General features: G+C 49.1%; 1 protein-coding gene and 1 pseudogene across 1 annotated transcript; both read left to right on the top strand.

Moving 5' to 3' along the window:
* Window positions 1-31,793: 31,793 nt before the first annotated feature.
* On the top strand, window positions 31,794-32,281 carry LOC140409225 (peptidyl-prolyl cis-trans isomerase A pseudogene; annotated as a pseudogene).
* An 18,941-nt stretch (window positions 32,282-51,222) lies between these two features.
* On the top strand, window positions 51,223-261,940 carry pld5 (phospholipase D family member 5). Its single transcript, XM_072512476.1, has 10 exons — window positions 51,223-51,585; window positions 123,860-124,002; window positions 133,379-133,562; window positions 143,014-143,128; window positions 164,102-164,229; window positions 198,021-198,218; window positions 198,671-198,810; window positions 210,254-210,419; window positions 213,317-213,416; window positions 261,230-261,940. The coding sequence occupies exons 1-10, from the start codon at window positions 51,409-51,411 to the stop codon at window positions 261,448-261,450; spliced, it is 1,572 nt and encodes a 523-aa protein (XP_072368577.1). The 5' UTR covers window positions 51,223-51,408; the 3' UTR covers window positions 261,451-261,940.
* The last annotated feature ends 3,842 nt before the right edge of the window (window positions 261,941-265,782 follow it).

Genomic DNA, 265,782 nt, shown 5'->3' with positions numbered 1-265,782 from the left:
GCAGAACGGCGGGCAGGCTTCAACAAGGACAAGGCGGTGCTGCACCGGCGGCAGATCAGGTTTGGGTGCTCTACCCGGCAAAATTTTGGGTGACATTCGGAGGCTGGAAATATTATTTTGAGACCCCAGAAGCAGCCAAAGACTTGATTAAGGAGCATAAACTGGGGGAGAACTGAGGAGACAATGCTTGGGAACTGGGGTGCTGGCACTTTGTAATGGTTGGGAGCATGTTTGAAGTGGGTGTAGGGATAGGGGGATTTTTGGCTTTTTTGGGGGGGTTGCTGTTTATTGTTGAGATTGCAAGGGGTTGTAGGGGTGAAGAGTTTATGTGGGGATGGATGCCCCCACCCCCCTCCTGTTTTATGGGACTGTTTGAGTTTAACATTTGTTTGTTTGCCTGGAGTTTAGGCGAAGTCCTTGTTTGGGTGGGGGAGGGCAAGGCCAGCAGGAGGGAGCCTTCCTCCTCGAGCTAAGGAGTGGAAGAAGGGAAGGGGAGGTGCTTTTGGGTGACCGCGCTCGCAGGTGATGCTGGTGAACAGAAGTGAGGTGGTGGGGAGAAGGCCGAGGGGGGAGGCTGTTGCGACGTGACAGGGGTTTAGATTTGGCCACACACCAGTTGATCATGGGAGGAGATTTTAACTGTGTCCTGGAGCCAAGGGGGGATAGGTCGAGCTCCAGGTCGATGGGTAGGGTACAAATGACAAGGGAGCTGGGGGGGGGGGGGGGGTATGGAGAGGTGGATCCATGGCGTTTTCAGAACCCAAGGGGAGTATTCCTTCTTTTCACACGCCCATAAGGTGTATTCGAGGATTGATTACTTTGTAGTGAGTCGGGAGACTTTGGTTGGGGTGGAGGGGACAGAGGGATAGCTATGTAGGATCATGCGCCCCACTGGCTGGAGATTCGGTTTAGAGCGGGATGAGAGCAGAGGTTGGGGTGGAGGTTTGACTCGGGGTTGTTGCAGGATGGAGGTTTTTGTGATAAGGTGCGGGCGGCGATTAATTACATGGAGCTGAATCAGAATGGAGAGGTGTCGGCGGCCATTTTTGGGGAAGCACTGAAGGCAGTGGTCCGGGAGGAAATTAGTTTAAGGCTCCTGCGGATAGGGAAAGGAGGGAGGAACATGACAGTCCTGTGAGCGAGATATTGGAGGTGGACAGGGAATATTCGAGGGTGCCCACCATGGAGGGATTGGCAAGGAGGAAAAGGTTTTGGAGCAGTTTGACAGGCTGACAACGGGGAGGGCAGTTGACGAACTACGTAGGCAAGAGGGGTGCAATAGGAGTATGGGGAGAAGGCGAGCCGCATGCTGGCACATCAACTGCGTAGGCAGGCCGCGTCCAGGGAAATACTGAAGATAAGGACTGAGGCTGGGGATGTGGTGTCGAAGCCAGGGAGGATAAATGAGGCATTTAGGGAGTACTACTAGGGACTTTACGAGGCTGACCCAGGGGGAGAGGTAGGGGACATGGGGCGGTTTTTTGACAAGCTAGAATTTCCCCAGGTGGAGGAAGCAGAGGCAGGCATTGGAGGAGTCCTTGGAGCTGAGGGAGGTTTTGGATAGTATCAGGGGTATGAAGTTGGGGAAGGCCCCTGGGCTGGATGGGTACCTGGTGGAATTTTATAAAGAATTTGCACGGACCTGGCACCACATCTGTTGGGGGCGTTTAATGAAGCACTGGAGAAGGGGGAGTTGCCAGAGACGATGACGCAGGCAGTAATCACACTAATCCCCCCAAAAATCCGATGGAATGTGGATCGTATAGACCCATATCACTGTTGAACACGAATGTGAAAGTATTGGCTAAGTCGTTGGCGGGGAGGATAGAGGACTGTGCCCTGGGGGTGGTTGCAGAAGATGAAACATGCTTTGTGAAGGGCAGGCAGCTCGAGAGTAATATAAGACGGCTGTTGAATGTGGTGATGAATCCGTCGGGGGCTCTGGTACGGGAGGTGGTGGTGTCCATGGACGCGGAGAAGGCATTTGATCGGGTGGGGTGGCGGTACTTGTGCCAGGTTTGGGTCGAGATTTGTGGCATGGGTGCGGTTGCTGTATGTGGCACCGAGGGCGAGGGTGAAGATGAATAATATGAGCTCATGAAGCTTTGACTTATACAGGGGTACGAAGCAGGGGTGCGAAGCAGGGGTGCCTGCTGTTGCCACTGCTGTTTGCGCTGGCCATAGAGCCATTGGCGATGGCACTCCGGCGGGGGGGGGGGGGGGGGTCAGCGGAGTAGCAGGGGATTATGAGGGGACAGAGGGAGCATCAGGTGTCGCTCTATGTCGATGACCTCTTGCTGTATGTTTCGGATCCTTTGGAGAGAATGGGAAGGATTATGGGTCTGCTGGGAAGGCTTGAGCGTTTTTGGGGTCAAGCTGAATGTAGGGAAAAGCAAAGTATTCCCGGTGAATGAGCTGGCATAGCGGGCTAATTTAGGGGGGATTTAGGGTCATTTACAGTGGTGAGGGATAGGTTTAGGTATTTGGGGATTCAGGTAGCGAGAGAATGGATGGAGCTCCATAAGTGGAACTTAACGAAGCTGATGGAGATGGCCAGGGAGGACCTTAGGAGGTGGGATTCACTGTACTTAACGTTGGCGGGGAGGGTCCAAGTGATGAAAATTAATATTCTGCCGAGGTTCTTGTTTGTCTTTCAGGCTATCCCGATCTTTATACTACAGGCCATTTTTCGGAAAGTGGACACTATAATTTCAGACTTTGTATGTGCAGAGAAGGTGCTGAGGGTGGGGAGGACCCTGCTGCAGAGGCAGCATGGGGTGTTGGCGTTTCCAAACTTGCTTCAGTAGTATTGGGCGGTGAATGTGGACAAGGTGCGACGGTGGTGGGAAGAAGGGGTAGCGTGGGTTAGGATGGAGGAGGAATCTTGTCAGGGGTCTAGATTGAGAGCTAAGGTGATGGCAGCGTTGCCAATGGCTCCGCGTAGGTATTCAGGGCGCCCGGTGGTGCAGTCCACGGTGAAGATATGGGGCTGGATTCTCTGCCCCGATGGCGGGATTCTCCGTTACGCCGCCAGTTAATAGGGTTTCCCATTGTGGGGCAGCCCCACGCAGTCGGGAAACCGCTGGGCGCCAGCAAATCGGAGAATCACGCCGGCAGACAAACCACCCATGGAATCAGATGAGGCATTTTAGGGTGGAAGGGATGTTGGTGCTAACGCCGCTGTGCGAGAATCATGGGTTTGAACCGGGGGGGATGGATAGTGTATACAGGAGGTGGAGGGAAGTGGGGCTGGTCAAGGTGAGGGATTTGTATTTGGAGGAAGGGTTCGCCAGTCTGGAGGAGCTAAGGGAGAGGGTAGAGCTGCCGAGGGGGAGTGAGTTCAGGTATCTGCAGATTAGGGAATTTGCGCGAAAGGTCTGGAGGGGCTTCCCTAGGTTACCGGGGTACACCCTGCTGGAGTGACTGCTGCTTCCAGATGTGGAAGGGGAGGGAAGAATTGGGAATATATATAAGTGGCTGGGGGAGCAGGGAGACGAGCGAGTGGTGAAGATCAAGAAGAAATGGGAAGCGGAGTTGGGAGGGGAGATCAATTGGGGAGTATCGAGTGCGGCACTGTGTCGGGTAAACGGGACCTCTTGTGCAAGGATGAGCCTGATACAGTTTAAGGTGGTGCACAGAGTTCAAAGAAGAACAAAGAAATGTACAGCACAGGAACAGGCCCTTCGGCCCTCCAAGCCCGTGCCGACCATGCTGCCCGACTAAACTACAATCTTCCACACTTCCTGGGTCCGTATCCCTCTATTCCCATCATATTCATGTATTTGTCAAGATGCCCCTTAAATGTCACTATCGTCCCTGCTTCCACCACCTCCTCCGGTAGCGAGTTCCAGGCACCCACTACCCTCTGTGTAAAAAAAACCTTGCCTAGTACATCTACTCTAAACCTTGCCCCTCTCACCTTAAACCTATGCCCCCTAGTAATTGACCCCTCTACCCTGGGGAAAAGCCTCTGACTATCCACTCTCTCTATGCCCCTCATAATTTTGTAGACCTCTATCAGGTCGCCCCTCAACCTCCGTCGTTCCAGTGAGAACAAACCGAGTTTATTCAACCGCTCCTCATAGCTAATGCCCTCCATACCAGGCAACATTCTGGTAAATCTCTTCTGCACCCTCTCTAAAGCCTCCACATCCTTCTGGTAGTGTGGCGACCAGAATTGAACACTATACTCCAAGTGTGGCCTAACTAAGGTTCTATACAGCTGCAACATGACTTGCCAATTCTTATACTCAATGCCCCGGCCAATGAAGGCAAGCATGCTGTATGCCTTCTTGACTACCTTCTCCATCTGTGTTGCCCCTTTCAGTGACCTGTGGACCTGTACTCCTAGATCTCTCTGACTTTCAATACTCTTGAGGGTTCTACCATTCACTGTATATTCCCTACCTGCATTAGACCTTCCAAAATGCATTACCACACATTTGTCCGGATTAAACTCCATCTGCCATCTCTCCGCCCAAGTCTGCAAACAATCTAAATCCTGCTGTATCCTCTGACAGTCCTCATCGCTATCCGCAATTCCACCAACCTTTGTGTCGTCTGCAAACTTACTAATCAGACCAGTTACATTTTCCTCCAAATCATTTATATATATATATATATATATACTACAAACAGCAAAGGTCCCAGCACTGATCCCTGCGGAACACCACTGGTCACAGCCCTCCAAGTAGAAAAGCATCCTTCCATTGCTACTCTCTGCCTTCTATGACCTAGCCAGTTCTGTATCCACCTTGCCAGCTCACCCCTGATCCCGTGTGACTTCACCTTTTGTACTAGTCTACCATGAGAGACCTTGTCAAAGGCCTTACTGAAGTCCATATAGACAACATCCACTGCCCTACCTGCATCAATCATCTTTGTGACCTCCTCGAAAAACTCTATCAAGTTAGTGAGACATGACCTCCCCTGTTCATATGACTCGGGCGAGAATGAGTGGGTTCTTTCAGGGGGTAGCAGCGTGAGAGGTGTGGGCGGGGTCCAGCGAATCACGCACACATGTTTCAGGGTTGTTAAAAATTGGGAAGACTCTGAGCAGGAGTGTTCGCGGTCCTAGCCAGGATAGTTGAAGAGGAGGTGGACCCGGACCCTTTGTTGGCAATATTTGGGGTTTCAGAGAAGCCGGAGCTCATGGAGCCCCGGAGTTCAGAGGAGCTTTTGCCTCTGATTGCACACAGTGAATTTTGCTGGAGTGGCGGTCGGCATCACCACCGGGGCTAGCGGCTTGGTTGGGTGACCTGTATGACTTCCTGCGGTTAAAGAAGTTAAAGTATGAGTTAAGGGGTTTGGCAGGGGAGTTTGAGAAAAGGTGGGGGATGTTTGTGACCGTGTTTGAGGAGCTGTTCGTCGGCGGGGGGGGGTGGATTTTACAGACTGTACAGTCGATTGCTGGGAAGTATGTTTCCTGGGGTGTATTTGCTCTAACCTGTTTTGATGCATGTTTGTAATAAAATTTATTTTGAAAAATACAAGAATGGGGGCGAGTGATAAGCACGGGATTTGCAGTGAGTTAAGACACAGTGAACAGAGTTTCAAATGACTTCAATTTACCAAGTGTAGAATATATGACACCAGCAAGGAGTGTGTTGGATTAGTCAAATCTAGAGGTAACAAAAACATGGGTGACTATTTCAGTAACAGATTAATTGAGACAGGCCAAATCGAGCGATGTTGCAAAGAGATTATTATGGAAAATAGGTGGTGTTTGAGATTACACAAATATGATGTGTAATGAGGCAGACTTGATTAGGGAACTTAAGGTGAAGGAACCCTTAGGGAGCAGTGACCACAATATGATAGAATTTACCCTGCAGTTTGAGAAGGAGAAGCTACAATCAAATGTAACTGTATTACAATTAAATAAGAGTAACTACAAAGACATAAGAGAGGAGCTGGCCAGAGTTGACTGGAAAAGGAGCCTCGCAAGGAAGACAGTGGGACAGCAATGGCCGGAGTTTTGGGGGGTTATTAGGGAGGCACAGCAGAACTTCATCCCAAGGAGGAGGAAACATGCTAAGGGGCGGACAAGGCATCCATGGCTGACAAGGGGTGTCAAGGACAGCATAAAAGCTAAAGAAAAAGCATACAAAGTGGCGAGGACTAGTGGGATGCCAGAGGATTGGGAAGCCTTTAAAAGTGAGCAGAGGACAACTAAAAAAGCAATAAGGGGGGAGAAGATGAAGTATGAGTGCAAGCTAGCTAGTAATATAAAGGAAGATAGGAAGAGTTTTATTCAATATATAAAAGGTAAGAGAGAGGCAAAAATAGACATTGGACCACGAAAATGTGGCTTGAGTAATAATAGGAAACAAAGAATTGGCAGAAGATCTGAATAGTTACTTTGCATCAGTTTTCACAGTGGAAAACACCAGTGGAATGTCAGAGCTCCAGAACCAGGGGGCAGAGGTGAGTGCAGTGACCATTACTAAGGAGAAGGTTCTGGGGAAACTGAAAGGTCTGAATGTGGATAAGTCATCTGGACCGGATGGACTACACCCCAGTGTCCTGAAAGAGATAGCTGAGGAAATTGTGGAGGCATTGATGATGATCTTTCAGGAATCACTGGAGGCTGGTGTAGCCATGTAAAATGGCTGCGTTCCGATTAATCTGGCCAAAACCCAGTTTAAAATGGCTAACCCGAAAGACTGCTGCGAACAGCAGCCAAGAAGACACAAGCAGGCAGCTGCAGACAGGTTTGCAGCTTCAGCTCGGGGAACGTAGCCCAGATCGATACTCAGGGCTATCAACAGCCCATCAACCCAGGTATCCGCAGTTGCATTCAGGACTGTTTACACCTAATCTACTCAGACATCCACAGTTAAATTGGCTATCCCCGGGAACAATTGCAACATATTAGCAATTGAATACCGGGCCAGACCTGTCGGCGCCTACAGTGGCCGAAACAAAGACAGGTGAGCGACCACCCCCCGATCGAGGAATCGCCTCACCTTGGACACATCGACCCCAGAGACTGGGGACAGAATCCAATCACTTGGGACTCGGGGTCAAGGGCCACCCCGGGAGGCGGGAAGCCCCTGGGCCCTATAAAAGTAAAGGTCCAAGTTCAGATCTCTCTCTCTCTCCTCTTCGCCTGCTCGAGACCTTCGCAAGACCAGCCACCGTGTATCGTAAGTTTGAATCCAACGATCGCTATCCGGTAGAGACACCTAGCCACCGACCTGTAGCAGCCTTTTGAATCCCGCGGACCAGATTTGATTGGACAAGCCATTCATTTCCCTGACCTGGTGGGCTCTTCCTAAGTTAAGTATTGGCCAGTAGTGATAGGTTTGTTATATAGAAAGTAGTATTAGGGTATTAATATTGCTTGTTGTATATAATAAATGACCGTTGTTTTAATCCTTACTAAGCGGTGTGCTGTGTTATTAATCATAACCTGAACTTGGACCACGTGGCGGTATCATAAAGATACCTGGCGACTCATGAGCAAAGGTGACCTAAACAGAGCAAATAGACTAAAGCTAGAAAGAGCAACACAGGAAGGGTCCCAGAGGACTGGAAAGTGGCTAATGTAACACCACTGTTTAAGAAGAGAGGGAGGCAGAAGATGGGAAATTATAGGCCGGTTAGCCTGACTTTGGTCATTGGTAAGATTTTAGAGTCTGTTATTAAAGATGAGATTGCGAAGTACTTGGAAGTGAATGGTAAAATAGGACTGAGTCAGCACAGTTTTGTCGTGTCTGACAAATCTGTTAGAGTTCTTTGAGGAGGTAACAAGGAAGTTAGACAAAGGAGAACCAGTGGATGTGATTTATTTAGATTTCCAGAAGGCCTTTGACAAGGTGCCGCATAGGAGACTATTAAATAAGTTAAAAGCCCACGGTGTTAAGGGTAAGATCATGGCATGGCTAGAGGATTGGCAGACTGGCAGAAGGCAGAGAGTGGAGATAAAGGGGTCTTTTTCAGGATGGCAGCCGGTGACTAGTGGTGTTCATCAGGGGTCTGTGCTGGGACCACAACTTTTCACAATATACATTAATTATCTCGAAGCAGGGACTGAAGGCACTGTTGCTAAGTTTGCAGATGGTACAAAGATCTGTAGAGGGACAGGTAGTATTGAGGAAGCAAGGGGGCTGCAGGATTTGGACAAGCTAGGAGAGTGGGCAATGAAGTGGCAAATGAAATACAATGTGGAAAAGTCTGAAGTTATGCACTTTGGAAGGAGGAATTTAGGTATAGACCATTTTCTAAATGGGGAAATGCTTGGGAAATCAGAAGCACAAAAGGGACTTGGGAGTCCTTGTTCAAGATTCTCTTAAAGTTAACGTGCAGGTCCAGTTGGCAGTTAAGAAGGAAAATGCAATGTTAGCATTCATGTCAAGAGAGAGAGATTACAAGACCAGGGAGGTACTTCTGAGGCTATACAAGGCTCTGGTCAGACCCCATTTGGAGTATTGTGAGCAGTTTTGGGCCCGTATCTAAGGAAGGATGTGCTGGCCTTGGAAAGGGTCCAGAGGAGGTTCAGAAGAATGATCCCTGGAATGAAGAACTTGTTGTATGGTGAACAGTTGAAGACTCTGGGTCTGTACTCATTGGAGTTTAGAAGGATGAGAGGGGATCTTATTGAAACTTACAGGATGCTGTGAGGCCTGGATAGAGTGGAAGTGGAGAGGATGTTTCCACTTGTAGGAGAAACTAGAACCAGAGGACACCATCTCAGACTAAAGGCACGATCCTTTAAAACAGGTGAGGAGGAGTTTCGTCAGCCAGAGGGTGATGAATCTGTGAAACTCTTTGCTGCAGAAGGCTGTGGAAGCCAAATCACTGTCTTTAAGACAGAGGTAGATAGGTTTTTGGTCAATAAGGGGATCAGAGGTTATGGGGAAAAGGCAGGAGAATGGGGATGAGAAAATATCAGCCATGATTGAATGGCAGAGCAGACTCAATGGGCCGAGTGGCCTAATTCTGCTCCTATGTCTTATGGAAGCTCACCTCAGGATCAAATATGATAACAGGGTTGCAAACAGACTGGCTTAATCTTAAAATGGTTGCCGGGGTGAGGGATGAAATCAACATGATACTGAGTATGGAACGGGACTGAAAATAATGGCTTCAGACTTCCCAATATTTAATTGGAGAACATTTCTGCTCATCTTGTACAATGTCCGATAATTAAAGTCACATTTCTGGGAGGAAAGTGGATTTTCTACCTAGACCAGTAAACTGATTTTTGGAGAACGTTTAATTGAAACTGGCTCGCATTCTGGAATTTGTGACCGTGAATTCAAACGCAAAAGGAAATATTGTGCATGCTAGAAATGTGAAATTAAGAAAAACAAAAATGCTGGGAATGTGCAGCAGGTCAGACAGAAAAACTGGAAAGAAACAGAGTTGACACTTCAGGTTGAGACGACCTTTCACCAGAGTCGGTGAATTCAAAAGTGAATTTAAATGGTCACTTCTGACCAACGTATATGTTCCCATTACACTTCTGCTGTGGCCATAGTTCAAATTCTGCCATTTGTAATTGTACGTTCAATCTCGCAACTGCATAGACTTCGCCGGTCCATTTGCCACTATTATGTCCAAATAAATTTGTTGCGTTTTTATTTCCAGAGCATCTAGAAGATTCTTTCAAAGAATTAGAAAGTAAACCATATGGCAACAATATAAGTGCAGCATACAGATCGGTCACAATATGTCTTCATATCCACCTTTGATGTCCTTCGCAGCAAAGCTTTCACTTTCCATTTCTAGTCATTCTTGATATATCTCCATCTTTGCTTTCTCAAGTCTAGGAGGTGCTGAGTTAAGCATATCTGGAGCACAGCTGGTTTAGAAATCCACCAACTGATCTGGTTGAGTCATATCAAGCTATTAGTCTTCACTATCCTCTGCAAAACTGCCCACGACTTCAGGGTTATCTTGGATAGTAAAACCAACTTATTTTTTTCCACTGCCTCACGTCACAGCCCTGAAACAGGCCTAATCAAAGATACATAATACATACAATGTGATTGTCACTATGATGTACTATCCGTCCTCATTCTTATTTACTTTTCTGAAGTCTTTTGCGTAGTTGGCCAAACCATCCACACCCAACAGCTCTTTGGTTGTCCAGTCGACGACACTGCTCTTGCTTAGATCCACTTTTACTTACTGTATCATAGGCAAAGAATCTACAGTAAGAATTTCGATTGATGCCCATGCTGTTACCTCAGGAGTACCCCAAGGATCTGTCCTTGTCCTCTCTACTCTTTCCTCGTCTCCATGCTGCCCCTTGACGATACAATCCGAAGATGAGGTAATTTTCCAGTGAAAAATGCTCTTGTTCTCAAAGTAGAAAATGCCATTTATAATTATTAAATGTTTCTAACTTTGAGAGCAAAACTGAGTTCAATAAAACATGTAAAATTTTGAAATTAGAACAAAACTGTGTACTTTTATGATTCACTGTTTTATATAATGAACCTTGTCCTAAAACCAATCAACTCATATCTTATGTTGAGAGAGATTGATTCCATTATTACATTCATAGAATCATAGAATATCTGCAGTGCAGAATCATAGAATTTACAGTGCAGAAGGAGGCCATTCAGCCCATCGAGTCTGCACCGGCCCTTGGAAAGAGCACCCTACCCAAGCCCCACACCTCCACCCTATCCCATTTATCCCCGTAATCCAGAAACACCACCCAACCTAAGGGCAATTTAGCATAGCCAATCCACCTAACCTGCACATCTTTGGACTGTGGGAGGAAACCAGAGCACCCGGAGGAAACCCACGCACACACTGGGAGAACGTGCAGACTCCACACAGACAGTGATCCAAGCCGGGAATTGAACGTGGGACCCTGGAGCTGTGAAGCAACTGTGCTAACCACTATGCTACTATGCTGCCCAAGGAGGCCATTCAGTCCATCGATTCTGCATTGGCCCTCCAAAAGAGCACCCACCCAGGCCCTCTATCCTGCCCTATCCCCATAACCCCACCTAACCTTTGGACACTAAGGGGCAATTTAGCACAGCTAATCCACTTGACCTGCTCATCTTTGGGGGAGGAAACAGGAGCACCCGGAGGAAACCCACGCAGACACGGGGGGGAACGCGCAAACTCTGCACTGGGTGTCACCCAAGGTTGGAATCTAACTCGGCTCCTTGACGCTGTGAGGCAGCAGTGCTAACCACTGTGCCACCCAAACAAAATATCAATCCAACAAAATGTTGGACAAGATTACGATCCCTGGATTCTTAAGTACAATCGAAAGCAAAATTTTTAATTTGTTAAGAAGCTTTAGTCCAGCCAGAGATCCCTGGAGATAAGACATATCAAGTACTGATGAAAATATTAGAAGATCATTGTTCACCAAAGCCCTTGATTATTGTGGAGGAAGGAATAAATTGGAAGGTGAAAATATTGTGCAGTTCGTTGGAACCCTCAAGCAACTTGACGAGTTTTGTGAATTTGGCAATCGGTAGATGACTCAATTAGAGATCATTAAGTGTGTGGTTTGAAAAATGAGGCATTCAAAGAAAGTTATTAACGGAACATAATCTAAGTCTGAAGACTGCATTAGATATTGCTGTTCAATGGAGCTCACAGCTAAGGAGGCTTCTCAGCTCGGAGTGAACATGAGAATCCATAAACTGGCTGTCACCCAGAGGAAGTCTGCCCAGCAACAAGCAAAAACAGGCCATTCGCAGGCTGATTTCTTTTGTACTGTTAATCCAAAAATACAACACAGTTGGTACTACTGCAGCTTTATAGCTGTATTGATAGTGCTGGATTACTAGAGAGTGGGGAGCTGTGCGAAGACCAATGCTGCTTTTCTGATTCTTGTGTGGGCATCGGTCTCTACATCATCTTCCCTGGAGAAGTTGCTTCCTAGATCAGGGAAGTGATTAACATCTTCATGTTCTGTTGCTAATGGCGATGGGAGGGTTTTGTTGCCATGTAGTCGTTACAGTCTTGGTCTTCTCGCAGCTGATTGGCAGACCAACCTTGGCACCGTTACTCTCAATACTTGTGGTCATGTCTTGAAGCGCATGATTCCCCAGCCAGCAGGGATTTGTGTTCTGCAAAATCCAGGTCCATCAACCAGCAGTGTTGCCATGGAATGTGAAAGTCTGCACCCACTATCGCCTCCCTCATGATGAAATTGATAACCAAGAGGAAAAGAAATGAGGAGAGTTGCCATACTCCTGTAATGATGTTGAAGGAACTTGTCGTTCCCATCCTGTCTTCACGCAGTAGCAGGAGTCACAGTATAAGTCTTCAACGGTGTTTATATACTGCTGTACTGTATTGTGATGTACCAGAGTGACTGCTAATGAATGCTATCGAAAACTTTCTTGAAATCAATGAAGTTTATAACAAGTGGCTCTGCTCTATGGAGTTCCTGAGAGTATGATCTGCCACCCCAGAAACCTGCCTATTGTTCGCAAAGTGTACCACCACCACCTGCATTCATCTGATGAGGAGCATCATGCTGAATACTTGCCAGGTACTGACAGCAGTGTTATGTCCCCTAGTTGTTGTAGTCAGTGAGGTTCTCTTTCTTTGGCACCTAAATGATTGCTCCTCTAGTCATCCTGGATGTCCTCCATCGTCCAGATGCTGTTAAACAGGTCCATGAACTCACTTGCAATAGTGTTCTTACCATGTTTCAATATCTGCTGGTATCTCGTCGATCCCAGGTGCCTTGCTGACCTTCAGGCTCTTGGACCTGGCAATTTCTCCCAGGTTGACATCCATGCAAGAAACAATATCACAAAAATCGGTTTTATATTGGGACTTAATGCTGACCTTTTATCTTGTGTTTGGGCATCTTGAGTAGGTTAGTAGAAATTCCTTTAAGTGCAGTTTGTGGAATTTGTAAAATAAGTTTTAACAACAATCAGTGAAATTGTTGCGTGGTTTACAGGCAAAGCTGTGGACTGATCATGTTTGTTTTCCCACGGTCATGACACATATTTCAGTAAACCACAGTATAGATTGACCTAGAATTACATAGAATTAATGTGGAATTAATGCACGTAACAGGCTATTTAGCCTGTACTACTGAGCCTTCTCCCATTACATGAGCCTGCCCCCACCCTGATCAGCCATATCCACGTTTCAATGGATTCCTCCAGGCCCCAGTCCTGCCCATCTCCATGGTCCCCCCAAAATCGCCACTGCCATTCCCCCCAGTCAACTGCTCCACAGCAATCCCTTCAACATCAGCAACTCACCCCACCCCAACCCCTCCCCCATCCCAATCACAAAAAAGCCCGCCTCCCCAGACCCACCCTCACCACCGAAGTCACAAACAAAGAAAACCAACATAGCCCACTTCCAAATCCTCTCCTTATCCAGGTACCGATGCAGCCTCACGATGATCACTCAGCAGCTCTCCTGCTTTCGGCTTCCTCTGCAGCGACCTGTGTGCCCGATCTACTTCAGGAGGACGGTCAAAGACTCCCTCCCTCCCTCACTGCTCAAACATCTTGGCCACATACTTTGTGGCCTGTCTTCCCTCGATCCCTTCAGGTAGCCCACGATCTTCCAGTTCTGTCTCCTTGAAAGATTCTCCAAGTCATTGGCCTTCTCCCCTCAACTTTTTCTGACCCTCCACAATCATAATATTTCAGCCTCCAACGAGGCAGTATGATCCTCAGGATCAGCCACCGTCTCCTCCACGTTCTGGATCGACGCATTCTGCGCCTCCAATGCAGGGTAGCCCTAATTGGCTCTGCCAACTTGGCCAAATCCTTTTCAAGCTGTTTTCCTTTGCTGCTTGAACTCGGCTCCCAGGAATTCCACCAACTGCTCTGTTGACCATTGTGCCACAGGTCCCTCTGCCATCTTTTCCCCTGTTGCGCCATGCGAGTCTTCTTGGTCCGAATGTTGCTCTTATTTGTCGCACTCCTCGTTTGGTAACTCTTCGACATTACCCACCGAAGGAGAATACCTTAGTCTTTGATATTCCCACTTTTTCCATCTGTCAGAGCCTCATGAAAAGGGACAAAGAATCCAACCTCAGGCAGGAGCTACCTTATGTGCGACCACTCACTCCATGGCACCATGAGAAGTCACATTCTCTCAATATTGGCAACAACCTTGGTAAATATCTTCTGTACTTTCTCCTTTCAGTATTGCGAAGACCAAGACTCCACACAGTGGGAGGGATTTTGTGATCCCACCCACGATGAATCCCGTGGCAGGTGGGACCATCAAATCCTGGCCTGGACTCTTGGTATGGACTAAACAAAATTCTTAATAAATGTAACCTTGCTTCCTTGCGTTTGTATTCAATCGCTCCAAAAAGAAGCCCCAGTACTTAGTTTTCACTCTTTATGCTTTACCTATCAACACCTGTGGCTGGTTTCAATGATTACTGCATCTGTATTCCCAAATCTCTTTTGCTCCTCCAACCATCTAGTTCCTTATTTTCCAAGGATTAACTGACCTTCTCATTCCTCCAATCAAAATGAACCATCTCACTTGTATGTTGAACTATATTTGTTCAACTTTATCACAGTTCTATGTTGAACTTTATTTGCCATTTATCTACTCACTCAGTAAGCGTGTTTATACATTCCTATATTTTGGTGTAGCCAAAAGTATAACCTAAGTTATATATCCAAATCATTTATATGTATTATAAACAACCACCGATGTCTCAAAGTGGTATCAACACCAGGGCAGCACTGTGGCCTCACAGCGCCAGGGACCCAGGTTCAAATCCGGCCTTGGGTGACTGTCTGCGTGGAGTTTGCACTTTCTCCCCGTGTCTGCGTGCATTCCTCAGGGTGCTTGGGTTTCCTCCCACAGTTCCAAAGATGTGCAGGTTAGGTGGACCGGCTATGCTAAATTGCCCCTGAATGTCCAAGGGTGTGCAGGGGTTACAGGGTGGCAAGTTGGCCTAGGTGGGGTGCTCTTTCAGAGTCGGTGCAGACTCGATGGGCCGAATGGCCTCCTTCTGCACTGTAGGAATTCAATGGTTCTAACACTTTTGAAGTGTCACCACTGTTGTCAGGTAATGCATGCAGCAAGCTTCCACAAGCAGAATTTTTATCTTTGGGGGCAGCATGGTGGCGCAGTGGCCTCATGGCGCCGAGGTCCCAGGTTCGATCCCGGCTCTGGGTCACTGTCCGTGTGGAGTTTGCACATTCTCCCGTGTTTGCGTGGGTTTCGCCCCCACAACCCAAAGATCTGCAGGCTATGTGGATTGGCCTCAATAAATTGCCCCTTAATTGGAAAAAATGAATTGGGTACTCTAAGTTTAAAAAAAAAAATAAAACTAAATTTTTATCTTGGAGTCAGAAGGCGGTGGGATCGAGTCAGTCCCATTTCAGAGACTTGAGATCGAAGGTTTAGGTAGACAGTCCACTGTGGCACAGAGGAAGAGCTGCACTGTTTGAAGGTGTTTTCTTTCAGACAAGATGCTACACCTGTGTGTTCTCTCAAGTGGATGTACAAGACTTCACCGAATTATTTTGCAAGGGAATTATTCCTTGTGTCCTGGCCAATATTTATCCATTATTCAATATCACCAAAATACAGAAATGGTCATTATCACATTGCTGTTTGTGGGATCTTAATGCAGAAATTGACTGTTGTTTCCTGTCATAATATCCACTCGTGTATATAATGAGATGCAGACAGGCAGTGATTGACACAGGATGACCAGTAAGCACACAACACCGTGCAGCCAATCACCAGACAGGACACTACCACTATAAAGCCAGAGGGCACTAGGTTTCCCGCTCTCAAGGGACCCAGCCACTGAGACAGTCAGAGTCCATGAGCTAGCACAGTGCAAACACCATGCGGTAGCTAGTAAGTCTGGTCAGGCTACTACAAGGTCTCCAGTCAGTTCAGTATAGTGTCGACCCACAGCTGAATATGTATATCAGTTCTATCATTGAATAAAACAGTGTTGGATCTTCTCCCGTGTTTGACGTCTGTTTCTAGCTTCCCTGCATCGAGTGCAGTCCACATCGAACCTACCTGCCTAACACATCATGGTACCAGAGTGGTACTGATCTTGACGGACCTACCTCGAGTGAATCAGCATTGACCAGCAAGCAGCCATCTGGTGAAATGGAAAACATCCAGCCTCCTCCGCATCTCCGGCAACCTCGGCACAAATTGGAAGCTCTTCAAGCAAAAGTTCCTCTGGTACATCGAGGCCTCCAACCTCGAAGCAGCATTGGATGCCAGGAAGATCACGCTATTTCTCTCTACCGCGGGGGACCACGCCACCCACATCTACAACTCCCTCACGTTCGCTGACGGCGAAGACAAAACATAATTCAAAACAGTCCTGCTGAAGTTTGACAGCCACTGCGACATTGAGGTGAATGAGAGCTTTGAACGTTACGTTTTCCAGCAGAGGCTTCAGGGTAAGGATGAACCTTTTCAGTCCTTTGTGACCCATCTCCGCATCCTAGCGCAGTCATGTAACTATGTCTCGACGGCTGATTCCATGATCCGGGATCAGATCATTTTCGGGGTCCACTCCGACTCCCTTCGGCAGCAGCTCCTGAAAGTCAAACAGTTGATCCTCTCTGTCGCTATCGAGACTTGCGTTGTCCATGAGCATGCCAAGAATCATTACTCCCACGTCAGGACAGCAGAAACTGCAAAGCTGGCCTCCCACGAGGCGGAACGGGTGCAGGCCATTGCACAAATGCAGGGCCTGAGCATTGAGGAGAGTGGCCGTTTCGCGCGCTTTTCCTGGGTCCCTGCGCATGCGCGCCACGGCCGTGTGGACGACGAGCCCGACAACCCGACTGCGCAGGTGCGTACATCGACCGACCGCACTGCGCATGTGCGATGGCGCACGGAACGCGCTGACGTCGGCGTCATGACGTGTCCGAATTGTGGCTCCGCCCATTTAAAGCGGCAAAGTCCGGCAAAAGGACACCGGTGTCTACAGTGTGGCAAGCTTGGCCACTACGCAGCCCTTTGCAGATCTGCTCCACCGCTCAGCAGTCAGCAATCCCAGCTGCGGCGCAGAACTGTCCGCTCAATACAACAAGGCATGCCAGATTCCGATCCCAACAGACCCTGATGCTGAGTGCCTCAAGTCCCCATACCGGCATACCGGGTGGGCATCATAACTACACATGCACTGCCTTCCACCACAACAGCTAAATGCCTCGATCCTCAGTGTGGATCCCGATGACGAGTGGTGTGCTGTCCTCACAGTTAACAAGGCTCGCATCCGATTTAAACTGGACACCGGTGCATCAGCGAACCTCATCTCAAAATCCGACCTCGACACCATCCGCGCCAGACCAAGCATTCTTCCACCAGCCTGCCAGCTCCTTGACTACAATGGTAATGCCATAGCTGCCAGTGGCTCCTGTCAACTAGGGGTATCCAACAAGGTGATCAAGGCAACACTGTGGTTTGAAATCGTCGGGCCTGACAGAGCGTCCCTGCTCGGTGCTCAAGCCTGCAAGCTCCTGAACCTGGTTCAGCGAGTCCACACCATGTCATCATCACCGGCGATGGCCTCACCTGATGGAAACTTGCAAGCCGACATAGATGACATTATCACGCAGTACCAGTGTATTCGATGGAATGGGCACGCTCCCATACCGATATAAAATCCTGCTCAAGCCGAACGCCACCCCTGTAATTCATGCACCACGCCGGGTGCCGGCACCCCTCAAGGATCGTCTGAAGAAGCAATTACTGGACCTCCAAGACCAGGGCATCATATCGAAGGTCACAGAGCCAACAGACTGGGTCAGCTCCATGGTCTGCGTAAAGAAGCCGTCAGGGGAGCTTCGCATTTGCATTGACCCTAAGGATCTAAACCGCAACATCATGCGGGAGCATTACCCGATACCAAAACGTGAAGAGTTGACCAGTGAGATGGCTCATGCCAAATTCTTTACTAGGCTGGTCGCCTCCAAGGGTTTTTGGCAAATGCAGCTGGACGCGTCCAGTCGCAAGCTGTGCACGTTCAACACCCCGTTTGGTCGCTACTGCTACAACCGGATGCCTTTTGGGATCATATCTGCCTCCGAAGTATTTCACCGTATCATGGAACAGATGATGGAGGGCATCGAGGGGGTGCGAGTATACGTTGACGATGTAATTATCTGGTCCACAACGCCCCAGGAACACATCGCTCGCCTCAAGAAGGTATTCCAGAGAATTCATGAACATGGTCTCCAGCTCAACAGGGCCAAGTGCTCATTTGGTCAATCGGATTTAAGTTCCTGGATGACCACATCTCGCAGCAGGGCATGCGGCCAGATGCCGACAAGGTCTCGGCGATCAACGCCATGAAGACCCCGGAGGACAAGAAGGCGGTCCTCCGCTTCCTCGGGATGGTAAACTTCCTCGGGAAATTCATTCAGTGCGTGATAATGTCATCTATGTCGGCTTGCAAGTTCCCAGCCCTCCACCATCTCGTCAAGAAGTCGACGGAATTCCAGTGGCTGCCCACGCATGAAGAGGAATGGCGCGAGCTGAAAGCAAAACTCACGACAGCCCCGGTCCTAGCGTTCTTCAACCCAACCAAGGAAACCAAGATATCAACTGATGCAAGCCAGGACGGCATTGGGGCGGTGCTCCTTCAGCGGGATGACTCCTCGTCCTGGGCTCAGAGGCGTATGCCTCCAGGGCCATGACGCCCACTGAGAACGGTACGCTCAGATTGAGAAGGAGTGTCTGGGCCTCCTGACAGGGATAGTCAAGTTTCACGACTACTTTTACGGCCTGCCAAAATTCACGGTAGAAACGGACCACAGGCCTCTAGTCCATATAATCCAGAAGGATTTAAATTACATGACACCTCGGTTACAGCGTATTCTTCTAAAGCTACGCCGCTACGACTTCGAACTGGTCTACATGCCAGGTAAAGAGCTGATTGTTGCAGATGCCCTGTCCAGGTCTATTACCACACCGTGTGAACAAAGTGACTTCATCTGCCACTTAGAAGCGCAAGTGCAGTTGTGTGCTATCAACCTTCCGGCCTCTGACGAATGGGTGGTCCAAATTCGTGAGGAGACGGCCAAGTATCCTCTGCTGCAGCGTGTGATGCAGCACCTTACCAATGGCTGGCAGAAGGGACAATGTCCCCAGTTCTATTACGTAAAAGACGACCTGACGGTGGTGGAGGGAATCCTTGTGAAACTCGACAGGATCGTAATTCCTCCGAGCATGAGGGCTATGGTTCTGGGCCAACTCCACGAGGGTCACCTTGGGGTCGAGAAATGCCGACGCAGAGCTCAGGAGGCGGTCTATTGGCCGGGCATCAGCCAGGATATTGCCGACACAGTCCTCAACTGCCCTACCTGACAGAAGTTTCAACCAGCTCAACCCAAGGAAACGCTGCAACAGCACGAGATCGTGACCTCTCTGTGGTCCAAAGTAGGTGTAGACCTTTTCCACGCCAAGGGGTGTGACTACGTACTCTTGGTCGACTACTTCACCAGTTACCCAGAAGTGGTGAAACTGTCCGACCTCCCGTTGAAGGCGGTAATCAAAGCCTGCAAAGAAACGGTCGTCAGGCATGGGATACCGCTCACGGTAATGAGCGACAACGGTCCTTGCTTTTACAGCCAGGAATGGTTTGATTTTGCACAGTCCTACAACTTCCGTCATGTAACCTCCAGTCCCCACTACCCGCAGTCAAACGGGAAGGCCGAGAAAGGGGTCCATATTGTAAAGTGGTTGCTGTGCAAAGCTGCAGACTCAGGCTCCGCCTTCAACCTGGTGATGCCGGCATACAGGGCGACCCCACTGTCCACTGGGTTGTCTCCAGCACAGATGCTCATGAATCGCACTCTGAGGACCACAGTTCCAGCCATCCATGTTCCAGACCTTGACCACCTCACGGTCTTACAGAAAATGCAGCAGTCATGGGCCCAACAGAAGGCCACATACGATGCTCATGCCACGGATCTACCCGAGCTGGTCCCAACTGATCATGTTTGTGTCCAGTTGCCTGAGGGCGGCTGGTCAGCTACAGCTGTTGTGATCAAACAAGTGGCCCCAAGATCGTTCTTTGTCCGCATGGCTGATGGCTCCCTGCTACGGCGCAACAGACGGGCACTGCGAAGAGTTCCACGCCCGCTACCTGACCGAAGTGCCCCCCGCCTACAATGCTTCCTCCGGACGTACCCTACCACGAGGCCACCGATCTACCAGCAAACCTGCCGGCCCATGCGACCACCGCGATGGCAGCGATCCCGCCTATCCACGTGCAGGCAGCTTCTGATCCACCTCTGCGGCGATCGACAAGAATCCGTTGCCCACCACAAAGACTGAATCTGTAGACTGAACTTTTACAAAGAACAAAGAACAAAGAAAAGTACAGCACAGGAACAGGCCCTTCGGCCCTCCAAGCCCGTGCCCACCATGCTGCCCGACTAAACTACAATCTTCTACACTTCCTGGGTCCGTATCCCTCGTTTCCCATCCTATTCATGTATTTGTCAAGATGCCCCTTAAATGTCACTATCGTCCCTGCTTCCACCACCTCCTCCGGTAGCGGGTTCCAGGCACCCACTACCCTCTGTGTAAAAAAAACTTGCCTCGTACATCTACTCTAAACCTTGCCCCTCGCACCTTAAACCTATGCCCCTAGTAATTGACCCCTTTACCCTGGGGAAAAGCCTCTGACTATCCACTCTGTCTGTGCCCCTCATAATTTTGTAGACCTCTATCAAGTCGCCCCTCAACCTCCGTCGTTCCAGTGAGAACAAACAGAGTTTATTCAACCGCTCCTCATAGCTAATGCCCTCCATACCAGGCAACATTCTGGTAAATCTCTTCTTCACCCTCTCCAAAGCCTCCACATCCTTCTGGTAGTGTGGCGACCAGAATTGAACACTATACTCCAAGTGTGGCCTAATTAAGGTTCTATACAGCTGCAACATGACTTGCCAATTCTTATACTCAATGCCCCGGCCAATGAAGGCAAGCATGCCGTATGCCTTCTTGACTACCTTCTCCACCTGTGTTGCCCCTTTCAGTGACCTGTGGACCTGTACACCTAGATCTCTCTGACTTTCAATACTCTTGAGGGTTCTACCATTCACTGTATATTCCCTACCTGCATTAGACCTTCCAAAATGCATTACCTCACATTTGACCAAATTAAACTCCATCTGCCATCTCTCCACCCAAGTCTCCAAACAATCTAAATCCTGCTGTATCCTCTGACAGTCCTCATCTCAATCCGCAATTCCACCAACCTTTGTGTCGTCTGAAACTTACTAATCAGACCAGTTACATTTTCCTCAATCATTTATATATACTACAAACAGCAAAGGTCCCAGCACTGATCCCTGCGGAACACCACTAGTCATAGTCCTCCAATTAGAAAAGCATCCCTCCATTGCTACCCTCTGCCTTCTATGACCTAGCCAGTTCTGTATCCACCTTGTCAGCTCACCCCTGATCCCGTGTGACTTCACCTTTTGTACTAGTCTACCATGAGGGACCTTGTCAAAGGCCTTACTGAAGTCCATATAGGTAACATCCACTGCCCTACCTGCATCAATCATCTTTGTGACCTCCTCGAAAAACATGACCTCCCCTTCACAAAACCATGCTGCCTCTCACTAATATGTCCACTTGCTTCCAAATGGGAGTAGATCCTGTCTCGAAGAATTCTCTCCAGTAATTTCCCTACCACTGAAGTAAGGCTCACCGGCCTGTAGTTCCCTGGATTATCCTTGCTACCCTTCTTAAACAGAGGAACAACATTGGCTATTCTCCAGTCCTCCAGGACAGCACCTGAAGACAGTGAGGATCCAAAGATTTCTGTTAAGGCCTCAGCAATTTCCTCTCTAGTATTCTGGGGTAGATCCCATCAGGCCCTGGGGACTTATCTACCTTAATATTTTTCAAGACGCCCAACACCTCGTCTTTTTGGATCTCAATGTGACCCAGGCTATCTACACACCCTTCTCCAGACTCAACATCTACCAATTCCTTCTCTTTGGTGATTACTGATGCAAAGTATCAGTATTTTGTACATTTTGTGACTTCATCGATTTAACCTCTGTAAATATTGTTCCGTTTGCCATGTATCTGCACTATCGACACCTTCCTATGTATATACGTTCATTGAGACACCATATATATATATATATATATACGCCCGCACACCTTAGTATTTATTTATGTAAAAAAAAAGGGGAGATGTCATAATATCCACTCATGTATATAATGAGATGCAGACAGGCAGTGATTGACACACAGGATGACCAGGAAGCACACAGCACAGTGCAGCCAATCACCAGACTGGACACTACCACTATAAAGCCAGAGGGCACTAGGTTTCCCGCTCTCAAGGGACCCAGCCACTGAGACAGTCAGAGTCCATGAGCTAGCACAGTGCAAACACCATGCGGTAGCTAGTAGGTCTGGTCAGGCTACTACAAGGTCTCCAGTCAGTTCAGTATAGTGTCGACCCACAGCTGAATATGTATATCAGTTCTATCGTTGAATAAAACAGTGTTGGACCTTCTCCAGTGTTAGACGTCTGTTTCTAGCTTCCCTGCATCGAGTGCAGTCCACATCGAACCTACCTGCATAATACATCATTTCCTATATTACAAAAGTACTAATTGGCTGTGAGGTGCTTTGCTTTGGGGCATCCTGAGACCATGTAAGGCAAATGCAAGTCTTGATTTACTTTTAAGTCTGCAATATGAACTTTTGCGTGGCAATCCAATGACTATCATCCAGGAACGTGGCCAATCTAAATTAGACCCAAACGCTATGCATTAGGAAGTAATTTCAGGATGTGACAAACGCTGATTACCAGTAAAGAGAAAGTGAAGTGCTTCCATTGGAGTTATAGTTCATCAAACCCAACATACTAGACACAAGCCACATGGATTTTAGCATGGTTGGCATAGATTATTTGGGGGCCGGTTTAGGTTGGTTGGCTAGACAGCTCATTCATGATACAGAGCGAGGCCAATTCCCTTATCGGCTGAGGCTATTCATGTAGTACCCCCGCCCTCTGAGCCTTGTTCTGCGAGGTGTACTGATCCTTCGGTTAAATCACCACCAGCTCTCCACACTCAACGGGAACAGTAGACTATGCTCATCTGGGACTATGGGTACTTTACTTTAATCATAGAATTTACACTGCAGAAGGAGGCCATTCAGCCTATCGAGTCTGCACAAGCTCTTCAAAAGAGCATCCTACCTAAACCCTTACCTCCACCCTATCCCCATAACCCAGTAACCCCACCTAACCTTTTTTTGGATACTAAGGGCAATTTAGCACAGCCAATCCACCTAACGTGCACATCTTTGAACTGTGGGAGGAAACCGGAGCACCCGGAGGAAACCCACGCAGACACAGGGAGAATGTGCAAAGTCTGCACAGTGACCCACGCGGGAATCAAACCTGGGACCCTGGAGCTGTGAAGCAACAGTGCTAACCACTGTGCTACCTGCCACCCATACCTTCTACCTTTAATAGTTTCTTATCCAGACACTTCAATAACGGCGGGTGATGGTTCATTCTCCCCAGCGTGTCTTCAGGGTATCTTGAAGCAGGTGTCCAAATTTGTCCCGTTTTTCAGATGACTTGTGGCGGACATCTTTTGGTAATCGCTTTCAAATACCAACTTGTACTCCAGTTACGGAAACCCACGGTTGTCCAAACTCGGGTAGAAGTTCGCTATTTTCAGTTTGAGGCGGGGGGGGGGGGGGGGGGGGTTAAACCTGTACTTGCGGCTGCGCCTCGACAGTCCACAGCTATTTCCAGCCAGCTGGACATCAAACCGTTCGCCTCGGGTCGGACTATCCTTGCAGGAGGCCGCGCACAAGAAGCTAGAGAGCCGCGAGCCGCCTCCTGCGCGCGTGAAGCCAGAGAGCCGCAAGCCGCCTCCTGCGCCCGAACATTTCGCCTCCGCATCAGCGTCCAACCTCCTCCCGCGATCCGCCAGTCCCACTCCTTCTTGGCCAAAGTGGGGAGGGGAAGGGGCAGTTTGGAGCCGTATTCAAATTTCCCCGTTTTTAACTGTTTTCCCCTTTTGGAGCGACTGCTCCCGCCCTCGACCTGACTTCACCTGTTGGTGAATGTGCATTTCAGTTCATATGCCCTCAGTCTGCAGACCGATGCGGTCCATCCCCCCTTCCCCATTGAGGCTGCTGGGCTGCCAACCCGCAAATTGGTTCGCCGGAATTGGGGGGTGGGTGACCTGCCTGCTGCCCTGACGGGAGCACCCCCCCTCCCCCATACCCTACCCAGCACCTTAGAATTATAGAATCAGTACACTGCAGCAGGAGGCCATTCGGCCCATCAAGCCTACATCGACCCTCTGAAACAGTAACGTAGGACCACTCCCCCACCCTATCTCCATAACCCAGTAACCCCATCTTACCTTTTGGACACTAAGGGGCAATATATCATGGCCAACCCACCTGAGCTGCACATCTTTGGACTGTGGGAGGAAACCAGAGCACCCGGAGGAAACCCACGCAGCCATGAGGAGAATGTGCAAACTCCACACAGACAGTCATCCAAGGCTGGAATTGAACCCGGGTCCCTGGCGCTGTGAGGCAGCAGTGCTAATCACTGTGCCATCGCCCTTCCAGCCGCAGAAGTTCAGAAATTCCTCGGCCACTGTTCGAATATTTGATCATTTTTTTTCTCATATCTCCAGTATCTTACCCAAACCACCCTCGAAGCCTAGACTCGCAAAATGATGATGAATAAGGCAACTGAGATCAAATCGAGTCCCAAAAGCTCTGGTGGCAGGCTACTGACCTACAAAATCATAGGATGGTAACAGCACAGAAGGAAACCATTCGGCCTGTCGTGTCCCATACTGGCTCTTTGCAAGAGCAACTCAGCTAGACACATTCCCCCTCCCTTTCCCCGTGGCCCTGCAAATTTTCTCTTTGGATAATTATTCAATTTATGTTTCTCTGCCCAACCGATACTGCCATTACCTGCTGAGTATTCCCAGCATTTTGTATTTGTTTTCCTTCAGAGTTCCTGCATCCTCAGTATTTTGGTTTTGCCTCCAGACCCAAGTGTGATTGACTAGGCATGGGGATCAGAAATTTTGACTGCCTTCCTTCTCCTGACACTGCAGAAAACCTCAAACATCTTTATGTTTTCTTAGCATGTGAATGTCAGTAGCTAGGCTAACTAACATTTATTACCCACACCCAGTGACTCACAAGTAGCTAGTGATGACCCACCTTCTGGAACTGCTGCAGTCCACATGATGAAGGCACTCTCATAGTTAGGAAGGAAGTTCCAGTATTTTAATCCAGCCCACTCATTGCAGCCCAGAAATACTTTTTAACAAACTCAGCAAGAATTGTGAATCAAGTCTTACAGGTTTGAATTTCTCAACACTGTACTGGCACATGTGTTACAATACCACAGCATATTAATGGCACATTTATACAACTAAATGATCCATTTCGTTCTGAGGCCAGCTGATTCTGGGACAGAGATGTTTCTGGGCACGAATGGTACATTTGTTTTGAGGACTTTTTCTGTCCAAGGTAAATCTGACCAGGAGCAGAATGTGGAAAGATTGGAGACTACAAATAGTTGCTTGGTAGCACAGAACTTGGGTATTGCTGATAAAAGAGATATATCAAGCAAACGCATGAATGGGCCTAAGACCGTCATCTTCAGCCCTGAAAAGTGCACGGTTTATCTCCGATTGGCCTGAAAGGGCAAAGTATCTCAAAGATTTGAGCAACAGAGGAGGATAGCTGGTTCACACCGTGACTTTGCAGTAGCAACACGAACCATGCGCTCCACTAACAGGATACTGCTATCAGGCCAAAAATAAGTTCTGCCAATCACATAGATGACTAGTGCAGTAAATTAATTTCAGTGCCTGTGTGATGCTAGGTATGTAGGCCATACATCCCAAAGACTGGCAGAGTATATCAAACAGCATGCCCCTTCTGCTGTTTGCAACAGATAAAGTACTGACCGTGCCCGTGTTTGCAAAACTCAAAATGCAGTGTCCAACATTAGATGCAAATCCACGATTGGAGAACATTTGTTAAATGATCCTCAGTGTGTTAAGAATTACACTAGCAACCAATTTAAAATTGTCAGTCGAGCTTGCAGTGTGTACTGGAAGCTACATAGATTAATACACAGGGCCCTGTCCTTTGCAGACAGAAAGAACATGTACACACATTGCGCGTCCTTTAGCTAAACAAAATAAGTGACAGCCATTCGCTAACCATCAGGGTCAAGTTGCAGGGTTAAGATTTCAAACAATGCTCGGAGGTTAACTGTCAGTCACCATCAGCTGGTGAGTTCTCCATGGCAACTCTTCTACCAATCAGAGTCTACTTGCCAATCAACACTCTTCTCATGCAGTAGAAATGGTTGTTTTTCTCTTGTATTAGTATGCTTGCCAAGTGTCCTGATTATAAGATAAAAAGCTTTGACATGTCTCTTTTTTCAGCATTATTCTAATTGAAGAATAATCAGGGCTCCCAGAAATCACAAGCAGTTGAATGCTAATTAATAGAAAGAACAATGTCTCAATCATCCAGTTCTGTAATTGGAAACAAACATGTGTAATACGGAAAGGAAATTTACTGAAATAACCTTGGGGTGGGGGTTAGTGCATTCTGTAAGTATAAAGATAGGTTTTTTACACCTATTCTAACATTCATTAACCAGTTGCTTACAGGGGTTTAGTCTTGCGCCTCAGAACTTTGGTGCAGGAATAAGTAATTTGCCATTACAATCAGTATTCCCTATAATTTTTCGTGGAGTGCGGGGATGATTTATTTAAGCATGCAATCCTGTAAAACAAAAATTGTATCGCCATGGACACGCGTTAATCTAAATGTGCCAGCTTGTGCATGGATTTGATGTGGCCACTTGGCTGTGCATCTTCAGGGAACATTGATTATAATACTAAATATATAGAAGAGGAAATTGCAAAGATTTGGGAATAGAGCAGGGGAGTGGGACTAATTGGATTGTTCTTTCAAAGAGCCAAGACAGCCATGGTGAGCCAAATGGCCTCTTGTAATAAGCCATTTTGTGAAGCACAAACCAAGTCAGAGCATTTCTTAATTAAGAGAGTTTAGTGACTTGCAGTCTCGCAGTTCTTCTCCCACTCCCCCCAGTGCCCCAGCTAACCCCTATTTATGTGTGCTCAAAGGCAATTAATGCCCATCACCTGTTTCTCTTAACTGTAAAACTGGGAAGTTCCAAGGAACAAAGAGTCCTTGGCGTGTTTGTCCATAGATCTCAGAAGGCAGAAGGGCAGGTTAATCGAGTGGGGGAAAAGGCATATGGGACACTTAACTTTATCAATCGAGGCATCGTTTGCAAAAGCAGGGAGGTCATGTTGGAGTTGTATAGAACTTTGGTGAGGCCACAGCTGGAGTACTGTGTGCAATTCTGGTTGCCACATTATAGGAAGAATGTAATTGCACTGGATGGGGTGCAGGGGTGATTCACCAGGATGGTGCCTGGGATGGAATGTGCAATGTATGAAGAGATAGGATAGGCTTGGTTTGTTTTAGCTGGAGAAGAGAAGACTGAGGGGGGAGACCTGATTGAGGTGTACAAGATAATGAGGGGCATGGATAGGGAGCAGCTGTCCCCTTTAGTTGATGGATCAGTTACGAGGGGACACAAGGTCAAGGTGAGGGGCAGGGGGTTTAGGGGGGATTTGAGGAAAACCTTTTTTACCCAGAGGGCGATGAAGATCTTGAATGCACTGCCTGGGAGGGTGGTAGAGGCAGATTATGTCACATCCTTTAGAAAGTACCTGGATGAGCACTTGGCACGTTCTAACATTCAAGGCTATGGACCAAGTGCTGGCAAATAGGATTAGATAGGCAAGTCATGTGTTTATCATGCATCGGTGCAGCCTCAATGGGCTGAATGGCCTCTTCTACACTATTATTCTGTAACAATGTAGCACTTATGTTTTGTAAGAGTCTACGATTTTACACTAAAAATATCTGCTCCTTACATCTTCCAAGCATGCATTGTAGATGATATGTAGGTAAGTACATAACTTGATTTCATCTGAAGATGTGTTGTCTCTGCATTTCAAACATGTAACATCCCAGTTAAAATCTAATTTGAAGGTATATAATATAAATAGAACAGTCATGTGTGCAAACTCTGCAGATTGCTTAATACAGAAATGTTCTGTCCAGTGCTAGGCTAAGCAAGAAGGTCCTAGCATGAATCGTTAGTCTGTGTTAAATTAGTAGATCTCAGCCAAGGTGGTCGTGAAGACATTGTAATTACCATTGATGCCCTTTGGACTAAGAAGACGAACAACCAGGTAGGTTTCCTGCTATCTGTTGTAGATTGATCAGGTGAGGACAATGCCTATCGCTAATGTGATGTGCTTTTTTGTTGAACAGTCTTGACAAAATTCACAATCTAGTCTCAAACGGGGAGATGCCAGAGGGAAGCTTATACCTGTGCAACTGTAGCAGAGCATGAGATTGTGTCTTCAACAGTGTGAGGATTTTTGTTTTTCAGGAGAAGTGTGTTATGTGATGCCTAGTTGGCAAAATAACAAATGACCCCATCATTAAAAATCTAATTACTGCTGCAATATCCCGGTGCTCTTGGTCTTTTCTATGAGATATGAGTTTCACAGGCTGATGCTTTCTATCATCCACCTTGTGCTTCATTGTCCCAGCACTGAGCCTGTCCCTGACTCATTATCACGATTCCCCTGCACTCTCACTACATTAAACACATTGAGGTTCTACACAAGCATGGGGATTTATTATAATAAAAACTAAATGCAGTGGATGCTGGAAATCGGAAATAAAAACAGAAGGTGCCAGAAATACTCAGCAGGCCGAGCAGCATCTGTGAAGAGGGAATCAAGAGTTAAAGTTTCGAGCCGATATGACTTTCTTCTTCGGAGATTTATTAATTGGCAGTCCAAGATACATGAGGGAAATCGGAGGAAGTAACACTAAAACGTGGAGGGTAACATGCGCCCCCTTCTCCAAAGCGCAGGGAAGGGATGGAGAGGCATGGGCTTGTATCGAAATATCTGAAGTACAATCCCAATCCATCTTGAACACCCACTTCAGGTTTCAATTTGTGTGACCAACCTCCTCTTGAGGCAGGCCAGTCATTTAAATAATATTGTTGTATGCCTTTGATTTAAGTAGTGATGGGGATTTATCAGCTAGTTTTCCTGGGACCTGAAGAACCCGGCAGCTGTAGGGAGACGAGAACAGTTGGATCCAGCAGCTAAATGCTTTTTCAGCACTGCTCTGGGCCATGGGTGCTTCGCCCTCCCATTCCCCAAGCTAACATGCTCTCCTTTCCTCAATCAGCCTCTGGCTTTTTAATAACCTGGCCCATGATCTCTCCCAATCCATAATTTCCCCAACTGCGATCCCCCAATTCATGATTATCCCAATCTTCTCCGCAACCCATGATTCTCCTAATTCACAAACCCACCACATCACGACTCCCCCCCCCCCCCCCCCCCCCCCGGGGCCAGGTCCAAGATCCCCACCATCATAACCTCCATCAATCTGTGATCCTTCAAATCCACAAACTACCAACCCACAATCTCCCTGACCAGTAGTCTCCCAATCCACAATCTCGCCAGCCTGCGATCTCCACCAACTACGATCCCCCAATCCTTAATCTCCCCCCCAATCCATAATCTCCACAATCCGTAATCCCCCAATCCATAAACCCCAACTCAAAATCCCATCAACCTGTGGTCCACCAACTTGTGGATCCCTCCAATCCATGGTTCCCCTAATCTATGATTCCCCCAGTCCACAATCTTGCCTACCCCCTCCCACCCACCCGTGTCCTCAAATCCCCACAATTGCCTCAACCATTTTGCCTTGTGGCTGCCCCCTTCCATTCCCCACCATAGGCACAATGTTTCAACCTGGGGAGATCTCCATCTCCGCCCTCCAATTTAGTGTCTTCTAGTGGAGGCTTTTCTCCGTGAAAGACAGTCAACCTCTAAATTCAAATGTGATCCGACCATTAAATTCGGCAGGACCTCCGCACTACCCAGGTTAGTGCATTACCCAGCTGCTGCAATCACGTGCTCCATTTCCCCACCTCTTTGCAATCTTCAGGCTGTAATATAATAATCCTGGCACTATTAACCAAATTGCACATTCTTCTCAAGATGTTTTTTTTTCTATCCAGACTCGCATAAAAAGATCCACTGCCCTGTCTATGAACTTTCTTCACAAGGTGACACCTAAGAGCCGGATATCAGTCATTGATTTTGTGCATTTTAATCTTAAATTTAATCTGTACCTTCCTTTTCAATCTGTCCCTGGTGTGAAAATTATTTTGACCATGAACTCAGTGAGGTTTATCAGTTGCTGCTCATACAACGAGGTTTGTCAGAGTTTTGCCAGATTTACTATTCTCAGTGAGCAGTGTCCACTCTCGGCCCCTTGTGAAGTTATCGTCTCTCTTTGTGATGAACTGGGCATATGATGAAATTCAACGTAAATTACGAGGATAATGGAATGTATCATCAGAGAATGAGCACTTTGACAAGTAACTGATCAAAAAGAGTGTGGATTTATGATGGGGAGATTATTAGCAAAAGCAAGGGAGCACAGAGATGGAGGTAACCTTGGAACTTAGGCCTGAGAAAGATTAGCAGCTAAGAGACAGAGGCTGGAATCTGTTCAGCCCTGCAGCCCCAACACTACCACTGGAAGGGTTTCCCCTCCGATTGATGAGGCCTACCAGCTAGGGCTACCCTGATGTTTTAAAACTGAATTTCCCTTTTGAGGAGGCTTCATGCTGTAAAGTGAAGTAAGTGAGCAAAGTTGCCATAGTCCACTTATCCCTTTGAGGGGGAGAGCGATTTAAACTGAGGATCTCCGCGCCTCAGGCGAGGGACAAGGTCAAGAAGGCGGAGCCTTCATGAATAACCTCAGCCAATACAGGAATTGAAACCAGGCTGTTGGCCTCACTCCGCATCACAGCCCAGCTGTCCAGGCAACTGAGCTAAACCAGCCTGTTTCAGCAGCAACCAGCTCTCTAGGTGGTGCTGATGGGGCTCCAGAGCTGCCAGTCCCTGATTGGCAGCATGGAACCTGTCTGATGTCGTTACTTGGATAGAGGGCCCAGCAACAGCCAATTAGGAGGCTCGGAACCCACACATGGTCCTGACATTGGACAGTCCTCCAGCTAACGGCTATTGGAATGCTGGCCTTGATTTTGGAATGTGAAACTGGAAGTCCTGCTTCTGTCCTGCAGAATTTTGACCAGACCCCAACTGGAGTATGGTCAGTTTTGGACACTCAACCTTTGGAAAGGAAAATTGGACTTGGAAGAGGCATATTAGAATGACACCAAAGGTTCAATCATGAGGCCCAGTTCCACAAACTTGGCTTATGTATCTCTTTAAGAGATGTTTTTTTCTCACAAAGGGGCGATTAGTCTGTGGAATTCGCTTCCACAGAGAGCAGTGGATGCTGGTGTCATTTAATTTATTCAAGGCAGATTAGACAGATGTTTGGCGGACAAGGTTATGGGGGGGGGGGGGCAGACAGGAATGAGGAGTTGAGACCACAACCACAATCTTATTGAATGGCAGGGAAGGCTCGGAGGGCTAAGTGGTCTACTCCCACTCCTAAGTCGAATGTTCCTGATTGAATGCTGGAACTGGCTCGAGGGGCTAGATGGACTACTCCTGCTTTTATGTTCACATATTTCAATGACTCTTATGGTTTTGGACACCAGATAGCATGGCTCTCAACACCAAGTTAATTTAATAATTTCAAAGATGCAGACCAGACAGTTATCAATCCGGTATATAGAGATTGTTTACCGTTATTGAGGAATCCGGATGGCTGCTCCGAATCCCTGGGTTTTCATGGCCATTTGTGCGGGCGGCGAATCCGTGGGCCGGATCATGGTGGAGCTCAACGCCAATGTGGTCCCAAAAACTGCAGAAAACTGGTGAGGAGGGGTTTGGTTACAAGGGCTCGATATTCCACAGGGTCATTCCTGATTTCATGTGCCAGGGTGGTGACTTCACCAAGCACAACGGCACTGGTGGGAAGTCCATCTACGGTGAAAGGTTTAAGGATGAGAATTTCAAACTGACGCACACAGGACCTGGTATCCTGTCCGTGGCTAATGCTGGGCCAAATACAAATGGATCCCAGTTCTTTCTCTGCGCCGTGAAAACTGCCTGGGTGGATGGAAAACATCTGTTTGGCAAAGTGATAGACGGGATGGATGTTGTGAGGAAGATGGAAAAATTGGGAAGCCAAAGTGGCAAAACCAGCAAGAAAATTGCCATCTCTGATTGTGGGCAGCTGAACTAATTGTATTTGCAAATAGCATTGCCCAATTTAAATAAAATGTGATCATTTACGAAAAAAAAATAATCCGGTAAATAGAATGACAGTGGCTGCGGAGCTCCCTTCTTCACAAGTCAGTTCTAACAGACGACAGCTACACTACCGATATTTATACACAACGTACTGACCATGTCATGGCCTGTCCCGGCTCCAACCATAATCAAAAGAGCAACAATGAATTGTTTTGACAATGTTCACAAAGCTACTTTGTTATGGCCGTTTAATCTGATTTACTTCTTCACACAAAGATCATCTGTTTATACACCCCATTTCTACATAATTGCCTCAGACACGAGTAATGATGTTAGGCTGTTATAAGATACACAGAGAGACATTACTCGTATTAATAATGGATGGCAGTACAACAGTAAAGTGGCCAACCTCACTGTATCTTATCAGCCTAAACATGCATATGGATCTCGTGCAATGTCTTTCAGCAATCTACCTGAGGGTTGTAGCACTTCTCAAAAATCTATTATTGCTAACTATACAAACTGCTGTTCTTCTATATAAGTAGAGGACTCGCAGTTACAATGTTTTGCACAATCTTAGAATGTCTCAAACTTTTTACAGCCAAACGCAATCACTGCTGTCTTGTGGCAAACATATTTTCTAGAAAGGCAATGTTTCCATTCAGGCACTTCTTTCTCCCTTTTCTTCCTTTAACACCACTGACTTTCATGTAACAAGATCTTCTTTTAATTTTGTAAAACTTAGTACCCTGAGCACAACAGGTGGTAAAACCTAAGGAATATAGAACAGTTGTTCACTAATAATATGCGGCTCTATAATAAGTCTCTGCTCATTCCCAGATAATCTAGTGAGATAACTATTTCATTTTAGTGCAGTGAATTGTTGCCGTAGGAGCAATAATGTTCTCAGCACTGTAAAATTAACTGGCCATTGTTGCTATCTTTACTTATTCTAAATATGGCAGTCAATAAGGTTGCCCTTTTATCTAGATATTGATATGGTATGCTCTCAGAGTCGGCAGGTATCAAATGATACCGCCACAAGGTTTAACCAGGTATCGATCAAAGAGCCAAACAACCAGTTAGTTAGTTCAAGATCAATGGTACTTTATTTACACACAAGATTAACTTACACATGCAACATAAACTCTATGAGCTAAACTACACCTAACAACTATGACAACCTGTACTTAACTTCAGGCACCCGGCTTAGGTCAAAGGAACAGTGGCCTTTGTTCAAATCTGGATCAGCTGGGTCTGGAGAAGTAACTGCGGTTTGGCTAGGATCATCCGTCTGGTAGCGAACGTTGAACTTGAACTTGCTTCTGGTGGTGCTGCACTTGGAGATGGATGTTGCCAGAGCACCAGGTCCAAAAGAGGTCGAACACATGGCCGTGTCTCTCTTTATCCTTGGGGAGTTTCACGCTCTTTTGGGCGGTCCTTAGGTTTGGACCCAATTAATTGGGTAGTTCTCGATCACTGCCTTCGATCTGAGCCAATAAAGGGACGGGTGCCTTGATAGCTGGGCGTGTCCTAAGCGGTCATTGACCCTGCTGTTTACACTTCCTGAGTAAAGGGAGTGGCGCCAAAATGTCTGGGCTTGTATCGGTTCCCTGGGTATCAATCATTTGTCTTACGGAGATGAGCCATTAAATGCTAATCGGTTGGGGGTTTCAATGCTGTCTGGATTCTCTGCTCACAAATATACATTCAGGCTCTGTGCCTGCCTGAATCTTACATTGGCCATATTTCCCTTTAGTCTTTGCGAACGTCCATGTTTCTTGTTGTAAGTGGCCATCCCAGATGGCTACACCATCCCAGAACATCAAAGGTATGGCATTCCCTACTCATTATTTCTCCTTCTCCCCCCCCCCCTTTAGTTTTATAGTGTATGTGGGCGGCACGGTAGCAGTGGGCGGCACGCTAGCACAGTGGTCCCAGGTTCGATTCCTGGCTTGGGTCACTGTCTGTGCAGAGTGTGCACGTTCTCCCCGTGGCTGCGTGGGTTTTCTCCTGGTGCTCCGGTTTCCCCCCACAGTCCAATGACGTGCAGGTTAGGTGGATTGGCCATGATAAATTGCCCCTTAGTGACCAAAGGGGTTGGGTGGGGTTGCTGGGTTACGGGTATGTGGCGGAGTTCTGGGCTTAAATGGGGGTGCTCTTTCCAAGGGCCGGTGCAAGCTCGATGGGCTGAATGGCCTCCTTCTGCACTGTAAATTCTATGTAATCTATATTTTATGTGCCCCCACCAGGCATTTTTTCGGCAGGGTGGGGTGGGGGGCATGTAAAATGCGGTGGGTGCCCACACCACCACCCTTCATCCCATTCCTGAGCTCACCCCCAGTATACGGGGGTGGGGGGCGGGTGGATGGACGGGTGTCCAATTGAAGGCCTACCCACCTCTTTCAAATGAGCAATCAAGGGCTAATGAGGCTCGTTACCAAACCAATTGACCCCATTAATATGCTGCCGATTCCCTAAAACATTTGGCGGGCAGCCTGATTTCTAAGAAAATCATTTTTAAGGGCTGCCGAAGGAGCAAAGGTGAGTTCCTTAGATGATGCACACAGCTGCTGTTGTACATCAGTGATGGAGGGAGTGAATGTTTGTGGAAGGGATGCCAATTAAATGGGCTGCTTTATCCTGGATGGTGCTGAGCGTCTTGAGTGTTATTGGAGCTGCACTCATCCAGGCAAGAGGAGAGTATTCCATTACACTGCTGACTTGCACCCTCTGGTGCTGGAAGGCTTTGGGGAATCAAGAGGTGAGGTACTTGCCACAGGATTTCTAGCCTCTAACCTGCTCTTGTAACCACAGTATTTATATGGCTAGTCCAGTTCAGCTTCTGATCAATTGTGACCTCGGACGTTGATAGTGGGGGATTCAGTGATGGTAATGCCATTAAATGTCAAGGGGCGATGGTTTGATTCTCTCATCGTACATGGTCATTGCCTGGCATTGTGTGGCACAAATAATACTTGCCACTTGTCAGCCCAAGCCTGGATATTGTCCAGGTCTTGTTGCATTCGTACGTGGACTGCTTCAGTGTCTGAGGAGCTGTAAATGGTGCTGAACATTATGCAATCATGAGTGAACATCCTCACATCTGAACTTCTGTTGGAAGGAAGGTCATTGATGAAGCAGCTGAAGATGGTTGGGCCTAGGACACTACCCTAAGGAACTCCTGCAGTGATGTCCTGGGACTGAGATGACTGACCTCCAACAACAACAACCATCTTCCTTAGTGTTAGGTATGACTCTAACCAGTGGAGTGTTTTCCCTCTGATTCCCATTGACTCCAGTTTAGCTATGGCTCCTTGATGCCGTACTCAATGAAATGTAACCTTGATGTGAACAGCAGTCACTCTCACCTCACCTCTGGAGCTCAGCTTTTTTGTCCATATTTGAACCAAGCCAGCAATGAGCTCAGGAGTTGGGTGACCCTGGCGGAATACAAACTGAGCGCCAGTGAGCAGGTTATTGAGAAGTAAGTGCCACATGATAGCATTGTTGATAACCCCTTCCATCACTTTACTGATGATTGAGAGGGTGGCAATCAGTCAGGTTAGATTTGTCCTGCTTTTTGTCTACAGGACAGGGCAATTTTCCACATTGTAGCTGTACTGGAATAGCTTGGCTAGGGACACGGCAAGTTCTGGAGCATAAGTCTTCAGTACTATTGCCGGAATATTTTCAGGGCCCATAGACTTTGCAGCACCCAGTGCCTTCAGCTGTTTCTTCATATAACATGGAGTGAATCGAATTGGCTGAAGACTTGCATCTGTGATGCTGGGGATCTCTGTAGGAGACGGAGATAGATCACCTACTCAGCACTTCCAGCTGAAGATTATTCCGAATGCTTCAGACTTGCCTTTTGCACCGATGTGTTGGGATCTTCCATCATTGAGGTTGGAGATATGTGTGGAGCCTCTTCCTCCAGTTAGTTGTTTAATTGCGCACTCACACCTGGTTGTGGCAAGACTGCAGATCTGATCCATTTGATTTGGGGTTGCTTAGCTCCGTCTATCATTTGCTGCTTATGTTGTTTGGCATGCAAGTAGTCCTGTGTTGTAACTTCACCAGGTTGGCACCACATTTTTTGGTATGTTTGGTGCTGCTCCTGGCATGCTCTCCTGCACTCTTCATTGAACCAGGCTTAGTGGTAATGATAGAGTGGGGGATATGCCAAGCCATGAGGTTGCAGATTGTGGCTGAGTACAAATCTGTTGCTGCTGATGGCCCACAGGGCCTCATGGATACCCAATCTTGAGTTGCTAGATCGGTTCTAAATCTATCCCATTTAGCACGGTGGTAGTGCCACACAACACGGTGGAGGGTATCCTCAATGTGAAGACGGAACTTTGTTTCTACAAGGACTGTGCAGTGGTCACTTCTACCAATACTGTCATGGACAGATGCATCAGATTGGTGAGGATGAGGTCTAGTATGTTTTTCCCTCTTGTTGGTTCCCTCACTACCTGTTGCAGACCCAATCTAGCAGCTATGTCTGTTAGGATTCAGCCAGCCTGATCAGTGCTGGTGCTACTGAGCCACTCTTGGTGATGGACATTGAAGTCCCCACCCAGAGCATATTCTGTGCTCTTGCCACCCTCATTGCTTCCTCCAAGTGGTGTTCAAAATGGAATACTGATTCATCAACTGATGGTGGGCTGTATTTGGTAATCGGCAGGAGGTTTCTTTGCCCATGTTTGATCTGAAGCCATGAGACTTCAAGGGGTCCGGAGTCGATGTTGAAGCCTCCCAGGGCAACTCCCTCCCGATTGTATACCGCTGTACTGCCACCTCTGGTGGGACAGGGCATACCCAGGGATGGTGAGAGTGGTGACTGGCACATTGTCTGTAAGGTATGTTTCTGTGAATGTGACTATGCCAGCCTGTTGCTTGACTAGTCTGTGAGGCCGCTCTCCCAACTTTGGCACAAGCCCCAGATGTTAGTAAGGAGGACTTTGCAGGGTTGACAGGGCTGGGTTTGCCGATGTCACTTCCAGTGCCTCGGTCGATGCCAGATGAGCTGTCTGGTTTCTTTCCTTTTTATGACTTTGTAGCGGTTCGATACAACTGAGTGGTTTGCTCGGTCATCTCCGAGGGAATTTAAAAGTCAACCTCATTGGTGTAGATCTGGAGTCACATGTAGGCCAGACTAGGTAAGGAAGGCAGGTTTCCTTCCCTGAAGGACATTAGTGAACCAGCTGGATTTTTGACGACAATCAACAATGGTTTAATAGTCACCATTCGACTTTTAATTCCAGATATTTATTCAATTCAATTCTCACCATCTGGCATAGCAAGGTTCGAACTAGTGTCCTCAGTGTATTACTCTGGGCCTCTGGATCGCCAGACAAGTGACAATACCACCAGGCCACTGACTCCCCCTATCAAAGTTCTTCAAAGGGGAAGAACATAAGAACTAGGAACAGGAGCTTGCTCCGCCATTTAATGAGATCATGGCTGATCTTTGTGGACTCAGCTCCACTCTCCGGCCCGTACACCATATCCCCGAATCCCTTTATTCTTTAGAAAGGCATCTATCTTTTTCTTAAAAACGTTTAAAGAAGGAGCCTCAACTGCTTCACTGGGCAAGGAATTCCAGAGATTCACAACCCTTTGGGTGAAGAAGTTCCTCCTACACTCCGTCCTAAATCTACCTCCCCTTATTTTGAGGCTATGCCCCCTAGTTCTGCTTTCCCCAACCAGTGGAAACAACCTGCCCGCATCTATCCTATCTATTCCCTTCATAATTTTATATGTCTCAATAAGATCCCCCCGCATCCTTCGAAACTCCAATGAGTACAGTCCCAGTCTACTCAACCTCTCGTCTTAATCTAATCCCCTCAACTCTGGGATCAACCTAGTGAATCTCCTCTGCACTCCCTCCAGTGCCAATATGTCCTTTCTCAGGTAAGGAGACCAAAACTGAACACAATACTCCAGATGCGGCCTCACCAACACCCTATACAATTGCAGCATAACCTCACTAGTCTTGAACTCCATCCCTCTAGCAATGAAAGACAAAACTCGATTAGCCTTCTTAATCACCTGTTGCACCTGCACACCAACTTTTTGCGACTCGTGCACCAGCACACCCAGGTCCCTCTGCACAGCAGCATGTTTTAACATCTTACCGTTTAAATAATAATCCATTCTGCTGTTATTCCTCCCAAAATGGATAGCCTCGCACTTGGCAACATTGAATTCCATCTGCCAGATCCTAGCCCATTCACCTAACCTATCCAAATCCTTCTGCAGACTTCTGGTATCCTCTGCACTTTTTGCTTTACCACTCATCTTAGTGTCGTCTGCAAACTTTGACACATTGCACTTGGTCCCCAACTCCAAATCGTCTATGTAAATTGTGAACAACTGCGGGCCCAACACTGATCCTTGAAGGACCCCACTAGTTACAGGTTGCCAACCAGAGAAACACCCATTTATCCCCACTCTCAGCTTTCTGTTAGTTAACCAATCCTCTACCCATGCTACCACTTTACCCTCAATGCCATGCATCTTTAGTTTATGCAGCACCCTTTTGTGTGGCACCTTGTCAAAAGCTTTCTGGAAATCCAGATATACCACATCCATTGGCTCCCCGTTATCTACTGCACTGGTAACGTCCTCAAAAAATCCTACCAAATTAGTCAGACACGACCTACCCTTTGTGAACCCATGCTGCGTCTGCCCAATGGGACAATTTCCCTCCAGGTGCCCCGCTATTTCCTCCTTAACGATAGATTCCAGCATTTTCCCTACAACCGAAGTTAAGCTTACCGGCCTATAATTACCCGCTTTCTGCCGACCTCCTTTTTTAAATGTGTCACGTTTGCTACTTTCCAATCCTCTGGGACCAATGTGATTGAAATGGGAGGGCTGGGTTAAATTTTGGGAGCTTCCCTTTGTTAGAGAGAGGCGGTGAGGCTCCCCCAAGGATCAAACATCACCCCTTTCTTCCTATCCTCCCCTAGCTTTTGTGGTGGTATGTATTAGGGCTAGTATGGTACCTGTGAAGCCGAGAGGCTATTGGCTGACAGGTCCCGGGTCCTGGTTTGATCTGCCGCCTGCTGGCTCTGCCCTGAAGGCGGAGTATAAGAGCTCAAGTTCTCCCAGCAGCCGCATTCTGTAACTGAGCTGCTGGGGAACAAGTCTTGCTTAATAAAGCCTCGATTGATTTCATCTTGTCTCGACTTGAGTGAGTAATTGTTGAGCTACAGCTTTAAACCCACCGGACGAAGACTCTGGACTTATCTGCACTGGGGATCCATGGGCCTCCTTTATCATAGTTGTTGCAGTCCCAGCAATGGCTTTTAGTGCTGCTGGAACTGATGAAGCCAGTAGACTGGCCAGCAGATTCAGGGGGCTGGACCCACTACCCTGTGAGGGGCAGAAACCCCACTTGACCCTTATTTAACCATCAGTAGCGCTTTATGGCTGTGTGGTGAGTTGGCAAGGAGCATGTCGGCTCCACGTCAACGTTGCTTCGGCGGCTGGGGTGGAATGGGGGTAGGGTGGGTGAGCAGTGGGGGAGAGTTGGGGGCCGGGGCGAGCCATCCACACCCCACATTATTCAGCCCATAGCGTGAAATTGACTGTTTAAAAAATTGTGCCTCGTCCCTGACTGTCATGTTATTGATGTTCAGTGTGATGTTCTTTTAAATCCTTCTTAATCAATTAAGTACCAAATATCACAACCCAGTTGACAGCAAGTACAAACACTTAAGACACATGCTCCTGTATTTTGACTGGAATTCTATTCTCAGAGATGTTACAATATTCTAAAAGGTTAAAACAGGATGTAGTGGTGGAAAATCAAGACACCTAAAGCTTTCAACTTTGCTTCTGACAATCAACATCAGCAACCTGCAGTTTCTCATAACCTTGTGTAGTTGGAGATACAGTCTGATGCAATCTATAATATTTTCTCCAATCTCCCATAACATGTCACACTTACTCACTCTCAGATTATATATATGAATGACGCACACAGATATAGACATGTCAACCCTGGCCAGCTAGACAGTTATTCTTTCAGATCCATAAATTGTGTGCGACAACATACATTTTCATGCATTACAATAAATATCTTTTGAGTGAACAGAGAAAGGAATTCATTAAACTTTAAAAAGCTAGGCTTAGAGTTAGATGCTTTTAACCTATGAAAGCAGAACCAAAGACTTTTCTTGCCTTTGTCTCAAATGCCTAACTTGCTCCAATTGACTTCAATGTGAAAGAAATTCAGATGTGGGAGATGTGGTTCCTTAAACCAAGAAAAATGCTAATCTTAAGACTCCGGGTGGAAGTGCCTATCTTGATTCCTCCTGTTATTTGGTAATGGGGAAACTAAACTCACCTTTTACATCAGTGTTTGTCCAGTACAGCGAGGAAGGAGGCATTGCTGGACCTGGTTTTGGGGAATGAGGCAGATCAAGTAGATTAAGTGTCTGTCGGCGAATATTTAGGGGACAGTGATCTTAGTATCATAGGCTTTAGGTTAGCAATGGAAACTGTGGCTCCAGTGGCGCAATCGATTAGCACGCGGTACTTATAGGTTAGCAATGGAAAAGGGCAAGGAGCAAAACAGAATAAAAATAATTTAATTGGGAAGGGGCAACTTCGCTGGGGTGAGAGCATATCTGGCTGAGGTAAAATGAAATCAAGGAATGGCAGACGAAACTGTACCAGAACTGAAGGGGCATATCAGGGTGCAACATGGGATCACCCAGGCTTGACTATATTGCGGAGATAAGTTTTTAAAGTGTTTGCAGTAAAAACAATAGAACAGATGTCGTGGGGAGTATGACCTTTTGGCTAGGCCAGGAAGCTGGTGACTAACCTATGAGTCAATTCATGATAATTAAAAAAAAAAATTGTTGATATGCCATCAATCAAGAAGGAGAACGCAGAGTGAATTAACTATGGCTTTAATTGACTTACAACAGAACTGGCAGTGTGCCCCAGAATGAGGCAGTGTGAAAGGTCGGCAGCCTATATACCCAGGCCCTAGGGGGAGGAGCCACGGGCAGAGCCAAAACCGTACAACATGTAATATAGTGGCAATACTGTACAATATGTAATACTGTGGCAGCACAATATAACACAGTGGTTTCACCACAATCGTATTCCTTTCTCAAAGCTGCAAGGCCAATGCACAGAGTGGACAGGGCAAGCCCCTAATCAATCTCCTTGCTGGTCCAAAAATCCAATCAAATTCAAATTTAATCCAATTCATGGTCCCCACCAAAGAGACAAACTAGATCCAAAGTGAAAAGAACAGGCATTACACCTGGTTCGGGATTCTCTGGCCTCCCAGCCGCGTGTTCCTTGGTGATGGGAGGTGGTGCGCTGTTAGCTGGCGGCAAGATTCTCTGCTCTCACCGCTGTCAATGGGAATGCCCACTGAAGCCACCCTACGCCGCCGGGTAAACCTGCAGGCGGGGAGCGCTGCCGGCGGGAGCAGAGAATCCCATCGCCAGTGAACAGACAGAGAATCCAGGTCCTGGTCTCATGCTTGATCCTACGCTTGATCTTAACGAAAAATCTGAGAAGTGGTTTATGATAAGTTAAAGAATGTTGCCTTTGGGTCAGGATGAAATAAGTTTTGTGATCTATGAGTTATGCTGCAATGAACTGATCTCAGGGTCAAGCTCGGATATGCAGATGACTAGGCATAGTGGTCAGTATAGATAAACAAAGTTGACCAGAGAATCATAGACTCACTACAATGCAGAAGGAGGCCATTCGGTTCATCAAGTCTGCACCGGCCCTCTGAAAGTGCACCTTATCTAGGCTCACTCCCCCACCCTATCCCTGTAACCCCACCCAACCTGCACACCTCTGGACACTAGTGTGCAATTTAGCACAGAGAATCCACCTAACCAGCACATCTTTGGACTGTGGGAGGAAACCGTAGCACCCGGAGGAAACCCACACAAATACGGGGAGAACGTGCAAACAGCACATAAATTGTCAGCCAAGATTGGAATTGAAACCGCTGTGAGGCAACAGTGCTAACCACTGTGCCACCATGCCGCCCCAAATGTTTGGGAATAAACTGTGGATATCGCCTGTGCTGAATCATTCTGTGATTGTTTTACAAATTAATTTGTCATTATGGATGTACCGATCAGGTCAATTTGTGTTTGTGCTGGAAACTCATTTGTAGTTGTGGATCTTAACAAACTAGATGTTCAGGATAAGAATACTATAAGTAAATGATGAGCTATCCCGAAGATGGTATGTGGATAACCGACAGAGACTGCGTCACTTCAAATTGCCTTCTTGCAGCATTCTAAGAGAGCATTTCTCCTGTGTGCATGCTTGTACTGAATAAATTGCTGCTTGTCTTTCACCTACAGCTGACTCTGTGTCGAGTGCCTTTTCGAATAGATACTCCACCACGGAACAATGGGCTGTCTTTAAGGGAGAGATCTCTCTGGGCCCAAGCCAGTCTGTACACCAACTTGATGTCACATTTGGTCCTGTGATAAATCTCGGACTTCTGTTACGTGATAGATTTTAAATGTTGGACCTGTTCCTCGTGGCGAAGAGAGATTAAGAGGAGATATGATCGAGGTTTTCAAAATCATGAAGGGTCTGGACAGAGTAGATAGGGAAAACTGTTCCAAACGGTGGAGGGGCTGAGAACCAGGTTTAAGATGATTGGAAAAAGAAGAAATGACAATCTGAGGAAAAACCTTTTTCTTTTCATGATAGTAGATAGGGTCTGGAATGTACTGACCGAGAGTGCGATGGAGGCAGATTCAATTGCAGCATTCTAAAAATTATCTGTATAGAGGTTTTCAATGCTGTGGGGAAAGGTGGGGGAGTGGGACTAGCAAAGTTGCTCTTGTGAGGAGCTGGCAAGAACACAACAGGTAGAATAGCCTCCTTCCGTGCTGTCACCATTCTATAACTCAATGATTCACTAAACCCTGAGCTCCTGGGACGTCAACCCCACTTCTTGCCAAATGGAAAATCATCAGAATAAATTATCAAGCCTCTGAGAATTGTTTTGTCTTTAGCACTTTGAGTTTGTTTCCACACTTTTAAAAAATATATTTAGAGTACCCAATTAATTTTTTCCAATTAAGGGGCAATTTAGCATGCCACCTACCCTGCCATCTTTGGGTTGTGGGAGCGAAACCCACGTAAATACGAGCAGAATGTGCAAACTCCACACAGACAGTGACCCAGTGCCGGGATCGAACATGGGACCTCGGCGCCGTGAGACAGCAGTGCTAACCACTGCGCCACCGTGCTGCCCACTGAGAACGTTTCCACACCAGACAGAATATAAGCAACATGCAAAGTGTAATTTTTTGTATTTGTCGGTATTTTATTTAATTTATACGTCTGCTCAGTTGTGTAATAGGCCTGGAACCTTCTGCAAAACCTTAACTGCATTCTCTGTCCCATTTCTGTGATACTTGAAAAGTTACCAAGTTACAATTGATTTCTACATTCAAATCTTTTATGTGAAAGGAAAAAGAGATTTGCGTTTATATAGTGACGGTCGCAGGCTCAGTGCATCCCAAAGCGCTTAAGCGTTAAGTACCTTCAAAATGGGGCAGCACGGTGGTGCAGTGGTTAGCACTGCTGCCTCACAGCACTGAGGACCTGGTTTTGATCACAGCCCCAGGTCATTGGCCATGTGGAGTTTGCATATTCTCCCCATGTTTATATGGGTCTCACCCCACAACCCAAAAGATGTGCAGGGTAGATGGATTGGCGGGCTTTGGGGTATTAGAAGCGCTGGGGCTGCAGGAGGGGAAGAGGGCTGATGTTGTGGCCTTCGCCTCCCTGATTGCCCGACGACGGATACTACTGAACTGGAGATCGGCATCGCCGCCGGGAGTCACTGCTTGGTTGGGGTACCTGTATTAATTTCTTAGGCTGGAGAATATAAAGTTTGCCCTTAGGGGGTCAGAGGAGGGGTTTTACATGTGTGGGAGGTCATATCTGTCCGTATTTGAGGAATAGTTCATCGCGGTGGTGCGGGGACGGGGACGGGGAGAGCAGGGGTATTGGGGATTAAAAAGGGGGGGAAATTGAATAAACTCTATGTATTTTATTTGTTTTGCGCTATGTTGATGTGTTTTTATGTGTTTGGAATCAAATACATTTTTTTTTAAAAGAAGAATGAGAAGTGATGTTATCAGAATGTGTGATTCTGAGGGGGCTTGTTAGGGTGAATGCTGAGAAGATTTTCCCCTCACAGGGGATTCTCAGGAGGTGGATAACCTTTGGAATTCTCTTCCCCGGAGAACAGTGGACGTTTATTCGTTCATGGGACGTGGGCGTCGCAGGCTGTGTCAGCATTTATTGCCCATCCCTAATTGCCCTTGAGGAGCAGTTAAGAGTCAACCACATTGCTGTGGGTCTGGTGTCACATGTAGGCCAGGCCAGACCAGGTAAGGATGACAGATTTCCTTCCCTAAAGTGTCATTAGTGAACCAGATGGGTTTTTACAACAATCGACAATGGTCATCACTAAACTTTTAATTCCAGATTTCTTTGAATTCAAATTTCACCATCTGCAGTGGCGGGATTTGAACCCAGGACCCCAGAGCAGTAAGTACCCTGGGTCTTTGGGCTACTAGTCCAGTGACAATACCATTGCACCAGTGCACCACTGCCTGGTTGGGCCATTGAATATATTCAGAGCCTATCCCTGCTCCTACTTCCAATGGTTTTGTGACATCTCCTGGGGAGTTGAAAAATTAAATAAAAATCTACTGAACTGGAGATCGGCAATTGATCTCAAATTGAGGGGTGGGCCGAGGGCAGTTGGAAAATTCTTCTCTGAGCACCTTAGATGGTCAAAATTAGTCTCCGAATACCATACTGGCCTGATTAGTGTTACCTACCTCGCTCTCGTACGTTTATTTACATTAAAATTGTCCAATTATTTAATTTATTAAAATTTGGATGGACTCTGGGAATTTCCCTGGCTATAGCCAGGAAGAATAATTAACTTGAAGGTGTGATACGATTTATTTCGAACAGGCGCCTCTGGCCAGTATGGGGATCAAAGCCACGATCTTGTGTTATTAGCACCATGCTCTAACCATCTTAGCCATAGCTCTAACCATCTTAACTAAACAGCCACCAAATAAATTAATAGACTAGCTTTGAATATCAATTCAGTTCCATCTAATTACTGACATGCTGCAATTATATAAAAGGTTACCTCAGTGCAACAGCAGAATGACATTTAAAAAATGAAAGAATGTGTGAATAGAGACATCAATGACAGAACAGCTAAATTAGATAGGTGAGAAAATTGTACTCCGCCACACTCTGTAACTTCATGGCCTGGAATATCCCTCTTTTCACTGTTAACATCAAGCCAGAGAACTAACCATAGTTCAACGAGGAATATAGAGGAGCATGGAAGAGCAGGGTCATAAAAAGAGGTGTCAATCAGGTGAAGCTACAATACAGGATGCCAAATAGTGGAGCAGCACGCTACAGACAGAGCTCAACTGATCAAATCAAACCTCTGCAGTCCTGCCACATTTAGTTGTGAGTGGTGGCGGACAACTAACTAAAGAAGGAGACTCCATGAACAGCCTTGTCCTCAATGAGCCCAATGCAAAATTAATGTAACCACCTTCAGTCAGAATTACCAAGTGGATGAAGACCCCCTCCTCCGAACCCAGTCTGCAGCCAATTTGATTCACTCCACATGATATCAAGAAACAGCTAAGCACATTGGGCACAGCAGTGACTATTGGTCTCGGCAACATTCCAACTGGTATGGTGCCGATGACGTGTGCTCCAGAAATGGCTGTACGTCTAGTCAAGCTATTTCAGTAGAGATGCAACACCAGAATCTACCCAACAACGTGGAAAATTGCTCAGGTATGTCCTGTCCACAATGCAGCCAATTACCTTCACCACCTCTTCCCCCTCCCCATCAGTCTACCCTCAATCATCAGAAGGTGTAATTGACAGTGTCATTAAGCAGCACTCACTCAGTTTGGATTCTGCCAGGACAACTCCACTCCAACCCTCATTGCAGCCTCGGTCCAAAAATGGACAGAAGAGTTAAATTCCAGTAATAAGGTCAGAATGATTGTCCTTGTCTTCAAGGCAGCATTTCACTGAATGTGGCATCAAAATTCCCTCGTAAAATTGAAGTCAATGGGAATCAGGAGGAAAGCTTTCCATTGAGTGGTCATACCTAGCACAAAAAAAGATGGTTGTGGTTTTCAGAAGCCTATCATCTGAGCCCTGCAAACTATTCAAGGCAGTGTCCTAGGCCTAACCATATTCGGCAGCTTCATCAATGACCTTCCCACTGTCATAAGGTCAGAATTGGGGAAATTCAGGAATGATTGCACAGTGCTCAGTACCATTCATAACTCCCCAGATAATGATGCTGCCTGTGCCCTTAAGCTGCGAGAACTGAACGACATTCATTTTTGGGCTGATAAGCGGCAAGTAAAATTTGCACTACACAAGGGCCATCTCTAAGAATCTAACCACCTCCCTTTGCCAAATCCCCCACCATTAACATCCTGGGATGGGAAATCATCATTGGTTGGAAACTTAACTGGGCCAGTAACATAAATATTGTAACTGCAGAAGCAGACTAGAGGCTTGGTATTCTGTGTCAAGTGACCCAACTCCTGACTCCCCAAATTTATTTCCACCATCTACAAGGCACAAGTCAGCAAGAGTGATGGATTACTCCTGACTTGCCTGGATGAGTGCTGCTCCAACAAAACTCAAGAAGTTTGACACCATCCAGGACAAAGCAGACTGCTTGATTGGGATCCCAGCTAGCTTCTTAACTATTTACTCCCTCCACCACCAGAGCACAGTGGAAGCAGTATGTACTATTTATAATATGCACTGCAGGAACTCACCAAGCTCCTTTGGCACCAAAACCTCAATAGGCTAGAAACAGCCTAGAAACACAAGGGCAGTAGACAGAAGGGAACACCGCCACTGGCAAGTTCCCCTCTAGTCACACATCATAGTCACACACCATTATTTCACTGTCAAAGTCCCGGAACTCCCTCCCTAACAGCAATGTGGGTGTACTTACACCGCATGGACTTCAGCAATCAACAGGTTGACTCACCAGCACCTTCTTAAGGACAATTAGGGATAAGTAATAAATGCTAGCTTTTCAAGCAACACCCACATCCAACAAATGAATAAAAATAAGGGAAAGTTGAAAGTAACATGGAAAATGAGCATTGGAACGCTGGACACACATAATCAGCACACAAAGAAGAAACACATTCGGCACTACAAGACTGTTAAGGAATTTGATTATTTTTTCCAATGTGTCATTAATAACATCTGTTAAATGGGAATAAAACATTGTATATCGACTATACAGGGCCTGATTTAAAACTGTATAAATGAAATTAATGAATTAAATATGGTGACAGCCGTGGCTTAGCCACTACCACCTGAGCCTCTTGAGTCAGAAAGTTGTGATAACCACCCCAGATGTTTGAGCACAAGATTTATGATGACTCACCAGTGCAATACTGAAAGCATGCTGCACTGTTGGAGTTGTTGCTTTTGGATGAGATATGTCTTCCCTTTCAGGTGGATGCAAAAGATCCCATGGCTCTGTTTCAAAGAAAAGCAGGGCAGTTCGCCCAGTGTTGTGCCCAATGTTCATCCCTTGGTCAATGTCACTAAATGTCAGATTGTCATGCCGTTAACCCATTGCTGTTTGTGGGTCCTTGCTGTGCACAATATATCTTCCACTATAAGTGGCCTGTTATGAAACCCAAATTTACCACATTGGAGAGTCCGGAGGTCAGGAACTTCAACTCTGGACAGACCTCAGACCCATTGTGCATGTACAGACTGAGAGCAGGCTACACATATGCGGATCAACACGTTTACATTTATTTATAAGCCCTGTGTGCTTGTGCATAAGGAAGTGGTCATGCGATCGGGGCAGAGTGCCGTCTACAAGAGGTAGCCAAGGCAGGGACAAGAGAGAGGGGACAGTGAGAGATCCCAAAGGGAGAAGGGACAGAGAGCAGTCCCAAAGGGAAAGAGGACAGAGTGAGGTACCAAAAGAATAATCCCAGAGAGGGGATAGGGACCGGGAAATGTCCCAGTTAAGTTAAAAAGAGAGGAGCAGAGAAAAATGTCTCCAAGTAAGAAAAGGGTTGCAGGTAGTAGAGCTTAAGTGAAGAGGGCTCTGAAGAAGCCCTGAAGATCCAGGAAATCAGCCAAAGGTTGGTGACTCCATGCTGTAGGTCTTCTGAGGCAATGGTGCCCCTTTGAAGTATTTGTGTTCTGTTCAATGTAGCTGAAGAGCTGGAATTGTGCTTGAGGGTTGGTGTTTGAGAAATCCAGGGGAACAGAATTTTGGGAGACAAAATTGAGACTCTGCGAGATGGGCTGTCATTGATGCCATCCGAGTTGGAGTGACCGTCGGTGAGAATTCCAATGTTAGATCTTCAAATGTGAAAACTGGAATCCCTCATGAGAGAGGCAGAGGTTCAGTAAGATTGGTTGACTCACAGAGGGGAGGCAGTATTGTCACTGGACTAGTAAACCAGAGACCCAGAGCAATGCGCTGGGGACCCAGGTTCAAATCCCGCCACTGCAGATGGTGAAATTTGAATTCAATAAAAATCTGGAATTAAAAGCCTAATGATGACCATGAAACCATTGATTGTTGTAAAAACCCACCTGGTTCACTAATGTCCTTTAGTGAAGAAAATCTGATGTCCTTACCTGGTCTGGCCTGCATGTGACTCCAGACCCACAACAATGTGGTTGACTCTTAACTACCCCTGAAGGGCAATTAGAGATGGGCAATAAATGCTGACACAGCCTGCAATGCCCATGTCCCATGAACAAATTTTTTAAAATGTCAGTGGGTTGTTGAGAAATACATGGACTCTGTCTTGGTCGCATCGGCCATTTATTGTGCAGTGTGGTGTGTTCAACTACAGTTGGCTTAATAATTCACATGAACTTCATATTAACACTGAATGTTTGAGTAGATGAGAGTTTATGATAGATACTATAAATTGTTTTATCTTTATGACTTTGCATGATAAAGTTTATTTTTGATTGTTCAAAACCCTTGGAATCTTGGGGCTTTCTTCACTGAGCACGTGTCTACTTTAAACAAAGCATTATTGGTCCCTAACTGCATCCTTCCAACAACCTGGGGGGAGGGTCTGGCTAAGGATCAAAACAGACTACATTTCCAAAGTACTTAATATGGCTGCAAAGTGCTTTGAGACATCTTGTGGTCATGATAAATTGAAGCCTTTATTCCAAACCCATCTGCCAATATCAATGTAATAGTAAAACGAGGGTTTGCATTAAGTTTCCAAATGACATTATGGGTTGATTTCATAAGAGATGAAATGTCTGTGTCTCATTATTGCTTCTGCAACCATTCATTTTCCTTTTGTTAATTGAGTAGGCCAGTGAGGAGGTTCAGGTATTTTTACTCAAAGTTTTGAGATGGCGTATGTTCAAAATAACACTCAAGGGATATAATTTTTTTTTATATTGGCTTCAAGTCAATGGGGAAATAGAGTTTGAAAGTGGGAAATTGAGGTGACTGTGACAAAGTTTGAAACTGTGGCTATCATCGCAGGTTGGGTGCCAACCAATAAGCCTCATGCTACAGAATCAGTGGAGGCATTGGGAGGAGTGGTGGAGAACCAGAGCTGGAGTGTGCATGTAAGCTGATCCATGTGGCAACGGCCTGCATGTGAATGAGAGAGGGGGAGCATTGGTAGGTGCTCCAGGGACCCCAGAGATAATGCCGAGGAGGCGGGAAGTGAAGCAAATGCTGGAGATGGGTTCTGCCAATGATTGGATAGTCATGAGTAAACTTAAAGAAGAGCAACTCCACTGTACAAAATAACAGGGCAGAGACGGTGGTGGAGGATGATGTGACCAATTGTTCCAAAGGCTGAGGGAAGTTGAGGAGGATGGGGAGAGATGACGCAAGTTGGAGAGGGTGTCATCTGTGACTGACACAAAATCAAAATGCTGGAAACAGAAAATCAACGCCGCCAATACTCAGCCGACCTGGCAGTGGCTGTGAAGCGTGAAACTCAGTCAAAGAGTCAGCAACCTGAAATGTCCCCTTTCTTCCTCTCTCCATAGGTGTTACCAGAGCTGTTGAATATTTCCAGCATTTCCTGCTTTACGTCACCTGTGATGAGAGTTAAGTACACAAGTGGCAGTTTGTCTACTCTCAGCCAACCGAGTAAAAGATTTAAAAAATGATTTCAAAATTTAATCAAATACCCCTGTGTGACTCAAAAATAAAAATGCTTCAAGCAATGCCACTGCGTATGAATGTGTGAGTTGGTGGGACATGCTGGCGGGAATCCCTGGTTAAATCTGTTTCTCCAATGTTATGCCATACACTGGGTCTGGGTTGTAGCATTCGACAGAACGTGTTCTTCCTGCCATTTCAGACAACTTGCATCTTTATGAACATTTCTGGAGCCTGCCTGCATCACAGTCAATCTCCCGGACCGGCCGGGAGCGCGGGTTCAATTCCCGTACCAGCCTCCCCGAACAGGCGCGGGAATGTGGCGACTAGGGGCTTTCCACGTAACTTCATTTGAAACCTGCCTGTGACAATAAGCGATTTTCATTTCATTTCCTTACTTGTTTTATTTTTGAAATAATTGTCACTCGATGGATAACCCAATAACTCTTGTGAGGATGTTGCTTTGAAGGGAGTTATCCGTAAGCACATCCTAGTTGGTACCGAATAGCAGGACCAGAGCTGCTCATTTGACACCTTAATTTCAGCACACCGCTCCCTTCAGGCACACAGGCTGGGTGATGTGTGTGTGTGTGTCTCTTTCCCTCCCAACCCCGTTCCTCCTGCAGCTCACTGCACCACACGCACACAAAACGTGTGCCCCTCCCACAAGGGCTGTACTTGGTTCTTCGATCGCTGCTGCTGCACTCAACTAGCATGAGCTGCAGTAACAGCAGCAGCAGCAGGAGTACCTGAGTTGTCAGCTGAACCGCGTCCAGTGCCCCATCCCTCCCTCTCTCTCTCGCCTCGCCTTCCCCAAATGTGAACGCTCAGAAAGAAATCACTGATTGGGATTTTTTTTAAACAGAAGCAACGAACATGGAAGTTAAGCACGACCGGCTGCCCGAGGAACCCTACGATCAGCTCAAACTGAAAACAGGACCGAGGGAGGCGACTCAGAGCCCTGCTCGAGGGGCTCCCAACTTGTACAGTGCCGCCAAGAAGAAGGACTACACTGTGTCAGTCTATCTCAATAACAGGGGGAAAAGCGAGCATGTAAGCCATTTGTTTTTATTTCTGTATCAGGACAAAGAGGAGAATTGCAGAGGTAATATAGAGGGTGGGGGCCCCTGCTGGGTTGAAGCATGAAACATTTGATACATAATTTAAATGCTTTAAATAATTTGCCATTTCTGTGCATGTTCTGGAAGTACAATAAATTATAATAAAATATATGTATTTAAGGGACTGCAAAGTCATAAATTCCCTTTGTTTTTACTTGAAGTTGTGCCTAAATATATCCAGGGGACGCAGCCTCTGAACTGCAGTTACTTGTGAAATTAACTTTTTTAACATGGCTTCATATCAGTAGCCAGAGAGAGAAGGAGGTTTCTGGTTGCTGTTGGAGACTGGAGTGTGTTTAGAGAATGAGGCGTCGAGTGAAGGATTCCCCGTCTAACAAGCCAGCGCAGAGCCCTGCTTTAAAACACAGAGAAACAATCCTTAGCCAATGTAGTCCCTGCAAGTTCCTAAGATAAATGGGGAAGTGTGCAGTGGGTTGATGATACCAGATTTCTTGTGGGGTAAGTGAAGGCCAGGGATGGGGGAGTGGGTGGGGTAGGTGTTCAGATGACAAACTGATGGAAGTGAACTTTTAACTTGTAAATATTAGCTCATGCTGACTTGGAGTGAGTGGGAGGTAAATTCATCCAAAATATTGATCGGTGGCACATTTGGTGACTTATTTGAATGTAAGTGTCCACTAATTACATTAGTAAGTATCAGGTACAAGCATGACTTTCCGATACACTAGATTTTACTCTCTTGGCATGCCATTCACTGGCTGTGACTCAATGAAGTTCAAGCCAGCTAGCTACTCCATCGTCCAGTTGGATTAAGTAACTATCCTGTTTGTTGCACTTGGCTAATCATCTGCTTTAAATGTCCCCAATTCCACACCACATAAATGGCCCTTGAATCTGTGCCTTTGATTTCCCCGTGCACATAGTTCCCACTCTTGCCCAGAGCGAGCTTCGGGATGCATGTTTCCCAGAGGAACGGGCGAAAATCACAGACTTGAGTCACACTTTGGTCGCTTCTGTCCTCCAGCCTCTGGCGAAGGTCACCCATCTGAGGAGACCTGAGTTGTCAACCCTCCAGAGTTGGTCTGGAGTCTCGGGCAATTGAAGATCTATCTCCAGGACACAGCTGTGTGCCACTCTGGGGAAAAAATCATCGGGACATTAAAAAAGATGGTTGAATGTTTGAATGTTTCTCTTCAACAGATGTAAACATATTGAAGGGGGGGGCATTGGCTGACATTCGAGCATCATCCGATTAGGAAAGCAAAAAGACTCATTTCCCAAGACCAAAGACATAGGAGCAGAATTTACCATTTGGCCCATCGACTCTGCTCTGCCACTCAATCTTGGCTGATTGTTTCTCATCCCCATTCTCTTGCCTTTTCCCCGTAATCCCTGATCCCCATATTAATCAAGAACCTATCTATCCCCGTCTTAAGATGATACAAAGATATGCAGAATGACAGATAGTATTGAGGATACATGGCGGACTGCAGAAGGACTTGGAAAGGCTAGGAGAGCGGGCAAAGAAGTGGCAGATAGAATACAATGTGGAAATGTGTGAGCAACTATTCATTCCTGTCTGGAACAAAAGCAAAATGGGTAGGAGGGCCAATCCATAGCTTACAAAGGAAATTAGACATAGTATCCGATCCAAGGAAGAAGCACAGTAGCATAAGTGGATAGCACTGTGGCTTCACAGCACCAAGGTCCCAGGTTCGATTCCCCGCTGGGTCACTGTCTGTGCGGAGTCTGCACGTTCTCCCCGTGTCTGCGTGGGTTTCCTCAGGGTGCTCCGGTTTCCTCCCACAGTCCAAAGATGTGCAGGTTAGGTGGATTGGCCATGATAAATTGCCCTGAGTTATCAAAAAAAGGTTAGGAGGGGTTATTGAGTTACAGAGATAGGGTGGAAGTGAGGGCTTAAGTGGGTCGGTGCAGACTCGATGGGCCGAATGGCCTCCTTCTGCACTGTATGTTCTATGTTTGTTCTATGTTCACACAGATTGGCCAGATGAAGAATAGGTCTGAGGATTGGGATCAGTTTAGAATTCAGCAAAAAAGGACAAAGGGAGTGATTAAGAAGGGGAAAGTACAGTACGAAAGGAAGCTTGCAGGGAACATAAAGACTGACACTAAGAATTTCAATAGATATGTGAAGAGAAAGAGATTGGTAAAGAGAAATGTAGGCCCACTGCAGACAGAAACAGGGGAATGCATAATAAGGGACAAAGAAATGGCTGAGCAATTGAATACCTACTTTGGTTCTGTCTTCACAAAAGAGGACACAAATCAGATACCAGAAATATTGGAGAATGAAAGGTTTAGTGAGAGGGAAGAACTGAGGGAGATCAACATTAACAGAGAAATGGTGCTGGGATTGAAGATGGATAAATCCCTGGGGCCTGAGAATCTGCATCCCAGAGTGCTTAAGGAGGTGGCTCTGGAAATAGTGGATGCATTGGTGGTCATCTTCCGGGATTCTATAGACTCTGGAACTGTCCCTGCAGATTGGAGAGTAATTCGCGTCACTCCAATATTCAAACAGGGAGGTAGAGAGAAAGCAGGAAATTATAGACCAATAGGCCTATCAGTAGTGGGGAAAATTCATGAATCCATTATCAAGGACTTTATAGTGGAACATTTAGAAAGCAGTGGCAGGATCAATCAGAGTCAGCATGGATTTATGAAGGGAAAATCATGCTTGACAAATCAGTTGGAATTCTTTGAAGATGTAACCAGTACAGTTGACAAGGGGGAGCCAGTCGATGTGGTATATTTGGACTTTCAGAAGGCACTTGACAAAGTCCTGGATTATTGTGCAAAATTAAAGCGCATGGGATTGGGGGAAATGTATTGAGGTGGATAGAAAACTGGTTGGCAGAGAGGAAACAAAGAGTAGGGATTAATGGCTCCTTTTCAAATTGGCAGACAGTAACCAGTGGGGTACCACAGGGATCGGTGCTGGGACCCCAGCTATTCACAATATATATTAATGATTTGGATGAGGGAGCAAAATGTAACATCTCAAAGTTTGCAGATGATACCAAGTGGGGTGGGAGGGTGAACTGTGACAAGGATGCAGGGATCCTAAGCAAGATCTGGACAGATTGGGTGAGTGGGCAACTCAATGGCAGATGCAATATAATTTGGATAAGTGCGAGGTTATTCACTTTGGAAGCAAAAACAAGAAGGCAGATCACTACCTGAATGGTTGTAAATTGGGAGTGGGGAGTGTGCAGCGGGACCTGGGTGTCCTTGTGCACCAGTCGCTGAAGGTAAGTATGCAGGTGCAGCAGGCGGTAAAGAAGGCTAATGGTATGTTGACCTTCATTGCAAGAGGTTTCGAGTATAGAAGCAGGGATATGTTGCTGCAATTGTACAGGGCCTTGGTGAGGCCACACTTGGAGTATTGTGTGCAGTTTTGACTTCCTTCTCTGAGGAAGGATGTTCTTGTTCTCGAGGGAGTGCAGTGAAGGTTTACCAGACTGATTCCAGGGATGGCAGGACTGTCCTATGAGGAGAGATTGACTAGGTTTGGATTGTTCTCGCTGGAGTTCAGAAGAATGAGGGGGGATCTCGTAGAGACTTATAAAATTTTAACGGGACTAGACAGGGTAGATGCAGGGAAGATGTTCCCAATGATGGGTGTGTCCAGTACCAGAGGTCACAGTCTGAGGATTCAGGGTAAACCATTTCGGACAGAGATAAGGAAACATTTCTTCACCCAAAGAGTGGTGAGCCTGTGGAATTAATTACCACAGGAAGTAGTTGATGCTAAGTCATTGAATATATTCAAGAGGCTGCTATATATAGCACTTGGGGAGAATGGGATCAGAGGCTATGGGGAGAAAGCAGGATTCGGCTATTGAGTTGGACGATCAGCCTTGATCGTGATGAATGGCGGAGCTGACACGAGGGGCCAAAAGGCCTCCTCCTGCTCCTATCTTCTATGTATCTATATTATGCACTTTGGAGGTAGGAATGGAGGCATAGACTATTTTCTAAATGGGGAAATGCTTAGGAAATCAGAAGCAGAAAGGGCTTGGGCGTCATTGATCAACATTCTCTTAAGATTAACGTGCAACACTTCCGGTTGCGGTGATGCCTTGCTAGCCGTACGTTTCGGCGGCTCCAGCTCCGATGGACCTTCGGGCTCTTTTAAGAGCCCCAACGGGAAATTTTTGGGCGACGCAACCCGGTGTGGGGTGAGTGAGAAGGGAGTCCCCCCCCCCCCCCCAACGAAGGAGGAAAAAAACGGCGGCGGCGGCTGCAGCGCGAGGAATCGTCGACCAAAGAGACAGAAAGGGAGAAGCACAAGATGGCGGCGGAGAAAGCGCAGGCGACATGGGGGCCCAAGCAGGATGAATTTTTGAGACGGTGCGTGGAGCTGCTGAAGAGGGAGGTGCTGACCCCGATGCTACAGCCAATTGAGGGGCTCAAGGAGACACAAAAGACCCAGGAGACAGAGCTCTGCGTGGTGGAGCAGAAGGTGACGGATAATGAGGACGAGATCCCGGGCCTGGCACAGACACAGACGCACGAGGCACTTCATAAAAAGTGTACTGAAAGGATCGAGGCCCTAGAAAACGGAGCGCGAAGGAAGAACCTTCGGATACTGGGTCTCCCTGAGGGTGTGGAAGGAGTGGACTGTGGAGCTTATGCAAGTACGATGCTGAGCTCACTGATGGGTGCTGAGGCCCCTACGGGCCCCTTGGAGGTGGAGTGGGCACATCGGATCCCGGCGAGAAGACCAAAAGCGGGAGAACCACCCAGGGCGATAATCGTGCGATTTCACCGCCTTAAGGATAGAGAAGAGGTCCTGAGATGGGCTAAAAAGGTGCGGAGTAGCAGATGGGAGAATGCAGTGGTACGGGTGTACCAGGATTGGAGTGCGGAGGTGGCGAGAAGGAGGGCGAGCTTTAACCGAGCCAAGGAGGTGTTGTATAAAAAGGTGAAGTTCGGGATGCTGCAGCCGGCAAGACTATGGGTCACGTATCAGGAGAGACACCATTATTTCGAGACGGCGGAGGAAGCATGGACCTTTATCAAAGAGGAGAAATTGGATCGGAACTGAGGGACTGATGCTGCAGGAAATGTTATTGTTAATGTTATGGTTGAAGTTAATTGAGAAGTAAATTGGGAAGGGGGGAGACATTGGGAAATGTGGGCGCCGGTGAGGGGGGAAAGACGGGACATAGATGGAGAATGAGGAAGGGGAGGGGGAGGTGAAAGGGAGCTGCGCCACAAGAGGCAGGTCAGGTAAAGGGATGTTCCCGCGCCAGAAAGAATATGGCGGGAAGACAGGCGCAAGGCGGATGGGAGTTCCCCACATGGGGGGGGGGGGGTCGAGGAGTGAGCAGGAGTAGCCGGGGTCAGTTGAAGTCAGCTGACTTACGGAAGTAATATGGGGGGAGCAATCACGCTAGAAAGAGATCTAGCGGGGGGGGGGGGGGGGCGGGGAGGACAACTGGGTTGCTGCTGCGGAAATCCAAAAGGAAATGGCTAAAGAGTGGGTGGACGGGGATGGAATGCGACGCTGGGGGAGCGAGTGGGAGTGCGGAGGCGGAATATGGGACTGGCCTAGAGAAGGTAATGGCTAGTCGACACGGGAGGGGGGCAGGTAGCCCCCTAGTGAGGCTGATCACGTGGAACGTGAGAGGCCTGAACGGACCAATAAAAAGGGCCCGAGTGCTTGCGCATTTGAAAGGACTAAGGGCAGACGTGGTTATGCTCCAAGAGACGCACCTAAAGGTGGCGGACCAAGTTAGGTTAAGGAAAGGATGGGTGGGACAGGTGTTCCACTCAGGACTAGACGCAAAGAACAGAGGGGTGGCCATTTTGGTGGGGAAACGGGTAGCATTTGAAGCAAAGAACATCGTAGCAGATAGCGGAGGTAGATATGTAATGGTGAGTGGCAGGCTGGAGGGAATGGAGGTCGTGTTGGTTAATGTATATGCCCCGAACTGGGACGATGCGGGATTTATGAGACGGATGCTGGGGCGTATACCGGACCTGGAGGTAGGAAACTTGATTTTAGGAGGGGACTTTAATACTGTGCTGGACCCGGGGCTAGATAGATCCAGCTCAAGGACCGGAAGAAGGCCGGCAGCGGCCAAGGTGCTTAAGGGGTTTATGGACCAAATGGGGGGAGTGGATCCATGGCGATTTCTTAGACCTAGGGCTAGGGAGTTCTCCTTCTTCCATGTCCATAAAGTGTACTCCCGGATAGATTTTTTTGTTTTGGGAAGGTCGTTGATCTCTAGGGTGGAAGAAGCTGAGTATTCAGCCATAGCGGTTTCGGACCATGCCCCACATTGGGTGGACCTGGAATTAGGAGAGGAAAGGGAGCAGAGAGCACTCTGGCGATTAGATGTGGGATTGATGGCGGATCAGGGAGTGTGTGCAAGAGTGCGGGGGTGTATTGAGAGATACCTGGAGGTCAATGACGACGGCGAGGTCCCTGTGGGAGTGGTATGGGAAGCACTAAAAGCGGTGGTCAAAGGAGAGCTGATCTCCATTGGGGCCCATAAAAGGAAAACAGAGGCCAAGGAAAGGGAAAGATTACTGGGGGAGATTTTAAGGGTGGATAGGGAATTTGCAGAGACCCCGGAGGAGGGACTGTACAGGGAGAGGAGACAACTCCAGACGGAGTTTGACCTTCTGACCACCAGAAAGGCGGAGGTGCTGTGGAGGAAGGCACAGGGGAGGAGGTATGAATATGGGGAAAAGGCTAGTCGCCTGCTGGCTCATCAATTGCGAAAGAGGACAGCAGCGAGGGAGATAGGAGGAATTAGAGACGAAAAGGGAGACACGGTGCGAAGAGCAGGAAAGATAAATTAGGTGTTCAAGACCTTCTATGAGGAACTGTATAGGTCTCAACCCCCAGAGTGAGAGGAGGGGATGCGGCAGTTCCTGGATCAATTGAGGTTCCCAAAAGTGGAGGAGCAGGAGGTGGTAGGCCTGGGGGCACCGATTAGGGTGGACGAGGTTATTAAGGGACTGGGAAGCATGCAAGCAGGGAAGGCTCCGGGACCAGACGGGTTCCCGGTGGAATTTTACAGAAAATATGTGGACTTGTTGGCCCCGTTGATGGTGAGGACGTTCAATGAGGCCAGGGAAGGGGGGACTCTACCCCCGACAATGTCGGAGGCGACAAAATCGCTAATTTTGAAGAGGGATAAAGATCCGTTGCAGTGCGGGTCCTATAGACCTATTTCATTATTGAATGTGGACGCCAAATTGCTGGCAAAGGTACTGGCATCGAGGATAGAGGACTGTGTCCCGGGGGTGGTGCACGAAGACCAGACTGGGTTCGTAAAAGGGAGACAACTGAATGTTAACGTGCGACGACTATTAGGGGGGATAATGATGCCCCCAGGGGAGGGGGAGGCAGAGATAGTGGCGGCAATGGATGCAGAGAAGGCATTTGATAGGGTGGAATGGGAGTATTTATGGGAAGTGTTAAGGAGGTTTGGGTTCGGGAACGGGTTTATTAGCTGGGTCAAACTTCTTTATGGGGCTCCAACGGCAAGTGTAGTTACGGGTCGACAAAGATCGGAGTATTTCCGACTATATAGGGGAACAAGACAGGAATGCCCGCTGTCTCCATTGTTGTTCGCGTTGGCAATTGAACCTCTGGCCATGGCGTTGAGAGACTCCAGGCAATGGAGAGGGGTGATTAAAGGGGGAGAAGAACACCGAGTCTCGCTATACGCAGATGACCTATTGTTATACGTGTCGGACCCAGCGGGGGGGATGATAGAGGTTATGCGAATGTTGAGGGAGTTTGGGGATTTCTCGGAGTATAGGCTAAACATGGGGAAGAGTGAATTATTTGTGATACATCCAGGGGACCAGAGTAGAGAGATAGAAGGCCTGCCTCTAAGGAAAGTGGAAAGAAACTTCCGATACCTGGGGATTCAGATCGCTAGGAGCTGGGGAACCTTGCACAGACTTAATCTGACATGGCTGGTAGAACAAATGGAGGAGGACTTCAAGAGGTGGGACATGCAGCCTCTGTCGCTGGCGGGCAGGGTGCAGGCAATTAAGATGATGGTCCTCCCGAGGTTCTTATTTATATTTCAATGTCTCCCTATACTAATCACCAAGACCTTTTTTAATAAAATAGACAGGAGCACCACGAGCTTCGTGTGGGCAGGGAAAGTTCCGAGAGTAAGGAGGGGGTTCCTTCAGCGTAGCAGGGACAGAGGAGGATTGGCACTACCGAACTTGGGTGATTACTATTGGGCCGCCAATGTGGCAATGATACGTAAATGGATGATGGAGGGTGAAGGAGCGGCGTAGAAAAGACTGGAGAGAAAGTCCTGTAAAGGGACGAGTTTAGAGGCGCTGGTGACGGCGCCGCTACCGTTCTCGCCAAAAAAGTTTACCACGAACCCTGTGGTGGCGGCAACATTGAATATCTGGGGACAGTGGAGGCGGCAGAGAGGGGTGCGGGGTGCCCTGGTGGGGTCCCCAATTAGGAACAACCATAGGTTCGCCCCAGGAAGAATGGATGGAGGATTTCAGAGCTGGCACCAGTTGGGAATTAGGAGGGTGGGAGATTTATTTATAGATGGGACTTTTGCGAGCTTGGGAGCATTGGAGGAAAAGTATAAGCTGCCCCGGGGAAACTTCCTGAGATATATGCAGGTGAGGGCGTTTACTAGACAACAGGTGAGGGAATTTCTGCTGCTCCCGACACAGGGGACTCAGGACAGAGTGCTTTCAGGGGTGTGGGTCGGAGAGGGCAAGGTGTCAGAGATATACCGAGAGATGAGGGAAGAGGGGGAGGAGTTAGTGGGCGAGCTAAAAGGAAAGTGGGAAGAAGAACTAGGGGAGGAGATAGAGGAGGGTGTGTGGGCTGATGCCCTAAGCAGGGTAAATTCCTCTTCCTCATGCGCCAGGCTTAGCCTGATTCAATTTAAGGTACTACATAGAGCACACATAACGGGAGCAAGATTGAGCAGGTTCTTTGGAGTGGAGGACAAATGTGGGAGGTGCGGCGGGAGCCCGGCAAACCACGCACATATGTTTTGGGCGTGCGCGGCACTGGAGGGGTATTGGAAGGGAGTGACAGGAGTGATTTCGAAGGTGGTGAAGGCCCGGGTCAAACCAGGCTGGGGGCTAGCTCTATTTGGAGTTGCGGTTGAGCCGGGAGTGCAGGAGGCGAAAGAGGCCGACGTTGTGGCCTTTGCGTCCCTAGTAGCCCGGCGTAGGATCCTACTCATGTGGAAGGAGGCGAAACCCCCCGGACTGGAGGCCTGGGTAAACGATATGGCGGGGTTCATTAAACTGGAGCAGATAAAGTTTGCCCTGAGAGGATCGGCTCAAGGGTTCACCAGGCGGTGGCAGCCATTTCTCGACTACCTAGGGGAACGTTAGAGGGAAGACAGATGACCAGCAGCAGCAACCCGGGGGGGGGGGCGTGGGGGTTTTAGTTTAGTTTATGTCAAAAGATTATGGGGTTTAGTTATTTGTGTATTGTTAAAAATTTCTTTACTGTTACGTTTGCTTTGTAAGAGGGAAAAAATTGTTGTTTGGGGAAAAATTTTCAATAAAATATATATATTTTTTAAAAAGGTTAACGTGCAAATTCAGTCAGCAGTTAGGAACGCAAATGCAATGTTAGCATTCATGTCGAGAGGGCTAGAATACAAGATTAGGTATGTACTTCTAAGGCTGTATAAGGTTCTGGTCAGACCACATTTGGAGTATTGTGAGCAGTTTTGGGCCCCGTATCTAAGAAAGGATGCGCTGGCTTTGGAAAGGGTCCAGAGGAAGTTCACAAGAATGATCCCTGGAATGAAGATTTTGTTGTATGACGAACTGTTGGGAACTCTGGGTCTGTACTTGTTGGAGTTTAGAAGGATGAGGGGGGATCTTATTGAAACTTATAGGATACTGCGAGGCCTGGATAGAGTGGAGATGGATAGGATGTTTCCACTTGTAGGAAAAACTAGAACCACACACACACGCAGACACAGGAGGATGGATGGAAGAAGTTTCTTTCCATTGGTGTAGGAAGGTGATACATCACAAAGGTAGATTGTGTTGGCTGACTAATGGCTGGGGCTTGGGGATGAATTAATGTGACAAAACCTCCAGGAATACATTTAATCACAGTTGGCAACCCTGGAGGAGACCCATAGAAAGGAAGCAAACACAATGAAAATTCTGATTAATAACTTATTCCTTTAAAGTTATTTTTTAAAAAATGCTTTCTAAGGCACTTTGCAAATGTGAAAGGGGAACAATGGATCCTGAGCAAAAAGAAAAGTGGTCAAAGAGGTGAGTTTTAAGGAGTTTAGAGTGGAGGGGTTTCCAACATGCCGAGGTAGTTGAACGCAAGGTCACAAATGGAGGAGCAAAGGGAGGACATGTGCAAAAGTCCAGAGGAATAGAGAGAGCGTAGACAGGTTGTAGGAGGGGTTTAACAAATCTGGAGAGGTAAGACCTTTGGGTGGTTTAAAAAGAAGAATGAAGATTTTAAATTTCAGACACTGGAGGATCAGTGAAGGATGGAGATGATGGATACGTGGGTCTTGATGTGAAATAGGATAGAGGCTGCTGAATTTGGAGTGTGCTGGTTCATTGAGGGTCGAGGATGAGATGCTGATGATGGGAGTATTGGAAAGTTCAAGTCTGTCAGTGACCGTGTCAAGGATGAGGGTTTGGGAAGCACATGGACTGAAGCTGAAGTGGAAGCAGGTGGTCTTTGTTTTGGACAGATATGAGGTTGGAAATTACTGTAGCAGGGAGTAACTGGGAACAATCTTGTTCAACCGAAGATAATAATAATAGCTTATTGTCACAAGTAGGCTTCAATGAAGTTACTGTGAAAAGCCCCTAGTTGCCACATTCCGGCGCCTGTTCGGGGAGGCTGGTACGGGAATTGAACCCGGGCTGCTGGTCTTGGTCTGCTTTACAAGCCAGCTGCTTAGCCCACTGTGCTAATCCAGCCCCGTGTATTTGGAAAGGGCTTGAAGGTTTTCCTTTATTCTTTCATGGGATGCGGGCATCACCTGCACGGTCAGCTTTTGTTGCCCATTCCGTTTGCCCTTGAACTGAGTGGCTTGAGGGCAGTTAAGACTCAACTATATTGCTGTAGGTCTGGAGTCCCATGTCGGCCAGACCTGGAAGGACAGCAAATGTTCCTCTCTAAAGGGAACAATTGTTGAAAGTTTCATCGTCAGAATTCAGTTCCAGATTTTATTAATTGCTTTTATCATAGAATTTACAGTGCAGAAGGAGGCCATTCGGCCCATCGAGTCTGCACCGGCTCTTGGAAAGAGCACCCTACCCAAGGTCAACACCTCCACCCTATCCCCATAACCCAGTAACCCCACCCAACACTAAGGGCAATTTATCATGGCCAATCCACCTAACCTGCACATCTTTGGACTGTGGGAGGAAACCGGAGCACCCAGAGGAAACCCACGCACACACGGGGAGGATGTGCAGACTCCGCACAGACAGTGACCCAAGCCGGAATCGAACCTGGGACCCTGGAGCTGTGAAGCAATTGTGCTATCCACAATGCTACCGTGTTGCCCCACGGTAATTTTAAATTTCACCAGCAGCTGTGGTGGGATTTGAACCTGCTGTCCCAGCCAATTCTGCCTGGGTCTCTGAACTACTAGTCCAGTGACATTACCACTACACCACCATCTCCCCTGATGGTTTTAGTCTTTCCATTGCTTAGCTGGAGGTTATTCATGAAGGCCCAACCTTGCCCCTCGGCTGAGGTGTGGTGATCCTCAGGTTAAATCGCCACGAGTCAGCTCTCCCCCCTTGGAGAGGAAAGCAGCCTATGGTCAGCTGGGACTATGGCAGCTTTACCTTACCTGTTTAGCTGGAAGAAACTGCTGCTCCAATGTTGGATAAGGGAAAGAAGCTGGAGGGGTCGAACCTGCTGGCATCTGTGTGAACATGAAGGTTGACCCTGTGTTTGCAGATGATGTCACCAAGAGAGAGCATGTAAATGAAGGAGGGAGGGGACCAGCAATATGTCCTCTTGGTTCTTGAGGTGATGGGGAAAGAAGCCAATGCTGGATACTCTTTGGTCACAAACAGATAGGCAAGTATGTAATCAAACAACTGCAGTACCAGTCAACCAGAATTCAGAGAAGAGGCATTGAATGGGATCAAGTGGTCAGTTGTGTCAAATATTGGAAAGGGTCTGAGAAGGACAAGGATGGACAATACAATGGTCATAGAAAATGTGGTTTATATAATCGACATAGAGACTGGAAAAGTCAGATGGGCAAAGGTAGCCCAGATGAGGATACATAAAAGGCTGGTTTAGCTCAGTGGGCTAGACAGCTGGTTTGTGATGCAGAACAAAGCCAGCAGCACGGGTTCGATTCCCGTACCAGCTTACCCGAACAGGGGCCGGAATGTGGCAACTAGGGGCTTTTCACAGTAACTTCACACTTGTGACAATGAAAGATTATTATTCTTAAAATGTTTTGGAGTTAGTTTCTTGGAACAGCATGTTATAGAGCCAGCAGCCAATCAGCTTTACCAGACCTGATTATTGTGCAACATGATTGGATTAATGCATGATCTCAACATGATGGCATCCCTAGGTAGCAGCGACCATAATATGATTCAAACATTCAGTTTGAGGGAGGGAGAAATGGGTCTGAGACTATCGGCCCGATCGAACGGCCTCGTGAGATCTAACGAAATGTAAATGCATTGGAAGCAGTTCAGAGAAGGTTCACTCGACTGATACTCGGGATGGGGGGCAGGTTGGGCCTGTTTCAGAACAGTGCCTGAGGAAAGGTAACCATTTCCAGCGACAGCTCACATGCGAGTCAAGAAGGGAAGCCAGCAGGGTTGGATACGAGGGATTAGGGAGTAATTCTAATAGATTAAATGGGCTCAGGAAAGTAGATGAGAGAGACTAGAAAGGAGGTGGGGAGTGAAGGCTTGTGTTTGGAGGCAGGGGAGAGATTCAGATTAGTGGGTAAAGGGGAAGGGTAGAAGCAGCAGAGGCAGCTGAATGGATTGTCCCTGTTTTGAGATTGATGCAGGAATCCACAATCTCATTCCAGTTGCTGTTAGATGTGAAAAAGCTTGCTTTTATACGATGTGCTTCTCATGATCATTATCATCTCAAAGCCAATGACAGCCATCTTTTTGAGGTGCAGTCAGTGGTTGTAATGTGGGGAGCGTGGCAGTCAATATGTAGATAGCAAACTCCCACAAATAGCAATGAGTTGTAGAGGAGAGGGGTTGGTAGCGGCTAAATCAAATTTAAACACCGTGTTATGACCCCTGAAGACAACGAGAACCTTGTTTAAAAAAAAAAAAGTTAATTTCCGAAACAACCAATGGAAATAACCGAAGGACGCGATTTCATTCTACCACTTTTACTGTAACAAACAAGCTAAAATTAACATAGATCAAATGTTAATTAATAGGAAACTAATGCATCAAACTATAGAAAAGATACTTTTGCATTAACAGGGCAGCACGGTAGCCTTGTGGATAGCACAATTGCTTCACAGCTCCAGGGTCCCAGGTTCGATTCCGGCTTGGGTCACTGTCTGTGCGGAGTCTGCACATCCTCCCCGTGTGTGCGTGGGTTTCCTCCGGGTGCTCCGGTTTCTTCCCACAGTCCAAAGATGTGCTGGTTAGGTGGATTGGCCATGATAAATTGCCCTTAGTGTCCAAAATTGCCATTAGTGTTGGGTGGGATTACTGGGTTATGGGGGTAGTGTAGAGGTGTGGACTTCGGATAGGGTGCTCTTTCCAAGAGCCGGTGCAGATTCGATGGGCCGACTGGCCTCCTTCTGCACTGTAAATTCTATGAAATCTATGAAACTAACTGACTCAATTGAGGTACGTCTTACAACCGTGCACCGCACTTCTGGCAGATTTGTAGCATTACAAGAACAAGTCCAGTGTTTCTCCCCACTCTCCAGCAGACTCACCTCTCCCTGCTGCATGAGGTCAAAACTATCAGCATCCTTCGAAAGTCATTCCACTCAGCCTGAGTCTTTCAGATCCAACTTCCACCAGCAGGGCTCACTTCGGCAATCTTTAAATCTCCAAAAACCCCAACTCTTCTGCCCCCTTCCTTCTGAAGAGAAAACAAACCCTTGCAGCTCATTGCTGTTTGCGGGAGTTTGCTATCTACTTATTGACTGCCACATTACTGCTTCTCCGCAGAATTAACTGCTTCGTTCCTCTCTCCCTGTGCCCCCCAAAGCAGCTGTCCCCTTTACCATGTTCGAGTGTGAAAACTTGTCACTTGATTTTAGTGGGGTTTCTGTGTGACTTTCACCCCATTGCAACCAGATCGTACAGGCCCAGCTCTGAGCTGGATTGCTTCTGGAATTTCCAACTTTGCATCAAGTCAAAGAAGGCATTTTAGAATATAACTGCCTTGTAAAGCCCAGGGTTTGTAATAAAATAAATGATTAGTGTGTCAGTATTACTGCTAGAAGCTGAAATTTACAAGCTTCATTTACTGGCAGTTTCAGAGCTGACAAAACATATGTAAATAAAGAGATTACTTGACTTTCACAGTCTCCAAACTGAACACAAACAGTCCTTTTTAATTAGACACTTAATGCGATTATATTCTGAGAACATGCTCAACCATTTTCAATTTATGAGATGACTTCCACTGCCGTCTGCCATATTTGACTGGATTCTGAGAGCTGCGAGCAGCCCAGTTCAAGCATCACTTCAATATCCCACAGGCAGCAATGAAATCATGATCTGATAATTATGGGGAAAGTAGCATTAGTGTTTATGTTACAGGACCAATAATCCCGAGGCTAATGATCCAGATACTAGTTCAAATCCCACCATTGCAGCTGGGGATTTGAAAACAATTGATTCCCCGCCGGAGTCAGAGATTTGGGCTTGGACCGGTCCCCAGGCAAGGTTCGGAAAACAATTTAAGTCCCCAACCAAGATAAGCTGATGCGAGTCCAAATCGGGGCAGGAGGCCGGCAGATTATTAATAAAATTTGTGTTGTCCCAGTTTGGAGCATAGGTATTAACCAGAACCACGGGAATGCCCGCTAGAGATCCACAGATGTCTGCCACTAGGGCCGGCCAAGATCTTAGAGGCAGAAATGCAAACCCTTTTATTAATTAATATTGCCGCACCCCTAGACCTACCCCTAAATGATAGATTTGTTCCACCCACCCCTTCCGCAGCCATGTCTGGTCTCTGACCCGCGAATGAGTCTTCTGCAAAAACACCAGGTCGGAATTTAAACTCTTCAGGCGAGCAAATAGTCTTGATCGTTTCACTGGACCATTCAACCCCCTGACATTCCAGGCGACCAAACAATGGGGTTCCCCCCCGCCCCATGAATTGGGGGGTCCCCCCTCATCTGGAGTCAGCCATTTCCACTGAAGAGAGATTGCCTGACCTATACATAACAGGTACAGCAACCAGGCCCACCCAATATGGCTGCCAAATCACAAGACTAAACAAAGAAATGTCTGCAGGATGTGGTAAACCAATGTATTGTGTTGTGTTGTGTTGTGTTGTACATGCCTGGGCTTGTCCCGGCTGGCTCCGCCTGTGGCTCCTCCCCTTGGGCTCATGTATAAAGGTGGCTAGACTCCGCCTCCGATCCAGTTCGGGACCAGAGGCCAGGAGGCTTGCTGTTTAGTGTATTAAAGCCTCAGTTACGTTCATCATGCATCGTGTGTTATTGATGGTGTATCAATTTAATAAACTAAACTTCTAAGATGAACTCATCACTCAAGCCTGATCGCCTGGAGCTGGACCCACAGGCAGCCGACGCCACTGCAACATTCGAGCACTGGCTAAGCTGCTTCAAAGCGTACCTCGGATCCTCCACCGAAGACTTCACCGACCTCCAAAAGCAGCAGATACTCAACGCATGGGTGAGCCCGCAAGTCTTTCTTCTCATCAGGGACGCCCCCTCGTACGGGGAGGCAATAATGCTGCTGAAGGGACAATATGTGAAGTCCATTAACGAGGTGTATGCTAGGCACCTCCTTGCCATGAGACGGCAACGCCCCGGGGAATCACTTGCAGAATTCCTGCGTGCTTTGCGTGTACTCTACCGGAACTGCGATTGTTGGGCGATATCGGCTTCCCAGCATGCGGAGCTGCTGATCAGGGACGCTTATGTTGCAGGCATGAAATCAAACTATATCCGCCAGCGATTACTAGAAGGGGGTACACTCGGCCTCCCAGAGACAGTGCAATGCTCCAACTCGCTAGAGGTGGCCTCCCAGAACATGGAGGCCTACACCTCCGACCGCATGGCACCCTCGTGGACCTTGTGGGCGCTGCCATCATCCGACCCGGGTGCGACGCAAGCCTGTGCCGCGCAGCGGCCCGCCAACGCCGGAGGCCCGAGGTGCTACCTTTGCGGCCAGGGTACTCACCCCAGACAACGCTGCCCTGCACGGAACGCGACTTGCAACGGGTGTGGGAGGAAGCCTGCAAAAGCCTGCCAGGCCCGATCTCCTCCTAAAACTTATAGGCCCAGCAGCGTGGCCTGCTGCCTGTCGGGGCCGCCCCCAGCTGCCGCGCCGCCCGCCATATGCGACCCGTGGGCGCAGCCATCTTCGCCGCCATCTTCAATTTCGGCCACCCGCCATGTGCGACCATGGGGGCCGCCATCTTTAACGCACCCTCCAACCGCCACGAGCGACCCACGGGGGCCGCCATCTTGGACACCATCGCCGCTGCCACCCGCCACGCGTGGCTCATGGGGGCCACCGCTACCTCCGACTGGCCTACCAACCGCCTTCTGAAACTCGCCTCCATCACGCTCGACCAGTCCCTGCCGCACCACCTCACGAAGTCTACGATGACCGTCTGGATCAACAGGCACGAGACATAAGAACATAAGAACTAGGAGCAGGAGTAGGCCATCTGGCCCCTCGAGCCTGCTCCGCCATTCAATGAGATCATGGCTGATCTTTTGTGGACTCAGCTCCACTTTCCGGCCCGAACACCATAACCCTTAATCCCTTTATTCTTCAAAAAACTATCTATCTTTATCTTAAAAACATTTAATGAAGGAGCCTCTACTGCTTCACTGGGCAAGGAATTCCATAGATTCACAACCCTTTGGGTGAAGAAGTTCCTCCTAAACTCAGTCCTAAATCTACTTCCCCTTATTTTGAGGCTATGCCCCCTAGTTCTGCTTTCACCCGCCAGTGGAAACAACCTGCCCGCATCTATCCTATCTATTCCCTTCATAATCTTATATGTTTCTATAAGATCCCCCCTCATCCTTCTAAATTCCAACGAGTACAGTCCCAGTCTACTCAACCTCTCCTCGTAATCCAACCCCTTCAGCTCTGGGATTAACCTTGTGAATCTCCTCTGCACACCCTCCAGTGCCAGTACGTCCTTTCTCAAGTAAGGAGACCAAAACTGAACACAATACTCCAGGTGTGGCCTCACTAACACCTTATACAATTGCAGCATAACCTCCCTATTCTTAAACTCCATCCCGCTAGCAATGAAGGACAAAATTCCATTTGCCTTCTTAATCACCTGTTGCACCTGAAAACCAACTTTCTGCGACTCATGCACAAGCACACCCAGGTCTCTCTGCACAGCAGCATGTTTTAATATTTTATCATTTAAATAATAATCCCTTTTGCCGTTATTCTTACCAAAATGGATAACCTCACATTTGTCAACATTGTATTCCATCTGCCAGACCCTAGCCCATTCACTTAGCCTGTCCAAATCCCTCTGCAGGCTTCCAGTATCCTCTGCACTTTTTGCTTTACCACTTATCTTAGTGTCGTCTGCAAACTTGGACACGTTGCCTTTGGTCCCCAACTCCAAATCATCTATGTAAATTGTGAACAGTTGTGGGCCCAACACTGATCCCTGAGGGACACCACTAGCTACTGATTGCCAACCAGAGAAACACCCATTAATCCCCACTCTTTGCTTTCTATTAATTAACCAATCCTCTATCCATGCTCCTACTTTCCCCTTAATGCCATGCATCTTTATCTTATGCAACAACCTTTTGTGTGGCACCTTGTCAAAGGCTTTCTGGAAATCCAGATATACCACATCCATTGGCTCCCCGTTATCTACCGCACTGTCAATGTCCTCAAAAAATTCCACTAAATTAGTTAGGCACGACCTGCCCTTTATGAACCCATGCTGCGTCTGTCCAATGGGACAATTTCCATCCAGATGCCTCGCTATTTCTTCCTTGATGATAGATTCCAGCATCTTCCCTACTACCGAAGTTAAGCTCCCTGGCCTATAATTACCCACTTTCTGCCTACCTCCTTTTTTAAACAGTGGTGTCACGTTTGCTAATTTCCAATCCGCCGGGACCACCCCAGAGTCTAGTGAATTTTAGTAAATTATCACTAGTGCATTTGCAATTTCCCTAGCCATCTCTTTTAGCACTCTGGGATGCATTCCATCAGGGCCAGGAGACTTGTCTACCTTTAGCCCCATTAGCTTGCCCATCACTACCTCCTTGGTGATATCAATCCTCTCAAGGTCCTCACCTGTCATAGCCTCATTTCCATCAGTCACTGGCATGTTATTTGTGTCTTCCACTGTGAAGACCGACCCAAAAAACCTGTTCAGTTCCTCAGCCATTTCCTCATCTCCCATTATTAAATCTCCCTTCTCATCCTCTAAAGGACCAAATATTTACCTTAGCCGCTCTTTTTTGTTTTATGTATTTGTAGAAACTTTTACTATCTGTTTTTATATTCTGAGCAAGTTTACTCTCATAATCTATCTTACTCTTCTTTATAGCTTTTTTAGTATCTTTCTGTTGCCCCCTAAAGATTTCCCAGTCCTCTAGTCTCCCACTGATCTTTGCTACTTTGTATGTATTTTCCTTCAATTTGATACTCTCCCTTATTTCCTTAGATATCCACGGTCGATTGTCCCTCTTTTTACCGTCCTTCCTTTTTGTTGGTATAAACCTTTGCTGGGCACTGTGAAAAATCACTTGGAAGGTTCTCCACTGTTTCTCAACTATTTCCCCATACACGAGTACTCGCACACCTTAAGAAACTTAAAGCAGATGTGGTCATGTTACAGGAAACGCACCTGAAACTGATAGATCAGGTTAGGTTGCGCAAAGGATGGGTAGGGCAGGTGTTCCATTCGGGGCTGGATGCGAAAAACAGGGGGGTGGCTATATTAGTGGGGAAGCGGGTAATGTTCGAGGCAAAGACTATAGTGGCGGATAACGGGGGCAGATACGTGATGGTGAGTGGCAAATTACAGGGAGAGATGGTGGTGTTGGTAAACGTGTATGCCCCGAATTGGGATGATGCCAATTTTATGAGGCGGATGCTAGGACGCATTCCGGACCTAGAGACCGGAAAGCTGATAATGGGGGGAGACTTTAACACGGTGTTGGAACCAAGGCTGGATAGGTCGAAGTCCAGGACTGGTAGGAGGCCGGCAGCAGCCAAGGTGCTTAAGGATTTTATGGAGCAGATGGGAGGGGTGGACCCGTGGAGATTTAGTAGACCTAGGAGTAAGGAGTTCTCGTTTTTCTCCTATGTCCATAAAGTCTATTCACGCATAGACTTTTTTGTGTTGGGTAGGGCATTGATCCCGAGGGTGAGGGGAACGGAATATACGGCTATAGCCATTTCGGATCATGCCCCACACTGGGTAGACTTGGAGATAGGGGAGGAAACAAGAGGGCGTCCACCCTGGAGAATGGATATGGGACTAATGGCGGATGAGGGGGTGTGCTTAAGGGTGAGGGGATGCATTGAAAAGTACTTGGAACTCAATGACAATGGGGAGGTTCAGGTGGGAGTGGTCTGGGAGGCGTTGAAGGCGGTGGTTAGGGGGGAGCTGATATCAATAAGGACACATAAAGGGAAGCAGGAGAGTAAGGAACGGGAGCGGTTGTTGCAAGAACTTTTGAGGGTGGACAGACAGTATGCGGAAGCACCGGAGGAGGGACTGTATAGGGAAAGGCAAAGGCTGCATGTGGAATTTGACTTGCTGACCACAGGCACTGCAGAGGCACAATGGAGGAAGGCGCAGGGTGTACAGTATGAATATGGAGAGAAGGCGAGCAGATTGCTGGCACACCAATTGAGGAAAAGGGGAGCAGCGAGGGAAATAGGGGGGGTGAGAGACGAAGATGGAGAGACGGAGCGGGGAGCGGAGAGAGTGAATGAAGTGTTTAAGACATTTTATAAAAAATTGTATGAAGCTCAACCCCCGGATGGGAGGGAGAGAATGATGGAGTTTTTGGATCGGCTGGAAATTCCCAAGGTGGAAGAGCAGGAAAGGATGGGATTGGGAGCACAGATCACGGTAGAAGAAGTGGTGAAAGGAATTAGGAACATGCAGACGGGAAAGGCCCCGGGACCGGACGGATTCCCAGTTGAATTTTACAGAAAATATTTGGACTTGCTCGCCCCGCTACTGACGAGGACCTTCAACGAGGCAAAGGAAAGGGGACAACTGCCCCCGACTATGTCAGAAGCAACGATATCGCTTCTTTTAAAGAAGGAAAAGGATCCGCTACAATGCGGGTCCTACAGACCAATCTCCCTCCTCAATGTAGATGCCAAGGTCTTGGCCAAGGTAATGGCAATGAGAATAGAGGAATGTGTCCCGGGGGTGGTTCATGAGGACCAAACTGGGTTTGTGAAGGGGAGACAGCTGAACACGAACATACGGAGGTTGTTAGGGGTAATGATGATGGCCCCACCAGAGGGTGAAACGGAGATAGTAGTGGCGATGGATGCCGAGAAAGCATTTGATAGAGTGGAGTGGGATTATCTGTGGGAGGTGTTGAGGAGATTTGGGTTCGGAGAGGGGTATGTTAGATGGGTGCAGCTGTTGTATAGGGCCCCAGTGGCGAGTGTGGTCACGAATGGACGGGGATCGGCATATTTTCGGCTCCATAGAGGGACAAGGCAGGGATGTCCTCTGTCCCCATTACTGTTTGCACTGGCGATTGAGCCCCTGGCGATAGCGCTGAGAGGTTCCAAGGGATGGAGGGGAATACTTAGGGAGGAGAAGAACACCGGGTATCTTTATATGCGGATGATCTGCTACTATATGTGGCGGATCCAGCGGAGGGGATGCCAGAAATAATGCGGATACTTGGGGAGTTTGGGGATTTTTCAGGGTATAAATTGAACATGGGAAAGAGTGAGCTGTTTGTGGTGCATCCAGGGGAGCAGAGTAGAGAAATAGAAGACCTACCGTTGAGGAAGGTAACAAGAGACTTTCGTTACCTGGGGATCCAGATAGCTAAGAATTGGGGCACATTGCACAGGCTAAATTTGACGCGGTTGGTGGAACAGATGGAGGAAGATTTCAAGAGATGGGATATGGTAGCATTGTCAATGGCAGGGAGGGTGCAGGCAGTTAAGATGGTGGTCCTCCCGAGATTCCTTTTTGTGTTTCAGTGTCTCCCGGTGGTGATCACGAAGGCTTTTTTCAAAGGATAGAAAAGAGTATCATGGGTTTTGTTTGGGCCGGGAAGACTCCGAGAGTGAGGAAGGGATTCTTACAGCGTAGTAGGGATAGGGGGGGGCTGGCACTACCGAGCCTAAGTGAGTATTATTGGGCCGCTAATATTTCAATGGTGAGTAAGTGGATGGGAGAGGAGGAAGGAGCGGCGTGGAAGAGATTAGAGAGGGCGTCCTGTAGGGGGACCAGTCTGCAGGCTATGGTGACAGCCCCATTGCCGTTCTCACCAAGGAACTATACCACGAGTCCGGTGGGTGGTAGCTACACTGAGATTTGGGGACAGTGGAGACGACATAGGGGAAAGACCGGAGCACTGGGGGGGTCCCCGATAAGAAACAACCATAGGTTTGCCCCGGGGGGAATGGATGGGGGATATGGAATGTGGCAAAGAACCAGGTTATAACGCAATTGAAAGATCTATTTGTGGATGGGAAGTTTGCGAGTCTGGGAGCGCTGACCGAGAAATATGGGTTGCCCCAAGGGAATGCATTCAGGTACATGCAATTGAGGGCTTTTGCGAGGCAGCAGGTGAGGGAATTCCCGCAGCTCCCGACACAAGAGGTGCAGGACAGAGTCATCTCAAAGAAATGGGTGGGGGACGGTAAGGTGTCGGATATATATAGGGAAATGAGAGACGAAGGGGAGACTATGATGGACGAACTAAAAGGGAAATGGGAAGAAGAGCTAGGGGAGGAGATTGAGGAGGGGATGTGGGCAGATGCCCTAAACAGGGTAAACTCGTCGTCCTCGTGCGCCAGGCTAAGCCTGATTCAGTTTAAGGTATTACACAGGGCACATATGACTGGAACACGGCTCAGTAAATTTTTTGGGGTGGAGGATAGGTGTGCGAGGTGCTCGAGAAGCCAAGCGAATCATACCCATATGTTTTGGTCATGCCCGGCACTACAGGGGTTTTGGATGGGGGTGACAAAGGTGCTTTCGAAAGTAGTAGGAGTCCGGGTCGAACCAAGCTGGGGGTTGGCTATATTTGGGGTTGCACAAGAGCCGGGAGTGCAGGAGGCGAAAGAGGCCGATGTTTTGGCCTTTGCGTCCCTAGTAGCCCGGCGCAGAATATTGCTAATGTGGAAAGAAGCCAAGCCCCCGGGGGTGGAGACCTGGATAAATGATATGGCGGAGTTCATAAAGTTAGAGCGGATTAAGTTCGTCCTAAGGGGGTCGGCTCAAGGGTTTACTAGGCGGTGGCAACCGTTCGTCGAATATCTTGCGGAAAGATAGATAGGGGAGAACAAAGAAGGCAGCAGCAGCGGCCCAGGACTTGGGGGGGGGGGGGGGGGGAGGGATGGGGGGGGGGAGAGGATGGGGGGGGATGGGGGGGGGGGGGGGGGGATGGGGGGGGGGGGGAAGAGGGATGGGGGGGGGATGGGGGGGGGGGGGGTGTGGCCTGAGACAAGGCAGTTGCCAATTAGGGCTAGTTTTTATTTTTTGTTATTTAATATTTATTTATTTGTTGTTGTTTTTGTTTAAATTTAAAAAAGGTCATTATTATCTGTATTGTTACAATGTTGTGTAAAGGATGCACAATGTACTGTGTTGGTTGACCAAAAAGTTTCAATAAAATATTATTTAAAAAAAAAACTATTTCCCCATAAAGTCTTTGCTCCCAGTCTACCTTAGCTAGTTCTTCTCTCATCCCATTGTAATCTCCTTTGTTTAAGCACAAAACACTAGTGCTTGATTTTACCTTCTCACCCTCCATCTATATTTTAAATTCCACCATATTGTGATCGCTCCTTCCGAGAGGATCCCTAACTATGAGATCCTGAATCAATCCTGTCTCATTACACAGGACCAGATCTAGGACCGCTTGTTCCCTCGTAGGTTCCATTACATACTGTTCGAGGAAACTATCGCGGATACATTCTTTAAACTCCTCCTCAAGGCTGCCTTGACCGACCTGGTTAAACCAATCGACATGTAGATTAAAATCCCCCATGATAACTGCTGTACCATTTCTACATGCATCTGTTATTTCTTTGTTTATTGCCTGCCCCACCATAATGTTACTATTTGGTGGCCTATAGATTACTCCTATCAGTGACTTTTTCGCCTTACTATTCCTGATTTCCACCCAAATGGATTCAACCTTATCCTCCATAGCACCGATGTCATCCCTTACTGTTGCCCGGATGTCATCCTTAAATAACAGAGCTACACCACCTCCCTTACCATCCACTCTGTCCTTCCGAAAAGTTTGATGCCCTCGGATATTTAACTCCCAGTCGTGACCATCCTTTAACCATGTTTCAGTAATGACCACTAAATCATAGTCATTCACGATGATTTGCGCCATCAACTCATTTACCTTATTCCGAATACTACGCGCATTCAGGTAAAGTACACTTATGTTGGCTTTTTTACCTCTGTTCTTAATCTTAACACCTCGATCAGTAACCTCTCCTAAGTTATATTTCCTCTTAACCTTTCTCCTAATTTTCCTTGTCGTCGAACCCACATCTTCCTGTAACAACCTGCCGCATCGCTTACCATTAATGTTTTCACTTCCCGTTTTATTTCTTTTAGTATTCCTGGTCCTATTCACTGAGCTCCCCTCAGTCACTGTACCTTGTACTGTCGCCCTTTTTGATTTTTGACTATGGCTTCTCTGCCTTACACTTTCCCCCTTACTGCCTTTTATTTCTGTCCCTGTTTTACTACCTTCCAACTTCCTGCATCGGTTCCCATCCCCCTGCCACATTCGTTTAAACTCTCCCCAACAGCTCTAGCAAACACCCCCCCTAGGACATTGGTTCCAGTCCTCCCCAGGTGCAGACCGTCCGGTTTGTACTGGTCCCACCTCCCCCAGAATCGGTTCCAATGTCCCAGGAATTTGAATCCCTCCCTCTTGCACCATCTCTCGAGCCACATATTCATCCTCTCTATCCTGACATTCCTACTCTGACTAGCTCGTGGCACTGGTAGCAATCCTGAGATTACTACCTTTGAGGTCCTACTTTTTAGTTTAACTCCTAGCTCCCTAAATTCAGCTTGTAGGACCTCGTCCCGTTTTTTACCTATATTGTTGGTGCCTACGTGCACCACGACAGCTGGCTGTTCACCCTCCCCCCCCCCCCCCCCCCCCCCCGACCAGAATGTCCTGCAGCCGCTCCGAGACATCCTTGACCCTTGCACCAGGGAGGCAACATACCATCCTAGAGTCTCGATTTCGTCCGCAGAACCGCCTGTCTATTCCCCTTACAATTGAGTCCCCTATCACTATAGCCCTGCCATTCTTCTTCCTGCCCAGCTGCGCAGCAGAGCCAGCCACGGTGCCATGAACCTGGCTGCTGCCGCCTTCCCCTGGTGAGCCATCTCCCTCAACAATATCCAAAGCGGTATATCTGTTTTGCAGGGAGATGACCGCAGAGGACACCTGCACTGCCTTCCTACTCTTGCTCTGTCTTTTGGTCACCCATTTACTATCTCCCTCAGTGCCTTTCACCTGCGGTGTGACCAACTCGCTAAACGTGCTATCCACGACGTCCTCAGCATCGCGGACGCTCCAAAGTGAGTCCATCCGCAGCTCCAGAGCCGTCAAGCGGTCTAACAGGAGCTGCAACTGGACACACTTCTTGCACGTGAAGGAGCCAGGGACAGTGGACGTGTCCCTGAGCTCCCACATCGCACACGAGGAGCATGACACGGGTCTGAGATCTCCTGCCATGTCTTAAACCTTCGGTTAACTTGAACAATTTCAATTCCCCCCCCCAAAATTTAACTAAATAAATAAACAATGAAGAAGAAAAAAAAAATATATATATATATATACCAATGAAAAGAAACCGAAAAACAGAAACACTACTTACCAGTCACAAAAAGCACTTCCTCCCCACCTGGCATGCCTTTTCGACTCCGGGAGCACAGACAGCTTCATACACCCAGATACGGTAAGGCGCTGCTCCCTCCCAATGTTACCCGCGACCCAGAAAATCTCCCTGGCTTCCGGATCCCATGCAATAGAAATCCGGGTGTACTGTGTCGCTACCCTTACTGTACAAGGTGTAGAGTACACCAACTTCAAACTCTACGTCCTTCCCCATCTCTGCCCTATTACTGGCACTCGCCTTCCAGTGCCACCTCCATAGCCTTACTTTAAAGTTTGGTGGACCCCTGCTCCCCCTCACCGTCTGTAGCCTCGCAACCCTTAAGGTCGCCCCACCCTCGCTCTTCACAAATCTCACCCCGAACTGTAAGCCCGTCGCTACTAGGAGCAGACGGTACAGTGCCCGGGACAGGGCCTTTATCAGGTCAGAGGTCCAGCGCTCCTGCGGGAAGGGATCATAGAGGCCAGTACCAGCCCTTGGAGAGCCCAAGTGGTGGTCGTCAAGACTGGGGAGAAGCACCGGATGGTCATCGATTACAGTCAGACCATCAACCGGTACACGCAGCTCGATGTGTACCCCCTCCCCCACATATCAGACATGGTCAATCAGATTGCGCAGTATCGAGTCTTCTCCACAGTTGACTTGAAGTCCGTGTACCACCAGCTCCTGATCCAGCCGGAGGACCACCAATATGCTGCCTTCGAGGCAGATGGCCGCCTCTACCACTTCCTCAGGGTCCCCTTCAGCGTCACCAATGGGGTCTCAGTCTTCCAACGAGAAACGGACTGTATGGTTGACCAGTACGGGCTGCGGGCCACGTTCCCGTATCTGGATAATGTCACCATCTGCGGCCATGACCAGCAGGACCATCAGGAAAACCTCCGGCACTTCCTCCACACCGCTAAACTTCTGAACCTCACCTATAATAAAGAAAAATGCGTTTTACGCACAACCCGTCTAGCCATCCTCAGCTACGTTGTGGAACACGGAGTCCTCGGGCCCGACCCCGACCCCGACCGCATGCGCCCCCTCCTGGAACCCCCACTGCCCCAAGGCCCTGAAGAGATGCCTGGGGTTCTTCTCGTACTATGCCCAGTGGGTCCCCAGTTATGCGGACAAGGCCCGTCCACTTATCAAATCCACCATTTTTCCCCTGACGACTGAGGCCTTCAACCGCATCAAGGCAGATATTGCCAAAGCCGCGATGCACGCTGTGGATGAGTTTGTCCCATTCCAGGTGGAGAGCGATGCTTCGGACTTTGCTCTGGCCGCTACCCTCAACCAAGCGGGCAGGCCCGTAGCTTTCTTCTCCTGTACCCTCCATGCCTCCAAACTTCGACACTCCTCCGTCAAAAAGGAAGCCCAGGCCATTATGGAAGCTGTGCGACATTGGAGGCATTACCTGGCCGGCAGGCGATTCACTCTCCTCACTGAGCAACGGACGGTTGCCTTCATGTTCAATAACACACAGCGGGGCAAGATCAAGAACGACAAGATACTGAGGTGGAGGATCGAGCTCTCCACCTACAACTACGATATCTTGTATCGACCTGGAAAGCTCAATGAGCCCCCAAATGCCCTATCCCGCGGTACATGTGCCAGCGTACAAGTAGACCGACTCCGGGCCCTCCACAATGACCTCTCACCCGGGGGTCACCCGTTTTTTTCACTTCATCAAGACTCGCAACCTGCCTTACTCCATCGAGGAGGTCAGGACCATGACCAGGGACTGCAAGATCTGCGCGGAGTGCAAGCCGCACTTCTATCGGCCAGACAGGGCACACCTGGTAAAGGCCTCTCGCCCCTTTGAGCGCCTCAGCATCGATTTCAAAGGGCCCCTCCCCTCCACTGACCGTAACGTGTACTTCCTCAACATTGTTGACGAGTACTCAAGATTCCCCTCTGCCATCCCATGCCCTGACACTACCTCTGTCACCGTCATTAAGGCCCTGCACAGTCTTTTCACCCTGTTCGGTTTCCCCACCTATATCCTTAGCGATCTGGGTTCCTCCTTCATGAGCGACGAGTTGCGTCAGTTTCTGCTTAGCAAGGGCACCGCCTCCAGCAGGACTACCAGCTACAACCCCTGGGGAAAAGGACAGATGGAGAGGGAGAACGTGATGGTTTGGAACACCGTCCTCCTGGCCCTACAGTCTAGAAGTCTCCCAGTCTCCCGCTGGCAGGAAGTCCTCTCCGATGCGCTCCACTCCATCCGGTCGCTCCTGTGTACTGCCACCAACGGGACTCCTCACGAGCGTATGTTTGCTTTCCCCAGGAAATCACCTCCGGGGTCTCGCTCCCGTCCTGGCTGACAGTCCCAGGGCCCGTCCTCCTCCGGAAGCATGCGAGGAGCCACAAATCAGACCACCCTGTCGAGAAGATCCTGCTCCTCCATGCCAATCCACAATATGCCTACGTGACACATCAGGACGGGCGACAGGACACATTCTCCCTTCAGGATTTGGCACCTGCAGGTTCCCCAGCGACCATCACCACCACCCCTGACCCTACACCGTCTTTCCCCACCCCAGTCCACCTACCTCACGAACTGGCACCCGCAGGCCCACCGGTGACCATCACCACCACCCCCGCCCATACACCGCCCACCCCCTTCACCGACTCAACAACTGGGTGAAGAAGAGGACATCACGCTCCCGGACGCACAGGTCTCGACACCGGTACCTACACCACAGCCGGGACTGTGGCGATCACGGCAGAAGGTCAAGGCCCCCGACAGACTTGACCTTTAAGACCACTTCACCCCCGCCGGACTCTTTTTTTAACGGGGTGAATGTGGTAAACCACTGTATTGCATTGTATTGTGTTGTACATGCCTGGGCTTGTCCCAGCTGGCTCCGCCTGTAGCTCCTCCACTCGGGCTCATGTATAAAGGTGGCTGGTCTCCGCCCCCGACCCAGTTCGGGACCAGAGGCCAGGCGGCTTTCTGTTTAGTGTATTAAAGCCTCAGTTACGTTCATCACTCGTCGTGTGTTTATTGATGGCATATCACAAGCACTGTCAGCAAACTACGCCAACTCCATCCTTGCCCTCACACACCATCACACCCAAATACGCATAAAAATAGAAGCAAGGCGAACCGAAATCTACTTCTAACCAATCTAAACCTAAACAAAATAAGAACTTTAAGCTCATTATCTAAAAAAACTATTATAATGAGCTGCAAACATCCATTCAACACCGCTCCCATTAGCTAACTCTTAGACTCTTAGGTTAGCAGGGAGACTCCCAATTAGAGTGAAGGAAAATGTTTACAAACAACAAAATACTAAAACCCCCATAAACCATTGCACTCCAACAGGGAGCTATAAATTTTCCTAACGATCAGAACAGAACCCCTCATGAAACTAAACCCCAAATTTAAGCCCAAACTCTAAAAATTCAATCCCAACAAAAGAAGGAAAATGCAAAAATAAGCATGGAACCCCAACAATTCAAATGCCCATTCCAAACACCCAAAAGCCTCAATCACACTGCGCCCAATAGGTGCTTCTTAATAAAGGTGGCGGCCTCTCCATGGAACATCAAATACATATACCTTTCCCTCAAAAGTGACTCTTAGGCACGTCGGGTACACCACACCGAATTGGACTCCACTTTTGTACAGGGTGGCCTTGGCTTTGTTGCACGCAGCCCTCTTCTTCGCCAGCTCCGCTCCCACGTCTTGGTAAGACCTGATGACGCGGCCTTCCCGTTTGAAATCATGATGCTGACTTGCCCATCTCAGGTTCCACTGTTTCTCTTTGAAGCTATGGAACTTCACTGTCACTGCACGCGGTGGATCCTCGGGAAGAGGTCCCTGCCGGAGTGTACGATGGGCTCGGTCCAACACAGGAGGGGACATGAATGCACCTTTCCCCGCCATCTTCCTGCACATCTCCGTCAAGTGCCCTGTGGGTGTTGGGCCTTTCATCCCCTCTGGCAGCCTCACAATTCGGACATTTTGCCTCCTGGACTGATTCTCCAAATCCATCACCTTGGCCTTCAGAGATTTATTCACTTCGGCCACCAGAGACATCTCCGCTTCCAGTGGGGTAATTTGATCACTGTGTCTCGAAAGGGCCGCTTCCATGTCTTTTATCGTGGCTCCATGGGCTATCACGGTTTTGTTGGTCTTCTCCAGAGCCACTCGGATGGGGTCCAAGGCCTCCTCCATCTATTGTGGAGGTACTCAGTCACAACCCACCAGTGCTTATCAAATTCCTTCGCCAAGGTACTTGAAAGCACCTCAGCCATTAGTGGAGTGGCCAGAGCGGCAGAGTCTGCCTCCGCCATTTCCTCTGCCGATGAGTTCCTCTCAGAGGCGGCATGGTGGCGCAGTGGTTAGCACTGCTGCCTCACGGTGCTGAGGACCCGGGTTCGATCCCGGCCCCAGGTCACTGTCCATGTGGAGTTTACACATTCTCCCCGTGTCTATGTGGGTCTCACCTCCACAACCCAAACGATGTGCAGGCTAGGTGGATTGGCCATGCTAAATTGCCCCTTAATTGGGAAAAAAAATAATTGGGTCCTCTAAATGTAGAAAAAAAAAGAAGCACCGAACGTACCAAGTGCACAGAATGTACTCTGGGTGGAGAGTGGCTCGGTAGCCCCACTACAGCAAAACGTACCACATTAAAGGTGCTCTATAAAAAAATTCCAATGCACTTAATGCGAGCAATATCAATTAAAAAAACATGTTTGATATTTTTTGACACTGAGCCATAGATGAAAAATCGGGAACGGTGATCAAAAGGTTTTGGGGGCATGGGAGAGAGAAAGATGGAGCCGTTTAGGGCCAGGACTCCAGAATTTGTGGCCAAGGCAACTGGCAGCTTGGAGGAGAGATTAAAATCAGGGATACGCAGTGGGCCTGAATTGGAGGAGCTCGAAGGTCAGCATTTCGGGCTGGTGGTAGCTACACAGACAGAGAAGAGGCCTGGGCGCGGTGGGATTTGAAAAGGAGGATGATGATTTCACAATTTGGGGGCCTTGCACAGTGAGCCGGTGGAGATCAGCAAGCACAGAGGTGATTCGGGAATGGGATTTGGAGTGGGGTGAGATATGGGGGCAGCAGAGCTTTTTGGATGAACACAGGTTTGGTCGGGTGGAAGACGGGAAACCAGTCAGGACATGTTTTGAAGTCGGGTCTGGAGGCAATAAGCGTATGGACGATGGTTTCAGCAGGAGATGAGCTTTGGGAAGGTTGGAGTCAAGTGGTGTTGGGGAGCTGGAAATAGTCTTGGTGATGATGTGGAAATGTACTCATAAACTCAATTCAGGATCAAATAGAGCACAAAGGTCGAAAATGGTGTTACTCAGCTTAGGGCAGTTCCTAGAAATGGAAACGGTGGGCAGAGAATGGAGCTTATGATGGAGCCCAAATGGCTCCAGTTAAGTTGTTGTTGCAGAAAACCCCATGTGATTAAAGACAGTGTGCAGACCAGGGAAGTGGGGAGCCAGTGGAGGACCTCAGAGCAATGTCCAGGTGGGACATTTTGAGATGCAGGAACCCGAAGAAAATGTGTTGACCAAATCATTTCTCAATGTCCCATTACATTGTTTTCCTATTTGAGTCCTGAAACATCAGTAAAACTATGCTTTTTATGTGCAAAATTTTAATGCCGTTTGGCACTTTATTTAAAACCATGAATCATTGGATCATTAGTCTTTAACATTGATAGAAATTCATTATATAACAGTTTCAAGCCTATTAAAAACATGAGTGATAGAGTTTCAGCAACAAAATATGGAACGCAACTGGGCAAATAGAGTTAATATACAGATCAGCTATAATGACCGAACAAGATCAAGGAGCTGAATTGCTTACTGTTGATCCTGTGTTTCTTTCTAGATATTAATTAATGGGCCTTGGAAAATGTGCACAAGCATTCATTCATCAAGCTCTTTCTTCAGTCAACATAAAGTAGCCCAGATCTCAAAAAACTATTAACCAGCTAAATTATTGGCTCACATAGTACCTCTCTGATTTTGTACAATGTTTGAGGGTAAATGTTATCAGGTCCAGCAACCTGATCAGCCTCCAGTGCCACAAACCAAGCTCGGGCCATTTATGCATTTGCATTCAACAAGTCAATATCTAAAACAGTTATACGTACTGCTGTATCACCTTCACTAGTGAAAAGGATATCCATTTACATTGAAGCCAGGTCCTTCTCCTCAATCCTTACCATCGTGCTAAATATTTCAAAGGACCTTTGTGGCTTTCCTGGCCACTAACAGAAATGATAAAGCTTCATCATTGGAATGCCACCCGATGCAGTTGTTCTTTTTCTCATGTATTTTTGGCATTCAATTGTTTCTTTAGCTAACTTCAGCCATATCCGATAGCTGTGGATGCGATCTTGCCAATGTTTTATACTTTGTGAAATATTTATTTCCGAGGCTACTTTCTGGCTATTTATTTTTCTTATCTACATCTTTATTCCATCAACAAGCACACCCCGATATCCATTTTCAAAACCTTTCCTTACACCTGAAAATTGAGCCCATTTTTATAGCAGGTACCGTTTATGGTGTCTGTAACAATAGTTTTCTCAACCAAATCAAATATAATGATTCGGTGGCACGATAACACAGTGTTTAGCACTGTTGCTTCACAGCTCCAGGGTCCCAGGTTCGATTCCGGCTTGGGTCAATGTCTGCGCGGAGTCTGCACGTTCTCCCCGTGTCTGCGTGGGTTTCTTCCGAGTGCTCCGGTTTCCTCCCACAAGTCCCGAAAGGAATGCTTGTTAGGTGAATTGGACATCCTGAATTCTCCCTCCGTGTACCCGAACAGGCGCCGGAATGTGGCGACTAGGGGCTTTTCACAGTAACTTCATTGCAGTGTTAATTATATGATGTGAATAGAGGAGTTGTTTGGATATGGAGGTCCCACCAGAAACAATGGCAGGAATCGACTCCATCACGCGTTTCATATCCGATTTTATTTTATTTTAAAATGAGAACAATGGGAAATGGGAATAATTATTTCCGAGAGCTATGCAGTGACAATGATGAGCCAAATAGCTTCCATCTGTGCTGTGAATTCTGTGGTTCCCAGATGGAAATTGGATATCATTTGAGGAGCACTGCTCCTGATTAATTCCATTATTTCCCAACATGTTGAGTAAGGAAGTAAACTGTTGCATCCTTAACTATCTGTTCCCTGCCATTTGACTATCGAATAAGGTAACACACCCTAATACCAGAACAATTATCATCATATACATAGCTAATTATAACAGCACAATGGTTAGCACTGGTGCTTCGCTGCGCCACAAACCCGGGTTTGATTCCCGGCTTGGGTTGCTGTCTGTGCGGAGTCTGCACGTTCTCCCTGTGTCTGCGTGGGTTTCCTCCGGGTGCTCCGGTTTCCTCCCACAAGTCCTGAAAGACGTGCTGTTAGGTGAATTGGACATTCTGAATTATCCCTCAATGTACCCGAACAGGCGCCGGAATGTGGCGACTAGGGGATTTGCACGGTAACTTCATTGTAGTGTTAATGTAAGCCTACTTGTGACACTAATAAAGATTATTACTGTGCTTCAAATAGGATACATGAAGCAATTGATCAAACTTGTAGCGTCTAAAAAAACCTTTTTATTCTTCGAGAATTTAGCTTTACATGACCAAAGTCTTGATCCTTTATTAGATATTTATTAGATTGGTCAGCCTAAAGAGGGTGCAGCTTTGGTGCTGAGATTTGGTAATAGAGGCCCCGGCCTTAATTCACTCCTGCCTGCAATAACACAAAGGAAGAAAGCACATTCATTGAAAAACAGAAAATATTGTTCTTTCTGACGGATTGCAGGCTTAAAGTGGACTGACTTGGCTTCACCTCAGTATGAGGGTGAGGAATTTACCTACAGAATGTCCTTCTCTCTCCCGTTAAGCTGGTGATGCATTCTTGTACGCCACATCCTACTGCAATGGCGGCTGCCACTTGAACACTTCCAGCTACTAAGTGCATTCTACCCACGCACACCCACACACACACACACACACACACACTCAAGCACATACACATTCTCACTCCCACGCAATCAGTGCTTCCTACTGGGAGGATAAGGGGTGAAGGAGGGGTAAATGGGAAGAATAAGGGATCGAGGAGGGGGTGGGGTTTGGAGGTGGGAGAGGGATGGCCAGTTAGCTCCGATGGTTAGAGTGCCGTGCTAATAACGCCAACGTCGACGGTTCGATCCCCATACTGGCCAGGAATGCAAACCTGTTACAAAACCACCTCCATGCCTCATATGTGTTCAGGTTCCTTTTGCAGATGGGCGGCACTGTTGCTTCACAGCGCCAGGGAATGGATTCAGTTCCTGGCTTGGGTCACTGTCTGTGTCTGCACATCCTCCCCTTGTCTGCGTGGGTTTCCTCCGGGTGCCCCAGTTTCCTCCCACAAGTCCCAAAAGACGTGTTTGTTCGGTGATTTGGACATTCTGAATTTTCCCTCAGTGTACCCGAATGCCGGAGTGTGGTGACTGTCATGATATCCATATTAACATATCATGGTGGAATCTCACACATACACTGATGGACAGGTCGACGGACCAATCAACACACATGCAACACCACAGCCAATCACCAGTGAGAGCACATGCACTATAAAACAGGGAACACCACAGTTCCCGCTCATTCCACCAGGAGATAGCTCAGAGCACAGAGCTCACAGCGTGCCACTCAGACATACACCATGTGCTGAGTGCCTCACTAAGATAGTGCTAGGTCCACAGGTTAACTGATGAAGTACGAACCACAGCCAGAAGTTAACAGTTGTGATTATCAGAATAATAAAACAGAGTTGTACCATCTACAACCCTGTTGGTTCGTTTGTATATCGGAACACCCAACACGACATGATACCAGGATTGGAAACTCGCCAGCAACTGTGAGACCTACCTGCACATCTTCAGAGATCCGCCATCCTGCGCCATGGATACCATCAGTCCGCCGCAGCCGCTCCAAATCGCTGGAAATCTCGGCGTCAACTGGAAGCTGTTGAAACAGCGCTTCCAATTCTTCTTAGAAGCCACAGACAGGGAGAATGCATCGGACACCAGGAAGATCGCCCTCCTCCTCTCCACGGCAGGGCAACACGCCATCCACATCTACAACTCCCTGGCATTCGCGGAAGGTGAGGACAAGACGAAGTACAAGACGGTTCTTCTAAAACTTTAGCAACACTTCAGCGTCAAAGTGAATGAGAGCTTCGAGAGGTACCTCTTCCAGCAGCGCCTGCAGGGTAAGGATGAGCCTTTTCAATCCTTTTTGACACACCTCCGTATCCTCGCGCAGTCCTGCGGCTATGAGGCCACCTCCGCTTCCATGATTCGGGACCAGATTGTTTTTGAGGTCACCTCGGACATCCTATGCCAGCAGCTCCTCAAAATAAAGAGCCTCACCCTAACCACCGCCATTGAAACCTGCGTCCTCCACGAAAACGCGACCAGCCGGTACTCCCAATTCCAGGTGGCCGAATTGGCATGGCAGGGGTCCTACGAGGCCGAGCGGGTCCAGTCGATCGAGTTCCTCCCGGCCCGCGGCCCGGACGAGGGCTGACATTTCGCGCGCTTTCCGAGGCCTCCCGCGCTTGTACGCGCCAAAAGAGGGGACGTCGGCGCAGAGGGACGTGACGCGCAAGCGCGCTCTACGCAGGACCGAACTGCGCATGCGCGGTGGCGCAACGAACGCCATGACGTCACGACGTGCGGCAACTGTGGATCCGCACACTTAAAGCGGCAATGTCCAGCCAAAACTCGACAATGCCTCCGCTGTGGCAAGATGGGCCACTACGCTGCCTGCTGTCGAGCAGCTCAACCTGACAACTCTCCGCAATTCCGCCAGCCTCGTAGGGACGTGCGGGCCATTCAGCCTCCATACGCTGAGTCATACCCTGACGACGTACAGACCGGTGATACCGACGACCGGGAAGCCTTCCGCGTTGCGGTAATAGACAGAAATCGGATGTCCCCAAGTAGGACCCACCAGCCGATGCCAGTGCACAGCGTTAATCCGGGCGATGAATGGTGTGCCACCCTAACGGTCAACCGATCACCAATCACATTCTGTTTAGACACTGATGCCTCCGCCAATCTCATTGCACGGTCAGCCTTCTACACCTTGAAGGTCAAACCACCGATTCGGCCATCCCGCTGTCAGTTGGTCGATTACAACGGTAATGTTACCCCGGCCATGGGGGTCTTGCCAGCTCGAGGTTGCACACAATTCATACACAGCCACATTGTCTTTTGAGATAGATGGATCCTGACTTCCGGGTGCGGCTATGCAGAGCTAGGTCGCATATTCGGCAGCTCCTGCTTGGAACGGGCTTTTGGGCTCTTTTACAGGGCCCCCACGGCATTTGTTTGACATTTCCCGGTGTGGGAAGAAGGCTGCAATATTCCCCCGACAGTGTCCCCCAGGAAGGGTATGTCTCTGGGTTGCCAGACACGTCAGAAACAGTAAAAGATTTGGCTGCAACTGCAGGATAAACAGGGCCTCTTCCAGCATGCAGGCGGGGGAAGGGCAAGCTTAAAGCTGCAAGCTGACCTGAGGGCCTGTATCAAAGGTGAATTCTAGCAGCAGAGGGAACAACTGTGAAAAGACCTCATCAAGGCCACTGAAGGGACTTCCGGTTGCGGTGATGCCTAGCTAGCCGCACGCTTCGGCGGCTCCAGCTCCGACGGACCTTCGGGCTCTTTTAAGAGCCCCAACGGAGAATTTTTCGATGACGCAACCCAGTGTGGGCTGTGTGAGAAGGGAGTCCCCCCCAAACGAAGGAGGAAAAAACCGGCGGCGGCGGCTGCAGTGCGAGGAATCGTCGACCAAAGGGTCAGAAAGAGAGAAGTACAAGATGGCGGCAGAGAAAGCGCAGGCGACATGGGGGCCTGAGCAGGATGAAATTGTGAGAAGGTGCGTGGAGCTGCTGAAGAAGGAGGTGCTGACCCCGTTGCTACAGGCAATTGAGGGGCTCAAGGAGACATTAAAGACCGAGGAGACAGAGCTCTGCGTGGTGGAGCAGAAGGTGACAGATATTGAGGACGAGATCCTGGGCCTGGCGGTTAAGACACAGACGCACAAGGCACTTCATAAAAAGTGTACTGAAAGGATCGAAGCCCTAGAAAATGGAGCGCGAAGGAAGAACCTTCGGATACTGGGTCTCCCTGAGGGTGTGGAAGGAGTGGACTGTGGAGCGTATGCAAGTACGATGCTGAGCTCACTGATGGGTGCTGAGGCCCCTACGGGCCCCTTGGAGGTGGAGTGGGCAAATCGGATTCCGGCGAGAAGACCAAAAGCGGGAGAACCACCCAGGGCGATAATCGTGCGATTTTACCGTCTTAAGGATAGAGAAGAGGTCCTGAGATGGGCTAAAAAGGTGCGGAGTAGCAGATGGGAGAATGCAGTGGTACGGGTATACCAGGATTGGAGTGCGGAGGTGGCGAGAAGGAGGGCGAGCTTCAACCGAGCCAAAGAGGTGTTGCATAAAAGGAAGGTGAAGTTCGGGATGCTGCAGCCGGCAAGGCTATGGGTCACGTATCAGGAGAGACACCATTATTTCGAGACGGCGGAGGAAGCATGGACCTTCATCAAAGAAGAGAAATTGGATCGGAACTGAGGGACTGATGCTGCAGGAAATGTTATTGTTAATGTTATGGTTGAAGTTAATTGAGAAGTAAATTGGGAAGGGGGGAGACATTGGGGAAATGTGGGCGCCGGTGAGGGGGGAAAGACGGAACATAGTTGGAGAATGGGGAAGGGGAGGGGGAGGGGAAAGGGAACTGCGCCATAAGAGGCGGGTCAGGTAAAGGGATGTTCCCGCGCCAGAAAGAATAAGGCGGGAAGACAGGCGCAAGGCAGATGGGAGTTCCCCACACGGGGGGGGGTCGAGGAGTGAGCAGGAGTAGCCGGGGTCAGTTGAAGTCAGCTGACTTACGGAAGTAATATGGGGGGAGCAATCATGCTAGAAAGAGATCTAGCGGGGAGGGGGGGAGGGAGGGGGAGGGGATGGGGGGACAACTGGGTTGCTGCTGCGGAAATCCAAAAGGAAATGGCTAAAGACTGGGTGGGCGGGGATGGTGTGCGACGCTGGGAGAGCGAGCGGGAGCGCGGAGGCGGGATAATGGACTGGCCTAGAGAAGGTAATGGCTAGTCGACACGGGAGGGGGGCAGGTAGCCCCCTAGTGAGGCTGATCACGTGGAACGTGAGAGGCCTGAACGGACCGATAAAAAGGGCCCGAGTGCTCGCGCATTTGAAAGGACTAAGGGCAGACGTGGTTATGCTCCAAGAGACGCACCTAAAGGTGGCGGACCAAGTTAGGCTAAGGAAAGGATGGGTGGGACAGGTGTTCCACTCAGGACTGGACGCAAAGAATAGAGGGGTGGCCATTTTGGTGGGGAAACGGGTAGCATTTGAAGCAAAGAACATCGTAGCAGATAGCGGGGGTAGATATGTAATGGTGAGTGGCAGGCTGGAGGGAATGGAGGTCGTGTTGGTTAATGTGTATGCCCCAAACTGGGACGATGCGGGATTTATGAGACGGATGCTGGGGCGTATACCGGACCTGGAGGTAGGAAACTTGATTTTAGGAGGGGACTTTAATACGGTGCTGGACCCGGGGCTAGATAGATCCAGCTCAAGGACCGGAAGAAGGCCGGCAGCGGCCAAGGTGCTTAAGGGGTTTATGGACCAAATGGGGGGAGTGGATCCATGGCGATTTCTTAGACCTAGGGCTAGGGAGTTTTCCTTCTTCTCCCATGTCCATAAAGTGTACTCCCGGATAGATTTTTTTGTTTTGGGAAGGTCGTTGATCTCTAGGGTGGAAGAAGCTGAGTACTCAGCCATAGCGGTTTCGGATCATGCCCCACATTGGGTGGACCTGGAATTAGGAGAGGAAAGGGAGCAGAGAACACTCTGGCGATTAGATGTGGGACTGATGGCGGATGAGGGAGTGTGTGCAAGAGTGCGGGGGTGTATTGAGAGATACCTGGAGGTCAATGACGACGGCGAGGTCCCTGTGGGAGTGGTATGGGAAGCACTAAAAGCGGTGGTCAGAGGAGAGCTGATCTCCATTGGGGCCCACAAAAGGAAAACAGAGGCCAAGGAAAGGGAAAGATTACTGGGGGAGATTTTAAGGGTGGATAGGGAATTTGCAGAGACCCCGGAGGAGGAATTGTACAGGGAGAGGAGGCGACTCCAGACGGAATTTGACCTTCTGACCACCAGAAAGGCGGAGGTACTGTGGAGGAAGGCACAGGGGAGGAGGTATGAATATGGGGAAAAGGCTAGTCGCCTGTTGGCTCATCAATTGCGAAAGAGGGCAGCAGCGAGGGAGATAGGAGGAATTAGAGACGAAATGGGAGACACGGTGCGAAGGGCAGGAAAGATAAATTAGGTGTTCAAGACCTTCTATGAGGAACTGTATAGGTCTCAACCCCCAGAGGGAGAGGAGGGGATGCGGCAGTTCCTGGACCAATTGAGGTTCCCGAAAGTGGAGGAGCGGGGGGTGGTAGGCCTGGGGGCACCGATTGGGGTGGACGAGGTTATTAAGGGACTGGGAAGCATGCAAGCAGGGAAGGCCCCAGGACCAGACGGGTTCCCGGTGGAGTATTACAGAAAATATGTGGACTTGTTGGCCCCGTTGATGGTGAGGACGTTCAATGAGGCCAGGAAAGGGGGGACTCTACCCCCGACGATGTCGGAGGCAACGATATCGTTAATTTTGAAGAGGGATAAAGATCCATTGCAGTGCGGGTCCTATAGACCCATTTCATTATTGAACGTGGACGCCAAATTGTTGGCAAAGGTACTGGCATCGAGGATAGAGGACTGTGTCCCGGGGGTGGTGCACGAAGACCAGACAGGGTTCGTAAAAGGGAGACAACTGAATGTTAACGTGCGACGACTATTAGGGGTGATAATGATGCCCCCAGTGGAGGGGGAGGCAGAGATAGTGGCGGCAATGGACGCAGAGAAGGCATTTGATAGGGTGGAGTGGGAGTATTTATGGGAAGTGTTAAGGAGGTTTGGGTTTGGGAACGGGTTTATTAGCTGGGTTAGACTTCTTTATGGGGCTCCAACGGCAAGCGTAGTTACAGGTCGACATAGATCGGAGTATTTCCGACTATATAGGGGAACAAGACAGGGATGCCCGCTGTCTCCATTGTTGTTCGCGTTGGCAATTGAACCTCTGGCCATGGCGTTGAGAGACTCCAGGAAATGGAGAGGGGTGATTAGAGGGGGAGAAGAACACCGAGTCTCGTTATACGCGGATGACCTATTGTTATACGTGTCGGACCCAGCGGGGGGGATGATAGAGGTTATGCGAATTTTGAGGGGGTTCGGGGATTTCTCGGGGTATAGGCTAAACATGGGGAAGAGTGAATTATTTGTGATACATCCAGGGGACCAGAGTAGAGAGATAGAAGGCTTGCCTCTAAGGAAAGTGGAAAGAAACTTCCGATACCTGGGGATTCAGATCGCTAGGAGTTGGGGAACCTTGCACAGACTTAATCTGACACGGTTGGTAGAACAAATGGAGGAGGACTTCAAGAGGTGGGACATGCAGCCTCTATCGCTGGCGGGCAGGGTACAAGCAATTAAGATGATGGTCCTCCCGAGGTTCTTATTTGTATTTCAATGTCTCCCTATACTAATCACCAAGACCTTTTTTAATAAAATAGACAGGAGCATCACGAGCTTCGTGTGGGCAGGGAAAGTTCCGAGAGTAAGGAGGGGGTTCCTTCAGCGTAGTAGGGACAGAGGAGGATTGGCACTACCGAACTTGGGCGATTACTATTGGGCTGCCAATGTGGCAATGATACGTAAATGGATGATGGAGGGTGAGGGAGCGGCATGGAAAAGACTGGAGAGAAAGTCCTGTAAAGGGACGAGTTTAGAGGCGCTGGTGACGGCGCCGCTACCGATCTCACCTAAAAAGTTTACCACGAACCCGGTGGTGGCGGCAACATTGAATATCTGGGGACAGTGGAGGCGACAGAGAGGGGTGCGGGGAGCCCTGGTGGGGTCCCCAATCAGGAACAACCATAGGTTCGCCCCAGGAAGAATGGATGGAGGATTTCAGAGCTGGTACCAGTTGGGAATTAGGAGGTTGGGAGATGTATTTATAGATGGGACTTTTGCGAGCTTGGGAGCATTGGAGGAAAAGTATAAGTTGCCCCGGGGAAATTTCTTGAGATATATGCAGGTGAGGGCGTTTACTAGACACAGGTGAGGGAATTTCCGCTGCTCCCGACACAGGGGATTCAGGACAGGGTGCTTTCAGCGGTGTGGGTCGGAGAGGGCAAGGTGTCAGAGATTTACCGAGAGATGAGGGAAGAGGGGGAGGAGTCGGTGGGCGAACTAAAAGGAAAGTGGGAAGAAGAACTAGGGGAGGAGATAGAGGAGGGTATGTGGGCTGATGCCCTAAGCAGGGTAAATTCCTCTTCCTCATGCGCCAGGCTTAGCCTGATTCAATTTAAGGTACTACATAGAGCACACATAACGGGAGCAAGATTGAGCAGGTTCTTTGGAGTGGAGGACGAATGTGGGGGGTGTGGCGGGAGCCCGGCAAACCACGCACATATGTTTTGGGCGTGTCCGGCACTGGAAGGGTATTGGAAGGGAGTGACGGGAGTGATTTCGCGGGTGGTGATGGCCCGGGTCAAACCAGGCTGGGGGTTAGCTCTATTTGGAGTTGCGGAGGAGCCGGGAGTGCAGGAGGCGAAAGAGGCCGACGTTGTGGCCTTTGCGTCCCTGGTAGCCCGGCGTAGGATCCTACTCGTGGAAGGAGGCGAAACCCCCCGGACTGGAGGCCTGGGTAAATGATATGGCGGGGTTCATTAAACTGGAGCAGATAAAGTTTGCCCTGAGAGGATCGGCTCAAGGGTTCACCAGGCGGTGGCAGCCATTTCTCGACTACCTCGGGGAACGTTAGAGGGAAGACAGATGACCAGCAGCAGCAACCCAGGGGGAGGGGGGGGGGGAGGGGGGGGGAGGGGGGGGTGGTTTAGTTTAGTTTAGGTCAAAGATAAAGGGGTTTTGTTACTTGTGTATTGTTAAAAATTTCTGTATTATTGTTGCGTTTGCTTTGTAAGAGGGGGAAATTTGTTGTTTGGGAAAAAAGTTTCAATAAAACATATTTAAAAAAAAAAGAGATAGATGGATCCTCAAAGGACTCTCTGCTAGGCGCACAGGCGTGCAAGATCCTCCACCCCGTTCAGCGGGTACACACTCTGTCTCCAGAAGGCACGTCCGATTTCCCGGTTGCAGACTTTAGGGCACAGCTCCACTCGCTCCTCGCCCACAACCAGCAGGTTTTTGAGGGCATGGGCACAGTGCCCTACACATACAGAATACGGCTCAAACCGGACGCCACCCCGGTCATTCACGCACCCCGTAGAGTCCCAGCATCACTCAAGGACCGCCTCAAGCAGCAGCTGCAGGACCTGCAGGACCAAGGAGTGCTTTCACGGGTCATGGAGCCAACGCCATGGGTCAGCTCCATGGTGTGCGTAAAAAAGCCCTCCGGCGAGCTCCGGATCTGCATCGACCCGAAAGACCTGAACAATAACATCATGAGGGAACATTACCCCATACCCAAACGGGAAGAGATCACGAGCGAAATGGCCCGGGCTAAAATTTTTACCAAGCTTGATGCCTCAAAGGGCTTTTGGCAGATTCAGCTGGGTCAGTCCAGCAGGAAGCTGTGCACTTTCAACACTCCCTTTGGCAGGTACTGCAACAATAGGATGCCGTTTGGCATCATCTCGGCATCCGAGGTGTTCCATCACATCATGGAACAGATGATGGAGGGCATCGAAGGGGTGCGCGTCTATGTTGACAACGTCATCATCTGGTCCACCACACCACGGGAGCACATCAGTCATCTCCAGCGCGTCTTTGCTCGGATTCGAGAACACGGCCTGCGCCTCAACCGAGCCAAGTGTTCTTTTGGCCAAACTGAGCTAAAGTTTCTGGGGGACCACATATCCCGGTCAGGGGTGCGTCCGGATGCAGACAAAGTGACAGCTATTACAGCCATGCCGCAGCCGGCAGACAAGAAAGCAGTGCTACGCTTTCTCGGGATGGTCAACTTCCTGGGGAAGTTTATTCCCAACCTTGCCTCCCACACAACGGCTCTTCGCCACCTAGTGAAGAAGACTACGGAGTTCCAGTGGCTTCCCGCACACCAGAAGGAATGGGAGGAGCTCAAGATCAAGCTCACCACCGCCCCGGTATTGGCGTTCTTCGACACTACTCGAGGTACAAAGATCTCGACTGTGCCAGCCAGTCCGGCATTGGGGCGGTACTCCTGCAACGGGACGACACTGCATCATGGGCCCCGGTTGCCTATGCTTCGCGGGCCATGACCCCCACAGAACAGTGCTATGCGCAGATCGAGAAGTGTGCCTGGGTTTGTTAACTGGCATAGATAAATTCCACGACTATGTGTATGGTCTTCCTCAGTTTACCGTGGAGACCGACCATCGTCCCCTGGTCGGCATCATTCAAAAGGACCTCAATGAGATGACCCCTCGCCTCCAGCGCATTCTGCTCAAGCTCCGGAGGTACGACTTCCAACTGGTCTTCACCCCGGGAAAGGACCTCATCATCGCGGATGCCCTGTCCAGAGCAGTGAGCACACCGCCTGAATCGGGGGTGTTCGTCTGTCAGGTCGACGCACAAGTAGCCTTCACATCGGCCAATCTGCCAGCTACTGATGCAAGTCTGGCCCACATTCGCCGTGAGACTGCGGCTGACCCCCTTATACAACGTGTGATGCACCACATGACGGAAGGGTGGCTCAAGGGGCAATGCCCACAATTCTCTAATGTCCGGGATGACTTGGCCGTCATTGACGGTGTCCTCCTAAAGTTGGACTGGATTATGATCCCACACAGCATGCACAGGCTTGTCCTCGAACAATTGCACGAAGGCCATCTCGGGGTTGAAAAGTGCAGGCGGAGGGCCCGAGAAGCTGTGTACTGGCCGGGCATCAGCGACGACATCGCCAACATGGTGCTCAACTGCCCCACCTGCCAAAGGTTTCAGCCGGCGCAACCCCCTGAGACGCTTCTGCCCCATGAGTTGGTAAAGTCCCCCTGGGCAAAGGTGGGTGTGGACCTTTCTCATGCACTCGGCAGGGACTATGTCGTCATAATTGACTATTTTTCCAATTATCCGGAGGTCATACACCTGCACGACTTGACATCATCAGCTGTAATCAGAGCATGTAAAGAAACCTTTGCTCGCCATGGCATTCCGCTTACTGTCATGTCGAACAATGGGCCCTGTTTTGCGAGCCAAGAATGGTCTTCTTTTGCCGCTTCATATGGCTTCACACACGTGACGTCCAGCCCTCTGCATCCCCAGTCAAATGGCAAGGCGAAAAAGGGCGTCCATATCGTGAAGCGGCTCCTCTGCAAGGCTGCTGATGCCGAATCGGACTTCTGTTTAGCCCTGCTGGCCTATCGCTCGGCCCCACTGTCCACCGGCCTCTCACCAGCCCAACTGTTGATGGGTCGCGCCCTCAGGACCACTGTGCCGTCCATTCATGTTCCTAAACCCGACCATGCTCCAGTACTGCAAAGGATGTGACAGCAGCGTGCTCAGCAGAAGGTGGCACATGACACTCGGGCAACTGATCTTCCTGCCCTGGCTCCTGGAGACAATGTCCGCATCCACCTACCAGAAGGTGGCTGGTCAGCAACTGCCGAGGTTCTCCGCCGCGTGGCTCCCCGCTCGTTCCTGGTTCGCATGCCTGATGGCTCCATTCGCCGGCGTAATCGGCGGGCCCTTCGGCTGCTTCCACGCTCGCTACGTGATCATGCACCGGTGCCACGCCCTCCTGTTGTCCCTGATGTTGCCTGCGTGGAGCTTCCTGCCACTCTGCCTATTCCTCTATCGCCCGTGGCCAGGCCCATTCCTCAGCCGGTGGATCCTGACCCACCCTTGAGGCGGTCAACCCGAATTCGTCGCCCACCTAGGCTGGACTTATGAGCCTGTTTGCACATTGGACTCACTGAATTGTTGTGCAACAATGTTAACGTGTTTCTCTTTTTGTCGTTTCAGGAGTTCTCTTTCGATATTTGATGATTGCACTTGTTTTGTTTGTGGTACAACCTCATTGCTATGTTGCACCTGACACCTTCCTATGTATATAGCTTAGCCTCATGTACATGTTCTAAATATTGCACACACATACTCAGCCACACTCAGTACACACCAATATTTATTACCATGTTGGCACATATTCTTGTGAAAAGGGGGGATGTCATGATATCCATATTAACATATCATGGTGCAATTACACACACACTGATGGACAGGTCGACAGACCAATCAACACACACGCAACATCACAGCCAATCACCAGTGAGAGCACATGCACTGTAAAACAGGGAACACCACAGTTCCCGCTCATTCCACCAGGAGATAGCTCAGAGCACAGAGCTCACAGCGTGCCACTCAGACATACACCATGTGCTGAGTGCCTCTCTAAAATAGTACTAGGGCTCGGTCCACAGGTTAACTGGTGAAGTACGAACCACAGCCAGAAGTTAACAGTTGTGATTATCCAGAATAATAAAACAGAGTTGTACCATCAACAACCAAAGAACAAAGAACAAAGAAATGTACAGCACAGGAACAGGCCCTTCGGCCCTCCAAGCCCGTGCCGACCATACTGCCCGACTAAACTACAATCTTCTACACTTCCTGGGTCCGTATCCTTCTATTCCCAGCCTATTCATATATTTGTCAAGATGCCCCTTAAATGTCCCTATCGTCCCTGCTGCCACTACCTCCTCCGGTAGTGAGTTCCAGGCACCCACTACCCTCTGCGTAAAAAACTTGCCTCGTCCATCTACTCTAAACCTTGCCCCTCTCACCTTAAACCTATGCCCCCTAGTAATTGACCCCTCTACCCTGGGGAAAAGCCTCTGACTATCCACTCTGTCTATGCCCCTCATAATTTTGTATACCTCTATCAGGTCGCCCCTCAACCTCCTTCGTTCCAGTGAGAACAAACCGAGTTTATTCAATCGCTCCTCATAGCTTATGCCCTCCATACCAGGCAACATTCTGGTAAATCTCTTCTGCACCCTCTCTAAAGCCTCCACATCCTTCTGGTAGTGTGGCGACCAGAATTGAACACTATACTCCAAGTGTGGCCTAACTAAGGTTCTATACAGCTGCAACATGACTTGCCAATTCTTATACTCAATGCCCCGGCCAATGAAGGCAAGCATGCCGTATGCCTTCTTGACTACCTTCTCCACCTGTGTTGCCCCTTTCAATGACTTGTGGACCTGTACTCCTAGATCTCTTTGACTTTCAATACTCTTGAGGGTTCTACCATTCACTGTATATTCCCTACCTGCATTAGCCCTTCCAAAATGCATTACCTCACATTTGTCCGGATTAAACTCCATCTGCCACCTCTCCGCCCAAGTCTCCAGACAATCTAAATCCTGCTGTATCCTCAGACAGTCCTTCGTTTGTATCTCGGAACACCCAACACGACAGTGACTACAGGATTTTCACAGTAACTTCATTGCACTGTTAATGTAGACCTACTTAATATTAATCTTTATTGTCACAAGTAGGCTTACATTAACACTGCAATGAAGTTACTGTGAAAAGCCTCTAGTCGCCCCACATAAAGATTATTATTATTGAGAGTGGGTGAGGTAGGGGGTAGAGAGTCAGGGAGGGGGATTAGTGGGTCAGGGAAGGGTTGAGGGAAGGGGAGTTGGTGGGGGAGGTTGGGGTGAGAGGATTAAACAGCTGCGCTCCTGGTTCCCGCCTCCCATGGCTGTGATTTACGGGTACACATCTCCCAATTCCAGCATCGTCCACATAACGGCCGCTGGGGTTGTGCTTTCTCAAATTTGAACTCTCAGACGCAGGGCGCTAACCACTGTTGCCTGCACCAGAACTACAGCCTCCACCAGGCACCATGGGCCAGTTCTCCATTGATTCCATACTATCACTCCTCACTGCGCAGTGACGCAACATCACAAGCTGCATTTGTATGGTGGCCACGACTGGTGATTGTGACAGCAAAGACCTACCCCCTCCTCTGTGATTGGCCCAGCAGAATGCTTGACATGGACATTGCAGAAGGGATTTCAAATTGGTTCTGTCCCTGATTGGCTGTGAGAGACTCGCCCATCATTTTGGGGCCCCTGTTGTTTGGGGTCTCTGGGCCTAGGCACGGTGTTACTGTGTAAATCCACCCCGGGCTGTCAGCCCTTCACTGTGGAGGGTACATTCATCCATGGCTGTGGTTATTGCATCCCAGCTGGCTGTACTGGGACAATGGAGAAGGTAGCTCACTGCCACATTCTCAAGGACGTTTCGAGATAGTCCATAAATGCTGGGCTTGTTAGCAAAGCCCACATCCTGTGAGCAAAGAAAAATAATCTATTTTAATAATTATAATCTTTATTAGTGTCACAATGAAGTTACTGTGAAAATCCCCACTGGTTGCTATGTTTGTGATGAATTCTCTTTGAAACTAGTTTAGCACAGCACATTTAAAATAGTTACTTGACTGCAGTAGAATAGTGTATCAGCTCGTGCACTAAAATCCCATCTCACAGAGGAACATAATCATAAAAGGGGAGATTTTCACTGACTACCGTTTACAGGGGAATCCTTAATGCATTCGCCAAACACACGGATATTTCTTTCTTTTAAAAAAAATAAATTTAGAGTATCCAATTTTTTTTTTCCAATTAAGGGGCAATTTAGCGTGGCCAATCCACCTAACCTGCACATCTTTGGGTTGTGGGGGTGAAACCCATGCAGACACGGGGAGAATGCGCAAACTCCACACGGACAGAGGGCCGGGATTCGAACCCGGGTCCTCAGCGCCGTAGGCAGCAATGTTAACCATTGTGTCACGTGCCGCCCCCACACATGTATATTTCTTAATTGTACATAGTGACTAACAGATCAGCCCGTGCGTGCGGCAAGAATTACGCTGAATGATAATCCTGTAAACGCTTTATGTTCTCTGTAGGGTTTTTGTTTTTCAGATTGGGTTTCTATGTAGCTATCTAAAATAGTTTTGATATTTCTAGTTCTATAATTGGAAAGAACCAATCATCGTTCTTGGCAGGTAAAAGTATACCTGATTAATGGAACAGCGACAGTGGGTGAAAAATAACATGAAAGCAGACTTCATACTACTGGAAGAACTACTGGACGCAAGCATATTAGACAAAGGAAACTGTAGTGACATGTATGACCGACTGACGGAAAGGGCCACTGGACGAAACAAGAAAGAAATGGGAGGACGAGCTGGGGTTTGAGATACGGTGTGGACTCTGGAGCGAAGCACTGCATAGGGTCAACTCCACCTCCACTTGCGCAAGGCTCAGCCTGACGCAACTAAAAGTGGTACATAGAGCCCACTTAACAAGAACCTGTATGAGTAGGTTCTTCCCAGAGGTGGAAGATAGATGTGAACGGTGCCAAGGAGGCCCGGCCAACCACGCCCACATGTTCTGGTCTTGCCCCAGACTTGCGGGGTACTGGACAGCCTTCTTCGAGGCAATGTCCAAAGTGGTGGGATGAGGGTGGAGCCATGCCCGAAAGTGGCGGTCTTCGGGGTTTCAGACCAGCCAGATCTATTCCTGGGGAGGAGGGCGGACGCCCTTGCCTTTGCCTCCCTGAGGGCCCGCCGTAGAATCCTGTTCGGCTGGCGGTCAGCAGCACCATCCAAAGCTGCAGACTGGCTGTCCGACCTCTCGGAATCTCTCCAAATGGAGAAAATCAAATTCGCCATCCGAGGGTCAGATGGCGGCTTCCACAGAACGTGGGAGCCATTCACCCAATTGTCCCGGGACCTGTTTGTGACCAACGAACAGGCAGAAGAATAGCCAGGTAGCCAAGAAACAGGGGGGAGTAGCCGGGGCATGGAGGGGGGTGGGGGGTGGGGGAGACAGCTAAGCCTACGAGGAAAGAAATGCGAACCACGGGAGGAGGTGGGTGGTGCGGGGGGGGGGGGGGAGAGGGAAGAGACAGGGAACAAGAGAGGAGAATCAGGGAGGTGGGGGGGAGGCAGGAAAATGAGAGCCGGAAGGAAGGCACGGGACACGATAATGAACAGGGCATCTCCAGAAGTAGGGAACGAGACGAATGAAGGCGAAAGACTGGAGGAACGACAGAAGTGGCGGTGAGCGCGAGACGGCAGCGAGATCCGTCCGGGAGAAGCGATAACAACACCATTCCTCTGGACAATGATGACATAAAGATCAATGCCAAAGGCTCTGCAATCTCCTCCCTTGCTTCCCAGAGAATCCTAGGATAAATCCCATCTGGCCCAGGGGACTTATCTATTTTCACATTTTCCAGAATTGCTAATACCTCCTCCTTATGAACCTCAAGCCCTTCTAGTCTAGTAGCCTGTATCTCAGTATTCTCCTTGAATACCCATTCGGGTATTGCCCACTGCAATTGTCTCTCCGGCAGCTGAATGTATATTTACCTCCCCGGTCCCCCCCCCCCCCCCCCCCCCCCCTCAAACAGTCGCCTATTTATGTGTTGTGAATAATTTTGCCAGGTGTACAGAGTTGCTGCTGTTAAGCTGGTGCACAATAAATCTATTTTTAAAAAGATGAAAGAAGACTACAATTTTCTCCTTCCCAGTGAATCGCTCCCCGAGCTTCCTGTAACACACACTGTGCTTTGAGAGTGATTTTGCCTGGCAGGAAGGAACTCTTCATATCTGTACGTCCTGTTCGAATAAATGGGCACAAAAAAATCTCTGGGATTGTGTAAATGATCCATTTCCTGTGTTATTTGCCAATGAGAAATATCAGTCATTGGTTGGATTTAACTCTCCTTGTGAAGAACAAGGTTCTAAAGTGCACAACAGTTTATTTGACAGGGATTGAAAAGGTGTGTCTGGACACCATGGGCGCGGGGCTCGGAGAATCGTCGCAACCGCGCCACGACGCTGGCGCGCGATTCTCCGAGGTGCGGAGAATCGGCGCCATTTGCGCCGGCGCGTTTGACGTGACGCCAGCTGTGGGCCGCTGGAATCAGTAGGGCCGCCGATTCTCTGGCCCGGATGGGCCGAGCGGCCATGCGGAAAAAGCATCGTCCCGCCAGCGCCGTTCACCCCTGGTCGTTGCCGGCGGGAACTCTGCGCGAAGGGTCGGGGGGCGGCCTGTATATACCGCAGGGCAAGAGTTATAGCTGGGGGAAAGGCAATTATGATGCGATTAGGCAAGACTTGGGTTGCATAGGATGGGGAAGGAAACTGCAGGGGATGGGCACAATTGAAATGTGGAGCTTGTTCAAGGAACAGCTACTGCGTGTCCTTGATAAGTATGTACCTGTCAGGCAGGGAGGAAGTCTTCGAGCGAGGGAACCGTGGTTTACTAAAGTAGTTGAATCACATGTCAAGAGGAAGAAGGAGGCTTTTGTAAAGATGAGACATGAAGGTTCAGTTAGGGCGCTTAAGAGTTACAAGTTAGCCAGGAAGGACCTAAAGAGAGAGCTAACAAGAGCCAGGAGGGGACATGAGAAGTCCTTGGCAGGTAGGATCAAGGAAAACCCGAAAGCTTTCTATAGGTAAGTCAGGAATAAAAGAATGACTAGGTTAAGAGTAGGACCAGTCAAGGACAGTAGTGGGAAGTTGTGCATGGAGTCCGAGGAGATAGGAGATGCGCAAAATGAATATTTTTTGTCAGTATTCACATATGAAAAAGACAATGTTGTCAAGGAGAATACTGAGATACAGGCTACTAGACTAGAAGGGCTTGAGGTTCATAAGGAGGAGGTATTAGCAATTCTGGAAAGTGTGAAAATAGATAAGTCCCCATGGCCAGATGGGATTTATCCTAGGATTCTCTGGGAAGCTAGGGAGGAGATTGCAGAGCCTTTGGCTTTGATCTTTATGTCATCATTGTCCAGAGGAATAGTGTCAGAAGGCTGGAAGATAGCAAATGCTGTCCACGTGTTCAAGAAGGGGAGTAGAGAGAACCCCAATAACTATAGACCAGTGAGTGTTACTTCTGTTGTGGGCAAAGTAGAAGGATGGGTGAGTAAATTTGCGGATGACACTAAAGTCGGTGGAGTTGTACACAGTGCGGAAGGATGTTGCAGGTTACAGAGGGACATAGATAAGCTGCAGAGCTGGGCTGAGAAGTGGCAAATGGAGTTTAATGCAGAAAAGTGTGAGGTGATTCATTTTGGAAGGAGTAACAGAAATAAGAGTACTTGGCTAATGGTAAGATTCTTGGCAGTGTGGATGAGCAGAGAGATCTCGGTGTCCATGTACATAGATTCCTGAAAGTTGCCACCCAGGTTGAGAGGGTTGTTAAGAAGGCGTACGGTGTGTTAGCTTTTATTGGTAGAGGGATTGAGTTTCGGAGCCATGAGGTCATGTTGCAGCTGTACAGAACTCTGGTACGGCCGCATTTGGAGTATTGCGTGCAATTCTGGTTGCCCTATTATCGGAAGGATGAGGAAGCATTGGGAAGGGTGCAGAGGAGATTTACCAGAATGTTGCCTGGTATGGAGGGAAGATCTTATGAGGAAAGGCTGAGGGACTTAAGGCGGTTTTCATTAGCGAGAAGAACAAAGAAAAGTACAGTAAGAAGTCTTACAACACCAGGTTAAAGTCCAGCAGGTTTGTTTCGATGTCACTAGCTTTCGGAGCGCAGCTCCTTCCTCAGGTGAATGAAGAGGTTTGTTCCAGAAACATATATATATAGTCAGATTCAAAGATGCCAGACAATGCTTGGAATGCGAGCATTAGCAGGTGATTAAATCTTTACAGATCCAGAGATGGGGTAACCCCAGGTTAAAGAGGTGTGAATTGTCTCAAGCCAGGACAGTTGGTAGGATTTCGCAGGCCAGCTGGTAGGGGATGAATGTAATGCGACATGAATCCCAGGTCCCGGTTGAGGCCACACTCATGTGTGCGGAACTTGGCTATAAGCTTCTGCTCGGCGATTCTGCGTTGTTACGCGTCCTGAAGGCCGCCTTGGAGAACGCTTACCCGGAGATCAGAGGCTGAATGCCCTTGACTGCTGAAGTGTTCCCTGACTGGAAGGGAACATTCCTGCCTGGTGATTGTTGCGCGATGTCCGTTCATTCGTTGTCGCAGTGTCTGCATGGTCTCGCCAATGTACCACGCTTCGGGACATCCTTTCGTGCAGCGTATGAGGTAGACAACGTTGGCCGAGTCGCACGAGTATGTACTGCGTACCTGGTGGGTGGTGTTCTCACGTGTAATGGTGGTATCCATGTCGATGATCTGGCACGTCTTGCAGAGATTGCCGTGGCAGGGTTGTGTGGTGTCGTGGTCACTGTTCTGAAGGCTGGGTAGTTTGCTGCAAACAATGGTTTGTTTGAGGTTGCGCGGTTGTTTGAAGGCAAGTAGTGGGGGCGTGGGGATGACCTTGGCAAGATGTTCATCTTCATCGATGACGTGTTGAAGGCTGTGAAGAAGATGTCGTAGTTTCTCCGCTCCGGGGAAGTACTGGACGACGAAGGGTATTCTGTCAGTTGTGTCCCATGTTTGTCTTCTGAGGAGGTCGGTGCGGTTTTTTGCTGTGGCGCGTTGGAACTGTCGATCGATGAGTTGAGTGCCATATCCCGTTCGTACGAGGGCATCTTTCAACGTCTGTAGATGTCTGTTACGCTCCTCCTCATCTGAGCAGATCCTGTGTATACGGAGAGCTTGTCCATAGGGGATGGCTTCTTTAATGTGTTTCGGGTGGAAGCTGGAGAAGTGGAGCATCGTGAGGTTATCCGTGGGCTTGCGGTAAAGCGAAGTGCTGAGGTGACCGTCCTTGATGACCGTCTCATCGATCGACAGTTTCTGGAACATACCTCTTCATTCACCTGAGGAAGGAGCAGTGCTCCGAAAGCTAGTGACATTGAAACAAACCTGTTGGACTTTAACCTGGTGTTGTAAGACTTCTTACTGTGCTCACCCCAGTCCAACGCCGGCATCTCCACATCAAAGAAAAGTACTGCACAGGAACAGGCCCTTCGGTCCTCCAAGCCCGTGCCGACCATGCTGCCCGACTAAACTACAATCTTCTACACTTCCTGGGTCCGTATCCCTCTATTCCCATCCGATTCATGTATTTGTCAAGATGCCCCTTAAATGTCACTATCGCCCCTGCTTCCACCACCTCCTCCGGCAGCGAGTTCCAGGCACCCACTACCCTCTGTGTAAAAAAAGAGGGTTAAGAGGTGACTTAATCGAGGCATACAAGATGATCAGAGGATTGGATAGGGTGGACAGTGAGAGCCTTTTTCCTCGGATGGTGATGTCTAGCACGAGGGGACAGAGCTTTAAATTGAGGGGAGATAGATATAGGGCAGATGTCCGAGGTAGGTTCTTTACTCAGAGAGTAGCAAGGGTGTGGAATGCCCTGCCTGCAACAGTAGTGGACTCGCCAACACTAAGGGCATTCAAATGGTCATTGGATAGACATATGGACGATAAGGGAATAGTGTAGATGGTCTTTAGAGTGGTTTCACAGGTCGGCGCAACATCGAGGGCCGAAGGGCCTGTACTGCGCTGTAATGTTCGAATGTTCTAAAAAATTGACGCCTGGACTGAATCGGTAGACTTCTATGACAACTAAATTGGCGCCAGTCCCGGAGAAATTCATGATTTGTTAATGAGCTGGCACCAACGCCAAGTGGAGCTCAATCAATTCCAATGAAAAACGGTGTCTGATTCGACAGTCGGGATTGACACTCGAGAGGCTGACAGGCTGCAACGGCATGTCAGCACTCCACTCCCATACGCACTCATTCCAACCAACAAGATGGCAGCAAAAAGAGCGGCGCCCAGGTGTGCGGATGCAGAGCTCGAGACCCTGCTGGATGCCGTGGAGGAGAGGTGGGCCACACTGTTCCCCAGGGTGGGAAGGAGGCTGCCACCCGCCGCTGTGTGGAGGTGGCAAAAACCTTGAGTGCCGTGGGCCCCACCGCAGTACCGGAAGACGTTGCGCGACCTCTTCAGGGCGGCCAGGGCGAGTAGACAGCACCATGCCCCTGGCACCAGTCTCTGTCCCCCACACACCCACCCTGCACCACATGCCAGCACCCGTATGCCCGCCATGGCCGGGTGCCCCGGCCACAAAGGCCACCAGCTGCCCACCCCCCGTGCTGCACACATCCGACTGCCTAACACTGCGCCTTCTGTTCCCCCCCTCCCCGGGGAGAATGTGATGCAGAGAGAGAGAGAAGACTGGAGGGGGAATGCCAGAACGGCAGCCTCTCGCCATCCCAGAGTATGGGCGCTGGATGATGCGTCCGGAGAGAGTGCAGTTGCCAAGGCGGAGGTCTACATCGGGCAAACAAGTGAGCCCCCGCTGAGTTGCGGTGTCCCTATGGCATGCCTATCACGGCACCCCCCCCCCTACATGACCCGCACACTACACCACCTCCCTAACGCCACACACCATCCCAGCCCGCGATCCAATCATGCGTTTATGTCCTGCAGGATTACCTGGCAGAACGCGGGTCCTTCTGGTGTCCCCCAACCCCAAGCAGATTCCAGCGACAAGGCGGCAACGAATAGCAAAGGGAGCCCCCGAACGCATGCTTGAGACACCCTGGAACACCAGTCCGGGGTCGACACCGACTTTCCATCACAGCTGTCACCATCACCCTCCACCATCCCAGAGACACTCACCTCAGTTGGGTATGTTAGTGAAGAGGTTCCTGGGGCATTATCGGCTGGCACCACACACGTGCAGTGATACATCAGGTGGAGGTAGGAACTCCCGAGGGGCTGGACAGTCGGAGGGCGGATTGACCCCAGGGACTGGCTTCCATCCAGAAGGGTCTTGGTCTTCAAGAAAGGGGGCTCCATTGATAGATGCAGACACAGAGCCGGGGACTACTCGAGAGGTTGCCGATTACCATCCAGCGGCTGCAGGTACAGTTGGAAGAGTCCAACCTCCTGCAGGAGCAGGAGCAGTGCTGACCATGCGTGCCACCCAGACCAAGTCGCTCAGGTGGCATCCGTGGTGGAGGCCGCAAGCATTGAGACTCTGGTCGAGACGAGAGCAGGCCTTCAGGACTGGTAGGGCCAGGTGGTGGCTAGCTCCAGAAGCTCACTCTGGTTGCACCCCCATCCCACTGAGAAGCCCGGAAGGCCATCGTGCATCCCAAGGGAAGAGGGGGTGATGGGCCCCATGGCGGTGATCCCCGCAGGGGAGGTGCCGGAACACCGCAGCATCTCAGACCCACCCCCACTCCTGTCTGGACAGAACAGGGTGGCACCACGCCAGCTGGGACACGCGAGAGACGGCCGTTCCTATCCAGGCCCAGTCGCTCAAGAGGACGGTCACCAAAGGGGACCCGTGTCACAGGGCAGGAATTGCAGCAGGCCACCTCCACTCCTGATGTCCCACCTGGCACATATGTTGTGCAGCCTCTTGTGCCTGCCTGCGCCCCATGCCCTGCCCATCCAGGCTATCTTCTGCATCACCCTCGTCGGACGAGTCCTGGAGTTCATCCCCGTCTTCCACGTCACCCTCGGCTACACGACATTATGGAAGACGCAACAGGTCCCCATGATGTGAGAGGCTCTCCTAGCACTATACTAGAGGGATTCTCCAGAGCGGTCCAGGCACCTGAACCACAGTTTCAGGATGCGGATGCACCGCTCGATCACACCCCAAGTCGCTGCATGGGCATCATTGTTGCGGATCTCCGCGTCATCGGTGACCTTCGGTAGGAGTCATCAGCCACGACCACAGCGCCTAACCATTGTTGCCCAGGAGCCAAGCCCTCACTTGGGGATGTGCCTTGAAGGTGTGAGGAACCGTCGAATGTGCCAAGAGGAAGGCGTCATGCACACTGCCCTGGTATCGGGCACAGACGTGCATGGTGTGCAGCTCCTGGTCACACACCAGCTGCACGTTCAAGTGGAACCCCTTTCGGTTTGTGAAGACGGGCTCGTCGTGGGCCAATGCTATTGGAGGGACATGCATCCCGTCGATCACCCCCTGGGTCTGGGGCATTGTGGCAATGGCAGCGAATCCAGCTGTCAGGGCATCCTGGTTGGCTCGGTCCAAGTTGAATTTGACATATTGTACACATGGTCCTCCTGCCCAGCCGCAGTCTTCGAACGACAGGCGCTGCCGGTACACACGAGGCCTGTTGGATGGCCAGTTCTCCATCCTCACTGGCTAGCTCCTGTTCCTCTGGGGCAGGCTCCACTGCTACATGGTCCTCCCCAAGCAGCTTCTGCTCACACAGCCTCAGCGCATCCCTCAGGGCTGCGATGGCTCGGGTGAAGGCCACCATTCCTTGTTGGATTCCAAAGTCCATTATCTGCAGGGGGTAAAAGGCAGACATGTTACGTACCTCCCATGTCTGACTAATGGGCTACACGGTGGCCCCGGCCTGCAGTGTAGCCCCTGCCGTCACCCACCTCCTCCTCCATCTCGACCCCCACCCCCAACAGTTCCCCCTGGTACTCTGGCCTCCGCCCCCAACTCCAAACCCTTGGCCCATCTCCTGAAGCGGCTACTGTGGGCATCTCCCCTGGGCGGTCCGTGCGTGGACACCCCAGTTCCCGGGGGGAGGGGGGGGTTCACCCCGACCCCGTGGCCCATCTCCAGGTCGCCAGTTGGCCATCAGCTAGACCAGCAGCATGTGATTGTGCCTCCGCACGACCCACCTCTGTCCCTCAGCAGCCATGGCGCCTGTTTACCGATTTTTAAAACCACAAGTGAAACTCGCCATCGATAATTCTTCCTGGCAGCGGCGGAGCGTCACGGTGTAGAATGCATTGGTGCCGCTGTTGAGGTACCGGAGCATGGCATTCCACTGAGTGCCTGGCACCGGCCACTATTTTCATCTCACGGGCAATTCTCCGCCCAATCGCATTTCACAATTCGGGCGTCGCTGGATGGAGAATCCCGCCCAGTTTCTTTTTCCCTGACCTTTCTCTATCCTAGTTGTCCAAAATGACAAAAAACACTGTTAAGTGTTTAATAACAGCAAAAACTGGAACGGATCTCCTAGAATTAACCCATTCATGAAACTCTTTCTAATCAGATAAGATCTGACTCTTGGAGGACCATGTGAATATTTATCAAAAAGAGACATCAGTTGAATGTGGCTCACTTACATTTACTAGAAGCTACATATATCAGTACGTAGGGACCTGTCCTCTGCAGGCAAAAGGAACGTGTTCAGACACCATGGCTTTTTTCAATTAAACAAAAGCATGGGGAACAATAGTGTTATGGGCCAGGGTTTAGAGAACCCCAAAGTGCATCATGGAGTTCACCTGACCCACAACTTTTACTAGATTGTGGTATGGGGAGCACACGGCCCACTCTACAGGTGTGGTACAGCAGAAATGGAAAAGTATTTTTTAAAGCAAAACAGTGTTTATTCTATGAACTCAAGTTAACCTTTTTAAAACATACAGTGAACATCTTAGCAACCATTAATTCAAATACAACCCCCAAAGAATACAACACTGAAGTAATCATTTAAGCTTTCCTTTTAATATCCATAAGACTTAAAACATCTTTTACCAGAAGCACATCAGGTTAAAGTCACTCCTGTTATTAGTTTTAAATCACCAGGACCGATTTACAGTCTTTAGGTTACAGAGACAGACTCTAATACACCTTCTGGCTGTGACTGCAGCTATCCAGCTCTGAAAACGAAACCAAAACACACTCTGCAGCAAACCGCCCAAAACAAAAGTAAAAAGCTGACAGACAGCCCAGCTCCACCCCCTCTCTGACATCACTGCAGTAATAAACACCCATTTCTTAAAAGGTACTCTCACAACAGATATTTATATACACACCCATTTATAAACACCTATTTCTTAAAGGTACTCTCACATGACACCTCCCTCCAAGAAAAAAATATAAACCATCAACTTCAAGATGGTTTCATTTTTCACCATCCTTTAAGAAATGCACATAGTAAATATACTTTTTCGTTTCAAAAAACAACACACGCAAACAGGTATAATAATATAGTCCATTTTATTTCGTTTTTCTTCCTCCAACTGAAATCCTTCTCGATTGACAGTCTCTTTGAACAAGAAGGTCTCTGCACAATCCGTCCATTTCTCTACGCCTCGGCATTTCTCTTTAAAATCCACTGAAATTTTCGACATTTCTTCAGCAAGTCCATCAGTGGAACAACCACACTACAAATATTTTTCACCAATGTTCGATCAAATCCACTCATGCCTAGAAATCGCATTATTTCCCGTGTGTCGAGGGTATCGGAAACTCCTCAAGGAAAGTGACTTGGGCTTTTCCAAATTCACTTTTGGCTCGGTTTATCACCAAACCCGCCTCCTGACGTCGATCAAATAACTCCATCAGATGTATTAAATGTTCTGTCCATGTCTGGCTGAAAATTACCAGATCGTCGATGTATTTTACCACACAATTGGGTAATCCTGAAACAACTTTGTTAGTTAACCGTTGAAATGTGGCTGGACCGTTTTTCATGCATAACTTTGAATTGGTATATATCACCTGGAGTCACAAAAGCTGAAATCTCCTTCGCCCTTTCGGATAAAGGTACCTGCCATTAACCTTTAAGTAAATCCAGTTTGGAAATAAAAGCTGATTGTCCCACTTTCTCAATGCAATCCTCCAAACATGGGATAGGATAAGAGTCCATTCTTGTAACTGCATTAAGCTTTCTATAGTTCACACACAACCGTTGGGTACCGTCTGGTTTTGGTACCATCACTATGGGTGAGCTCCATTGGCTGCAACTCACTTCAATTATGCTATATTTGAGCATACTCTCAATCTCTTTGTTAACCTGTGCCAATTTTAAAGAGTTAAGTCTGTATGGATGTTGTTTGATTGGAACAGCATTTCCTACATCTACATCATGTGTAGCCATTTTAATTCTTCCCAATTTATATCTTCAAACTTGCCCATGTGATATCAATAACTCTTTCAGGTCAGTTTGTTTTTCCTCTGGAAGGTAACTCAACAATTTATCCAAATTTTAAAGAACATCCTCGTTTTCCAATTTAATTTGAGGTACGTCAAATTCACAGTCATCTGGATTTGATTCGTCACTTTGAGTTAGAATCATTAAAACCTCCTCCTTTTTCTCTCCTTCCCTTTCACAGTACCTTTTAAACATATTCACATGACACACTCGGTGAGTCTTCCTTCTATCTGGTGTTTTTACCACATAATTCACCTCACTTAATTTCCTTTCAATCTGATAAGGCCCACAAACCTTGCTTTTAAAGGTTCACCTACCACTGGTAACAACACTAAAACTTTATCTCCACAGGCAAAACTACGAACTTTGGATTTCTTGTCTGCTACCCGTTTCATCACATTTTGTGCAACTTTTAAATGTTGTCCAGCCAATTCACCTGCTCTATTTAATCGTTCCCTAAAATTTGACACGTAATCCAATAATGTAATTTCCAGTTTCTCACTCACCAATTTTTCCTTAATCAATTTAAGTGGTCCTCTTACCGCATAACCAAAAATTAGTTCAAAAGGACTAAATTTGGATGACTCATTAGGTGCATTCCTAATTGGAAACAGTATAAATGGAATTCCTTTATCCCAATCCTCTGGATAATCTTGACAATAAGCCCTCAACATTGTCTTTAATGTCTGATGCCACCTTTCTAACGCTCCCTGCGATTCTGGATGGTATGCAGTTGATTTAAATTGTTTTATTCCTAAGTTATCCATAACTTCTTTGAATAACCTGGAGGTAAAATTTGATTCTTGATCCGATTGTATTTCTGTGGTTAGTATCTAGTAAAGAATTTAAGTAACTCCTCCACAATCTTTTTAGCTGTAATATTACGTACTGGAATGGCCTCTGGAAACCTAGTAGACACATCCATTATCATCAAAAGATATTGATTCCCACTTTTTGTTTTAGGAAGCGGTCCTACGCAATCAATTAGGAACCTTGTAAAAGGTTCCTCAAATGCTGGAATGGGTATTAAGGACGCTGGTTTTATCACTGCTTGAGGTTTCCCTATCACTTGACATGTGTGACATGATTGACAAAATTCAACTACATCTTTATGTAGTCCAGGCCAATAAAAATGTTTTTGCATCTTAGCTTGAGTTTTCCTTACCCCCAAATGACCTCCCACTGGTACCTCATGTGCAACTCGCTACACCTCCTTTCTCTACCCTACCGGCAATACTACTTGATGAACCTCTGCCCACTTTCCCACTTTTCATCCGCCTGCATATGTAAAGGTCTCCATTTTCTCATCAAGACATCACTTTTATGGTAATAACATTTTGATATACACTCAGATTCCTCTTTCGTGTATGCTTTCTGATACATCCTTTTTATTTCTACATCTTTCTGTTGTAACTCCACCAATTTTTCTGAACTAAAAATATCCACCTCATCCTCCAACTGTTCTTGATCTTTTTCAATCATTTGATCAAAAATCGTTTCTGATAATTGCACTTCAACGTCATCTTCACTCTTTGATTTCTCCTCTTGTCTTAACCTGTGACTTTGCGACCTTGTTACTGCACAATCCAGAAAAATCCCAGGATATTCGTCCTTCAACACTTCAGTTATCTGAATTTCCACTGGCTTATCAACCACAGTAGGCATCACTCCCACCTGCGATCCAGCTATATCATTACTCAAGATCAACTGTATTCCTGGACAAGATACTTTCACTATTACTCCTACTACCACTTCATTACTCTTCACTGGACTTTCCAACCTTACCTTACATAATTGAATACTACTCCTCTCACCCTGAATTCCACATATCACCAACCTTTTCTGGCAACATTCTTCTCAAACTACATAACTCCTCATCTCTTACCATTAAAGATTGATTAGCTCCCGTATCTCTTACAATTATGACTTCTTTACCTGCTCCTCCTGATACACATGAGTAAACTTTACCTACACAAGTAAATTCTTTAAAGAGATCTGGCACCTTCTTATCAATCACCTCTTGATCAGGCTGTACAATCTTTTGCACCTCCTTCACTTCACTTGGGCTTTCCTTTACCGCTTTAACAAATCCCACTGTCTTATCCTGTTTTACCACATCGGCCTTCCCAGTGCTTTTCTTCAACCACCAACACTGTGACTTTACATGGCCTAGTTTATTACAGTGAAAACATCTGACATTTTTCATTTCTTTTCCACCCTCCTGGATTTCTTTTTTAGTCTGAGGTACACTCTCCTTATTATCTCCCACCAGATCACCTTTACCTTTACCACTTGAGTATTTCTCATGTCCCCAGTTTCTATCCCTCACAGGCTGAAACTGATGTCTGAAACCAAGCTTTGATTTATGAACTAATTCATTATCATCTGCCATTTCTGCTGCTAATCTCGCAGTTTTAACCCTCTGCTCTTCTACATGAGTTCTCACTACATCAGGAATTGAATTTTTAAACTCCTTCAAAAGTATAATTTCTCTGAGAGCTTCATACGTTTGGTCTATTTTCAAAGCCCTTATCCACCTATCAAAATTACTCTGTTTGATCCTTTCAAACTCCATGTATGCTTGACCAAATTCTTTCCTTAAATTTCTAAACCTTTGTCTGTAGGCTTCAGGCACTAGTTCATATGCACCTAAGATGGATTTCTTCACCTCCTCATACGACCCAGATACCTCCTCCGGTAGTGATACAAACACTTCACTAGCCCTACCTATCAGCTTTGTTTGAATCAGTAATACCCACATGTCCTGTGGCCATTTCATTTGTTTAGCCACCTTCTCAAATGAAATGAAAAAGGCGTCTACCTCCTTCTCGTCAAACCTTGGCAATGCTTGGACATATTTAAATAGATTCCCACCAAGCCTTCGACTTTGACGCTCTTTCTCACTATCCTCATCACTATCCTCCAACTGTACATTTCCCTTTACGTCTGCCAATTTTAACTGACTGTCATGTTTCATGGCCATTTTCTGAAGTTCAAACTCTCTCTCTTTATCTTTTTCCCAGATCTGCATCTCCCTTTCTTTTAGTTCTGCTCGGGCTATTCTTTCTGTTTTCCTTTCTTCCCTCTCTTTTTCCTCTCTCTCTCTCTTTCTTTTTCCTCTCTCTCTCTTTCGTATTCAAGTTGCTTTAATTCTTTCTCATGTTCCATTTGTTTAATTTGTAACTGAATTTTTGCCATTTCCAATGAGTCAAACTGTATCTCAGGCAACTTTAAATGCTTAGCCACCGCCATAATGACCTCAGCTTTTCCTATTTTATCAGGTAATGTTAACTGCAATGTTTTCGCCAAATCTAACAGTCTGCTTTTAGTCTCTGTCCGTAAGCTACTGCGTGTGACCATCTCCACCCTCAAAAACGTCTGAGCCTCTGAAAGAGCCATTGTCCACAACACACTCCCTACTTAAACTAGAATACCACACCTGAAAAGCAACCACAATATGCTCACCCCTCACTGTCTTTAAGTTCACTAAGCCAATCCAATAGATAGACTTTTATCCCCCTCCAGCCCCCAATTTGTTATGGGCCAGGCTTTAGAGAACCCCAAAGTGTATCATGGAATTTACCTGTCCCACAACGTTTAATAGATTGTGGTATGGGGGAGTACACGGTCCACTCTACAGGTGTGGTACAGCAGAAATGGAAAAGTATTTTTTAAAGCAAAACAATGTTTATTCTATGAACTCAAGTTAAACTTTTTAAAACATACAGTGAACATCTTAGCAACCATTAATTCAAATACAACCCCCAAAGAATACAACACTAAGTAAACCTTTCAGCTTTCCTTTTAACATCCAGAAGACTTAAAACACCTTTTAACAGAAGCACATCAGGTTAAAGTCACTACTGTTCTTAGTTTTAAATCACCAGGATCGATTTACAGTCTTTAGGTTACAGAGAGAGACCCTAATATACCGCCTGGCTGTGACTGCAGCCATCCAGCTCTGAAAACAAAACTAAAACACACCCTGCAGCAAACAGCCTAAAACGAAAGTTAAAAACTGACAGACAGCCCAGCTCCCAGCTCTGACATCCCTGCAGTAATAAACACCCATTTCTTAAAGGTACTCTCACCACAGATAGTTATACACACACCCATTTATAAAAACACCCATTTCCTAAAGGTACTCTCACATGACAATAGTTTGCCAATACATTCTCCATGGCAATGCTTCAACCCATCAGAGTCGACATGCCAACCAATCAGCACCTTTTCCCCATGCATTATAAATTTTTGCTCCCTTCGAAATTTGCCATTCTGATGAGTGCAAAATGAAAAGCTTCGCCAGCATGCCTCTTTTTTCAGCTATTATCAGCATTTGCTGAATATTTCTCATGAATGCATGATCAAGACATGTTAGAGTTCAACAAAAGGGAAATTAAAATATAGACCTAATGGTAAAATACTGAGACGTGTTCGGTGCCATTGTACAATTTGATTGCTTTAAATATCTGTGAGCCTAAAGAAAGATATACATTGGATAAATTTTTAGTCTTTGATATGTGTTGTGTTCCTAGCTGGGATTGTACAGTCTGTGGGTTTGTTTATTTAAAAAAATGAAAGCAATCCACAGTGGTATTCATTGACAAGTGTGAGCTATCAGGAGAGCACATCGCAAATTGTCACATGATTACAGGGCAATGAATGATTGTGGAGGGAGCTATGCTGATTCAATCGGGGTTTAGCTCAGTGATTTCAATGGTCATTTCTGATATAGAACTCTCTCCCAACAGAGAACAACTCTTCCATGCTGGCAAGTCTTCACTGTGCGGCTCCATGACTGCTTTCCCGCCATTTTTCCCTTGTGAGCACTGCCACCTGCTGGAAGCATAGACTCAGCCCTCTGCTTTGAACGGTGTGATAATAAATGACAGTCCGTTTCAAAGGCCCAGGGGGGGAGGCATTACAGCATAGCCTGAATCTGCTGCTGCCTGATGCTTTAACCCAGTGATAGGCACCTAGGCATCGGAGTGGCCCTCTCCATCTGAGTGGGCCGCAAGATTGAAATCAGGCTTGTTCATTAACCATGACTCCACGAAAAAAATTAAATACGTTTGATGCACGCTAAATATTTCAGAATGAGTTGTGGAAAATGCTTAATCATTCATTTATTAATGGAACTGCTATCAACTTCAAATGGTAAAATCAAAACAAATATCTGCACTATGGAAACAGCAGGGCTCTCACAGTCAATGTTGTGAGCAACCAGCACTCACCTCACTTTGCATGTCCTTGCTTTACATGCTGAGGGGGGAATCTCATAGAAACCTATAAAATTCTAACAGCACGACACAAGGTAGATGGTGGGGGTGTCCGGAACCAGGGGTCACAGTCTGAGGATAGGGGGTTGACCATTTAGGACAGAGATGAGGAGAAATTTCTTCACCCAGAGAATGATCGGCCTGCGGAATTCGTTACCACAGGAAGTAGTTGAGGGCAAAACATTGTATGTTTTCAAGAAGTAGTTAAATGTAGCACTTAGGGTAAAGGGGATCAAAGGATAGCAGGGGGGGGGGAAACGGGGTCAGGCTATTGAGTTGGATGATCAGCCGTGATCATAATGAATGGCGGAGCAGGCTCGAAGGGCCGAACGACCTCCTCCTGCTCCTATTTTTCTATATTATCACTTCAGTCATACTGGTAGGAAAAAAATTATGCGGACAGAAAGCAATGGAATGTGGCAACCCTGCGTGTGGGCAACAATGAACAAAATGTCTGGTGGGCTGCACTCAGAACCCTAATGGGCCCATGTGGCCCCTGGGCCGCCGCTTGCCCAGCACGGCTTCAGGCTAACTAACCTGACGCGCCACATTTCTTTTCAGCGGTGGTTCCCGCATAATTATAAATGGGAAGGGCAGCACGGCGACGCAGTGGTTAGCACTGCTGCCTCACGCGCCGAGGTCCCAGGTTCGATCCCGGCTCTGGGTCACTGTCTGTGTGGAGTTTGCACATTCTCCCCGCGTTTGCGTGGGTTTCGCCCCCACAACCCAAAAATGTGCAGGGTAGGTGGAGTGGCCACTCTTTTGAGGTCCACCAACAAAACAGAAGAAAGGAAAACAAACTGAGGGACAAAGCAAAAAAGGGCCGCTCCTGTTAGGGGCACTGCCCAAACATAACAAAGATTTAATAGAATTTACAGTGCAGGAGGTGGCCATTCAGCCCATCGAGTCTGCACCGGCTCTTGGAAAGAGCACCCTACCCAAGGTCAACACCTCCACCCTATCCCCATAACCCAGCAACCCCACCCAACACTAAGGGCAATTTATCATGGCCAATCCACCTAACCTGCACATCTTTGGACTGTGGGAGGAAACCGGAGCACCCGGAGGAAACCCACGCACACATGGGGAGGATGTGCAGACTCCGCACAGACAGTGACCGAAGCCGGAATCGAACCTGGGACCCTGGAGCTGTGAAGCAATTGTGCTATCCACAATTCTACCGTGATCAACGGAAACTTAAAAAACATCAAATAAGAGTACAGTTAAAGGGGTCAATAAAGCACCCCAACCCCTGCGGTGCCCACCGGGCACAGGAGGCCTCGATGGCGTCCGTGGACATCGCATACTCCCTTTCCAGGGATGCCCGGCCGTGAACGTAGCCGCGGAAGAGGGGCGGACTGTCTGGCCGGACAACCCCCTCGGTTGCCCGCTGCCTGCACCTAGAAATGGCGCACTTCGCCAGGCCCAGGAGCAGGTTCACAAGGATGTCCTCTGCCTTCCCCGCATCGGGTGCCCGTAGATTAGGAGCGTGGGGCTGAAGTGCAAACAAAACTCCAGCAAAAGATTGGTTAGAAAACTAAAAAGGGAGTGCAGCCTTTGTCACATAGACAAGGTCCACGGACTCCACAAGGCCGCAAAAATGGCAGGCTCCTTGGGAGTCCGTGAACCGGTGCAATCGGTGATCATACGGCACTGCTGCATGCAACACCCTCCACCCTAGGTCCCCAAGATTGAGGGGGAGGACTCCTACATAGAGGGACCTCAAGTAGGGTTCTCTGCCGTCGGACGGCAACAAGGCACGCCATGGCATGTCCGGACGACGGGCGAGGGTAAGGAGGCGAAGGGTGTGCAACAGCAGCCGTACAAGAAACCCTGCCGCGCAGTGCGAAAAGGCATGGAGGGTATTTCCGTGAGGCGGCTACGATTGTGGGGCACCAGCCCCCGAGGGAGGTTTCGGGGCCTGGGACCAATGTGGAATTCTGTCTGGGCAGGGGTTCGCCCACACATCTGCGCGTCCTCCAAACCACGAGTGCCATCGGGTCCGAGCACGACCGTTTTGAGGTCTCGGACGGCATTGGCTGCGAGCCGGACGTCCACCGCTGCACGTTGTGCTAACTCATAGGGTGTCATCCAGCCCACACCTCCGCCACCCAGCACGTCCCCGATCCGGGTCACCCCGGCAGCCACAGCTCGCTCCTCCGCCAGCCACTCGAAATGGTATTGGTGGAGGTGCGGATTCCTGAGCAGCGGCTCCCTGACGACAGCCAACACCCCTGACGGGTGGGAGCTGCGGCGCGAGGCGACCATGTTTCAGACTTTGAGCAGGTCCTGGTAAAAGACGGGCAGCGTCTGCAGAGGGTAACAAAGACCCTGCAGATCTATGAACAGGAGCTGCACGTCATAATCCAGGCTGTGCACCTGGCAGAGGAAATGCGTCACCAGGGCATACCATCGTGGAGGGGGCTCAACATAAAGGTATCGCTGCAGGGTCTGAAGGCGGAAGGTCGCCACCTGGGTGCAAAGGCACCAGCACCTGGTCGCCCTCCCTAAGCGGGTGACTCAGAAATTCAGCAGCGACCCAGTGCAGTCTCTTGTCCCAGAAGAACTCTACAAGCATTCTCTGGATCTTTTTGACAAAGTCAGGGGGAGGGGTGAAAGTGCCCAGCCGGTGCCACCACATGGAGGCTATCAGCTGGTTTATGACGAGAACTCGACCCCTGTAGGACAGCACTCGGAGCAGTCCTGTCCAGCGTCTCAAGCGAGCGGCGACCTTGGTCTCCAGCTCCTGCCAGTTAACCGGCCAGGATTCCTCAGCCGTGCAAAGATGGACTCCCAAATAGAGGAGCCTGGTCCTGCTCCAGGGGAAAGGCCAGAGCTCCTCTGGGAGGGGGTCCGTCTGCCACGGACCGACCAGGAGTCCGGAACATTTGGCCCAGTTGATCCTGGCAGAGGACAGCCTGGCATTCTCGCATCCTCCGCAGAGTCAGTGAACATGAGGAGCACGTCATCAGCGTAAGCTGAAAGGACCACCCCAATGCCCGGCCCACGCAGAAGCAGACCCGACAGCCTCCTCCGCAGGAGGCGCAGGAAAGGCTCCACGCAAATAGAATAAAGTTGGCCATACAAAGGGCAGCCCTGAGGCACCCCTCTCCCAAAGCGAAGGGGCGAGGTCAGTGACCCCTTAACCTGAACGAGACATTCTGCAGCAGTATTCATGATCCACCCTGTCGAACGTCTTCTCCTGATCGAGGGACGGGAAGACGCTCGACATACCAGCCCTATGGGAATGATGGACCAGGTCCCGGACCAGATGGATGTTGTCATGGATCGTGCGGCCCGGGACTGTGTAGGACTGGTCAGGGTGGATCACGTGGTCCAGCACGGTGCCAAGGCGCAAACTCATTGCCTTGGTGAAAATCTTGTAATCCGTGCTGCGGAGGGAGACCGGACACCAGTTTTTAAGGTGGCGGAGATCCCCCCTCTTTGGCAGGAGGGTAATGGTGGCTCTGCGCCATTAGAGGGACATCTCCCCGGTTGCGATACTTTCCCCCAGGACCCCCGAATAGTCAATCCCCAGGACGTCCCAAAACACCCTGAAGAACTCCACGGTCAGCCCGTCCAGCTCTGGGGTTTTGCCCCTGGACAGGCTGGCGAGGGCGCCGGTCAGTTCCCCCAGGCTTATAGGGGTATCAAGCCTACCGGCGCCCTCTGGGCCGACCTGCAGCAGGTCCTCCCCCAAAACTCTGCAAGCATCCTCGCTGGACAGGTCCGGAGAGAAGAGAGCGCTGTAGAAACTTTGGATTTGGGCCCGAAACTCCTCCGGATTTGAGTCGAGGGACCTGTCATCGGCCAGCAGCGTGAGGGTGAGGGGCTGCTGACTGACCCCACGCCTTTTTCCCAGCAAGTAGAAGAAGGGGGAGTCGTGGTCCATCTCCGTAAGGATCTGGATCCAGGACCTCACATACGCGCCCCGGGACCCGACAAGTTGCAGGTCCCGCAATGCGCCCTTCTTCTCTCTGTACACCAGCCGCAGGGCCGGGTCTTCATCGGGCTGACCGAGACATGACTCCAGGTCGAGCACCTCCTTTTCCAACTCCTCGACCCTGGATTTCCGCCTCTTTGTCCACCCCCTCACCTACTCCTGACAGAAGGTACGCACGTGAGTCTTGCCCACGTCCCACCATAGCCTCCAGGAGGGGAAGCCTCCCCGCTTCCTTCTCCAGCCGGTCCAGAAGTGACGAAACGAGCCCAGGAACCGCTTGTCCTCCAGCAGCAGGTTGTTAAAATGCCAGTACGCGGACCGCGACTGAGTGCAAGACAGGGCGAGCCCCGCCCACACGAGACGGTGGTCCGAGTACGCCACCTGCTGCACAGAGGCCGTCGGGACACGGGGCCGGTACGCCAGGCGGTCGATTCTGGACGCTCCGACCCCAGGCCTCACAAAGGTGAAGACGCTGGAGTCAGGATGGAGAGTCCGCCAGACGTCCACCAAGTCAAAGAACCCGACCAGGTTCCTTCACTTCACCACCACACGAGAGCTGCACTGGGTACCAAGGCGGTCCTTTGTCCCGAGAGTGCAATTAAACCCCCCCCCCCCCCAGGATGATGCACCCGCCGCAGCGATGGTGCCAAGATGAGTGGATTGGATTGGATTGGATTTGTTTATTGTCACATGTACCGAGGTACAGTGAAAAGTATTTTTCTGCGAGCAGCTCAACAGATCATTAAGTACATGAGAAGAAAAGGGAAGAAAAGAAAATACATAATAGCGCAACACAAGGTATACAATGTAACTACAAAAGCACTGGCATCGGATGAAGCATACAGGGTGTGTTAATGAGGTCAGTCCATAAGAGGGTCATTTAGGAATCTGGTGACAGTGGGGAAGAAGCTGTTTTTGAGTCTGTTCGTGCGTGTTCTCAGACTTCTGTATCTCCTGCCCGATGGAAGAAGTTGGAAGAGTGAGTAAGTCGGGTGGGAGGGATCTTTGATTATGCTGCCCGCTTTCCCCAGGCAACGGGAGGTGTAGATGGAGTCAATGGATGGGAGGCAGGTTCGTGTGATGGACTGGGCGGTGTTCATGACTCTCTGAAGTGGACACTTGTTCGAAGAAAGTTGTCTGCTGCTGGCCAGCCTGGACAGCGTAGACATTCACAAAGTGAAGTACCTCAACCCCCTCGCGGACCGTAAAGTGCAACAACCGGCCTGGCACTGGCTCCTTGACCCCCAGATCTCCGGCTGAAATTGTGGGGCGAACAAGATAGCCACCCCGCCTAAACATGAGGCTAGGTGACTGATGTAGACACCCCCCCCCCCCCCCCCCCCCCCCCCCCCCGCCACTCCAGGAGCCGTGTGGCTTTGTCTCCCGGAGCGGTGTGGGTTTCTTGCAGGAAGCACGGCGCATACTTCCCATCCCGGAGGACCGAGAAGTTCTGGAACCTGCGGAGCCCGTCCCTGCTGCCGTTAATGTTGAGGCTGGCTATGGTCACCTCCATGTCAGTAGTAAAGTGCTACCTTCACCTTTCCAGTGCTCGGAAGGGGCAGAGGAGCGCAGGCCCCTCAGGAGTCCGGCGAGGGAAGATTTCTGCCAGCGCTGCTCAGAAGCGTCCGCGCCTCCGCCTCTTTAACGTAGGCGTGGGAAGACCGGATAAGCAGCGCCAAGTCGGACCACCGGTCGAGGGCTAGCTGCACTCGGTTTCGGCGACCGCAGTTTGCATGCAGAAAATACCGGAGTTCCCCTCGGGGGATGAGGGGTGACTCGGTGTCAGCCACGAGGGAGCCCACCATCTCGCTGCTGATGGACCCAAAATCATCCCCCGTGCCCCTCACCGAGCAACCGGCCAGCTCCGGGCAGTCGCCGTCTGTGCCCTGCGCCGAAGAAATCTCCATTCTTGCAACGCCCCCCCTCCCCTCAACACTTTGATCCGGGTTCAAGATGTTGCCATCTTCTGCGCCGGCCTGGGAGCATCCCCCCCCCTCCCCCTGCTGACCCACGCCAAAACGACGACGGGCCCGGTACTCGACGCTGAGGCATCAATGGGCCCGGGATGAGCTTGAGTGTCCGCAGCGGCCCCCAAGCCGGAGTTCTGGGACGCAGGGGTCTCTCGGCTGACGGGGTTGGGGGTATTTGCAGCCGATCCCTGCCTTGCCTTCTTTCGGGCCTTGCGGCCTGATGGAAGCCCTCCCTCCTCCACTCCGGCAGCCGACCAGCCAGTCTGCGCCAGCACGGTGTCCCCCTGCAGGGTCGGGGTGGTAATGCCAATGGAGGGGGAGGGGCCGGCCAGGCCACTCGCAGCCACCTTGGTGTCAGTGGTGGCTTTGGAAGCGGGGCAGTTCTTCACCCTGCCACTGGAGTGGGTGGAGTGGCCGTCAGGGCAAATGCCACGCCCACCCCGATGAGGGCTTTGTCGCATTGGAATTTAATTGAGGAAATCAATAGTGGGGAGGGGGTTGTCAGGGGAGAGCGAGGTGGAATGACTCTCCCCCTTGGAAGGTATACAGGGGAGCAAAGCAGGGAAGAGAAGAGAGAAGAAGGAGCCCTGTTGGAGGAGGTCAGCAGCACAGGCGGGTGGGGCACCGTAGATGGAATGGTGCCCGAGGTGAGAGACTCCGGAGACTCCGGGTGAAGCTGGAGGGTGGGAGGATTGGGGATCTTCAGCCCAGGTGGGGACCCACTAAAAAAAAAACACAGTCCGTGCTCCCACCCTGGGTCACCACACTGAGGTAAGTGACGCTGGTTTAAAGAAGCCTTCGGCCCAAATAGGGCTCAGCAAAATACAGTCTGTGCTCCCACCGTGGAACCGATCTCCTCCCTGCTGGTGTAAGGGATCTCCAGCCCGGGAGGGCCCCAGCAACCACTCAATGTCCCCGTCCAGGAACAAGCTCACCAGGTGGAATGAGGAAGGCCTGACAGTTGGGAGAATTGTGCAGGGCCGGGTCCTCAGCTCGGGAGGGGGGGCCCAGCAAGGAAACAGTACAAAGGGGCTTTACTCCCACCTTGTTTTGCAGCCACCTTCCTGTTGTTGTTGTTGTTCCTTCCTTCCGCTCTCCTCCCTCTCTCCTTCCTGCAGGCAAGTCGGCAAAAGCCAGCACTCAGCAACAGAGAGCAGCTGCAGCCACTCCAGGTGGATCGGCCATGCAAAATTGCCCCTTAATTGGAAAAAAAATGAATTGGGCCCTCTAAATTTAAAATAAATGGATAATAATTATAAATGGGAGGAACTCGGGTAGATTTTTCCCTCATTTCCCTGCTGTTCCCATTGATACCCCAGGAACAGCAAGGCCAGTTGTACCATCACTACAGCCGCGATCGGGGCCCGCCGATCTGCGGGCAGGCCTGTGCCGTGGGGGCACTCCTTCCTTCCACGCCGGCCTCTGTAGGGCTCCGCCATGGCCGGCACGGAGAAGAACCCCGCTGTGCATCCGCAGGAAACACGCCGGCCCGTCTGCGCATGCGCGGAACCACGACGCCGGTTCTGCGCATGCGCCAACTCTCGCCGGCCCACGGCGGCCCTTCGCCGCTGATTGTCGTGGCGCCAATCGCTCCGCCGCTGGCTTAGCCCCCGGAAGTGTGGAGGATTCCGCAACTTCCGGTTGGCCTGATGCCGGAGTAGTCCGCGCCGTTCTTGCCGCCGGCGTCGGGCCATCCCGCCAATTGCGGGAGAATCCCGCCCTGTGCCTCTCAGGATTTTCTGCAGCAGATGCATGTTTTTTGCAGCAAAAAGGTTCCTCTTAATGGCTGAATTAGCTGTGGGAGGGGATTGGGGTAGGGGGGGTTAGCGGTCAGGCTGGATGGGGTAGTTGGGGGTATGTGTGGGTGGGGTTGTGTTTTGGGAGGGTGGGAGGTGGGGGGTTGAGTTTCTGGTTTGTGGACTCCGTCATAAATGGCTCTTTACAAAATCAATACAAACGGCATTCAGAAAATAAAGAGGCACCTTCCTTCACATTTCATTGGTTTTAAATGGTCTGAACCTCCCAACGGACATGAATCGGCTCCATAAAATACTCACTTCTCTGCCAAGCTCCAGCAGCATAGAATTGAAGATGATCAAGTCGTGCCTTGGCCTCTTTCCCTTGTTAAAGGTGCTATGTAAATGCAAGTTATTGTCAACCTGCAGAATAGGCTTGTTTTCTGGGACAAATAAATGGGATCTGAGAGGGGACCGACCGTGCTGAAGAAAGGCAGGATGAGAATCGGAACACTCAATTCACTTTTTGGGTTATTTATGCAATGCCTTCTTTTGGAAGATTGAATGGGAGGGGTAAATGTGTCTGTGGTTTGCATAAGGAGCCGGATGGATTGGGTGGCATGATGGCACAGTGGTTAGCACTGATGCCTCACAGCGCCAGGGACCCGGGTTCAATTCTGGCCTTGGGTGACTGCCTGCATGGAGTTTGCACTTCCTCCCACAATCCAAAGACATTGCAGGTTTGGTGGATTGGCCATGCTAAAAATGAGCCCCTTAGTGTCCAAAGATGTGTCGCTTAGGTGGAGTGGCGGGGATAGGGTGGAGGAGTGGGCCTAGGTGGGCTGCTGTTTCGGCGGGTTGGCGCAGACTCGATGGGCCAAATGGCTTCCTTCTGCACTGTAGGGATTCCATCTATTCTATGTATTCTATGATGGGCCAAATCGCATTCCTTGCTTTCTTTTCATCTGCTATTTAAAGAAAAAAGTCTGCAAATTGTTCTGTGTTTTGCTCTAACTGAGCCAATATTCATACAACTCTGTTTTGTTTTCTCCACCTTAGTCACAGCAGAAGTGCATCGTAGGTTTTGCTCTGGTGTGTTGTTTCGCCATCTCTGTTGCGCTAATATTTTCAGCTGTGGACATTCCAGGCAGCAGCAGTGACACAGAAGACATTTCAGAGGACAACTGCAATAGGGATTGCCGGTAAGAATGGGTTTACTTCAGGCATTTGCGTCGGCACATTGCCCCAAGTTTTCCTTCTCTTTCTCTTGAAAGGGCAGAGTTGTATCACACTATGGCTCCGTAATCAAGTTTGATTCCAGATGTTCTAGAAGCCCTCCTGTATTTTATCCAAGTGACATACTTTTATTTGTGGGAAATATCACATGAGGAAGTGGCTCTATCCCCTACGACCCCCAGTGACCATAAAAAAGACACCTGCTCATTTCTCAACTCTCCGACCCATGCATGTTGAAACCAATTACAGCTTTCCTCGTGCTGCCACAGCCAAATTGTGACAATACAACACAGGCTGGAAAGTTTCCAGCCAAATGGCTCAATACCACACTGGGCAGGAAAAGTGTAGCCACGCAGCCGTGACGCAGAGTGTTCCGTCTTTTCTACTCCACTATTGACGTACATTCAGATTGCATTGAGCACTTGCCAGCAGGTCGTGACCTATTTGGCCAGCTGGGATGTGACATTTTTGTGAAGAAATGCTTCCTTGTCATTGCTGATCTCTTTTTTTTTAATCCATTGATTTTTAAACCTTGTCTTGAATAAATGTCAAAGATAACATTCAACGCCTTGTTGAAATACAATTGTTGAATCCAAAGATGTGCAGGATAGGTGGATTGGTCATGCTAAATTGCCCTTAGTATCCAGAAAGGTTAGGAGGGGTTATTGGGTTATGGGGATAGGGTGGAAGTGAGGGCTTAAGTGGGTCGGTGCAGATTTGATGGGCCGAATGGCCTCCTTCTGCACTGTATGTTCTATGTATCTATGTATGTATGTACCAACCAGACATTCCAGAATACTTAAGTAGGGTGCTCTTTCCAAGAGCCGGTGCAGACTCGATGGGCCAAATGACCTCCTTCTGCACTGAAAATTCTATGATGATTCTATGATCTGGTGACCTATGACCAGGGAGCAGGACCAACAGGAAGGAAGTTAAAATATAGAGACTGAGTGGAAGACAGAAAAACAGGAAAGAGCGAACAAATGGACTCCTGGGCGCTCAGAAAACACATTTTGGACTGCTGCTGATTGAATGCCCAGAATGGGACTTGCAATGATAAAATACGGTTCTGGTTGAGCCATGCTAACATAACCAGCAAGAGCTGAGAGGGTTCTGGAGAGGAGTGTGCCATTGTATAGAGGGGTGCACAGATGCAACCCTGTCCGCACAGAGGTTGTTGCTGTCAGAGAATTTGCTAAGTCCTGGGATGAAAGGGAATTTTTCCCAAGAATGATCTGAGCTCAGAAGAATTCTGTGGCTGAAAACAGGCAGGAGGACTGCCTATAAAATCCATGGGGTCTATCTTTGGTGTATCTGTTATTGCATGCGTAATTTGTAGTTTGTACTTTCTGTGATTTTATATTTAATTTACATTGATTCTGATCTGTGTGCAGGCAAAAGTTACAAAAATGCAATCTTCTTTGGTAATCTTTTCATTTGCGGATTGTTTGGTAAATTTGGTTCTCGTGGTTGATGGATCCCTGTGGGGATTGTAACATACCCGATTAAAAATCTACCAGTCTCGAATTGAAATTTATTAATGGAGCTAGCATGGACTACTTTCATTGAATCATAGAATCCCTCCAATGCAGGATTTGTGGGAGAAAATTCCACACTCTACTACCTTTTGATATTCTAGGTAAAAGAAGGCCAGGTTATGTCATTTGAAAATGAAAATGAAAATCGCTTATTGTCACAAGTAGGCTTGAAATGAAGTTACTGTGAAAAGCCCCTAGTCGCCACATTCCGGCGCCTGTTCGGGGAGGTTGTTACGGGATTTGGCAAGTTCTGAGCGATATTGTGAGTGCTGTCCAGGTTGGCATTTGGCATAGCTCTTTATTGCCTTCCTCAAAATCAATTGCAATCATTCATTCAAAGGGAACTTGTTCATTTTAATGGGCCTCTATGGGATTGTAACAGAATCAAAGTCTGAGAATAGATACTACAAAGAACAAAGAACAAAGAAATGTACAGCACAGGAACAGGCCCTTCGGCCCTCCAAGCCCGTGCCGACCATGCTGCCCGACTAAACTACAATCTTCTACACTTCCTGGGTCCGTATCCCTCTATTCCCATCCTATTCATGTATTTGTCAAGATGCCCCTTAAATGTCACTATCGTCCCTGCTTCCACCACCTCCTCCGGTAGCGAGTTCCAGGCACCCACTACCCTCTGTGTAAAAAAACTTGCCTCGTACATCTACTCTAAACCTTGCCCCTCTCACCTTAAACCTATGCCCCCTGGTAATTGACCCCTCTACCCCGGGGAAAAGCCTCTGACTATCCACTCTGTCTATGCCCCTCATAATTTTGTAGACCTCTATCAGGTCGCCTCTCAACCTCCGTTGTTCCAGTGAGAACAAACCGAGTTTATTCAACTGCTCCTCATAGCTAATGCCCTCCATACCAGGCAACATTCTGGTAAATCTCTTCTGCATCCTCTCTAAAGCCTCCACATCCTTCTGGTAGTGTGGCGACCAGAATTGAACACTATACTCCAAGTGTGGCCTAACTAAGGTTCTATACAGCTGCAACATGACTTGCCAATTCCTATACTCAATGCCCCGGCCAATGAAAGCAAGCATGCCGTATGCCTTCTTGACTACCTTCTCCACCTGTGTTGCCCCTTTCAATGACCTGTGGACCTGTACTCCTAGATCTCTTTGACTTTCAATACTCTTGAGGGTTCTACCATTCACTGTATATTCCCTACCTGCATTAGACCTTCCAAAATGCATTCCCTCACATTTGTCCGGATTAAATTCCATCTGCCATCTCTCCGCCCAAGTCTCCAAACAATCTAAATCCTGCTGCATCCTCTGACAGTCCTCATCACTATCTGCAATTCCACCAACCTTTGTGTCGTCTGCAAACTTACTAATCAGACCAGTTACATTTTCCTCCAAATCATTTATATATACTACAAAGAGCATAGGTCCCAGCACTGATCCCTGTGGAACACCACTGGTCACAGCCCTCCAATTAGAAAAGCATCCTTCCATTGCTACTCTCTGCCTTCTATGACCTAGCCAGTTCTGTATCCACCTTGCCAGCTCACCCCTGATCCCGTGTGACTTCACCTTTTGTACTAGTCTACCATGAGGGACCTTGTCAAAGGCCTTACTGAAGTCCATATAGACAACATCCACTGCCCTACCTGCATCAATCATTTAGTGACCTCCTCGAAAAACTCTATCAAGTTAGTGAGACACGACCTCCCCTTCACAAAGCCATGCTGCCTCTCACTAATACGCCCACTTGCTTCCAAATGGGAGTAGATCCTGTCTCGAAGAATTCTCTCCAGTAATTTCCCTACCACTGAAGTAAGGCTCACCGGCCTGTAGTTCCCTGGATTATCCTTGCTACCCTTCTTGAACAGAGGAACAACAATGGCTATTCTCCAGTCCTCCGGGACATCCCCTGAAGACAGTGAGGATCCAAAGATTTCTGTCAAGGCCTCAGCAATTTCCTCTCCAGCCTCCTTCAGTATTCTGGGGTATACTGTTTGAAGAGAGGTCCTGCAAATCTTCCCCAAACTGGAATGTGGATATGTACATAGATTCCAAGGAAAGAGGTGAATGTTATTCAAGGGGCTTACTGTGGATCAGAATTTGGGCAACACTTTGACAGCCAACACTTTGTGCTGCGCTTACTTGTGCCATTTAGTTGGTAAATGGTGCTATTAACCATTTCCTTCATATATGCCATTACTCTGGTTTTGTTCCCTGGTCTTGTTAATGGAAGACTCTGTGTTGAACCTTCCTGTTACTGGAAAGAGCATTAAAAAGCAAACTCTCTCCAGAGGGGCCCGGACTATTGGTTGATCTACTCCGTGTCCTAGATGTCCAAAAACGTGTCAATCCTCATCCTGAGTTGGGCCAGAAGAATCATTATCTCTTAGACTCTGAAGGTTTAGGAACTGCATGTTAACATTATCCTGCAACATTACACTGCTGATTCTGGAAAAGAGCAAAAATCCTTCAGAGGCTGGAAATGTGAAATGCTCATCAGGTCGGGCAGCAACTGTGAAGAGGTCTGTGAAGGGGGGCCGTGCAGGGAATGAACCCTTTGGAATGCTGGAAGAGGGGAGGGGAAGATTTGTTTGATAGTGGCATCAAACCGGAGGTAGCTGAAATGTAAGAGGATGATCTGCTGATTGTGAAGGCTGGTTAGGTGGAAGATGAGGACAGGAGGGATGACAGGGGGAAAGGCTGAGAGCAGAAGGGCACAAATTGGTTGGGCATGGTCCCTGCCTACCATCATGACGTGAAATCCTTGGTTGAGGAAAAAGGAAGACATATTGGAAATATAGTATGGATGGTTGTGTTGTCAGACCGATGTAATGGAGATGGAGAAACTGGGAGTGTGAAGAAGCGTAGTCATGGTAACTGTGGGAATCAGTGGGCTTGTAGTGAATATTGGTTGATAGCCTATTGTCAGTAATGGAAACACAGGAACGGAAGAGGAAAGCATGGATCATGTGAAGGTGAGAGAAGGGTGGAAATTGGAAGCAAAGTCAGTGGTGTTTTCCAGTTCAGGATGAGAGCAGGAAACGACATCGATATAATCATCAGTGAAAACCATAGGTCTATGGGTATGGGGATGGGTGCCCACAACGACACATTTTTGTCGGCAGTCGTGAATGAAATTGAGGAATTACAAGTTAGCCAGGTGGTGGTGGATGGAGAGTGGTTGGGTCTCCGCTCAAGAAAGAAGCGGAGATCTCTCAGGCCATTCTGGTGGGACTGGAGGTGTAGAGGGATTGGATGTCCTCGGTGACAAAGAGATGGTTAGGGCCAGGAATCCCAATCCCAAACTTTTAAAGTTTTAAATGAGGGCATCAGAAGAGTCATGGATGTAGGTGGGAAGAGACTAGACATAGGGAGTAAAAAATAGCATTGTGATGGAAAGGATTAAGGGGTTGGACATTCCTAGATCAGAGGCTTGACGTTCGATGGTGGGGTCACGGTCATGGAGAAGTAGGAGGGTGTCAGAAAAGTGGCATTCAGTCTCTGCTAGGTGGAGGCTCGGCAGCATGGTAGCATAGTGGTTAGCACAGTTGTGTCACAGCTCCAGGGCCCCAGGTTCAATTCCTGGCTTGGGTCACTGTCTGTGTGGAGTCTGCACGTTCTCCCCGTGTGTGCGTGGGTTTCCCCCGGGTGCTCCGGTTTCCCCCCACAGTCCAAAGATGTGCAGGTTAGGTGAATTGGCCGTGCTAAATTGCCCCTTAGTGTCCAAAGAAAAAAGGTTGGGTGGGGTTACTGGGTTACCGGGATATGTTGGAAGTGAGGACTTGAGTGGGGTGCTCTTTCCAAGGGCCAGTGCAAACCCGATGGACCCAATGGCCTCCTTCTGCACTGTAAATTCTATGAACCTAGGCCAGTACACCAGACAATAAAAAGCACCAGGATTCACTCTTGCTCAAAACTCAATTATATCTCTGACTTTTACCCGTTCTGATGAAATGTCATCCATCTGAAGCATCAACTCTTTCTGTCGCCACAGATTCTGCCGAATATTTCCAGTATTTTCTGTTTTTATCGCAGCTGCTTTCGGAGGTAGCTAGTAATTTAAGCATCTTCTCCTCTTTCTCTGTGAGCCTGCCTAAAATATTCCGAAGGAGCTGACTGCAAAGAGGTGACTGGGAATAGTGGTAAATTCTGTCACGGGAAGTCCCACCTGCCCCACCCCATTATCTTGGACTCAAATCAAGGTGCATATCTGCAAACCGGTTGCTCTAGCAGACTCACGCTCATGTCAAACAACTCTTCCTTTCTCAGTGAATCCTGCTGCTGAGTGAACAGTGCTAATGAATCTGACTGTAGCACTGGCCAGATTTGATTTATGGATTGGCAATGTGCATGTACAATGCAATTATTCAAACAGAAATAAAGTGTAGCCTGTGAAAGGGCTGAGGCTACGGCTTCACCCATCCCTTGCAACTACACTGTTAAAGAACACGAAATCCGCTCCATTTTGCCATTGTGTTAAAAACATATCCAAAGATCTCTGCCCCAATTTTATGACAGGGGCTTGGTTTGGGTGGGCAGACAGGGGTTAAGACATGGAAACTTATCTACAGCTCCAGAAGTGAAATCCGAGCAACTTTACCCCCCCCCCCCCCCCCCCGAGCATTATTTTAATCTCACTGACGGATTGCCTCCTGGGTTGGTGAGCGTAGGATCCGGCTGCCATGCTGCTTTTGTGTGGGGGGCCCCCTCGAAGTGGCGAGATTGCAGCGGAGGAGGTCGGAAAACAGAAAGACGGGCATTTCTGTAGCGCCTTTCACGTCCTTCAGACGCCCAGTGGCTCTTGACAGCCAATGAAGTACTTCTAGTTTCGATGTACAGGAGTCGCAAGGGATGGGTGAGCCCGTAGCCTCAGATTGCAAATGACTTCACAGGCTACACTTTATTCCTGTTTGGATAATTGCCCTTGGAAAGAGCACCCTACCAAAGCCCACACCTCCACCCTATTCCCGTAACCCAGTAACCCCACCTAACCTTTTTGTGGTCACTGAGGGATAATTTAGCATGGCCAATCCACCTAAGCTGCACATCTTTGGACTGTGGGAGGAAACCAGAGGACCCAGCGGACACAGGGAGAACGTGCAGACCCACACAGTGACACAAGCCGGGAATCGAACCTGGGACCCTGGAGCTGTGAAGCAATTGTGCTAACCGCTGTGCTACCGTGCTGCCCAAACATTGATTTCAGTCCAAGATAATGGGGTGTGGCAGGTGGGACTTCTAGTGACAGAATTACCACTGTTGTAATGTAGTTTTATGATCCCAATTCATGTTATAACTGGAAGGGCAAATCCATGAATGGAATGCTGGCTCAAAAGACTGTAACTTTTACCTTTTTTTTAATAAAACGTGGAGGAGCAGAGTCAAAGGACTGCTAATTAGTTTTAACAACAAGGAAAAAACATTTATTAAACGTGAAAAGTAGGGATATTATACAATACTTTTTACACTCTCTTACGTTAACAAATACATACAGATTTTAAGATTAACTGGGATTACAAAGTGCCTCTTAAGGTACAATGGTCCCAATAACATACACTCCCTTTGAAGCATACAGATTGGCTGTGGTCAAATACACAGTACACTTTGAACTGAAATTAGTATCTTTGGTTTTCTCCTCAGAATCCCTCAAGAAGATTGTCACATGAGAATTTCCAAACTCATCTCCCAAAAACCCGCTTTAAAATCTTCTCTCACAGTAATGTTTTTCCTTAGTGGTTTGCATTCTGAAATGCAGTTCAGGTTTTATAAATGACTCTTTTAAACATAGTTTCCACTCCACTTTTAATGGTGAATCCAGTCCAAGATTTTACACCTATCCTTTAGGATTTCTTTGTCTTCACTGATGTTCAAACTGTTCACATTGCTTTAAATCTCAATTCCTAGACTGTATTAAAATGACATTAAAATGTTCTATTTACCTCTGAAGCCTGCTGTCTCACTTTAAATCTAGTTACTGCAATTGTCTCTTTTACTTGGAACACTTTGTTTAGTCTTCCTTGAATTCATCTGAACAATACCTTGGTCTCCGTCCTCTTAGCTTCAGGTGTCTTAAGAAATTGTTTCTGTCCCAATTCCCTGGTTAACTGGTTGTGGCTTGTGATGCATGATCAATCACTACTGAAGCAAGATTGTAGTCCAATTGAAGGCTTTAATGAACAAGTAGTTACCCCAGTAGCTCTGGTACAGAATGACTGCTGTGGGTGAAACACAAACTCTTATGCTTCGCCTGCTGGGTGGAACCAGCAGGCAGGTTCTACCACTCATACTACAGTATAAGGTACATCCCACCTAGGTACCGCGATACCCCTAATATAGCCTACCACATCTTGTTCCTTAGGAAGCTTGCATCTTTGCAAATCCTTTTGGCCTGTCCAACTTCTCCCGGCAGAGTTGAGAGCTGTTCACTCCCCAGTGTCCTGTCTCCAACTGCAATCAAATTAGTTAAACTAAACCTTACAAGGCCCTAGTTGCTAAGCAACAACTTCTGGTTTATTTGCTGTTCACACCGTAGCCCTCTCTAAGCACAATAGAATCACAGTTGGAATTGAAACCAACCCACACACATACAAGCATCTTTGTCTAACATGAATCTAACTATAGGTTTTACCCTTCCAGGCACAGAAACATTAAATTAAACCCATTTAAAACTATACCTTATTTCTAATGTTTACCAATTGAAATATAAATCTCTTAAAACTACCTTTATTATCCTGACAGTAGGAAACATGGCAGCCAATTTGTGCACAGCAAGGTTCTGTAAACAGTAATGTGATCTTAACCAGATTGTCTCCTCTTCCATGAAATTGATAACATTATTGGCCCGCACACTGGGGAAATCCTTCCTGCTTTTCTTCCAAATGGCGAAACAGGAGAACTCCTGCCAAAAAAAAAAAAGGCTCTTAGGATGGAATTTTCTGAAGAGCCGCCTCTTCCTCCGGAAAGCAGCCGGGAAATCCTTCGAAACAAAGTAAAAATGCCTCCTTTGGGCATCTTGTACCTTCCACCCACCACCTTGCCGGGCTGATCTGAGTGGGAAAGCCATTGTCACTTCCCGATCAGACCATTTGTTAAAGCTGCGACGGGGTGATGACAACATCAGGTCCCGACATGTGTACGTTAAGCCAGCTTCGAGCGGGTGCCCAGACCACCAGTTCAGAAGAGCAGGTGTATAACAGGAACTTGTCCATTGTACCACGGGTAAGTAAGTTGAGAAATTCTAAAACAATCCTGCGGCTTACCTTTCCACCGGTTAAATTCACTCGCTCTTATTTTGTTCTAATGGCGACACCATTCTTAGGGGCTGGTTTAGCACAGTGGGCTAAACAGCTGGCTTGTAATGCAGAACGAGGCCAGCAGCGCGGGTTCAATTCCCGTACCGGCCTCCCCGAACAGGCGCTGGAATGTGGCTTTTCACAGTAACTTCATTGAAGCCCACTTGTGACAATAAGCAATTATTATTATTATTTTATAAATAGAAATGCCTGTAACTTCAGACGTTTTCTTGTTTTTAATGAAAGAATTATTCTGCTCGATACGTGCCATTTTTACCCAGTATATGACAGTCAGTGATTTAAGTGGCAAATATATTTTATCAGATCCCAATGCGTGTGGCCCAGTGTAGGCTGATGCAAAAATGAACGGTAATTAAAATTAAAGGCACCCAATTCTAACGATATTCATACATAGTTGAAAATGTACTTGGGAATGTGTCGAACTGTATTTTGTCCAGCCAAGTGGGAGGTAAGTATGTTTGTTAATCGTTCCTTGAATCTTGTAAGGAGATCCTGAAGCAATTCTGTATTTCCCTTCAGGGTCCATCTTGTTGAAAACATTCCAGAAGAGCTGGATGATACGGAGAACGCGACTAAGCGCACCTCCTTGTTCCAGGGCTGGACCGACTTGCTGGATGTGGCATTGCACAGCGTTGATATTGTCTCTTCCAGCTGGGAACTGAGAAATGGTAATCTGGGCCCAAACCATTCGCTAACCCGCTGGGTAAGTGGCACAATTAAGTCGGCAAAGGCTTGTGGAAGACGGTACTTTATTTTAGCATAAAATGTAATATTGATCAGCAAAGTGTGACTTCTATGAGCTTAGTGATGCTGCGATATTGAAACGTGACATTTTAAAGAAAAGCTGTACGCCTGCAAATAAAATGATCTCATTACACTAGAATAAATGAGTCTTGGCAGCAAAGTGGATAAACTCTGACCTTCACAGATACTTTTCACCTATTGGAGACATAAAAACACTACTTCTGGGATCAAATTTGCCCCTCAAAAATTGGTACGTTTGCCGTCAACTCCAATTTTAATCCTTTGGGCTAGAAATGAAATGCAGCAGCTGCAATACAAGGCTCAAAGGGCATCTCGTCTCATCTGACGGTGCACCATCCCTCCAGTACTACAATGAAATGTCAGCCGACATTATGTGCTCAAGCCTCGATAATGAAGGGCGGCATGTGGCGCAGTGGTTAGCACTGGGACTGTGGCGCCGAGGACCCGGGTTCGAATCCCGGCCCTGGGTCACTGTCCGTGTGGAGTTTGCACATTCTCCCCGTGTCTGCGTGGGTTTCACCCCCACAACCCAAAGGTGTGCAGGTTAGGTGGATTGGCCACAATAAATTGCCCTTAATTGGAGAAAAAATAATTGGGCACTCCAAAATGTTTTAAAAAGTCTCGATATGAGGCTTGAACCCATGATCGTCTGAGGCCGAGGCTTCCAAGTGTCTGGACAATGCTATGAAAATAATGATGTGGAAAATTGATGTTCTCCCTGCAAGGGCATTGACTTGTTCATGTTAACTGCTCGGGAAATCGGGTAGCATCAGGTACTGGAAGGGAGGTACAGGTTGATGCATATCTCCTCGTAGCTCTGTAACAGAACAATATTTCCATCTTATGTGGGCCGGAATAATTGTTGCAAGTGGCTGTACACTTCCTTTTTCTGTGAAACATGACTGTGAGGGTCAATTAATCATGACACGTTAAACACCATGGGCGTCATTCTCCGACCCCCCCGCCGGGTCGGAGAATGGCCGTTGGCCGCCGTGAATCCCGCCCCCGCCCCCGCCGAAGTCTCCGAAGGGAGAAAAGTCGGCGGGGCGTTAATGGCGCCGCTGCCACGGAGAATGTCACGGGTCTGCGCAAGGCAGCCGATTTTCGGCCTGCCGATATTCTCCCTTCCGGATGGGCCGAAGTCCCGTCGACGTGATGACCGTTCACGTCGACGTGAATCAAACCTCCTTTTCATCGGCGTGACCCGGTGCTCCAGGCTCACGCCGACCAGCGAGGAGGTGAGTGACGGCCTGGGGGGTTGGCTCTGGGCAGGAAATGGCGTGGCCGCAGACTGATTGCCTGAGGAGAGGTGTGTCTCGGCTTGTGTGTGTGTGCGGCGGGGGGGTGGGGGGGGGGGGGGGGGTGGTTAGAGTAGGCTGAGCTCCGGGGGAGTGCCGGGAGGGGGTCCGTGCCGGGGTGGAGGTTGGGGGTTGTGGAGGGGGTCCGTGCCGGGGTGGAGGTTGGGGGGGGGTCCGTGCTGGGGTGGAGGTTGGGAGTTGGGGAGGGGGTCCGTGCCGGGGTGGAGGTTGGGGAGGGGGTCCGTGCCGGGGTGGAGGTTGGGGAGGGGGTCCGTGCCGGGGTGGAGGTTGGGGAGGGGGTCCGTGCCGGGGTGGAGGTTGGGGAGGGGGTCCGTGCCGGGGTGGAGGTTGGGGAGGGGGTCCGTGCCGGGGTGGAGGTTGGGGGTTGGGGAGGGGGTCCGTGCCGGGGTGGAGGTTGGGGGGGGGTCCGTGCTGGGGTGGAGGTTGGGGGTTGGGGAGGGGGTCCGTGCCGGGGTGGAGGTTGGGGGGGGGTCCGTGCCGGGGTGGAGGTTGGGGAGGGGGTCCGTGCCGGGGTGGAGGTTGGGGGGGGTCCGTGCTGGGGTGGAGGTTGGGGTTTGGGGAGGGGGTCCGTGCCGGGGTGGAGGTTGGGGGGGGGTCCGTGCTGGGGTGGGTGTTGGGGAGGGGGTCCGTGCCGGGGTGGAGGTTGGGGGGGGGGGGGGGTCCGTGCCGGGGTGGGTGATGGGAGGGAAAATGAGTTGGTCCACCTGGCCAGGTGCCAGCCTCCAACAGTTGGACCCATGCGGTCCATGCCACCTGGCTGGGGGGAGGAGGGGATATGGGCAATGATGACATGTCGTCGTTCCCCTCCCCCCCCACCAGGCCGTCATGTTTTCAGACCATCCAGCGATGTTGGCCGCCGTGGTGGCAGCCGCTCATGTCTATGTTGCCCTGGATGAGGAGGAGGAGGAGGAGCGTGCCAGAGAGGCGGCGCAGGCTGCCGCAGAGGGGCAGGCGGCAGCCGCCCAGGCTGGAGGGACACCTGACCGACAGGACGAGGAGGGGGAGGAGGACGTCGCGGCCCCACGGCAACGGAGGAACCCGAGGGCGCCCCGTGTGTACCGGCCCCGGCAGTCATACCAGGACCTCACGGACCGGGAATGCAGGAGGAGACTCCGGATGAGCCGGGAAACCGTGGCACACATCTGCCACCTGCTGGCACACCTGTCACCGCGTGGCACTGGCGGGGGACACCCTCTCCCCGTGTCCGTCAAGGTTACGGTGGCCCTGAACTTTTATGCAATGGGGTCATTCCAGGCACCGAGTGGGGACCTGTCCGGCATATCGCAGACATCGGTGCATCGGTGCATCCGGGCAGTGACAGATGCCCTTTATGCCATGGCGCACCGCTACATCCGCTTCCCCGTGGACCGGGCCAGCCAAGATGCCCGGGCCGTGGGCTTCTCTGCCATTGCTGGGTTCCCCATGGTCCAGGGCGCGATCGATGGGATGCACGTCGCCGTGCGGCCACCTGCAGATAACAGGGCCGTGTTCACTAATAGGAAGGGGACCTATTCGATGAACGTACAGGTGGTCTGCGACCACCGCATGATGATCCTGCACGTCTGCGCCCGTCACCCAGGCAGTGTACACGACTCATTCGTGTTGTCGCGGTCATCCATCCCCGGCATGTACGAGGGACGCCATCCCCGGCTGAGGGGCTGGTTGCTGGGCGACAGGGGCTACCCATTGCGATCGTGGCTGATGACGCCTATACGGAGGCCACGCAATGAGGCGGAGAACCGCTACAATGATGCCCATGTAGCGACAAGGGGAGTGATCGAGAGGTGCTTTGGCGTGCTGAAGATGCGTTTCAGGTGCCTGGACCTCTCTGGGGGCGCCCTCCAGTATCGGTCAGATAGGGTCGGCCGCATCATTGTGGTGTGCTGCGTCCTGCACAACATAGCCCAGCAGAGGGGCGATGTGCCGCAGGCAGAGGAGGGCGGAGTGGAGGAGCAGCAGGAAGAGGCCCAGTCCTCCCCAGATGAGGGGGATGGGGGCAATGGTCAGGGCAGACGGGGTAGACACAGACGGGTGGCTGTCCACCGTTACCGGCTGGCCCAGCGGGCACGGGACAGACTGATAGATGCCCGCTTCACTGACTAGATGGGCGTGGGAATCGGGTAGTATGGCCACAGACCGCACACCATGACAACAGCCGACCACCCACACCCCCCACCCATCCACCCACCCAGCACCCTCACCCCCCTCCCCAACCCCACACACCCCACCCGCATGCACACCACCCCCCCACTCCCAATTGCCGATCCACCGGCGGCACAACGGGCCGGGCTCACCCAGTTGCGGGTGGACGCGTGTCTATCGCAGGCCATGGAGAATGATGACAACCCGCCTCCGATGAGCTCCTGGCTCTACATCGTTGGACTATGTCTGACCCATGGCCACAGTACCACCATCCACCTGGACCATCCCTGCATGCGGCTGTGACACTGCAGCGCACGGTCCCGTCCTCTGCCCGGGGGATGTTGATGGCGGCCCAGGGGGAAGGGGGCAGACTCACCTGGGGCTGAGGTAAGACCACCCCTCACACACACACTTGCGCTCAACGTACATGACACCCCCGCACACTTTGGACAGAGCACAAAGGCAGCTTCGGTAGGTGTAACATTGACTTTAATAACCAAAGGAGTTCATGCACGAGCCCTAGCGCCTAAAACTCATCTGTGCCCTGCACCCGTGCCAACTTACTCAGTGTCTAATTGTTTGGCCTTACGGGCCCTTTGACTACGTCTACGTGGTTCCCCAGACGGTACAGCAGAACTGGAGGTGGACTCCTGTGATTCCTGCCCTCTGACACTGGATCCCTTTGGCGGCCGTTTCCTGGGGCGTCCTGGCCTAGATGGGCCAGGCTGCGGCCCGGGCGACTGGGATGGCGAGCTGCCAGCCTGTCCTGCCCGTTGCCCACCCGATGCACCTGGGACGGAAGGGGGGAGTCTGAGGTGTCGCGGTGTACCGGGACCTCCCCTACAGAGGGAGCCGGGACGGACCACACCACCTCCTCCTCCCTCGGGGTGCCCGATGGCCCCCAGGCCTCTACATGGGTGGGGGATGCGAACGGACTGGCCATCCGACGCGCCCCCGACATCTGGCGCTGCCAGTCCTGGAGGCCCGTGCTGGTATCGACAGGGGTCTGCAGGTTTGCAGCCATGGAGCCCAGGGGGTTGTCGAACCCTGTCTGCGACAGTGCGACGCCAGCTCGCACATGGCCACTGGCGCCGATGCCCTCAGCGATGGCCTGCTGAGACTGGGCCATGGCCTGCAGAGACTGGGCCATGGCCTGCAGAGACTGGGCCATGGCCTGCAGAGACTGGGCTATGGCCTGCTGAGACTGGGCCATGGCCTGCTGAGACTGGGCCATGGCCTGCTGAGACTGGGCTATGGCGTGCTGAGACTGGGCTATGGCGTTGAGCGCCTCTGCCATCTGGCGCTGGCACTGGCTCATGGCCTCCTGTGAGAGGGCAGCCATTTCCTGGGCCACAGACGCCGCCTGCACGGAAGGCCCCAGGCCTCGCAAACCGTTCCCCATGTCTGACACCGTCGCACCCATTGCCTCCACCGCGGACGCCACCCGTGCGGTGTCAGCCTGGGTGGCACGCATGACCGGGACCACTCCCAGCTCCTGGACGCGGGTGGACTCCTCCACCTGCGACCGCAGCCGCCGCAAGCCGCCCGTCACCCTATTCGCTTGTCTCCGTGTCGGTGGTTGCATCGGATCTATGTGTGGGTGTGGTAACTGCAGGAACCCGGGATCCATCTGGGCGGCAGATGTTCGCTTGGCCTGGGCTGCCCTCCGACCGCCCGGTCCCTCTGCTGCTCCTACCTCCACCTGCTGTACCGGGACGGCTGTGTTGTGCGCACCAGTGAGTGTACCAGACGCCTCATCACTAAAGTGCCCAACCGTGGTGAGTGTTTCTGCGATGGTGGAGGGTGTTGGTGACAGCAGTGGCGTTGTGTCGTGCTCTTCGTCCCACTCTGAGTCCATGGCACTTTGGGGTGGGGGTTCGTCTCCACCCATCCACTCTGAGTCACTGTCCGGTATTTCGTCTTCCCGGGTAGGGGTGTCCTGGGTAGTGCTGTCCCGGGTAGTGCTGTCCCGGGTAGTGCTGTCCCGGGTAGTGCTGTCCCGGGTAGTGCTGTCCCGGGTAGTGCTGTCCCGGGTAGTGGTGTCCCGGGTAGTGGTGTCCCGGGTAGGGGTGTCCTGGGTAGTGCTGTCCCGGGTAGTGCTGTCCCGGGTAGTGGTGTCCCGGGTAGGGGTGTCCTGGATAGTGGTGTCCTGGGTAGTGGTGTCCTGGCTCGGATGTGACGGGGGCCTGTGGCTGCCCCCCTCATCGCTGGGTGGTCGCTCCCGCACGTGACGGGGGTGTCGTCTCCCTGTTGCTCCAGGTCTCTCCGTCTCCCGTGGTCTCCGAGGGGCATCCTGCGGGCGTCGCATGCTGGAGGGTTCGGGTCTCTCCGTCTCCCGTGGTCTCCGAGGGGCATCCTGCGGGCGTCGCATGCTGGAGGGTTCGGGTCTCTCCGTCTCCCGTGGTCTCCGAGGGGCATCCTGCGGGCGTCGCATGCTGGAGGGTTCGGGTCTCTCCGTCTCCCGTGGTCTCCGAGGGGCATCCTGCGGGCGTCGCATGCTGGAGGGTTCGGGTCTCTCCGTCTCCCGTGGTCTCCGAGGGGCATCCTGCGGGCGTCGCATGCTGGAGGGTGCGGGTCTCTCCGTCTCCCGTGGTCTCCGAGGGGCATCCTGCGGGCGTCGCATGCTGGAGGGTGCGGGTCTCTCCGTCTCCCGTGGTCTCCGAGGGGCATCCTGCGGGCGGTCTGCATCTGCGGGGATGGGTGCCTGGACGTTTGGTCCTGCGATACACAATGAAGCATGCATGGTTAGACATCAGGCAGTGATCAGGTGATACGGGAGAGGGGGATATAGGGGAGGGGGGATATGGGGACGGGCTGTTGGTGGCTCACTTGCTCGTGGGGCCCCGACCTCTGCATCAGCAACCTCCCGGTCCTCAGGTCCGCCAGCCAGTTCCAGGGCCCTTTCCTCGTGTACGGTCAGTGGCCTCTCATCAGCGGGCCCTCCTCCAGTCCTCACATGCTCCCTATTGTTGTGTGCGCGCTTCTCCTGGGGGGGGGGGGGGGGGGTGGTGGCAGGGGTAAAAGGCAACAGTGTTAGGCAGGTATATGAATGCACGCCATCGGTTGCGCGTGCATTGCAGAGGTTAAGGTTAGGGCTGGATTCACTTGGGGATATGGGGGATATGGGGGAGGGGGGAATATGGGGGATATGGGGGAGGGGGGATATGGGGGATATGGGGGAGGGGGGATATGGGGGAGGGGGGATATGGGGGATATGGGGGAGGGGGGATATGTGGGAGGGGGGATATGGGGAGGGGGGGATATGGGGAATATGGGGGAGGGGGGGATATGGGGGAGGGGGGATATGGGGGAGGGGGGAATATGGGGGATATGGGGGAGGGGGGAATATGGGGGATATGGGGGAGGGGGGAATATGGGGGATATGGGGGAGGGGGGAATATGGGGGATATGGGGGAGGGGGGGATATGGGGGAGGGGGGATATGGGGGATATGGGGGAGGGGGGATATGGGGGAGGGGGGGATATGGGGGATATGGGGGAGGGGGGGATATGGGGGAGGGGGGGATATGGGGGAGGGGGGGGGATTTGGGGGAGGGGGGGATTTGGGGGAGAGGGGGATATGGGGGATATGGGGGACGCTCACCCTGCCTGCTCTGACGAGGTCGTTCACCTTCTTGTGGCACTGGGTGCCTGTCCGTGGTGTTAGGGCCACAGCGGTGACGGCCTCTGCCACCTCCCTCCACAGACGCCGGCTGTGGCGTGGGGCAACTCTGCGGCCGTGCCCGGGATACAGGGCGTCCCTCCTCTGCTCCACCGCATCCAGGAGCGCCTCCACATCGCGTGACTCTAACCTCGGGGCTGAGCGACGGCCAGCCATCAAGTCGGGTGTTGCGGTCGGCTGTTCCGGTCGGGTGGGGGGAGCTGCGCGGCCTTATGAGCCGTCACGCCGTGCAGCGCGTATGACGCTGCACGGCGTGAACCACTGCGCAAGCGCGGATCCCGTTACGTCGCTGCTAGCCCATTTCGGGCCGCAGACTATCGGCCCATTTTTATGACGTGACGCAAGTGGGATTTGCGCCGTTTTTTGCGCCGATCGGCGGAGTTTCCGCCGATAACGGAGAATTTCGCCCCATATCAGCTGTCCTCCTTTTATACTGTTTTGTAGCTTAACACCCTGACAATAGCTCTGCTAAGTGAAGCATACCCACCCCAATCTGAAATATGCACCCTTAACTTCCTACCTTGTAGAGTCAATTGACTCGAGTTACCAATGATCCCACTGTAATATTCCTACAGGGTTAGAGAAGGTATTATCCACACTCACTTCATGTAGAGGATATGAAGTTAGATTATAGATTGACCATCATTTTAGGAAGGATGTGGAAGCTTTGGAAAAGGTGCAAAGGAGATTTACCAGGATGTTGCCTGGAATGGAGAGTAGGTCTTACTGTAAATTCTATGATAATCTATGATTAATCGAGGACAAAGGTTCGGCACAACATCGTGGGCCGAATGGCCTCCTTCTGCACTGTAACGTCTATGATAATCTAGGACAAAGGTTCGGCACAACATCGTGGGCCGAAGGGCCTGTTCTGTGCTGTATTTTTCTATGTTCTATGTTCATACTGATCTCATTGAATGTTGAACCAGGCTCAAGCGGCTTTTTAAAAATTATTTATTGCGGTCATGGGATGTGGCCGTTGCTGACTAGACCACCAGCATTTATTGCCCATCCCCAAGTGCCCTTGAGAAAATGGTGGTGAGCTGCTGTCTTGAACTGCTGCAGTCTTAGGGCGGGATTCTCCGGCCACACCTGCCTGCCGACCGGAGAATCCCGCCGAGGTCAATGGACTTCTCCATTGGCCGCGGCTCGCCCGTGGCGTTCTAATGGCGGGCGGGGCGGAAGAATCCAGCCCTTAGCGCATTGTCGGGACACCCACAGTGCTGTTAGCTAAATGGCCGACTCCTGTTTCTATGGTCCTCTTTGGAAACTATTACACAGAGAGATTAAAAATCAAAATCAAAGTTTGCAACAATATTTTGTTGCATTGAGAAGGTGTTGGGGAGCCGCCTTCTTGAGCTACAGCAACCTGTGTGATGAAGGTGTGCCCACAATGTTGTTAGGGAGGGAGTTCCACCATTCTGATCCAGTGACTGAATGAATGGCGATACATTTCCAAGTGAGCATGCTGTGTGTGACTCGTGAGGTGTTCCCCTGGGTCAACTGCCCATGTTCTACTGCGGTGATAGATCACGGGTCTGGATTATGTGTAATGGAGTGAATGTACCTATAATTAAAAAAACCTTTACAGAATAAATTTATACAATTACCGATGTGACATTCGTTAATGTGGGTTTCAATGACAATATTTTCAGTACTTTAAACCATCAGATTGATGGAGTAAAGCGTTTGTAGTTTTATTTCTGCAGTGCCTTGATGGTGGTCGTCAAGAAATGGTCCTTTTGCACAGCTTCATGGGGGGTTGGGTTTCTGATGCAGTGGGGGTGAGGGGGGGGTTAGCTCACAAATCTGCATGTAGGAAGCCCACACCTACGTATGACCAGTGAGCTTCTGGTCAAAAAGGTCATCTTATCTTTCCTAGGCTGTATCAAGAAAGACCACCTTTATAGACTGTTTGCGAGAATTAGCAATTAAGTTAACCTATTGTACCTTTGTGCGAGTGAGCTTAGCGCAGACAGTGAACTGTTCTGCTGGGGGGCATTATTGGATTTTGTAAAGCACCAATGGAACCAGCGGGATCCCAGGTGCACCTGGCCAGTTTGATGGACAAGAGGCTGCCCACAAATAGGAAGCGGTCAACCTGAAAACTTACCTCAAAGGGAGGAAAATGGGGTAAATGCTGGAAAATTGCAGCGTTACAAAATGGAACGTGAAATGAGACTGAAATGCTTCTTTAACGCTTAGAAAACCTGTGTTGTTTTTTTGTCTATGAATGACATTTACTAGGGTGAGCAAGTATTCGAGAAGCTGCAGGAATTGAGAACTCGCAACGTTGGTCTGAGAATCCCAATTAATAAATTCCAGTATGGATCCCAAGATGCTACAAAACTGAAAGTTGACGGTGAGTAGATATTTCACCTGAAAATTGTGGCTATTCAAGTGATCCATCAACTGGTAATTGTAACTGTTACTGGTCAACCTTGGTCTCCAGTAACTTCTCACTAGACCATAACTATGCAAACATAATTCTGATGGAGTTCCTCAAGCAGGAACATTTCAAACACTTGTCTCAAAAAAGAATTAAAGTTTCCAATTCAGTCGACAAGTTGCTTTCATGTTAAAACACTTTAATTTGCAAGAGCAGGATTTTGGGGCCCCTTGTCTGCCATGTTTTTGGTGGGGGTCATGTAAAATATAAGGAGTGGCTACATACCAAAATTGGCAGCCTTCCCGCATTTTTAAATAATCAATTGACGGTCAGTTAGGCATGTTACCAAGCCAATACACCGGAATAACGTGCTGTCCATGCCATCATATGTTAGGTGTGAGCAGGCAGCATGGTGGCGCAGTGGTTAGCACCGCTGCCCATTGACATCGAGGTCCCAGGTTCGATCCCGACCCTTTGCACATCCTCCCCGTGTTTGCGTGGGTTTCGCCCCCTCAACCCAAAGATGTGCAGGGTAGGTGGATTGGCCACACTAAATTGCTCCTTAATTGGAAAAACTGATTTGGGTATTCTAAATTTTCTTTTTGAAATATGTTTGGTGTGAGCAAGTTATTATTTCTGAGGAAACTGCTTTAATTGTGGAAAGGATGTGTGTGTGTGGGGGTGGGGGGGTGATGCTGGGTGTACGTCCTTCAGAGGAGGCCTCTGCGCATCAGGGGCACCCACCAAGGTGATTTCCCTCCCCCAGCCAGGCCTCCAAAACCGCAACCCCCGCCCCCTCTCTGCCCTCCCTGATCCCGGACCTGCCTCTCATAGATATCATAGAATTTACAGTGCAGAAGGAGGCCATTCGGCACATCGAGGCTGCACCGGCTCTTGGAAAGAGCACCCTACCCAAGGTCCACACCTCCACCCTATCCCCATAACCCAGTAACCCCACCCAACACTAAGGGCAATTTTGGACACTAAGGGCAATTTATCATGGCCAATCCACCTAACCTGCACATCTTTGGACTGTGGGAGGAAACCGGAGGACCCGGAGGAAACCCATGCACACACGGGGAGGATGTGCAGACTCCGCACAGACAGTGATCCAAGCCAGAATCGAACCTGGGACCCTGGAGCTGTGAAGCAATTGTGCTATCCACAATGCTACCGTGCTGCCCACATCTCTCTGGGATCCTCTTCAGATGTGGGACTGCTTGCCTTCCCGTCAGCACCCACTGCCAGGTTCTGGAGCTGCGAGAGTTGCCAGCCAATTCAGACCTCTCCCCATAAAATTCTACCCCAACTATGCGGTCTGAGATTTAATCCTGGTTTCCTTCACAAATTTCCGCAATATGGTAACTTCTACTGTGAGTGATGAGGGAAGCAGGATTGTGGGGAGAGGGAGATTGGAATCTTGATTGGATCTATGGAGATGTCGGTGGAATGAACCATTCCCTCCCCCCTGTGAACAAATGGGAATAGGGTGGGTACAAAGGACATGGAGAGTTAAATTTATGTACAGGTTCTCTTTGGAGCTGACACTGAAGTGTTTCATTTGAAGATTTTGGAAACCTCTTTCTTAACGATCAATGATAATGACCAAGCTGGCCATAGAGCCGTTGGCGATGGCTCTCAGGGGGTCGGCAGAGTGGCAGGGGATAATGAGGGGACAGAGGGAGCATCGGGTGTCGCTCTATGCCGATGACCTCTTGCTGTATGTTTCGGATCCGTTGGAGAGAATAGGAAGGATTATGGGCCTGTTGGGGAGGTTTGGAGGGTACTCGGGATACAAGCTAAATGTAGGGAAAAGCGAGGTATTCCCGGTGAATGAGCTGGCACAGCGGGCTAATTTAGGGGGGCTGCCATTTACGGTAGCGAGGGATAGGTTCAGGTACTTGGGGATTCAGGTAGCGAGGGAATGGACGGGGCTCCATAAGTGGAACTTAACGAAGCTGGTGGAGGAGGCCAGGGAGGATCTTAAGAGTTGGGAAACACTGCACTTAATGTTGGCGGGGAGGGTCCAAGTGGTGAAAATGAATATTCTGCCGAAGTTCTTGTTTATCTTTCAGGCTCTCCCGATCTTTATACCAAAGGCCTTTTTTCGGAAAGTGGACACAATCATCTCTGACTTTGTATGGTCGGGGAAGGTGCCGAGGGTGGGGAGAACCCTGCTACAGAGGCAGAGGCAGCAGGAGGGGTTGGCGTTGCCAAACTTGCTTCATTATTATTGGGCGGCGAATGTGGACAAGGTGCGGCGGTGGTGGGAAGGAGAAGGGGTAGAGTGGGTTAGGATGGAGGAGGAATCTTGTAAGGGGTCTAGTTTGAGGGTAATGATGACAGCAGCATTGCCAATGGCTCCGAGTAGGTATTCAGGGAGCCCAGTGGTGCAGTCCACGGTGAAGATATGGAATCAGCTGAGGAGGCATTTTAGGGTGGAAGTGATGTCGGTGCTAACGCCACTGTGCGAGAATCATGGGTTTGAGCCAGGGGGTGGATACTGTATACAGGAGGTGGAGGGAAGTGGGGCTGGTCAAGGTGAGGGATTTGTATTTGGAGGAAGGGTTCGCCAGTCTGGAGGAGCTATGGGAGAGGGTAGAGCTGCCGAGGGGGAGTGAGTTCAGGTATCTGCAGGTTACGGACTCTGCGCGAAAGGTCTGGAAGGGGTTCCCTAGGTTACCGGGATCCACCCTGCTGGAGTGACTGCTGCTTCCGGATGTGGAAGGGGAGGGAAGAATTGGGGATATATATAAGTGGCTGGGGGAGCAGGGAGGCGAGCGGGTGGTGAAGATCAAGGAGAAATGGGAAGCGGAGTCTAAAATGGAGATCAATTGGGAAGGATGGGGTGAGGCACTGCGAAGGGTAAACGGGACCTCCTCTTGTGCAAGGATGAGCCTGATACAGTTTAAGGTGGTGCACAGGGTGCATATGACTCGGGAGAGAATGAGTGGGTTCTTTCAGGGGGCAGCGGATGAGTGTGAGAGGTGTGGGCGGGGGCCAGCGAATCTTGCGCACATGTTTTGGGGTTGTGAAAAATTGGGAAGATTCTGGGCGGGAGTGTTCGCGGTCTTTGTTGTGTGATGCTGCTGCGTGTAGCAAAAGCTGCTTCCTTGATGTATGCTTTGACAAAGGAAGGTCCAGACTTTTTAATGAGTTCAATATGTTTATTGAACTATTAACGCAGATGTTTATCTCCTGCTAATCTAGCTGTAGTAACTCAGTCTAACTAAACCAGTCTGCTCTAAGCCTCGTGCTGGGTGTGATGCTGTTGATCAACCCTGATGTACTCTCTAGATGTCTGTCTGTGGAAAGAGGCAGAGCATGTGTGTCCTGTCCTTTTATATGGGTTGTGTAATGCCCCCTTGTGGTAATGCCACCTCTGGGTGTCCTGATTACCCATTGGGTGTGCGTTATTCTAAGTGTTCCATGTATGCATATCATGACATCTCCGGTGTTCTCTGTAGTGTTTACTTAGTTGTAGTGTATTTACATTAACCCCTTGTGTATATACAGTGATGCATATCACCACAGTCTCAGCAAGGATAGTGGAGGAGGGAGTGGACCCTTTGGTGGCGATATTTGGGGTTTCAGAGAAGCCGGAGCTCATGGAGAGGAGGATTGATGGTGGGGGTTTGATGGAAGGGGGGGGGGGGTGAAAAAGGAGAAAAATCTGTACAAACTGTATAGTTGATTGTTGGGAAGAATGTTTCCCGTAACCTACTTTGATACGAGTTTGAACAAAATGCGTTTTTAAAGAAAGATAATGACCAAGGTGAAAAGTTGTTTCAGAAGCTCTCGCACTGATAACTCAGAATGTTGGTTAACATGGTCATGGGTGGAAAATATTGTCCAATTACTACCAATATTAATTTCCTCCAAATTAAAATTTGACGAACTTAAGTTTGCCAAGCGGTTAGCGAAAGGAAGAACCTGCATTTATGTAGCATATTTAGTGGTCTCCAGATGTCCCAAAGTACTTTACATTGAATGAAACGCTTGGGGAGGTAAGTTACTGTTGTTGCGCAAGAAAGACGGCAGCTTATCTGTTCACAGCCACGTCCCACTACTGGCAGTGAGACAATGTCCAGATAAATCTGCTTTAGTGATGCTACGTGAGGGATAAATATTCATGAGGGCACGAGGGAGAATTCCCCTGTTGTTCTTTGAAACCGTGCCATGGGATGCAGTCAGCTGAGTGGGCAGGCAGAATCTCTGTTTAATACAGTAACTCATCGGATGGACAGTGTGTCGGACAGGGCAGCATTTCCTCAGCCTAGTCTTGGTGCTCAGAGTCTCTAGGATGGGACTTGAACCTCAACCTTTTAATAGAGGCGAGAATCGTCACCACTGAGCCATTGGTGACACGAGGGACTGAGCAAGGAAACGGATTGATCAGAACTCGTGTTCATTGTGATCCTTGACAAGCATAATTAAATCCTCCTTTACGTCATCCTCAGATTTATTCTCCTGTTGCTGGAACTAAAGGACAAGAGGACGATGTCCTACACAGGCCCACATCTATTACCATAATGTGGAGTAACTCTGAGATTTAATTTCCCTGCAGACAGCCAGTCTCCTGTGACATTTCTGATAATGCCATTAAAAACTGACTGAGCAAAGACTATTTGTGTTCCTCTGAAACTTAAGGGTTATAATTGCTCCAGATTGGTAGGTAATTGCATTTTGTATTATTACCACCATTTTGCCTTGGGGTTTTGCTCCTGTTGGGCAATGATGTATCTGCTATCAGTTTATTTTTCTACAAACACTTATATTTCTTACCTAACATTCTGCAGGCTAAAGCGAAGCATCATATATTTCAGAAGTCGGTTAATTAACTGCCAGATTACTAGATTAATGTACGTGGTGGAGGTTTTAAGACAAATCTGATGAGTCCTCCAGCTGTCAGTCTTCCTCATTTCCTGTTGCGATGTATTTGGGAGTTAGTGTCAGTGTCATTTAGGCCTTTTCTTCTTTCGTTCCTCTTCTTTCCATCAATTTTTCACCCCTCTTGCTCTCCTGCCAGGACAGTGTCGGCAGCTTGGCGGGGTACCGCTCCCCCAGCACTCAGTGCACCTCAATATGGAGATAGTTGCGGGAGGAGGCCAGGATCAAAGAGACAAAGAACAAAGAAATGTACAGCACAGGAACAGGCCCTTCGGCCCTTCAAGCCCGTGCCGACCATGCTGCCTGACTAAACTACAATCTTCTACACTTCCTTGGTCCGTATCCCTCTATTCCCACCCTATTCATGTATTTGTCAAGATGCCCCTTAAATGTCACTATCGTCCCTGCTTCCACCACCTCCTCCGGTAGCGAGTTCCAGGCACCCACTACCCTCTGTGTAAAAAACTTGCCTCGTACATCTACTCTAAACCTTGCCCCTCTCACCTTAAACCTATGCCCCCTGGTAATTGACCCCTCTACCCTGGGGAAAAGCCTCTGACTATCCACTCTGTCTATGCCCCTCATAATTTTGTAGACCTCTATCAGGTCGTCTCTCAACCTCCGTCGTTCCAGTGAGAACAAACCGAGTTTATTCAACCGCTCCTCATAGCTAATGCCCTCCATACCAGGCAACATTCTGGTAAATCTCTTCTGCGCCCTCTCTAAAGCCTCCACATCCTTCTGGTAGTGTGGCGACCAGAATTGAACACTATACTCCAAGTGTGGCCTAGCTAATTTTCTATACAGCTGCAACATGACTTGCCAATTCTTATACTCAATGCCCCGGCCAATAAAGGCAAGCATGCCTTTTGCCTTCTTGACTACCTTCTCCACCTGTGTTGCCCCTTTCAGGAACCTGTGGACCTGTACTCCTAGATCTCTCTGCCTTTCAATACTCTTGAGGGTTTTACCATTCATTGTATATTCCCTACCTGCATTAGACCTTCCAAAATGCATTACCTCACATTTGTCCGGATTAAATTCCATCTGCCATCTCTCCGCCCAAGTCTCCAAACAATCTAAATCCTGCTGTATCCTCTGACAGTCCTCATCGCTATCTGCAATTCCACCAACCTTTGTGTCGTCTGCAAACTTACTAATCAGACCAGTTACATTTTCCTCCAAATCATTTATATATACTACAAACAGCAAAGGTCCCAGCACTGATCCCTGCGGAACACCACTGGTCACAGCCCTCCAATTAGAAAAGCATCCTTCCATTGCTACTCTCTGCCTTCTATGACCTAGCCAGTTCTGTATCCACCTTGCCAGCTCACCCCTGATCCCGTGTGACTTCACCTTTTGTACTAGTCTACCATGAGGGACCTTGTCAAAGGCCTTACTGAAGTCCATATAGACAACATCCACTGCCCTACCTGCATCAATCATCTTTGTGACCTCCTCGAAAAACTCTATCAAGTTAGTGCGACACAACCTCCCCTTCACAAAACCATGCTGCCTCTCACTAATACGTCCATTTGCTTCCAAATGGGAGTAGACCCTGTCTCGAAGAATTCTCTCCAGTAATTTCCCTACCACTGAAGTAAGGCTCACCGGCCTGTAGTTCCCTGGATTCTTAAACAGAGGAACAACATTGTTATTCTCCAGTCTTCCGGGACATCACCTGAAGACAGTGAGGATCCAAAGATTTCTGTCAAGGCCTCAGCAATTTCCTCTCCAGCCTCCTTCAGTATTCTGGGGTAGATCCCATTAGGCCCTGGGGACTTACCTACCTTAATATTTTTTAAGACGCCCAACACCTTGTCTTTTCGGATCTCAATGTGACCCAGGCTATCTACACACCCTTCTCCAGACTCAACATCTACCAATTCCTTCTCTTTGGTGAATACTGATGCAAAGTATTCATTTAGTACCTCGCCCATTTCCTCTGGCTCCACACATAGATTCCCTTGCCTATCCTTCAGTGGGCCAACCTTTTCCCTGGCTACTCTCTTGCTTTTTATGTACGTGTAAAAAGCCTTGGGATTTTCCTTAACCCTATTTGCCAATGACTTTTCGTGACCCCTTCTAGCCCTCCTGACTCCTTGCTTAAGTTCCTTCCTACTTTCCTTATATTCCACACAGGCTTCGTCTGTTCCCAGCCTTTTAGCCCTGACAAATGCCTCCTTTTTCTTTTTGACGAGGCCTACAATATCTCTCCTTAACCAAGGTCCCCGAAAATTGCCGTATTTATCCTTCTTCCTCACAGGAACATGCCGGTCCTGAATTCCTTTCAACTGACACTTGAAAGCCTCCCACATGTCAGATGTTGATTTGCCCTCAAACATCCGCCCCCAATCTAGGTTCTTCAGTTCCTGCCTAATATTGTTATGATTAGCCTTCCCCCAATTTAGCACATTCATCCTAGGACCACTCTTATCCTTGTCCACCAGCACTTTAAAACTTACTGAATTGTGGTCACTGTTCCCGAAATGCTCCCCTACTGAAACTTCTACCACCTGGCCGGGCTCATTCCCCAACACCAGGTCCAGTACCGCCCCTTCCCTAGTTGGACTGCCTACATATTGTTTTAAGAAGCCCTCCTGGATGCTCCTTACAATCTCAGCCCCGTCTAAGCCCCTGGCACTAAGTGAGTCCCAGTCAATATTGGGGAAGTTGAAGTCTCCCATTACCACAACCCTGTTGGTTTTACTCTTTTCCAAAATCTGTTTACCTATCTGCTTCTCTATCTCCCGCTGGCTGTTGGGAGGCCTGTAGTAAACCCCCAACATTGTGACTGCACCCTTCTTATTCCTGATCTCTACCCATATAGCCTCACTGCCCTCTGAGGTGTCCTCCCGTAGTACAGCTGTGATATTCTCCCTAACCAGTAGCGCAACTCCGCCACCCCTTTTACCTCTCCCTCTATCCCGCCTGAAACATCTAAATCCTGGAACGTTTAGCTGCCAATCCTGCCCTTCCCTCAACCAGGTCTCTGTAATGGCAACAACATCATAGTTCCAAGTACTAATCCAAGCTCTAAATTCATCTGCATTACCCGTAATACTTCTTGCATTGAAACATATGCACTTCAGGCTATCAGACCCACTGTGTTCAGCAACTTCTCCCTGTCTGCTCTGCCTCAGAGCCACACTGTCCCTATTCCCTAGTTCTCCCTCAATGCTCTCACCTTCTGACCTATTGCTCCCGTGCCCACCCCCCTGCCATACTAGTTTAAACCCTCCCGTGTGACACTAGCAAACCTCGCGGCCACGATATTTATGCCTCTCCAGTTTAGATGCAACCCGTCCTTATATAGGTCACACCTGCCCCAGAAGAGCTCCCAATGGTCCAGATAACGGAAACCCTCCCTCCTACACCAGCTGTTTAGCCACGTGTTTAGCTGCTCTATCTTCCTATTTCTAGCCTCACTGGCACGTGGCACAGGGAGTAATCCCGAGATTACAACCCTAGAGGTCCTGTCTTTTAACTTTCTGCCTAGCTCCCTGAACTCCTGCTGCAGGACCTCATGCCCCTTCCTGCCTATGTCGTTAGTACCAATATGTACAACGACCTCTGCCTGTTTGCCCTCCCCCTTCAGGATACCCTCTACCCGTTCGGAGACATCCTGGACCCTGGCACCAGGGAGGCAACATACCATCCTGGAGTCTCTTTCACGTCCACAGAAGTGCCTATCTGTGCCCCTGACTATAGAGTCCCCTATTACTATTGCTCTTCTGCGCTTCTGCCCTTCTGCCCTTCTGCCCTTCTGAACATCAGAGCCAGCCGTGGTGCCACTGCTCTGGCTGCTGCTGTTTTCCCCTGATAGGCTATCCTCCCCGACAGTATCCAAAGGTGTATACCTGTTCGAGAGGGGGACAACCACAGGGGATTCCTGCACTGACTGCCTGCCCTTTCTGGTGGTCACCCATTTCTCTGCCTGCACCTTGGGTGTGACCACATATATATAACTGCTATCTATGACGCTTTCCGCCACCTGCATGCTCCTAAGTGCATCCAATTGCTGCTCCAACCGAACCATGCGGTCTGTGAGGAGCTCCAGTTGGGTGCACTTTCTGCAGATGAAGCCATCCGGGACGCTGGAAGCCTCCCGGACCTGCCACATCTCACAGTCAGAGCACTGCACCCCTCTAACTGACATTGCGTCAATTAATTAGTAAATTAAAATTAAAAGTTTAAAAAAAAAAAAATTTCAAGTTACTGTTAACTGTCTGTTTCCTAGCACTAGATTTCTACTATAATTGTGAAAGCTAAATATAGTTCTCTCTGATCTCTGGCTTAGATACCCCTCTAAATTATAATTAAGTAATTATGTTTAATTAGTTACCAATGCTTAATTTTTAAAAATTAATTATGATGGCGCTGCTGAAATGATCACAGCTCTGTTTTAGGCAATGGTGTTCTTCTATCCGTCCTTAAAGACTCCATAAAGTTTTTTTTTAAAAATATATTTTATTAAAGTTTTTCGATCAAACAAAAATTTCCCATTTTACAACTTTGTAATAATATATACATTGATCGTTTTTTAAATAAATAATATGCTAACTAATGGCAACTGCCAACAACAAAATAAGAAACAACAGAAATAGTAACTAAAATAGTAACTTCGTAACATCTAATATAAATAACTAATATATAAACACACACATAAAACCCCTGAGGACCCAAATGAGTCCTCCCCCCCCCCCCCCCCCCCCCCCCAGCCATGGGTTGCTGCTGCTACCTTTCCTATTTTCCCTTATCGCTCTGCGAGATAGTCAAGGAACGGTTGCCACCGCCTGGTGAACCCTTGAGCTGAACCTCTTAATGCGTACTTTATCCGCTCCAATTTTATGAACCCTGCCATGTCGTTTATCCAGGCCTCCACGCCCGGGGGTTTAGTTTCTTTCCACATAAGTAGAATCCTTCGCCGGGCTACTAGGGACGCAAAGGCCAAAACATCGGCCTCTCTTGCCTCCTGCACTCCCGGCTCATCTGCAACCCCAAATATAGCTAACCCCCAGCCTGGTTCGACCCGGACCCCCACCAGCTTTGAAATCACTTTTGCCACACCCACCCAGAACCCATGCAATACCGGACATGACCAAAACATGTGGGTATGGTTCGCCGGGCTTCCCGCGCACCTCCCGCACCTATCCTCCACTCCAAAAAATGTACTCAGCCTTGCTCCAGTCATATGTGCCCTGTGTAGAACCTTGAATTGTATCAGGCTGAGCCTGGCACACGAGGACGAAGAGTTTACCCTACTTAGGGCATCTGCCCACAGCCCCTCCTCAATCTCTTCCCCCAGCTCCTCCTCCCATTTTCCCTTCAGCTCCTCTACCATCGTCTCCCCCTCGTCTCTCATTTCCCTATATATATCTGACACCCTACCATCACCCACCCATGCCCCCAAGATCACTCTGTCCTGGATCTCTTGCGCCGGGAGCTGCGGAAATTCCCTCACCTGTTGCCTCACAAATGCCCTCACTTGCATATAGCGAAATGCATTCCCAGGTGGCAACCCATATTTTTCTGTCAGTGCTCCCAGACTCGCGAACGTCCCGTCTAAGAACAAGTCCTTCAATTTCGCAATTCCTGCTCGTTGCCAAGATTTAAATCCCCCATCTATCCTTCCCGGGACAAACCTATGGTTGTTCCTTATCGGGGACCACACTGAGGCACCCGTCACTCCCTTATGTCGTCTCCACTGCCCCCAAATTTTCAGAGTTGCCACCACCACTGGGTTTGTGATGTATTTTTTCGGGGAGAACGGTAACAGCGCCGTCGCCAGTGCTTTTAGGCTAGTTCCCCTACAGGACGTCATCTCCGGTCTTTTCCATGCCGCTCCTTCCCCTTCCCTCATCCACTTACATATCATTGACACGTTGGCGGCCCAATAATAATCACTTAGACTCGGCAGTACCAGTCCCCCTCTGTCCCTACTGCGCTGCAGGAACCCCCTCTTTACTCTTGAGGTCTTTCCAGCCCACACAAAGCTCATAATACTCTTGTCCACCTTCTTAAAAAAGGCCTTTGTAATCAGTACAGGGAGGCACTGGAACACAAAAAGAAACCTCGGAAGGACCACCATTTTAACCGCCTGCACCCTGCCCGCCAATGACAGGGGCGCCATGTCCCACCTCCTAAAGTCCTCTTCCATCTGCTCTACCAGTCGTGCCACGTTAAGCTTATGCAAGGTTCCCCAGTTCCTGGCCACCTGGATCCCTAAATACCGGAAATCCCTTGTTACCCTCCTCAATGGTAAATAGTCTATTCCCCTGCCCTGTTCCCCGGGGTGCATCACAAACAGTTCACTCTTCCCCATATTCAATTTATATCCTGAAAATTCTCCAAACTCCCTGAGTGTCTGCATTATCTCGGGCATCCCCTCCACTGGGTCCGCGACATACAACAACAAATCATCCGCGTATAATGACACCCGATGCTCTTCTCCTCCTCTAAGTAACCCCCTCCACTTCCTAGAGCCCCTCAGCGCTATGGCCAGTGGCTCAATTGCCAATGCAAACAGTAACGGGGACAGGGGACATCCCTGTCTTGTACCCCTATATAGTCGGAAGTGGTCAGATTGTTGCCTATTTGTAATCACACTTGCCACCGGGGCCCTGTACAGGAGCTGAACCCATCTAATGAACCCCTCTCCAAATCCAAATCTCCTCAGTACTTCCCACAGGTAGTCCCACTCCACTCTATCAAATGCTTTCTCTGCATCCATCGCCACCACTATCTCCGCCTCCCCCTCCGGTGGGGGCATCATCATCACCCCCAGCAGCCTCCGTATATTAGCATTCAATTGCCTCCCTTTAACAAACCCCGTTTGATCATCATGCACCACCCCAGGGACACAGTCCTCTATCCTCATCGCCATCACCTACGTTCAAGAGGGAAATAGGCCTGTATGACCCGCACTGCAGCGGGTCTTTGTCTCTATTCAGGATCAGCGATATCGTCGCCTCCGACATCATCGGGGGTAGTGTCCCCCTTTCCCTAGCCTCATTAAAGGTTCTCGTCAGAAGTGGGGCCAGCAGGTCCACGTATTTCTTATAGAAATCCACCGGGAACCCATCCGGTCCCGGGGCCTTCCCTGCCTGCATGTTCCCAATTCCTTTTACCACCTCCTCCACCTCAATCTGCGCTCCCAGTCCTGTCATCTCCTGTTCCTCAACCTTCGGGAACTCCAGCTGGTCGAGGAAACGCATCATTCCCTCTTTCCCTTCCGGGGGTTGAGCCTTATATAGCCTCTCGTAAAATACCTTAAACACCCCGTTCACCCTCTCCGCTCCCCGTTCCATCTTTCCCTCCTCGTCTCTAACCCCTCCGATCTCTCTCGCCGCCCCCCTCTTCCTAAGTTGTTGGGCCAGCAGCCGGCTCGCCTTCTCTCCATATTCATACTGCACTCCCTGTGCCTTCCTCCATTGTGCCTCCGCCTTACCCGTGGTCAACAAGTCAAAGTCCGTGTGCAATCTCCGTCTTTCCTTGTCTAGCCCTTCATCTGGAGCCTCCGCATTTTGCCTATCCACCCTCAAAATCTCCCTCAACAATCTCTCCCTTTCTTTACCCTCTTGTTTCCCCTTATGGGCCCTTATGGAGATCAGCTCCCCCCTAACCACCGCCTTCAGCGCCTCCCAGACCACTCCCACCTGGACCTCTCCGTCATCATTAATCTCTAGGTACCTTTCAATACATCCCCTCACCCTTACACATACCCCCTCGTCCGCCAACTGTCCCATATCTAATCTCCAGAGTGGGCGCTGTTCCTTTTCCTCTCCTACTTCCAGATCTACCCAATGTGGGGCATGATCTGAAATGGCTATAGCCATTCCTGCCACCTTTGGGATCAGCGCCCTTCCCAGGACAAAGTCTATCCGGGAGTACACTTTGTGGACATGGGAGAAGAAGGAAAACTATTTACTCCTTGGCCTAGTAAATCTCCAGGGATCCACTCCTCCCATCTGCTCCATAAAGCCCTTAAGCACCTTGGCCGCTGCCGGCCTCCTCCCGGTCCTAGATCTGGACCGGTCCAGCCCTGGGTCCAGCACCGTGTTGAAGTCCCCCCCATTACCAACTTTCCCAGCTCCAGGTCCGGGATGCGCCCCAACATACGCTTCATAAAGGTTGCGTCATCCCAGTTCGGGGCATATACATTCACCAGCACCACCGCCTCACCTTGCAATCTGCCACTCACCATCACGTATCTACCCCCACTGTCCACCACTATGGTCTTCGCCTCAAACAATACCCGTTTCCCCACCAGTATTTGCCACCCCTCTATTTTTCGCATCCAAGCCCGAGTGGAATACCTGTCCCACCCATCCTTTTCTTAATCTGACCTGATCCGCCAGTTTCAGGTGCGTCTCCTGAAGCATGACCACGTCTGCCTTTAGCTTCTTTAGGTGCGCAATTGCCCTTGCCCTCTTAATCGGCCCATTCAACCCTCTCACGTTCCACGTGATCAACCGGGTTGGGGAGCTCTTTACCCCCCCCCCCTCGTCGACTAGCCATCCCCTTTTTTAGACCAGCTCCTCACCCGGTTCCCACGCACCCGCTCATCCCCCCGACGGCGCCCTCCCGTCCCGACCATCCCATCCCGTAACAGCTCCCCCTTCCCCTTAGCAGCAGCAACCCAGTTAACCCCCCGCCCCCCCCCCCCCGCTAGATCCCTCTCTAGCTTAGTTGCTCCCCCCATATTGCTTCCGGAAGTCAGCAAACTCTGGCTAACCTCGGCTTCCCCCGTTTATCCTTAGCCTCCCATTATGTGAGGCCCCCTCCTTCCTGCGCCCCCTTTTCCCGCCACAATTTCCATAGCGCGGGAACAAAGCCTGCGCTTCCCTCTCAGCCCCGCCCCTGATGGCGCAGCTCCCTCTCTCCTTCCCCCTCCCCTTCCCCACCGGCGCTCACATTTCTTCGTGGCCCCCCCTTCGAGGGGAAAGAAGGACTCCATAAAGTTAACACAACAGTTCAAAATCCAATAGACGGAGAAAATCCCTAAACTTAACTATATGTGTTCAATTAATTATTCAACCCTCAGCGGGGCAGAAGTGGATTAGCGAGACTATTTGGGGAAAAGTCCCAGATTGTAATGTTTCATGAAATGTGTTACTTTACCTGCATATGAACTGTCTCCAGTTTCAAGATGCATGTGCAATGTTTATAGTGAGGCTATAGGGCTCTTCCCACCGACAGGATCTCCCCTGCTGGTTCCCCAGTTTCAGGATGGACGAGGCGTGGAAGTTGTCATTGCCGCCGGCAGGACTGGAAAATCCTGCCGATCGCAAATGATGAGCTGTCTCCGCTGCAGGAAAACCTATGGGGGCAGGGGGTTGGGGGCTGGTTGGGTAGGGTAGGTGGAGGGGGTTGCTGGAATCGTTTTACTGTGTGCCTGAGAGTGATCACACAAGGGCGAACTAACGTCGCTGTAGGTGTGCCTGGGAACATAATTGACGCTTGCGCAGAGGAATACTGGCAGGGTGGAGCTGGGCACAGCAGAGTGATGCCATTGGTTTTCTGTGCATGTGCAGATGGGGCATGGGTAGCCGTCTTGCATAACCATCTTGCGTTGGCAGGATGCACAATGTGGAGAGACTATCTGGTATTTATGTCAGTGTTGTTTATGGGGCCTTGCTGTTATGCAAATTAACTGCTGTGTTTCCTACATCAGAACAGTGACTGTGCCACAATAGAACTTCACTGGCTGTAAAGTGTTTCAGGATTATCCTGGGGTCATGAAAGGCGTTAACATAAATTCAAGTTTGTTTGTTCTTTTACTATTCAAGCAGCCATACATCTGAAACAGGCGGGCAGTCTGTTACTCATTTACAAGAATTCTCTGACTTCATGTATTTCCTTTATAATGCCTGCCTTACATGAGTACACATTAACAGCACCATCACCAATTATAGTAAGTAGCAACAGCACTCTTAAGTCTCTTCTTTTGTCTCCAAAACCTGCAGCTGGCTCATGATTCACTCACTGCTTACATTTCCAGTTCTGTGCTAGGTTTCAATCAGGAGTTATAATGCTCAGCTGGATTTAACCCTTGAGCAACCATTTCAAGTTAGTGACTTTTAACCATTTCGCTGGCCAAATAATACCTCATTTACTTTGCAGCAGTTTGCATGCACTGTTATTTTGCTCACTTCAACTCTAACAAGTTTCCTTTCATTGCCCATAGCAATACAGGAAGAATCCGGGGTGAATGAAGGCATCCGTTGCACCCGGCTGTGTTGCTATGGCACAAACAATGGAAAATGCTTTGGATGATTATTTGCATAGTATTAGAGTATATTGTGCAACCCCTATCGCCTCCAGTGTGTAATACCAGAAGTGATGAAGGTGTTTGGTGAATTTGTGGCCTTAAAGAATTCCATACAATACTTGAGGGTGTTCTCCGGTACCCCAGCTGCATGTTTCTCGGCGACGTGTCATTCGCTAGCGACGGGATTCTCCCTTCCCGCTGCTTATCAAAGGGATTTCCCATTGAAACCACCCCATGCCGCCAGGAAACCTGCTAGCGGGGGTGCGCCCCTGGTGGGAAACGTGTATCCCAACAGCTGGGGCATTCCGGTCATTGTGATTGGCTTTATGGGCGGGTTTCTCCGTGGCCTGATACCAATATTGTAATTGGCGACCGGGCGGAGAATCCCTTCCGCGCCCAAATCGGGAGCGGCGCCAGTTTGACACCGGTTTTCTATTCTCCACCCCCTCTGAAATGGCGTCACCGCGCCGCATGCTGTTGGCCTGGCATTGGCACGTCATCGGAAGGCCCTCCCCCGATGCTCTGCCCCCGATGGGCCGGGTTCCCAACCGTGTGGTCTCAGCGGCCGGGGGCCATGCTGCTGACAGGGGGGGGGGCTTCCGCGAGGGCTGGGGGGACTGGTAGGGGGTGGCCAGGGGGGCAGTATTTGGCTGGTTGGATCCACGCACGGCCGGCGCCTTGTTGTATGGCGCGACCGCTGCAAGTCGTCGCCGTGCGCATGCACGGCCATAGACCCGGCCATCTTCAGGCATATTTGGTGCGGGAGTTTTATCCCGTCGCTAGCGAATGACACGTCGCCGAGAAACATGCAGCTGGGGTACCGGAGAACACCTCTCAAGTATTGTATGGAATTCTTTAAGGCCACAAATTCACCAAACACCTTCATCACTTCTGGTATTACACACGGCTGCTAGCCCCTCACCAGTCCCAGGATCGGTGTGAGGACCGATTTTGACATTATAAAACGCCACCGTTCCCACCCCGAACCAGCACATAGCCGCAAAATCGGAGAATCCAGTCCTATATCTTTCAACTTTATAAGAAGTTTGATTTCTTTGAACTAAGATTTATGGGATTCACTTGTTTGCAGTAACCCCTCCTCCCAATCGTAAATCACACCAGGTTCTAGATACTCAACCACATGGAATGGTGAATTCAGAAAGATTATTAACCATGAGAACAACATAAAACATACAGTGCAGAAGGAGGCCATTCGGCCCAACGAGTCTGCACTGACCCACTTAGGCCCTCACTTCCGCCCTATCCCTGTAACTCAATAAACTCTCCTAACCTTTTTGGACACTAAGGGCAATTTAGCATGTCCAATCCACCTAACCTGCACGTCTTTGGACTGTGGGAGGAAACAGGAGCACCCGGAGGAAACCCACGCAGACACGGGGAGAACGTGCAGACTCCGCACAGACAGTGACCCAGCGGGGAATCGAACCTGGGACCTTGGCGCTGTGAAGCCACAGTGCTAACCACTATGCTACCGTACTTCCTCAGCCTTTCTGCTGCTGCACAAACATAACCTGGTAATGTGCGCAAACACAGGTTTCTGTTGCATTTCTGATGAAGTTGATATGATATGCAGCAACAGGACTTCAGAGGATCATTTGTAATTATTGTCTTAGCTTGAAAATTACTTTGAATCATAATTATAGCATGATATAAAAACATAAATATTATTTATTTTTACAAAATCCAAAGATATTTGGGTTCTTTTGAAAGCAAGATTTCCTCACTTTCACATTCATCAACTTCCCTACGGTTAAAAAGCAGGTGATGTGACCTCCATCAACACTACAAAAGCTGGGTTGGACATGAATTTAAATAGCTCCGCGACAACACTCCTCCCAATCTTTCTGTATGGCTCTCTAGATAAATCACCAAATCCTCTGAAGAAATCAAGAGTATGGTGATCGTGAAAATTAATGTAAGAATAACTTGGAAGCATGTTAGTGCTGTAAACTGTAGACCTTAAACTGATTGGAAATATTTTTCTGGTCCAGTTATATGAAAGCTTTACCATCATATTGAATGCACACTTAGGCAACAAAATAAGGGTTACACAAAGCCACAGAAATGTCTTCCGAAGCAAAACTAAATTTGGATATATTTAATAAAATGCAGCACTACGTTAAAAAGGTAACAACAAGTCATAAAGATTTAAAGCACAGTGTCAGTTAGCAGTAATTAGCAGTCATATCCCTGTAATTCCATAACCCTACATAACCGGCACATCTTTGGACTGTGGGAGGCACCCGGAGGAAACCCACACAGACACAGGGAGAAAGTGCAAACTCCACACATACAGTCACCCAAGGCCGGAATTGAACCCGGGTACCTGGCGCTGTATTTGGTGTTAAATAGATAGAAACCTAGCCCACTATTATTGGAAACCAGCCAAATTAGTTAAGGAGACAGCCTTTATTGAGAGAGAATTAACAAATAAGTAATTATTAACAGATATGTTAGAAAAGCTGGAAATAAAAAAGTTTTAAACTTTTAGAATTAGAAACACATTATTAACACTCGATTATTAATACAGCTTCTTAAAATGCTGTGGGAATTTGAAGTCTGTGTCCTTCTCAGACAGACAGAAAAAATGATAACAGATGCAATTTAACTAATTGGGAACGAAGTCACATAGTAAGCGCATTTAGCCACGTGTTTCCTAACACTCGCAGCGGCGAAATAAACATGGCTAAACAACGTGACTCGGGTTGTATAAAGAGCCTCAGCGGGAACACATGGTCAAGGCTGCACATAGCCCCAATTTGTACACTGGGGAGCACTGCTCGCAGAACTCCCCAGTGTAGCGAGAGATCGGGACACCATTTGTAAATGGTGTCCCGATCTCCAAGGCCTCCAAAACAACCCCTGACCCCCCCCCAGCCCATACAAACTACAGAAGGTCCCCAGCCACCCCTGCACACCCTCCAACTCCCACGCAGGACACCCCCAGCCCAATCGCATGTACAAAATAAATGCACCTGGCACCCTGGCAGTGCCCCTGCCAGCACCACCTTGGTACCCTGGCACTGCCAGGGTGGAATTGCCAGGGTGCCCAGGTGGCACCAGCAGTGCCAGGGCACCACCCTGCCCAAAAGGCATGCAGCTGGGGGCCTCTGACACCTTGGAGACCCCCATAAGTGTCGTTCTGTCTAGTCCCCGTTTGCAGAGCCAATACCAAACAGCACTCATCTGAGGTCTCTGAGGCGAAGGGGATGGATCTCAAAGCCTCAGGTACCTCGGGAACCTGCACGTTAAACTGAGACTAGCTGTCTCACTCTAATATGCAGATTTGCCAAAAAGTGATCCCGCCCACAATGGATGGGATTTATATTGCAATGTCTAGCGAGATCACGTTAGATTTCGCAAGGCATTGTGTGCCGGGTAGATCCCGAGAGTGAGGTCTCCCGGCTTTTATCAGCCACACAGCGTTGCGACGAGCTGACTTTCCAGCGTGGCAATTGGATCGCGCCCAACATGACTTGTTAACTTTGGCTGGAGGGAATGAATAAACTCCTGTTCAAGATGTCTCAACTTTAAATGACAGACAGCCAAATTAACCAAATATTCGTTGATACTTAGCCTACTTTAAGTTAAGAAATGTGTTTGAGAAGAAGCATTCTTGTAAAAATTAAGACCAATGTGCGTAAAAATCCAATTGCCAAGTTTCCTACAATTGGGCTAAAGTGGGCTTTCAACATTTTTAAGGTATAGAAAAGAGGTCTCGGGAATTCATTTTGAGCACAGAGTTGTTGAGAGCGCAGGAGAGAGATGTTAAAGGAGTGGTAGAGAGATGGAGAGAGCTGTTGAGAGAGAATGGTAGAGAGAATGATGTAGGTAGAGAGAATGATCTTTACATAAAGGTGTTGGGTTTACATGTTATCCACGTTTTCGAGGTGTCACTTCATGCCCTGGTCTGAGAAGGGTGGTGAGACGTCTGTTCAATAGCTAATTCAGTAGCCTAGGTTGTGTGCTCTTTCAGAAGGTCAATGCAGACTCGATGGGCCGAATAGCTTCCTTCTGCACTGTAGAAATTCTATGTCCGATTCTAATAAACCAATAGGTTTTGCAATTAGTCTGTCAAGCATTCAGAGAGTGCCATCACACTCCACGTCCTGTTCTTCAGCTATGATGGTTCGAAGTGGCAAGAACAGATACAATTTCATGTTTTCTTTTCTGACCTAGAGTCTGAAGTTTCCAACCATCTTCCAATTTGCAAACTTCCTTCATTAAACTGCAAGGAAGCTCGGGCTTCAGGACTGGTTCACTTCCTCCAGTTGGACGTTCAGGCCTTAAAGGGCAGCTTTAAATACAACTACACCTGAATATTAGAATAATACATCATCAGGCAGTAGTGTTAGTTAGGTCAAGCTACTGACCTTAGCGCCACAGAAAGCATCCTATCGGGCTGCATCACAGCCTGGGATGGCAACTGCTCGGCCCAAGAACGTAAGAAACTACAGAGAGTCGTGAACACAGCCCAGTCCATCACACGAACCTGTCTTCCATCCATTGACTGTCTACACCTCCCGCTGCCTTGGCGAATGCAGGCAGCATAATCAAAGACCCCTCCCACCCGGCTTACTCACTCTTCCAACTTCTTCCATCAGGCAGGAGATACAAAAGTCTGAGAACACGCACTAACAGATTCAAAAACAGTTTCTTCCCCACTGTTACCAGACTCCTGAATGACCATCTTATGGACTGAACTGATCTCTTCACACATCTTCTCTACTGAGTAATACTGCGCTCCTGTAAGCTTCACCCGATGCCTGTGTCTATGTATTTACATTGTGTATTTTATGTTTGCCCTATGTATTTTCTTTTATGTATGGAATGATTGTGGCAGTCACCACTGATGTATATGTTAGGTGATTTGTGGTAAGGCCCTGTACTACAGGTACGGGGGTAGTTCCCTGCCTGCTGGCTCCGCCCAGTAGGTGGAGTATAAATATGTGTGCTCCCCATACAACTGCCATTTCGCCAGCTGCTGTAGGAGGCCACACATCTTAGTGTAATAGAACCTCAGTTGCATTCAACTCTCGTCTTTGTGTAATTGATCGTGCATCAATTTATTACACTAAGATGTGTGGCCTCCTACAGCAGCTGGCGAAATGGCGGTTGTATGGGGAGCACACATATTTATACTCCACCTACTGGGCTGGGCCAGCAGGCAGGGAACTATCCCCGTACCTGTAGTACAGGGCCTTACCACAAATCACCTAATATATACATCAGTGGTGACTGCCACAATGATCTGTCTGATCTGTATGCAGAACAGTACTTTTCACTGTACCTCGGTATACGTGACAATAAATAAATCAAAATCAAAAACTTTATCAAACAGTGCATCACCCAATGGAGAGCTAGTTTTGACTAGATGGCTGACATAGACTTTATTGTAGCACCACAATGTATGATATCCTTAAACCAATGCACGCCCAATCTTTTTAAAGAATAAGTTAATGTGATAATAATGATAACTTACTCTGTCATCAAATCCGCAACCTTTTGTTGGTGACCTGGTGGGCAGCATAATCAAAGACCCCTCCCCTCTGGGTTACTCACTCTTCCAACTTCTTCCATCGGGCAGGAGATACAAAAGTCTGAGAACACGCACTAATAGACTCAAAAACAGCTTCTTCCCCACTGTTACCAGACTCCTGAATGACCCTGGTGACAGGTCTTCTTAGTGTTTCTCTGTATAGTTTGAAGATGTGGAGAAGTAGCAACTAATGGTTAGTTATTGGCTGTTTAACACCCAGGTGCGCTGGTGAAGTACATCAACATGACCCCTATTATTGGTGGCAAGCTTCAGTCTTCTTTCTGGGTGGTGGACAAGAAGCACGTTTACATTGGCAGTGCCCACATGGACTGGCGATCTCTGTCTCAGGTAATTTGTACCCAACAGGCTGATATGCAGATAATAGTGTAATATTTTTAAGCTTGTTGTTAGCATGTCCTTTGAACGTGTGCAACTTCCCATCGCGAAATAATAATGCTCCAGCAGGCAGGTCCAGTTCGTATTGAATGAGAGCCTTTGGGCAAAGCATGTATACGCTCAATAAACAATGCAATCTGCAGCTAAAGGAATGGAGGAGTGCTGGCAAATGACTGAAAAAGAAAATATTTGTTGTTGCTCCCGGCAAAAGATTAAAACTGCAAATTGACTTGTCTCCGTTTGCAATCCCCCACCCACCCTGCCCCCCAATCTGGAGCAATAAGGCTGTTGTTCCTGCAGTTGAGCAAGCTGGTGCAAAGTACCCGGGAATGAATTACTATTGTGTTTGAAAGGTCTCATTCTCACTGAGTCTGATTCATAGCGCTATAATTAATCATAGAGATTTACAGAATCAATATGTAATATAATGGAGGGCAAGGCCAAGTTTTTTGCTGGAGACGTGCAGTACCCAGCCGGCTCCCAATACAAAGATCAGAATTATCCCCGATGGGGACTACGCATTATGCAGTCTTTTTTCTTTTATACCAGAACTGTTTGTGACATGAACGCAATTGAAATATGTTACATTTGCAATGGGAAATGAAAAGGCAATTCTGCCTACATCACCAGCTGCTATTATCAATAAGACATGAATTAGGTGGCAGTATCGGGTTACCATATTTTGCTCTGTACTGCTAATTGAACGAAGGTAAGGACGCCGCTCTCTCTGCATCAAACCTTGGAGAGAGGTTTGCTCTGTTCTGGGGGGAATAACAGGGGCTGGTTTAGCACAGTGGGTTAAACAGCTGGCCTGTAATGCAGAATAATGCCAGCAGCGTGGGTTCAATTCCCGTACCGGCCTCCCGGAACAGGCGCCGGAATGTGGCGACTAGGGGCTTTTCACAGTAACTTCATTGAAGCCTACTTGTGGCAATAAGCGATTATTATTATTATTATTATTATTAATAAAGTCTGGCACTTTTACAGTCTGACTGGAGATCTGTCTAATGTAGGTCGCCAGTCACAAATCAATAAAATTAGTACTCGTGAAGAACTGCCGCTCTTAGCTAACTTTTCTGTAATGCAACAGGCTCGGTTACGCTCTTGCTGATAGGATTAGGATCCTGTTAGCTTTAAAACCAATCAGCCACAAAATTGATAATGATATTGTTTTTCTGGTAACTGCCAAATTATGTTTCCAGCAGCCAGATGGCAGGTGCTGTTTTATTTAATTTATAGCTATCTCTGCCAGGGGAGAGAAGCATGAGAAGCCTAGCTGGAGTGATTAACGGGGCAATAGCAATCCATTGTGAAGGATTTAAGAATCAGGCAGTACTGATCAGCACGTTGACAGGAAAAGTATGCTGTTAACCTCCATATCAGCTATGTAAGCTATACCAGCAAAATAAACTTGCATTATTATAGTACCTTTTTAGGGTGCTTCCCAAGAACTTTATCAGGTAAAATTTGAGACTGAGCCAAATAGAGAGATATCAGGAAAGGTGACCAAAAGGTTGGCCAGAGAGGAAGGTTTTAGAGGGTTATGTAAAGGAGGAGAGATGTACAGAAATGGAGTTCCAGAGAACTTTGGGCAGCTGAAGGCCAATGGTGAAGTCATGAAAATTGAGGATACGCGAGAGACCGGAATTGGAGGAGTGCAATGGTTGTGGAGGGTTGTAGGACTGGAGGAGGTTATAGAGGTTCAGGAGGGTAATAGGATGAAATGGAAGTGGGGAGTTTGCATTGTCGAGGCCATGGCAAGATTTGAAGAACAAGGATGGGAATTTTAATATTGAGGCACATTGGAGCCAATGTAGATGAGTGAGCCCAGAGCTGATGGGCGAATGGGTTGTGAGTTAGGATGCAGGCAGAAGAGTTTTTGAGGAGCTCAGGTTTGCGGACGATGAAGAAAGAAGGCGATGGTTTTGATTTGTGAGCAAACCCGCTATGCAGCAGGCTGTATTTTTCCAATGTACAGAATGGGTGTGAGGCCTTTGGGACATTCTAAATATCAGAAACCTGACCTTCCTCTGATGTTCAAGCCATGGAGCTGTGGGGGAGACACTCTACTGTAGCCATAGGAGATGGTGAGATTGAAGAGACCTGTACAGGCAGCAGGTTAATGGCCGCACACCTTCAATGATGTCCTTGTAAAGCAGCAAACATCCAAAGCTCCCACATCCTTTTAATAATAATAATCTTTATTCTCACAAGTAGGCTTACATTAACACTGTAATGAAGTTACTGTGAAAATCCCCTAGTTGCCACATACCGACGCCTGTTGGGGAACACAGAGGGAGAATTCAGAATGTCCAATTCACCTAACCATGTCTTTCAGGACTTTTATGTGTCCTTGCTCCCAAGGGGGTTATTTCCAACCTTTCTCAGCTTATACCCTCCTTTCCCTTAGGTCTATTAGAACAATGGGAAGGGGTGGGAACAGGGAACGGTGAAGAGAGGGAAGATAATGATGAGGAGTAGGAATAAGACGGGAAGAAGCTCTTTTTTTCTTCATGGACTCTGAGGATGTGGTGGGAGAGGTTGTTGAGCCAAGGGCATCACTTTAGTCCCAGGGGTGAGGTTCTGTTGCAGGATCCTTTATCGCAAGCGTTATGTTTCAGAAAATCAGGTTCTGAGGGATAGACCTGGAGCCAGTCTTTACACATTTTGATAAGCATTTGTTTAACCGTTTATTTCCAGAGGTACACTTTACAAACATGCGACTCCTAACCCAACAGCCACAGTTTCTGCCTGATCCTATTTAAGGAACACAAGTGAACCCCCCATTAATACCTGCATTCAATCAAACACAATTAATGTTGAATTAGCAACAAACTCCTTGAGCTCACTCCCCTGTGTCACACTTCTTCACTCCCGCACATTAACCTAACTACGATCACCCAAAACAAATTCAATAGAGTTAATAGGGATGTAGCACCAGGTGATTCACAGATCCAGAAGGAAGCAAGTGGATGAAAATGTGGTACCTTTCCAGCAAAGCCTGAGAAATCTCAAGCTCTTGGCACCACATCTCATGAGCGTTCAGCTGAGAAAAGGCTACTCGAGGAATATCATGCTTACATGCAGACTTTGAAGTCAGCCTCTGATGATCTGAAGCATCTGGTAACTTTGACTCTGCAACCATGGTGGGGTGGATCAATGGAACTTGTGGGAGCTTCACTGGGACCAGTAAACAGCCTCCACTTGAGAAATGACCAGAGGCCAGCCAGTGACATCTTCTGCATGGAAACACAGAGCACAGCTCGACAGACATTAAGGGTTAATTTAGACAGTATCCTTTGAAAAGCTTTCAGGCTCTGGAGGTCAAGTTGTAGACTGCTGTGGCTTGGTGATTTTATGATGTGGAGATGCCGGAATTGGACTGGGGTGAGCACAGTAAGGAGTCGTACAACACCAGGTTAAAGTCCAACAGGTTTGTTTCAAACACTAGCTTTCGGAGCACTGCTCCTTCCTCAGGTGAATGAAGAGGTATGTTCCAGAAACATATATATAGACAAAGTCAAAGATGCCAGACAATGCTTATTATGCGAGCATTTGCAGGTGATTAAGTCTTTACAGATCCAGAGATTGGGGTAACCCCAGGTTAAAGAGGTGTGAATTGTGTCAAGCCAGGACAGTTGGTAGGATTTCGCAGGCCAGATGGTAGGGGATGAATGTAATGCGACATGAATCCCAGGTCCCGGTTGAGGCCGCACTCATGTGTGCGGAACTTGGCTATAAGCTTCTGCTCGGCGATTCTGCGTTAAAGAGGTGTGAATTGTCTCTTTTTAGATCTTTTTAGATCTGAATCAGCCAGGCCATCGAACAGTAGAAATACAGATTCGGGGCCCGATGGCAGTAAGTGAGGAGACTGGCAGGTGCTTGTAATGCAGAACAATGCCAGCAGTGCGGGTTCAATTCCCATACCGGCCTCCCTGAACAGGCGCCGGAATGTGGCGACTAGGGGCTTTTCACAGTAACTTCATTGAAGCATACTTGTGACAAGAAGCGATGATTATTATTATAAGGATAGTAGCACCAGTCAGGCCTCTGGTCATTCCTCTCAGAATGCCACATGGGTGGCACATAGAAAATGGCACTAAGCTGCCCAGACATAAACTCTGGAGATGCGGCACGCAGAGACAATCTCACAGGTGTACGTTGCCACAAGGTGGGAGGTCAAGTCAGTTTATTCAAGTGTTTCGTCCAATAGGAGCAACCCACTCACCACCTGTTGTAATGCTACTGTTGCTCTTTCTAGCTTTAGTCTATTTGCTCTGTTTAGGTCACCTTTGCTCATGAGTCGCCAGGTATCTTTATGATACCGCCACGTGGTTCAAGTTCAGGTTATGATTAATAACACAGCACACCGCTTAGTAAGGATTAAAACAACGGTCATTTATTATATACAACAAGCAATATTAATACCCTAATACTACTATTTATATAATAAACCTATCACTACTGGCCAATACTTAACTTAGGAAGAGCTCACCAGGTCAGGGAAACGAATGGTTTGTCCAATCAAATCTGGCCTGCGGGATTCAAAAGGCTGCTACAGGTCGGTGGCTAGGTGTCTCTACCGGATAGCGATCGTTGGATTCACACTTACAGTGGCCGGTGGCTGGTCTTCCGAAGGTCTCGAGCAGGCGAAGATGAGAGAGAGAGAGATCTGAACTTGGACCTTCACTTTTATAGGGCCCAGGGGCTTCCCGCCTCCCGGGGCGGCCCTTGACCCTGAGTCCCAAGTGATTGGATTCTGTCCCCAGTCTCTGGGGTCGATGTGTCCAAGGTGAGGCGATTCCTCGATCGGGGGGTGGTCGCTCACCTGTCTTTGTTTCGGCCACTGCAGGCGCCGACAGGTCTGGCCCGGTATTCAATTGCTAATATGTTGCAATTGTTCCCGGGGATAGCCGATTTAGCTGTGGATGTCTGAGTAGATTAGGTGTAAACAGTCCTGAATGAAACTGCGGATACCTGGGTTGATGGGCTGTTGATAGCCCTGAGTATCGATCTGGGCTACGTTCCCCGAACTGAAGCTGCAAACCTGTCTGCAGCTGCCTGCTTGTGTCTTCTTGGCTGCTTTTCCCAGCAGTCTTTCGGGTTAGCCGTTTTAAACTGGGTTTTGGCCAGATTAATCGGAGCGCAGCCATTTTACATGGCTACACTACCCCATTGATTAATATTTATTGTCACATGTACCGAAGTACAGTGAAAAGTATTTTTCTGCGACCAGGGGAACGTACACAATACGTACTTAATAGACAAAAGAATAATCAACAGAGTACATTGACAAATGGTACATCGACAGATAGTGATTGATTACAGTGCGAAATAAGGGCCAAACAAGAGCAGCATAGGGCGTTGTGAATAGTGTTCTTACAGGGACCAGATCAGTCCGAGGGGGAGTCGTTGAAGAGTCTTGTAGCTGTGGGGAAGAAGCTGTTCCTATGTCTGGATGTGCGGGTCTTCAGACTTCTGTACCTTCTGCCTGATGGAAGGGTCTGAAAGAGGGCAAAGTCTGGGTGTGAGGGGTCTTTGACAATGCTGTCTGCCTTTCTGAGGCAGCAGGAGGTGTATACAGAATCAATGTGGGGGTGGCAAGCTTGTGTGATGTGTTGGGCTGAGTTCACCACGCTCTGCAGTTTCTTGCGATCTTGGGCCAAGCAGTTGCCATACCAAGCTGTGATGCAGCTGGATAGGATGCACTCTATGGCACAACTGTAGAAGTTTGTTGTGCTACGCTTCCTGAAGTCGATGATCAGTTCCTTGGTCTTTCCAACATTTAGAGCGAGGTTCTTTTCGGTACACCATGCAATCAAGTGATCTGTCTCCCTTCTGTAGTCTGATTCATCGTTGTTTGAGATACGACCCACCACAGTCGTATCATCTGCAAATTTATAGATTGAATTGGAGTTGAATCTTGCCACGGAGAAGCACAGTGAAGATAATGTAGGTTAGCCACTTTTGAGTTAATTGTATAAATAAACTTGTGTTGTACACTGTTAGTCAAGGGGAACTTAATATAAAGCTCCACTCTTACAAATGTTGATGTTCCACAAGTTTATGTTATGCAATAGCTCTGCAAAGAACTTTTGAAAAAATGGATCTGCAAGAGGATTTATTGCTGATATTTTAAAAGCCCCATTTCATATAAAAGTTCAGAATCACCCGTGTCTCGGCCATGGAACCATTTTATTGAATTTCTGCAGGAAACCCATGTGCTAGGTGTCCATCTTTGTCATGCCGTTCCTGCCGTCATTTGCATATTCATGTCCACTGCCATGCGATTGAGGTCGTCAGGGGTCATAGAATTATAAAGTGGGGTTATACCCATAAATCCTTGTCGAGCATGTTTAGCATTTGTAGGAATGTGTGTGCTGTAATTATTGGGCCAGGTTTATATTATGATATCTTTGCACTTGTATTTGGGATCCACCAGTTCGCTGCTGTATTTATTTGTAATGGAAGAAGTTGGAGATTTACTGCATTGGTTTGGCATTGATTCATATGTCCCCACATTTATTTAACTCGTTTATGGGATGTGGCCTAGCCAGCAATGGCCAACATTTATTGTCCATTGTAACTGATGCTGGAAATCTGAAATTAAACAAACAAAAACGTTGAAAATACTCAGTAAATCAGGCAGCATCTGTGGAGAGAAACAGGGTTAACCTTTCATAATGAGATCATCACTTCCTCACACCCAATAATTCCATTCTATCCTTCCAGTTTCTCCGTCTGCAACGTATGTGATACAACCTTCTGCACCATCACCTCCGTTATCTCTTCCTTAACCGAGGAATCCCACCAAGTGTGGTTGACATGGTCGTCCAAAGTTACCGATCAATTTTACGCACCTCTGCTCTGACCCCTTCTATCATAGATCATAGAATTTACAGCCTAGAAGGAGGCCATTCGGCCCATCGAGTCTGCACCGGCCCTTGGAAAGAGCACCCTACCTAAGCCCATACCTCCACCCTATCCCTACACCTCCACCCTATCCCCGTAACCCCAACAAACATTTTGGACACTAAGGGCAATTCAGCATAGCCAATTCATCTAACCTGCACATCTTTGGACTGTGGGAGGAAACCAGAGCACCCGGAGGAAACCCTCGCAGACATGGGGAGAACGTGCAGACTCCACACAGACAGTGACCCAAGCTGGGAATCGAACCTGGCACCCTGGAGATGTGAAGCAACTGTGCTAACCACTATGCTGCCACTCTTCCCTCCCAGAACCATGGCAGGGTTTCCCTTGTCCTCACTTTCCACTGCACCAGTCTCCCTTTTCAAGGGATCATCCTACGCTATTTCCGCCAACCATATCTTCCCCTTCCCCTTCTGCATTCAAAAGGGACCATTCCCTCTGTGACTGCCTAACCCACTTCTCAGTCACCCCTTTCCTCCTCAAGTGTAGGAGAAGAGGCATCTATCCTTTCACCTTAATTCTCACTGACCAAGGCCCCAATACTCCTTCCAAGTGAAGCAACGATTTACTTGTATGTCTTTCAATTTAGTACACTGCTCATGATGTAGTCTCCTCTTACCAGGGAGGCCAATGTAGACTGGGTGATCACTTTGCAGAACACCTTCGATTCAATTTGCAAGCATGACCCTGAGCTTCCGGTTGCTGGTCATTTTAATTCTTCCCCTTTCTCCCAGTCTGACCTCCCTGTCCACGGTGTTCCAGTGAAGCTCAACACAAGCTAGAGGAGCAGCACCTCATCTTTCGACTTACTTGGTACTGTACAGCCTTATGGACTCAACATTGGGAGTTCAACAGCTTCAGATCATAACCCCTGCCTCCAGCTAGTTTTTAAAAACTTTTTTAAACCTTTTTTTTGCATTTATGAAACATGAATGGTATTAGCACTTGTTGCCAATCCTTAGCTGCCATCGAGAAGGCGGTGGTGAGATACCTTGAGCGCTGCGGTCCTTGTGGCGTAGGCACACCCATAGTGCTGTTAGGGAGGGAGTTCCAGGATTTTGACCCAGCGACAGTAAAGGAACGGAGATATATTTCCAAGTCATGTTGGTGTGTAACTTGTGTGGTGATAGCAAGTTGGGGGGAAGGGAAGGGTAAAGCTATGGACAGTATAATGGTTAATGGAGAGCAAGGCAACAGGTTACGTGACAGGTTATTATGTAGAGATATGGGTTCAAAGACAAGGAAAATTAGGAGAAAGGGTAAGAGGAAAAATAATTTGCGAAAAGTTACTGATCAAGGTGTTAGGATTCGCAACAAAGACATAAAAAACAGCATAAGTGTCCTTTACCTGAATGCTCATAGTATACGGAATAAGGTGAATGAGTTGATGGTGCAAATCATCGTGAATGACTATGATTTAGTGGCCATTACTGAAACATGGTTAAAGGATGGTCATGACTGGGAGTTAAATATCCAAGGGTATCAAACTATATGAAAGGATAGAATGGACGGTAAGGGCGATGGTGTAGCTTTGTTGTTTAAGGATGGCATCCGGGCAATAGTAAGGGATGATATTGGTGCTATGGAGGACAAGGTTGAATCAATTTGGGTGGAAATTAGGAATAGTAAGGCGAAAAGGTCACTGATAGGAGTAGTCTATAGGCCACCAAATAGTAACAGGATGGTAGGGCAGGCAATAAGCAAAGAAATAACGGATGCATGTAGAAATGGTACAGCGGTTATCATGGGGGATTTTAATCTACATGTCGATTGGTTTAACCAGGTTGGTAAAGGCAGCCTTGAGGAGGAGTTTATAGAATGTGTCCGGGATAATTTCCTGGAACAGTATGTAATGGAACCTACAAGGGAACAAGCGGTCCTAGATCTGGTCCTGTGTAATGAGGCAGGATTGATTAATGATCTCATAGTTCGGGATCCTCTTGGAAGGAGCGACCACAATATGGTGGAATTTAAAATACAGTTGGAGGATGACAAGGTAAAATCAAACATTAGTGTTTTGTGCTTAAACAAAGGCGATTACAATGGGATGAGAGAAGAACTAGCTAAGGTAGACTGGGAGCAAAGACTTCATGGTGAAGCAGTTGAGGAACAGTGGAGAACCTTCCAAGTGATCTTTCACAGTGTTCAGAAAAGGTTCATACCGACAAAAAAGAAAGACGGTAGAAAGGGGAAAAATCGACCGTGGATATCTAGGGAGGTGAGGGAGAGTATCAAATTGAAGGAAAAAACATACAAAGTGGCAAAAATGAGTGGGAGACTAGAGGACTGGGAAGTCTTTAGGGGACAACAGAAAGCTACTAAAAAAGCTATAAAGAAGAGTAAGGTAGATTATGAAAGTAAACTGGCTCAGAACATAAAAGCAGATAGTAAAAGCTTCTACAAATATATAAGACAAAAAAGAGTGGCTAAGGTAAATATTGGTCCTTTGGAAGATGAGACGGGAGATTTAATAATAGGAGACAGGGAAATGGCTGGGGAGCTGAACAGGTGTTTTGGGTCAGTCTTCACAGTGGAAGACACAAATAACATGCCAGTGACTGATGGAAATAAATATATGATAGGTGAGGACCTTGAGATGAGTGTAATCACTAAGGAGGCAGTATTGGGCAAGCTAATGGGGCTAAAGGTAGACAAGTCTCCTGGCCCTGATGGGATGCATCCCAGAGTGTTAAAAGAGATGGCTAGGGAAATTGTAAACGCACTAGTAATAATTTATCAAAATTCACTAGACTCCGGGGTGGTCCCAGAGGATTGGAAAGTAGCAAACGTGACACCACTGTTTAAAAAAGGAGGTCTGCAGAAAGTGGGTAATTATAGGCCGGTAAGCTTAACTTCGGTTGTAGGGAAAATGCTGGAATCTATCATTAAGGAGGAAATAGCAGGGCACCTGGAGGGAAAATGTCCCATTGGGCAGATGCAGCATGGGTTCACAAAGGGTCGGTCGTGTCTGACTAATTTGGTAGAATGTTTTGAGGACATTACCAGTGCAGTAGATAACGGGGAGCCAATGGATGTGGTATATCTGGATTTCCAGAATACTTTTGACAAGGTGCCACACAAAAGGTTGCTGCATAAACTAAAGATGCATGGCATTGAGGGTAAAGTGGTAGCATGGGTAGAGGATTGGTTAACTAACAGAAAGCAGAGAGTGGGGATAAATGGGTGTTTCTCTGGTTGGCAACCTGTAACTAGTGGGGTCCCTTAAGGATCAGTATTGGGCCCGCAATTGTTCACAATTTACATAGACGATTTGGAGTTGGGGACCAAGTGCAATGTGTCAAAGTTTGCAGACGACATGAAGATGAGTGGTAAAGCAAAAAGTGCAGAGGATACCGGAAGTCTGCAGAAGGATTTGGATAGGTTAGGTGAATGGGCTAGGGTCTGGCAGATGGAATTCAATGTTGCCAAGTGTGAGGCTATTCATTTTGGGAGGAATAACAGCAGAATGGATTATTATTTAAACGGTAAGATGTTAAAACATGCTGCTGTGCAGAGGGACCTGGGTGTGCTGGTGCATGAGTCTCAAAAAGTTGGTGTGCAGGTGCAACAGGTGATTAAGAAGGCCAATCGAGTTTTGTCTTTCATTGCTAGCGGGATGGAGTTCAAGACTAGGGAGGTTATGCTGCAATTGTATAGGGTGTTGGTGAGGCCACATCTGGAGTATTGTGTTCGGTTTTGGTCTCCTTATCTGAGAAAGGACATATTGGCACTGGAGGGAGTGCAGAGGAGATTCACTAGGTTGATCCCAGAGTTGAGGGGATTAGATTATGACGAGAGGTTGAGTAGACTGGGACTGTACTCATTGGAGTTTAGAAGGATGCGGGGGGGATGTAAAATTATGAAGGGAATAGATAGGATAGATGTGGGCAGGTTGGAAAGCAGAACTAGGGGGCATAGCCTCAAAATAAGGGGAAGTAGATTTAAGACCGAGTTTAGGAGGAACTTCTTCACCCAAAGGGTTGTCAATGTCTGGAATTCCTTGCCCAGTGAAGCAGTTGAGGCTCCTTCTTTAAATGTTTTTAAGAAAAAGATAGATACCTTTCTAAAGAATAAAGGGATTCGGGGATATGGTGTACGGGCCGGAGAGTGGAGCTGAGTCCACAAAGATCAGCCATGATCTCATTAAATGGCGGAGCAGGCTCGAGGGGCCAGATGGCCTACTCCTGTTCCTAGTTCTTATGTTCTTATGTTCTTATGATATGCATCACTGTAGATACACAAGGGGTTAATGTAGAAACACTAGGACTGAGTGAACACTAGAGGGAGCACCAGAGACATCATGACACACAGACATTCAACCAATAGGTCAGTAAGATAGGACACGACCAATGGGCAGTCACGACACACCCAGAGGTGACACTACCACAAAGGGGCTACCCATATAAAAAGACAGGGCACACATGCTCTTTCTCTTTCCATAGGCGACACTCAGAGAGATAGGGGCAGATCAGGAAGCATCACCCCCACCGCATGGATTAGAGCAGGCTGGTTAGTTAGATTGAGTTACTGTAGTAAGATCAGCAGGAGAGTGGAAATCAAGTAGGAGAATTGTTAACTGTTCAATAAATGTGTTAAACCTATCTCCAAGTCTGAACCTTCCTTTGTCAGAGTATACATCAAGGAAGCAGCTTATGCTACATGAAGAAGCATAACACAACAACTTGAAGGGGGTATTTGGTGGTGATGTTCTCATGCACCTACTGCCCTTGTCCCTCTAGACAGTGACAGTTGTGAGCTGTTAAGGTGTGGTAGAATAGGTCTTGGTGAGTTGCTGCAAGTGCATCTTGGAGATGGTACGTACTGCTGTCAATGTGCACCACCAGCAGGGGAGTGGATGTTTAATGTGGTAGATGGGGTGCTAATCAAATGGACTGCTGTGTGCTGAATGGAACATTAGAATGCCATGCATGCAGACACATTGAGAGTACTATTACACACACACACACAGATGTGATATCCATAAATTTTCAAATGTAGGTATTCTAAAGACTATTGTTCCTTGTGGCAATGTGATATAAACGTTGTGAGGAGATTGTGAAATTTTAGCAAGCATTCATGATTGATAATGTTTTTGTTACTCATAATGAAGAAAAATTACTTTTTTTCAGCAAATTGTTTTTCTTATAGCCTGGATTTCCCTTTAAATATGGCCTGATACCGTCTACATTTTGAGGACGTAGCAATAATGAGTGATTGGAAAAGTCAAATGTAGATTGGGCCAATGCATTGATGACTGGTTATTGGCACATTTCGCACAGCATTGGAAATAGGCCCAGCTAAATTAGATCAGCCAAAAATCCTGACCTGAAACTGAGCAGTAATTGGGAGGAGGATTTCTGACACCTGCAGCATTGGGTGAATAACAAACATGTTAGCAATGAAAACCTATGTTTGCAGGCAACCAATTATTTTCGATGTCTTTTATTCATATCTGGCATGTCTTATGACTGCAACACAACGTCCAAGCCTGTGATTAGCCATTGCAAGGAAGGAAATGTGGCAACCAATTTGCACGCAGCAAGGTACCCCTGACAGCAATGAAATAAATGACCTGATCGCATGCTCCAGGTATAGGTTGAGCGGGAAATATTGATCAGGACATTGGGGCGAACCCTCCTGCTCTTCTTTGAATAGTGCTACACACAACCTGAGGGAGCTGGCAGTGTTGCGGTTCAGCACCTTATCTAAAATACGACACCGAGCATTTCCTCAATACTGCACTAAGGTGTCAGCCTGGATTCTGTACACAAATCTCAAAGTTGGCATCAAACCCACTAACTTCTAACAGAGGAGAAAGTAATGCCTCTGCTGTACCATGGCTGACACCTAACTCTGTCAGGAGAATCGATTGGGCAATTAACTTCCGTGTTCAGAAAGTGTTTGATGCAGGATTATTGGAAATCCAAATGCTACATTGCTGAGGCTATTATTCTCCACATTGCCCTGCCAGGGCAAGCTGCTGTTCTCAGAAAGGGTTTTCTTTTCACCAATTTTCTCCCGTTCCATCACCACCCCAGCCATGCCCACATCGCACGGTCAAATATTTAAAAAGTCAATGATTTGTCCCTGTGCTGTTGAGAGATTTATTTTGCGATCCGCAGCATAGTTTTCTCTGGCTCCCTAATCTACCCTTCTGATTGCTGATCTTCCAGCTTGTGGTCTCTGTCGGGAACGGGAGAAAATGGTTTAATACAGAACAGGGATGTAAAAATCTACTGCACTGGGACACGGGTACCCTGGTTTGGTGTTCAGTGGCGGTTACAGCTTATTTACAAATAAAAACTATCTTTTAGTTAAAGAGTGAGCATGTTGGATTGGATTTGATTTGTTTATTGTCACGTGTACCGAGGTACAGTGAAAAGTATTTTTCTGCGAGCAGCTCAACAGATCATGAAGTACATGGGAAGAAAAAGGAATAAAAGAAAATACATAATAGGGCAACACAACATAGACAATGTAACTACATAAACACTGGCATCGGATGAAGCATACAGAGTGTGTTAATGAGGTCAGTCCATAAGAGGGTCATTTAGGAGTCTGGTAACAGCAGGGAAGAAGCTGTTTTTGAGTCTGTTCGTGCGTGTTCTCAGACTTCTGTATCTCCTGCCCGATGGAAGAAGCTGGAAGAGTGTGTAAGCCAGGTGGGAAGGGTCTTTGATCATGCTGCCCGCTTTCCCCAGGCAGCGGGAGGTGTAGATGGAGTCAATGGATGGGAGGCAGGTTCGTGTGATGGACTGGGCGTGTTCACGACTCTCTGAAGTTTCTTGCGGTCCTGGGCCGAGCAGTTGCCATACCAGGCTGTGATGCAGCCCGACAGGATGCTTTCTATGGTGCATCTGTAAAAGTTGGTAAGGGTTAATGCGGACATGCCAAATTTCCTTAGTTTCCTGAGGAAGTATAGGCGCTATTGTGCTTTCTTGGTGGTAGCGTCGAAGTGGGTGGACCAGGACAGGTTTTTGGAGATGTGTACCTCTAGGAATTTGAAACTGCTAACCATCTCCACCTCGGCACCGTTGATGCTGACAGGCGTGTGTACAGTACTTTGCTTCCTGAAGTCAATTGACCAGCTCTTTAGTTTTGCTGGCATTGAGGGAGAGATTGTTGTCACTCCACCACTCCACTAGGTTCTCTATCTTCCTCCTGTATTCTGACGTCGTTATTCGAGATCCGGCCCACGATGGTCATATTGTCAGCAAACTTGTAAATGGATTTGGAACCAAATTTTGCCATGCAGTCGTGTGTGTAGAGGGAGTAGAGTAGGGGGCTAAGTATGCAGCCTTGCGGGGCGCCTGTGTTGAGGACTATTGTGGAGGAGGTGTTGTTGTTCATTCTTACTGATTGTGGTCTGTTGGTCAGAAAATCGAGGATCCAGTTGCAGAGTGGGGAGCCAAGTCCTAGGTTTTGGAGCTTTGATATGAGCTTGGCTGGGATTATGGTGTTGAAGGCGGAGCTGTAGTCAATAAATAGGAGTCTGATGTAGGAGTCCTTGTTGTCGAGATGCTCTCGGGATGAGTGTAGGGCCAGGGAAATGGCATCTGCTGTGGACCGGTTGCGGCAGTATGCGAATTGCAGTGGACCAAGGCATTCTGGGAGTATGGAGGTGATGCGCTTCATGATCAACCTCTCGAAGCACTTCATTACGACTGAAGTCAGGGCCACTGGTAGGTAGTCATTGAGGCACGTTGCCTGGTTCTTCTTTGGTACCGGTATGATGGTGGTCTTCTTGAAGCAGGTGGGGACCTCGGAGTGGAGTAGGGGCAGGTTAAAGATGTCTGCGAACACCTCTGCTAGCTGGTCCGCGCAGGCTTTGAGTGCACGACCAGGGATCCCGTCCGGGCCCGTCGCCTTCTGAGGGTTCACTTTCAGGAAGGCCGATCTGACTTTGGAAGCTGTGATGGTGGGTATGGGTGAGTTATGGGCTGCTGGGGCACTCGACAGTGGATTGTTGGTTACCTGCTCGAACCAAGCATAGAATGCATTGAGTTCATCGGGGAGGGGTGCGCTGCCGCCGGAGATACTGCTCGGCTTCGCTTTGTAGCCCGTTATGTTGTTTAGGCCTTGCCACAACCGCAGAGAGTCTGTCTGTGACTCCAGCTTGGTTTCATATTCTCTCTTGGCATCTCGGATGGCTTTGCGGAGGTCATACCTGGATTTCTTGTATAGGTCAGCGTCGTCTGACTTGAACGTCTCAGACCTGTCCTTCAGTAGGGACTCAATCTCACGATTGAGCCATGGTTTTCGGCTGGGGAACGTACGTACTGTTTCTTTGGCACGCAGTCGTCCACACATTTGCTGATGAAGTCTGTGACGGTGGTGGCATACTCATTTAAGTTGGTCGCTGAGTTCTTAAATATGGACCAGTCCACTGTCTCTAAGCAGTCACGTAAGAGCTCTTCTGTCTCCTCGGATGTGTGCCAGTGTAGCAGGTTTATTTTTGCTACAATCTAAATTGCGTGCGAAGGTAGTTTGGAAGATAGAAGAAAATAAGCTGAGGGTTTCCTCACAGAAGTATGTGCAGCAGTAATAAAAATGTGTCTGTTAAACCTTATCCGTGTCTTGTGACTCTCGAATGTCTGGTGATTATCATATGCGGCTCCAAAGTTCAGAAGGTTTTGGACTGCCCTTCATCAATGCCAACCTGTAGAAGTTCTCCTGAATTCCTGTTTGTGAGCGGCAATTACTGTACCTCCCTATATGGTGCTTGGAGGACCAGAAGGGAGGAAAGTACATCTGCAAATCTGGCCAAATGAGAGTATGATGAATGTTGTGCTTTGCACAATGCCGCTTCCAACTGGAAGTAGCTCGGTAAGAGTTGGCGGTGATCCGACGGCGACTTGTAAGAATGGAAGCCCATGTCTGGGATTTTCCGCAGCCCCCGTGGCGTGTTTCGTGGAGGCGACTGCCATTGGCTGGGGGGGGCGGGGCGGGAGGGGGGGGGGGCGGTTGGGGGGGGGGGTGCGCGGGATCTTCTGGTCCAACTGCTGTTAGCAGGGTTTCCCATTGTATTCCCTGCCCCCAGAAGATCCGCGTAGGGGGTTCGCTGCCTGCGGGACCGGAAGATTCCGTCGGTGGGAGTAGCAGGGAATTTCCGGCCTATGACTTTTATTTTTGCCATCGCGGTAGCATTGCTTGGGTCTAAGAATTGACCTCAATGTAGTTCGTTTTCTGCCAGAGAGCATGTAGGATATGCAGCTAATCTCCTGTCAAATCGAAAGACAGGAGATGTTACAATTTTAAAGCATACTAATTGGATTTATTTATGATTAGGAATGATTCTCAGAAGCAACAAGTAATACAACGAAATTATTAAACAATGTAATGTTTCAATGGGAGAATTACATTGCGTTTTCTTTTAAAGTAATTATCCTTGGGATGTAATTGCCTGATATTTAACACCCTGGTTGCCCTGACTCAATCCCATCAATGCATGTAGGTCTGGCCGTGGGTGGCAGGCTTACCTCCCTTGCAAGATATTAGTTGGATTTTTAATGACACAATGGCAGCGCTCACAGATATTTTTCTGGTGTCAGCCCACAAGTTTCCATTTCCTCAAAATTGGTTTTATTTCAAAGCTGGCTGTGGGGTGGTATGACAAACTCAGATTTTAGATGTGGGTGGTCGAAGGGGATTTCTACCCACTCGCTCCTCCTGAAGATTTTCCTCATATTGATTCTTTCTCAGATTGTGGGTGTTGCTAGCTGGGCCTAGCGTTTCTTGCTTATCCCGAATCGCCCTTGAACTGGGTGGCTTACCAGGCCATCTCAGGGGGCAGTTAAGGGTCAAGCAAGTGGCAGTGGGTCTGGAGTTGCATGCAGGCCAGACAAGGTAACGATGGCCGATTTCCTACCCTGAAACACGTTGGAAAACCAGAGGGGTTTTTAATGACAATCGTGGTTGTTTCGTGGTCCCCATTACTGCATGCTAGTGTTTGATTCCAAACTTCATGAATTGAATTTGCATTATCATAGAATTTACAGTGCAGAAGGAGGCCATTCAGCCCATCGAGTCTGCACCAGCCCTTGGAAAGAGCACCCTACTTAAGCCCCACACCTCCACCCTATCCCCTTTATCCCCGTAACTCAACATAACCTTTTTTGGAGACTAAGGGCAATTTAGAATGGCCAATCCACCTAATCTGCACATCTTTGGACTGTGAGAGGAAACCAATGCACACACGGGGAGAACGTGCAAACTCCACACAGACAGTGACCCAAGCCTGGAATCGAACCTGGGACCCTGGAGCTGTAAAGCAACTGTGCTAACCACTTTGCCGCTAGGCTCCCAGCTCTGGCGGTGGGATTTAAACCTCTCTCCCCAGAACATTAGCCTGGCCCCTGGACTATGGCACCACCATGTAGAGACGTTTGAAAATTGGGAAACAATGGCTGCCCCATTGTCTCATGCAAGGCCACTTAGTTTGCCCTCCATTTCACGTGGGAGTCTGCTTAAATTTGCTCACTGGCATCCTATTCCAATTGCAGAACCAGTATGACAATTAGCAAGTAGAAATGGCTGGAGTGTGTTATTGTGTACACTTTGCTCACCAGTGCTAGGTATTTGAGATGCCTTCAGTGGCATGTTTAAGGTTAGGCTAGGCTGCACCTCTCCTGAGACCCAAAAACCTTCAGCTGAGGCCCTCCCTCCAGATCAACTCCGCCCCTGCCATTTTCCCACCCTTTCCACAAGGGGTACGCCCAAAACCTGCAGGCAGTCTTTAACACAAGGCCTGAACAGGAAATTGTTGAGTATCTTCAATCCAGGCCCCCTCGATGCTGGCTTCTGGTGAGCGCTGTGCTTGCCTCACGGGCTGTGCTCGATTCGGGTAGAAATGGAAGATCAGCCCCCATGACCCTTGATTAGCTGGTACAGTGTCATAACCGCTGGGCAACCATACGTCAACTGGATCCAAAGTCTCAACACCTGCCACCTGGGGTTAGCCAGTCTGGCTGGCCATATTCTGGAGGTTCCTTCACTGCCCCACCCTCGCACTGCTGTCGCCAGTCACCCATCCTCAGTGAGCACCACCGTCCCACCCCAGTTAGAATGTGATAAGATTCTTCATTATCCCAATTAGATAATTCCTCACCCTCAGTCAAACAGCCTTTCATCCCATCTCCAATATCAAAACGTTCACAGAACCTGCCAATCTTTTTTCTCCCATGGTGTAAATTGTTGTTGAGCATTTGGAATTTGACATTCTTGAGTTTGTACTGATCTGTGAAAGATGGAAAGCTCTGGCAACATGACTTTGTCTTCAGCAAAACATTTTTTACTGTCCCTGCGCGTTTTCTCTTGAATGGCATCCGGCAGCGTTCTGAAGATCAATCTCCATTTCCTGCAGACGTCAGACTACTGGAGAGTTGGTAACCAGACCGCTAAAACCCTCTTCCTATACATCATAGTCCAAGCATCTTTAACTAATACATCATTAGAAAAAATCTGCTTCTCCGTGCCTTTCATTATAAAAATGTCTGACTCTTGCTTTTAAAACCTATTTAGATGTATGAGCCGAGTGAAATTAAAATTCGACATTTGTTACAGGCTGCTTAAGACAGATTGGCCTTTCAGTCAGTGCAATCCTTCCGACTAACGTGTTAACGTGAACTGAGCTCTCCTTTTTTTGTAAGATATTTGGAACAATTCACAGAAAATGTAATTAAATGAGATCGAAGTTTAATCTTTCATTTTTATTTAAGCCACAGATGCCTGAAGAGAATTCCTGACCTGTGTCCATTGTATTCCCATAAAAATGATCCATTGCCTGCTGATATTTACCATGAATATGAACTGTAGTTTATGGCTTTGCGTTTTCTTGGGACACAAGGGCATAAGATATAGGAGCAGCAGTAAGTCTTTGTGCCTGCTACACCGTTCCATAAAGTCATGGCTGGTCTTCTAACTCAACTCGCTCTTCCTGCACCTCCCCTTGGTACCCTAAAATCTATCGACCTCTCTCTTGAATACGCGCAATGATTGAGAATTCACAAACCCTTGAGTGAGGAAGTTACTCCCCATCACAGTTCTAAATGGCTGACCCCTTATCCTAGTCACCCCGGCCACCTCGATTCCCCAGCTTGGGGGGGGGAGCATTTCCTCAACGTCTATACTGTCAAGCTCTTTAAGCATCTTTACATGAGCTCTCATTCTTCTCATTTCCTCTAGAAATATTGTTTTTTTTTTCTCCAGCTCTCCTCATAGGATAATCCCCATATCCCAGGAACCACTCTCTGGGACCTGAGGTGGACTTCCTGTAGGACAAACCTATTGTTCCTTGGGTAAAGAGGCCAAAACTACACACACTACTCCAGCTGCGGCCTCACCAATGCCCTCTTTAACTGTAGTAAAACCTTTTATCTACTCTTGTACTCTGATGCCTTTATAACAAAAAGCAATTTGCCGTTACTGCTCTCCCAGGAAGTTAATTGTCTGTGGTTCTCCACATGAAAACATTACCCAGCTTCTCGCCATTTAAAAAACATTCTGCTCTTTTTTCATTTTTCCTACCAAAGTGGACGGTGTTTCGACTTTGCAACCTTGTGTTCCGTCTGCCATGTTATTGCCCATTTGCCTAACCCACTGACAATCCCTCCGCAGTTGATTCGCATCCTCTTCATTGCTTACCACCTGCTAACTTTGCATGGGGCGCAGTGGCATAGTGGTAATGTCACTGGGCTGGTAATCCAAAGGCCCGGGCTCTGGGGACATGAGCTCAAGTTCCACCATGGACTTTAAATTCCATTGGCAAATCTGGAATTGAAAGCTGCTCTCAGTAATGGTCACAGCGAGACGATCATCAATTGCTATAAAAACCCATCTGATTCCCGTACCAGCCTCCCCGAACAGGCGCCGGAATGTGGCGACTAGGGGCGTTTCACAGTAACTTCAATTGAAGCCTACTTGTGACAATAAGCGATTTTCATTTCATTTCATTTCATTCACTAGTGCCCTGTGGGGAACAGAATCTGCCATTCTTATCCAGTCTGGCTTACATGTGACTTCAGGCCCAATGAGGTTGATACTTAACTGCCCTTCTGAGACGGTATGGAACATAGAACATTACAGCGCAGTACAGGCCCTTTGGCCCTCGATGTTGCGCCGACCTGTGAAACCACTCTAAAGCCCATCTACACTATTCCCTTATCATCCATATGTCTATCCAATGACCATTTGAATGCCCTTAGTGTTGGCGAGTCCACTACTGTTGCAGGCAGGGCATTCCATGCCCTTACTACTCTCTGAGTAAAGAATCTACCTCTGACATCTGTCCTATATCTATCGCCCCTCAATTTAAAGCTATGTCCCCTCATGCTAGACATCACCATCCGAGGAAAAAGGCTCTCACTGTCCACCCTATCCAATCCTCTGATCATCTTGTATGCCTCAATTAAGTCACCTCTTAACTTTCTTCTCTCTAACAAAAACAGCCTCAAGTCCCTCAGCCTTTCCTCATAAGATCTTCCCTCCATACCAGGCAACATTCTGGTAAATCTCCTCTGCACCCTTTCCAATGCTTCCACATCCTTCCTATAATGCGGCGACCAGAATTGCACGCAATACTCCAAATGCGGCCGCACCAGTTTTGTACAGCTGCAACATGACCTCATGGCTCCGAAACTCAATCCCTCTACCAATAAAAGCTAACACACCATACGCCTTCTTAACAACCCTCTCAACCTGAGTGGCAACTTTCAGAAATCTATGTACATGGACACCGAGATCTCTCTGCTCATCCACACTGCCAAGAATCTTACCATTAGCCCAGTACTCTGTCTTCCTGTTATTCCTTCCAAAATGAATCACCTCACACGTTTCTGCATTAAACTCCATTTGCCACCTCTCAGCCCAGCGCTGCAGCTTATCTATGGTATGGTATGGTATGGTAGTTCGAGGGCAACTAGGGATGGGTAACAAATGCTGCCCAGCCAGCGACGCCCACATCAATGAAATAACTTTTTTAAATTGTAAGAAAACTTGTTTACGTGGCACTCGATCGCCCCTCACCGAAACCATTAATATAGGGCGCGGTTTAACGGGAAAAGTTCCAAGTCAAATCGGGCACGACTTCCAGGTGCTTCCCGACGGTCGAGCTGACGAGACCACGACCCATATTTAACGGCACTTAGCGCCAGAAACAATCCCCCACAAGCTTCACGGCAGAACTGGCTGTCCTACCGGTCAATTCTCCGGAACCGCGCCTACAGAAACTCCTCCATGCCCAGGAGCAGTGCCCACACATGCCACCTGCCATTGACCCCCCCCACCGATGTATCAAGCGTGCGACTCACCATTCCCCCTCTCTGTCGCCGCAGGAGATGTTGGCCCATAACAGGCGGGAAAGGGCCCACAGACGGACGGCGGGGTTCCGGACATCAGAGTCCTCACCCCCTATGAGATCAGGGCCCTGGAGATTCCGGGATTGGCCGGGGAGAGAGCGGTCACCCAGCGATCAGAGGTGAGGAACCCTGCACCTAGATGACCTGTCTCAAGTGAGTTGTTCATGTCAGACAGAACGATCTTTCCCTTTCACTGACCACATTCTCTCGCAGGATCGCCACCTGTTGGAGCCGGGCCATCTGCACCCCACCCCTCCCTCACACACGCCACCAAGAAAACATTCCGGAGGGAGATCCGAGGAGACCATCATCGAGGCATCACAGCTGCCATCTCTACCCTCCACCGGCGACGTTAGTGGACAGACGTCTGGGGCACAATCTGGTGAGCACCACACAGTTGCTGATGCACATCAGGTGGAGGCAGGAACATCCAAGGGTGTCAGCAATTGGAGCTCTGCTGCATCCTCGGACTTTGCTGAGTCTCAGTCAGATGCCGAGTCTCTGGACAAGGCTATTCCAGATCTGATGCAGACTCTAGGGCACAGACGTGAGATTCAGGAGGGGATGTCAGCATCACTCCGGCAAGTGCATAGACGATTTGAGGAGTCCCAAAGGCTATGGGCACAGGTAATGGCACTGGCCATGCATGGCACCGAGGCCAACACTGCTAGGGTGGCGACCGCAGTGGAAAGCCTGCAGCACATGGTCAAGGTAGGCATCATGAGTGGTGGTGTTCAAGGCACGGCTCAGTCAGCGATGACTATGGATGAGGGCCTTGGCATTGTGTCCCAGAGACAGGTGGACATTGCCGAGGCCCTGCAGCATGTGGCCTAGACACTGAGGAGCACCGCCAAGGGCATCAATACCATGGTGCAGACAATGGGGAGGTACCAGGAATGGCAGAGCAGGCTGGCGCAGAGGCCTCTGGAGCTCACTGCAGCTGCCCCTTTGTCCCATGGGCCCTATGAGCACCGTCCAGGAGGAAGGAGAGCTGGAGGCCGACCTGGTGCCTGCCACCAGGGAGATAATGGCGGTCTGCACCTCACCTGAATCCACCCTCCTGACACCAGCGCCTCTCAAGGCCAGCGTACAGAATAGGGTGGCATGGCGATGCCAGTGACACCGGTAAGTTGGCCGGGGTCCTCCAGCTCCAGGTCCCCCAGATGATGACTACCAAAGGCATCAAAGACCACAGTGCGCAAGAAGCAGTTGGCTGCCTCCACCTCTGATGTACATCCTGGGGATACAGCTATACATAGCGGCAGAGCATGGAAGATGAAGAAGATTATGGATAATTGATCAGGCCCTGGGGGGCATTGTGGTGGCCGGGGGGTGGGGGGGCACTATCAGTAGCGAGGGATAATAGGGGTTTTGAATGTTCACTATTAAAACATGTTACACCTGATACATAAGAACTTGGAGCAGGAGTAGGCCATCTGGCCCCTCGAGCCTGCTCTGCCATTCAATGAGATCATGGCTGATCTTTTGTGGACTCAGCTCCACTTTCCGGCCCGAACACCATAACCCTTAATCCCTTTATTCTTCAAAAAACTATCTATTTTTATCTTAAAAACATTTAATGAAGGAGCCTCTACTGCTTCACTGGGCAAGGAATTCCATAGATTCACAACCCTTTGGGTGAAGAAGTTCCTCCTAAACTCAGTCCTAAATCTACTTCCCCTTATTTTGAGGCTATGCGCCCTGGTTCTGCTTTCACCCGCCAGTGGAAACAACCTGCCCACGTCTATCCTATCTATTCCCTTCATAATCTTATATGTTTCTACAAGATCCCCCCTCATCCTTCTAAATTCCAACGAGTACAGTCCCAGTCTACTCAACCACTCCTCGTAATCCAACTCCTTCAGCTCTGGGATTAACCTAGTGAATCTCCTCTGCACACCCTCCAATGCCAGTACGTCCTTTCTCAAGTAAGGAGACCAAAACTGAACACAATACTGCAGGTGTGGCCTCACTAACACCTTATACAATTGCAGCATAACCTCCCTAGTCTTGAACTCAATCCCTCTAGCAATGAAGGACAAAATTCCATTTGCCTTCTTAATCACCTGTTACACCTGTAAACCAACTTCATGCGACTCATGCACTAGCACACCCAGGTCTCTCTGCACAGCAGCATGTTTTAATATTTTATCATTTAAATAATAATCCCTTTTGCTGTTATTCCTACCAAAATGGATAACCTCACATTTGTCAACATTGTATTCCATCTGCCAGACCCTAGCCCATTCACTTAGCCTATCCAAATCCCTCTGCAGACTTCCAGTATCCTCTGCACTTTTTGCTTTAACACTCATCTTAGTGCCGTCTGCAAACTTGGCCACATTGCCCTTGGTCCCCAACTCCAAATCATCTATGTAAATTGTGAACAATTATGGGCCCAACACTGATCCCTGAGCGACACCACTAGTTACTGATTGCCAAGCAGAGAAACACCCATTAATCCCCACTCTTTCCTTTCTATTAATTAACCAATCCTCTATCCATGCTACTACTTTCCCCTTAATGCCATGCATCTTTATCTTATGCAGCAACCTTTGGTGTGTCACCTTGTCAAAGGCTTTCTGGAAATCCAGATATACCACATCCATTGGCTCCCCATTATCTACTGCAATGGTAATGTCCTCAAAAAATTCCACTAAATTAGTTAGGCACGACCTGCCCTTTATGAACCCATGCTGCGTCTGCCCAATGGGACAATTTCCATCCAGATGCCTCGCTATTTCTTCCTTGATGATAGATTCCAGCATCTTCCCTACTACTGAAGTTAAGCTCACTGGCCTATAATTACCCGCTTTCTGCCTACCTCCTTTTTTAAACAGTGATGTCACGTTTGCTAATTTCCAATCCGCCGGGACCACCCCAGAGTCTAGTGAATTTTGGTAAATTATAACTAGTGCATTTGCAATTTCCCTAGCCATCTCTTTTAGCACTCTGGGATGCATTCCGTCAGGGCCAGGAGACTTGTCTACCTTTAGCCCCATTAGCTTGCCCATCACTACCTCCTTCGTGATAACAATCCTCTCAAGGTCCTCACCTGTCATAGCCTCATTTCTATCAGTCACTGGCACGTTATTTGTGTCTTCCACTGTGAAGACTGACCCAAAAAACCTGTTCAGTTCCTCAGCCATTTCCTCATCTCCCATTATTAAATCTCCCTTCTCATCCTCTAAAGGACCAATATTTACCTTAGCCACTCTTTTTTGTTTTATATATTTGTAGAAACGTTTACTATCTGTTTTTATATTCTGAGCAAGTTTACTCTCATAATCTATCTTACTCTTCTTTATAGCTTTTTTAGTAGCTTTCTGTTGCCCCCTAAAGATTTCCCAGTCCTCTAGTCTCCCACTGATCTTTGCTACTTTGTATGCTTTTTCCTTCAATTTGATACTCTCCCTTATTTCCTTAGATATCCATTAGATTTTCCCTCTTTCTACCGTCCTTCCTTTTTGTTGGTATAAAACTTTGCTGAGCACTGTGAAAAATTGCTTGGAAGGTTCTCCACTGTTCCTCAACTGTTTCAACATAAAGTCTTTGCTCCCAGTCTACCTTAGCTAGTTCTTCTCTCATGCCATTTTAATCTCCTTTGTTTAAGCACAAAACACTAGTGTTTGATTTTACCTTCTCACCCTCCATCTGTATTTTAAATTCCACCATATTGTGATCGCTCCTTCCAAGAGGATCCCTAACTATGAGATCATGAATCAATCCTGTCTCATTACACAGGACCAGATCTAGGACAGTTTGTTCCCTCGTAGGTTCCATTATATACTATTCTAGGAAACTATCGCGGATACATTCTATAAACTCCTCCTCAAGGCTGCCTTGACCTACCTGGTTAAACTAATCGACATGTAGATTAAAATCCCCCATGATAACTGCTGTACCATTTCTACATGCATCCATTATTTATTTGTTTATTGCCTGCCCCACCATAATGTTACTATTTGGTGGCCTATAGACTACTCCTATCAGTGACTTTTTCGCCTTACTATTCCTGATTTCCACCCAAATGGATTCAACCTTATCCTCCATAGCACCGATGTCATCCCTTACTGTTGCCCGGATGTCATCCTTAAATAACAGAGCTACACCACCTCCCTTACCATCCACTCGGTCCTTCTGAATAGTTTGAAACCCTCGGATATTTAACTCCCAGTCGTGACCATCCTTTAACCATGTTTCAGTGATGGCCACTAAATCATAGTCATTCACGATGATTTGTGCCATCAACTCATTTACCTTATTCCGAATACTACGAGCATTCAGGTAAAGTACACTTATGTTGGCTTTTTTACCTCTGTTTTGAATCTTAACACCTCGATCAGTAACCTCTCCTAAGTTATATTTCCTCTTAACTTTTCTCCTAATTTTCCTTGTCGTTGAACCCATATCTTCATGTAACAACCTGCCGCGTCGCTTACCATTAATGTTCCCGTTTTATTCCCTTCAGTATTACTGGTCCTATTCACTGAGCTCCCCTCAGTCACTGTACCTTGTACTGTCGCCTTTTTGATTTTTGACTATGGCTTCTCTGCCTTACACTTTCCCCCTGAACATGTCAAGCCTCAGTCACGTTAATCTTCACAGTGGGCCGACCCAGACCCCCAACTCCGGCTCCCCACCGCTCTCCCCACCCCCCGGACACAGTGGTCCCACAGCAAGAGCCCCTGAAGCAGACACCGTGCAGAGAGTGGGTGTGAGGTTGCTGTCAGCAGGAAAACAGGAGTAAGATTTTGACATAGACAGAGGAGCACCAGAGCTCACCTCTTTCCTCCGGCTGATCCTGTAAGTCCTTCCCGGACTCATCTTTCCGTTTTTCCATGTCCCTTCTCCTCCTCCAGCACATCACCCCGCTGCTGTGCCAGGTTGTGGAGGGCACAGTAGACCACCACAAAGGGGAGACCCTCTCGGGGATGTACTGCAATGCACCACCAGAGCAGTCCAGGCATCGGAACTGTATTTTGAGCAGTACAATGCACCGCTCAATGTCAGCACAGGTGGTAACATGGGCCTCGTTATATCGGGTCTCCGCATTAGCCTCCACACTGGCGTCATCAGCCAGGACCACCCCTTATCCCCCAAGAGCCAACACGTCATTCTGGGGTAGTCTTCGTAGACGCAGGGGATCTGCGAGTGTCCCAGGATGTAGCTGTCATGCAAGCTCCCTGGGAAGCGTGCACACGTGCATGATCTGGAGGTGGTGGACACACACAAGTTGAACATTCAGGGAGTGGAACCCCTTCCTGTTAATGAACTCCCTGATGCCCTGGAGAGTGCAAGGCGGCATGCATGCCATCTATTACCCCCTGGACCTGGGGCATCCCAGCGATGGCGGAGAATACTGCTGCCCGGGCATCTTGATGGGCTTGGTCTAGCTCAAAATTAATATAGTTTGCTGCCCGGGCATGCAGGGCATCTGTGACTTCGTGGCAAGGATGTGGAACAGGTGCCGCACCATCTCCTTGTTGAGACAGAGCCTCCTGCGCCACAAGCTGTCCGTCATCTCATTGAAAGACCAGCAATGCCTGCACATCTTGGGTCGTCGTTGGCTTCCACCTCTGGGTTCCTCCTCAGCCTGAGGGGCAGCTGGGTCTGCAGGGTGTGCGGCGGCCCCCTGCACATGGGGTGCCACTTCCACCTGTGCCAATGCTGTTGCCGCCTTCTCCGGCATCTGGCTGCCTGGCTGCCATCAGCACCGTGTGGGCTGCCGCTGCGGGGTCAACAACACCATTCATCTTCATTGCTGTCAGGAATGGAGAAGGAGAGAGACCGATAATCAGTGAGGGCTTCCACCCCGGGACCCTCATATCCTCCGAGCCATCCCCAATTCTTACGTATCCTCCCTCCTCCGAGCCAGTTGTGTTGGAGAGCCCTGCTTTGCACATTCACCCCAGGCAACATCAGGAGCCCCTAGACCCCAGACCCCTGCCGGGAACATTAGGGATACCATGCTCAGGTACTTTCCTCTTATACACGCACTCACCCTCTGGTTGCGGGAATATCCCCAGTGCTGAAGACCAGCTCTTGGGAGTTTGCCCCTGCCTCTGTGGTGTTGATGTCCCTCGTCTTCAGGCAAAGTGTCTGGGCGTCACAGTTTGATTGGAATGCTAGGCAATAACACTTGCCTGAGACATGGCACATGTATGCACAAGAATGCACTTGGGAATATTTTGTTTATTAAACAGTCAACCGTAACAAAGATTTGAAAATCAACTATGTAACATTCCACATATCACACTAACCATTAAACAACAAGGAAACGTCACCATTCCACACTGGTACAATACAAATCTACACCAAACACGTGGTATCATCCCTCACAGGTTCCTCAATATAAACGGAGGATAAGCCTGAGAATCCAGAATATTGTCGTAGAAATTATCTGTCCGTCAATACATTACTTGTTCCACATTTCAGTGCCATTCTCCATCCAGGAGCCAGAGCTAAGCAGGCCCACACCTGCAGGGGCTGGTTTAGCACAGAGGGCTAAACAGCTGGCTTGTAATGCAGAACAAGGCCAGCAGGCGGGTTCAATTCCCGTACAGGCCCCCGAACAGGCGCCGGAATGTGGCGACTTTTCACAGTAACTTAATTGAAGCCTACTTGTGACAATAAGCGATTATTATTAGATATATTATTATACCAGCAACAAAAACAATAGCAATCTGCGAAAGCATTTCTTCAATGGCATTAGCAGGTGGCCCATTTGGATCAATGTCGCACACCAGGTCCCATAGCATCATCTTCCTTCAAATCGGATTGCCTTCTGGGCTCATAGTCCCCCTGAGCCCGATGTCCCAGGACCCAGGTATCTTTGAAAAAATTGCCCTTCTTTCTGGCTGTGGTGGTATGTATTAGGGGTAATATGGTACACCATGATGCCGAGAGGCTATTGGTGGATGGATACTGGGTCCTGATAGGATCTGCCGCCTACTGGGCTCCACCCAGAAATGCGGGTATAAGAACCCAGGTTCTCCCAGCAGCTGCATTCTGTAACCGAGCTGCTGGGGAACAAGCCTGCTCAATAAAGCCTTTATTGATGTTAATACAACCTGCCTTGCGTCATATTGATGGTCCTACACTGGCTACAGAAAAGAAAGAAACAGCAACAGTAGCCTCCAGGCATCTGCAGCCACCAGCAGGAGCAGCAAACGCAACGTGCAGCTGTGAAATGCTCTCACAACTAACAATGTCAATTCCTTATTAACAGTCGCCTTCAGCTAAAGGGATTTAAAGTGACCTTCAGTATATAACCACAAACAGGGCTCTGTCCTGGAAGTGTTTGGTAGGACAGACTGGCAGCAGCTAGTTGCCCCTGTTAGGGGCATACACAATATTTAATGACGGCTTGATGGTCCTCCAGATGGTAAGTCCCTCAGCCCAGGGAGACCCGTTGCCTATGGCACCCAGCCACCCCCCCCCCCCCCCCCCCCCCCCCACCCAGAGCACTGGGCTGCATGCCGGGGAATGTAACTAGCTACTCGCCTCCTCCGATCCCATCTGCAGCCATTGCGCTAGCTTCCTGTTTTTAAATAGGAGTGCTAAACAGCATCTGCGTGACCTCTCGCTGGGGAGCTGATTAGTTCCCAGCAGACTGTTGGATTGGGCTTCCATCTCATTAATGAGATGAGGATTGCTCTTAATTGGTGACTCACCACATTTGAGCGTAATCCAGAACCCGCCACCAGGTGCGGGCCGGTTAGATAGCGAACCAATTCGCGCCAGGCATGGATCCTGACTTCGGCCTCTCCTGCGATTTCACCGGCGTGCCAGGATCAGCGCCGGGTGCAACGTGGCCATTAAATCGCGCCCATATATTCTAAATTGCTGAGGTCCATATACCTTGTGGTATCTTGAAACCTGCCAATCCTGAAATGTCCAATTTAGTCCTACTCTCGGTTGTCTGTCTATTTATCCCTGTTATATTTTAAATAATGACTTATCTAAAATATATATATTACTCTTGAATCCACGATGATAAAATGACCAATAGTGGGACTTCCGGTGACGGCGGGCGGGAGGCGGCCACACAATGGAGGGCTCCCGTTCGGGAACGGCATTTTCGGGGCTTTAAGCCCGGTCCCAGGGTCCACGGAGGCGGCAAAAGCAGGGAGAAGGCACAGAGGCAGCACAGTGAAGGCACAGTGAAGAAAAATGTCGAGGGTGAGCAAAAAAAGTCAGTAAAGAAAACAGCTGAAGGGCCGTCGGGGAGTGGAAAGGTCACCGCGGGGTCACCAAGGAAAGTGGAGGCTGGAGCACCAGGGGAGGCCGCATTGCTTACGGCTGAAGAAATAACTACGGTGATGGCTACGGAATTCGAAAGGCAGTTTACAAAATACATGGAGACAATGAGGAAGGAGATGAGGGAGGTTTTGAGTGTGCTGGTGGAGGAGGCGATTTCCCCGGTGCCGAAGGCGGTGGCGAGCTCAGTGGCGGATGTGCGAGAGCAAGGGGAGGCGCGATGCTGGCAAAACTATTGGGGGAGGGGGAGGATCCCTCCCGATATGAACTGGATCGGGCTCATCGGTCGTGGAGGCCTGTACCAAAGGCGAGTGAGCCGCCAAGGGCAGTGACTCTGTGCTTCCGTAGGTACAGGGTGAAGGAGAAGGTACTGAGCTGGGCCAAGCAGAAGCGGGTGGTGCAGTGGGCTGGAGCTGGTATACGTGTATACCAGGACTTTATGGTGGAGCTGGCGAGGAGGCGGGCTGCCTTCAACTGGGTGAAGAGGGCACTGTACATTAGCAAGGTGCAGTGTGGCATTGTATATCCAGCGAAGCTGAGGGTGACTTACAAGCTCAGGGACTTTTATTTTGGAACGGCGAAAGCAGCGGAGGAGTTTGCGAAAGCAGAAGGACTGTGGCAGAACTGACAAATTGAGAAATGGCCTCATGACTGTATTTTCTTCTTTTATGTTTCACTGCGTGCGGGTGTAGGGGCTAAAGGAGCCAATGTTGTATATATTTGGACAAGGGAAGTGATGGGACTTTCACTCGAAATGAGGGTTCTTTGGGGTGTAGGTGGATATGCGGGGTGTGTGTGCTAAAAGGGGATTTCTGGGCTTTCCTAGGGCCGGGCAAGGGGGAAAGGGACCCGGGCGGGGGCCTCCACACTGGCCGGTTTGTGCCGGCCAGTGAACGGGAGTGAGGTGGGGGAGGGGCTGCGGCTATCGGAGCCTGGCAGAACAGGGTCCGAGTGGTCTAGCCGGGGTGGAAAGTTGGGGGGAAGGAACCGAGGTTGGGGGGAGGAGTTTTACAAGAGGCAGTGGACGGGAGGAGTTGGAGACTGGGGCGGGGGAGGGGGTGGGGGTACAACTCTTGGGTATCATGTACGGTACTCTTTCAGAGGTTGGAGGGCGCTGAGTGTAGGCCGGGTGGGGGGGGGCGGGGGGGGACTCTATAGGTCAATGGTGACCATGGGCGGTCCCGGGCTCCTTTTTCTTTTCCTCCTTTGTTTTTTGTTACCGCCGTGGGAGGGTTTGTTTTATTGGATGCATATATTGACAGGTGGGCCGTTGTTTGGGGTGGTGGGAGGATGGGATCGTTGGTATTGTTAAGGGGATTGATTTTGTATCTGTTACCGTTTACTGTTTGTGGGTGGGGTGTAAATTTTGAAGGAAAATGTGAAAATGGAGAATAAAAACATTTTTTTAAATGACCAATAGTCTTGTTGTTGAAAGATGAACTATTTAATGAGTAATAAAATAATAAACTGTGAGTCCTTTTACTCAATACTAAACTAACAATAAAGAAATAAAGATAACTATATAACTATACACTATTATAACAAACTAGTTCTAACTTCTCTCACTAGCTATTCTGTGTCTTGCTTGTTCACTGTTCTGTATCACATCATCATGTGACTTAGAAAAGGCAGGAATCCAGTTCTTACAGTACCTGACTGTGAGCCATCTAGTGTCGAAATGACTGTCCTACATTTATATACATTGATCATGTATATTGATATCTGAATATCACTACCATCCCAAATCCTTGAAAATAATCATAATCCCTAGAACCTTAACTTTGTGCAATAACCTCCTGTTAGCAGCTTATTAAATGGATTTTGAAAGTCCAAAATACCACATCCACTGGTTCATCTTATCCATTAAATTAGGTACATCTTCAAAAATCTAACAGATTTGTCAAACATGATTTCCCTTTCGTAAATCCAATCTGATTCTGCTTAATCATATTATGATTTTCTCAAGTGCCTTGTTTCCATGTCCCTAATAGAATATTTGTGTATTTTTAAAAATCAATAATTCAAAAGACAGTGAAATTACTTTTGATAGTGTATTTTCAGTCCAGTTTTGGGAGGGGGCATTCTTGTGTCTCGTGGGTATCAGCTGTGGGCCACTTCATGGAATGATGTCTCTGATTCAGGAAGTTGTGGGTTGAAGCCTCATTTCAAAAGCTTCAGCATGAAGAACTAGGTTGATGCTCTAGTGCCGAACTGAGAGACTGTTGGAGGTGCCAACTTCTGAAAGAGATGGTAAACTGAGGCCTGTTTGCTTTCTAAGGTGGATGCAAAAGATCCCATGAAACTGTTTTGAGGACAAACAGGCGAGATATCTCCAGTGACCCTGGCCAATAGTTGCTTCTCTACAAACGTCATTAAAAAAAGGTTATCTGGTCTTCAGCATTGTACTTAACCACAATCTGTAACCTCATGGCCTGGCATGTCCCCAACTCTACCATTACCATCAAGCCAGGGGATCAACCCTGGTTCAATGAAGAGTGCAAGAGGGCAAGCCAGGAGCAGCACCAAGCATACAGAAACATGAGGTGTCAACTGGGTGAAGCTACAACACAGGACTACTTGAATGTTGAACAGCAGAAGCAGCATGTGGCGGACAGAGTAAGCGATCCCATCACGCATGGGTCAGATCTAAGCTCTGCAGTCCTGCCACATGCAGTTGTAAATGGTGATGGACAATTAAACATCTAAATGGAGGAGGAAGTTCCTCAAATAGCCCCACCCTCAAAGATGGGGGAGCGCAGCACATCAGTGCAAAAGATGAGGCTGAAGCATTTGCAGTAATCTTCAGCCGGAAGGGCCAAGTGGTTGATGCATCTCGCAAAATGCACCATCTGACACATTTCAGGGTTAAATCGGTGATGAACGATAATGCTGGCCTAGCCAGCGACACCCACATCTCGTGAATGGAATTTTTAAAATCACATTGCCACTCCTGGGAGCTTGCTGTGCACAAATTGGCTGTATCCTACATTACGACAGTGAACACACTTACCTGATCAGCTGTAAAACATTTTGGGATGCCCTGCGTTCATAAAAGAGGCTGTATAAATGGAAATCCTTTTTTTTTAAAAGCACTGCCAGGTCCATTGTTGTCCAGGGTTGAAGTCTCTCCCATCTCAGAACAATCTTTCCATTTCACTTGTGATATTCTGATGTTTATAGACCTGCCGCTCAGGTGGCACGATGGCACAGTGGTTAGCACTGCTGCATCTCAGCGCCAGGGTCCCGGATTCAATTCTGACCTTGGTTGACTGCGTGGAGTTTGCACATTCTCCCGTGTCTGCATGGGTTTCCTCCGGGTGCTCCGGTTTCCTCCCATAGTCCCAAGATGGGTAGGTTAGGTGGATTGGCCATGCTAACAATTGACCCCATTGTGTTCAAACGATGTGCAGGTTAGTTGGGGGTTACTGGATTATGGGTATAATAATCATCTTTATTGACCCTCTTATGGACTGACCTCATTAACACTACACCCTGAATGCTTATGTAGTTACATTGTATATGTTGTGTTGCCCTATTATGTATTTTCTTTTATTCCCTTTTCTTCCCATGTACTTAATGATCTGTTGAGCTGCTCGCAGAAAAATACTTTTCACTGTACCTCGGTACACGTGACAATAAACAAATCCAATCCAATCCAATCCAAGTAGGCTTACATTAACACTGCAATGAAGTTACTGTGAAAAGCCCCATTCCAGCGCTTGTTCGGGTACACAGAGGGGATAGGGTGGGGCAGTGGGCCTAAGTAGGGTGCTCTTTCAATGGGTCGGTGCAGACTCAATGGGTCAAATGGCCTCCTTCTGCACTGTAGGGAGTCTATGATTCTCTTTCAGTTGCAGCGTGTGTCATAGGAGAGATCAAGGTTGACAGTTCCCACTTGCTGAAGTTTTGGACAGATGTGCGAGGCAAGGGTTTTACACAGAGGGTGGTAAATATATGGAACGCGCTGCCTGGGGAGGTGGTGGGAGCAGGTACGATGGCGGCATTTAAGGGTCATCTAGACAAATACATGAATAAGGTGGGAATGGAAGGATACAGACACCATAAATGCAGACGTTTTAGTTTAGGCAGGTACCGTGGTCGACGCAGGCTGGGAGGGCCGAAGGGCCTGTTCCTGTGCTGTATTCTTTGTTCTTTGCTACTTTGCCTTGAACAGAATTTGTTTCGATCCCGCAGATGAAAGAGCTGGGTATCATCGTGTACAACTGCAGCTGCCTTGGCCTAGACCTGCACAAAGTCTTCTCTGTGTATTGGCAGCTAGAGTACCGGGACTCCGCACCCGAAATCTGGTCAAAGAAACTATTCGGTGTCTCCAGCTTGCATTCCCCTCTCAAGCTACAGCTGAACGGGATGGAGGCTGAGGCCTACCTGGCCGTAAGTAAAGTTTCATTTTGATGCTCTTTGTATCAGCAGCTATGCCAGAGAACGGAGCAGGCACGCACTTTGTGAGACCCCCTCATTAATCCCAAAGTAAGTATTAAGCACCGGGTACAGCTGACTTTGTGATGGTACTCGAGTTTTCGTATCGGTCCCCTCAAACTTTTCCATGGTCAACACCTGGTCCACGAGAGACATCTGTCCTTGTGCATGTTCCACTGCAGCACATGCTGAAGGCCTGGAGCTGCAATGGTGCACTGGAACTCTGGAGCATTCAGAGATAAGGCTCCGCTTTGTCTAGGGGGAGAGAATACTTTGCACATGGTTAGCCGTCCAAAACTAGCCTTGGCCACTGTTGAGAAAAGTGAATGGAACCAGAAACGAATGTCGGCAAAAGACTGGTGTAACCTTACTTTATGCCTGCTAATTCACATTCTCTCTCTGGACAGACGTCTCCTGCATCTTTATGCCCGAGTGGCCGCACCAAAGATATTGATGCCGTTCTCCGGGTTATTGCCAACGCTCAGAGGTTCATCCATGTGGCCGTCATGGATTTCCTGCCTCTTGTCAACCGCACTAATGTTCAGAGGTCAGTAAGACTTGCACACTCCCTCCGTTAATTTAGATATTTCACCACTGGAAATGTGTAGTTTATTCTTTTTGGGGCTCTCAGATTCTCTATGAGAGAACATTGGCTCCAAATGTCTCTAAAGTACATCACCTGTGTTCATACTCGGCCTTTGATTTTGATTCCCAACGGGCACCGAATTAGCTGCCGGGGTGGTCGTCGATCACCGCAATGGCCTATCTGGAATAGGGTCGGCAAACGGATCCCTTGATCCTGACCTCTCTTGTTCAAATGTGCGTCCGTCTGGACATGTGGATTGGACTCGACTGCGATGCTGAAGCACGAAAAGCTCACCTACGAAAGAATGATGTGGAGATGCCGTCGCTGGACTGGGGTGAGCACAGTACGAAGTCTTACAACACCAGTTTCACCTGAGGAAGGAGCAGCGCTCCGAAAGCTAGTGACATTGAAACAAACCTGTTGGGCTTTAACCTGGTGTTGTAAGACTTCGTACGACGAAAGAATGGTAGAGGCCGCAGCCAGCATCCTGCAGTCAAACCCCAGCGTCAGACCGTACCTTCAGCAGATGACGGGGGGGGGGGAATGGAGGGGTAAGAAATAAACACACAGCTTACTTTGCAAAAACTAGCTGCAGTGAATTTAATCCAAGTGCAGCGTCCCTCAATGTTAATATGCAAGAGCCACATTTACTCAACTGGTAACTTGAACCTGGATCTGTTCTGAACAAATCAATGCAATTTACTGTTCATTCCCAGTCTGAAATTACTTGAAGTTGTGGGAGACTAAACAAATGAATTCTCATTACGATGACAGTACGCAGGAAACCAAGATACCCAAAAGCCAAATTACTGGCTGGTGAAAGAACCACGTTATTTGGAAAGTCATTTGCAGAGATAATATCTAATTTTGGAAGCTTTTGAGACATTACAATCTGAATCTTTGATCAGCCCACATCCTTGATGTATAATTTTTAAAGCTGGTTTCCTTAATTCGCATTGAGTGAATGCTGAGACCCAGTAGCAGCTTTAGCTGTGCCAAGGATAATACCGTCTCTGGGAGTCACTGGTCACAGTGCAGTAATCAGCTGTTGTTTTTAAAAAAAAACAACAGATTCCGGGCAGTCTTCTCTCACGTTGGAAAGCAAATGTTGTTCATCAAATTCCACGGACTCTCTCTTTTACATTGCAAATGATTTGGTTTTCCCCAGAATACACTTTTTTTTTCCCCAGTATTCCTTCATGGGATTTGGGTCCCATGATTTGATGCTCGTCCCGAAATGCCCTTGAACTGCGTAGCTTGCCTAGCTATTGCAGAAGATCCAGAGTCAACCATGTTGCCCTGGGCCTGGAGTCACCTGTCGGTCAGACCGGGTAAAGCCGGCAGATTTCCTTCCCTAAAGGACTTTGGTGAACCCAGATGGGTGTTTACCACAATCGGTTATGTTTTAATGGTCGCCATTACTGAGACCAGCTTTTCAATTCCAGATATTTCATCAACTGGATTTAAATTCCAGCAGGTGCCACGCTGGGATTTTGAACCATGTCCCAGAGCTTGAGCCTCTAATGTCCAGTGACATTATCATTCTGCTCTCGTCTTCCCCATGAATAGGGACGAGGATTGGTTAACATTGCTGGAAGTTTTGTTCCACCTTTTGTAGAATCATAGAAAGATACAGCAGAAGGACAAAAGGTGGCTTATTGGCCTGTTGTGCCCAGGCCGGCTCCTTGGTCGAGCTATCCCATTAATCCCATTCCTCTACTCCGGGGGCTTCCAGACTGGGGCCTCTGGGAGCCTCCCAGGGGATCCGCGGCAAGGCAGGCACATTTGAAAAAGTTACAAAATGCTGCAGAGCTGCTTGTCCAATCTGAGGCTGGTGTCTGAAGAAGCCAGCCTCTGGATTGGACAAGCATGGACATCGGACAGCTGGGAAGAGCAGGTCTCAGAACGGAATTTGGTGCGTGGAGAGCTGAGAGGACCTTGGTGGGGGTGGGGAATGAGCAGAGCGGGCCCTCGGGGTGGGGCCCCTAGTTGGGGGGGGGGGGGGTGCAGGGCAAGGGCTCGGTGGGCGTGGGGGGGAGCAGAGCAGGGCCTCAGTGGAGGGAGTGGCAGGGCGGGGTCTCAGTGGGAGTGTTCGGGGTGGGAGCAGGCCATCAGTTGGTGGGGAGGGGCGTGACCGGGCTGTCAGAGCTGGCCACAAAACGTGGGACTGGTGCAGACCTCAGAGTGTGAGAGGGAGGTTTTGAGTCTGTGTGGAAGAGGAGGGTGAACGAGGAGGATGAGCGTGTGTGAGTGAGGAGGATGAGAATGTGTGAACGAGCGTGTGAGGGAGAGAGAGGTGAGTTTGTGTGTGTGACAGAGAAGTGAGCGTGTGTGTGACAGAGAAGTGAGTGTGTGTGTGACAGAGAGAAGTGAGTGTGTGTGTGTGTGAGATGCACGATCAATTACACAAAGACGAGAGTGGGATGTAATCGAGGCTTTAAACAGCAGCTGACGAAATGGCTGCTGTATTGGGAACACACATATTTATACTCCGCCTACTGGGCGGAGCCAGCAGGCAGGGATCTACCCCGTACCTGTACTACAGGGACCTTACTGTAAAGCACCTATATCAAAATCCTATATATACAATATATACATTAGTGGTGACCACCACATTCACTCCCTGTTAAAAAAATGAGTCCGGCGGGGTGGTGGAGAGCTATATACAGAAAGTTGTGTTTTAAAAGTACAGATAATATTACAAATTCAGGCGGTCTGGCGCCTTGTTCTGTTGTTGCGAGCGCCGCAGTGCTGGTGGCAACTCCAGCGGCGGATTGGTCTTCGGTGACTCCGGGAGCGTGTTGAAATCCTCTTCATCCCCGGGTGTGAGCAAGGGGAGGACGGATTGCCCCGGAGCGGGGGCTGCGGTGGGGGGGCCGGGAGAGGGGGGGGGGGGAACCAGCTGGTGCCAGGTCCCTGAGGGAGACTGTGTCTTGGCGGCCGTCGGGGTACGCTACGTAGGCGTACTGCGGGTTAGCGTGAAGCAGCTGTACCCTCTCAACCAACGGGTCCGCCTTGTGGAGTCGAACGTGTCTATGGAGGAGAACGGGTCCTGGAGCTGCCAGCCACGTTGGGAGCGAAACCCCGGAGGTGGACTTCCTGGGGAAGGCAAAGAGACGTTCATGGGGGGGTTTCATTAGTCGCGGTGCACTGGAGCGACCGAATGGAGTGAAGTGCGTCGGGGAGGACCTCCTGCCAGTTCAACGCAATGCCCTTGTTGATCAGGTACGGGCGCAGCTCATCGCTCATGAATGAGGTTCCCCGGTCGCTGTGGACGTAGGCGGGGAAACCGAACAGAGCGAAGATGGTGTTGAGGGTTTTGATGACAGTGTCAGACGTCATATCGGGGCATGGGACAGCAAAGGGGAATCGGGAATATTCATCAACCACATTAAGAAAGTACGTGTTGCGGTCGGTGGAGGGGAGGGGCCCTGTGAAGTCCACGCTGAGGCGTTCAAAGGGGCGGGAGGCCTTCACCAGGCGCGCACGGTCTGGCTGGTAGAAGTGCGGTTTACACTCCGCGCAGACCTGCCAGTCTCTGGTGATCGCCCTGACTTCCTCGATGGAGTAGGGCAGGTTGCGGGCCTTGATGAAATGGTAAAAATGTGTGACCCCTGGGTGACAGAGGTTGTCGTGCAGGGTCCGGAGTTGGTCCACTTGTGCGCTGGCACATGTACCTCGGGACAGGGCATCGGGGGGCTCGTTGAGCTTATCGGGGCGATAGAAAATCTCGTAATTGTAGGTGGAGAGTTCGATCCTGCACCTCAAGATTTTATTGTTTTTGATCTTGCCCCGCTGTATGTTGTTAAACATGAAGGCAACCAACCATTGGTCAGTGAGGAGAGTGAATCTCCTGCCGGCCAGGTAATGCCGCCAATGCCGCACAGCTTCAACGATGGCTTGGGCCTCTTTTTCGACGGAGGAGTGCCGAATTTCAGAGGCATGGAGGGTGCGGGAAAAGAATGCCACGGGCCTGCCTGCCTGGTTGAGGGTGGCGGCCAGAGCGACGTCTGATGCATCATTCGCGACTTGGAAGGGGAGCGTCTCGTCGACCGCGTGCATCGCGGCCTTGGCGATGTCGGCCTTGATACGGTTGAAGGCCTGGTGGGCCTCAGCCGTCAGGGGGAAAACTGTGGAGTGGATGAGTGGGCGGGCCTTGTCCGCATAGTTTGGGACCCACTGGGCGTAATACGAAAAGAACCCCAGGCAACGTTTGAGGGCCTTGGGGCAGTGGGGGAGGGGGAGTTCCATGTGGGGGCGCATGCGATTGGGGTCGGGCCCCAGAACTCCGTTCTGGACCACATAGCCGAGGATGACTAAGCGGTTGGTGCTGAACACGCACTTCTCCTTGTTATACGTGAGGTTGAGGAGAGTGGCGGTGTGGAGAAATTTGGCAAAGTTGGCGTCATGGTCCTGCTGATCGTGGCCGCATATGGTGACATTGTCGAGGTACGGGAAAGTGGCCCGCAGCCCGTACCGGTCAACCATTCGGCCCATCTCCCGTTGGAAGACTGAGACCCCGTTGGTGACGCCGAAGGGAACCCTAAGAAAGTGGTAAAGGCGGCCGTCTGCTTCAAACGCGGTGTAAGGGCGGTCCGCCTTATGGATGGGGAGCTGGTGGTAGGCAGATTTCAGGTCTACTGCCGAGAAGACCCGGTACTGTGCAATCTGATTGACCATATCAGATATGTGTGGGAGGGGATACACGTCGAGCTGCGTGTACCGATTGATGGTCTGACTGTAGTCAACGACCATCCTGTTTTTCTCCCCAGTTTTGACCACTACCACTTGGGCTCTCCAGGGGCTGTTGCTGGCCTCGATGATGCCTTCCCGAAGCAGCCGCTGGACTTCAGACCTGATGAAGGTCCTGTCCTGGGCGCTGTACCATCTGCTCCTGGTGGCGATGGGTTTGGAATCCGGGGTTAGGTTTGCAAAAAGGGAAGGCGGGTCGACCTTAAGGGACAGTAAGGGGTGGTAGGGGCCCGCCGAATTTCAGGGTTAGGCTCTGGAGGTTGCACTGCAAGTCCAGGCCGAGTAGCAAGGCAGCGCAGAGGTTGGGGAGGACGTAGAGGCGGAAGCCACTGAAGTCCATGCCCTGGACGGTGAGAGTGGCAATGCAGTACCCCCGGATCGCCACGGAGTGGGACCCAGAGGCCAGGTAGATTCTCTGGTTAGCGGGGTGTACCACGAGGGAGCAGCGCCTGACCGTATCAGGGTGAATGAAGCTCTCAGTGCTCCCGGAGTCCAGCAGGCAGGAGATCTCGTGCCCGTTGACCTTCACTTTAGTTGAAGCAGTCGAGAGGTCGAGACTGGTCAATCGTGACCGAGGCGAGACGCGGCTGGTCATTGGCGGTTGCAGGCGATGAGCGGCCGGATGAGGTGCCCGATGGGCATGGGTCCTGAGTCGGGTAAGATGGCGGCGCCCACAGGCCGCACGTGTCGTGGGGAAAGCAAGACGGCGGCGACCTTTGGTCCTGGGAGGAACAAGATGGCGCCGCCCACGGGCCGCACGTGTTGCGAGTCGAGCAAGTTGGCGGCGCCCACTGGCCGCACGTGGTCCTAGAAGGGGACGATGTCGGCGCCCACTGGCTGCACGTGGGGCGTGCCGGGACAATAGCAGCGATTGAGCGGGCCTGGCACACTGCAGCGAAATGTCCCTTCTTGCCACAGGCCTTGCAGAGGGCGCTCCGCGACGGGCAGCGCTGTCGGGGGTGTTTTGACTGCCCACAGAAGTAGCATTTGGGCCCCCTGGGGTTGGTTGGCTGCCGCGTGGCACAGGCATGGGATTGGCTGAGGGTGGTCGCTGATTGGGTCTACGATGGGGTGGCCGTCTGCGGAGTCCACGATGCACAGGGAGGGTGGTGGGAGAGAGGCGAGTGTGTCTGTGTATGGAGGGTGAGAGAGAGGGGTGTGTGTGAGGGAGAGGTGAATGTGTCTGTGAGGGAGAAGGGAGTGTGTGTCTGTGAGGGAGAGGTGAGCGTGTCTGTGGGGAAGAGGTTAGTGTGTGTGTGAGGGAGAGGAGAGAGTGTGTGTGAGGGGAGTCATAGAATTTACAGTGCAGAAGGAGGCCATTCGGCCCATCAAGTCTCCATCGACCCTTGGAAAGAGCACCCTACTCAAGCCCACGCCTCCACTCTATCCCCGTACCCTGTAACACCAATTAACCTTTTTGGACACTAAGGGCAATTTAGCATGGCCAATCCACCTAACCTGCACATCTTTGGACTGTGGGAGGAAACCGGAGCACCCGGAGGAAACCCACGCAGACACGGGGATGTGTGAGGGAGAGAGAGATGTGGAGAAGAGAGAGAGCTGTATGTGACATGTGTGACATGTGTGTGCGAGACGTGTACATGTGTGAGGGAGAGGGAGGTGCATGTGTCTGTTATGAGTATCAGATTTCCAAACTTCACTTCTCTCATTAAAAATGACAAAAGGTAAGATTTAATATTTTTTAATAAGAGAACCTTTTAGATTACCCACTCCTAAAGAGTGTTCTACTTCTAGGGTTAATGTAAGGTGGGCATGGGAGGGTGGCTTGGCCAGGGGGTAATGTCAGAGGGCCATGGGAGGGAGGCTTGGCCAGGGGGTAATGTCAGAGGGCCATGGGAGGGTGGCGTGGCCAGGGGTTAATGTCAGAGGGCCAAGGGAGGGTGGCCTGGCAAGGGGGTAATGTCAGAGGGCCAAGGGAGGGTGGCGTGGCCAGGGGGTAATGTCAGAGGGCCAAGGGAGGGTGGCGTGGCCAGGGGGTAATGTCAGAGGGCCAAGGGAGGGTGGCTTGGCCAGGGGTTAATGTCAGAGGGCCATGGGAGGGTGGCTTGGCCAGGGGTTAATGTAAGGTGGGCATGGGAGGGAGGCTTGGCCAGGGGTTAATGTCAGAGGGCCATGGGAGGGTGGCTTGGCCAGGGGTTAATGGCAGAGAGCCATGGGAGGGTGGCTTGGCCAGGGGTTAATGTCAGAGGGCCATGGGAGGGTGGCTTGGCCAGGGGGTAATGTCAGAGGGCCATGGGAGGGTGGCGTGGTGCAGGGGGTAATGTCAGATGGCCATGGGAGGGTGGCTTGGCCAGGGGGTAATGTCAGAGGGTCATGGGAGGGTGGCGTGGCCAAGGGGTAATGTCAGAGGGTCAAGGGACGGTGGCGTAGCCAGGGTTAATGTCAGAGAGCCAAGGGAGGGTGGCGTGGCCAGGGGGTAATGTCAGAGGGCCAAGGGAGGGTGGCGTGGCCAGGGGTTAATGTCAGAGGGCCAAGGGAGGGTGGCGTGGCCAGGGGGTAATGTCAGAGGGCCATGGGAGGGTGGCGTGGCGAAGGGTTAATGTCAGAGGGCCATGGGAGGGTGGCGTGGCCAGGGGTTAATGTCAGAGAGCCATGGGAGGGTGTCGTGGCCAGGGGTTAATGTCAGAGAGCCATGGGAGGGTGGCTTGGCCAGGGGGTAATGTCAGAGGGTCATGGGAGGGTGGCGTGGCCAAGGGGTAATGTCAGAGGGTCAAGGGACGGTGGCGTAGCCAGGGTTAATGTCAGAGAGCCAAGGGAGGGTGGCGTGGCCAGGGGTTAATGTAAGGTGGGCATGGGAGGGAGGCTTGGCCAGGGGTTAATGTCAGAGGGCCATGGGAGGGTGGCTTGGCCAGGGGGTAATGTCAGAGGGCCATGGGAGGGTGGCGTGGTGCAGGGGGTAATGCCAGATGGCCATGGGAGGGTGGCTTGGCCAGGGGGTAATGTCAGAGGGTCATGGGAGGGTGGCGTGGCCAAGGGGTAATGTCAGAGGGTCAAGGGACGGTGGCGTAGCCAGGGTTAATGTCAGAGAGCCAAGGGAGGGTGGCGTGGCCAGGGGGTAATGTCAGAGGGCCAAGGGAGGGTGGCGTGGCCAGGGGTTAATGTCAGAGAGCCATGGGAGGGTGTCGTGGCCAGGGGTTAATGTCAGAGAGCCAAGGGAGGGTGGCGTGGCCAGGGGGTAATGTCAGAGGGCCAAGGGAGGGTGGCGTGGCCAGGGGTTAATGTCAGAGAGCCATGGGAGGGTGTCGTGGCCAGGGGTTAATGTCAGAGAGCCATGGGAGGGTGGCGTGGCCAGGGGGTAATGTCAGAGGGCCAAGGGAGGGTGGCGTGGCCAGGGGTTAATGTCAGAGAGCCATGGGAGGGTGGCGTGGCCAGGGGTTAATGTCAGAGAGCCAAGGGAGGGTGGCGTGGCCAGGGGGCCGTGGCCGTGGAGGCCGGGAGGCCAGGGGGCCGTGGCCGTGGAGGCCGGGAGGCCAGGGGGCCGTGGCCGTGGAGGCCGGGAGGCCAGGGGGCCGTGGCCTCGCATCCCGGCATCGGACCGAACGTGGGTCTGAGGCCCCATTCTCCGCCCCCGGGCCCGAGCGCCATTTCGCCGCGGAGGCTCGGAGAATCCCGGCCCACATCTTTAGGATCTTGAGAGGAAACCGGAGCATCCGGATGAAACCCACGCAGACACGGGGAGAAGGTGCAGACTCCTCACAGACAGTAACCCAAGCCGGGAATCGAACCTGGGACCCTGGAGCTGTGAAGCAACAGTGCTAAACACTGTGCTACCGTGCCGCCCACAAAAAATTCAAATTTCACCATCTGCCGTGATGGGATTCGAACTCAGGTCTGCAGGGCATTGCCCTGGGTCTCTGGATTACTGGTCCAGTGGCAGGCCACTACACCACTGCCTTAACCTAGCCCCACCCTCCCTCTCTATGTATGTATATATATATATATATACATATATGTATATACATACATACACAATACAATAAACACGGGTGCAAATAATAAGTGAAAGATAAGAGTTTGTTACAGGTGGTTGTTTCTCGCAGACTTTCCTCAAAACCAAACATTCCGGTTGAGATTTCTGCTTTCCACTGTAATGGTTTTCACTGTAGATTCATTCAGGTCTCTGCAGTTTCAGAAACACAGCAACTTTTCTGGAGAAAACATGAGAAAGAGAGAGAGCAGATCCTTTTCCCCTGAGCGTCCAGGATTCAAACTGAACTTCCCCATGCTCTCAGGAAATCAGCCCACTCAGGCAGGAGCCAATCACCACCTGTTCGAGGGCAGAAGACGGCCTTTTGGCCAATTCATTGGCCACCAGTCAACCAATCCAACGGTGTCCCACCCTATCTCTCAGGTGCCACAAAGTCTGGACCCTCCTGTTTGAACACAGGGAGTGAGTTTTTGCAATCCAGGCAAGGAGGCAGGAGAGGAGATTGGGGGAGATGCCATTCAAGGAAGCGACGAGTAAGGGTAGGAAAACCAATGGCAGGAGGGACGGGAAGGGCGAGCGGTGTGTTTTGATGAGCCATGTTGGTTGTGTTCGGGGGGAATGAGGGGTATTTTGTTGTGGGTTCTGTTTCCGTTGGATATTGTTGTTGAAAAGTGTTAAAATTATAAATGCCTTGATAAAAATATTTTCTGGAAAAAAAAGTTTGAAACTGGGCGATGGCTGATTTTAATAAAGCATGAAAGGATATTAGCAGGTAAAATAAAGGAAAATCCTAAGTTGTTTTACAGATATATGAAGGGTAAAAGGATAATTGGGGAAAGAGTTGGGCCCATCAAGGATCACAGTGGTAATTTGTGTGTGGAGCCGGCTGACGTAGATCGGGTTCTAAATGAATACTTTGAGCCGGTATTCACTCGTGAGGGAGGCAGTGTGGGTATAGTAATCAGGGAGAAGGACTGTGATAAAATTAAACAGATTAAGATAGACAGAGAGGACGTTCTGAGTGGTCTGGCAGGCTTTAAAGTAGGAAAATCTCCAGGGCCAGATAAAAATATCCCAGGCTGTTGAGTGAGGCAAGGGAGGAAATAGCAGAGGAGCTGGTAATAATTTTCAGTTCCCCTCTGGCCACAGGAGAGGTGCTGGAGGGTAGCCAATGTGACACCATTATTACAAGAAGGGAGGAAGGGATAAACCAGGAAACTGGCCAGTCAGTCTAACCTCAGTGGTGGAGAAACCCCCTTCCACAAACATTCAAACCCTCCACCACCGACGAACAGTGTCAACCGTGTGTACCATCTACATGAGGCACTGCAGTAACTCACCAAGGTTCCTCGGATAACACCTTCCAAACCAAAGACCACTACCATGTAGAAGGACAAGAGCAGCACATACCTGGGAACCCCACCGCCGGGAGGCTCTCCTTCAAGTCACTCACCACCCTGACTTGGAAATATATCGGCGCCCCTTCACTGTCGCTGGGGCAAAATCCTGGAACTCCCTCCCTAACAGCACAGTGGGTGTACCTACATCTCAAGGACCCCAGCAGCTCAAGGACGCATCTCATCACCACGTTCTGAAGGGCAACTAGGGATGGGCAATAAATGGTGTCCTAACCAGCAACGCCCACATCCCATAAATGAATTTTTAAAACTGGATGTTTACTTGAGGGACAGTCTAACATATAACCAAGCAATTGGATTTTTGATTGTGTTAAAAGTAAAAGAGGAAAATTCTGTAGTATAATGTTTGGTCAGTGTTGCTTTTAGTTTACTTGCTCCAGTAAAAGTCTTAAAAAGTGAAATCTGTGTCATCCTTTCAGTTATTCACTGAGAGTTCAGGGCCGGGATTCTCCGACCCGGCGCCCCGATGCCGGCTTCCCCATTCTCCGGCGCTGTTTTTCAGGCACCGGCGGGATCGCCGCCACGCTAGTCGAGGGCCATTGATAGCGCCCCCCCCCTCCCCCTCGGTGATTCTCCGGTCCCCGATGGGCCGAGTGGCCGACGAGTTTGGCCGAGTCCCGCCGGCATGGATTACTCACCTCTCACGCGGCGGGACCTGGAAGGTGAGTGTGCGTGGGCCGCCCTGGAGGGGGGATCTGACCCCCGGGGGTGGGGGGGGGGGGTGATCTGGCCCGCGATCGGGGCCTACCGATCGGCGGGCAGGCTGGTTCCGTGGGGGCCTACTTTACTCTGCGCCTTGCCCCTGTAGGGCTCCGCCGTATTGCCCGGGGGCCGGCGCAGAGAAGGGAACCCCCACGCATATGCGGAATCACGCCGGACATTCCGCGCATGCACGAAAATACGCCAGCCGTTCTGTGCATGCGCAAACTCGCGCGGTGCCATTCAGCGCTGGCTGGAGCTATGGGCCCACACCGGCGCCAACCTAGCCCCCTATAAAGGGGAGAATTCCTCACTTTCGAGGACCGTTGGCGCCGGTTTTCATGCCGGCGTGAGGACATAGCCCCATTATTAGAGAATCCCGCACCAGATTTCTTCTTTCAAAGTTTCTGGGCTCTATAAACATCATAACAAAGCCTTCAACTATTTCTCTTCTCTCTCTACCTCTTCCTTTGGAGTCCACAAAGCATGGTGACGACAGAGACTGGAAATAGAGACCGCCGGAGTTAACAGTCAGAAAATGTTCCATTTGTCCCGCTGTGCAAGCAATAATTGTGTTGTGTTTCAGGTACTGGCCTCTGATAGATAATGGGCTGCGGGAAGCTCTGTTTCTGCGGAACGTGAGGGTACGAATGTTGGTCAGCTGCTGGAAGGGAACCTATGTACCGATGCTCAACTTCCTCTGGTCCCTGAAAATGTTGTGTATTGAACCTATCAATTGCAGCTTCGACGTGGTGAGTGCAGTTGGGGGAGTAGCCGGTGTGTGGTGCCCGTCCATGGCCTCTTCCGCATCCACTATTTCCATCGTTCTACTGTTGGCGGTCTTACCTCTGGCTGCCTAGGCCCAAAGCTCTAGAATTCCCTCATTAAACCGCTCCAATTCTCTCCCCTCTCTTAAGACACTTCTTAGAGTCCACCTCTTTGACAAAGCTTTCCTGACTCGTTCTAATATCTCCCTACGTGGTTCGGTGTCAATTTCTGTTTAGGGTCATTTTCAAAGTTAAATGCCACTGTATGAAAATTCAAGGTGTGATTGGACAGGATTTGTTATGCATACGGATTCGACCCCAGCGGGATTTTCCATTATGTATATGATCCAGGCAAGTTTTATGCTCACATGAAATCCATCAGGCAGCTGGCCTGCTGCCTGCTCACAGGGCCCCCTGCCAACCCCCAGCTGCACTTTTACCAGTGGAGGGTGCAGTAAGGTGTTGGACTTATTAATTATATACATAGCTACAGTAAAGGCCCAAGTCAGGAGCTTTCTCCTTCTTGATTCTTCACACTACTTTGACCAACACTACACTGACCCCTAGGTGTGGGTAATGTGTTCTCTTACATCACTGTCTGGGCAGTACTGTACGCAGTCCCACATTAACCCTTAATATGCCGGGTCCTTACGCTATATTGGGGGTGGTTGGAGGTAGCCTGTCTTCCAGTGGAACAATTGAGGCCCTTAAGAGGCAATTAATTCCCACATTATGGCCTCATCCTTTCCGCTGCTGGATTTAAATGGAGGCAGAAAAGACCACCACAAGTGCCCAGCGCTGCAGGCTGCAGGAACGGGGCTGTATAGCACAGGGCTAAATCGCTGGCTTTGAAAGCAGGCCAGCAGCACGGTTCGATTCCCGTAACAGCCTGCCCGAACAGGCGCCGGAATGTGGCGACTAGCGGCTTTTCACAGTAACTTCATTTGAAGCCTACTTGTGACAATAAGCGATTTTCATTTCATTTCATTTTTCATTTCCCCGCGCAGGCGGGGATGGCTGGGTCCCTCTTTAATGGGCCCCCTGGACCCATCAGAGTCTCCCCCTCCCCCCAAGGGGTTCCTCAAATTCCAACCCCCCACCATAACTCTGTGACCCCTAACACTTAGCAAGTGGCGTAGCGAGGGGGCATTGTCATTAGACAAGTAAATCGGAGACCTAGGGTCGTTAAGTTCTGGGGACATGGGTTGAATCTCACCATGGCGGATGGTGAAATTTGAATTCAATAAAAATCTGGAATTTTAAAAGTATAGTTTGTTTTTTAATTTGTTCATGGGTCGTGGGCATCGCAGCATTTATTTCCCATTCCCATTGGCCTTTGAGGGTGCAGTTAAGAGTGAACCACATTGCTGTATGTCTGGAGTCATATGTAGGCCAGACCAGGTAAGGACAACAGATTTCCTTCCCTAAAAAACATTAGTGAACCAGATGGGTTTTTACGGCAATGGTTTTCATGGTCATAATTAGACTTTTAATTCCAGATTTTTATTGAATTCAAATTTCACCATCTGCTGTGGTGGGATTCGAACCTGGATCCCCAGAGCATTACTCTGGGTTTCTGATTTACTAGTCCAGCGACAAAACCACTACACCACCGCCTCTCCAATGATGATCATGAAATCATTGTCGATTGTCGTAAAAACTCATCTGTTCACCGCTGTCCTTTAGGGAAGGAAATCTGCCGTCCTTACCTGGTCTGGCCTGCATGTGACTCCAGACCCACAGCAATGTGGTTGACTCTTACGTGCCATCTGAAATAGCCGAGCCAACCATTCAGTTCACGGGCAATTAGGGATGAGCAATAAATGCTGACCCTGCCAGGGACACCCACATCCCTTGAATGAATAAAAATAAATAAAGGATGTGGCCAGGCACCGGGGCTATATAAATGCAAATACTTTCTATACTGCAGTGTTCTGAAATGACATTACAGTCTTGAGGTTTGCCCCAGGGTACTTTCTTATTTGTACAATAAACTTTGAATGGATTTATCTTGCTTTCTTGGTCTCTTTCTCTGCCTCGTAATAATGAGCACAAACTGGGGATCGAACCTGGGCCCTGGTAATTACATTATGCAGATTTAATTGCAACATCTGCTCATTTTTAATTCCCTGGAGCTCAGCCAATGATTATGTCTGGCACATTCAGGCGATCTAATGTCTGTTTCAGGCACAGTCCTGGAATCCCACTTGTTCTGCCTTCGCCAACATGATGGGATGCGCACCCGCAGCGCATAATGACTGTGGAATCCCCGTCGGCCCATATTGAATGCTTCGGTTCCCATTGAAGATTGAAACGAGCGAGAAATTCACAACAGAAATCAAGAGAACCGGGCTCCTACTGAGCGTAACAAGTGTCAGTGGGAGAATGTCCACAAGCTTCCGATGTGATAGCAAAGCAGCATTTATGTTGTCACTCCAGGAATAGTGTCCACTGAAAAATTCCTAGGATATCAGGAAAATTCCCTGCACACCCGTGGGAATGGTCGACCAAGCAGATACTAGAGGGAAAGAAATTGGAGCATGAGAAATGGTGATGAGGTTTCACGGATCAAATGACTTTTGTTTTACCGTATTTTTCCATCTGAATTTGAATAACTTTTCCATATATTTGGACACGTTTCAACATCATTTTAATCGTCTAATTGATACTGTGAGAACAAACAGCATGGTTAAGCTATAATTCATTCAAGTGAGTAATCAACATTTGTGTGGATCATTAGTTGTTCTTCAGTGTCGCTTACTATAATTTTGTTGTTGATGGTCTTTTAATTGTATTCAGAGAGAGTGGATTGGGAGTGGATAGGAAACAGTTTTATATTCGATGTTGCAATGATGGTTTGATTATATGCTTCTCTCTCGCAGAAATATTTTGTCATTCCTCCTTCTGAAGGGGACGAGAAGGTCATCTATTCAAGTGTTAATCGCAACAAATATATGGTGACAGACAAGGCAGCATACATCAGTAAGTAACCAGTCAGTATTTTCTCTGGGTCTAGAGCCAGATTCGATCATTTTTTGAAGAAAGCAAGCACTTGGCGTGCAAACTATGTGTACACAACCAGGCAGACGTACTTGGCAATGACAGAGGAGAGCTGTCGTCACAGACTTGAGTTTACAGATGCTTTATCCATTATAAGGAGATCTGCAGACAATCGCCCATCGGTATGGAGGTACCAGTAGCAGTAAAGGTCATCTACTTGCTTGTCTTCTTCCAGGCTAACATCGATAACGTCAGGCTATTTGTGGCCCACAACTGCCTCAAACAGATGATTGGCTCCCTTTCACAATAGCTGCTATCACACAACCCTTATCAAAAAATACACACTCTCCCCCTCAGTCCATGCAATCACACCAGATAACGAAGAACATTTAGGTACTTTGTCCTAAATTCCCTTTCCAATTCAGCCTACCAAATGCAAAACCTGCTGAGAATACAAATCATATAAATCCTGAATTTGATCTTCGTATTCCAAGTCAGCAGGATCTCCCGCAAGGCGCCATTCCTCACAGAACAATGCACAACCCAGAATGTGGACTGATGGGAAGGAGGGATTGTGCACCACAGCAAAGTGAACTGAGTCAAACACTGATTTGATGATCAATGTTGATGAAGCACAATTAAGGCAATTAAGGTTGTATGCTAAATGCCTTAATAGGGTGGTGCAGTGGAGCTAAATATGCTGTAGGTTTGACCATGGTGGGACACAGAAGACGGGCACAGAGGGGGAAATCTACAGAAAGGGGAAGCCTTGTGCAGATGTTTCTAGTTGGCATTCTGTGTTGACTTTCTGGGTCGATGTAAAAGTTTGAGACACTGCTATCACGGCTCTTCTGCTTCTGGTACAGAGAAAGAGGTTGTCTTAAGCACTGGAACATGTGCATGGTATAAGTCATCCTTTCTTACCAGACGAACAGTCATGCCGCCTCACCTCCTATCTCATCATTATCAAACTGCAGAGGGTGAAGTCTGGCACTGGTAGATCATCCTCATTAAGTACATTTGGGATGGGATTGGTCTGCACTCCAATAATAAGAGGTATGCTGCCAAGAACCATAGAATTTGCAGTGCAGAAGGAGGCCATTCAGCCCATCGAGTCTACACCGACCCACAAGACCATAAGACATAGGAGCAGAATTAGGCCACTCGGCCCATCGAGCCTCATCCGCCATTCAATCATGGAATGATATTTTTCTCATGCCCATTCTCCTGCCTTCTCCCCATAACCCCTGATCCCCTTATTGATCAAAAACCGATCTATCTCTATCTTAAAGACACTCAGTGATTTGGCCTGCACAGCCTTCTGCGGCAAATAGTTTCACAGATTCACCACACTCTGGCTGAAGAAATTCCTCCTCATCTCTGTTTTAAAGGATCGTCCCTTTGGTCTGAGATTGTGTCCTCTGCTTCTAGTTTTTCCGACAAGTGGAAACATCCTCTCCACGTCCACTCTATCCAGGCCACGCAATATCCTGTAAGGTTCAATAAGATCCCCCCTCATCCTTCTAAACTCCAACGGGTACAGACCCAGAGTCCTCAACCGTTCCTCATTCCGGCAAGCTCTTCATTCCAGGGATCATTCTTGTGAACCTCCTCTGGACCCTTTCCAAGGCCAGCACATCCTTCCTTAGATACGGGGCCCAAAACTGCTCACAATACTCCAAATGGGGTCTGACCAGAGCTTTATATAGCATCAGAAGTATATCCCTGGTCTTGTATTCTAGCCCTCTCGACATGAATGCTAACATTGCATTTGCCTTCCTAACTGCCAACTGAACCTGCACATTAACCTTAAGATAATCGTGAACAAGGACTCCCAAGTCCCTTTGTGCTTCTGATTCCTAAGCATCTTCCCATTTAGAAAATAGCCTATGCCTCCATTTCTCCTTCCAAAGTGCATAACCTCACACTTATCCACATTGTATTCTATCTGCCACTTCATTGCCCACTCTCCTAGCCTGTCCAAGTCCTTCTGCAGCCCACCTGCTTCATCAATACTACCTGCCCCTCTACAGATCTTTGTAACATCTACAAACGTAGCAACAGTGTCTTCAGTTCCTTCTTCCAGATCATTAATGTATATTGTGAAAAGTTGTGGTCCCAGCACCGACGCCTGAGGTGCACCATTAGTCACCGGCTGCCATCCTGAAAAAGACCCCTTTATCCCCACTCTCTGCCTTCTGCCTGTCAGCCAATCCTCTATCCATGCCAGGATCTTACCCTTAACACCGTGGGCTCTTACCTTATTTAACAGTCTTCTATGCGGCACCTTGTCAAAGGCTTTCTAAAAATCTAAATAAATCATGTCCACTGGTTCTCCTTTGTCTAACTTCCTTGTTACTTCCTCAAAAAACTCTAACAGATTTGTCAGACATGATCTCTCCTTGACGAAGCCGTGCTGACTTAGTCCTACTTTATCATGCACTTCCAAGTACTCCGTGATCTCATCTTTAATAATGGACTCTGAAATCATACCAATGACCAAAATCAGGCTAATCAACCTATACATTTCTGTCTTCTGCCTCCCTCCCTTCTTAAACTGGTTTAGCACAATGGGCTAAACAGCTGGCTTGTAATGCAGAACAAGGCAGCAGCACGGTTCAATTCCCATACTGACCTCCCCGAACAGGCGCCGGAACGTGGCGACTAGGGGCTTTTCACAGTAACTTCATTGAAGCCTACTTGTGACAATAAGTGATTATTATTATTAACCAGGGGTATTACATTAGCCAGTTTCCAGTCCTCTGGGACCCTTCCTGCCTCCAGTGATTCCTGAAAGATCACCACCAATGCCTCCACAATCTCCTGAGCTATCTCTTTCAGAACCCTGGGGTGTAGCCCATCCGGTCCAGGTGATTTATTCATCTTCAGACCTTTCATTTTCCCCAGAACCTTCTCCTTAGTGATGGTCACTGCACACAGTGCAGTTTTTTTTTGGTTTTTTTTGCACTGAGTGCTGAATTTGGTGCTTTTTGAGTGCGATAGTGAGAGTTTGGTGACCGAGGGAGTTAGGTGAGGAGGGAGTAAGGTGCTCCTTTCATTTTGTTTCCGACATTTCCGCAAAGAGTGCGAAGAGAGCCAGGAGTTTACAGGAAGTGTAGCTGACTGGGAGCAGAGTTGGAGGGCGGAGATCTAGTTAGTCCACACGGCAGCTATATTCTGTAAGGTAAGAGGGGATGGAGGCTAGGCCAGTTGCATGCTCCTCCTGTAGGATGTGGGTGGTGAAGGATACCACTGGTGTCCCCGCTGACTATACCTGCGGGAAGTGCATCCAACTTCAGCTCCTCAAAGACCGTGTTAGGGAACTGGAGCTGAAGCTGGATGAACTTCGGATCATCCAGGAGGCAGAGGGGGTGATTGAAAAGAGTTACAAGGAGGTAACCACACCCAAGGTACAGGACAAGAATAGCTGGGTTACAGTCAGGGGGAAAAAAACAAACAGGCAGAAAGTGCAGGGATCCCTCGTGGCCGTTCCCCTTCAAAACAAGTATACCGTTTTGGATGCTGTTGGGGGGGGATGACCTACCGGGGGAATGCCCTAGCGGCCAGGTCTCTGGCACTGAGTCTGGCTCTGGGTCTCAGAAGGGAAGGGGGGAGAATAGAAAAGCAATAGTTGTAGGAGATTCAATGGTTAGGGGAATAGATAGGAGATTCTGTGGTCGCGAGCGAGACTCCCGGAAGGTATGTTGCCTCCCGGGTGCCAGGGATGTCTCGGATCGTGTCTTCAGGATCCTTAAGGGGGAGGGGGAGCAGCCAGAAGTCGTGGTGCACATTGGTACCAACGACATAGGTAGGAAAAGGAGTGTGGAGGTAATAAACAAGTTTAGGGAGTTAGGCTGGAAGTTAAAAGCCAGGACAAACAGAGTTGTCATCTCTGGTTTGTTGCCGGTGCCACGTGATAGCGAGGCTAGGAATAGGGAGAGAGTGCAGTTGAACACGTGGCTGCAGGAATGGTGTAGGAGGGAGGGCTTCAGGTATTTGGATAATTGGAGCGCATTCTGGTGAAGGTGGGACCTGTACAAGCAGGACGGGTTGCATCTGAACCAGAGGGGCACCAATATCCTGGGAGGGAGGTTTTCTAGTACTCTTCGGGAGGGTTTAAACTAATTTGGCTGGGGAATGGGAACCGGATTTGTAGTCCAGCAACTAAGGTAGCCGATATTCAGGACGCCAAAGCGTGTAATGAGACAGTGGGGAAGGGAACACTGACAAAGGAGAGTACTTGCAGGCACAGAGATGGGTTGAAGTGTGTATACTTCAACGCAAGAAGCATCAGGAATAAGGTGGGTGAACTTAAGGCATGGATCGGTACTTGGGACTACGATGTGGTGGCCATCACGGAAACTTGGATAGAAGAGGGGCAGAAATGGTTGTTGGAGGTCCCTGGTTATAGATGTTTCAATAAGATTAGGGAGGGTGGTAAAAGAGGTGGGGAGGTGGCATTATTAATTAGAGATAGTATAACAGCTGCAGAAAGGCAGTTCGAGGAGTATCACCCTATTGAGGTAGTATGGGTTGAAGTCAGAAATAGGAAAGGAGCAGTCACCTTGTTAGGAGTTTTCTATAGGCCCCCCAATAGTAGCAGAGATGTGGAGGAACAGATTGGGAAACAGATTTTGGAAAGGTGCAGAAGTCATAGGGTAGTAGTCATGGGCGACTTTAACTTCCCAAATATTGAGTGGAAACTCTTTAGATCAAATAGTTTGGATGGGGTGGTGTATGTGCAGTGTGTCCAGGAAGCTTTTCTAACACAGTATGTAGATTGTCCGACCAGAGGAGGGGCAATATTGGATTTAGTACTGGGTAATGAACCAGGGCAAGTGATAGATTTGTTAGTGGGGGAGCATTTTGGAGATAGTGACCACAATTCTGTGACTTTCACTTTAGTAATGGAGAGGGATAGGTACGTGCAACAGGGCAAGGTTTACAATTGGGGGAAGGGTAAATACGATGTTGTCAGACAAGAATTGAAGTGCATAAGTTGGGAACATAGGCTGTCAGGGAAGGACACAAGTGAAATGTGGAACTTGTTCAAGGAACAGGTGCTACGTGTCCTTGATATGTATGTCCCTGTCAGGCAGGGAAGAGATAGTCGAGTGAGGGAACCATGGTTGACAAGAGAGGTTGAATGTCTTGTTAAGAGGAAAAAGGAGACTTATGTAAGGCTGAGGAAACAAGGTTCAGACAGGGCATTGGAGGGATACAAGATAGCCAGGAGGGAACTGAAGAAAGGGATTAGGAGAGCTAAGATAGGGCATGAACAATCTTTGGCGGGTAGGATCAAGGAAAACCCCAAGGCCTTTTACACATATGTGAGAAATATGAGAATGACTAGAGCGAGGGTAGGTCCGATCAAGGACAGTAGCGGGACATTGTGTATTGAGTCTGAAGAGATAGGAGAGGTCTTGAACGAGTACTTTTCTTCTGTATTTACAAATGAGAGGGGCGATATTGTTGGAGAGGACAGTGTGAAACAGATTGGTAAGCTCGAGGAAATACTTGTTAGGAAGGAAGATGTGTTGGGCATTTTGAAAAACTTGAGGATAGACAAGTCCCCCGGGCCTGACGGGATATATCCAAGGATTTATGGGAAGCAAGAGATGAAATTGCAGAGCCGTTGGCAATGATCTTTTCGTCCTCACTGTCAACAGGGGTGGTACCAGGGGATTGGAGAGTGGCGAATGTCGTGCCCCTGTTCAAAAAAGGGACTAGGGATAACCCTGGGAATTACAGGCCAGTTAGTCTTACTTCGGTGGTAGGCAAAGTAATGGAAAGGGTACTGAAGGATAGGATTTCTGAGCATCTGGAAAGACACTGCTTGATTAGGGATAGTCAGCACGGATTTGTGAGGGGTAGGTCATGCCTTACAAGTCTTATTGAATTCTTTGAGGAGGTGACCAAGCATGTGGATGAAGGTAAAGCAGTGGATGTAGTGTACATGGATTTTAGTAAGGCATTTAATAAGGTTCCCCATGGTAGGCTTCTGCAGAAAGTAAGGAGGCATGGGATAGTGGGAAATTTGGCCAGTTGGATAACGAACTGGCTAACCGATAGAAGTCAGAGAGTGGTGGTGGATGGTAAATATTCAGCCTGGATCCCAGTTACCAGTGGCGTAACACAGGGATCAGTTCTGGGTCCTCTGCTGTTTGTGATTTTCATGAATGACTTGGATGAGGGAGTTGAAGGGTGGGTCAGTAAATTTGCAGACGATACGAAGATTGGTGGAGTTGTGGATAGTGAGGAGGGCTGTTGTCGGCTGCAAAGAAACATAGATAGGATGCAGAGCTGGGCTGAGAAGTGGCAGATGGAGTTTAACCCTGAAAAGTGTGAGGTTGTCCATTTTGGAAGGACAAATATGAATGCGGAATACAGGGTTAACGGTAGAGTTCTTGGCAATGTGGAGGAGCAGAGAGATCTTGGGGTCTATGGTCATACATCTTTGAAAGTTGCCACTCAAGTGGATAGAGCTGTGAAGAAGGCCTATGGTGTGCTCGCGTTCATTAACAGAGAGATTGAATTTAAGAGCCGTGAGGTGATGATGCAGCTGTACAAAACTTTGGTAAGGCCACATTTGGAGTACTGTGTACAGTTCTGGTCGCCTCATTTTAGGAAGGATGTGGAAGCTTTGGAAAAGGTGCAAAGAAGATTTACCAGGATGTTGCCTGGAATGGAGAGTAGGTCTTACGAGGAAAGGTTGAGGGTGCTCGGCCTTTTCTCATTAGAACGGAGAAGGATGAGGGGCGACTTGATAGAGGTTTATAAGATGATCAGGGGAATAGATAGAGTAGACAGTCAGAGACTTTTTCCCCGGGTGGAACAAACCATTACAAGGGGACATAAATTTAAGGTGAAAGGTGGAAGATATAGGAGGGATATCAGAGGTAGGTTCTTTACCCAGAGAGTAATGGAATGCACTGCCTGTGGAAGTAGTTGAGTCGGAAACATTAGGGACCTTCAAGCAGCTATTGGATAGGTACATGGATTACGGTAAAATGATATAGTGTAGATTAATTTGTTCTTAAGGGCAGCACGGTAGCATTGTGGATAGCACAGCTCCAGGGTCCCAGGTTCGATTCCGGCTTGGGTCACTGTCTGTGCGGAGTCTGCACGTCCTCCCCGTGTCTGCGTGGGTTTCCTCCGGGTGCTCCGGTTTCCTCCCACGGTCCAAAGATGTGCAGGTTAGGTGAATTGGCCAATGATAAATTGCCCTTAATGTCCAAAATTGCCCTTGGTGTTGGGTGGAGGTGTTGAGTTTGGGTAGGGTGCTCTTTCCCGGAGCCGGTGCAGACTCAAAGGGCCGAATGGCCTCTTTCTGCACTGTAAATTCTATGATAATCTATGATTAATCTAGGACAAAGGTTCAGCACAACATCGTGGGCCGAAGGGCCTGTTCTGTGCTGTATTTTCTATGTTCTATGTTCACACCTCTGCCCCCTGGAGCTCTGGCATCCCACTTGTGTCTTCCACCATGAAGACTGATGCAAAGTAACTATTCAGTTTGTCTTACATTTCTTTGTTTCCTATTATTACTTCTCCAGCCACATTTTCCAGTGGTCCAATGTCTATTTTTGCCTCTCTCTTACCTTTTATATATTGAAAAAAACTCTTCCTATCTTCCTTTATATTACTAGCTGGCTTGCACTCATCCTTCATCTTCTCCCCCATTATTGCTTTTTTAGTTGCCCTCTGCTCGCTTTTAAAAGCTTCCCAATCCTCTGGCTTCCCACTAATCCTCGCCACTTTGTATGCTTTTTCTTTAGCCTTCATGCTGTCCTTGACATTCCTCGTAAGCCATGGATGCCTTGTCCCTTAGCATGTTTCCTCCTCCTTGGGATGAATTTCTGTTGTGCCTCCCAAATAACCCCCAAAAACTCTTGCCATTGCTGTTCCACTGTCTTCCCTGCTGGGCTCCTTTTCCAATCAACTCTGGCCAGCTCCTCCCTCATGTCTTTGTAGTTAGTCTTATTTAATTGTAATACCGTTACATCTGATTGCTCTCCCTCTCAAACTGCAGGGTAAATTCTATCATATTGTGGTCACTGCTCCCTAAGGGTTCCTTCACCTTAAGTTCCCTAATCAAGTCTACCTCATTACACATCACCAAATCCAGAATTGCGTGTTCCGTAGTAGGCTCTGTCACAAGCTGCCCCTGAAAGAGCACCCTACTTAAGCCCACACCTCCACCCTGTCCCCATAACCCAGCAATCCCACCTAACGTTTGGACACTACATGGCAATTTAGCGTGACCAATCCACCTAACCCGCACATCTTTGGACTGTGGGAGAAACCGGAGCACCCGGAAGAAAGTGCTACACTATTGGGCGTTCTGTCTATCTGACGAGATGTTAAACTGAGGCCCCTCCTGCACCCTCAGGCGGATGTTAAAAAAAAAACATGGGCGGGATTCTCTGATCCTGAGGCTAAGTGTTGACGCCGTCGTAAACGCCATCATGTTCACGACGGCATCAACCGGCCCTCAGGAGCAGCGATTCCGAGCCCCTCAATAGGCCAGCACGGCACTGGAGCGACCCACGCTGCTCCAGCTGCCAATGCCGGCGTCAAATGGCCGCCGCGGGTCTGCATATGCGCTCTGCGACCAGTGCAGTTGCGCACATGCGCGGTGGCTCCCTTCTCCCAGCCGGCCCCGACGCAACATGGCGTAGGGCTACAGGGGCTGGCGTGGAGCAAAAGAGGCCATCAGCCCGAAAGGTCGGCCCGCCGATCGGTAGGCCCCGATCGCAGGTCAGACCACGGCGGAGCCCCCCCCCCCTCCCGGGGTCAGCCGCCCCCTCCCCCACCAGGCCGCCCCTGGATGGATGCACGGTGAGGTCCCGCCAGGTGAGACCACACGTGGACGGCGCCAGCGGAACTCAGCATTTTTAGCGTGGCCGCTCAGCCCATCCCAGGCAGAGAATCGCCGGGGGGGGGGCCGCGTAGACCGGCCCCCGACCGCGCCAGTGCCAATGGTGCCAATTCTCCGCTCTCTGCAGAATCGGCGGACCGGCATCGGGACAACGTTGCGCGATTCGTGCCCGGCGATTCTCCGGCCCAACGTGTGTCATAATATACACCAGTATATCATGGTGCAGATGGACACACAGCGGGGCCAATCAACACACACAACACCGCAGCCAATCACCAGTTAGAGCACACTCACTATAAAGACAGGGGGCATCAGAGTTCCCGCTCATTCAGGATGCAGCCTCCTAGAAGGACAGAGCTTACAGCTTACAGCACGGATCCTCACCATGTGTTGAGTGCATAGACTGGTTCGGACAGGCATAGGTCTTTAGTTTAATCTAACATCATGTTAACCCACAGTGAAAGTATGTTCAACAGTTTCTAACTTAATAAAATAGTGTTGCACTATTTTAAGTGTTGGTGGCCTGTATGTGTTCCACGGATCCAGAGCACTCAACACATCAGCGTGGACTGAGAGAATCCCGCCCCATGCCACAATTTCAAAGGGATTTTAACCCTAGAATCTCAGCCAGTATTTATCCTTCAAACAGCATCACGAGAAAACCTGGTCATGAACACACACTGTCAGTGCGGCAAATTGTGCACAAATTAACTTCCACGTTTCCCACATTACAACAGTGACCAGTGCTTAAAAAGTGCTTCATTTGGCAGTAAAGTGCTTTGGGCTGCCTTGTCTTGAGGGTGTGAAAGGTGTTCTATAAGCAAGTCTGTTTTCAAACTAATGCTTTCATTTCCTGTCCAGTTTTCACTCAATTGTTATCTTCCTCTTGCAGTGAGGAGGCTGTCTACCAGACTGGCAGGCTGAGCGGAGAGCTTCTGTTTGAAACTTGGTTATGGACAGAATGCAAATAAGCCCCATTCAGATTTGACGGGTTGTTATTCTGTTCGGCACCCGGCTGCTCTCTCTGGACCTGCTCCGTATGCAGTGCTCTACCGCAGAGGGATAAGTTTTCATCTTCAGCCTCTGGTATAACATGCCTCATTTTAACTTGAAGGATCCGTGACGGTGAAAATGGAGAATTTTTATCTTGACTATTACATTCTGGATCCGGAAACGTGGGACGGGGTTTTCCTGTCCCGGCAGAAGCAGGACCGGAAAATTTGGAGTGCGGCCAAATGTCAGTTTTGTGCCGGCGAAAGAGGGGTTGCAGTTTTCCCCGCCAGGTCTTTGACGGCAGGTCAGGTTTCCCGCTGCGCTCTATTGGGAAATGGCCTCACGGATGTTCTTTTAAAAACGCAGCTGGCTGGGATGGCGTTTACTCTCGCAATCTAATCACTCCGCTGCGGGGGGTTAGACCGGCGGTGAATCACAACCAGATATCGGTGACCTGCACCTGATGACCGGCACTTCACTCACAGCTTTGTGGTTTGTGCGCGCAGTGCTCCCCGACCTTTCACTGCGCTGTTATCGCGGCTGCTCCGACCCTGTGCCAAGGCTGCTGAGGCAAACCCTGTGGGAAGGGAGGGGAGGGAAAGCACACGTTTGAACTGGGGGAGAGGGGGTGTGAGGTAGTGGGGCGATTGGGAGGGGGGGGGGGAGCAGGGGGGAGGACTCAGGTTGGGGGGCAGTGGTGACCGAACAGAGGCAAGGGAGTGGGTAGAAAGCACACATTTTATTGGGGGGGGAGGGGGGGTGTAAACTGGAGCCTGGGAGGGGTAGACAGAGACATGTGATGGGGGGGTGCGGTGCAGTTTAAAGAAAGAGAGGGGGGTAGCATGAGGTAGTTGAAAAATGAAATGAAAATCGCTTATTGTCACAAGTAGGCTTCAAATGAAGTTACTGTGTGTAGCGCACAAAGACTCCGAGAGACGAATAGAGTGAAGTCGATGAGGCTTTATTAAGCGTGACTGTTCCCCCGCAGTTCAGTAGTAGACTGCCTGCGGGGGAGGACTCCAGGTACTTATACTCCGCCTTCAGGGCGGAGCTAGAGGTCAACGTCCAACCAGGACCCGGGATCTGTCAGCCAATGACATCACGGCTTCACAGTCCCACATGACCCCTAATGCATACTACCACATTCACCCCTTGTTAAAAATGAACCCGGCGGGGTGATGCTTCGCATGGTGGTAAGGGTTTACAAGGCTGGTCCTGGGAGGAAAACTTTCGCATGTTATTACAGTATGTACAAGGTTTTTTTTTGTTTCGAACTATTTACAGTAATCGTCAGGAAAAAAAAAGACAAAATGTTCTCGTTAAAAGTCCACATATTGTAGTGTTAGATCGACGCCACGAGTCGGTCGGGCGGTCTGGTCGTCCGTGTCGATCGCCTCGGCCCCGGTGGTGGTGGTGGTGCTTGTTCCGGTGTTGTCGTCTCCGGGAGCCTTACGGTTTCAGCTTGGGCTTCACTCCTGGTCGGGCCTGGGAGGAGGACCGATCCTCCTGGGAAGAGGGCGGTCGCGGGGTGCGGCGGTGGCAGGAAGGGGGTGATTGGTGTCGGGGGGGTGTGTGTGTTGCCGGCGGGCGCCAGATCTCGCAGGGAGACCGTGTCCTGTCGTCGTCGGGGTACTCCACGTAAGCGTACTGCGGGTTCGCGTGGAGGAGGTGAACCCTTTCGACCAACGGGTCCGACTTGTGCGCCCGCACATGTTTTCGGAGCAAGATGGGTCCTGGGGCCGCCAGCCAGGTCGGCAGCGACGTTCCAGAGGAGCACTTCCTGGGGAAGACAAGGAGGCGCTCATGAGGCGTTTGGTTAGTGCTAGTACACAATAGTGACCGGATGGAGTGGAGGGCGTCCGGAAGGACCTCCTGCCACCATGAAACTGGGAGGTCCCTGGACCGTAGGGCCAGTAGGACGGTCTTCCAGACCGTGCCGTTCTCCCTCTCTACTTGCCCGTTCCCCCGGGGGTTGTAGCTGGTCGTCCTGCTCGAGGCTATACCGTTGCTGAGCAGGAACTGGCGCAGCTCGTCACTCATGAAGGAGGACCCCCTGTCGCTGTGGACGTATGCGGGGCAACCGAACAGTGTGAATATGGTGTTCAGGGCTTTAATGACTGTGGCCGCGGTCATGTCAGGGCAGGGGATGGCGAATGGGAAGCGGGAGTACTCGTCCACCACATTAAGGAAGTATATGTTGCGGTCGGTGGAGGGGAGGGGTCCTTTGAAATCCAGACTAAGGCGTTCAAAGGGGCGGGAAGCCTTAATCAGGTGCGCACCATCCGGCCTGAAAAAGTGCGGTTTGCACTCTGCGCAGATGTGGCAGTTCCTTGTGACTGTACGGACCTCCTCTAAAGAGTATGGGAGGTTGCGGGACTTTATAAAGTGGTAGAACCGAGTGACCCCCGGGTGGCAGAGGTCCTCGTGGAGGGTTTGGAGGCGGTTAATTTGTGCGTTGGCACATGTGCCGCGGGATAGGGCATCGGACGGCTCGTTCAGCTTTCCGGGACGATACAAGATCTCGTAGTTGAAGGTGGAGAGCTCGATCCTCCACCTTAAGATCTTGTCGTTTTTGATTTTGCCCCGCTGTGAATTATCGAACATGAAGGCTACCGACCGTTGGTCCGTGAGGAGAGTGAATCTCCTGCCGGCCAGGTAATGCCTCCAATGTCGCACAGCTTCCACTATGGCTTGGGCTTCCTTTTCCACTGAGGAGTGGCGGATTTCTGAAGCGTGGAGGGTTCGGGAGAAAAAGGCCACGGGTCTGCCCGCTTGGTTAAGGGTGGCCGCTAGAGCTACGTCGGAGGCGTCGCTCTCGACCTGGAAGGGGAGGGACTCGTCGATGGCGCGCATCGTGGCCTTTGCGATATCCGCTTTGATGCGGCTGAAGGCCTGGCAAGCCTCTGTCGACAGAGGGAAGGTCGTGGTCTGTATTAGGGGACGGGCCTTATCTGCGTACTGGGGGACCCACTTGGCGTAGTATGAAAAGAACCCCAGGCAGCGTTTTAGGGCTTTTGGGCAGTGCGGGAGGGGAAATTCCATGAGTGCGCGCATACGTTCAGGGTCGGGGCCTATTATCCCATTGCGCACTACGTAGCCCAGGATGGCTAGCCGGTTTGTGCTAAAAACGCACTTGTCCTCGTTGTACGTGAGGTTCAAGGCTTTAGCGGTCTGGAGGAATTTTTGGAGGTTGGCGTCGTGGTCCTGCTGATCGTGGCCGCAGATGGTTACATTGTCGAGATACGTGAACGTGGCCCGTAACCCGTGTTGATCAACCATTCGGTCCATCTCTCGTTGGAAGACTGAGACCCCGTTTGTGATGCCAAATGGGACCCATAGGAAATGGTATAATCGCCCGTCTGCCTCGAAGGCTGTGTACTTGCAGTCACTTGGGCGGATGGGGAGCTGATGGTAGGCGGACTTGAGGTCCACGGTGGAGAAGACCTTATATTGGGCAATCCGATTGACCATGTCGGATATGCGGGGGAGAGGGTACGCGTCTAGTTGTGTGTACCTGTTGATGGTCTGGCTATAGTCTATGACCATCCTTTTGCTTCTCCCCTGTCTTTACTACTACCACCTGTGCTCTCCAGGGACTATTGCTGGCCTGGATTATGCCTTCCTTTAGTAGCCGCTGGACTTCGGACCGAATGAATGTCCGGTCCTGGGCGCTGTACCGTCTGCTCCTAGTGGCGACGGGTTTGCAATCCGGGGTGAGGTTTGCAAACAAGGATGGGGGTTGCACCTTGAGGGTTGCGAGGCCGCAGATAGTGAGTGGGGGTATTGGGCCGCCGAATTTGAAGGTTAGGCTCTGTAGATTGCACTGGAAGTCTAATCCCAGTAATGTGGGGGCGCAGAGTTGGGGAAGGACTGTAGAGCCTGTAGTTTTTGAACTCCCTCCCTTGCACCGTTAGGGTAACTATGCAGAAGCCTTTGATCTGTACGGAGTGGGATCCTGCAGCTAGGGAAATCTTTTGTGCGCTGGGACGGATGGTCAAAGAACAGCGTCTTACCGTGTCGGGGTGGATAAAGCTCTCCGTGCTCCCGGAGTCGACTAGGCATGGTGTCTCGTGCCCGTTTATCAGCACCGTTGTCGTCGTCGTCTGGAGCGTCCGGGGCCGAGCTTGGTCCAGCGTCATTGAAGCCAGACGTGGTTGTAATGGTTGAGCGTCTTCTTCGAACCCCGTGGAGCCGTCGACACTGGGGTCCGTTGTTGCCGTCCAAGATGGCGTCGGGGGTGAACAAGATGGCTGCCCCCATGCATCGCACATGGCTGGGGGTCACAAGATGGCGGCGGGGATGGACAAAATGGCCGCCCCATGCGTCGCACAGGTCTGGGGTGGTCCAAGATGGCGGCGCCCTTCCTCCCCTCGTGGTGGCCGGGACCCAAAATGGCGGCGCCTGCGGGTCGCACATGGGGCGCTGGGGGGGTTGGGGAGCGTTAGGAACACGCAGGACTCCCTCTTCTCTGGGGACAGCGGTGGCCGGGACCCAAAGAGGTAGCGCCGGCGGGTCATACATGGGGCGCGGGGGGGGGGTTGGGGAGCGTAAACGGCGTGCAGGGCTCCCTGTTCTCTGGGGAGAGCGGTGGTCGGGACCCAGAGTGGTTGCGCCTGCGGGTCGTACATGGGGCGCTGGGGGGGTTGGGGAGCGTAAACGGCGTGCAGGGCTCCCTGTTCTCCCGGGACAGCGGCGACCTCGCGGGACCGGCACACAGCCGCGAAATGGTCCTTTTTCCCGCATCTCTTACAGATCGCTGCGCGGGCCGGGCAGCGCTGCCGGGGGTGTTTCGCCTGGCCGCAGAAATAGCAGCGAGCTCCCCCGGTGCGACTTGGCGTTTGAACCGCGCAAGCCTGTGGGGTGTCCGGGGGGGGGGGGGTTTGTCGCGACGGGTGCGTACGGAGCCCAATGGGCTGCCGCGCGGTCGGGGCCGTAGGCGCGGGTATTTCGCGCGGCCACGTCTAGGGAGGCTGCTAGGGCCCGTGCCTCTGAGAGTCCTAGCGACTCTTTTTCTAGAAGTCTTTGGCGGATTTGGGAGGAGTTCATACCTGCCACAAAAGCATCGCGCATTAACATGTCCGTGTGTTCCATCGCGTTTACCGGCGGGCAGCTGCAGGCCCGTCCCAAAATTAGTAGCGCGGCGTAGAATTCATCTATCGATTCTCCGGGACTTTGCCGTCTCATTGCGAGTTGATAGCGAGCGTAGATCTGGTTTACTGGGCGAACATAGAGACTTTTTAGTGCTGCGAACGCCGTCTGGAAATCCTCTGCGTCTTCGATGAGAGAGAAAATCTCCGTGCTTAACCTCGAGTGCAGGACCTGTAGTTTTTGGTCTTCTGTGACCCGGCTGGGGGCCGTTCAGAGGTAGGCCTCGAAACAAGTCTGCCAGTGCTTGAAAGCTGCTGCTGCGTTCACTGCGTGGGGGCTGATCCTCAGGCATTCCGGGATGATCCTGAGCTCCATAGTCCTTTAGTCACGCTTAATAAATTGTAGCGCACAAAGACTCCGAGAGACGAATAGAGTGAAGTCGATGAGGCTTTATTAAGCGTGATTGTTCCCCCGCAGTTCAGTAGTAGACTGCCTGCGGGGGAGGACTCCAGGTACTTATACTCCGCCTTCAGGGCGGAGCTAGAGGTCAACGTCCAACCAGGACCCGGGATCTGTCAGCCAATGACATCACAGATGACAGAGAGAGAGACTAATACCCCTTCTGGCTGTGACTGCAGCTATCCAGCTCTGAAAATGAAACTAAAACACACCCTGAAACAAACAGCCTAAAACGAAAGTAAAAAGCTGACTGACAGCCCAGCTCTACCCACACTCTGACATCACTGGTAAACACCCATTTCTTAAAGGTACATTTCTTAAACATCCATTTCTTAAAGGTACTCTCGCATGACATATGCGACTGAGGAGGAGGAGCAGGGACCCATCAGGCAGCTGGAGGGAAAATGCACGAGTTTCACTCACCGGGAGGAACACGGACCAGTGGGGCCCAACGATGACATAGAAGCTGAGGAGGAGAGGCCAATTCTACAGAGGCATTAGGTGCCCCTTGGCAGAGAAACCCAGGGAGTACCAAAGATGCCTCTCATATTTGCAGATGAATGAGAGTCTGTACAACGGATGCCTTCACTTGTCACAAGATGGGTGGCTCACACTGCCCCATTTTCCAGAAGGATCCTACGCCGAACAGACTGGGGGGGGCCATCCATTGCCAGTGGCTCTAAAGGTGACCGTCTTGTTGTGAGTGGGCTCTATTGGGACCTCTGCGCCTCTGCAGAATATCACAATCTCCACTCATAAATGCATACAAGAGGTCACTAACCTCCTATTCAGTAGGGTACCCAATTACATCCAGCTCACCCTGGATGAAGCCTGTAAGGCTGCTAGAGCAGTGGATTTGCAGCAATCCCCAGCTTCCCACTGGTGCAGGATGTCATCGACTACATGCATGTGGCATTAGGTGCCCCCTGGCAGTAACCCATATGATGCATCAATCGAAAAATAACCTGTGATTACCAAACCCAGATTATGTAGATCTGTGCGAGGTATCCTGGGAGATCTCACAACTCTTATATCTTGAGTCACTTGTGGGTCCCACAAATCTTCCAGTGCCCCCAGCGGGCTCAGGCGTGGCACATCGGTGATGAAGGCTATTCAAAAAGGCGGGGCAACGACGGGCGTTCAGCAGTCGCAATGTTCTTCAGGGAAGAGTTACAATGTGGCTCATTCTGCTTGACTGAGGAGCACATCAGCAGGTTGAAGATGCGTTTCAGATGTCAGGACTAGTTGTGTGGTGCTCTCCAGCACTCTCCCCAGGTGGTGTACCAAATCATCATGGGTTACTGTGCTCTACACAAGTTGACGTACCAAGGGCGGCACGGTGCCGCGGTGGTTAGCACTGCTGTGTCACGGCGCCGAGGACTTGGGTTCGATCACGGCCTTGGGTCACTGTCCGTGTGGAGTTTGCACATTCTCCCCGTGCCTGCATGGGTCTCACCCCCACAACCCAAATGATGTGCAGGGTAGGTGGATTGGCCATGTTAAATTGCCACATTGGTGGCTTCAATGCGCTGGAGCGTCGTCAACACAAACTCCTGCGTCCTCCGTTGGTGATGGGCTCTGATAGCCTGGCCTGCTGTATCCCTGCCTGTCAATGGCAAGTGGCCATTTACTTTGGCGGAACGGGAATATCCCCCCCTTGGCCAATGGTGAACTGCCTCTAGTGCTGGAAAATAGGTGCAGGGGGAGAGGAAAATCCTGGTCCTGGTCCAATTCTTCAGGTGGAAATGTTACGGCCAACCAGTCTTTACCTACTGTTGATTCTTAGGCAGTGTCTTGTAACCACATTCCTCTGAGGGCCGTTTGCAAAGGCTTGTCATTGGACTCGGACTCAGTAGGAGCCTGGCCTCCAGCAGCCCGGCCTCCAGCAATCCTCCAAGTGTCGCAGTCACTTGGCTGTCACGGCCTCTGCCTGCTGGGGACATTTTCTGTGCTGTGGTCACCAAATGGTGACCCCCGGGCCTGCTCAAGAACTAGGTCCCACCATGGTGTGTGTCCCTGCAGGATGGAGGCAGGTCTGAGTGCAGCGGCATTCTCCCTGAGATTCTGATCTGAGATGCTCTGGGGGCTGGGTCTGATGGACTGGCTGAGTGTTTCCCGTGGCCCTGCTGGTGTTTCTAATAGAGGGAAGAGATAATTAATGATTGACTGGAGAGTCACCTACATTAAATAACACCCGCAGTGTCGGTGGGTGGGCGAAGGTGGCTGGATGGACTCTCACTGGTTATTTGGGAAACGTCGCTTTCACTTTTGATGCAGGAACAGTCCCTGGCCTTGCCGGCAGCCTCAAAGGGGGCAAGTGGCCTGAGTTGCCGCATCCTGCCTTTGGCCTGGGATCCCTTCCTCTTGTTGTGGGTGAGCTTGTTCTTCATAGAGACAGCTGGATAGACTGAGGAGGACGGCTGCAAGAGCAGATGATAAGCCTGCCTGCCTCTGTGTGCTCAGTGAACCTATGTAAGGGCTGAAGACGCAACTTGTGCAGGGTGTCACAAGATGTGAAGGTGGTAGAGTGTGTGCGAGGGAATCGGTGGTGATACCCCTTTTTTGGTACTGTGCCTGGCGGCCTTGTGAGAGTGAGGAGAAGGTTAACCTGGTAGAGTGGATGAGAACATTCATCCTTTATCGGCATTGGAGGGTGGCCCTCTTATGAGACCTGCAGATGCTGACCTGGCGACCTCCTCCCAGGCCTGTGAGGTGAGCTTGGTGGAAGCCCGGCATCCACCACAGCGGTAGAGGACCTCCCAGTGGGCCTGGACTGCCTGGAGGTGTCTCTCTAGGTGCCTGTCACTGAACCTAGGGGCAGAGAGCTTGTATCATCTGGGGGCCATTACTCGCCAAAGGAAGTCCTGGGCTGCAGAGAGTGAATGTGTCTTTAAGTGCCATTTAAATATGACGGCTTGGGCAGCACGGTGGCGAGGTTGTTAGCACCGCTGCCTCACGGCGCCGAGGACCCGTGTTCGATCACGACCCCGGGTCACTGTCCGTGTGAACTTTGCACATTCTCCCGGTGTCTGTGTGGGTGTCACCCCCACAACCCAAAAAATAAAGGTGTGCAGGATAGGTCAATTGGCCACGCTAAATTGCCCCTTAACTGGGGGAAAAAAAGAATTGGGTACTCTTAAATTTAAAGAAAACAAAATATGGCTGCTGGATCTTTGACCCGATGAGGTAACAGAGAGACAGATGAAATCCCAGCCTACCCATCATGAGATTCGGAAAGCTGCTCTTTGATGCGTAAGTAATGAGGGGAAAAATAGACAAAATGGTGCAGCAATCCCACCCTGGCCAACGGGAGTCAAGACAACTTTCCCGCCCTTCACTGCACTTAGTCTGAGGACTGGAAAATTCTGCCCGTAGATTTTTTTAAACTCCCAGCCAGTGATCATTCTTCCATTTTAAATATTCCTTGGGGTAGATCATGTATTCTGCTCAAAGATTTGAGAAGGTGCGAATAGATGTGATGGATTAGAATAAGCCTGTGACCGTTGGAATGTCGACATGATGCTTTGTTTGATGTCCAGTTGGACCTGGTTCTGCACTACAAATCCAGCATCGCATGCTTCAAGCAACCTGCCAGGTGGCTGCTTGTCAATACGTAGCAAAATTTACTAGCATAAATGACGATGCCATTTGTGTAAAACAAAGTCCTATTTACGAAATTAGACCATTCAATGTCTCGTCGAAGGGTTTCAAACAACGTTCAGCCGTGAAAGCACTCAACTGACGCAATGGTGACCTAATGGGGACCCATTCCAATAACTGAAGTTGTTTTTGATTGATCGTCCTCAGCATCCTCATCTGTCAACAAACACTGCATATATCTAGTGTTGGAAATGTGACTGGAGCCAGCAAACACATCTACAAAACCGTTCTTTTGAAATGTTTCTGTCTTTATTGCAACATCATTCAAGCCTAACCGAGTGCATGGGAACTGCTTAAAAGCTTGTGGTTTAATTTCTCCATTACCTAATGGCCATTGACCATTCTTTCTGTTCATTCCTTCTGTTGCAGAGGGCAACCTGTTCCATAACTTAGGGGTAATGTTAACGGCATCTCTAAAGTAATATGCCTCTTCTATTTATTGAGGGAACGTTGATGCAGTGGAGAGAATATCCTGCAATTCCTGTAGTGGATCTTTCTCCCATGCTCTTAGTTCTGGCTGGGAATGAGTGGAGGGGAATACTGAATCCCTAAAACAGGACCTCCAGGGTTGTAATCTCGGGATAACTCCCTGTGCCACATGCCAGTGAGGCTAGGAATAGGAAGATCGTGCAGCTAATTACGTGACTGAACAGCTTTGTAGGAGGGAGGGTTTCCGATATCTAGATCATTGGGATCTCTTCCGGGGCAGGTGGGACCTGTACAAGAAGGACGGGTTGCACCTAAACTGGAAGGGCACCAATATCCTGGCCGGGCATCACTTGGAAGGATTTAAACTAGTGTGGCGGGGGATAGGAGCCAGAACAGTCGGTCAGCAGGTGACGTAACTGAAGGAGAGAATAGGTCCAGTAAGACTAAGAGGAAGAGCAGGCAGACAGAAGTTGCTAAACAAGCGGGGACTGGTGGTCTGAAGTGCATTTGTTTCAACGTGAGAAATATAACAGGTAAGGTAGAGCTTGGATTAGTACTTGAAACCATGATGTTGTTGCCATTACAGAGGCTTGGTTGAGGGAGGGACAGGATTGGCAGCTAAACAGTGCAGGATTTAGATGCTTCAGGCGGGATAGAGGAGGATGTAAAAGGGGTGGGGGAGTTGCACTACAGGTTAACGTGAATATCACAGCTGTACCTTGGAGGGCTCATGCAGCGAGGCAATATGGGTAGAGCTCAGGAATAGGAGCAGTGCAGTCACAATGTTGGGGGTTTACTACAGGCCCCACAACTGCCAGCAGGAGACAGAAGTGCAGATATGTAGACAGGTTTTGGAAAGATGTAAAAGCAACAGTGTTGTCGTGGTGGCTGGTTTTAACTTCCCCTATATTAACTTGGACTCACAGTGCTAGGGGCTTGGATGGGGCAGAATTTGCAAGGAGCACCAGGAGGGTTTCTTTAAACAATATTTAAATATTCCAACTAGGGAAGGAGCCGTTCTGGACCTGGTTTTGGGGAATGAGCCCGGCCAGGTGGTCGAAGATTCAGTAAGGGAGCATTTTGGGAACAGTGACCATAATTCTGTAAGTTTTAAGGTACTCGTGGATAAGGATAAGAGTAGTCCTCGGGTGAAGGTGCTAAATTGGGGGAAGGCTAATTAAAATAATATTAGGCAGGAAATTGGGGGTAGCTGTTTGAGGGTAAGTCAACATCAGACATGTGGGAGTCTTTCAAAAGTCAGTTGATTAGAATTCAAGACCGGCATATTCCTGTGAGGAAGAAGGATAAGTATGGCAAGTTTGGAACTTTGGTTAATGAAGGATATTGTGAACCTCGCCAAAAAGAAAAAGGAAGCATTCGTAAGGTCTAGAACGCTGAGAACAGACAAAGGCCTTGAAGAATATAAAGAAAGTAGGAAGGAACTTAAGCACGGAATTAGGAGGGCTAAAAGGGGTCAATGAAAGTCCTCGGCAAAAAGGATTACGGAGAATCCTAAGGCATTTTACACACATATAAAGAGCAAGAGGGTAGCCAGTGAAATGGTTGACCCACTCAAGTACGGAGGAGGGAATCTATACGTGAAGTCAGAGGAAATGGGTGCGATACAAAATGAATACTTTGCATCAATATTCACCAAAGAGATGGACTTGGTGGATGATGAGTATGGGGAAGGATGTGTGGATAGTTTGGGTCACATTGAGATCAAAAAGGAGAAGGTATTGGGTGGCTTGAAAAGCATTAAGGTAGATAGGTCCCCAGGACCTGGTGAGATAGACCCCAGAATACTGAGGGAGGCAAGTTAGGAAATTGCTGGGGCCTTGAGAGAAATCTTGGTATCCTCATTGGCGACAGGTGTGGTCCCAAAGGACTGGAGATTAGCCAATGTTGTTCCTTTGTTTAAGAAGGGTAGCAAGGATAATCCAGGAAATTACAGTCCGGTGAGCCTTACATCAGTGGTAGGGAAATTATTGGAAAGGATTCTTCAAGACAGAATTTACTCCCATTTGGAAGCAAGTGGACGTATTGGCGAGAGTCATCATGTTTTTGTGAAGGGGAGGTCGTGTCTCACTAACTTGATCGAGTTTTTTATGTGTCGAGTGTCGAAGATGATTGATGAAGGTAGGGAAGTGGATGTTGTCCACATGGACTTCAGTAAGGCCTTTGACAAGGTCCCTTATGGCAGACTGGTACAAAAGGTGAAGTCACATGGGATCAGAGGTGAGCTGGCAAGATGGATACAGAACTGTCTCTCTTATAGAAGACAGAGGGTAGCAGTGTAAGCGTGCTTTTCTGAATGGAAGGCTGTGGTGTTCCGCAGGGTTCAGCGCTGGGACCGTTGTTGTTCATAGTGTACATAAATGTAGCTGGTCAAATCTCAATGTGATACCGACTATCTACATATCTGATTAGTAAGTTTGCAGAGGACACAAAGATTGGTGGAGTTGCGGATATTGAAGAATATTGTCAGAGGATACAGCAGGATATAGATCGACTGGAGACTTGGGCGGAAAGATCGCAGATGGAGTTTAATCCAGACAAATGTGAGGTAATGCATTTTGGAAGGTCTAATACTGGTGGGAATTATACAGTAAATGGCAGAAACCTTAGGAGTATTGACAGGCGGGGAGATCTGGGTGTACAGGTACACAGGTGAATGTGGCAATGCAGGTGAATAAGCTTGTCAAGAAGACATATGCCATGCTTGCCTTCATCGGTCGGGAATTGAGTATAAAAATCGGCAAGTCATGTTGCAGCTGTACAGAACCTTAGTTAGACCACATTTTGGAAAATATTTTACACACAAGGTGGTGAGTCCCTGGAACTTGCTGCTGGAGGAGGTGGTGGAAGCAGGGACGATAGTGACGTTTAAGAGGCATCTTGACAAATACATGAATTGGATGGGAATAGAGGGATACAGACCCCTGGAGTGCAGAAGGCTTTAGTTTAGAAAGGCATCATGATCAGCGCAGGGTTTGGATGAAGGTGCTGCGCACCGAAAGCTAGTGATTCAAAACAAACCTGTTGGACTTTAACCTGGTGTTGTAAGACCTTTTACTGTGCCCACCCCAGTCCAACACCAGCATCTCCACACACATATATATATATATTATATATATATATATATATATGCATACATAGATCATAGAAACAGAGCATCCAATTGTTTTTTTACTCTGTACATGAGCAAATAATTCTAATCACGTTTTTCCAGCCTATTCCTTCAATACTTATTTCTCTTTTCCTTCTATTATCTACCGCCAACCCTAGAATTGAATTAAATTCAAATGAGGTATTTTAAAAGCATGTATTTTCATCGCAAGCCTGGGCATCGCTCTGTTTTGTTTTTGTAAAGACCTCACAAAGAGTGAGATCACAGTGCGACACTGTTTAATGAGCTATGGGGAGACAGTTCCTCAGAGGGCACACTCGCACTGTAGGTAAGAAAGAACAGCAGACACTGAGTTCCAGAGGTAAATACTATTTGTGTCATACGGCTGCGGAGAGAAAATATATCATTTGAATTTGTAAAGCCCCTTTCATGACCTCGAGATGTCCCAAAGCACTTTACAGCGAATGAAGTACTTGTGAAGTGTAGTCGCTGTTGTAGCAAATGTGGCGCCAATTTGGTCCCACAAACAGAGCAGACAGAGTGACTGGATAATCTGCTTTAATGGTGTTGAGTGAGAAAGAAAGCCTTCCATTTTTATGGAGCTCCTCATGACCATTGGATATCTCTAGGCATAGCCAATGAAATACTTTGTTGAACTAGAGTTGCTGTTGTAATGGGGGAGTGAATATTGGCCAGGACACTGGGGAGAACTCCAATGCTCTTCTTTGAAATAGGGCCACAGGGTCCTTTATGACTTTTTAATAGATATTAAGTAACATTGGAAATGATTCCTAGGAATATGATTCTTTTACCATTCTCTGGGTATTGCTCTATGTTTAAAGAACTTATCAGCATGTGTTAATGTGACATTTTCTCAATTAAATGTGGAAAGAGGCCGGGAAGAAATATTCATATATTCATAAGTCGCGCAGCCAAAATCTCACTGAACTGCAATTGTGACTCCCACGCTAGACTGGTAATGACTTTTGTAGAAGTAGAAGCTTTTTTATGTTTGTGCCATTTTGAGTTCAAAGTTCAAAGCCAGTCTGCTCAGACAGCAGTAGGAGCGCCAGCGTGTGTTTGAATATCAGCCTGGGCTGATAATGATAGAGAAGAGACAGACTCTGTGGCTGAATTTTAAACAGTAACGCCTGTCAAGGGTGACTGTTACATTAACGTAATCGATGCTCCCTTTTCCACTCTTGAGTCCCAAAGGGAGCCGGGTTGACAAAAGCTGAACTCACATTGGAGATCTTACCCCTGGTGTCTGCTTATTTCTGGGCCCAGATATCACGTGCGGACTTCCTCATGTTGTCTATTTTGATTTTGAAACTACTAACTGTGCATCGGGGTGAATGGAACTATTTCAGGAACATCGCTGCACCTGACAATGAAATGTAGTCATGCTAGACTGTTAACCCATTTACTCAGAGAATCTTGTAGCACGGAAGAGGACCATTAGGCCCATAGTGCCTGTCATGGCTCTTTGAAAGAATTCATAGATTTCCTACAGTGCAGAAGAAGGTCATTCGGCCCATCGAGTCTGCACCGACCCTTCAAATGAGGACTCTATCCATGTCTATTCCCCCGTCCACCCCATCCTATCCCTGTAACCCCATAACCTAACCTGCACATTGCTGGAAACTAAGGGGTGATTTAGCATGGCCCACTCCTCCGTCTGATCTCCGTAACCCCGTCTAATCTTTGGACACTAAGGGCAATTTAGCATGGCCAGTCCACCTAACCCACACATCTTTGGACTGTGGGAGGAAACTGAAGCACCCGGAGGAAGCCCAAGCAGACACCGGGAGAAGGTGGAAACTCCACATAGACAGTGACCCAAGGCCAGAATTGAACCTGTGTCGCTGGTGCTGTGAGGCAGCAGTGCTAACCACTGTGCTACTGTGCCGCCCTTGTCCAATTAAACTCATTCTCTACCCTTTCTCCGCCGTCCTGGAATTTTCTTCCATTCAATCTCCTTTTGAAAGTTCCTGTTGAATCTTCTTCCTCTACTGCTTGGGGCATGAATCCCAAATCATACCTGCATTTAAAGAAAAAAATGTCCTCACCTCACATCACTTTTACTCTCCTAGCTTCAACACTGAGCTAAAGTCTATCAAAGCTCTCTGCTACCTCTGTGGCATTCCATAATACTTATGCTTTAAATTTCACGAGATGTTTTCTCACAAAATTGCGTGACTTGAGGCAGGAGTTTGCTAATCCAGTAATAAGGCACATTTCATTCTACAATGGTCAATAACTACCTTGATCAGATCAGGTTGTTCTGATCCATTGATTGTCGCAGTTTCTGCCAACATATTGAAAACTACAATGAGAATATTTCCCATGGGAATTCCAATGTAAAAGGATCCGCATTTAGCTGTGTGTTGCGATCGCAGTTATAACTGGATGGGAAGATTCCAGATTGGAACCCAGGCTCAAAAGACCATCACTTTTTTTTTTAATAGGACATGGAGAAACAGAACCACAGGACTGCTAATTCATTCTAACAGCAAGAAAAAACATTTGTTAAACATGAAAGAATTGGATTATGATACCATATACCTTTACTCCACCAACCCACCCACCCCCCCCCCCCCCCTCACTTAGCTTAACAATTACACACAGGTTTTAGGATTAACATGGATTAAAAGTGCATTTTAGTCAATGGTCTCATTCACACAAAGTCCCTTTTAAGCACACAAGATGACTGTGGGCAAATACACTATCCTCTCTGAACCCCAAGTGAATGTTTGTGGATGTCTCCTCAGAATCCCTCCAAATGAGTGTCACGTTAGAGTTTCCACACTCCACTCCCAAAAAGCACACTTTAAAATCTTCTCTCACAATAATAACCCGCAGCGGTTTGCATTCTGTAATCAGATTTTCCAAATTACACTTTTAAACAAAGCTTCCATTCCACCTTCAATAGTGAATCCAGTCCAAGATTTTACACCAACCTCTTTAGTGTTCCTTTGTCTTAACTGCTGTACAAACTGTTCAAATTTGCGTTAACTCTCAATTCCCAGACTGTACTAAAATGGCACCAGACCTTTTATCTACCTCTGAAATCTGCTTTCTCACTTTAAATCTTGTTACTGCAATTGTCTCTTCAGCTCAGAACGTTTTGTTTACTCTTCCTTGAATTCTTCTGAACAATATCTTGGTCTTTGTTCTATTAACTGAAGGTGTCTTAAATGTTCTTTCTGTCCCAATTCCCTGGTTATCTGCATTGTATCTTGTTCCTTAGGAGGCTTCCATCATTGTAACTCCTTTGTTCTGTCCAGCTTCTCCTGGCCTAGAGTTGAGAGCTGTTCACTCCCCAGTGTCTTGGCTCCAACTGCCCTGGCTTCCAGTTAAAACTAAGAACAACGGAAGCCCTTGCCTCTGGAAAGTGGCCTCCTGTTGCTAAGCCCCTACTTCTATTTACTCTTCATGCCATAGCCCTCTCTAAGCACAATAGAGACATCGTTGGAACTGGGCCAACCCCCAGAAAGAAAATACCCTTTGTCCAGCACAAATCCAACTAGAGGTTTTACCCCTTCCAGGCACAGAAACATTAACTTAAAGCCACTTAAAAGATGCCTTACTTCTATTGCTTACCAATACAAATTAAATTATATCTTCGTTTTCCTAACATGTGACATTTCCCTACAATGTCTGTATGTGTTGCTCTATTAAGATTTTTAATGTTTACCGTGTGACTTACCCTGTAACTCCCATCACAAATCTGACTCTCAAATCACTCAAAATGATGCTGAGAGTTTATTTTCATGCGACTGACATTTCCATTGTCCAAACATACAAACCGGATTCTTCGGAAACCAGCTGGGCAGGCAATTCCGGCGTGAAGGAGTGTTGTGAACCACTCCAACGTCGGTCCGCCCCCAAGGTGTGTAATCCTCCGCACCTTCAGGGGCTAGGCTGGCGCCGGAGTGGTTTGCGCCGCACCGGCCGGCGCGGAACAGCCTTTGCCAGCAGGCGCGAGGTGGCACATGCGCGGGAGCGCCAGCGTGTGCTGGCATCATCCCAGCGCATGCACAGGGGGGGTTCATCTCCACGCTGGCCCTCGCGGACCATTACACCGGCCGGCGCGGAGGAACAGAGTGCCCACACGGCATCGGCCCGCCCGCGGATCGGTGGGCTCCGTTCTCGGGCCAGGCCACCATGGGAGCACCCCCCCCCCCCCCCCCCAGAGGACCCCGGAGGCCACCCACGGAGCCAGGTCCTGCCGGTAAGTACCTGTCGTAACATACACCGGCCGAAAACGGGCGGCCACTCGGCCCATCGCGTCCGGAGCATCGCCCAGGGGGGGGGGGGGGGGGGCGCTGCCAGCGGCCGCCGACCGGCGCAGCGCGATTCCCGCCCCCGCCAAATCCCCGGCGCCGGAGAATTCGGCAGCCAGCGGAGGCGGGATTCACGCCGCCCCCCCCCCGGCGGGGGTCGGAGAATCCCGCCCACGATTTTCAACAGAATAACCTTTCTTTTAAAGTACATTTATTAGAATGTTACATTTTAGAAATTGACACAAGGCAGTTACAAAACAACACCATACACAAAGAAAAGAAGTGATACAAACGGAACAGGGAATCAGTATCCAACCCACAACCCCAACTTCTCGGGCAGCTTTCTGAGGCACACCAACAAGGAGAACCAGCTACCAGTCAATACGGCGAGAATCACACCTACCCCAGGAGGGGAAAAAACAAGATTTCTACTAAGGACAGTGCTCAGTCCATCCCCAAAACTCCATGCACCCGGGGACCAAAGTCAGCCTCTACGACCCCCCCACCCCCCACCCCACCGCCACCACCACCACAGGTGCCCTCAAAAGTGGACAACTCCGATCCTTGGGGATACCAGCCCCCCGCACCGGATCTGGCCTAGCCGAGCACCATCCAAAAAGAAAGCTCATCAAATTATGTCCCAGGACCTTCCACACAACCCCAAAACCCACAACCTGCTGAGTCTGCGCACACACAACCCCAGTCAGGGCAATACATCACCCCCACTCTCACTTATGGTGGCACAGTGGTTAGCACTGCTGCCCCACATTGCCAGGGATCCGATTCCAATCTTGGGTCACTGTGCGGAGTCTGCACGTTCTCCCCGTGTCTGCGTGGGTTTCCTCCGGGTGCTCCGGTTTCCTCCCACAATCCAAAGACGTGCAGGTTAAGTGGATTGGCCATGCTAAATTGCCCTTTAGTGTCCAAAGGTTAGACGGGATTACAAGGATAGGGCGGGGGCTTGGGCCCAGGTAGGGTGCTCTTTCGGAGGGTCGATGTATACTTAACGGGCTGTGTGGCCTCCTTCTGCACTGTAGAGATTCTACAAGAAGAGAAAGGGTAATCACTCTACCCTAGCGAGGAGGGGATCTCAGTCTGCGAGAAGAACCGTGAAAACATTCATCAATAGGGCATCTCTAATAACAGACTGGCTAAAGTTCAAATCTAAAGACGAAAGAAAAACATGAAACAGATTAGCTCTAACTTGGACGACCTTCCGCAATCACAGCAAGACAAACTAACCCTACCAACCCCCAGACCAACAGGAAGTAATTTTCAGGATAAAGACATCTTCCCGGTTATACATCAAAAGCAAAAGCCAAGGTAAAGCAGGATCATCGAGCACTCCTCAGGATCTCGCAAGGATTCCGACGATCAAAGCACGAGACACTGTTACTTCCGCCATGCTGTCTCACCAATGCCCAGGCGATCTACAGACAAGACCGTGGCCATGGGGGATGGCTCGACCGGTTTGGCCACCTCCAACCCCTCATGAGGAGTATCAGTAACAGGACGATACAGGACCAGTGGTCATTGGGCCAGACCAACCCCTGGTCTTGAAGACAGGAAACGTTGTGTTCCACCGAATCTGATACACCCAGTTTCCAGATCAAGATCACCGAAACTTGGCAGCCAATCTTCAAATTTACTCGGGAACTCTTCCACCGCCTCTTGCCCGGGGCCAAGCTCAGGAGTACACACCACTCGGTCTCTGTTATAACCTGCCTGCTTACCATTGGCTGGGGACTAATGACAATCCCACAATCCTGTGGGAGTATGAGCTTCCCCAATGAGGGGGGCGGAGAAATCATTAACAGACTCCCTGTATAAATAAAGCTGGCCAGTTTGGAACCAGCAGGAAGGAGTGAGCAGCAAGCGAAGTTGCTGCTGCTGTTGTATATATATGTTATTGTAAATAAATGTTATTTCTTTGTATCCTTAAAACTCGTGCTGGATTCTTCGTGGCCCTCGCAAAAGTCTCCTTCTCCTGAACCCTTCAGGGTGGACAGCAAGTCATGCAACAGAGCTTGACGGTATGGACACCAGGAAAAGTGCTCTCTGAAGTACAAGAATCTCCTTGTGTGCCACCAGTGCCTCCATAAAAGTACCCCACAACTCTTGAAGTGAGCCTTGAAGGCCTGCACTGCAGAGCAGAGATTTTCAGCAAAGACAATGGGCAGGTTTCTCCATCCCGCCACACCAGATTTCGGGTGTGGCACCCCGTCAGCATTCTCCATTTCGCCGGCTGGTCAATGGGTTTCCCATTGTGGGGCAGCCCCACGATGTCGGGAAACCCCTGAGCTGCCGGCAAAACGGAGCATCCCGCCGGCAGAGATTTCAGCCCAACATCTCCATTGGCAGCCAATATCCGTTGTAAACAGCATTGCCCAGGCGAAATCACGCTTTATAGCAACTACGTCACTGAAAATAGGGCCCCACTCCAACCCACTCCACAGCCACTAACTAACGAGCATTTTAGCCTTTTATCTCTGATCTTTCTTGCAAAGACACTGATCAAATAATTACCAGGACATAACACAAGCCATGTAAGCAAAGAAAAGACCAATACAAAATGTGGACTCGGATGAACAGACAGATTAAAAGTTGAGCAGAACTGGAGCTCACAAAACTCAGCTGTTCCCGTATTCACATCATGCAACAACCAAAATAACTTTCCAACAAGTTGGATATGTGCCAGAATCCGATTCCATTGAATTAGACAATATAAAATAAGGGATACAATTCTTAAAGGGGTGCAGGAGCAGAGGGAGCTGGGTGTATATGTGCATTGTTCATTGAAGGTGGCAGGACAGGTGGAAAGAGCAGTTAATAAAGAATATAATATTCTGGGCTTTATTAACAGGGACAAGAGCAAGGAGGTTGTGCTGAATCTATACCAGATATTAGTTAGAGCTCAACTGGAATATTGTGTACAGTTCTGGGTGCGACACTATAGGAAGGATGTGAACCCAGTGGAGAGAGTGCAGAAGAGCTTTACAAGAATTGTTCCAGACTTGAGAAGCTTCAGTCATGAGAATAGATTGGAGAGTTTAGGATTCTTCTTCTTTGGAGAAGAGAAGCCTAAGAGGAGATTAGCTCAGTTGGCTGGACAGCTGGTTTGTGATACAGAATAAAGCCAACAGCATGGGTTCAATTCCCATGCCAGCTGAAGTTATCCATGAAGACCCCGCCTTCTCAACCTCACCCCTCGCCTGAGGGGAGGTGATCCTTAGGTTACATCACCACCAGTCATCTCTCCCCCTCAAAGGGGCCTATGACCATCTGGGACTATGGCGACTTTACTTTAATTAACGTATTTACCATTTACCAGCTTTTCTCAAAGCCTTAGGCTTTGATGTGATGAGGTAAATTATTGTATTCACCACATGGATGGTAATCTGGTAAAGTAAACATTAGTAAATCAGATACCATTGGTATTCATTGATGGGCACCACACTCTGGAAACCTCAGAGCTCTAAACGTACTTGGGAATACATCATTCCCCATTTAGACATGAAAGACCGCATTTCTTTGCCTAAGGACATCCCAAAATGCTCATTAGCCAGTTAATGTTGTCAGTTTTGTTGCCAAACACTATAGACAATGTACACATGGCAAGGTCTTACAAGCAGCAGTGTGATCAGTGCCCAATTAATCCTTTTCGGTAATGTTGGCCGAGGGCCAAATATTAGGCACATCACACTGCTATCTTCAGACAGTGGCATGGACTTTTTATATCCACCTCAACAGATTTGTGTCTGAAAGACGGCACCTCAAACAGTGCAACACTATATTGTAGGCCTTGATTATATGATGAAGCCTGAGCCTCTGACCTTCTGATTCAGAGGCAAGTGTGCCACCAACTGAACCAAACTCACTGTTGGAGCAGGGTTTATTTTCCGGTGCCGAACCCAGGCCTGGAAGGTAGCAGTCACTCAGTGATTTACAAGGGGGCATTCCCTTAATTGGCCTGAAGCTGGGCTTGTCACCCAGTTAAGGATGGCAGGGAGGCTCTGGAAGCTGGAGGCCCAATCAGAGGCCTTCCACTCTGGGGAGAGCAGCAGCTTATAATAAAAGGGAAGAAAACGAGATGATGCTTCAAGATAGAATCACCCTGCCTCCAAACTTTTTAAACTTTTGATTAAAAAATTGCTTTTGCAGCCAGACCACCACTATCTGGATAGAGAGGCGGGTGGTTGGTAGAATGGGGTGCCCTGTCACTGCTCCTACACCCAGGCAGGTTGGGAGAGATTCTAGACTGACCTGGAGTACTGGTACTTCTCCCTGTCACTAATAGGCTGCCTCCGGGCAGTTAAACAAATACCGCCCCCCCCCCCCCCCCCCCACCATCCATGGGAACCTGGAGGCCAACTGGAAAATCCCAGTCAGTCTCCTTTAAATGGCCTCCATAAGGCTGGTAATGAGCCAGTTTGGCTACCTGTGATGTGCTGATGGGTAGTCCTGCTGGTCCCAGATGCCACCTCCACAAAAATGGCCCAGAGGTGGGATAGAAGCTTGGAACCGGCACCTGGGCCAGCAGGGCTTTTTCTTTTAGCTCCAACCACTCCGCTGGGACCAACATCCTGCCCATGTTCTCTAAGCACCACCCACCCCCATCCATTTGACCAGTTTGATTGCTAGTCCTGTAGGAAGGAAGCATAATCTTTCCACTGCCTCTGACCCCAGCAATTGGAGATCGAAGAAACCAAGTAAGCTGCTGGGCTGCGAATTCCTTGAAGTGATTAATGGCAGGTAGGGAGTAAATAGTTCATAGCTGGAGTACCTAACTAATGAGCAAACAAGATTCCAAAGAAATAGAAAACTGGTTATGGCAACTAAAGGCTTTCTGACGCTTTTTTTTTAAGAGGGATGTTTTTCTGAACACTATTTTACTTTGAGGTAGTGACGTGCACCATATGTGTTCTGAGTAGCTGTGTCTTGATTGATGCAAGTTTTATATTCACCAAAAGGCGACCAATGTTTTGCAATGTAGGGGCATCACATTCCCACAACATGGGGATATGCTGGGCTGGTGCCTGTAGAAAACCTTCAATTATACATTAACATTTTTGTCAAGTTTAAGAAATTTGTTTCTTGAAAGGCGTTGTGGAATTGTTCTGCCAGAGATTAATTTAAGTGATAGACGGATATTGGCTGCCAGTTTCATATTATTCATTCGCAATAGCAACATTGAAACAGGCAAAAAACATTCTCACTTCCAAGAAACTTGAATTGCTTGCATGACGCATGATAAAATATGCGATAAAGAGGTGGAGAGCCCTCAATGATCACCAAGCATAGGATTATATCTTATATTTCAAATACTCTTTTACATTTTTGATCTTCACTGAGATATATTTTCCTCTCACAAACCATTTGCTATTCCCATTTCATCAAGGTTAAGAAGAGGAAATTTCTGGAACCTTCTTTTGGGCCAGCTTTAATTTTGTTCCGAAAGCATTTTTGATAAAGCTTCCTCCTCCGTTTTTTCAATTTTTTTTTTTAATTGAGTTATTTATGGTTTTACAACAACAACAAAGTAAACAATGTACGTGAATTTAGAAACATAAAGCCGTCTTCCTCCCTTACAGGTCCCACCTTTATTAACCCCCTACTCTAAAATAAGCTAACCCCCCCCCCCTTCTGCTGACGGTTAATTTGCCGCAAAGAAGTTGACGAACGGCTGTCACCTCTGGGCGGACCCTAACATTGACCCACTCATGGCGAACTTCCCCACACATGACCCACACAGCTCCGGTCCTTTTCCCGCTTCAGGATCATTGAAATCATGGCCTGTGACATCGTCGGGGGAAGCCCCCCTCTCTCCCTTGCCTCATTGAATGTCCTCATCAACAGCGGCCCCAATATCCCAGAAAACTTTAATAGCACTCCACTGGGTACCCATCCGGTCCTGGGGCTTTACCCGACTGCATGGCCTTCAGACCCTCCGCTATGTCTTCCAACCCGATCGGGGCCCCCAGCCCTTCTAACAGCCCCCCGTCCACCTTTGGGAAATTCAGCCCCCCTAGGAAGTGCCTCATCTCCTCCAGCCCTACTGGGGGTTCCGACCCATACAGCCTACAGTAAAACTTCTTAAACACCTTATTCACCCCTGCTGAGTCTCCAACCAGGTTCCCGTGCCCATCCTCTACTTTCCCTATCTCCCTGGCTACCTCCCTCTTTCTAAGCTGCTGTGCAAGCATTCTGCTGGCTTTCTCTCCATGCTCATAAATCGCCCCTCTCGCCTTTCTCAGCTGCTCTACTGCCCTCCCAGTAGTTAACAAGCCAAACTCCGCCTGTAGCCTCCGCCGTTCATTTAAAAGCCCTGCCTCTGGGGTCTCCGCATACCTCCTGTCGACCTGTATTATCTCCTTTACCAGTCTGTCTGTCTCTGCTCTGCCTACCTTCTCCCTATGGGCCCGTACCAAGATCAGCTCCCCTCTAACCACCGCCTTCAGTGCTTCCCAGACCACCGCTGCCGAAACTTCCCCCATGTGTTGACTTCCAGGTAGTTCTGAATACATTTCCTCAACCGCCCGCACAGCTCTTTGTCAGCTAAAAGTCCCACGTCGAACCTCTCGTGCGGGCGCTGGTTACCGTCTTTACGAACCTGTAGGTCAACCCAGTGCGGGGCATGGTCTGAGATTGTGATCGCCGAGTACCCCGTGTCCACCAACCCCGTCAGTAGAGCTCTGCTCAAAATTTTAAAAATCAATCCGGGAGTACACTTTATGCATGTGTGAGTAGAAGGAGAACTCCTTCACCCTCGGTTGCCCAAACGTCCATGGATCTCCCCCCCCCCCCCTTCACCTTTCACCTGAGGAAGGAGCAGTGCTCCGAAAGCTAGTATTTGAAACAAATCTGTTGGACTTTAACCTGGTGTTGTAAGACTTCTTACTGTGCTCACCCCAGTCCAACGCCGCATCTCCACATCATTCTTTAATAATGGAGAGATAGAGATTTCAATGTTTAAACTTCTATGAATTGGAAGCTCTCTTGGTGTTTGTGAGACTAATTGTCAGCACATTCTGCATCGTGCACAGTAGGTTCAGAATCCAAAATATATATTTTGTAATTGCACATTGATGGGATGTGGGCCACTCTGGCAAAGTCAGCGTTTACTATGCATCCCTACATAAGTGTGAGGGTTGCTCGCCTGTTTCACAAAGGGTTGACCACATTGCTGTGGGTCATGTAGGCCAGATCAGGTCAGGGTGGCAGATTTCCTTCCCTAAAGGACATTCGTGAACCAGAAGGCTTTTTAGACCAGCTAGCAGTTTTAATGTTCACCATCACTGATACTAGCTTGTCTTTTTCTTCCCACAGTTTCCCAGCTGCTGGGCTAGGATTTAAACTCTCATATCTGGATCATTAGTCCAGGCCTCTAGATTACTAGTCCAATAGCCTAATCCCAATGTTAACTTTTCTTTCTATATTGGGACGTGGGCCTCGCTGGCAGGGTAAGCATTTGTTGCCCATCCCTAATTGCCTCCATGAACTGAGTGGCTTGCACCGTTGTTTCAGCGGGCAGTTAAGAGTCAACTACATGGAGGCACCTGTGGGCCAGACCCGGTAAAGACGGCAGATTTCCTTCATTAGTGAACCAGGTGGGTTTTTACGACAATTGATGATAGTTTCATGGCCACTGGGACCAGCTTTTCAAATTCCATATTTTCCAAATTGAATTTAAATTCCACCAGCTGCCATGGTGAGATTTGAACCCATGTTCCCTGGGCTTTAGTCTGGACCTCAGGATTACTGGTTCAGTGGCTTTACAATTATGCCACCATCTCTCCCCCGTGAATGTAACTTATGTAGAGATTGGTGTGTTCTTGGTCCCACTGTGGTTCTGATCCAATGGGCGGGATTTAATAAAAATGGAACAAAGTTCCATAGCGAGCGCGCGAGATCGCATTAGATCTCGTGAGGCATTGCGAGCTGGATAGACCCCGGGAGGAGGGTTTCCGAGCTTCTATCGGCCATGCTGCACCAGGGCAAGCTGCTTTTCGAGCACAGCGCGGCCCTAAAATCGCGTCCAATAGTTTTGTTAACTGAACAATTTCTCTTTCATTGCCATTATGCACAGTTTAGAGTACAAAACTGCTTTACATTCTGCAGAATTCCAGCAAGCTGAACTGATTCCCACTCACTCGAGGTGTATCGAACATTTCATAGCCCTAAACACACTCGTCCCATTGTGCAGAATTACAGTGAACTTTGTATTTGCTTCTAATATATAAACATTCTAATTCAATATGTGTAAAACCTCCTGCTGGGAGCATGAAATGACAGCATCACATGATTCACTCCTGCCCATGCTGGAGTACTGGGGTCATGGTGGGGCCTGCTCGTTAATTATGGCTTTGACAATTGCCCATGTCAATGTTGACGTATCGTGCCTGCTTTGTGGGAGTGGGGAATGCGGTACTGGATGGCCCTCAGGGAGGGAATGCTACTGCCTTCTCTTCACCCTAACATGTGGGTTCCAGATAATGAACTTTGTAGACTTGCCTAAAACATGTCCTTGCAGCATTTCCAAAGTCTTTCAGCTCATGCCCTTGGCCTGGAGATCCTGGTGTACCCCACATCAGCCAATAGATTGACCTGTTCTTCTGTGAAGAAGAGTCAGGAAATTCATCTGTGGACAATCCTTCCATCCAACCCCACCTCCCCCCATAGACAATGAAGGGGCAGATGGAAATTCTGACCACTGCCGTTTTCAGGAGCTGCATGAATTTGCTAATATTATGCCTGACTCCAGGCCATCCTAGGCTGAGAGTACATCCTGAGTGCTAATCGAATTTGGAACCTTAGTTCTGTAATTTTCCCAACATTAAGCTGGGCTGAGTTTCACTGTCAACCTTCAACTTATTGATCCAGTCCAAAGACAAGTTACAAGGATAGATTGGAACCGCTGCCTCTATCCTTGGAGAAGAGAAGGTTGAGAGGGGTGTAGACAAGGGAGAGAGGGTAAAACTTCCCATTGGCTTAAGGATCCAGAACCAGAGGCCACCAATTTAAGGTGATTGGCTAAGGAAGCAGAGGAAGAAGAAAAACCTACTTAGGCAGCGAGTGGTTAGGATCTGGAATGTACTTTCTGAGGGTGTGATTAAGGCTGACTTAAAGGTAATTGGATAATTATCTGAAAAGGAAACACTTGCATCCCTAAGGGGAGGAGGAAATATGGATGAGGGGGAACCTAGTGAGTTGTTCTAACCGAGAGCCAGCATGGACAGGCAGGCTGAATGGCCTCCTTCACGCTATAGCCATTCTGTGATTATGTAAGAAAGAGAGAGGTGGAACTTGTACAGGATCTTGCCCCTGAAATGTCTGAATAGCTTTTCACACCTATTTACTTTTAGAGTTTAGTCATGTTGGTAAACAGACAGTGGGATTCGTTCTTGTTGAGACAGTGGGATTAGTATGAACTGAGGGTTTCTCTCACTCACGAGGGGCTGCTAATCCACACCGACCCTTGACCTCTCCCTGTCAGCTCAACCCTTTCACCTCTCCTTTCACTGCAACACCCATAGACATTGACACAAATTTTATGCGGAATATTGACCCAAATCTCACTTAGGTCAGATCAATTTGTGTTCCAATGCAGTTGGCAAAGGAAGAATTAAGTGTTTTATTTGATAACAACGGCCCGAAAATTTGCAATTCAGGTGCAGAGTTGACAGAATTCTCCATTGAGACGTATAGTTGAAAGCCAGCCCTTCGTGAGGATTCAATTGTAACAATGGCATTGATGAAAAACATAACGTAATCGTGCTTGTTTTTGCTATTTGGAGAGAATTGCTCCTCCTCCAGCTTTCCGATGGACGAGAACATTGGAAGCAAATAGCACACTGCTCCTCGCAAAAATTTGTTTTGTTTTCTCTGCCGTGACGCCAAGCTTACTGGTTTATCGTTGGGTTCAGCTGATGATTAGTTTTCCATGAAACATTGACTACACTTAATTGGATATATTAGATTCGCAGAGTGCAGTATCTGCAGTCAGTTATCTGTCACTGAAGATTTATGACACTTGGAGCCAAAGTCTGATGAATAGACTAACAAGAACATAAAAGTATGAGTAGGTCACTGTACTTAAACAAACCTACGTACTATTCGAGGGTGCCTCAATGTGGAGGCGGCTGGTGGAATTTGAATTCAATAAATAAATCTGGAAAACAAAGCTACTCTCAGTAATGGTGGCCTTGGGCTTGTCGACCCAGCGGTCAACAGAGCAGTTGATGCAAGTTATCCAGGAGGGCTTCGCCAAGCAGAAACAGGACTGCTTGGACCCGATTAAAGAGGCAATTTCGCGGCTGGAACTTAGATTGGATGCCCAAGATCGGGTGATCCAGAAAGTAGAGAAGGCGCTGGCTGACCAGGAGGAACATAAAACAGCAGTGGAGGTGGAGGTGGGGATGTTAAGAGACCAGCAGAAAAGGCTCCTGGAGAAGGTGCAGGACCTAGAGAATAGGTCCCGTCGGCAGAGCTTGAGGATCGTTGGGCTCCCAGAGGGATCCGAAGGAGCGGACGCTGGGGCATATATAGCGGCCATGTTTGAGAAGCTGCTGGGGCATGGGGCATTCCCCCGACCCTTGGAGGTGGACAGGGCTCACAGAGGGCTTGCGAGGAAGCTGCGAATGGGAGACACCCCCGAGGGCAATGGTGGTGAGATTCCACAGATATCTGGATAAGGAGCGTGTTTTACAGTGGGCCAAGCAGACACGGAGCTGCAAATGGACAACAGTATCCTACGGATCTATCAAGACCTGAGTGCGGAGGTGGCCAGGAGAAGAGCGGGATTCAATCAGATCAGGTCGACCCTTTTCAAGAAAAACGTGAAGTTCGGTCTGCTGTAACCGGCCCGCCTCAGGGTCACACAGGAGGAACAACATTTCTATTTCGAGTCGCCATAGGAAGCGCTGGATTTCACACAAAGGAAAGGACTGGTGTCGGACTGAGAACTTTGAACTTTGAATTTGGCTGTAGCGTCTATGTTTTGAAAAGAAAAAGTTTCTTCATTTTTGCGGGGGGGTTTTCGGACATTATTTGTAATGCCTGCTGTATGGATCTGGGACCAGCTGCAGAGCTGAGTGAGGTAAAAGTTTGTATTTGCACTGTTGGGGGATGGAGGTGTGTTTGTTCAGATGCTGGTTCTTTTACTTGACCTTTTCCTTTGTTTGAGTTCAACTAGGGTTTTTTTTTCATCTCTGTCGGGCAATTGTGTTGGGACTGTTTTTCATTTGAATATGTATGTATGAGCGGGAGGGGGGGAAGGGACAATAGGTGGGAGATTGTCTGGCGCCAGGGGCGAGGGCCACCAAGCTAGCTGGGCAGGCTAGCTTACGGAAGTGTAGTGGGGGGTGCACAGATGTTAGGCTTATCAAAGGGGTTAATTTATTTAGTGCTGTTACTGGAGGGGGGTGAGGGGGGAAAAATGTTGTGCTGACGAGGGAGGGACTGTTGCTGAGGGACAGAGAGGAGGCCGGGGGCGGAGGCTGCCTGGGGGCGGGCCGTTGGAGGTGCGGGGCGCGGGCTGGTGACTGGCCCAAGAGAGGGGATGGCTGATCGGCGAGGGGGGGGGGGGGGGGTGCAATGAGCTCCCCAACTAGACTGATCACCTGGAATGTAAGAGGGCTCAATGGGTCGGTCAAGAGGGCACGCGTGTTCGCGCATCTGAGGTAATGCTGCAGGAGACGCACCTTAGAGTAGCTGATCAGATTAGGTTAAGGAAAGGTTGGGTCGGACAAGTTTTCCACACAGGACTGGACTCAAAGATGAGAGGGGTTGCGATCCTGATCAGCAAGCGAGTGGTGTTTGAGGCGGGTAGAATAGTTTCAGATGGGGGAGGCTGGTACATTGTGGTCAGTGGGAAATTGGAGGGGGTGTTAGTAAATGTATACGCGCCAAACTGGGACGATGTGGAGTTTATAAAGAGGATGCTGGGGAAGATACCGGACCTGGACTCGCACAGGTTGGTCATGGGAGGGGACTTCAACACAGTTATTGTCCCTGGTTTAGACCGGTGAAGCTCAAAACGGGCAGGGTGCCAGCAATGGCTAAGGAGCTAAAAGGGTTCATGGAGCAAGGGGGGGGGTGGACCCATGGAGATTTGTGGAGCCGAGAGTGAAGGAGTTCTCCTTCTACTCACACGTGCATAAAGTGTACTCCAGGATTGATTTCTTTATTTTGAGCAGAGCTCTACTGACGGGGTTGGTGGACACTGGGTACTCGGCGATCACAATCTCAGACCATGCCCCGCACTGGGTTGACCTACAGGGTTAGTAAAGACAGTAATCAGCACCCGCACTGGAGATTAGACGTGGGGCTCTTAGCGGACGAGGAGGTGTGCGGGCGGTTGAGGAAATGTATTCAGAATTACCTGGAGGTCAATGACACGGGGGAAATTTCAGCAGCGGTGGTCTGGGAGGCATTGAAGGCGGTGGTTAGAGGGGAGCTGATCTCGATACGGGCCCATAGGGAGAAGGTAGACAGGACAGAGACGGACCGACTGGTAAAGGAAATATTACAGGTCGACAGGAGGTATGCGGAGACCCCAGAGGCAGGGCTTCTAAGGGAACGATGGAGGCTACAGGCGGAGTTTGGCTTGTTAACAACTGGGAGGGCGGTGGAGCAGCTGAGAAAGGCGAGGGCGGCGATCTATGAGCACGGAGAGAAGGCCAGCAGAATGCTTGCACAGCAGCTCCGAAAGAGGGAGGCAGCCAGGGAGATAGGGAAAGTAGAGGATGGGGACGGGAACCTGGTTGGAGATTCAGCAGGGGTGAATAAGGCTTTTAAGGAGTTTTACAGTAGGCTGTATGAGTCAGAACCCCCACCGGGGCCAGAGGGGATGAGGCACTTCCTAGGGGGGCTGAATTTCCCGAAGGTGGACGGGGAGCTGGTAGAAGGGCTGAGGGCCCCAATCAGGATCGAAGAGATAGTGGAGGGTCTGAAGGCCATGCAGTCGGGTAAAGCCCCCGGGCCGGACGGGTACCCAGCGGAGTTCTACAAAATGTTTTCTGGGATATTGGGGCCGCTGTTGATGAGGATATCCAATGAGGCAAGGGAGAGAGGGGTGCTTCTCCCTACGATGTCACAGGCCACGATCTCGCTGATTCTGAAGCGGGATAAGGATCCAGAGCTGTGTGGATCCTACAGGCCGATATCCCTATTGAATGTGGACGCCAAACTGCTGGCCAAAAGTTTGGCCTCTAGGATTGAAGATTGTGTTCCGGACGTGATTGAGGAGGACCAGACGGGGTTCGTTAAGGGAAGGCAATTGGTGTCCAATGTAAGAAGGTTGCTAAATGCGATTATGATGCACCCAGACGGTAGGGAGGTGGAGGTCGCAATGGACGTAGAGAAGGCTTTTGATTGAGTAGAATGGGAATGTCTGTGGGAGGTACTGGGATGGTTCGGATTTGGGCGGGGCTTTATTGATTGGGTCAGACAGGCTCCTGGGGCAAGTGTACGGACGAATAGAACGACATTGGACTATTTTAGGTTACACCGGGGGACGAGGCAGGGGTGCCCCCTCTCCCCACTGTTGTTCGCGCTAGCTATAGAGCCGCTGGCAATTGTGCTGAGAGCCTCAAGGGGCTGGAAAGAGTTGGTCCGGGGGGGGGAGTGGAACACAGAGTCTCACTTTATGCAGACGACCTGCTCCTGTATGTGTCGGACCCAGTGGGGGGTATGGAAGAAATCATGAGGATTCTGGGGGAATTTGGCCCCCCATACAAAGGAGGCAGGGGTGCCCCCTCTCCTTTTTTAAACGGGTCAACAAAGTAATCACTGGCTTTGTATGGGCGGGCAAGACCTCGCAAGTAAAAAAGAGGATGATTGAGCGGAGCCGGGGAGAGGGCGGGCTGGCGCTGTCAAATTTCAGTAACTATTATTGGGTGGTGAATATAGCCATGATCAGGAAGTGGGTGGTGGGGGGAGGGTCGGCATGGGAGCGTATGGAGGCGGCTTCATGCAAGAACACTAGTATGGGGGCGTTGGTAACGGCGCCTTTGCCGTTCCCGCCGGCACAGTACTTCACCAGCCGTGGTGGTGGCATCCCTGAGAGTCTGGGGGCAGTGGAGGAAGCATGTGGGAGCAGAGGGAGCATCGGTCTGGTCCCCAATCTGCAATAATCACCGGTTTGCCCCGGGAAAGATGGACGGTGGGTTTTGGAGATGGCAGAGAGCAGGAATTAAGAGGATGGGGGATATGTTTATAGAAGGGAGCTTTCCTAGCTTGAGGGTGCTAGAGGAGAAATTTGGATTGGCGAGGGGAAACAAATTTAGGTACCTGCAGGCGCGGGACGTCCTGCGCAGACAGGTCTCAACCTTCCCGCTCCTACCGCTAAGGGAGATTCAGGACAGGGTAGTTTCCAGAGTGTGGGTGCGAGAAGGGAAGGTCTCCGATATCTATAAGGAGCCCATGGGGCCAGAGGACACGCAGACCGAGGAGCTGAAGCGCAAATGGAAGGAGGAGTTAGGAGGAGAGATAGAGGATGGTCTCTGGGCAGATGCGTTGCGTAGAATCAACGCGTCCACAACATGTGCCAGGCTCAGCCTGATACAGTTCAAGGTTGTTCACCGGGCTCACATGATAGTGGCCCGGATAAGCAGGTTCTTTGGTGTCGAAGGCAGGTGTGCGGGGGGCCAGCAAACCATGTCCATATGTTCTGGACATGTCCGAAGCTTAGGGGATTTTGGCAGGAGTTTGCAGATGTCATGTCCACGGTGTTAAAAACAAGGGTGGCACCGAGTCCGGAGGTTGCGATTTTCGGAGTGTTGGAAGATCTGGGAATCCAGGAAGAGAAAGAGACAGACGTTCTGGCCTTTGCTTCCCTGGTAGCCCGGAGACGGATATTATTAGCTTGGAGGGACTCAAAGCCCCCGAAGTCGGAGACCTGGCTAACTAACATGGCTAGCTTTCTCTGTCTGGAGAAAATCAAGTTCGCCTTGAGAGGGTCACTGTTAGGGTTCGCCCGGAGGTGGCAACCGTTCGTCAACTTCTTTGCAGAAAATTAATCGTCAGCAGAAAGGGGGGGGGGTTAATTTAGTTTAGAGTCAGGGAATTAATAAAGGTGGGACCTGCAAGGGAGGTAGCAGGCTTTTTTTTTGCACTATGTTTATAGATTTATATATATTGTTTATTTTGTCGTTGTTGTAAAACCAAAAAATACCTCAATAAAATGTTTATTAAAAAAAAAAGTAATGGTGGCCAAGAATTTATCATCGATTGTGAAAACTCCACACGGACAGTGACCCAGGGCCGGGATCGAACTTGGGACCTCGGCGCCATGAGACAGCAGTGTTAACCACTGCGCAACCGTGCTGCCCATTTTGGAATATTATAACCAATAAATCCACTATCTCCACTGCTATTTTATTGAGACCCTAGGATGTAGACCATCAGGCCCTGGGGACTTGTCTGCCTTCAATCCCAATAGTCTGATTAGTACTTTTTCCCTATTGATGATGATTGTTCTAAGTTCCTCACTTTCTATTACCTCTGCATTACCTGTTACTATTGGGAGTATACTAGTATCCTCCACCGTAAAGATTGAGGCAAACCTATTGATTGGCTGGGTTTTATAGCCCTCCAACAGCATATTTTAAGGGGGCCTCATAAAATATAGCGTGTGGTCTTGACGGCCACTTTCCTGCCCATCCCCGACTGTCTTCCATTTTATATGGGTGGTGAAGATGTTGGGTGACCTGGTCAACACCCATGAGCCTATTGGGGACCTTAAGTGGCCAATTATTGGGCCATTTAAGTGCCTCATTCTGCACCGCTGTTTTTTTACCCACAGTGGGAGGGGACTATGCTAGGTGGCAGGTTTTACTCGGCAAGCTGTTATTGGGCAAGAAAGGAGGGATCTTCTGACCTATCGTGGGCACCCCACCCTCTCAAGGTCATAACACCCCTTGAGCCCACTCCACTGGTCCCCATCACCCTACCCTCCTTGTTGTGCCGTGCTGCCAACCGAAGAATACCACAACCTTGACTGATGTCCAGCTCCATAACATCATCTTCTTTCGGGAGAGTCAGCAGTGGTCACCGTTTGAAACCGGCACTGCTGGGACTACAGAGCTGCCGGCCAATGGGAATAGCCAGAAGCTCTCAACGGTGGGGCCTGCTCCCCAGTTCGGGGCAGGCCCCATACCCTGAGCCAATTAACGCCCCTTCAGCATAAAATGGCTGCAGGGTAGCCATCCTTTTCATTGATGGGCTCCTGATTGACATTTTAGTTGAGGGGGCAGACAACATGACACCCTGTAAAGTCCAATCCGATATTTCATGTCTGTAATCTTTCAGCAGAACGTTGCAATAAAAGCTAACATACCATTCCCCTGCTTGCTGTACCTGCAAGTTAATTATTGTGTTTTACATACAAGCCCATCCAAATCCCTCTGAACACTTGCATTAATGGTTTCTCACCATTTAAAAATTGTTTTTTAAAATTCTCACTTGCAAAGTTATTAACCTCACGGTTCCCCACATTATACCCCATGCACCACCTTCTTGCTCACTGACCTGACATATCTATGCAAGCCCTTAGTATATAGGGGCTGGTTTAGCACAGGGCTAAATCGCTGGCTTTTAAAGCAGACCAAGGCAGGCCAGCAGCACGGTTCAATTCCTGTACCAGCCTCCCCGAACAGGCGCCGGAATGTGGCGACTAGGGACTTTTCACAGTAATTTCATTTGAAGCCTACTTGTGACAATAAGCGATTTTCATTTTTCATTTCAGTATTCGCCTCGCAAATTACTGCCCACCTAGTTTTGTATTGTCAGTAAACTTGGGTACATTACACTCAGTCCTTTCATCTGAGTCTTAATATAGATTGTAAATAGCTGACGGCCCAGATTGATCTTTGAAATATCTGCCCTACCAAAAAAAAAGGGTTGTTTCTTCTGACTTCCTGTTTTCTGTCCTTTTACCAATCCTCCTGTCTTTTCTGACATATGACCACCAATTGTGCTAGTTCTTACGCTGTGCAACAATCTGCCTTTTGACCTCTTATCAAATGCTTTTTGGAAATCCAGATTAACTGCATCCATTGGTTCCCCTTGATCTACCTCGTTATTGTGGTGAACCACTGTATTAGGAGATGTAAGGTAGGACCTGCACTACAGGTTCGCCGGTAGCTCCTGCCGGCTGGCTCCGCCCACTGAGAACTATAAATATGCATGACCTCCAGTGCCCTGCTATTTCGCCAGCTGCAGCAGGAGGCCACGCACCTGACTGTAATAAATTGATGCACGATCAATTGCACAAAGACTAAAGTTGGGTAAAACTGTGGCTTTACAGTACCGGGTCTTCTCAACAATTGACCTGAAATCCGCCTACCACCAGCTCCCCATCCGGAAGTCGGACCGGCCATACACGGCCTTCGAGGCGGACGGTCACCTCTATCACTTCCTTAGGGTCCCTTTCGGTGTCACAAATGGGGTCTCGGTCTTCCAAAAGGAGATGGACCAAATGGTCGACCAATACGGTTTGCGGGCCACCTTTCCGTACTTAGATAATGTCACCATCTGCGGCCATGACCAGCAGGACCACGATGCCAACCTCGATAAATTCCTCCGCACTGCCACTCTTCTCAACCTGACCTATAACAAAGAGAAGTGTGTGTTCAGCACGACCCGGTTAGCCATTCTCGGCTATGTAGTTCAAAACGGACTTCTCGGGCCCGACCCCGACCGCATGCGCCCCCTCATGGAGCTTCCCCTCCCCCACTGCCCCAAGGCCCTCAAACGCTGCCTGGGGTTCTTTTCCTACTACGCCGAGTGGGTCCCAAACTATGCGGACAAGGCCCACCCACTCATTCAGTCCACCCAATTCCCCCTCGCGGCCGAGGCACAACACGCTTTCGCCCGCATCAGAGCAGAAATCGCCAAGGCCGGGATATGCGCAGTGGACGAGTCACTGCCTTTCCAACTGGAAAGCGACTCTTCAGACGTCGCCCTTGCCGCCACTCTAAACCAGGCAGACAGACCTGTGGCATTCTTTTCCCGCACCATTCATGCCTCTGAAATTCGACACTCATCCGTCGAAAAGGAGGCCCAAGCTATCGGTGAAGCTGTGCGGCATTGGAGGCATTACCTGGCCGGTAAGAGATGCACTGTCCTTACGGACCAATGGTCGGTAGCCTTCATGTTCAATAACAGACAGCGGGGCAAGATCAAAAATGATAAAATCTTGTGGTGGAGGATCGAGCTCTCCACCTATAATTACGAGATTTTGTATCACCCCGGTAAACTCAATGAGCCCCCAGACGCCCTCTCCCGAGGTACATGTGCCAGCGCACAAGTGGACCAACTCAGGGCCCTACACGACAGCCTTTGTCACTCGATTGTATCATCTGGTCAAAGCTCACAATCTGCCCTCCTCCATCGAGGAAGTACAGACAGTCACCAGGGACTGCCAAGTCTGTGCGGACTGCAAGCCACACTTCTACCGGCCGGACCATGCGCGCCTGGTGAAGGCTTCCCGCCCCTTTGAACGCCTCAGCGTGGATTCCAAAGGGCACCTCCCCTCCACCGACCGTAACACATACATTCTCAGTGTGGTCGATGAGCACTCCAGATTCCCCTTCGCCATCCCATGCCCCGATATGACGTCTGCCACCGTCATCAAGGCCCTCAGCACCACCTTCGCTCTGTTCGGTTTCCCCGCCTACATCCACAGTGACAGGGGATTCTCATTCATGAGCGATGAGCTGCATCAGTTCCTGCTCAACAGGGGTATGGCCTCCAGCAGGATGACCAGCTACAACCCCCGGGGAAACGGGCTAGTAGAAGGGGAGAATGGGACGGTTTGGAGGGCCATCCAGCTGGTCCTACGGTCCAGGAACCTCCAAGCCTCTCGCTGGCAGGAGGTCCTCCCTGACGCTCTGCACTCCATCCGGTCACTATTGTGCACCACCACTAATAACACACCCCATGAACGTGTTTTTAGCTTCCCCAGGAAGTCCACATCCGGGGTGTCGCTCCCGACTTGGCTCGCAGCTCCAGGACCGGTCCTTCTCCGGAGGCACGTCCGACTCCACAAGGCCCCTTGGTGGACAGGGTTCACCTGCTCCACGCAAACCCTCAATATGCCTACGTTGAGTTCCCCGACGGCCGCCAAGATACTGTCTCACTCAGGGACCTGGCACCGTCAGGTTCCACCCCAACACACACCCCCTCCCACCGCACCGCCAATGTTGACCCCACCAGAACCCCCCCCACACTTTTCCGCACAAGAGGATGAAGAGGACTTCGGCACGCTCCCGGAGTTCCCCGATGACTGGCCAGCATCAGCACCGCCACCACCGCCATCGGTGCCACCTCCACCATCGCCAGCACCAACTTCGCCGCCACCGGTTAGGTGGATTGGCCATGATAAATTGCCCTTGGTGTCCAGAATTGCCCTTAGTTTTGGGTGGGGTTACTGGGTTATGGGAATAGGGTGGAGGTGTGGACTTGGGTAGGGTGCTCTTTCCAAGAGCTGGTGCAGACTCGATGGGTCGAATGGCCTCCTTCTGCACTGTAAATTCTATAAATTCTATTAAACCGTTACGCCGCTCCCAACGAAGCACCAAAGCACCGGACCGGCTGAACCTTTGACGGACTCCGGACCGTCAACATGGGCTTTTCTTTTTCTTACCACTGTACATAATTGCACTATTTGTATATAGTTTCACGTCACCCCCGCCGGACTCATTTTTAACAGGGGGTGAATGTGGTGAACCACTGTAATAGGAGATGTAAGGTAGGACCTGCAACATAGGTTCTCCGGTAGCTCCTGCCGGCTGGCTCAGCCCACGGAGAACTGTATAAATATGCGTGACCTCCAGTGCCCTGCCAATTCGCCAGCTGCAGCAGGAGGCCACGCATCTGACTGTAATAAAGCCACAGTTGTACCCAACTTTGTGGTCTTTGTGCAATTGATCGTGCATCAGTTATATTCTCATTAAAGTCTCATGGTTTAATCAAACATGATTGTTCCTCTCAGAAAGCCGTGTTGGCTCTGCCTAATAAAATTATGGTTTTCTAAATTGCCTGTTACCGCTTATTTAATAATTGATTCCAGCAGTATCCCAAACTTTGATGTCACGGTAACTGGTCTGTACTTCCCTGTTTTCTCCCTCCTTTCTTTCTTGAGCAGCGGCATTGTATTTGCTAACTTCCAACCCATTGGGATCATCGCAGAATCTGGACAATTTTGGGAAATCACGTGGTCAAGGTGTCTTTGTGCCTTTGTAGCTCATTGTTCCCCCTCCAACAGGTCACTGTGTCTCCTAAGTATAGATGGGTGGCGGGATTCTCCATCGGCGGGATCCTCCGCTTCGCCAGCAGTGCACCCACTCCCGCGGGTTTTTCCACGGCGTGGGATGGCCACAATGGGAAATTCCATTTGCCGGCTGCCGGAAAACGGGGCTGGCGGGATGGAGAATCCCACCTGGGATGTTTTCTTGCTAACTTGTTCTACCACCTTTGAGACCAGCATCCTGACAGTCCTTGTGGAAAGTTAGACTGTAAATCGTCGCGTCAGTTAAATATTCTTATTGTTACAAGCTTTTCCAGTTTGGCAGCTGCTCCACTCCTTTCTCAGATTGGGCACTTTACCACTGAAGGGTTTGCAAAGATCAACTTTACTATTCTTCAACAATTCATTGGCCGCAGAATACGTTGGGATGTCTCCTTTCTGACTGATATAAAGGTAGATTAAATCACCAGCTGTGACATTCTGCTGTTGCAAAAACTCACCATAAAATAAGCCCGGGTCATGCCTCACCGCCCCATCCCCGTTGCGGCTTTAAACTCTGCACAGAATACTAGATTGGTGAATTGAGTTGTTAATTGAGACTTCTCTTGTGTTGCTTTTCAGGTACCTCTGACTGGGTCGGGAATGACTTTGCGGAAAACACGGGCGTGAGCCTGGTCATTGAGCACAAACAGAGCAGGAGTATGATGAGCAAGGCCACCGTTCTCGAGGAGCTAAAGGCAGTGTTTGAGAGAGACTGGAATTCCAAATATGCCCGGAACTTAGAAATAAATACTTTTCCAGAATGCTTGAAATTTAAAACACACCAACCCAAACCATCTTAATTTTATCTGAATGATGCAATACCATTTTTTGGGGGAGATGGTGGGGGGCGGCGGGGAGAGATTTGCCATGATTAGAAGTACTGGAAATTTTCACTTTAGATTTGGGTTCAGGATAACCATCTTGTCTGATCCACTTTTAAAAAAAAAACAAAGTATTCAAATGATAATATAAAACAAGTAATCTGTCAATGGTCTTATGCTGGCCAAGTATCCACTTCACCTTTGAACCTATGGTAGATTAAGGCAACAATTCTCACAGGGGAGTTACTGCCACAGAAGCAGCTGCAAAGTTCCATGTGTAACGGGGCAGTCAAAATTAAATGAGTTTAAATCTCACTGAAAAATGTTAGCAAAAGCTTAACACGCTGATATGCGATTCCTTTGTCCATTGAAACCTGCATTACTAACATTACACAGCATGATTTCAATCCACAGGGAGCCAAAGTGAAGCTACCTGTCCTCAATTTTGAAATGATTATTCAGGAGTAAGTTATTCTCTCTCCCCCCCCCCCCCCCCAATATATTTTTCTCCTGTTTTCTCTACTGCCCATGAGGGTGGTTTCCTCTAACATTTAGCTGGCTGCTAAATGCACAAACACTCCAGTTGCCATCTGTTGCACACATTTTATTCTAGTTATTATTTAAGTAGATATGTGTCCAATAGTTAGAATCTGAAGAGAGTTACACTTCTATTGTTATCTGCTTGCAGTATAGATTATCAATACTTTTTTACAAGGTATCTGAGCTTCTAGCCCACGGCAATCTATAACCCAGCATTAAAGTGGCATTAGATTGGCAATGACATTGCCAGCTGTCTCACAGTTGGCAGCACTCTCCTCTCTTGAATCACAAGGTCCTGGGTTCAAGTCCCACTCAAGGTCTTGAGCACAAAAAAAAAACATAATTGGAGTTACCATCTTTTGGGTGAGACGCTAAACTGAGGCCTGCTCAAGTAGATGTGAGAGGATCCCATGCCTCTATTTCAAAGATGAGCAGGATTATCCTTGGTGTCCTGGCCAATATTCATCCCTCAATCAACATCACAAGCTAAGCTGTCCAGTCATGATCACTTTGCTGCCTGTAAAATTTGCTGTTTGCAAATTGGTTATCATGTTTCCTACAATTGCAACAGTGTCTACACTTCAGTCATAAGACCAAAAGACATAGAAGCATAAGTAGGCCATTCAGCCCATCAGGTCTGCTGTGCCATTCAATGAAATCATGATTAACCTGATATAATCTTCAATTCCACTTTCCTGCCTTCATCCCATAACCCTTGATTCCCTTACTGATTAAAAATCTGTCTATCTCAGCCTTGAATATGCTAAGCGACTCGCCTCTACAGCCCTTTGCAGTAAAGAATTTCACAGATTCGCTACCCTCTGAGAGAAGAAATACCTCCTCATCTCCGACTTCAATGGTCGATCCCTTACTCTGAGACTATGCCCACTGGTCCGAGACGCCCCCACAAGGAGAAACAGGCTCTCAGTATCTACCCTGTCAAGCTCCTTGAGAATCCATTCATCTCTCAATAAGGTCGCCTCTAATTCTTCTAAACTCCATTAAGTACAGGCCCAACCTACTCAACCTGGACCCAAGGGTTTGTAAGGGCGTGGAATGCCCTTCCTGCAACAGTAGTGGACTCGCCAACACTAAGGGCATTCAAATGGTCATTGGATAGACATATGGACGATAAGGGAATAGTGTAGATGGGCTTTAGAGTGGTTTCACAGGTCGGCGCAACATCGAGGGCCGAAGGGCCTGTACTGCACTGTAATGGTCTATGTTCTAACCTCTCCTCATATGAAAATCCCATCATTCCTGGGATAAACTGAGTGAACTTTCTCTGAACGGCCTCCAAGGCCGGTATATCTTTCCTTAGACAAAGGGACCAAAAAGTACTTTATTGGCTGAGCACTTGCGGACATCTGGTGGTTGTTATAAGCAGATCGATCAGTCTGTCTGCCTGTCGGTGTTGGAAGGCCAGCCAACCTAAAGGTCCGTGAACCTCTAAATGCACATTGCTGCTGCATGAAATGGGGCTTTTCTCGGCATCTAGTACCACCCCTAACACGACATGAAGGCCACCAACAAATATCTTCATTTGCACTCGAAGATCATCAAAAGGTCTATTCTTCCATGTGCTTCTGGACCGCCACTCAAAAGACTGCTGTCAAAGGAACAGACATGTGTTGCAGCTTCCACTGCTCTCCTGTGCTTCAATAAGAGAAATACACTCTACTGATAAATAGTTTATTGTAGCATCCATAGCTTAAATGGCAGTAAGGAGCCTGATACTGCAACATGATTGAAATCAGGAGCTCACTGTATAAGGTCCTTTAACACAACTTATTGGAAGATTCCTGAATCTGGTCCGCAAGCAAGTTAAATCCCTCCAAGTTTTTGAGTGCATAACCAATGGCATGCAGACTAGGGAGCTCAGACCTCACCCTGAAATTCATCCGCTGGCCTCATTCAAATACTTTGGGTGAGCTGACAGTAGGTTTTGTACCCTCACAGACATATTGACCAATAGGGATCAATTCATATGCCTGGAAGTGGGCACCCATCAGCAGGCTGGGGAGGGTGCAGAGTGCCAGGCAGGCCTACCCGCCACTCCCCCCCCCCCCCCCCCCCCCCACCCCCGAGTTGATTTAAAAAAAAAAGTTATGTGAGTGAGCCCCTTCATGTTGAGGTGCCCACTTTGTTACTTGACCTTTACGAACATACAAATTAGGAGCAGGAGTAGGCCACTCGGCCCCTCGAGCCTGCTCCGCCATTCAATAAGATCACGGCTGATCTGATTATTACCTCAACTCCACATTCCTGCCTTAGCCCCGATGACCTTTCACCCCCTTGTTAATCAAGAATCTGTCTAGCTCTGCCTTAAAATATTCAAAGACTCAGCTTCCACTGCCTTTTGAGGAAGAGGATTCCTCTGAGGGAAGAAATCTCTCCACGTCCCTGCCTTAAATGAACAAACCTGTATTTTTAAACAGTGACCCCAAGTTCTAGATTCTCCCACAAGAGGAACATCCTCCCCACATCCACCCTGCCAATACCCCTCAAGATCCTAAAGGTTTTGATCAAGTTGCCCCTTGCTCTTCTAAACTCCAGCAGATACAATCCTAAACTCTCCTCATAACACAACCCGCCTGAACAAAAGAACAAAGAACAAAGAAATGTACAGCACAGGAACAGGCCCTTCGGCCCTCCAAGCCCGTGCCGACCATACTGCCCAACTAAACTACAATCTTCTACACTTCCTGGGTCCGTATCCCTCTATTCCCATCCTATTCATATATTTGTCAAGATGCCCTTAAATGTCCCTATCGTCCCTGCTTCCACTACCTCCTCCGGTAGCGAGTTCCAGGCACCCACTACCCTCTGCGTAAAAAACTTGCCTCGTACATCTACTCTAAACCTTGCCCCTCTCACCTTAAACCTATGCCCCCTAGTAATTGACCCCTCTACCCTGGGGAAAAGCCTCTGACTATCCACTCTGTCTATGCCCCTCATAATTTTGTATACCTCTATCAGGTCGCCCCTCAACCTCCTTCGTTCCAGTGAGAACAAACCGAGTTTATTCAATCGCTCCTCATAGCTTATGCCCTCCATAACAGGCAACATCCTGGTAAATCTCTACTGCGCCCTCTCTAAAGCCTCCACATCCTTCTGGTAGTGTGGCGACCAGAATTGAACACTATACTCCAAGTGTGGCCTAACTAAGGTTCTATACAGCTGCCTGTTCCTGGCATGAGTCTAGTAAGCCTTCTCTGAACTACTTCTAATGTATTGACATCTTTAAATAAGGAGACCAATGCTGTAGTACTCCAGATCTGATCTCACTAATGCCCTGGATAACTGAAGCATAACCCCCCTACCTTTGCAATCAATTCCCCTCACGATAGACAATAACATTCTATTAACTTTCCTAACTTCCTGCTGTATCTGTGTACTAGCCATTTGTGATTCCTGCACTAGGTCACCCAGATCTCTCTGCACCTCAGAACTCTCTCCCCATTTGGATAATAAGCTTTTTTATTCATCCTGCCGAAACAGACAATTTCACATTTTTCCTCGTTATGCTCCATTTGTCAGATCTTTGCTGATTCACTTAACGTAACTATATCTTTTGTAGCTTCCTTATGTCCTCTTCACAATTTACCAACTATCTTTGTGTCTTCAGCAAATTTTGCAACTGTACCTTTAGGGCCTTCGTCCAAGTCATTTATATAAATTGTAAAATGATGAGGCCCCAACACTGATCTCTGTGGCACATCCTGCCAACCAGAAAAAAATCCATGTATGCAAAATCTGTTTCTGCCAGCT

Source organism: Scyliorhinus torazame, chromosome 1 (assembly GCF_047496885.1).
Source record: "Scyliorhinus torazame isolate Kashiwa2021f chromosome 1, sScyTor2.1, whole genome shotgun sequence".
Lineage (NCBI taxonomy): Eukaryota > Metazoa > Chordata > Chondrichthyes > Carcharhiniformes > Scyliorhinidae > Scyliorhinus > Scyliorhinus torazame.
Note: the sequence above shows the minus strand (reverse complement) of the source record. Positions and strands in the feature narration are given on the sequence as shown.

What these genes read in the sequence shown, in the direction of transcription:
- pld5 (XM_072512476.1), top strand. Translation starts at nt 51,409, where the DNA reads ATGGAAGTTAAGCACGACCGGCTGCCCGAGGAACCCTACGATCAGCTC. An exon ending in TACAAAACTGAAAGTTGACG is followed by an intron (nt 143,129 to 164,101) that starts GTGAGTAGATAT and finishes TTTAACACCCAG; the next exon opens with GTGCGCTGGTGAAGTACATC. An exon ending in AGGCTGAGGCCTACCTGGCC is followed by an intron (nt 198,219 to 198,670) that starts GTAAGTAAAGTT and finishes CTCTCTGGACAG; the next exon opens with ACGTCTCCTGCATCTTTATG.